The sequence below is a fragment of the Pseudophryne corroboree genome, chromosome 8 (assembly GCF_028390025.1).
Source record: "Pseudophryne corroboree isolate aPseCor3 chromosome 8, aPseCor3.hap2, whole genome shotgun sequence".
Taxonomy (NCBI): Eukaryota; Metazoa; Chordata; class Amphibia; order Anura; family Myobatrachidae; genus Pseudophryne; species Pseudophryne corroboree.
In genome coordinates this window covers 300423328-300711685 of record NC_086451.1, presented here as the reverse complement: position 1 = coordinate 300711685, position 288358 = coordinate 300423328, and the positions used below count along the sequence as shown (strand labels likewise).

Here is a 288358-nt window from a genome sequence, read left to right as displayed (position 1 = left end):
CGCCTACGGCGCGCACTGCCCGTGGGGGGGACTTGGATGGGATGGGGGGGGGGGCCAAAGCATTTTGTTGCACCTGGGCCCACCGCTTGCTTGTTCCGCCACTGGTCCAATGATAAGTGAAGCTGCAGCCTGCGGCTCCATGACTGGTTGGAGCGCAGGCTGCAGGGAAGAAGGAGGCGGGATCCCGGGCATGCGGCGCGGCAGGGGTGGAGGTGGTTGTACTCTGCAGATGAAAGAAAGTAAAGTGCTCTCCTTCATTCGTCGCAGCCGCCACTTGCTATCAGCACAGTAAGACAGGCTGCATTAACTTTTTGTTTATTACATGGAAATTTGAAGCTAATGTTCTGGGTTTTATATATACACATATATATATATATATATGTGTGTGTGTGTATATATATATATATATAATATATACACACACACACACACACACACACACACACATATATATATATATATATATATACTTCCAAAGACGGCCGGCACTCAAATCCAAAAGACCAACTTGCTCAGGTGCCAGTTAAAGCAATGCAATAGTACTCCAGACGACAACGGCACTCAGAGAACTTGAAAAGGTGAAGAAGTTTAATTCAGGTCATTAATGTTAACGTTTCGGGGTGGCAAACCCCGTCCTCAGAATGAACACAGTAATTAAAACAAGGAGACACACTTACCAATTTAAATAGGACCCCGCACCGCCAGAGCCGCCGTCCCTCACTTCCGCCCTCTCGCAGCCCTGCCAGAGTACATCCGCCGCGTCACTTCCGTGTTCACGGCCGATGGTTGCCGAGAGAACGTAACCATGCGTTCCACATCAAACGGCGCTGCGTTCCACAGCTACAAGCAGTACTCAATTAAAACAGGAGGGAGTCTGCGAGGGGAAAGAAAAGGGATCGGAGGCGCCAGCATGAAAAACAATACATATGCCAAGTCCCCACACATCCTGTGCAGGTTCAAGACAACATGTACACATAAATCAAGACAGAAAAATACAAACAGTGCAATTAGAGGGAGAAATATATAAATACCCACAACATACATATAAATATCCATCAGACATATGAAATTGATGCGTTATAGTATATACAACGTAACTTATATTAGGAGACCTTTGATACCTATTCCAGTGTCATAGCTATATCAGCGTGTTCCAATTAATCTTTTCATTAAGACCACCCGGAAAGATAGTGCCTAATCGGGTGATCCAACGTGCTTCTTTAGTAAGTAAAATTTTCGATCTATCCCCACCACGTAGTGACACGGGGACATGATCTATCATAAAGTACCGGAGGGATTCTAACGGATGGCCAGCCTGCTTAAAATGTTTGGCCACCGGTTGGTCAATCAATTTACCCTCAAGGGTTAATTTAATAGCTGACCTGTGGGCAGCCATTCTTTCGGAAAACTTGCGAATGGTTTGCCCCACATAAAACAATCCACAAGGGCATATGATAATGTAAACCACATGAGTGGTGGAACAAGTTAATACATATCTGATGTCATATTTTTTCTTTTCACAGTGGGGGTGTTGAAAGGCTTTACAGTTAAACATAAAGCTACATGTGGTACATCCGCTGCAGCGGTAGCATCCCGGAGCTTTATAGTGTACATTAGGAAGTTTAGGAGCTCCCATCCCAGTTATATCTGTTCTAACCACTCGATCCCTAATATTCCTCCCCCGTCTAAATGCCATCATCGGGGTGAATTGATGTAACCCTCTAAGATCTGGGTCAGTAGACACTATAGGCCATAGTGCCCGAGTGGCCCTTCTCATAATGGGATTGGAAGTGGAAAAGTCACAGGGGAAGGGGATTCTAGACCCCCGTTGCTTCCTCTCAGGATAGAGTAGCGTATGCCTAGGTAACAGCAACACCTCCTCCTTATTGGCCTGTAAGAGATTGTTATCATAACCACGGGCCAAAAATTTTGTGATCAAAGTATCAATTTCCCTATTAAGTACCAATGGATCACTAACAATGCGAGCAATATGCAACATCTGTGACCGAGGTAAGCCATTTTTTAAAGGTACAGGATGGTGACTAGTTGCTGTCAAAAAAGTGTTCCGATCCGTGGGTTTATGAAACACCTCAGTATTAAGGGCACCATTGTCAACCCTAATGGCAACATCAAGGAAATGCGTATAACTAGTGCTGCAAGAAAAAGTGAACTTAATAGGGGAATCCCTACCATTGATATCCGACATCAGTTTCCTAAAAAAGCTTTCACCACCCTTCCATAATAGAAAAATATCGTCGATATAGCGACAAAACAATAGAATATTATCACTAATATCCTGGTTATTAAAAAAACAGTATCATCTCCTGGACAAACATATATATGTTAGCGTACGAGGGGGCCACAGGTGACCCCATCGCACACCCCCTGAGTTGCAAAAAGAACTGTCCGTCAAACAAAAAATAGTTACGACGGAGAGTTAATTCCAACAACCTGAGAAACAACTCATGATCAAACTTGTCAGTCGGGAGATGGGAACTCAGAAATTCCTGCATCGCTGCCAAACCCTCAAAGTGAGGCTTCGTCTAAAAGAACATTTTCAAGATCGACGAGATGATCCTCTTATGATCCACCCTCCAGTAATGCCTCTCTAAAAGCCTTCCATAGACTACTGGATGAGTCCATCATTAAATTTACTGCCGCCCCGTCTAAAATTAAATTTAATCTTTCCAGGGATGAGTCCCAAGCTCTCACCTCGCTGGGATCTTATGATGATATAGTAATCAGGCCCGCCGACAAAGGCGGAGCCATTGTGATTCTAAACCTGGAATATTACAAGACGGAGATATACTCTCAACTGGCGGATGTAGAAGTATATTAAAGGTTGGCTATGGACCCAACACCTAAATATCAGAAGGAACTTGACTGCATTCTAAGAACGGCGGTACATAAGGCAAATTACCAGCTAAGATATCGGTTGCACTGACTGTTAAATATCCTAAAGTACCAGTGTTATACACACTGCCCAAACTACACAAAGATAGTTTAAAACCACCGGGCAGACCGATAATCTCTGCTCCTGATTCTCTGTACAGGTCCGTGGCACAGTTCCTAGACTCCATCTTGCAACCCTATCTCCCGCTTCAACCAACATTTCTAAAGGATACCACCTCGTTCCTGCTGAAATTACAGGACTTCAGACAACTTCCTGAGGGGACGTTACTGTGTTGTTTAGATGTCTGCAGTCTGTATACTGTTATTCCTCACTTTGAGGGTTTGGCAGCGATGCAGGAATTTCTGAGTTCCCATCTCCCGACTGACAAGTTTGATCATGAGTTGTTTCTCAGGTTGTTGGAATTAACTCTCCGTCGTAACTATTTTTTGTTTGACGGACAGTTCTTTTTGCAACTCAGGGGGTGTGCGATGGGGTCACCTGTGGCCCCCTCGTACGCTAAAATATATATGTTTGTCCAGGAGATGATACTGTTTTTTAATAACCAGGATATTAGTGATAATATTCTATTGTTTTGTCGCTATATCGACGATATTTTTCTATTATGGAAGGGTGGTGAAAGCTCTTTTAGGAAACTGATGTCGGATATCAATGGTAGGGATTCCCCTATTAAGTTCACTTTTTCTTGCAGCACTAGTTATGCGCATTTCCTTGATGTTGCCATTAGGGTTGACAATGGTGCCCTTAATACTGAGGTGTTTCATAAACCCACGATCGGAACACTTTTTGACAGCAACCAGTCACCATCCTGTACCTTTAAAAAATGGCTTACCTCGGTCACAGATGTTGCGTATTGCTCGCATTGTTAGTGATCCATTGGTACTTAATAGGGAAATTGATACTTTGATCACAAAATTTTTGGCCCGTGGTTATGATAACAATCTCTTACAGGCCAATAAGGAGGAGGTGTTGCTGTTACCTAGGCATACGCTACTCTATCCTGAGAGGAAGCAACGGGGGTCTAGAATCCCCTTCCCCTGTGACTTTTCCACTTCCAATCCCATTATGAGAAGGGCCACTCGGGCACTATGGCCTATAGTGTCTACTGACCCAGATCTTAGAGGGTTACATCAATTCACCCCGATGATGGCATTTAGACGGGGGAGGAATATTAGGGATCGAGTGGTTAGAACAGATATAACTGGGATGGGAGCTCCTAAACTTCCTAATGTACACTATAAAGCTCCGGGATGCTACCGCTGCAGCGGATGTACCACATGTAGCTTTATGTTTAACTGTAAAGCCTTTCAACACCCCCACTGTGAAAAGAAAAAATATGACATCAGATATGTATTAACTTGTTCCACCACTCATGTGGTTTACATTATCATATGCCCTTGTGGATTGTTTTATGTGGGGCAAACCATTCGCAAGTTTTCCGAAAGAATGGCTGCCCACAGGTCAGCTATTAAATTAACCCTTGAAGGTAAATTGATTGACCAACCGGTGGCCAAACATTTTAAGCAGGCTGGCCATCCGTTAGAATCCCTCCGGTACTTTATGATAGATCATGTCCCCGTGTCACTACGTGGTGGGGATAGATCGAAAATTTTACTTACTAAAGAAGCACGTTGGATCACCCGATTAGGCACTATCTTTCCGGGTGGTCTTAATGAAAAGATTAATTGGAACACGCTGATATAGCTATGACACTGGAATAGGTATCAAAGGTCTCCTAATATAAGTTACGTTGTATATACTATAACGCATCAATTTCATATGTCTGATGGATATTTATATGTATGTTGTGGGTATTTATATATTTCTCCCTCTAATTGCACTGTTTGTATTTTTCTGTCTTGATTTATGTGTACATGTTGTCTTGAACCTGCACAGGATGTGTGGGGACTTGGCATATGTATTGTTTTTCATGCTGGCGCCTCCGATCCCTTTTCTTTCCCCTCGCAGACTCCCTCCTGTTTTAATTGAGTACTGCTTGTAGCTGTGGAACGCAGCGCCGTTTGATGTGGAACGCATGGTTACGTTCCCTTGGCAACCATCGGCCGTGAACACGGAAGTGACGCGGCGGATGTACTCTGGCAGGGCTGTGAGAGGGCGGAAGTGAGGGACGGCGGCTCTGGCGGTGCGGGGTCCTATTTAAATTGGTAAGTGTGTCTCCTTGTTTTAATTACTGTGTTCATTCTGAGGACGGGGTTTGCCACCCCGAAACGTTAACGTTAATGACCTGAATTAAACTTCTTCACCTTTTCAAGTTCTCTGAGTGCTGTTGTCGTCTGGAGTACTATATATATATATATATATATATATATATATATATATATAAAATCTATATGCACCAACATTTCGGGGCTCGCATGCCCCTTCTTCTAGGTGACACCTGCCCTGAAACGTCTTTGAACTTTTACATGTATTCATCATAAACCTGCCTTTCACAAGTCTCCAGAGTGCCGCATTGGGGGATCCGCTATTATATACACCCTGTACTGAGGGTACCGTAGCACCCATGTGATCAAGTGCCAGTCTGAGTGGTCTTTGTTGTATATATATATATATATATATATATATATATAGATATAGATATATAAAATTAATTTAATTTTAGACCTTAGGGCCCCCATGTTTTAAGTACCCCGGGCCCTCCGAAGCCTTAATCCGGCTCTGGCTGAGTGGGGGGAGATATGTGTGCTGAGCGGTTCGCTGAGCAGACACATCTCTCCCCACATCTGCCCGTGAATACAGGCTGAGGAAGATAGATGTATTTAGCTTAAGCAGTGTCAGCCATTTTGTTAAGTAGCAGCCATGATGTAGTGAAGTAGAAGTATGCTTTGCTGGATAAATCATAATAATGCTAACATTTCACAGTTAGTATGTTCTGTGTGAAGCAAGGTCGTAGCTATAGTCTTGAAAACATGTTATTAGACCGTCTCTTGTGTTTAGAATTCTTGTGAAGGACACGTAGGAGGGTGTCAGCCTGAGAGGAGTTATGGGAAGAGATGCATTATTGTTTTGAAATGTGACGTGTATCAAGGGTTTCATGCAAGTACCTTTTTCCTCTATATAATGTCATGCTGAATAAAGTGGAGGCAGTCTCATTTGGTGGACATAACTGACATGTGGTGTCTGCTTCCTGGGATTCTCAATGCATTAGTAACCAACCGGTATCCTACAGACGATTGAAGGGACTTGCTAGAGGAGGCTTATCTCCAACAGGGCCTTTATCCAACTTAGGGGTCTATTTACTAAGCCTTGGCTGGAGATAAAGTGCATGGAGATAAAGTACTAGTCAACCAGCTCCTGTCATTTTTCAGAACCAGTCTGTGACATGGTAGTTAGTAGCTGGTTGGCTGGTACTTTATCTCCGTCCACTTTATCTCCATTCAAGGTTTAGTAATAGACCCCTTAGAAGTAGGAGCTGGATCATTTCCAAATATGTGGCTGCCAATGAAGCTTCTTGCACAAATATGGGAAAGTTTAGAGAAGTGAAAAAACTTCCAGTATGTATGATATATTAATTAATGTACCTCATTATCAGGCAGTGTATCCTCCAATAAATGCAGCACTTTTAGTTTGCCTCAAGTCTTTTCAAAGTGCTGGTGGCTGAAATTTCTAGATCAGTCCCAGTAGACTTATAAATCCACTGTATACTGATTATCATGTTGTAGTGGTGCCGGCAATCTTCATATCCAGTACACTGATGGTACTGGATATAATAATCCTGAACAATAGTCTGCAGCGCTTCTAAATAATTACCCCTTTTCCACTAGCTCAAAAAAACGAGTTTTATGGTAAGAACTTACCTTTGTTAAAACTCTTTCTGCGAGGTACACTGGGCTCCACAAAGTCTGGACAATGAGCATTCACTGTACTGCTGCAGGCTTTGTGACCACGCCAAGCCTCTGCTTAGAACAGCCTACAGGATGTAGAACCTTATACCCCTTTTCCATCTACACGATGCGGGTCGCAGCTGGGAGCCTGACACGGGTGCTACCCGGCTGCAACCCGCATCGGCCCCTTTCCCATCAGCAGTCGCCATCCCGGCATATTGCCAGGTTGGTGACGCTGCTGGTGACACGGCAGGGGCGGCGCTGGGAGATCACATGATCTTCCAGCGCCGCCCTTCCATACAGTGTAAACGGGAGCGACACTGCTTTCGTTTACACTACACTTTACCCGGATCATTCTCGTGTCCTACCAAGATAGCTACCCGGGTAGGATTCCGGGTCACTTGATCTGGGTTTTTCCTGAGGGAGCCGTTTTCACTAGCAAAAAACACGTGTAAATGCGCGCCCCCGTGCATTTACCCGTGTTTCTGCTGTGGGGTACACTGGGCTCCACAAGTCTGGACAATGGGGTGTAGAGTAGGATCTTGATCCGAGGCACCAACAGACTCAAAGCTTTGACTGTTCCCAGACTGCACAGCGCCGCCTCCTATATCACGCCGCCTCCCAGCACAGGAGCTCAATTTTAGTTAACCAGCCCAATGCAGTAGCAGGAAAAGAGACGACAATGGTTAGTAGCCACATATACCACACTCTCATGACAAGAGAAGTGTCAGCGGCTAATGCCATATCAACTCAAAGAAGCTAAGTGCGTCAGGGTGGGCGCCTTGTGGAGCCCAGTGTACCTTGCAGAAAGAGTTTTAACAAAGGTAAGTTCTTACCATAAAACTCATTTTCTGCTGCGGGGTACACTGGGCTCCACAAGTCTGGACAATGGGGATGTCCTAAAGCAGTTCCTTATGGGAGGGGATGCACTGTAGCGGGCACAAGAACCTGGCGTCCAAAGGAAGCATCCTGGGAAGCGGCAGTATCGAAGGCATAGAACCTTATGAACATGTTCCCGGAGGACCACGTAGCCGCCTTCCACAAATGATCAAAGGTCGCACCACGGTGGGCCGCCCAAGAAGGTCCAACAGACCGAGCAGAATGGGCCGTAATGTGAGCAGGAGCTGACAGACCAGCCTTCACCTAAGTATGTGCAATCACCATTCTAATCCATCTGGTCAGGGTCTGCTTGTGAGCAGGCCAGCCACGTTTGTGAAATCCAAACAAAACAAAGAGAGAATCAGATTTTCGAATAGAAGCAGTGCTCTTCACATAGATACGGAGAGCCCGTACCACATCCAAAGACCGCTCTTTGGGAGACAAATCAGGAGAGACAAAGGCTGGAACCACAATCTCCTGATTAAGGTGGAACGAAGAAACCACCTTAGGTAAATATCCGGGACGAGTCCTAAGAACCGCCCGGTCACGGTGAAAAATCAGATATGGGGAACTAAAAGACAAGGCACCCAGATCCAACACTCTTCTAGCAGAGGCAATAGCCAGCAAGAACACCACCTTAAGGGAAAGCCACCTAAGGTCAGCTGAACCAAGAGGTTCAAATGGAGGCTCCTGCAACGCCTCCAAAACCACCGACAAGTCCCAAGGAGCCACAGGCGGGACATAGGGAGGTTGGATACGCAACACACCCTGAGTGAAAGTATGAACATCAGGTAAAGTCGCAATTTTTCTCTGAAACCACACCGACAAGGCAGAAATATGAACCTTGAGGGAGGCCAGACGCAGGCCTAAATCTAGGCTCTGCTGCAGAAAAGCCAAAAGTTTGGCTGTACTAAACTTGGAAGCGTCATAATTGTTAGATGCGCACCAAACAAAGTATGAATGCCAGACCCTATGGTAAATACAAGCAGAAGCCGGTTTCCGGGCCCGCAACATAGTTTTAATGACCTCTTCAGAAAAACCCTTAGCCCTCAAGACGGAAGCTTCAAGAGCCACGCCGTCAAAGATAGCCGGACTAGGTCCTGGTAGACACAAGGGCCCTGAACGAGGAGGTCTGGGCGTTGTGGAAGTAGAAGTGGACGCTCTGAAGATAGGCCTTGCAGGTCTGAGAACCAGTGCTGTCTGTGCCACGCCGGAGCTATGAGAAGCAGATTTCCTTTTTCTTGCTTGAACTTCCGAATTACCCTGGGCAGGAGTGATACCGGAGGGAACACGTACGGCAGACGAAACCTCCACGGCACCGCAGCTGCTTGAGGATCCCTTGTCCTTGCTCCGAAGACCGGAACCTTGTGATTGTGTCGAGACGCCATCAGATCCACATCTGGAAGACCCCACCTTTCCACGAGGAGTTGAAACACTTCTGGATGCAGGCCCCACTCGCCGGCATGCACGTCCTGATGACTGAGAAAGTCCGCTTCCCAATTCAGGACTCCCGGAATGAATATTGCCGATATTGCCGGTAGATGGCGTTCTGCCCACTGTAGAATCTGTGAGGTTCCTTCATTGCCAAACGGCTTCGAGTGCCGCCTTGATGATTTATGTAAGCCACTGTGGTGGCGTTGTCCGACTGTACTTGAACAGGACGGTTCTGAATTAAATGCTGGGCAAGGTTCAACGCATTGAAGACCGCCCGCAACTCCAGAATGTTGATCGAGATGAGAGATTCCTCCTTGGTCCACCGACCCTGTAAGGAGTGCTGCTCCAGAACCGCGCCCCAACCTCTTTAGACTGGCATCTGTCGTCAACAGTACCCAGTTGGATATCCAGAAGGGACGGCCCATGCACAATTGTTGGTCCTGGAGCCACCAGAGCAGCGACAGACGGACCTCCGGAGTCAATGAGATCATGTGAGACCGGATCCGGTGAGGCAGGCCGTCCCACTTTGCTAGAATCAGCTTCTGGAGGGGGCGAGAATGGAATTAAGCATACTCCACCATGTCGAATGCTGACACCATGAGGCTCAGCACCTGCATAGCCGAATGTATCGACACTTGCGGACGAGAAAGGAAGCAATGAATCCTGGCCTGAAGCTTCAGGACTTTCTCCTGAGACAAGAACAACCTCTGGTTGTGAGTGTCTAACAGCGCTCCCAGGTGCACCATGCTCTGAGCAGGGACCAGGGAGGATTTCTTCCAGTTGATGAGCCACCCGTGGGCTTTTAGAAACCGGACCGTCATATCCAGATGACACAGGAGAATATCTGGGGAATTTGCCAGGATTAACAAGTCGTCCAGAGATGGCAGTATCCTGACCCCTTGACGGCGGAGTACCACCGTCATCACCGCCATAACTTTGGTGAAGACTCGCGGAGCCGTTGTTAAACCAAAAAGGTAACGCCCGAAACTGGTAATGGATGTTGCCAATAGCAAACCTCAGGTATTGTTGATGTGACACTGCTATAGGAATATGCAGGTAAGCATCCTGTATGTCCAAGGAGACCATGTAGTCCCCAGGTTCCAAGGCCAAAACTATAGAGCGAAGGGTTTCCATACGGAACTTGGAAATCTTCACAAACCTGTTCAATGCCTTGAGGTTGAGAATGGGCCGGGAGGACCCATTCGGTTTCGGGACTAGAAACAGCAGAGAATAGTACCCCCGGCCCCTCTGAGCAAGAGGCACCTGTACTACGACTCCTGTATCCTGGAGGGTCTGTACCACCGAGTGTAGAGTTTTTGCCTTTGTCCGGTCCAAAGGGACGTCTGTCTGGCAAAATCGATGAGGGGGTCGGTTTTTGAAGGCAATGGTGTAACCTCGAGTGACGACTTCCCGTACCCAGGCATCTGAAGTGGTCTTCAACCATTCCTGGGTATACCCTAGAAGCCGGCCCCCCACCCTGGGATCCCCCAGGGGGAGGCCCGCCCTGTCATGCGGCAGGCTTATCGTCTTGGCAGCTGGCTGACGGGCAGCCCAAGCTCTTTTGGGCTTCGGCTTACCAGGAAAGGAAGTGCGGGCCTGCTTATGGTACGCCTGACCTTTTGCTCTACCTGAAGGATGAAAGGGTCGAAAGGACGTACCTTTAGCCTTCGACATAGAAGGAGCGGTATTAGGTAAACAGGCAGTTTTGGCAGTAGCCAAGTCAGCCACTATCTTATTTAAGTCCTCCCCAAACAGAATATCTCCCTTGAAAGGGAGTACCTCCAGGGTTTTTCTAGAGTCCAGATCCACAGACCAGGATCTCAGCCACAAAATCCGGCGAGCCAGGACTGACGTAGTAGAGGCCTTGGCTGCCAGGATACCGGCATCAGAAGCCGCCTCTTTAATATATCGAGAAGCTGTGACAAAATATGAAAAGCATTGTCTAGCATGGTCAGAGGAGATTTCAGCTTCTAACTCCAAGGCCCATGCTTCAATAGCCTCAGCAGCCCATGAAGCTGCAATAGTAGGCCTTTGTGCAGCACCCGTGAGGGTGTAAATCGCTTTTAGACAACCCTCCACACGTTTATCCGAAGGCTCTTTCAGAGACGTGACGGTGGTGACAGGTAGAGCTGAGGAAACCACCATCCTAGCCACATGTGAGTCCACTGGAGGAGGTGTTTCCCAATACTTAGACAGCTCTGGCGCCAGGGGATAGCGAGCCAGCATCCTCTTTTGAGGCACAAACTTCGTACCCGGGTTTTCCCAGGGTTCCTGACGTATATCCACTAGGTCAGGGGTGTCAAACTCAAATTCATCGGGGGCCGCATCAGCAGTTTGGTCCCCATCAAAGGGCCGGTTGTATCTGTAGGTCTATGTGTCCACTCTTTATTATCATAAATTAATGTCACTGCATTCAATTATTACTGTTTTTTGTAATAATGTAAGTAATAACTAGCTCTGAAAGCAGAAACCTAGTCAGAATAATGACAAGTAGATATTCAAATGTACAATTATTGTACAATGTATTGAAAAATGTTTTTTGGTAACAAACATTAATTTTTTTTTAAACATACAAATATTGCCAAACACTGTTTATTAAACATATGGAAAACACAAGGCCATGTGCCCCCTTTTATAGTGCCCAGCCATCTGCCCCCTTTTATAGTGCCCAGCCATCTGCCCCCTTTTATAGTGCCCAGCCATCTGCCCCCTTTTATAGTGCCCAGCCATCTGCCCCCTTTTATAGTGCCCAGCCATGTGCCCCCTTTTATAGTGCCCAGCCATCTGCCCCCTTTTATAGTGCCCAGCCATCTGCCCCCTTTTATAGTGCCCAGCCATCTGCCCCCTCCATTTACTTTACTTACCTTTTACTTCTTTCTTTCTTTTACTTCTTTCTTCTTGCTCCTCTCCGCGGCGTCCGCGCGCTCCTCTGATCCCTGGAGATGTCGGGCGGACGTCACGTGATGACGTCACGTCCGACACCCAGGGAGCAGTGCAGGGCAGGAAGAAGTCGGGCCAGGTCCTGGAAGGTAAGTAAATTTTTTTTTTATTTTTTAACTTGAGCCATTTTTAAAATGAATTTACTCCGTGCAGGCACGGAGTAAATTCATTGAAAAAAAAAAAGGGGAGGCTGCAAGGCTGGCGGCGGCACCGCGGGCCATCAGACGAGGTCTGGCGGGCCGGATTTGGCCCGCGGGCCTTGTGTTTGACACCCCTGCACTAGGTGATCAGAGTGAGGTAAAACCTGTTTGACCACCTTCTGACGCTTGAACCTATCTGGTTTCTTAGGAAGCACGGATGGCTCGGGATTATCCGGAATCTGCAGAATTAACTTAATAGCCTCCAAAAGATCAGGAACATGCACATGTGAACTACCCTCCCCATCAGCCATATCTGAGTCAGAACCTGTGGGGTCAGTGTAAGTGCCGTCCTCATCAGACGAGGTGTCAGTGACAGCAGTGGATTGTGAGGAGACGAGCGCTCGCTTAGAGGACCTCTTGTACTTAGGCGAGCAATGGTCAGACTTTTTAGTAGTCAAGGACTGGTTCAACTTCTTTAATTTAGCAGATAAATCGTCCGCCCATGGCGGGTTAGCTGCAGGGCCCACATACGGTTGTACCGGCATTGGGGGTCCCATAGGGGGTGTTAGTTTATGAACTAGCGTATGCAGAAGCGTGGAAAAAGCGGCCCACGGTGGGTAAGTATGTGCCTCCGTTGCCACAGTCCCACTGGGGGCTAGAAGCCCCCAGAACCAGAGCCCACAGCTGCTATATTCTCCTCATATGTGCCTGTGGCTTCAGCAACACCAGCAGTGTGTTCCGCCCCAGAACCGTTACCCTCAGAAGCAGACATGATATAACTTGCAGTATGAGGTAACACAGTACAATTATTAGCAGCACTTTATCCCTAAACCCAAACCCCTGTGCAGTGTAGTCAGCACTAGCAGAGATAAAGGAGAGATATGGTGACCAAATCACAGAGAAAAATACGTAATACAGTATATCTTTGTGAAAATCCTATATTAGATAACACCTGACGCACCAAGCCACCTCAGGTTATAGAATATAGGGATAGCAGGTTGAGTGAAAGACACGAGATGGACAACACTCAGCTATCAAATGCACACACAGAAGGTCACAGTTTGTACAATGCAGAGGTTATTACAGACAATAATACTGCACTGGACTAGCTTACACAGCTATATAACAGTAGATATAACAGTACACAGTAAGAACTGGATGTATATCACAGGGTAATTGTACTATAAATAAAACCCTGACTAAATGCACTCTTTCTTAACTATCACTGTCTAAAAAGGCAGGTAGAATACTTAAGTGGCATGTAAAGGCACAGCGCTGACAACCAGGCAGCTTTACATAGGAGGATTTGCCCAAGCAGTCCCAGGAACAGTGAACTGAGGGATAATGGTGCCGCAGACACTGACTGGGAGTGAGGAAAAGACAGATATGCAGCTCCAGGGTGGGAACATTTGTGGGAAATGGCGCCCTGGGGCTGGGGGAGGGGCTTCAGGTCTAAGCCTTATCCCCCTTGCTGGCAAAACCACCGGGTACTGTGGGCGATATAAGAAGTGGTTTAGAGAGAAAACCCGACCTGCGCCCGTGCCCTGGCGATCTAGTGGGATCGCCTGTCCTGCCACAGTGTCCACCGCCAGCGCGCGCGGCCCACCTCCCACTGACCGCGCCAGATCACGATAAATACCGGGTCCCGCGAGCGGGACCCACTTACCACCTCCCGAAGCGCGGCCATGCGATCCTGGAGAGCCCCAGCCGTGTGTGTCTAACATGAAGAAAACCGGAGCCTCCGCTGTAGGTACCCGGCAACCAGGGCTCGGAAGTGTACAGCGCCGCTGGGGTGAGCTGGAGCTGCAGCAGTGAATGTCACAAAACATTTACCACCGCTGCTGCCCTTGAAGTCTTCACTTTTTACCTCATAAAAATAAGAATTTACTCACCGGTAATTCTATTTCTCGTAGTCCGTAGTGGATGCTGGGGACTCCGTCAGGACCAGGGGGAATAGCGGCTCCGCAGGAGACAGGGCACAAAATTTAAAAGTTTGACCACTAGGTGGTGTGTACTGGCCCCTCCCCCTATGACCCTCCTCCAAGCCTCAGTTAGGATACTGTGCCCGGACGAGCGTACACAATAAGGAAGGATTTTGAATCCCGGGTAAGACTCATACCAGCCACACCAATCACACCGTACAACTTGTGATCTGAACCCAGTTAACAGTATGATAACGTAGGAGCCTCTGAAAAGATGGCTCACAACAATAAACAACCCGATTTTTTTGTAACAATAACTATGTACAAGTATTGCAGACAATCCGCACTTGGGATGGGCGCCCAGCATCCACTACGGACTACGAGAAATAGAATTACCGGTGAGTAAATTCTTATTTTCTCTGACGTCCTAGTGGATGCTGGGGACTCCGTCAGGACCATGGGGATTATACCAAAGCTCCCAAACGGGCGGGAGAGTGCGGATGACTCTGCAGCACCGAATGAGAGAACTCCAGGTCCTCCTTAGCCAGGGTATCAAATTTGTAGAATTTTACAAACGTGTTCTCCCCTGACCACGTAGCTGCTCGGCAGAGTTGTAATGCCGAGACCCCTCGGGCAGCCGCCCAAGATGAGCCCACCTTCCTTGTGGAGTGGGCATTGACAGATTTAGGCTGTGGCAGGCCTGCCACAGAATGTGCCAGTTGAATTGTGCTACAAATCCAACGAGCAATCGTCTGCTTAGAAGCAGGAGCACCCAGCTTGTTGGGTGCATACAGTATAAACAGCGAGTCAGATTTTCTGACTCCAGCCGTCCTTGAAATATATATTTTCAATGCTCTGACAACGTCCAGCAACTTGGAATCCTCCAAATTGCTAGTAGCCGCAGGCACCACAATAGGCTGGTTCAGGTGAAACGCTGATACCACCTTAGGCAGAAAATGAGGACGCGTCCTCAATTCTGCCCTGTCCGAATGGAAAATTAGATATGGGCTTTTATACGATAAAGCCGCCAATTCCGACACTCTCCTGGCTGAAGCCAGGGCCAGTAGCATGGTTACTTTCCATGTAAGATATTTCAAATCTACCGATTTGAGTGGCTCAAACCAATGGGATTTGAGAAAATCCAAAACTACATTGAGATCCCACGGTGCCACTGGGGGCACAACCGGGGGCTGTATATGTTAGAGATGAGCGGGTTCGGTTTCTCTGAATCCGAACCCGCACGAACTTCATGTTTTTTTTCACGGGTCCGAGCGACTCGGATCTTCCCGCCTTGCTCGGTTAACCCGAGCGCGCCCGAACGTCATCATGACGCTGTCGGATTCTCGCGAGACTCGGATTCTATATAAGGAGCCGCGCGTCGCCGCCATTTTCACACGTGCATTGAGATTGATAGGGAGAGGACGTGGCTGGCGTCCTCTCCATTTAGATTAGAAGAGAGAGAGAGAGAGATTGACCTGATTTACTGGAGCTTAGGAGTACTGTAGAACTGTAGAGAGTGCAGAGTTTACTAGTGTCTGACCACAGTGACCACCAGACAGTGCAGTTTTATTTAATATATCCGTTCTCTGCCTGAAAAAAACGATACACAGTGACTCAGTCACATACCATATCTGTGTGCACTGCTCAGCCCAGTGTGCTGCATCATCTATGTATATATCTGACTGTGCTCAGCTCACACATCTTATAATTGTGGGGGAGACTGGGGAGCACTGCAGTGCCAGTTATAGGTTATAGCAGGAGCCAGGAGTACATATTATTATTAAAATTAAACAGTGCACACTTTTGCTGCAGGAGTGCCACTGCCAGTGTGACTGACCAGTGACCTGACCACACTGACCACCAGTATAGTTAGTAGTATAGTATACTATATTGTAATTGCCTGAAAAAGTTAAACACTCGTATCTGACTGTGCTCAGCTCACACATCTTATAATTGTGGGGGAGACTGGGGAGCACTGCAGTGCCAGTTATAGGTTATAGCAGGAGCCAGGAGTACATATTATTATTAAAATTAAACAGTGCACACTTTTGCTGCAGGAGTGCCACTGCCAGTGTGACTGACCAGTGACCTGACCACACTGACCACCAGTATAGTTAGTAGTATAGTATACTATATTGTGATTGCCTGAAAAAGTTAAACACTCGTCGTGTGACTTCACTTGTGTGGTGTTTTTTTTTTTTTATTCTATAAAAAACTCATTCTGCTGACAGACAGTGTCCAGCAGGTCCGTCATTATATAATATATACCTGTCCGGCTGCAGTAGTGATATATATATATTTTTTATATCATTATTTATCATCCAGTCGCAGCAGACACAGTACGGTAGTTCACGGCTGTAGCTACCTCTGTGTCGGCACTCGGCAGTCCGTCCATAATTGTATACCACCTACCCGTGGTTTTTTTTTCTTTCTTCTTTATACATACATACTACTACTACATCTCTTTATCAACCAGTCTATATTAGCAGTAGACACAGTACAGTACGGTAGTCCACGGCTGTAGCTACCTCTGTGTCGGCACTCGGCAGTCCGTCCATAATTGTATACCACCTACCCGTGTTTTTTTTTTCTTTCTTCTTTATACATACATACTACTACTACTACATCTCTTTATCAACCAGTCTATATTAGCAGCAGACACAGTACAGTACGGTAGTCCACGGCTGTAGCTACCTCTGTGTCGGCACTGGGCAGTCCGTCCATAATTGTATACCACCTACCCGTGGTTTTTTTTCTTTCTTCTTTATACATACATACTACTACTACATCTCTTTATCAACCAGTCTATATTAGCAGCAGACACAGTACAGTACGGTAGTCCACGGCTGTAGCTACCTCTGTGTCGGCACTGGGCTGTCCGTCCATAATTGTATACCACCTACCTGTGGTTTTTTTTTCTTTCTTCTTTATACATACATACTACTACTACTACATCTCTTTATCAACCAGTCTATATTAGCAGCAGACACAGTACAGTACGGTAGTCCACGGCTGTAGCTACCTCTGTGTCGGCACTGGGCAGTCCGTCCATAATTGTATACCACCTACCCGTGGTTTTTTTTTCTTTCTTCTTTATACATACATACTACTACTACATCTCTTTATCAACCAGTCTATATTAGCAGCAGACACAGTACAGTACGGTAGTCCACGGCTGTAGCTACCTCTGTGTCGGCACTGGGCAGTCCGTCCATAATTGTATACCACCTACCCGTGGTTTTTTTTTCTTTCTTCTTTATACATACATACTACTACTACTACATCTCTTTATCAACCAGTCTATATTAGCAGCAGACACAGTACAGTACGGTAGTCCACGGCTGTAGCTACCTCTGTGTCGGCACTCGGCAGTCCGTCCATAATTGTATACCACCTACCCGTGGTTTTTTTTTCTTTCTTCTTTATACATACATACATACTACTACTACATCTCTTTATCAACCAGTCTATATTAGCAGCAGACACAGTACAGTACGGTAGTCCACGGCTGTAGCTACCTCTGTGTCGGCACTCGGCAGTCCATCCATAATTGTATACTAGTATCCATCCATCTCCATTGTTTACCTGAGGTGCCTTTTAGTTGTGCCTATTAAAATATGGAGAACAAAAATGTTGAGGTTCCAAAATTAGGGAAAGATCAAGATCCACTTCCACCTCGTGCTGAAGCTGCTGCCACTAGTCATGGCCGAGACGATGAAATGCCAGCAACGTCGTCTGCCAAGGCCGATGCCCAATGTCATAGTACAGAGCATGTCAAATCCAAAACACCAAATATCAGTAAAAAAAGGACTCCAAAACCTAAAATAAAATTGTCGGAGGAGAAGCGTAAACTTGCCAATATGCCATTTACCACACGGAGTGGCAAGGAACGGCTGAGGCCCTGGCCTATGTTCATGGCTAGTGGTTCAGCTTCACATGAGGATGGAGGCACTCAGCCTCTCGCTAGAAAAATGAAAAGACTCAAGCTGGCAAAAGCAGTAGCACCGCAAAGAACTGTGCGTTCTTCTAAATCCCAAATCCACAAGGAGAGTCCAATTGTGTCGGTTGCGATGCCTGACATTCCCAACACTGGACGTGAAGAGCATGCGCCTTCCACCATTTGCACGCCCCCTGCAAGTGCTGGAAGGAGCACCCGCAGTCCAGTTCCTGATAGTCAGATTGAAGATGTCAGTGTTGAAGTACACCAGGATGAGGAGGATATGGGTGTTGCTGGCGCTGGGGAGGAAATTGACCAGGAGGATTCTGATGGTGAGGTGGTTTGTTTAAGTCAGGCACCCGGGGAGACACCTGTTGTCCGTGGGAGGAATAGGGCCGTTGACATGCCTGGTGAAAATACCAAAAAAATCAGCTCTTCGGTGTGGAAGTATTTCACCAGAAATGCGGACAACAGGTGTCAAGCCGTGTGTTCCCTTTGTCAAGCTGTAATAAGTAGGGGTAAGGACGTTAACCACCTCGGAACATCCTCCCTTATACGTCACCTGCAGCGCATTCATAATAAGTCAGTGACAAGTTCAAAAACTTGGGCCGACAGCGGAAGCAGTCCACTGACCAGTAAATCCCTTCCTCTTGTAACCAAGCTCACGCAAACCACCCCACCAACTCCCTCAGTGTCAATTTCCTCCTTCCCCAGGAATGCCAATAGTCCTGCAGGCCATGTCACTGGCAATTCTGGCGAGTCCTCTCCTGCCTGGGATTCCTCCGATGCATCCTTGCGTGTAACGCCTACTGCTGCTGGCGCTGCTGTTGTTGCTGCTGGGAGTCGATGGTCATCCCAGAGGGGAAGTCGTAAGCCCACTTGTACTACTTCCAGTAAGCAATTGACTGTCCAACAGTCCTTTGCGAGGAAGATGAAATATCACAGCAGTCATCCTGTTGCAAAGCGGATAACTGAGTCCTTGACAACTATGTTGGTGTTAGACGTGCGTCCGGTATCCGCCGTTAGTTCACAGGGAACTAGACAATTTATTGAGGCAGTGTGCCCCCGTTACCAAATACCATCTAGGTTCCACTTCTGTAGGCAGGCGATACCGAGAATGTACACGGACGTCAGAAAAAGACTCACCAGTGTCCTAAAAAATGCAGTTGTACCCAATGTCCACTTAACCACGGACATGTGGACAAGTGGAGCAGGGCAGGGTCAGGACTATATGACTGTGACAGCCCACTGGGTAGATGTATGGACTCCCGCCGCAAGAACAGCAGCGGCGGCACCAGTAGCAGCATCTCGCAAACGCCAACTCTTTCCTAGGCAGGCTACGCTTTGTATCACCGCTTTCCAGAATACGCACACAGCTGAAATCCTCTTACGGCAACTGAGGAAGATCATCGCAGAATGGCTTACCCCAATTGGACTCTCCTGTGGATTTGTGGCATCGGACAACGCCAGCAATATTGTGTGTGCATTAAATATGGGCAAATTCCAGCACGTCCCATGTTTTGCACATACCTTGAATTTGGTGGTGCAGAATTTTTTAAAAAACGACAGGGGCTTGCAAGAGATGCTGTCGGTGGCCAGAAGAATTGCGGGACACTTTCGGCGTACAGGCACCACGTACAGAAGACTGGAGCACCACCAAAAACTACTGAACCTGCCCTGCCATCATCTGAAGCAAGAAGTGGTAACGAGGTGGAATTCAACCCTCTATATGCTTCAGAGGTTGGAGGAGCAGCAAAAGGCCATTCAAGCCTATACAATTGAGCACGATATAGGAGGTGGAATGCACCTGTCTCAAGTGCAGTGGAGAATGATTTCAACGTTGTGCAAGGTTCTGATGCCCTTTGAACTTGCCACACGTGAAGTCAGTTCAGACACTGCCAGCCTGAGTCAGGTCATTCCCCTCATCAGGCTTTTGCAGAAGAAGCTGGAGGCATTGAAGAAGGAGCTAAAAGGGAGCGATTCCGCTAGGCATGTGGGACTTGTGGATGCAGCCCTTAATTCGCTTAACAAGGATTCACGGGTGGTCAATCTGTTGAAATCAGAGCACTACATTTTGGCCACCGTGCTCGATCCTAGATTTAAAACCTACCTTGGATCTCTCTTTCCGGCAGACACAAGTCTGCTGGGGTGCAAAGACCTGCTGGTGACAAAATTGTCAAGTCAAGCGGAACGCGACCTGTCAACATCTCCTCCTTCACATTCTCCCGCAACTGGGGGTGCGAGGAAAAGGCTCAGAATTCCGAGCCCACCCGCTGGCGGTGATGCAGGGCAGTCTGGAGCGACTGCTGATGCTGACATCTGGTCCGGACTGAAGGACCTGACAACGATTACGGACATGTCGTCTACTGTCACTGCATATGATTCTCTCAACATTGAAAGAATGGTGGAGGATTATATGAGTGACCGCATCCAAGTAGGCACGTCACACAGTCCGTACTTATACTGGCAGGAAAAAGAGGCAATTTGGAGGCCCTTGCACAAACTGGCTTTATTCTACCTAAGTTGCCCTCCCACAAGTGTGTACTCCGAAAGAGTGTTTAGTGCCGCCGCTCACCTTGTCAGCAATCGGCGTACGAGGTTACATCCAGAAAATGTGGAGAAGATGATGTTCATTAAAATGAATTATAATCAATTCCTCCGCGGAGACATTGACCAGCAGCAATTGCCTCCACAAAGTACACAGGGAGCTGAGATGGTGGATTCCAGTGGGGACGAATTGATAATCTGTGAGGAGGGGGATGTACACGGTGATATATCGGAGGATGATGATGAGGTGGACATCTTGCCTCTGTAGAGCCAGTTTGTGCAAGGAGAGATTAATTGCTTCTTTTTTGGTGGGGGTCCAAACCAACCCGTCATATCAGTCACAGTCGTGTGGCAGACCCTGTCACTGAAATGATGGGTTGGTTAAAGTGTGCATGTCCTGTTTATACAACATAAGGGTGGGTGGGAGGGCCCAAGGACAATTCCATCTTGCACCTCTTTTTTCTTTTATTTTTCTTTTCGTCATGTGCTGTTTGGGGAGGGTTTTTTGGAAGGGACATCCTGCGTGACACTGCAGTGCCACTCCTAGATGGGCCCGGTGTTTGTGTCGGCCACTAGGGTCGCTAATCTTACTCACACAGCTACCTCATTGCGCCTCTTTTTTTCTTTGCGTCATGTGCTGTTTGGGGAGGGTTTTTTGGAAGGGACATCCTGCGTGACACTGCAGTGCCACTCCTAGATGGGCCAGGTGTTTGTGTCGGGCACTTGGGTCGCTGAGCTTAGTCACACAGCTACCTCATTGCACCTCTTTTTTTCTTTGCGTCATGTGCTGTTTGGGGAGTGTTTTTTGGAAGGGCCATCCTGCGTGACACTGCAGTGCCACTCCTAGATGGGCCAGGTGTTTGTGTCGGCCACTAGGGTCGCTTAGCTTAGTCATCCAGCGACCTCGGTGCAAATTTTAGGACTAAAAATAATATTGTGAGGTGTGAGGTATTTAGAATAGACTGAAAATGAGTGGAAATTATGGTTTTTGAGGTTAATAATAATATGGGATCAAAATGACCCCCAAATTCTATGATTTAAGCTGTTTTTTAGGGTTTTTTGAAAAAAACACCCGAATCCAAAACACACCCGAATCCGACAAAAAAAATTCGGTGAGGTTTTGCCAAAACGCGATCGAACCCAAAACACGGCCGCGGAACCGAACCCAAAACCAAAACACAAAACCCGAAAAATTTCAGGCGCTCATCTCTAGTATATGTAGTACTCCTTTTACAAAAGTCTGGACTTCAGGAACTGAAGCCAATTCTTTCTGGAAGAAAATCGACAGGGCCGAAATTTGAACCTTAATGGACCCTAATTTGAGGCCCATAGATAATCCTGTTTGCAGGAAATGTAGGAATCGACCCAGTTGAAATTCCTCTGTCGGGGCCTTCCTGGCCTCACACCATGCAACATATTTTCTCCAAATGCGGTGATAATGTTGTGCAGTCACCTCCTTCCTGGCTTTGACCAGGGTAGGGATGACCTCCTCCGGAATGCCTTTTTCCCTTAGGATCCGGCGTTCAACCGCCATGCCGTCAAACGCAGCCGCGGTAAGTCTTGGAATAGACACGGTCCCTGCTGAAGCAGATCCCTTCTTAGAGGTAGAGGCCACGGATCTTCCGTGAGCATCTCCCGAAGTTCCGGGTACCAAGTCCTTCTTGGCCAGTCCGGAGCCACTAGTATCGTTCTTACTCCCCTTTGCCGTATAATTCTCAGTACCTTGGGTATGAGAGGCAGAGGAGGAAACACATACACTGACTGGTACACCCATGGTGTTACCAGAGCGTCCACAGCTATTGCCTGAGGGTCTCTTGACCTGGCGCAATACCTGTCCAGTTTTTTGTTGAGGCGGGACGCCATCATGTCCACCATTGGTCTTTCCCAATGGACTACAATCATGTGGAAGACTTCTGGATGAAGTCCCCACTCTCCCGGGTGAAGATCGTGTCTGCTGAGGAAGTCTGCTTCCCAGTTGTCCACTCCCGGGATGAACACTGCTGACAGTGCTATCACATGATTTTCCGCCCAGCGAAGAATCCTTGCAGCCTCTGCCATTGCCCTCCTGCTTCTTGTGCCGCCCTGTCTGTTTACGTGGGCGACTGCCGTGATGTTGTCCGACTGGATCAACACCGGCTGACCCTGAAGCAGAGGGTTTGCCAGGCTTAGAGCATTGTAGATTGCTCTTAGTTCCAGTATATTTATGTGAAGAGACGTTTCCAGGCTTGACCACACGCCCTGGAAGTTTCTTCCTTGTGTGACCGCTCCCCAGCCTCTCAGGCTGGCATCCGTGGTCACTAGGACCCAGTTCTGTATGCCGAATCTGCGGCCCTCTAACAGATGAGCACTCTGTAACCACCATAGCAGAGAGACCCTTTTTTTCAGGACTCTTGTGCATTGATGCACAGACACTGTCCCTGGTTTTAGGAGGTTCCTGACGAGTTCGGATAACTCCCTGGCTTTCTCCTCCGGAAGAAATACCTTTTTCTGAACAGTGTCCAGAATCATCCCTAGGAACAGCAGACGTGTCGTCGGGATCAGTTGGGATTTTGGAAAATTCAGAATCCACCCGTGCTGTTGGAGCACTACTTGAGTTAGTGCTACTCCGACCTCCAGCTGTTCTCTGGATCTTGCCCTTATCAGGAGATCGTCCAAGTAAGGGATAATTAATACGCCTTCTCTTCGAAGAAGGATCATCATTTCGGCCATTACCTTGGTAAAGACCCTGGGTGCCGTGGACAATCCAAACGGCAGCGTCTGAAACTGATAATGACAGTTTTGTACCACGAACCTGAGGTACCCTTGGTGTGAAGGGCAAATTGGGACATGAAGGTAAGCATCCTTGATGTCCAAGGACACCATAAAATCCCCTTCTTCCAGATTGGCTATCACTGCTCTGAGTGACTCCATCTTGAACTTGAATTTTTGTATGTACAGGTTCAGAGATTTCAGATTTAGAATAGGTCTTACCGAGCCGTCCGGCTTCGGTACCACAAATAGCGTGGAGTAATACCCCTTTCCCTGTTGTAGAAGGGGTACCTTGATTATCACCTGCTGAGAATACAGCTTGTGAATGGCTTCCAATACCGTCGCCCTGTCTGAGGGAGACGTTGGCAAAGCAGATTTTAGGAACCGGCGAGGGGGAGACTTCTCGAATTCCAACCTGTAACCCTGAGATACTACCTGCAGGATCCAGGGGTCCACCTGCGAGTGAGCCCACTGTGCGCTGAAATTCTTGAGGCGACCCCCCACCGCCCCTGAGTCCGCTTGTAAGGTCCCAGCATCATGCTGAGGCCTTTGCAGAAGCCGGGGAGGACTTCTGCTCCTGGGAAGGGGCTGCTTGCTGCAGTCTCTTACCCTTTCCTTTGCCTCGGGGCAAATATGAATGTCCTTTTGCTCGCTTGTTCTTATAGGAACGAAAGGACTGCGGCTGAAAAGACTGCGTCTTTTTCTGCTGGGAGGGGACTTGAGGTAAAAAGGTGGACTTCCCGGCTGTTGCCGTGGCTACCAAATCCGATAGACCGACCCCAAATAATTCCTCCCCTTTATACGGCAATACTTCCATATGCCGTTTGGAATCCGCATCGCCTGACCACTGTCGTGTCCATAGACTTCTTCTGGCAGATATGGACATCGCACTTACTCTTGATGCCAGAGTGCAGATATCCCTCTGTGCATCTCGCATATAAAGGAATTATTATTATTATTATTTAATTGCTCTATAGTCAATAAAATACTGTCCCTATCCAGGGTATCAATATTTTCAGTCAGGGAATCCGACCAAGCCACCCCAGCACTGCACATCCAGGCTGAGGCGATTGCTGGTCGCAGTATAACACCAGTATGTGTGTATATACTTTTTAGAGTATTTTCCAGCCTCCTATCAGCTGGATCCTTGAGGGCGGCCGTATCAGGAGACGGTAACGCCACTTGTTTGGATAAACGTGTGAGCGCCTTGTCCACCCTAGGGGGTGTTTCCCAGCGCGCCCTAACCTCTGGCGGGAAAGGGTATAACGCCAATAACTTCTTTGAAATTAGCAGTTTTTTTATCAGGGGTAACCCACGCTTCATCACACACGTCATTCAATTCCTCTGATTCAGGAAAAACTACAGGTAGTTTTTTCAGACCCCACATAATACCCCTTTTTGTGGTACTTGCAGTATCAGAGATATGCAAAGCCTCCTTCATTGCCGTGATCATATAACGTGTGGCCCTACTGGAAAATACGTTCGTTTCTTCACCGTCGACACTAGATTCGGTGTCCGTGTCTGGGTCTGTGTCGACCGACTGAGGCAAAGGGCGTTTTACAGCCCCTGACGGTGTTTGAGACGCCTGTACAGGTACTAACTGGTTTGCCGGTCGTCTCATGTCGTCAACCGACTTTTGCAGCGTGCTGACATTATCACGTAATTCCATAAACAAAGCCATCCATTCCGGTGTCGACTCCCTAGGGGGTGACATCACCATTACCGGCAATTGCTCCGCCTCCACACCAACATCGTCCTCATACATGTCGACACACACGTACCGACACACAGCAGACACACAGGGAATGCTCTGATAGAAGACAGGACCCCACTAGCCCTTTGGGGAGACAGAGGGAGAGTTTGCCAGCACACACCAAAGCGCTATAATTATATAGGAACAACCTTATATAAGTGTTGTTTCCTTATAGCTGCTTAAATATATATAATATCGCCAAAAAATGCCCCCCCTCTCTGTTTTTTACCCTGTTTCTGTAGTGCAGTGCAGGGGAGAGCCTGGGAGCCTTCCTAGCAGCGGAGCTGTGTAGGAAAATGGCGCTGTGTGCTGAGGAGATAGGCCCCGCCCCCTATTCCGGCGGGCTCTTCTCCCGGTTTTTCTGAGACCTGGCAGGGGTGAAATACATCCATATAGCCTCATGGACTATATGTGATGTATTCTTTTTAGCCAGAAAGGTATTAACATTGCTGCCCAGGGCGCCCCCCCCAGCGCCCTGCACCCTCAGTGACCGCCGGTGTGAAGTGTGCCTGAGCGCAATGGCGCACAGCTGCAGTGCTGTGCGCTACCTCATGAAGACTGAAAAGCCTTCAGCCGCCGGTTTCTGGACCTCTTCTTACTTCGGCATCTGCAAGGGGGTCGGCGGCGCGGCTCCGGTGACCCATCCAGGCTGTACCTGTGATCGTCCCTCTGGAGCTAGTGTCCAGTAGCCTAAGAAGCAAATCCATCCTGCACGCAGGTGAGTTCACTTCTTCTCCCCTAGGTCCCTCGTTGCAGTGAGCCTGTTGCCAGCAGGACTCACTGAAAATAATAAAACTATCAAAACTTTTACTCTAAGCAGCTCTTTATGAGAGCCACCTAGATTGCACCCTGCTCGGACGGGCACAAAAACCTAACTGAGGCTTGGAGGAGGGTCATAGGGGGAGGGGCCAGTACACACCACCTAGTGGTCAAACGTTTAAATTTTGTGCCCTGTCTCCTGCGAAGCCGCTATTCCCCCTGGTCCTGACGGAGTCCCCAGCATCCACTAGGACGTCAGAGAAAAGCTTTTCTCAGGGCTGCTTGGAGCAGCCCCTCTGTTAAGTGCCTGCTTACTGCAGCACCAACTGACAAACTGAGCTCCTGTGCTGGGAGGCGGGGTGATATAGGAGGCGGTGCTGTGCATTCTGGGAACAGTCAAAGCTTTGAGTTTGTTGGTGCCTCGGATCAAGATCCTACTCTACACCCCATTGTCCAGACTTGTGGAGCCCAGTGTACCCCGCAGCAGAAACACGGGTAAATGCACGGGGGCGCGCATTTACATGTGTTTTTTGCTAGTGGAAACGGCTCCCTCAGGAAAAACCCAGATCAAGTGACCCGGGAACCTACCCGGGTAGCTATCTGGGTAGGACACGGGAATGATCCAGGTAAAGTGTAGTGTAAACGAAAGCCGTGTCGCTCCCGTTTACACTGTATGGAAGGGCGGCGCTGGAAGATCATGTGATCTCACAGCGCCGCCCCTGCCGTGTCAATAGCAGCGTCACCAACCCGGCAATATGCCGGGATGGTGACTGCTGATGGGAAAGGGGCCGATGCGAGTCGCAGCCGGGTAGCACCCGTGTCAGGCTCCTGGCTGCGACCGGCATCGTGTAGATGGAAAAGGGGTATAAGGTTCTACATCCTGTAGGCTGTTCTAAGCAGAGGCTTGGTGTGGTCACAAAGCCTGCAGCAGTACAGTGAATGCTCAAATGCAGGTAATTAGCAGGCCAGGAGGTCTGTTATTTACTGTTCTAGCCAAAGCTAGCAGAGCTGTCAGCGATTGTAGAGAGTTGATGTGTGAATTACAAGTAGAGACTGAGGGCCTAACTCAGACCTGATCGCTAGGGTGCGTTTTTTGCATCCCTGCGATCAGTTAGTCGCCGCCTACAGGGGGAGGGAGAAATCGCTATGCAGGGGTGCGATCGCAGACACTCCTTTAAAACGGTCAGTTGCCACCCACAAACGGCTTTTATTGCACCATCCTGTCCCTGCGGATCGACACACCTGCGCATTGCGGTGCATACTCAGTTCAGATCTAATCGCAGGCTATACGAAAACGCAGCCTAGTGATCAGGTCTGAATTAGGCCCTTAAGATAGTCAAGGAGCCAGTGGCAATGCTGTGGAAGTACAAATACTGGTAATTAGCAGACCAGGAGGTCTGTATTGCACTGTCTTTGCCAAAGATAACAGTGGAGTCAGCAATTGTGGAAAGACATAAGCAATGTCTTCAGACAGCTAAAATCATGATAATCTTTTCGCTATCATGTTACATACATTCCATACAGACAATATAATTTAAAATAGTACTGCTAATGTGCTTCATACTATATATCTGTAACCTTTTCATTCACCTGCACCCACAGTAGGATGACAGTACTGCTCTCACCTTGACAGCCTGACGAGACAGTGCTCCTGCCCCATGTGTATATTTCACATGTCTCCAGCTGTAGCTGGCTGACCACCTGTGCCTGGGAGATGATGGGCTACACATCCTCAGTGGCTGTTCTGGGCGGGTGGCGCACTCAGGCTGACTGATGTGATGTGGCTGCGTGCAACCTCCCCCCTGCCGATCCGTCTCTGCTCCCAGAAGTAGATGGCCCACACGGTGCTGAGGCCAGAAGAATGCTGGAGAAGGCCGCGTGGGAAGCCTCATATGCGCAGAATCGCCAGCTCGGGTCAGAGGTCGTACCTGCATGCAGAAGCTGTACTGGGTCCTACTGCCCGCTAGCTACTACCAGTAAGTAATGCTGTACCTATGCTCTAATGCTTTCATAATAAAGAAGGATGAGTGATGCTCTTCTGAGAGCGTGGCCACATGCTGCAACTGGCCCCGCTGTCATGATGGCCTCCCGGGGAACATCCCGGTAAATGTTACGCCCAATCCGGCCCTGGGTGTAACATATATAAGTAACTCTTACTGTGCGGTATGACGTATATAAGGGGCTCCTACTGTGCGGTGTGACTTGTATAGGGGGTGTCAGGTCTCTAGTTTTGTCTGTTCCCGGAGGGGGCACTAGTGTGTCAGTGCTGGTGTGGTGTATAAAACGAGGAGGCTGAATAAAAGTCCTGCTTATATGCGCTGATGTTTATTATGTCACAGAGGTCACAGAGTCATTGAATAATGGATGGGATGAAATGCAATGAATGATAACTTGGAAGCCATTAATAACAGAAACGCAAAAGTCACTGGTAACAGAAATAGGTAATAATGATAACTTGAAAAACTGAATGCAAACGGTACTGCAATTATAGCTGAAGAAAACAGAACTCCGGTAGTTTGTAAAAAGCACACAGTCTCTATAGCATGAAAGTTATTTGGTCTAGCAAGGCCCAGGCAGTAGACAGTCCTACTCAGCAAGAGTGTTAAATGCTGGATACAATGCACAGGATGGAATGCTGTTAATTAGGTGCACAAGTTTAGCTAAGAGTAACACCTGAGGAAAGTCTCATACTGCAGATGGAAGTAGTGATCTGTGGCTGGAGTCTGAAGCAGGCTGGTAGAATGAGAACTGAAGACTTGAACGATGAAAAGCACAGCAGGGGATCCACTTGGAGACAGGAACACGGGAACCAGGAGCACTAGTACACCGAGTGTGACTCGTTGTCCGAGGCGATGAGACTGAGCCAGGAACTGGAGTTTATACCCCTTGCTCTGTGATGATTGGATGTTGAATCTCTGTGAGAACACACCCCGCTGGATTGGGTGTCCGGATCAGCTGAGCGCAGGTGTCATGGCGGTGCACATACCGGACAGACGCTGGCACACAGCGGGGCACACACTGGACGCAGTTCAGGGGTACTCAGCGACATCAGTTATGGCGCTTGCGGGCAGTGCACTCATGCAGCCGTGACTGGGGTAATGCTGCAGAACGCCGATTCCTGACAGTACCCCCCCTTTATGGGTGGGCACAGAACACCCCCGTGGCTTGAAAGGAAACAGTCTATGGAAACATTGGACTAACCGTGAAGCATGAACGTTAGTGGCGTTGATCCAACTCATCTCCTCAGGACCATATCCACACCAGTCAATCAGATATTGTAGATGACCATAGCGATGTCCAGAGTCCAGGATCTTCTCCACCTCATATTCCACACCCTGATGTGTCTGGACTTTTGGAGCCGCCGGAAGAACTCCCTGGAAACGGTTAAGAATTAATGGTCTAAGGAGAGAAACATGAAATGATTTGGGAACTTTCAGAAAGGAAAGTAATTTCAATTTATAAGCCACTGGGTTGATGACACATTCTACTGGAAATGGACCAATGAATCGTGGAGCGAACTTCATTGAAGGAACTCTAAGACGGAGATTTCGGGTAGACAGCCAGACTTTGTCTCCTGGCTTTAAACTAGGAACTGCTCGTCTTTTTCGGTCAGCAAAAACTTTGTATTGATGAAATACTTTTTGGAGAGATAAATGAATCTTTTTTCCAGATCTGTGAAAACTGTTGAAGAACTGAAGAAGCTGCAGGCACATCTATAATTGGTAAATCTTGAAAATCCGGAACTCTAGGATGTTGACCATAAACTGCAAAGAACGGAGTGGTATCTGTGGATGTATGGTAACGGAAATTATGAGCAAACTCCGCCCAAAGCAATAAATCTACCCAGTCATCCTGCGAAGAAGAAATATATAGTCTCAGGAAGGTCTCAAGCTCTTGGTTTACCCTCTCTGTCTGACCATTTGTTTGTGGGTGATAGGCAGGGGAGAATTTAAGTTTGACTTGTAGCGCAGAACACAGGCCCTCCAGAATTTTGCCACAAACTGTACTCCCCGATCAGATATTATTTCAGTTGGAAGTCCATGCAACCTAAAAATTTCATGAAGGAATAACTGCGCTAATTTTGGAGCAGAGGGCAAGCCCATGAGTGGAACAAAATGAGCAATTTTTGAGAATCTGTCAACCACTACCCAGATGGTATCATACCTTTTTGAAGGAGGAAGGTCAGAAATAAAATCCATCGACAGATGAGACCAGGGACAACTTAGAATAGAATTTGGCAACAGTTGGCCTGCAGGAACTTTGTGTTGGGCACACTTGGGACATGAAGCTATAAATTCTTGAATATCTGCTTTCATATGAGGCCACCAACAGGTTTGAGACAAAAACTTAAAAGTCTTTAAGATTCCAGGGTGACCGGTAAACTTGGACATATGAGCCCAGGACAGAAGATTGGGACAAAGCTCAGGAGAAACAAACATTTTGCCCGGAGGTGGAACTAAGGATACATTAGTAGTGGCAAACACAACAGGATTCAGTACTGGGCGAGAAACTTGTTCAGAAGATTCCTCATTGGAGCTCATAGAGCGATATAATGCATCTGCTTTGACATTTTGGGAGTCAGGTCTAAATAGCAACTTAAAGTCAAAACGAGAGAAAAATAAAGCCCACCTTTCTTGTCGAGAGTTTAAACACTGCGCTGCCTTCAAATAAAGAAGATTCTTACGATCCGTGTAGATGGTAATGGGAAATCTTGCACCCTCCAACAGATATCTCCATTCCTCAAGGGCCAGTTTAATTGCTGGAAGTTCCTGATCACCGATGGCGTAGTTCATCTCTGCGGGCAAGAATCTACGAGAGAAAAACCCACAAGGGTGCGTCTTACCATCAGTGCTGACTTGGGACAAGACTGCGCCCACACCAACTGTTGAGGCGTCCACTTCTAGAATGAAGGCCTTGTTGACATCTGGCCGTTGTAACACAGGAGCTGAAACAAAAGCTTGTGTCATTTTATTAAAGGCAGACAGTGCTTCTTCAGACCATTGGGACGGATTCACCCCCTTTCGAGTGAGGCAAGTAATAGGAGCTATCAATGTAGAGAACCCTTTAATGAACTTTCTATAGTAGTTGGCAAAACCAATGAAACGTTGAACTGACTTGAGTGTCGTAGGAAGAGACCAGTTCTCTATAGCATCTAATTTAGTTGAATCCATTTGAAGGTCGGTACCAGAGATAATGTATCCCAGAAAAGGCATTGAAGAAGCTTCAAACGTGCACTTAGATAATTTTCCATAAAGATGATTCTGTCGAAGACGTTGAAGAACCTCTTTCACTTGCTGGCGATGGGAAACTAAGTCACGGGAGAAAATCAAGATGTCATCGAGTTAAATCACCACACATTTATACAGAAGATCTCTGAACACCTCGTTGACAACGTTCTGAAATACTGCCGGGGCATTGCTCAACCAAAAGGGCATCACTAGATATTCGTAGTGGCCATCGCGGGTATTGAAGGCGGTTTTCCACTCATCGCCACTGCGGATCCTGATGAGATTGTAAGCCCCGCGAAGATCTAACTTAGTGAAGATACGAGCACCCCTGACTCTGTCAAACAGTTCGGTAATAAGTGGCAAAGGATAGCTGTTTTTAATAGTAATGTCATTCAAACCTCGATAATCGATGCAGGGGCGTAATCCTCCATCTTTTTTCTTAACGAAGAAGAACCCCGCACCAGCCGGAGATGAAGACGGACAGATAAACCCTTTTTGAAGATTCTCCTTTATGTACTCACTCATAGCTTGAGCCTCAGGAACAGAGAGAGGGTAGGTGCGCCCTCTCGGTGGCTTACTGCCCGGAACCAGATCGATGGGGCAATCCTGTTATCGATGGGGAAGCAGAACATTAGCGGCCTTATTGCTGAAGACGTCAGCAAATTCTTGATAGGCATCTGGAAGATCAGACTGAAGTTTAACACCTGATGATCTCACTGGATGCACTTGAGCCAAACACGAATGGAAGCAGGAAGGACTCCATGCAGAAAGCTGTAATGTGGACCAGTTGAATTGTGGATTGTGTAATTGGAATGACCAGGAATGACCAGGAATGGCTTTTGGAATGACCAGGAATTCAATGAGCTCAGAATGAAGAAAGTCCACTCCAAGGACCACTGGCTTGGTTTGCTGAAAGATGGAACCCCCAGCAATTCAACTTCCATCCACGGCAGTGAGGTAGACAGGACGAGACAGCTTTGAGACAGTAAGATGGATTCTGTCCACTGTGGCTTGTGTGATAAAGTTCCCAGCAGCACCGCAATCCACTAAAGTAGATAAAGACTGAAGACCATTCTGTGTTTCCAAGGTAACAGGCAGAGTGAGATCTTGAGAAGAAGGAGCTTTAATTGAGGTCCCTAACTTGACTCCTGCATTAAAAGTTAGGACCTGGCGTTTCCCGAACAGGCAGGACAGGAATCAATCAGATGACCAGCAGCAGCACAATAGAGACACAGTCTTTGCCTAAACCTTCTTGACCGCTCTTCAGATGTTAAACGTGATCTATTCACCTGCATGGGTTCATCAGGAATAACGGGTAAAGGCTGTACTGGAGGCATAACTCGATGCTTTCGAAGGTCACCTCGAGAACGTTCACTGGTCCGCTCGCGTAAACGTAAATCCAATTTGATACATAAGGAAATTAGGGCTTCTAGTTGCTCTGAGAGATCTCAGGTAACTAATTCATCCTTTATACGGTCGGATAGACCATGCCAGAAGGCGGCAACCAACGCCTGATTATTCCACTTTACCTCTGATGCCATTATCTGGAACTGGATAACATATTGTCCCACAGTACGTGTTCCCTGGTGAATCTGAAGAAGGTCTGAGGAAGCGGAGGTTGTACGCCCTGGTTCATCAAAGATGCGTCGGAATGCTGCAACAAAATCAGTATAATTATAAGCTCGCTCCCACAGCGGGGAGACCCAGTTCAAGGCGGAGCGAGACAATAGGGACACAATATATGCGACCTTGGCCTTGGGTGTTGAAAAGTTATGTGGCAGCAACTCAAAGTGGACTTCACATTGGTTCAGAAACCCACAACACATCTTAGGATTACCATCAAACTTGCTTGGCGTAGGCAGATGAATGCGAGATGTAGAAGCAGGAGCAACTGGAGAGCTGGAAACTGAAGAACTGGGAACTGGAACAGGAACTGTAGATGGAACTGGAGAAACAGGATTTGAAATGGTTTGTTGTAGAGTATGCAGACGGGAAGACATCCCTTGCAGAAATTGTATTATCTGTTGCTGTGCAACCTCTTGACCATCCAGTCGTGACACCAAACTTTGGAATGGGCCTGATCCCACACTCTGACCACCGTCCGGGTCCATTGGCCTCGGACAAACTGTCAGGTCTCTGGTTTTGTCTGTCCCCGGAGGGGCCACTAGTGGGTCAGTGCTGGTGTGGTGTATAAAACGAGGAGGCTGAATAAAAGTCCCGCGCATATGCGCTGATGTTTATTATGTCACAGAGGTCACAGAGTAATTGAATAACGGATGGGATGAAATGCAATAAATGATAACTTGGAAGCCAATAATAACAGAAACACAAAAGTCACTGGTAACAGAAATAGGTAATAATGATAACTTGAAAAACTGAATGCAAACGGTACTGCAATTATGGCTTAAGAAAACAGAACTCCGGTAATTTGTAAAAAGCACACAGTCTCTATAGCATGAAAGTTCTTTGGCCTAGCACGGCCCAGGCAGGAGACAGTCCTACTCAGCAAGAGTGTTAAATGCTGGATACAATGCACAGGATGGAATGCTGTTAATTAGGTGCACAAGTTTAGCAAAGAGTAACACCTGAGGAAAGTCTCATACTGCAGATGGAAGTAGTGATCTGTGGCTGGAGTCTGAAGCAGGCTGGTAGAATGAGAACTGAAGACTTGGAGATAGGAACACGGTAACCAGGAGCACTAGTACACCGAGTGTGACTCGTTGTCCGAGGCGATGAGACTGAGCCAGGAACTGGAGTTTATACCCCTTGCTCTGTGATGATTGGATGTTGAATCTCTGTGAGAACACACCCCGCTGGATTAGGTGTCCGGATCAGCTGAGCGCAGGTGTCATGGCGGCGCCCATACCAGACAGACGCTGGCACACAGCGGGGCACACACTGGACGCAGTTCAGAGGTACTCAGCGACATCAGTTATGACGCTTGTGGGCAGTGCACTCATGTAGCCGCGACTGGGGCCATGACCTCCGGAGGCCTGCACACCAGCGCGCTGGTAAGTGTGTTGCTGCAGAACGCCGATTCCTGACAGGGGGCTCTTACTGTGCAGTGTGACGTGTATGTGGCTCTTACTGTGCAGTGTGACATGTATAGGGCTCTTACTGTGCAGTGTAATGTGTATAAGGGGCTCTTACTATGCAGTGTAACATATATAAGGGACTCTTACTGTGCAGTGTGATGTATATAAGGGGCTCTTACTGTGTGGTGTGATACATATAAAGAGCTCTTACTGTGCGGTGTATAAGGGGCTCTTACTGTGCGGTGTAACGTGTATAAGTGACTCTTACTGTGTGTTGTAACGTGTATAATGGGCAGGGCCATAACTACGTGTGTGCAGAGTGGGCATTGCACACAGTGCACTAGTGATGGAGGCGCATTGTGTGCTGACCCCCCGATTGGCTGCCCTGTTGTGTTCCATAGTGGCAGCACTGGCGAGTCCCCCGCTGTGCAGGAGAAGTGTGTTGTGTTCCGCTGCGGGCACATGCACATCCGTCTGCGGGGTCAGCTGGTGGGAGAGGCAGTCAGCAGCAGCACTGGAGCAGTTGAACACTGGGGCTGGGCTGTGCCTGCTGTGTGGATGCTGGCTCATCAACTGCGTCGGCTGATCCAGCTATTTTTTTTTTTGATCTTCATGTCCCCAGCAGCCCAGCCTCCTCTACTCTGCCCCAGCCTGTGGGATAAGAAATCATGCAGGGGGAAGCTAATGTCCAACGTCCTGGAGGTTCCTCCCCTAGCCACATCCTGCCAGGAAAGGTAAGTTATAAGTGTGTGGAAGCATATAACACACACACACACACACTAGCAAACACACACACACTAACACACTACAACTTGTTCACACATACACTACACTGTACTCACACACAAGGCCGTAACTAGTAACCCTTTCACACAGCACATGGTGGGTCGCACTCGGGAACCGTACACAGGTGCTTCCCGGGTGTGAACCGCCTCAGGCTCCTTTACACTGGCATCTCCAGCCTGGCATATTGCCGGGTTGGTGACGTCAGCAGTGACGCGTGCGAGAGTGGCGCCTGGAGATCAGATGATCTCCAAGTGCCACCTGTCCATTCAGTGTGAACGGGAAACGAGTTGCATCGACCTGGCAAACCGTTCACACCGCACAGTGACCAGGGTTGAAACCATGTTCAACCCTGGTCGATACCAGGGTTAAAATATCAGGTCACTCGACCCAGAATATTTCCCCTGGCACCTTTCAGACCACACAGCAACATGAGCTATGCGTGCTCAGGTGCAATAACCTGTGATAGAAGCTGGTGGTCTGACAGGGGTATAGGTGTGTGCCAGTGTGCATGGCCATAATGTGTAAAAAGGGGACCATGCTGACGTAATGTGTAAAAAGGGGGACTCTGCTGCCATAATGTGTAAAAAGGGGGACTCTGCTGCCATAATATGTAAAAAGGGGGACTCTGCTGCCATAATATGTAAAAAGGGGGACTCTGCTGCCGTAATGTGTAAAAAGGGTGATTCTGCTGCCGTAATGTGTAAAAAGAGGACTCTGCTGCCATAATGTGTAAAAAGGGGGACTCTGCTGCCGTAATGTGTAAAAAGAGGGACTCTGCTGCCGTAATGTGTAAAAAGGGGGACTCTGCTGCCGTAATGTGTAAAAAGTGGGACTCTGCTGCCTAATGTGTAAAAAGGGGGCTCTGCAGCATAATTTGTAAAAACTTGGACTGTGCTGCCTAAAGTGAAAAAAGTGGACTCTGCTGCCATAATGGCCCTCATTCCGAATTGTTCGCTCGCTAGCTGCTTTTCGCAGCAGTGCACACGCTAAGCCGCCGCCCTCTGGGAGTGAATCTTAGCTTAGCAGAATTGCGAACGAAGTATTCGCAATATTGCGAAAAGATTTTTCTTTGCAGTTTCTGAGTAGCTCGAGACTTACTCTTCCAGTGCGATCAGTTCAGTGCTTGTCGTTCCTGGTTTGACGTCACAAACACACCCAGCGTTCGCCCAGACACTCCCCCGTTTCTCCAGCCACTCCCGCGTTTTTCCCAGAAACGGCAGCGTTTTTTCACACACTCCCATAAAACGGCCAGTTTCCGCGCAGAAACACCCACTTCCTGTCAATCACACTACGATCAGCAGAACGAAGAAAAAACCTCGTAATGCCGTGAGTAAAATACCAAACTTCTTAGCAAATTTACTTGGCGCAGCCGCAGTGCGAACACTGCGCATGCGCAGTTAGCGGAAAATCGCACCGATGCAAAGGAAAATAACGAGCGAACAACTCGGAATGAGGGCCAATGTGTAGATGGGGACTCTACATGCCGTAATGGGTAAAAGGGGGCACTACGTTGAGTAATGTGTAAAATGGGGCTCTTCATGCCGTAATGTGTGAAAGAAGGCTCTTCCTGGCTTAATGTGTGTCAGGGATCTCTACCTGGTGTAATGTGTGACAAGGGCTCTACCTGGCGTAATGTGTGACAGGGGCTCTACCTGGTGTAATGTGTGTAAGTGGCACTATTGTTCGGCGTAATTTGAATAATGGAGACTACTGTGCACCGTAATATGAATTGGTATTATTTTGTGGCCACACCCCTTCCCCATAAAGCCACACCCCTATATTTTCCCTGCGTGCCTACAGCGCGCACTGCCCCTATGTAACATAAAGGGGTGAGCGCCAATGCCGTTTCTTGCACACAGCGCTAAAATGTCTAGTTACGGCACTAATAATGGGCTATTGCTGTGTGGTGTAATTTTAATAACAGACACTACTGTGTGGTACTATTCAGTGGCCACGTCCCTACTCCCTGAAGCAACGCCCCTATATTTTTAACACTGTCCCTATTTTAAATATGAGGGGGGGGGGGCACCAATTATCTTTCTGGCACAGGGCACCAAAATGTCTAGTTACGGTCCTGCATTACGGCAGACAGCGTCCCCTTTTTACACATTACGGCAGACAGCGTCCCCTTTTTTACACATTACGTCAGATAGAGTCCCCTTTTTACACATTACGGCAGACAGCGTTCCTTTTTCACATTACGGCAGACAGCGTCCCCTTTTTACACATTACGGTAGACAGCGTCCCCCTTTTTACACATTATGGCAGACAGCTTCCCCTTTTTTACACATTACGGCAGACAGAGTCCTCTTTTTACACATTACGGCAGACAGCGTCCCCTTTTTACACATTACGGCAGACAGCGTCCCCTTTTTACACATTACGGCAGACAGCGTCCCCTTTTTACACATTACGGTAGACAGCGTCCCCCTTTTTACACATTATGGCAGACAGCTTCCCCTTTTTTACACATTACGGCAGACAGAGTCCCCTTTTTACACATTACGGCAGACAGCGTCCCCTTTTTACACATTACGGCAGACAGCGTCCCCTTTTTACACATTACGGTAGACAGCGCCCCCTATTTACACATTACAGCAGAAAGCATCCCTTTTTACACATTACAGCAGACAGCATACCCCTTTTTACACATTACGGCAGACAGCGTCCCCCTTTTTACACATTATGGCAGACAGCGTCCCCCTTTTTACACGTTATGGCAGACAGCGTCCCCCTTTTTACACATTACAGCAGCCAGTCCCCCTTTTTACAAATTGTGGCTGACAGAATAGATAGAGAGAGAGAGAGAGAGAGAGAGAGAGAGACTTACCATCTCTCTCCGCTGGCAGTATTATTTATAGTTTGTCTTTCTTAAAAAACTGCAGCTATGGCCATGACTGGGTACATAAAGCATTCACTGCAACAAAACATAGGAGACATTTTTTCCACTGATAAACCACCTCCAGAGGTGCCGGTGAAAGAAGAGAGATTTTGTGACCATTTTTTTAAATTAGAAAAGCTTTTTATTCAGGAGATCAAACAGTGGTGGGAGATCACCACCTTAACCCAGTACTTAGAACAGAACATTGTACCTAGGGGTTTAAGAATTTATAAAAATCCAACATTTGATCCCACAAACACAGAATTCTATTTTAAATGGAACACAATATTGGACAATTGTTCAAAAGAATTGATTAAACTCATAATATGGGACAGACAAAAGTCATTGAATGATTTAAATGAAAAACTTATCAACATTGAAAAGAAATTTTAACTATTACAGAAAATGCCAGAATACATAAACCTAATGAAAATGACAAACAGTAAGATGTAGGAAATTGAGGAAGAAACCATACAACAGAAACAAAAGACATTTTATAGGGACATCAATGATTATAAACAGATGAAACAGAATGAAAGAAGAAACACAATTAAACCAGAGGCAAGCAATCAAAGACAATATCAACAAAAAAATAAACAAAAAAACACCAATCAGACGCAACCAACTAAAACCTATTACAATGAAAATAGAACAAATAAAGGAAAGAGGAACAATAAATATACATATAATAGAAGGGAACCAATTATTAAGAATTCACCCACAGGAGAAACAAGGAGATCTGATTACAAGACATATAACCCACAGAATTTCACATATGAGAAGAAATCCACTCAGATGATTATGAAGGACTCGTTTGAAAAAGGAAAGATTGCAGCAAACAATGAAGTATCAGAAGAAATAAGAACACTAATCACCAACATAGAAGCGCCCAGACCATTTGGAGAAAAGACAGTGGGGTCGCAAAGAAAAAGAACATACAGGGAAGAAGAATCGGATGAGGATGAGGAGGATTTTTTAGAATTTCTACAGAGAACAGAGGCAACACCTACCGCAAAAAAAGACAAGAGTGGATAATTCTCCAGGAGAAGGGGGTTCTGGGGGTGGGGGGGGGGGGGGGGGGGGGATTAATCAATGAGGAAAAGATGGAAGAAACCCGGGACCTTAAAGAAAAGGGCATTTTCAATTTGAGTACAAAGATACTAACAGAGGCACATGTTACATTACAGGTTGAGTCTCCCTTATCCAACATGCTTGGGACCAGAGGTACTTTGGATATGGGATTTTTCCGTATTTTGGAATAATTGCATACCATAGTGAGATATCATGGTGATGGGACCTAAATCTAAGCACAGAATGCATTTATGTTACATATACACCTTATACACACAGCCTGAAGGTCATTTTAGCCAATATTTTTTTATAACTTTGTGCATTAAACAAAGTGTGTGTGTACATTCACACAATTCATTTATGTTTCATATACACCTTATACACACAGCCTGAAGGTCATTTAATACAATATTTTTAATAACTTTGTGTATTAAACAAAGTTTGTGTACATTGAGACATCAAAAAACAAAGGTTTCACTATTTCACTCTCACTCAAAAAAGTCCGTATTTCGGAATATTCCGTATTTCGGAATATATGGATATGGGATACTCAACCTGTATTACAAAAGGGTCTTAAATTCGCTCCACATTCAAGCATAAATCCTTTTCACCTTTATGGTGTAACACAAAGATTCATAAGGAAACTGTGTATAAAGAATTTTTTTTCAAGAACTGAACAGCCCACATACACCCCTTTGGAACAAACAACATAGTAACCTCAAACCAACCTCAACATTCTTACCATCACATATCAAGGGCCCCCACATTGAGACTTTTGAAAAATTAGTGGAACAGGATATAAGAAAAGTCACAGGAAAAGAAAAAAATAAATTCAATTTAACGAAAGATGAGAAACAGGCTCTGGAGGATCTAAAAAAGATGAAACAACCATCATCAAGCCCGCAGATAAGGGTGGGAGTTTAGTAATCATGAATAAAACTGATTACATCAGGGAAATCAATAACCTCCTTTCAGATGAAAGTACCTACCTAAAGTTAACAACAGATCCAACAAGAGAGTATCAAGTGAAACTGGAGGAGTTGTTAGATGAGGGATTGGCGTTGGGAATTCTCACAAAAAAGGAGTCTGATTTTTTATATATCCAATATCCAAAGATTCCGACCTTTTATGGACTCCCAAAAATCCGAGTAATCCCCCTGGAAGACCAATTGTCTCAGGGATAGGTTCTCTGACGTCAAATCTATCTCAATATGTGGATTTCTTCCTTCAGGATTTAGTCTGTAATCAACAAAGTTATTTAAAAGATTCCATGCAAGTCCTCCAGCTCCTACAAACCATCGAATGGAAAGATAGCTACATTTTATGCACTAGTGATGTCAAATCACTATACACCTGCATTCCACATGATATGGGACATGAAGTAACACGTCATTTTTTATCAACATTAACGAATATACCCAATGCACAGGTGAATTTCATCATGAGAAGCATAGACTTTATCCTACATAAAAACTATTTTTGGAATGAAGGGACTTTTTTTAACCAGATCAAAGGTACTGCAATGGGTTCTTCTATGGCACCGAGTTATGCGAATCTCTACGTCGCCAGATGGGAAGAAGAAAGCATCTGGAATAACAACCCATATAGAGAAAATTTAATCGTTTGGAAACGCTATGTAGATAATTTGTTTTTTATTTGGAACGGAACAGAAAATGAACTAAACAAATTTCTAGAGTATATGAAGAATAATATATATGGTTTGGAATTTACTTCTATGATCAGTACTGAAATTATGCTTTACCTTGATTTGGAGAAATATATTACAGAAAATATGCTACACACAAGGACGCATACCAAAACTGTCAGCCTTAACTGTATGTTACCAGTCAGCAGTAACCACCATCTGAATTGGACTAAGAACATACCAGGAACCCAATTCAGAAGGATAAAAAGAAATTGTTCTCAACAAAAAAACTTTATCACACAAACAAACCAGTTGAAAACACAATTTTTGGAAAAAGGTTTAAGTCAAGAAATAGAAAAAATGTCAAAAGTAGAAATGAATGAATTAATCCAGTACAAACAAAAACAGGAAACAAAAGACTTTCAAATGGCATTCATCACCCAATACAATAGTCAGCATAATTATTTTGAGTCCATTCTACAAAAACATTGGCATATACTCCATTTAGACACTCAGTTAAAAGAATTAATTCCTGAGAAAACTAAAATCATCTATAGACTAGCGAAGAATTTAAAGCAAGAGCTCACCAGAAGTTTCATACCACCAGAGGCATCAAAAGAAATAAGAACGTGGAATACAGGACATCATTTCTGTTTAAACTGTAATGCTTGCTAAAACAATAAGAAACTTTTCAACTACTCCGACAAATGAATTCATGTCACAAGTCACAAAGAAAAATTATAAAATGAAAGACACTACCACCTGCAACACGGAGGGGGTCATTTATTTGTCGGAGTGTCCTTGTCACAAACAGTATATTGGTCAAACAAAAAGAAAATTGAAGATCAGAATGATAGAACATATATATAATATAAGAAAAGGACTAATAACGCACAGTGTGTCAAAACATTTCTTGGACCATCATGACAAGAATCCGATAGGATTAAAATTTATAGGAATTCAAAAAATTCAACAGCATTGGAGAGGTGGAAACATTTCAGACACAGAAAGAAAGAAAGAAAGAAAGAAAGAAAGAAAGAAAGAAAGAAAGAAAGAAAGAAAGAAAGAAAGAAAGAAAGAAAGAAAGAAAGAAAGAAACAGAATGGATCTTTGTCTTACAAACACTTCAGCCTTTCGGTTTAAATGTGGACATTGAATTAAATGTGTTCCTAAAATAAAATATTTATATTTTCATAATCTTATTGACATGAATTTTTATCTGCTTTTACATAAATACAAAAAACACAAACACACTTTTTATATATTAATGAATTTATTGATACTTTTAACCTGCTGTCACATAACTACAAATGGCGTGCAATACCTGCAGGTCTTATTTTAGGCATATGCATGCCGCTTTTTTAATTTGAACTTCCTGGGAAAATACTCTGGATGTTTTTTTCTAATAAAGTTTTTCTTATAAAATATCAAGTTGGCTAAATCCATGACTAAGGGCTTGTAGCCCGAAATGCGTTGGAGGAAGTGCTGTTAACGGACTCCAAAAGACTTTTATTTTACTCCACTCTGCATTGCCAGCACTCTGCTGGTTTCTTTCAAGCCGACTCACAGACCGGGACATCAATAAGTCATCAAGCGCCGCACGGCGCAAGTGAGCAGCGGCCGGAGAAAGCAGCAAGTTGGAACGGGGGAACCTGCCGGAGGAAGACGGACGTCACCATTATAACAAGGTTGGTAGTATAGGGAAAGTTAGGTAACCGGGACTCTCTCCATACAAGCCTCCCTGAATGGCAAATACGTTTTAACACCTGGAGACCACAGCAATCATACAAAAGGGCTGTATACATTTAACAACTCCCTTTCTTTTTTCAGGTATTGCACGATCCTTTATTGTTACAAATTCATCATCACAAACGGTTACATTCATTTTCCACACATACTATTTGATACATAATTTCAAGCGCTTTGTCACATTATTTATAAATCTATCTTTATATACAGAACAGCTAAAACACAGGAATCCCAGACACAGCGCGGTTATTTTTCTATTTATAGGCTCCTCGTGCGGGCAGATCCCTCGGTGCAGGCAGCGGAGAAGGAGGAGGAGGGAGGGGGACTGGAGCCACAGCAGCGCTATGTAATTGGTAGTAGCGCTGCTGCAGTAGTCCCCTCTCCTTCCGTATTGGCTGCCTGCCGCCGCTGTGAATGCTGGGATGAAGGAACTGCATCCCAGCATTCACAGCAGCGCTGGGCAGCCAATACGGAAGGAGAGGGGACAGCTGCAGCGGCACTACTACCAAATACATAGCGCTGCTGCGGCTCCAGTCCCCCTCCCTCCTCCTCCTTCTCCGCTGCCTCCGGCGTTGCTGCTCTCCTCCCCAGCGTGGCGCACATAGCAGAGGCGGCATGTAATGAGTCAATTTGACTCATTACATGCCGCTGACTGTTGCGCCCTCAGGGCAACTGCGCTGTGGGCCAAGCCCTGCCGTAATGTGTAAAAAGGGGACTCTGTCTGCCGTAATGTGTAAATAAGGGGACACTGTCTGCCGTAATGTGTAAAAAGGGGAACGGTCTGCCGTAATGTGTAAAAAGGGGGACGCTGTCTGCCGTAATGTGTAAAAAGGGGACGCTGTCTGCCGTAATGTGTAAAAAGGGGACTCTGTCTGCCGTAATGTGTAAAAAAGGGGACTATGTCTGCCGTAATGTGTAAAAAGGGGACGCTGTCTGCCATAATGTGTAGAAGGGGACGCTGTCTGCCGTAATGTGTAAAAAGGGAGACTGTCTGCTGTAATGTGTAAAAGGGGCTCTACCTGGTGTAGTGGCGCTACTGTGCAGCGTAATTTCAATAATGGAGACTACTGTGCACCGTAGTAAAAATTGGTATTATTTTGTGGCCATGCCCCTTCCCCATGAAGCCACGCCGCTATCTTGCATGGGAGGGGGGGTCGCCAATGCCGTTTCTTGCACACAGTGCTAAAATGCCTAGTTACAGCACTGCCCAGAGATAACACCTTTGTCATCTCTGGACAGTGCCAGAGATGACATACTGTATAGGGCCTTATTCATATTCGCACACATTCGCCGATGTTAACGAAAGAGTGCGATTATCAGCAGGCTGCGCATCAGCACTACTAAGGGACAACTGTAATCTCGCTCACAGTGTGGACTTAATCACTGAGTGATTGACAGGAAGGAACCGTTTGTGGGTAACGGGGAGTGGCGGCAAAACTGCAGGAGTATTATGGTCATTTTTGGGGCATGTATCTGCATTCAGCTGCGATCATGTATGTAGAGAAACATGGTGCCAGCGTCGGTATTGTGGCGGCCGGTCTTTGTAGCCATAGGGCTGTCCCTACAGTCAGTGTTCCTTGTTCTGCATATAGGCTATGAATGTGTACACAGCTGTGAGTAGTTTGAGATTGCGTCTTTATGTGTCTCTTGTTATTTCAGGGTGGCAGCTTCACTTGATAACATAAGCAGCTCCATAGCTTAAAGCATGTGCGCATAGACATGAATCACCCCCATAGTGCTGTAACTCTCAGGACATTTTCTTTTTACAATTACGTAACACCTGGAGACATATTATGGCGAGAAACTCACACTAAAGATCACAGTGAAATCACTATAAAACAGATCTGTAACCTGCAGACGGGTGTAGTATGGCCGGCGGGGAGGGGCGAGTGCAGCAAGCCCCTTGCAGGCTGCCTGCGCTCGCCACGCTGCGTGCTCGGACACCCGCGAGTGGAAATAGTCCCTGTTGATCGGCATGCTGACCATCGGGATAGGAGTCTCCCGACCGCCGGTCACATGAATTCCACCCCTGCAGACTACAATCCCAAGGACATAGTGTAACAATGACATGTACAGTAGCTCCTCTCAGAACACACATTGGCCCTCATTCCGAGTTGTTCGCTCGCTAGCTGCTTTTAGCAGCATTGCACACGCTAGGCCGCCGCCCTCTGGGAGTGTATCTTAGTTTAGCAGAATTGCGAACGAAAGATTAGCAGAATTGTGAATAGAAATTTCTTAGCAGTTTCTGAGTAGCTCGAGACTTACTCCCACATTGCGATCAGTTCAGTCAGTTTCGTTCCTGGTTTGACGTCACAAACACACCCAGCGTTCGCCCAGACACTCCACCGTTTCTTCAGACACTCCCGTGTTTTTCCCAGAAACGCCAGCGTTTTTCTGCACACTCCCAGAAAACGGCCAGTTTCCGCCCAGAAACACCCACTTCCTGTCAATCACACTACGATCACCAGAACAATGAAAAATCCTTGTTATGCCGTGAGTAAAATACCTAACTTTTGTGTAAAATAACTAAGCGCATGCGCTCTGCGAACCTTGTCTGCAAGGTGGCGGCCCGGCGGTACGGCGTACCGGCTGGGATTTTCTTACCGGTACGCCGTACTGCCCCGTACCGCCACACTTGCAGCACTGGCTTAGGGTTACCTCACTGTAGGCTATAGCTCATCTGCTACACATTCCGTCCACCATAATATAAGGATTGCATATGATGTAGAATAGCCACAGAGCAGGATGCAACTATGACAGGTGTAGCCCGGTGGTCATCTATATTGCTTCCAGGCCACCTACATAATGAGCCTGCAGGCAAGAAACAAGAAAACAGTGACTTAAAGCACCAGACAATAAAGGACAAGTAGAGGGTATATGCACATTGCAGAACGTGGCAGAAAACCAAGGGATTTGGTGCTATTGAAAGGAGTATGGTCTAGATTGAACCTAGTGAGATCGCTGTGTAGAGGCATCTGACAGGATTGCAGTCGTTAGGTCGACACAACTTAGGTTAACAGTCATTGGGTCAACCACAATAGGTCGTCATGCATTAGGTCGACAGGGTAACCAGGTCGACATGGTCATTAGGTCGACCTGTACTGGGTCGACAGGTCAAAAGGTCGACATGAGCTTTTCACATTTTTCTTTCTTTAATTTTTTGGATTTTTCCATACTTGACGTTTAAATAGCTTTTTTTGTGGCATTTGGTATAGTTTAACCCAATGATTCATTAGATTGAAATACAGATTTTATATTGGGACAGTGTGCGTTCCATGCGCTACCTTGTTTTTTTTAAATTTGTTATAAAATGTCTGTTACTGGTTTGCATGAGCTGATGACCATAGGCAATACTGGAAAGAGTAAAGGCACACATTGTAACACGGCCTTATTCAGCTTCAGCTGCAAAATCGCAGATCGTCGATTATCGGCCATCTGTGCATGCACTGTGGACGCATTGCACATGTGTGACTCATGATTTGTGATTCTTCTGCGATCGCATCTTGCTGGGATGCAATCGCAGGTTGATTGACAGGCAGCAGGCATTCGTGGGCATACACATGGCGTTTCTGGGGAGTGGTTGAGGAAACACAGGCGTGTCATGGCGGTTTTCGGGGTGTGCATCTGACATCAGCTGTGACTTAAAATATGCCGCCCAGTCCTTCCCTCCCTCTCTTCCTCCCTCCCTTCCTTCTTTCCTTCCTTCCTTCCTACCTTCCTTTCTTCTTTCCTCCCTCCCTCCCTCCCTCCCTCCCTTCCTTCCTGCCATCCATCCATCCATCCATCCATCCATCCTTCCTTCCTTCCTTCCTTCCTTCCTTCCTTCCTTCCTTCCTTCCTTCCTTCCTTCCCATTCCTTGTCTCCCATTCCTTCCTTCCCATTCTTCCCAACATGCCCCTCGCCCATCCTTCTCCTTTGTACACAACTGAATTAAATGGCAACATTAATTGGTAAAATACCATTATATTCCCAGATGGCGCAACATGTTTTGCTTTCACTTGTTCACGGATCTGTGTGGTCACCAATACAATACGGTGATCGGTCTTTAAGAGATGCTATTTAATTAGCATATTGTACATATCAGTATTTATCATTTTTAAATAAAATAAATATAAGTACATTGTGTGGTTTCTGGATCGGCAGAGCACCTGGCGCAGACGCGGCAGTCTGGTGCAGGGCATTGGACGCCTGGCTGCAGCGTTCAGTCTGTAACAAACTGAGACAAAGTCTTTATGCATTTGTGTTTTCTTTGTACCACACGTTGGGAGCTGTAGGTACTGTCCGCTGTCAGTGCACATCGGTCACTGGAGCGGAGGACGGTCTGCAGTGGGTGGCGGAGGCCTCTCGTGGTGCCTTCAGTGACTGGCAGCAAGGAAAAAAAAGTTCATTGTGTTTTGCGTTGAAGCCCCCTCACTTCTTCATTGGCTTAACCACTCCGCGATAGAAGTCAATGATCTCCTTGGGCACAGGACAGGTGTACAAGAAGGCTTTCACCTTCCCAGCGTGGCACAGTCTGCAGGAGAGAAGAGACAGCGGGGTCAATGCTTAGCCTGAATAAATCTACCGCAGAGCCACCTATAATGGGAGGTGTGACTGTTGTATATGAAGTGGAATAAATGTATATACTGTATTAGCAGTAGGGGGACAGTTGATGGGTCATATATCTCTGCTGTTAGACAGGGAAAGGCAGGAAAGAGACATGTTCCTCCGGCCGCCTGTTCCGCTGCTTCTACCCCTGTTCTGTTCTGCATTATAGGAGTCTCACCCTTTTATTATGGACAGCTTATGATGAGGCTTGCCTCTAATATCTTAGCTTAATCTTCCCATATGCTATAGGTGGCACTTAATTCAGGTTGCCTAGCAGTTTACTGCTAGCGTAAGGCCTTCGCTGTACTGGAGCGTGAGTTAATGAACTAAAACAAGGTAAGGGAGCGCCCTTTTTGTTTTCTGGTGTATATTTATACATTTTGGAGCAACCTACCCGCAGTGCTGAAATGCTTCTAGAACCCCATTCACGGTAGGCTTTGCCAGGTCTCTCCTATGTGTGAACAGACCAAACTCGGAGCTGACCTGGGTCGCCTGTGGTGTGAAGGGCATTACCTGGGTCACGATGACCCAGGTTGTGCCAAAAAAGGGTTGGATTGGTGGGGACAGTTGAATTTGGAGATGACTTTATCTCCAAGGGTCCACAATAAGCCGAAAGACCCTGGTCACTGGAAGACTCGGGTCGGGTGTGAACAGTGATGACCCAGGAATAACATGGGTCCATCACCAGTGGCGTAAGTTCGTCACAGTTGCCCGGAGGCAAGATAAATATTGGTGCCCCCTATTTTCTATATTAAGATAAATATATGTATGTATGTATGTATGTATGTATGTATGTATGTGTGCGTGTGTGTGTGTGTGCGTGCGTGCGTGCGTGCGTGCGTGTGTGTATGGAGTGTTCTGAAAAAAATGTATATACTGTATTTATACATTTAATTGTCTTTTATTTTAAATCACACATTTCTTAGCAGTCATACCCAAGATTGGAACCCATGACCTGTTACACTGACAGCAGCACTTTACTGATGGAGTTATTTGCTCCTGTAGAGGAAGCATGAGAATTCTAACTATATGAAGTTACATGTAATTGTCAGAAAAGTAACTTCATATAGTTAAAATTCTCATATTTTCTAAACAGGAGAATATAGCTCCATCAGTAAGGTGTCTGCTTCCAGTGTAATAGGTTGTGGTTTCTAATCCTGGGTGTGATAATTGTAAAATGTGTATCTACAGTATAATAAAGAGGGTCTGATTTGTAAGGTGCAGGGACCAGTGAGGAAGTCGGACACTGAAAAGACAGCGGCAGCTATCACTTAACTTAATTCAATGGTGTCACAGAATGGGAGGAGAGGTGCCCCCTTCAGAGCAGGAGCCCGGCGGCAGATGACTCCGTTGCCTCCCAGAGTTCTGCCTCTGTCCATCACCCATGTGTGAAAGGGGGTAAGTACTGAAACCCCCATGTGCTCAGTATCCCGGGTCCGAGCTGGGTTAAAGGCAGTGAGTTTGCATAAAAGGCGTATAACTTGACCATTCTGGTTTCCTAAAGGGAGGAGTACGGAGAAGTTGTTTCTGGTTGATGGTTCCTGTCTGTAAGCAGTGACATATAACATACTATAGCAAGCAATGTAAAGACTGGCGACTTTGCCCATAGCAAACAATCAGACTTTCTATAAAGTGTACTACGATTCTATCCAAATGCTAGCTATAAGCTGATTGGTCGCTTTGGGCCGCCTCACCACGTTTCCTCTTTACAGTATTTGATATATTTCCCCCTTTTCGTTTTCCACTAAGGCCTTTGAGAAGTGGATTTATTGCCATGTTCCAGGATATGCCTAACACAACACCGCTTAGAAGTATTTTTGAAATATAAATATTTTAGCTGTTATTTTGCTAAATATACCTAAGCAGAGCAGCGGTTAATAGACTAAGCAGAACACCAGTGACAGGAGCCTCCCAACTGCCCCTCCCCACCGCAAGACACTGCAGCCGGCGGATGGGACAGCGGGGACAGTCTCGTCTTTTTTTTTTAAATCGGGACAGTTGCATACCTCCCAACTTTGTTTGTTTGTGAAGCGGGACACTCGCGCGGCGTGGCCTATGCAAAGGGGGTGTGGCTTTGCGGGAGGACCCACGATCGCGAGCCACGCCCCCATTTTCGTCACTGAGGGGGCATGCCCAGCGCTCTGTGAGCCGCTGGCATGCTCCCTCTCCCTCTGACTCCACTGAATAGACGCTGTGTGCATGCGCACAGCGTCTATTCACCACTGCTCTGCTAAGCAGAGCAGCGATTGACAGAGCCTCCCAACTGACCCCCCCACCGCGGGACACTGTGGCCCGCGGGTGGGACAGCGGGACATTCCCCAAAAAACGGGACTGTCCCTCGAAAATCGGGACAGTTGGGAGGTATGCAGTTGGGAGGTACGTGTTAACACCTAACAGCAGAATTCCGCCCGCCAGAATGTCAGCAGCGGGGCGAGCGCAAAAAGTCCCCTCGCGGGCTTCGTACATACATTCAGGTGATACTAAATATTTGCAGTTAACCCTTGAAAACACTGTATATATATATATATATATATATATATATATATATATATATATGGCATGGAAATGAGCTGGCACTCACAGAGACTTATTTTTAAATATATATATTTATTGAGAAGGGAACATGTAATAAAATACAGGTCATATGTCACAATGTTTGCGAGAATACATCAATCACTGCGGTGTACAGATATTATCAATCAAAAAGCTGAACCAAAACTTTAGTCAGTATAGGCAAGGTTAAGAGGACAATCAACCATATACATATCAAACGGGGGAATGCAATAACAGTTGACAGATTTAAAAGGGGAGTGAGCCTTGAATGAGAGATTCCGTATTATACCACGTTGTTAACCTAACTACTCTGCGCACATATTCCCTGGTAGCAGTTGGCAGCGTATGTAAGTAGGGTAACCAAATGGCAAAAAAATTTGGGGCGCGGGACTCCGCATCCAGGGAACAATCAACCCAGTCCATTTGATAGAGATACGTTAAACGTGGTAGCATGAGGGAAAGGGGTATCGGCTCCGAATTTATCCATTGGGATAGAATAGTTTTCTTTGCTGCAGCGGCCACACGAGCCAACAGTAATTTCATTCCTTTGGAATGTGGGGGATCCTGAGTCTGCACGGAGTTCCAGAAAGCCCAGGCCATAGTGATATTAAAGGAGATGCGAAGTTCCATATTAATATAGGTTTGGACTGCCATCCAAAATGACTGTACTACCGGGCATGTCCAGAGACAATGAATAATATCGGCATCGGGGGAGTTACATTTAAAACATAAAGAGTTGTCAGATACCCCAGTGAGGAACCTAAGTCTAGGGGTGTAGTAGGCTCTATGTAATATCTTAAAGTGCATCTCTGCATAGGAAGATAAGACTAGTTGTTTATTTAGTAGACCACACCACCGAATCACCATCAGAAGATCGGTGTCTGGGAAGTCGTCTATCCATTTGGCCATCCCTGTTGTGAGCTTAGATAGATCCAACCTCCGCCTAGTGTGAGAATATATTAAAGAAGTGTTATACGGTGCTCCTGGGGACTGTCGTACCAGACCATCCAGGGGAAAGGTGCGATCAGGAGGGTGTAGTCGTGATATTATGCTAGTGGCGAAACTACGGATTTGGAAAAAGGCAAACAGGGGAAAATGAAGAGTGGGGAATTTTTCTTTTAGTTGTGCTATAGTCAATATTGCGGAGCATTCTGTATTCAAAAATTGATATAGAAGGGAGAGACCCTGGAGATGCCAACCGTGAACAATCCTATTATCTTCTCCAACCTGAAAGCGCGGATTACACCACAAAGGCTGAAATAAAGAATCCGTTAGGGATAGGCCTAGGCGTTTCCTGAGTTTACGCCAAGCTATACATGGCGTATATATTAATGGATTATGAAGTCTGTCATGTTGATGGGGAATAGCAGCAAAATGCAACAAGTGTACTAGAGTGTGTTGAGGTGAGAGAGCCTGTTCCAAAGCTCCATTAACGAAATTGTCACAATCCCCTATCCAATCCAGAGCATATCTATAGTTGGCGGCTAGGGAATAGTCTTCAGGACAGGGGAGATTAATACCACCAAGTGAGAGGGGTTGTTTTAGTTTAATAAGTGAGATGCGGGGACGTTTGTTTGCCCAAATAAATTTAGTAAGGGCTTTGTTAATAGAATGGACATCTCGTTTGGATAATATAAATGGAAGCATCTGGATTGGGTAGAGTAGTCGAGGGAAGGAGATCATCTTATATAGATGACACCGACCCAGATAAGAAATAGGGAGATGTTGCCATTTCAAAAAATCATTCGTCATTTGGGTAATGTGGTAAGAAAAGTTCACCGTATATAGGTCAGTGAGGAGTGGCGGGATGCGAAGACCCAAATATTTTAAGTAACTGTGGGCCCATTTGAAGGGAAATGAATCGCCCCAATCCCGTGCCGCCTCCCCTCCCAACGCCAGCGCCTCTGTCTTATCAAAATTAATAAGAAATCCAGAAATTAAATTAAAGTCATGCAGTGTGGTCAGTAACGATGGAAATGCCTGTTTAGGGTCAGCAAAATATAATAACAGGTCGTCTGCAAAAGCAGATACCTTAACTTCGTTGTTACCTACCCTAATACCTTGCCAAGTAGGATCTTGTATAAAATGATGTATCAATGGGTCTAAGGCTAGATTGAATAGCAGGGGAGAAAGAGGGCATCCCTGACGGGTCCCTCTACCTAACGTAAAGGCAGACGAGTTTAAGCCATTTACAGTCAGATGTGCCTGAGGTAGTGTATATAACATTTTGAACAGATAAATGAATTCCTCACCGAATTGCTGGGCATGAAAAATACGAAGCAAATGAGACCAAGAGACACGATCAAACGCCTTATCGGCGTCACAACTAACAATAAGGGCGTCGGGGCAGGCAGTATGTTGTGCACTATACATTGCTGCAATCAGTGTGCGGATATTATGAACTGAGGTTCTACCTTTGACAAACCCTGTTTGGGCAGGATGTAGGACCCTATTCAGGATTGGTTGAAGTCTCATTGCAATTAGTTTTGTGAAAAGCTTCAGGTCCTGATTCAATAATGATATTGGTCTGTAAGATTGAGTATATCGGGGATCTCTTCCCGGTTTCGTAAACAACACAATTCTGGCATCTCCAAATCCCATAGGGGGAGGTTTTCCCTCCAACAGTGCATTGAAAAGGGATAATAAATGAGGTGCCAGATGGGGGGCCAGAATTCGATAATACTCCGCCCCAAATCCATCCGGGCCAGGGGACTTACCATTGGGTAATGAGTTAATCAGGGAAAGTAGTTCCGGTTCTGTGACCGGTTCAGTTAAGGATTGTCTTTCCTCTTCCGTTAAAACAGGTAGTTTTGCCCTCTCAAGGAATTGCGTTCCAAGAGTCGGATGATCCGGGGGGGCTTCATAGAGAGTGTTATAATATTGTAAGAAGGCCTCAGATATTGAGGGGGTATCAAAGATGGTTGTAGACGAGTCTGTGATTAGTTGGGGGATACGAGAAGGAGCGGAGTATGACCGTACCAGGTTCGCCAATAACCTCCCGGATTTATTTCCCCCTCAAAAAAATCTATTCCGTTGTAGATCATACGAGAATCTCGCCCGCTCCGTACATAGTGAGTCGTACATTTGCTTAGCAGCAAGATAGGCCTGCCTGTTGCCGGGTGAGTCCTGCAACAAAAGTGTGTCATAGGTTTTGGTCAGGTTACAAGCGAGGTCCTGTATTTGGGTCGCAAGCAGCTTGCGTCTCCTAGAGACATATTCCATAATATGTCCTCGGATCACTGGCTTCGAATCCGACCAAAACAAATTGATATCCTCCATATGTGTACTATTATCTGCTACATAGTTCTGGAATGTTTGTTCCAGGTGGGTGCAAAAATCAGAGGATTTCGTGAGATACGCTGGAAATCTCCAATTGTATGATTGAGAGACAAGGGACTGTAGGTTAAGGGTAAACCACACTGGGGCATGGTCAGACAATGATATGGGTTCTATTTTAGTATCAGCCACGCGCTGTAATAGGGTGTCAGCTATTAACCAATAGTCAAGGCGAGAGGAGGAGTGATGTGGATGGGAGTAAAATGTGTACTCCCGGGAGTCAGGGTGTTGGCATCTCCAGGGGTCGCAGAGTCGCAGCGAATCAGTCAATAGGGATAGGGATTGGGGCGGTGTAGAAATATGCGATCTAGCAGAGGTGGATCTATCCAAACCCGAAGACTGGACAGTATTGAAGTCTCCGCCTAAAATAATCTCCCCCTCCGCCCATTCTTGCAGCTTGTTGTAAATGTTAGAGAAAAAGAGTGAGTTGGGACCATTAGGCGCGTATATAGTGGCTAAGGTGTAAAGAACACCAAAAATAGTGATTTTAATGAATAAATAGCGACCTTCAGGGTCACTAAGACTATAATTTATTTGGTACGTGAGATGTTTACTAAAAAGAATCAGTACACCTCTTCGTTTGGCTGTGTAAGAGGCCGATTTAAATTCCCCTATCCAAGAATCTCTCACAACATTAGGATCCGTATTTTTCCAATGAGTCTCTTGCAAGAGGGCTATGTCAGGTTTTAGACGTTTAAGAACGGAGAGGATCTTTCTTCTTTTGACTGGGGTGTTGAGGCCCTCAACATTCCAGGTTACTAATTTGATATGGGACTGTACTCTAGTGGAAGTGGCAACATTCAATGACATTTAGCCTATACCTGCTCTAGGCCAAGATTCCCATTTAACTAATAAGGAGAAACCCAGCCAGCCCGTCCCAGCGAGCGGGCTAGTGAGCCTGATGCCTGTACCTAAGCAGCTTAAGGATAAAAGGAGCAGCAGTGACAATGACATATAAAAAATTTGAACAGCTTCTAAATCAAAATCCCTACTCAAAAATATTTTAAATATTATACGAACCAAAGCGTACAGGTCTATGGGCCAGTCCACCAAGACGCCAAATAGATTCCAACTGAACACATGCGTGTAGCGGGGAACCGTGCCAAAAGACCATACAACAATCAAACATAACAATAACAAATAAGTAAAGAGAAAAGGGGGGGTGGGGTTAAGTCGGAGAGGGGGAGGAAGAGAGAGGGTCAGAGAGGGAGGAGAGCAGTTCGAGAAGAGTTGAGAACAGTAAGATACGTGGTCATAGAAAGAAGGAATGATTCGGTAAATACAATACGGTATAGATGACAATATACCCACATATACTATAGGCAAAATATATATCAACCAGTGGTAGGACCCACTCTTAGTAATTACTAAGAACCTGAATGTGTACTCAAGAAGATGAGGAGAAACAAGGCCATGAGGTATCAGTCATCATCGTCCATCCCGGCAGAGGAGTGTGGGGATAGTGAGTCTACAAAGTTCTTGGCCGTCTTCGGATTCTCAAAGAAGTAGGCCTTTCCCGCATGATTGACTCTCAATTTGGCCGGATAAAGAAGCGCAAAGCGGTGGCCCAGTTCGAAAAGTCTCTTGCAGATGGGCGAGAATTCTCTCCGTTGGGAAGCCACCATATAGGAAAAATCCTGGAAAAGCAACAATTTAGCATCTTGGTATTTCAAGTCGGCACATTTTCTGTAGGCATCCAGTAGCATGACCTTGTCAGCGTAGTTAAGGACTCTCAGTATGACGGGCCGGGGTCTATCATTTGTGGATTGCCGCTCCGGGCCTATACGGTGTACACGTTCCACTACAATGGATCCTGAACTCGAAACACAGCCCAGCTCCCGGGGCATCCACTGAGAAACGAGCGTCATGAGGTCACGGGGTTTCACCGACTCCGGTAGGCCGATGAGGCGCACATTATTTCTCCTATTTCGGTTTTCAAGGTCCTCAAGCTTATCCTGAATAGATGCCGTAAATTTTTCTTGGTCAGAAAGAGCCGTCTTAGCCGTGGTGAGATCATCCTCTAGGTCGGAAATTCTCTGTTCTGCCTCAGTGAGTCGTTGAGCATGTTGGTTCAATTGAGTAAGAGCGGAGTCAAGCGAATCCTTTAGAGGAGCCAGTTTTTGGTCCAATAACTGGGATAGGATATCTGTTATCTCGTTCGTCGTGCAGGATTTTGCAGAATCCATTGCAGATGCAGACTCAGATCGGGCACGGGGACTGGCATGCGAGCCCAATGGAGGTGAAGTAGGGTTATCGACCGAGGAGTTATCACGGCCTCGGCCTCTTCCCGACTGATTGCCACGAGTACCCCGCGCCTGCTTGGCCGCAAATTTATCCATCGGGATAGTGAGATAATAACAGCAGTGAGTGCAGCAGTAGATAGCTGGAGATATATAATAATATGAGTCGCAATATAAAGTTCCACCAGTAGAGGGAGTTCGGCAGATGAATTGGAATATTAGATGTAATATGACTGAATAATATTCCTTCAAGAAATAAAATATAAATATAAATACCGGAGGCAGGATAAGAAAAGGGATTGAGATCCCAGGTCCCTTTTAGTGGGTTCCAGTTAGGCTAGAGAGGACAGCCAGCAGAGATCACGGACCTGCCAGTGACCACAGCCGACTGCCTATGCTAGGGATCTCAGGCTCTCCTGCTCGCCTCCTCCAAGATGGCCGCCGGGCTCAGGGGGAGATGTGTTGCAGCAGGAGAAGAGTATTCCTCCGGGCCACCCAGCGCCCAGGGATCGCCAGAGGGGGACCTGACAGGTCAGTGGCCGCCTTCCCGGGGGGTACAGCGCGTGTGTGAGTCCGTCGCGGGCGCGGGCGAAGCCGGATCTTCCGCTCCGCCGCCCTGGAAGTCCGCGGCGGGTCGCGGCAAAACTTTAGGTCCCGGCCTGTGGAGGCGATGTAGGCCGCCGGGCTCCGGAGCTCCCCAAACGGTCCCCAGTTCTCTGAAAAGTGACCCCAGTAGCGGGCCCGGCAGGGCAGGGAGGCAGGGTGCAGATGATGGCACAAAGTGTGGGCCAGCGGCAGGGGGATGCTATAAAATAGCAGACGCCGTGTTAGCAGCTCCAGGTCACGTCTTCCTCCCCTGCTGGCCACCAGGAGACCTCTTTAGAGACTTATTTTTAAACATGCAAACAACACAGTTTGATGCCAACGTTTCAGGGTGTTACCCCTTTTATCAAGACAACCATGTAATTACAGAATAAGAACATTTATACATTACCAAACACCGTGTGTGCAGTCCGTCCACGGCACCCGCAGAGACCCGATGACGTAATTGGCGCTGGCCAGCGTCGGCGACCCGGCGTCAAAGGGGGGCGTGGCCGAAATGTAAATAGTGACCCATCACCATGGAAACCAGAATCGGCTGTGGGAGAACGTAATGGATATCTGATTAGTAATATGAAGTTTGCTGTGCAATCACTTGCTGGTATGTGGGGAGGACAAATACCCTCTGCATAACGAGAACTCAATGCTTTGTACTATGAATCATTACTATCCCTGCTGGCCTGCATGCATAGAAATCAGCAGTCCCAAAAAAGGGACCATGAGTTCGTTGTTCATATGTATGAATCGTTTAGCAGGGGGCATACCTTCACCAATTATACAACAACAGAATATACAACAACAGATGGCAAACTGTACTGAATATAATCAATGACTATTAAATATACTGAACCATGAACATCTGACCATATTATCTCCCTGAAGTATACTAGATATATCTATCTGTTTAAATCATAAAAAACAGGTATAAGATAATAAGTCATTGAGTCCCAGAGGTTTCACAGTCTGTAAAGTATGGATCCACCGAGCCTCCTTTTGCAGTAGAATACGGCCTCTGTTGCCCCCTCTTGAGGACTCTGGCACCCCGTCTATAATTTTATATCGAATAGAAGAGATGCTGTGGTTAAATTCCTTGAAATGTCGGGCCACCGGTTGATCTCCCCCTCGACCTTCTATGGCTGCTCTTATACTAGATCGGTGTAGGGCAATTCTTTCTTTGAATTGTCGGATGGTCTTTCCGATGTATAGGAGACCACAAGGGCACTTGATATAGTAAATCACATACCGACTGGAGCATGTGAATGATTGCTTGATCTTGAATTCCTTGCCCGACCTTGGATGGTAAAAGGTGGCACCTGGTTCCAGGCTGCTACATGTTGTGCAGCCGAGACACTTAAAGTTGCCCGGTTTCCGAGTTAGAAAATGTGTAGCCGGCGGAGATCTAAAGTTGGTGATGTCATTATGTACCACTGCATCTTTAATATTCCGCCCCCGACGATAGGAGGGTAGAATGGAGGTGTCCTTAAGAGCTCTTAATTGTTTGTCTTGGGTGACAATCGGCCATATCTGTCTTGCCTTACGCATGACCTCCGTATTTGATGTGGAATAATCCTGTGGCCATACTATACAATTGATCTTCTGTGCGGAATGAGATTTTAATAATAGACTTGAACGATCCTGCATCAGCGCTCTTTCTTTAGCTTTCCTTAAATGTTTTAATTTGTAACCTCTGAGGATGAATTTGCGGGTCATGATGTCCATTTGTTTAATCGCTTCCAATGGATCACTGCAAATACGCTTGATCCTAATGAATTGCGAATAGGGTAATCCCCATTTGAGAGCCGGAGTATGATAGCTATTAGCATGTAAAGTTGTATTTCTATCAGTGTCCTTTACAAAAAGGGAAGTGTGTAATTGATGAGAAGTATCTTGTCTGACAGACACATCTAGGAAATGAATTTCTTCAAAACTGGAAGAAAAAGTGAACTTAATGGAAGTATCCAGGATGTTGATATCTTGCATAGCTTGCTGGAAGCTTTCTTCAGTGCCTGACCACAACACAAAGATGTCATCTATGTATCTGTAATATGCCTTAATGTTATCCGATACCTTGGGATTAAACAAAAAAAGGTCATTTTCGACTTCGCGCATAAAGATGTTGGCAAAGCTCGGAGCTACGCAAGACCCCATCGCGCAGCCCGAGCTCTGCCTATACATCTTCCCGTCAAACATAAAATAGCTGTGGGTCAGGGTCAGCTCTAAGAGCTGAATAAAGAAATCTGCATCTGGACCAGAATATTTCTGGGTACTTGTGATGCAACGCCTGACAGCCTCAATACCTCTACGATGGGGGATGTTGGTATATAGGCTTATCACATCTATCGTGCACATCAGATATTTATCTGGTAAAGGAGATAATTTTTCAATCTCTACCAAAAATGCAGTCGTGTCCTTTAAACATACTGGCTGATCTTGTACAATGGGTTGTAGGTAAAAATCCAAGAATTTTGATATATTATAGAAAAGAGAATCCCGGGCTGCAATAATAGGCCCACCGGGGGGGCATGTTGGATTCTTGTGAAGTTTGGGGATGGTATATAAAACGGGTATTACCGGCCATTCCTCTGTAAGTGATTCTTTGGTCCTGGAATTGATGATGTTCTCCTTGACAGCCTCATCCAGGATCTCGTCAATTTCTGTTTTATAAACTGCCGTTGGATCTGTAGGCAACAGTTGATAGGTAGCTGCGTCCGCCAATTGGCTGTAGATCTCTGATTTATACGCCAGTAGGTCTTGAACCACTATACCTCCGCCTTATCCGCCGGGCGGATGACGATGTCCTTATACTTGGCGAGGTTGTTCAATGCTGTGTATTCCAAAGAAGATAAATTACTATCTTTGATTTAAACTGTGGCTGGAAGTCATCATAGACACTGTTCATGTGGTTAATAAAACATTTGATGTTCAAATTAGTGGAAACCGGATCAAAATTCGAAGGTTTGTGTAGAGGAATGTCCCGAACCAATGTGGATGCATCGTCTCCAAAGTGTTCCTTCAGCCGCACCCTCCGGCCGAATTTGTATAAGTCCACTTTATTGGTGAATGTATCTGATTTCTTGGTTGGAACGTACGACAAGCCTTTATTAAGTACAGCAAGCTCGTCCGATGTTAACAAACGGGTTGACAAACTGAAAACTAAGTTTTCTTGCTTTTGGCTTTTTTTGATTTGCCTTGCCCATTGTCCACCTCGGCGGGTGTAGGGCCTTTTTTGGGTTGACGAGCTGCCCGAGTAGTGACCCCCGCTGGGTTTTTTTTCAAGTTTTTTGACGTTGTAGCCTCTACTCATTCTACGTCGCTGGATGAAAGCGCACTGGAGTTGTCAGTTTCCAAATTGAATTTCTTATAGCGTCTGTATTTAGGTTTCCTATTAGTGTCTGGGTGCCGGCTATATGCCCAAGCGTATACCTTCTGCTCCAGGTAGTCTCTATCCACAGTGTTGCGTTTAGTCTTTTTGAACTGTATAAGGTCCTGGCGGTACTTCTCTCCATCAGCTGTAAGTTTACTTAATAGATCTTGAGATGTCTCTGCTTGAATAATATCAGAGTGACTCTCTTCAAAGGCTGTGGCTAAATACAGACGCTATAAGAAATTCAATTTGGAAACTGACAACTCCAGTGCGCTTTCATCCAGCGACGTAGAATGTGTAGAGGCTACAACGTAAAAAAACTTGAAAAAAACCCCAGCGGGGGTCACTACTCGGGCAGCTCGTCAACCCAAAAAAGGCCCTACATCCGCCGAGGTGGACAATGGGCAAGGCAAATCAAAAAAAGCCAAAAGCAAGAAAACTTAGTTTTCAATTTGTCAACCCGTTTGTTAACATCGGACGAGCTTGCTGTACTTAATAAAGGCTTGTCGTACGTTCCAACCAAGAAATCAAATACATTCACCAATAAAGTGGACTTATACAAATTCGGCCGGAGGGTGCGGCTGAAGGAACACTTTGGAGACGATGCATCCACATTGGTTCGGGACATTCCTCTACACAAACCTTCGAATTTTGATCCGGTTTCCACTAATTTGAACATCAAATGTTTTATTAACCACATGAACAGTGTCTATGATGACTTCCAGCCACAGTTTAAATCCAAAGATAGTAATTTATCTTCTTTGGAATACACAGCATTGAACAACCTCGCCAAGTATAAGGACATCGTCATCCGCCCGGCGGATAAGGGCGGAGGTATAGTGGTTCAAGACCTACTGGCGTATAAATCAGAGATCTACAGCCAATTGGCGGACGCAGCTACCTATCAACTGTTGCCTACAGATCCAACGGCAGTTTATAAAACAGAAATTGACGAGATCCTGGATGAGGCTGTCAAGGAGAACATCATCAATTCCAGGACCAAAGAATCACTTACAGAGGAATGGCCGGTAATACCCGTTTTATATACCATCCCCAAACTTCACAAGAATCCAACATGCCCCCCCGGTGGGCCTATTATTGCAGCCCGGGATTCTCTTTTCTATAATATATCAAAATTCTTGGATTTTTACCTACAACCCATTGTACAAGATCAGCCAGTATGTTTAAAGGACACGACTGCATTTTTGGTAGAGATTGAAAAATTATCTCCTTTACCAGATAAATATCTGATGTGCACAATAGATGTGATAAGCCTATATACCAACATCCCCCATCGTAGAGGTATTGAGGCTGTCAGGCGTTGCATCACAAGTACCCAGAAATATTCTGGTCCAGATGCAGATTTCTTTATTCAGCTCTTAGAGCTGACCCTGACCCACAACTATTTTATGTTTGACGGGAAGATGTATAGGCAGAGCTCGGGCTGTGCGATGGGGTCTTGCGTAGCTCCGAGCTTTGCCAACATCTTTATGCGCGAAGTCGAAAATGACCTTTTTTTGTTTAATCCCAAGGTATCGGATAACATTAAGGCATATTACAGATACATAGATGACATCTTTGTGTTGTGGTCAGGCACTGAAGAAAGCTTCCAGCAAGCTATGCAAGATATCAACATCCTGGATACTTCCATTAAGTTCACTTTTTCTTCCAGTTTTGAAGAAATTCATTTCCTAGATGTGTCTGTCAGACAAGATACTTCTCATCAATTACACACTTCCCTTTTTGTAAAGGACACTGATAGAAATACAACTTTACATGCTAATAGCTATCATCCTCCGGCTCTCAAATGGGGATTACCCTATTCGCAATTCATTAGGATCAAGCGTATTTGCAGTGATCCATTGGAAGCGATTAAACAAATGGACATCATGACCCGCAAATTCATCCTCAGAGGTTACAAATTAAAACATTTAAGGAAAGCTAAAGAAAGAGCGCTGATGCAGGATCGTTCAAGTCTATTATTAAAATCCCATTCCGCACAGAAGATCAATTGTATAGTATGGCCACAGGATTATTCCACATCAAATACGGAGGTCATGCGTAAGGCAAGACAGATATGGCCGATTGTCACCCAAGACAAACAATTAAGAGCTCTTAAGGACACCTCCATTCTACCCTCCTATCGTCGGGGGCGGAATATTAAAGTGTTAGGGTCTCCTGCCCTGTGCTGCAACGTCGTCATGGCAACTGGGAGACAAGTGCTAGCGGAGTAACCTGAGCGCAGCTGATACTCCGGTTCGGGTCTTTTGCTGTGCAGTGGTTATAGGCTCTGTGCACGGCAGGGGATCCGGTGCTGGTTTTTGTGCTCACAGTCTGTGAGGTCTGAGTGGGGCGTGGACAGCACCTGCTTTATAAGGCCTCTTCTCAGGGTAAGCAGATGCTGCTGAATCTTTGTTGGTTAGTCAGTTCCTGAAAGTTAACCAGTACTGTGTAGCTTTGTATTTGTTTGTTGCTTACTGCAAATAAGCCTGGGGATTTGGTATTACACTCTGCCAATCCAGACCTAGCAGTAAGACTGGAGTCAGTCGTTTAGCTTGCTGGGGTTCTGTTACTACTCTGTGAACTTAGCAAGTTTGCGGCTGTATTCTAAGACTTGCCTGTCTAATCCTGTCTCACTGTGCTAGGTGTCAGGGGTCAGTTTAGTGGCAGTAAGCTGAACCTGTGCACTGCAAGTGAGAATTAGGATTGTGGAGACTCTCCTTGTGTCTATCATTCCATCTCTGACCAAGGAGTTTACTGCCACACCCGTTGGTAACCCTTTAGGGTTTTCCTGTTGCCCTTAGCAACAGCATTTCGGGTTCTCTACGTATTAAAACACAACATCTTGCTTTTCCCATCTGAGCAGTTCTAATACAAGGGAGATACCCAGTTCCTTAGCCTCTGGGCTTCTCTGTTCACCTTGTGTGTATTTTGTTACCCTATCACCTTCTGTGTACGTTATGTCATATTCCCCAGTCTGTCTGTGAGTCCATTTGTTTTGCATAACAGTTCAAACACCAGTACATTCCTGCAGGCACTGGAGTGCATAACAGTTCTGACACCAGTACTTTCCTGCAGGCACTGGTGTGCATAACATAAAGATGCAGTGGTACATAATGACATCACCAACTTTAGATCTCCGCCGGCTACACATTTTCTAACTCGGAAACCGGGCAACTTTAAGTGTCTCGGCTGCACAACATGTAGCAGCCTGGAACCAGGTGCCACCTTTTACCATCCAAGGTCGGGCAAGGAATTCAAGATCAAGCAATCATTCACATGCTCCAGTCGGTATGTGATTTACTATATCAAGTGCCCTTGTGGTCTCCTATACATCGGAAAGACCATCCGACAATTCAAAGAAAGAATTGCCCTACACCGATCTAGTATAAGAGCAGCCATAGAAGGTCGAGGGGGAGATCAACCGGTGGCCCGACATTTCAAGGAATTTAACCACAGCATCTCTTCTATTCGATATAAAATTATAGACGGGGTGCCAGAGTCCTCAAGAGGGGGCAACAGAGGCCGTATTCTACTGCAAAAGGAGGCTCGGTGGATCCATACTTTACAGACTGTGAAACCTCTGGGACTCAATGACTTATTATCTTATACCTGTTTTTTATGATTTAAACAGATAGATATATCTAGTATACTTCAGGGAGATAATATGGTCGGATGTTCATGGTTCAGTATATTTAATAGTCATTGATTATATTCAGTACAGTTTGCCATCTGTTGTTGTATAATTGGTGAAGGTATGCCCCCTGCTAAACGATTCATACATATGAACAACGAACTCATGGTCCCTTTTTTGGCACTGCTGATTACTATGCATGCAGGCCAGCAGGGATAGTAATGATTCATAGTACAAAGCATTGAGTTCTCGTTATGCAGAGGGTATTTGTCCTCCCCACATACCAGTAAGTGATTGCACAGCAAACTTCATATTACTAATCAGATATCCATTACGTTCTCCCACAGCCGATTCTGGTTTCCATGGTGATGGGCAGGGCCGGCTCTAGGCATGTTCGAATAGAGCGGCCGCGCAGGGCGCCACCCTTAATGGGCGCCACGCGCTGGCGCCGCCATATTCGATGCTGGAGCCGGCCCTGTGTGTGTGCTGCTGCAGCATTTGGCGGTCGCGCTGTGTATGCGCGCTGCGCGGCGCCGGTATCTAACGTCAGACGCCGGCGCCGCGCATAGCCCGCCTGCACAAGTGGCCGCCCGCCAGCCCGGACCCAGGCTCAGGCTCACTCGCCCGGCCTCCCGCCCGCCCGCCAGCGCTCCCACACAGGCGGACAGCAGTACTCCTCCCCAGCGCCGCAGGTATTTTTTTGGGGGGGGGGAGATCCGCACTGTGGGGGCATTTCTGGCACACAGGGGGCATTTTTGGTTATGTGGGGGCATTTCTGGCACTGTGGGGGCATTTCTGGCTCTGTGGGGGGCATTTCTGGCACTGTGGGGGCATTTCTGGCACTGTGGGGGCATTGCATATCTGGCTCTGTGGGGGCATATTTGGCACTGTGGGGGCATATCAGGCACTGTGGGGACATATCTGGCCCTGTGGGGGCATATCAGGCACTGTGGGGACATATCTGGCACTGTGGGGGCATTTCTGGCACTGTGGGGGCATTTATCTGGCTCTGTGGGGGCATTTATCTGGCTCTGTGGGGGCATTTATCTGGCACTGTGGGGGCATTTCTGGCACTGTGGGGGCATTTCTGGCACTGTGGGGGCATATCAGGCACTGTGGGGGCATATCTGGCACTGTGGGGGCATATATGGCACTGTGGGGGCATATCTGGCACTGTGGGGACATATCTGGCACTGTGGGGGCATTTATCTGGCTCTGTGGGGGCATTTATCTGGCTCTGTGGGGGCATTTATCTGGCTCTGTGGGGGCATTTATCTGGCACTGTGGGGGCATTTCTGGCACTGTGGGGGCATTTCTGGCACTGTGGGGGCATTTCTGGCACTGTGGGGGCATATCTGGCACTGTGGGGGCATATCTGGCACTGTGGGGACATATCTGGCACTGTGGGGGCATTTATCTGGCTCTGTGGGGGCATTTATCTGGCACTGTGGGGGCATTTATGTATCAGGCACCGTGGGGGCATTTATGTATCAGGCACCGTGGGGGCATTTATGTATCAGGCACCGTGGGGGCATTTATGTATCATGCACCGTGGGGGCATTTATGTATCATGCACCGTGGGGGCATTTATGTATCAGGCACCGTGGGGACATTTATGTATCTGGCACCGTGGGGGCATTTATGTATCTGGCACCGTGGGGGCATTTATGTATCAGGCACCGTGGGGGCATTTATGTATCTGGCACCGTGGGGGCATTTATGTATCTGGCACCGTGGGGGCATTTATGTATCTGGCACCGTGGGGGCATTTATGTATCTGGCACCGTGGGGGCATTTCTTGCACTGTGGGGGCATTTCTTGCACTGTGGGGACATTTCTTGCACTGTGGGGGCATATCTTGCACTGTGAGGGCATTAATGTATGTGGCACTGTGGGGGCATATCTGCGCTGTGGGGGCATTTATCCATCTGGAACTGTGTGGCCATTTATGTAGCTGGCACTGCTGGGGGGCATGTCACGTGTAGCTGGCACTGCTGGGGGGCATGTCATGTGTAGCTGGCACTGCTGGGGGGCATATCATGTAGTGTTCCCGCTAGGCGTCTGTGGCTGGGCAGTGTGTCTCAGTGCTCTACCTGGCGCAATGTGTCTAACGTGCTCTTATAGGAGGTTCTACCTGGTGCAATGTGTATTAGCTGCACTACTGTGTGGTGTAATGTGAATTGCCACTATAATGTGGCTACGCACCTTCCCCACGAAGTAACTCCCCTAAATTTTTGCTGCGCGCCTTCGGCGCGCACTGTCCATGCTTTAGCGTGTGGAAATGGGAACAACAAGCATTACAGTATGTACATCATTTTGCCCACCTAACTTAAAAATGTGCCCTCCCTGTGATCAGCAACCTGCCCTAAAAAGTGAACACTAGCACGTGTAGCTGGCACTGCTGGAGGGCATGTCATGTGTAGCTGGCACTGCTGGGGGGCGAGACCACGCCCACTTTTTCAAGAGGCCACGCCCACTTTTCCAAGAGCGCGCGCGCGCCTTCGGCGCGCGCATGGGGGGGGGGGGGGGGCACTTTTACATTTTCTCGCTCAGGGTGCTAGTAGGCCTGGAGCCGGCCCTGGTGATGGGTCACTATTTACATTTCGGCCACGCCCCCCTCTGACGCCGGGTCGCCGGCGCTGGCCAGCGCCAATTACGTCATCGGGTCACTGCGGGCGCCGTGGACGGACTGCACACGCGGTGTTTGGTAATGTATAAATGTTCTTATTCTGTAATTACATGGTTGTCTTGATAAAAGGGGTAACACCCTGAAACGTTGGCATCAAACTGTGTTGTTTGCATGTTTAAAAATAAGTCTCTGTGAGTGCCAGCTCATTTCCATGCCATATACTGATTCCAGAGGGCAGGGCACCGGAGCAGATTGACGTTATTCACAAGCTTAGAGTGCCGGACTTCTCTTTATTATATATATATATATATATATATATATATATATATATATATATATATATTTATAAATGGGACCCTTCATTTTTGAAATATTAAATGCAGACGGCCTGTAGGAGAGTGAAAGTTGCACTGAATGAAGGTGAGCAAAGTTTTGGGACTGAATGAATACGGAGAGCTGGGTATGAGAAGCTAATAGAGGGAAACAAACAAGTTGCAGTAAATTGCAAAAGAAAAAAAACGGTCAAGGTTTTGCTTGAACCCATCTTTCTTATGAGTCTTTACCGCCTCTTACAATTTATCAGCTGTTTTAGCAAAGGCTCAAGGTTTACCGGGCCATAGAAATCTCTGGAAACGTGATATCGGCCATCCGGACACATAACAACAACACTAACATAAACAAGTTATTACAAACTCCCCGCAATGGGTACTCAGCGCTCACGGGCGCCCTCTGCCGGAAATGACGCAGCACTTTTATTTAGAAATGAAACTAAGCTGAACTATAGAAACGCTGCAGAAAAGTTTAGTAGTTGCTCAGTAATGTTCTCCCCGGAACGGTTACAGCGCTCAGTCAGCTGGCTCTGGGTTTGGGCTGTGCGCCCTGTGTGCGGTGTTCTGTTTGGCTTCATAGGGAATATCTGGCATGGAAATCCTCAGGCGCTCCCCAGTGAGGACTATAAGGAGACATCTGGGGCTCCCACTGAACACGACATAAAGGTACTGTAGCTCAGAGATACAGAGGGTTATGTTTCTTTATAGTTAGTAATAGCGATTACTGCTTTTAATGACAATTTTTGTACAGACCTATCACATACCCTCCAACATTTTACACACAAAAATCGGTCCAAATAAAAAAGGGCGTGGTCACGGGTAAAGGGGGCGTGGCCACACCCCTTTTCCTATACTTTCAATGGAAGTTTGGAGAGCCAAAAATAGGTACAGACCATAAAAAAAAGGTACTGTACCTATTAAAAAGGTACAGTTGGAGGGTATGCTATCATCAATGTTATGTATTCCATATTTATTATTAAACATTTTCAAATGGCTGTGTAACAAATCACCTAAAAGAAACCATGTATACAGCTCTCTTTCTCTTATACAACCAGAATAACAGGTTTTTAAGCAGTAGGGTGACTGGGTGATTATTTGAGCAGTAATAACAAAATAATTGGTGTATACAGTTAAATAGCTCTCAATTTAGAATTCCATAAATGTATGGCCAAAAGTAGGCGCTAATATCACGTACACATAACATAGGACCACCAGGGCAGAGACGCTTTGCTGTGGCCGGTGGTTTACCATATGTTTGTTAATGTATGTAACAGATCTCTGCATTACTAATAGATTTTCACGGTTGTAAATATAAATGAGTGTTAAAAATGTGGTAAATCCATAGAGTTGTAAATTTGAGACATCTTATTGTAAGTAAATATTATCCATGGTTCTTGGCGTTACCTGAGGAGCACCCGTAGCAGATGCTGTAAAAAGTGACAGGACCATTTTTGTCGTTTATTAAATTCTACACACTGGAGGTGAAATCCAAATTTTAATCCCATTGCCCATTATCGTTCACGCAACGCAAGCCACTCATTGGTAATGCCGTCATTATGTCAACCTCCTTTTCATCCCCACAGGGGAGGTTTATTAAAATTCTACTTACATAGTTTTCCTATTTCCCACCTGAAGAATACCGATGTTAAATTTCAGCTTCCTGACTTATGGGCCCTACACACATACCGATCCGCCGACGAGCTGCCCGACGGCGGATACAGCCGACGGGCGACCCAGCGGGGGGGGGGGTTTGACGGGGGGAGTAAAGTTTCTTCACTCCCCCCGTCACCCAGCTCCATAGCAGTGCAGGCAAATATGGACGAGATCGTCCATATTGGCCTGCATGCACAAGCGGTAGGGCACCAGCGATGAACGAGCGTGGGGCCGCGCATCGTTCATCGCTGGTGCCTCCACACAGAATTATATGAACGAGTTCTCATTTATTTATGAACGAGAACGTTCATATCGTTCTTTTTTATCTGCCAGTGTAGGGCCCATTATCAGGAAGTAAGAGAATGTTGAGTCAGTGAGTGAGGAGGGCTTTCACATTTATATAGATATGTAGTGGTGGATTTTACCTATGGGCTGTCCCCTAGTAAAATCTGCCACCTCAGTGAGCTCAGCTGTGACTGCACTGGCTTTATTGTGACTTGCAGTGACTTTCTATTGGAAGTGCTACCAGCCAGTCACCTGCAGGATAGGCAGTCCCATAGGGAGGTATTTACTTCTTCTGGGACTGCCAGACCAGGCTGCTGTTAGTAGGAACCATAGTTTCTATGGAAAGCCACTCTCCAGTGGCGGAACTAGCGAGTGGTAGGCCCAGACGTTCCCACTAAGTTGTTTCAGCAGCAGTAGCGGCTCTTGCCACGGGCAAGCAGTCTTTCTCATACGTCCTAGAGGATGCTGGGGACTCCAGAAGGACCATAGGGTATAGACGGATCCGCAGGAGCTTGGGCACACTAAAAAAACTTTGACTGGGTGTGAACTGGCTCCTCCCTCTATGCCCCTCCTCCAGACCTCAGTTAGACTTTGTGCCCAGGAGTGACTGGACACACACTAGGGGAGCTCTACTGAGTTTCTCTAGAAAGACTTTTTGTTAGGTTTTTTTTTTTCAGGGAGACCTGCTGGCTACAGGCTCCCTGCAGCGTGGGAGTGAGGGGAGAGAAGCAGGACCTACTTCTTCTTAGTTTAAAGGCTCTGCTTCTTAGGCTACTGGACACCATTAGCTCCAGAGGGTTCGATCACTTGGTGCGCCTAGCTGCTTGTTCCCGGAGCCGCGCCGTCGATCCCCTCACAGAAGCCTGAAGAAAGAAGCCGGGTGAGTATTGGAAGAAAAGTAGACTTCAGTGACGGCAGAAGGGACGGCAGAAGACTTCAGTAACGGAGGTAACAGCAGCGGTAGCGCTGCGCTCCATGCTCCCACACACCGTCTCTGGCAGGGTGCTGGGGGGAAACGCCCTAGGGGCATGTTGCTGAGGGTCTAAGAGCTGGCGGGGGGACATATTTAGGTGCCCGGGCACCGGGTATGTTCACCCCGCCAGTGTGCCGCAGGGGGAGCAACAGTGGTAGCGCTGCGCTCCCTGCTCCCACACACTCCATTGGCCGGCAGGGTGCAGGGCGCTGGGGGGGGGGGAGCGCCCTGGGCTGTATATAGAATATTATGTAGTTCACTGGCGGGGGGACATACTTCGGTGCCCGCCCCGCCAGTACGCCGCGAACGGGAGGCAGCAGCAGCGATAGCGCTGCGCTCCCTGCTCCCACACGCCATCGGCCTGCAGGGTGCTGGGGGGGAGCGCCCTGGGCAGCATTTAGTGAATGATCCCGGGTGGGGGAACATACCCGGACACCGGATGTCTTTGGCCGCCGGGGTACCGCAGCGTGCGCGCTGAGCTCCGTGGCTCCCACACACCAACGGCTTCCGTGGATGCGGGGCGCAGTGGGGGGCGCCCTGGGCTGCGTTTTAGACAAACAGGGGCTTAGTCCCTATATATATATATAGGTTCCCCAGCTCATTTATATATATATATATATATATATATATGGGGAAAATGGTATAAGGGTACTGGCGACCACTGGTGTAAAAAATGTTTCAAACCATGTATATAATAAAATAAAATATACAAATTTATTTGGTACAGATAATATACAATTAGTATGAAGGAAAAAATGTAAAAATAGAGGGGGGAGGGGTTGTGTTTTATTAAAAACACACCCACATGGTTCTAAGACCAGGAATTTTTGCATAAAAATAATAGTAAAAATAATAATAATAATTAACTAACAATGTTCTAAAATCAGAATAAATAAGAATAAAGGAGAGTCTTAACTTGTAGGTAGAGGGTCACAGAGGGAGAGCCCAACGTGTTTCGTCCTGATGACTTCTTCCTAGTCGGGTGTATCTGTAACACTTGTGGCGCTTGCACATTCTCTATTTTTCATATATATGTATATATATATATGTATATATATATATTTATTTGAGCGGGCTTAAGCGCGCCGGGAAGGGGCGGAGCTTAGCCCGCATACGGGAGTCAGCGCCATTTTTCTTCAGACCCTTCAGATCCTGTCTGAAGGGTCTGAAGGGTCTATATATATTATTGGTATATGTGGGGGGAGTGTTATCAAAATTGTATTGGTTTCCTTCCCTCAGACCCCTCGGGGTTCTGGGATTATTTTTTGCCCGCTTACTATTCCTTGCTGTCGACATTTACTAAGTTTCTGTCGACCATAACGTTCCTGGTAGATCCACATCGGAGGCACGTCAGTACATGGTCATACACATTCACAACACATTGCTGGGACCTGACAGGTCTGGACAATCCACTTGCGTATGGGTTATATTTATATGTGCTTATATGTAGATATAGGTTTATATATGCATGGTTAGGATATATGTGTTTTATTGTGTATTACATGATGTATATCCATGAATGCTGAAATAATGGTATTCTTATGATGTGCTGGTCGCTCTGTTGATTAAGCTCTAGATTGGCCGTGACGAGTTGGTTTCGATCCTCTCAAGGAGTCCGAATATTATTCTCTTCACAACGCAGAGAGAAAATTATGACAGTCAACTCCTGGTCGACACAGAGCCCGGTCGCAAAGGATCATACACAGGCAGCTAAGTGAAATTTTATTTCTATACTGTGACCTTATTTGCACTGTATGCACTTGAGGGAGTCTTGTATTCGGGTAGGCATCCGATAGAATTACCCTACCCAGAGTGGCTAGGCTTGCCTATGGTTATTCTACCTTATAACATTACAGCAGGCTGCCACGTGACAGCAGGAGGTGTGACCGGAAAAATGCGGAGAATGTCTCCGGGAGATGCTGGAGGGAGGTATACAGCTGTTTGGTGTGGCCTCTGTTCAGTCAATCTCGGCGGATTCCACTGGTAAGTCTAACTTCATGAGTTAGCCTCCTTCACAACAGTTGGTGATGCATTCTTTTGTGGGATGCAGTTGTTTTAACCGGTTCAATACCGTTCTTTTTTTTTTCCTTTTCTGTGCAGACAGAGGAAGGTGAAAAGGTAAGAGTTCTGCAGCCTTGTTAGGTTCGCAGTAGTGGATGTCGTTTTCTGTTTCCTCCACATCCACCACTTGTCGCTGAGTCTATCGGGCTGGTCCCCACTCCGGTGGGTACTCGTCTAGAATTTTTCAGTTGGTCCAGGAATAGACTAGGACCTGTGGGTTATTTATAGAATCCTAAGGGGAACATTCTGAGTTACGGTTGGTTCCCCTTACTGGTTTTCTAATAGTTCTTGCCGTTCCACTCTAGAAGGGAAGGTAGTACGCAACTCCATACAGAGGTGCGTCAGGATCAGGACATTGTCCGGTTGTCCCTGTATAAAGGTGCAAATCGTTGTTTCTCTCTGACTGTTCTTCGACACAGGATTGGCTGCTGTTTTCAACGACACAGATGTCGGAGGTGTTTTTCAGAGTAGATAATGACTGGTTAAAGTTAGGTGTTTTTCCATGTGAAAAGAGGTATGAAGATCCAGAGTTGGATCGGCTTTACTGTGACACTTCATCAAGGTGTTCCATTACTTAACCGGTTGGGTGCAGCCTGAGAGGCTCAAATGCCAGAGTGGTTTTCAAGAGACCAGTTGGAATTGTGGTCCAGGTCTCACCTGCACATGCACCTGAATATAATCCTAACGGCCAGTACATCGCTCCTGTGGTGACTGCTCGGTTCTCTCCTTCTAGATGGATGAAGGTTCGGGTTCCGGGTGTAGATCCTGGTGTCCGTGCATACAGATCTCCGAGACGGAGGAGCACTACTTGCAAGGGACGTGTTTCCAGGGGATGAGGTCGAGTTGGAAAGCTTGTCTGCTATGAACTTTCTTGAATTAAGAGTTAGTTTAGACAAACGTATTCTTCGTGTTCTGCCCGTGTTAGTTCTGCTAGACGACTTGTCAGCAGTGGCGTAAGTAAAATGCTATGGCGGAACAAGGAGCAAAGCGGCAATGTCAGAAGATGCACAGTTTTGCAGTTGGGTGGAGAGTCTGGTAAACGCTATATTAGCAGTCTTCGTTCCGGAGGTGAACGACGGAGAAATAGATTTCTTCTACTGACGCGATCTCCATCCTCTCTCGTATATTACCACGGCTTCTCTGTACCTTAAGGAGGCGGCCTCCGATGCCGGGGGAGTGCTCGAAGCCAAGGCTGCTACTACGTCCGTCTTGGCCAGACGTATTCTTTGGTTGAGATCCTGGTTTGTGGACATGGATTCCAAGAAAACCCTGGAGGTGCTTCCTTTCAAGAGAGACATTCTCTTTGGAGAAGACTTCAATAAGATTGTGGCTGATCTGGCTACTGCTAAAACAGCTTGCCTACCTAGTACGGCTCCTTCTGCTCAGAAGGCTAAAAGTACTTTCCCTCTGCCCTTTCGTCCTCCAGGAAAAGCAAAAGGTCAGGCGTACCCAAGCAAACTCGTGCTTCCAGACCTGCCAAGCCCAGACTGAAGCGTGCCTGGGCTGCCAGTCAGCCAGCCAGCTTCCAAAACTGACAAGCCTGCCGCATGACGGGGCAGGTCTCCCTCTTGGGGATCCCAGGGTGGGGGACCGACTTATAGGTTTTGCCCAGGAATGGTTGAAGACCACTTCAGATGCCTGGGTGAGGGAAGTCGTCGCTCGAGGTTATGCCATGCCCTTCAAGAATCGTCCCCCATATCGATTTTGCCTGACAGATGTGCCTGTGGATCCGGCAAAAGCAAACACTTTGCACTCGGTGGTACATTTCCTCCTGACCACTTGAGTGGTAGTACAGGTGCCTCTGGCTCAGAGAGGCAAGGGGTACTATTCACCACTGTTCCTAGTCCCGGAACCGAATGGGTCATCCCAACCCATTCTCAACCTCAAGTACTTGAACAAATTTGTGAAGGTCTCCAAGTTTCGTGTGGAAACTCTTTGCTCTATTGTTCTGGCATTGGAACCTGGGGACTATTTGGTCTCCCTGGACATACAGGATGCCTACTTACATATTCTTATTGCGGATTCTCATCAGCAGTACCTGAGGTTTGCGGTGGGCAACCTTCATTACCAATTTCGGGCGTTACCCTTTGGTTTGACAGCGGCTCCCCGAGTTTTCACCAAAGTTATGGCGGTCATGACGGTCAGGATCCTACCGTACTTGGATGATTTGTTGATCCTGGCAAATTCCCCAGAACTTCTCCTGTGTCTTCTCGATCTGATGGTCCAGTGCATGAAAGCCCACGGGTGGCTGATCAACTGGAAGAAATCCTCCCTGGTTCCTGCTCGAAGCATGTTACATCTGGGAGCGTTATTGGACACTCACAACCAACGGTTGTTCCTGTCTCAGGAGAAAGTCCTGAAGCTTCAGGACAGGATTCGATGCTTCCTATCTCGTCCGCAAGTGTCGATACACTTGGCAATGCAAGTGCTGGGTGTCTGCTTTCAACATGGTGGAGTATGCTCAATTTCACTCTCGCCCTCTGCAGAAGTTAATTCCGACCAAGTGGGACGGCCTGCCTCACCGGATCAGATCTCACATGGAGGTCCGCCTGTCACTGAGCTGGTGGCTTCAGGACCAACGATTGAGCAGGGGCCGTCCCTTCTGGATATCCAACTGGGTCCTTCTGACAACGGATGCCAGACTGAAAGGTTGGGGTGCGGTGTTGGAACAACTCTCTCTTCAGGGTCGGTGGACCAAGGAGGAGTCTCTGCTCCCGATCAATATTCTGGAACTGCGGGCAGTGTTCAATGCGTTGGCAATGGCCCAGCATCTAATACAGAACAGACCTGTTCAAGTAAAGTCGGATAACGCCACCACAGTGGCGTACGTAAATCATCAAGGCGGCACTCAAAGCTGTATGGCAATGAGGGAAGTATCACGGATTCTTCAGTGGGCGGAGCGCCATCTGCCGGCCATATCAGCAATGTTCATTCTGGGCTGGGAGGTGTTTCAACTTCTCGTGGACACGTGGGGTCTTCCAGGTGTGGATCTGATGGCATCTCGACACAATCACAAGGTTCCGGTCTTCGGAGCAAGGACAGGGGATCCCCAAGCTGCGTTCGTGGATGCTCTGGCAATTCCATGGAACATTCAGCTACCGTATGTGTTCCCTCCAGTGTCACTCCTGCCCAGAGTAATACGGAAGTTCAAGCAAGAAGGAGGAAACCTACTTCTGGTATCTCCAGCGTGGCCCAGGCGGCACTGGTTCTCCGATCTACGGTGCCTCTCGTTGGATTGTCCCCTTCTACGTCCACAACGACCAGATCTCCTCGTTCAGGGCCCTTGTGTTTACCAGGATTTGGCCCTTCTGGCTTTGATCGCATGGCTCTTGAAGCTTCCATCCTGAGGGCCAAGGGTTTTTCTGAGGCGGTCGTTCAAACTATGTTGAAGGCCCGTAAGCCGGTTTCTGCTCGGATCTACCATAGGGTCTGGAATGCATACTTTACTTGGTGTGTGTCTCACAATCATGACGTTTTCAAGTTTAGTACGGCCAAACTATTGGCCTTTCTACAACAGGGCCTGGACTTAGGCCTGCGTCTGGCCTCCCTCAAGGTTCACATCTCTGCCTTGTCAGTTTGTTTTCAGAGAAAAATTGCTACCCTACCTGATGTCCATACATTCACTCAGGGTGTGTTGCGGATTCAGCCTCCTTATGTGCCACCTGTGGCCCCTTGGGACTTGTCGGTGGTTTTGGAGGCCTTGCAAGAGTCTCCGTTTGAGCCTCTTGCTGGCGATTGCTTCAGCTAGAAGGGTCTCAGACTTGGGTGCCTTATCCTGTAAGTCTCCCTAATTGATTTTTCACCGTGCCCAGGCAATTCTTAGAACGCGGCCAAGCTATTTACCTAAGGTGGTGTCTTCCTTCCACCTTAACCAGGAGATTGTGGTTCCGGCCTTTAATTCTCCTGACTTGTCTACCAAAGAGAGGTCTTTGGATGTGGTAGGGGCTCTCCGTATCTATGTGAAGAGAACTTCCTCCATTAGGAAATCTGATTCTCTTTTTGTGCGGTTTGGTTTTCACAAACGTGGCTGGCCTGCTTCCAAGCAGACTTTGGCCAGATGGATTAGAATGGTGATTGCACATGCTTATGTACAGGCTGGTCGTCCGGTTCCTGCTACCATTAAAGCCCATTCTACTCGGTCGGTTGGACCTTCTTGGGTGGCCCTCCGTGGTACGACCCTTGAACAATTGTGCAAGGCGACAACGTGGTCCTCAGGGAACACGTTTATAAGGTTCTATGCCTTCGATACCGCCCCTTCCCAGGATGCTTCCTTTGGACGCCGGGTTCTTGTGCCCGCTACAGTGCGTCCCCTCCCGTAAGGAACTGCTTTAGGACATCCCCGATGTTAATCCTTGTGGAGCCCAGTGTACCCCGCAGCAGAAAACGAGATTTATGGCAAGAACTTACCTTTTGTTAAATCTCTTTCTACGAGGTACACTGGGCTCCACAAGGCGCCCACCCTGACGCACTTAGCTTCTTTGGGTTGGTTTTGGCATAGCTGCTGACACCCTCTCCAGTGGTGAGTGTGTGGTGTAATTGGCTACGAGCGATTGTCGCCTCTGGTACCTGCTACTGCATTGGGCTGGTTAACGAAACTGAGCTCCTGTGCATGGAGGCGGGGTTATAGAGGAGGCGGCGCTGTGCATCTTGGGAACAGTCAAAAACTTTGAGCCTGTTGGTGCCTCGGATCAAGATCCTACTCTTCACCCCGATGTTAATCCTTGTGGAGCCCAGTGTACCTCGCAGATCCTAACAACGGTAAGTTCTTACCATAAATCTCATTTTTTTTCACAATGGTAAAAAAAATGATGTTAAAAATAGTCAACTTTATGCGTTACATGACCACATGCAGAGAAATTGTGAAAGAGAGATATGTCTGTTCTGTTTGTGATTTGTTATAATTCTTTTTACAGGGGAATGCAGACACGATTGACTTCTTTATTGATGATACACTGAAAGAATCTCTGGAGAAAGGTAGAAATGTTTTTTTGCATTGTATCCAAACTTTTCCAACATAAGGAGAAAATATATAGGTTGGTGTTTATCAAAGCTCAGAGAGAGATAAAATAGTGAGAGGTAAAGTACTAGCTAATCAGCTACTGCCTTACATTTTACAGGCTTTGTTAGAAGCTGATTGGTTGGTACATTGTCTCACAATTTTATCTATCTCCAAGCTTTTATAAATACTCCCATAGTAATATACTGTGTGTGTGTTGTTAATGTAAACAAAAGTATAATAACATTTCATGGATAATATCACAATTAATATCTAAAATGTATTTGTAAGGTAACTTACAAATGTTGGCTCAAATAAAAAAATCTCAAGTATTTTGATACACAAATTTATATTACATGGCTTTACAAATGATCATGAAATTATTTCTCAAATGTAAATTTACAGATGTGTCCTCTTACATCTTTGCTGCAGTCACGCTAAACAGCCCTTGAAGTTGCGCCATGCCGTGGCGGGACTTAGTAGAGTTGAGCATCTTTTTTGTCCGTGCGTTTTAGTCGCAAAGTAATATAATAAGCACAAGCAGCTTCTGCTGATTAAAATGATATGCGGCAGTATAGGGGAGGATAGGGTTAGGCTGTGACGGGGAGGGGGGAGGGTATGGTTAGGTTGCGGGGAGGGAGGGGGGAAGGTTATGGTTAGGCACTAAGCACGGTGGGTTAGGGTTAGGCTGCGGGGAGGGAAGGTTAGGGTTAGGCATTATGCAGGGAGGGTTAGGGTTAGGTTACGGCGAGGGAAGGTTAGGGTTAGGCACTAAGCAGGGAAGGTTAGGGTTAGGCTGCAGAGGGGAAAAGTTCGGGTTAGTTTGCGGGGAGGGAGGGTTAGGGTTAGGCACTAAGCCGGAGGGTTAGGTTGCAGGGGGGAGGGTTAGGGGAGTAGAGGGGGAGGGTTAGAATACTCACCTAGCAGGTGTTGGGATTCCGCTCGTTGGAATGCCGCTGTCGGTATTCTGACTGCTGGCATTCTAAGCGCCAGGATTGCGATACCATCCATTTGCCATAATTCTCTTGTTAGTTAGTTAATTAGAAATATACTGCTCAAAAAAATAAAGGGAACACTAAAATAACACATCCTAGATCTGAATTAATGAAATATTCTTATTAAATACTTTGCTCTTTACATAGTTGAATGTGCTGACAACAAAATCACACAAAAATTATCAATGGATATCAAATTTATTAACCCATGGAGGTCTGGATTTGGAGTCACAATCAAAATTAAAGTGGAAAAACACACTACAGGCTGATCCAACTTTGATGTAATGTCTTTAAAACAAGTCAAATTGAGGCTCAGTAGTGTGTGTGGCCTCCACGTGCCTGTATGATCTCCCTACAACGCCTGGGCATGCTCCTGATGAGGTGGCGGATGGTCCCCTGAGGGATCTCCTCCTAGACCTGGACTAAAGCATCCGCCAACTCCTGGACAGTCTGTGGTGATGGATGGAGCGAGAAATGATGTCCCAGATGTGCTCAATTGGATTCAGGTCTGGGGAACGGGCGGGCCAGTCCATAGCATCAATGCCTTCGTCTTGCAGGAACTGCTGACAAACTCCAGCCACATGAGGTCTAGCATTGTCTTGCATTAGGAGGATCCCAGGGCCAACCACACCAGCATATGGTCTTACAAGGGGTCTGAGGATCTCATCTCGGTACCTAATGGCAGTCAGGCTACCTCTGGCGAGCACATGGAGGGCTGTGCGGCCCCCCAAAGAAATGCCACCCCACACCATTACTGACCCACTGCTAAACCGGTCATGCTGGAGGATGTTGCAGGCAGCAGAACGTTCTCCTTGGCGTCTCCAGACTCTGTCACGTCTGTCACATGTGCTCAGTGAGAACCTGCTTTCATCTGTGAAGAGCACAGGGAGCCAATGGCGAATTTTCCAATCTTGGTGTTCTCTGGCAAATGCCAAACATCCTGCACGGTGTTGGGTTGTTAGCACAACCCCCCACCTGTGGACGTCGGGCCCTCATACCACCCTCATGGAGTCTGTTCTGATCGTTTGAGTAGACACATGCAGATTTGTTGCTTGCTGGAGGTCATTTTGCAGGGCTCTGGCAGTGCTCCTCCTGTTCCTCCTTGCACAAAGGCGGAGGTAGCGGTCCTGCTGCTGGGTTGTTGCCCTCCTACGTCCTCCTCCACGTCTCCTGATGTACTGGCCTGTCTCCTGGTAGCGCCTCCATGCTCTGGACACTACGCTGACACACACAGCAAAACTTCTTGCCACAGCTCGCATTGATGTGCCATCCTGGATGAGCTGCACTACCTGAGCCACTTGTGTGGGTTGTAGACTCCGTCTCATACTACAACTAGAGTGAAAGCACCGCCAGCTTTCAAAAGTGACCAAAACATCAGCCAGAAAGCATAGGAGCTGAGAAGTGGTCTGTGGTCACCACCTGCGGAACAACTCCTTTATTGGAGGTGTCTTTCTAATTGCCTATAATTTCCACCTGTTGTCTGTTCCATTTGCACAACAGCATGTGAAATTGATTGTCAGTCAGTGTTGCTTCCTAAGTGGACAGTTTGATTTCACAGAAGTGTGATTGACTTGGAGTTACATTGTGTTGTTTAAGTGTTCCCTTTATTTTTTTGAGCAGTGTATATTTAAAAATTATCTGTTTGGCCAGTTTCCCAAAACAATAATTTTACAAATATATTGTCTCTTTTCATAGCAATGGTGTGCCGTGACTGAGCAGGAGTCAACACTCTTTGTTCTTACTTCTATACTTCCTTTGCAAAATAGTAAAAAGTTATTATGTGGTGGATTTAGTTAATGCCAATGGATTACTGTATATTTAATACCAGTTTACATGGAGCTAAATTTGATGGCGCCACCACCACAGCAGAAATAGTTGTAATTACCAAGCAGGGAAAATGCCCTAACACTCGTTTATGGCTTTACTGACCTATCTCACTTTTCAATGTAAACCTCAAGCTTTTCGCTAAGATTCTAGTCATCAATCTTTGGAAGTCATACTCCCAATGGTCCATTCAAATCAGGTTGACATCACCGTGGACCAGCAGGCTCTAGAGCAGGTCTAATGGCTCTTTATGAAGAAAGTACTTAGTTACTTGGGTTTTGGGGAAGTCTTCCTCAGAGGTCTTAGTGCTGTTTATTATAATGCTACAGTGACCAATCTGGAAAATTGATTTGTCTTTTCCATTTATAAATATGTAAGATAAGACTAGACATGGGTGTCTGCTTTCGCTACTTATCCTTGTACTGATCATGCAACCATTTGCTTCAAAGCTTAGATATCACAATGACTTCCAATCAATTATTTAGCCAATCCCGGGATCCTGGATGTTTTTGAGCCCCAAAAATTACCAGGATTATAATCATTCTATCTCTGGTATTATGGGATTCGAAACACACTGCGGATTGGACCGTTTTGTTTTTTTACCTTTGGAGAACTTTAAGGCAGATATTGGATACCTGTCTGCAAACTTAGTTACTTTCATGCCAAGTACTGTAAACAGGGTTATTTTTCAATGCTCCATGACTGAATCGCTCTCCTAAAGGCTTACAATCTGCTATTTACCATCTCTTCCTCTGAAATCAAGAACCATAGCCCAAGTAACCACATTAGCTTGCATGGGAGCAGGAAGCAATGTAGACCTTGGATGCACAAGTATGTGAAAAAAAATCAGAACTAGCATCATCTCATTCTTAACCTGCAGTAGCAGGCTATACATTCAAGATCTCCATGAGGTTGAACTTTGTTCTCACAAGAATTTGCTAAATCTTTCCAAGAAACTTATATCTTTGCTGGAAGGCAGCCTGGCCCATATCTGAGATTGCGTTTCTGTGGATGGTGATTCATCATCAACATTTCAAATATATGCATTCCAAAGACCCTCAGGTTCTCCCCTCTCCCTTGTTCAATTCCTGCTGCTGCTGCTGTGGTCTTTAGCTCAGTTGCAGTATGACCCATGACCCAATGTTGGAATCCTGGTGCCCTGCTTGAAAAGAGATAGCTACTGTTCACCTCCTTGAAAGTCGAGCAACAAGTAAGCATTCTAGGTCTACCACTCTAAATCAGCCTCAACATTACATCAATAGCAACCATGTTAATTATGACTCCACCCACTAAACCAGCCCTGATATCGCATTTGTAACATTTACATCTAATGGATTTTCTGCTGCTACACAGCCCCAGTATCAAATTAATTGCATTCACATTGAATACAAAGGCTTATTTCTCCACAACTAGCTCAGAAGTAAATGTTATACCATTTATATTCAATAAATAGGCCTGTTGCCTCTAACCAACCACATATTATATTTATTCCTGCAAAACACTTGACAATTCTTGAATATTGTCACAGATGACTTTAATGGTTATTCAGATGCGGTTGGAGTTACTATCACTGCTTCTCCTTGGAAGCAGCAGTGATGGTGCTGTATGGTAACGTAGCAGGAAGTGTCTATTACAAGCAGACGCCTCCTGCTGCAGTAGGGATCCAAGCTGCGTCCCAGGATGCAGCATTGGATCAAAGTACTCGCCGCACAGGCCAGGAAATCATCCCTGACCTCTTCCCTCCCCCTAAACGGAGGCAACATGCCTCCGTTTTTACAGACAGAGCCTGTCAACACCCCCTCAGCGCCCCTGAAATGGCATTAGACTGTCAAGTCATTGACAGTCTGATGTCAGGTTGCTTATGACATCGCAGGACCCGTTCGCGCGTGCATGACGTGTTCTGCACATGCGCAAAGTACCGTACAGCTGTACTTTGCGCATGATAGCTCAATTACATCCCCATCTGAATGACCTCATTTGTCTCCTGTGTGGTTTCTGCACAAGCTACATCTGGGGAGGGAATGCTGGTAATTAGGCTGACAAGTATCTGGAGTTTCTTGCAGCTGCCATTTTCTATTTTTTTTGTGTTTTTATTTAAAACTGAAACGTTAGCTCTGTTGGAAGTGCGAACCGGTGTTGATTATGATCCAACGGTCTTTTTCATTTGTGAGCAAGATTATTCACTGATAGATGTTTCTGTTTGAGCTTTTTTAATTGCACTATTTGACAATAACCAGAATACAAGAAGCAACCAGAGTTTTATTCCTTTGTGTGAAATGATTTCCAAGGTAATATGATTTTTATAAGGACATGTTAATCAGACTATAATTTGTCCATTGGCTATCTTAATGCTTTTTATAAGCACACTACTAATTCTTTTGATTCCTTAGATTTTTAATTATTATTTTAATTGTTCTTTGGTCTAGCATGGTATGACTGTCGATGTATTTTTTCATGTATTTACATTATATTGTACTATACTCATTTCAAACCTATTATAATCACCTTTTGTGCCATAAAACAGCACTGTATCAATTTATTATTTCCATATCACAATATATGTAACTTTTTGGCACTTTGTGATCATTTTTACTGGAAAAAAATGCATAATAATGTATTTTTCCTGATGAAGTCCTCAGTACTTACAGAGCATTCCTTACTACAGTGTTGTATCTTCACAGTATCCAAAGCCATTTACACGGTGTGCATTTCAGTATGGCATAGTCCACCTGAGACAGTGAGGAATCAACCTCTCTATAAAGAAATAAGCTCTGGGTTACAGGATACGTACATGAATATAAAAAGCAAAGCACGGTGTATGGAAGATTATGAAATAATTATAAGCATCGCTAATGGTTTGATTGATCATTTAAAGAAATTCAGAGAAAAGAAACGGACATACAAGTAAGGACTTTTTGGGTTTCTGGCATTCCCCCAAGCTAACAAATACTTCCTGGCATAAGCATAAACACATTTTGCTTCTGTTCCTCTGTATAATATATACAGAGATACAGAGCGCACTTAGGGGTCTATTCATGAAGCAGTGAAAAGAGTGGAGAAAATGACCAGTGGAGAAGTTGCCCATGGCAACCAATCTGCTTTGAAGGAAGCCTTTATTAAGTACATTTTATAAAATGTAAAGGAGATGCTGATTGGTTGCCATGGACAACTTCTTCACTTGTCTATTTCTCCACTGTTTTCACGGCTTCATGAATAGACCCCTTAGAGGTCTATTTACTAAGCCTTGGACGGTGATAACATTCCAATCAATCAGCTCCTAACTTCCATGTCACAGGCTGAGAAAGATTGTATACCAAACAGATATAGACAGGCGCAAATAAAAGTGCTTTTTCCTAGCAGCTGTACTGGGAGATACTATATTTTACCCTCTAGGGAGACTTACTAACAAAAAAAAACCCAGCGCTCATAAATACAGAAAAGTTAAGAACAATTTAATCCACATTTAAATAAAACAATTACTGTATGTAAGAAACGTATCTGTTAGTGGTTCACAGGTACAGTAGTTATTAAGTCTCTGGATTCAATCCACCAATAAATGCACTCCTTTGTAATGTATTGTCCAATATATATTCGTGGTTACTAACACATGGCCATGTTTTACCACCAATTAGATTTTTCCAGCTGTAAGGCGTTTCTAAACTGTGTTCCAATGAAGGAGTCCAGATAACATTAAGCTCGTTCAGCGATGGCAAAGGCAATGATGGATCCTGGTCCACAGAAAGGTTTCGCTTGATTTGCTGTGTGACTGGATTTTCTTAATAAATGGATGGTACTAGGTGGAGAATTCCAATAACTGACGCGTTTTGCCACTCTTGGCAGCTTTTTCAAAGGTGTTTGGTCCCTCCAACTGACCCCCCTGGTCCTCACATCTTTCTGTTCCCTAGAGTGCTCCGTACCGCGTACCAGGACCGTTCGCCAAAGCTGAGCAGCTTTTGCGTGAGTGCCTGCTTCTCACATCTTTCTGTTCCCGTTAGTGTCCTCCGAATCGCTTACCCAGACCGTTCACCAAAGCTTAGCAGCATAAAAATGATGATGTGTTCCTCTCAGTGTCCAGTGGATAACCAGGATCCATCATTGCCTTTGCCGTGGCTTTACGAGCTTAATGTTATCTGGACTCCTTCATTGGAACACAGTTTGGAAACGCCTTACAGCTGGTAAAACATGGCCATGTGTGAGTAACCACGAATATATATTGGACAATACATTACAAAGGAGTGCATTTATTGGTGGACTGAATACAGAGACTTAATAACTACCTGTGTACCACTAACAGATACGTTTCTTACATACAGTAATTGTTTTATTTAAATGTGGATTAATTTTTTCTTAACTTTTCAGTATTTATGAGCGCTGTTTTGGGGTTCCCCGTCACTTTACAAAGAAAACGGCGCCAAAAAAAGTAACCCCCCCATGTCGACCTTTTGACCTGTCGACCTAGTACATGTTGACCTAATGACCATGTCGACCTATTGTCCCTGTCGACCTAATGCATGTCTACCTCCCATGGTCGACCTAATGACTGTCGACCTAAGTTGTGTCTACCCAACGACCCATACCCCTCTACTCAGACAAGCTTTAATCATGAAGCATATTTATGTGCATAGGTGTGTGTGCCAGTAGCTACAGGTGCGCAGACGGGCCCCCTCTCTGTCCAGGCCCGGTACTGCAGTCCCTCCCTGATGGTGGTCCTGATTACGCATATTTAGGTGCATAGGTGTGTGTGCCGGTAGATGCAGGTGCACAAATTCTTCTGGTATTCTGCATCGCTCCACACTTACTCATGTACATTTGTTATGAATAAAGTTCAGGGGTTTAATACTCCCATGAAAATTCAATTTTATTCCCTCTGTAAAGATGCATCAATTACCAGTTTGCATTTCAGGAAGAATTTCAAATAATACAAAACTTTGTATTGGAAAAATGTTCAAATAGTCTAAATGGACTTTTAAGTTTTTAAATATTAAGTAAAAAAATCTTTTTAAATACATTATATAGTTCCCTTGAATGAAAATAGTATTGCTGCTTTTGCCATGTATTTGCCAGGAGTACATTGTAGGTTATTCTAAGCCAGTATGCAGCATCTGATTGGTTGTGAGCTTGCATGGGGGAATGACTAAGCACAACTGGGACACCACATCTCCTGAATTATCCCTGCTGTTAATAAAAGTGTGTAACAAACTCACTTTTATAATTTATATACCTTGCAGATATAATTCGCGTGAAGAGGAAGTTAATTTCCTTAGAGAACATTCAGAATATCTTCTGTTATATTGGTTACCAGAATCCCTGAAGAGATCCAGGTTCACTTTTGTGTTCTTAACTCAAATTCTGTCAGTAAATGGTGAGAATTGCCTGGTTATTTCTAAACATGTCAATGCTGTTTTCTGAGATTTAGTAAAGGTTATAATTTAAAATCTAAAATATGGAACCATATACATATCTTAAGTCTAAATGATGTATATCTGTGATTAAAGGATCCATGTACTGAAAATATTCACTTTAAAACTAATTAAAGAGGCAAGTGGATGAAGATGTTATGTAACACTATTCTGAAAAAAATAATAATTGTTTTTAAATTGATGACAGTGTTATGGTAGTCTATATACTGATATTTTGTGAAAAAAGTGCTATGTCCAATTCTAAAGTTGTAATTATCTTTAGCTGTAGATGTCTCCGTTTTTAATAAATGTAACATAACAGCTTCATCCACTCACCTCTAATTATAATACATACGTGGAGTGGGTTAGGATTAGGGGTAGGGATAGGGTTAATTAAAATACTTACCGGGATCCATTGGGATTCTTACCGCCAGGATGCCGCTGTCAGCGTTCTGACCGCCAGGACCCCGACTGCTGGAATTTCATATTACATATTCCAAACTCTTTCATGAAGAGATGCTATCCTTAACTTTCTGCTAATGCTTACATTACTAAACAAATGTATTTATTGTTGTTCTCTGGCATCAGGGAGGGCACCAGTGTCTAATGACACCAAATATGTTCTCCTTCAGTAGCTGCACAATTACGGAGTATAACCCATGTACAGTACATACATAATAAGGCAGTTGCCTGTAGTACTTTGTTGTTATACGTGAGCTCTTTGCTCTCCAGTTGCTTCTTGTTTGGATTTTCTGTTTTATTAGAACATCCCCAAAGATATTTCTCCAGTGTATACTTCCCCTAAAACATACATAAGTGTTTTCTTTATGGTTAGCAACCTTGTAATAAGCTGATGATTAACCTCCTTTTTGGTTAGTCTTAGAACCAGCCATCAAGAACTTGGCAGACTTCAGTTGCATCAATGAATTCATTGTGAAGTCTTTGGACAGTGAGGGAACTTCTGACTGGCAACAAGGTTTCCTCCCATGTGGCGAGCTGATTGGGGAGGCCAGCTGCATAGAGAATGATGTCTCTATTATCAGCATGGAGAGTGATCATATCCAATCCAGGTAACAGGTTATTTGTCTGATACAAATTCCTTACTTCCTATAAACCTCTGCAACACTTTGCTGTCCACTTCCTAAACACTTTTTCTGGGCTTAAATTACCGCAAACCCTCAGCTTAGTTGTATTCAGTAAACGATAATGAGTAAGAATATCTCATTCCATTCATGGGAATATACTAAGGGGGTCATTCCGACCTGATAGCTAGCAGGCTACTTTTAGCACTGCTGCGATCAGGTAGTCGCCGCCTACAGGGGAGGGGGGTTAGCTGTGCAGGGCTGCGATCCGCTGTTTGTGCAGTCTCTGCACAGCTCAAGACTTCATCACCCGCTGCGACGATCCTTCCTGGAGCTGACGTCAGAATCCCTCCATGCATTCGGCCGGACACGCCTGCGTTTTCTTCGGCACTCCCAGGAAACGGTGAGTTGCCACCACCGGCTGGCCTCTTCCTGTCAATCTTCTTACGTTCGCTGCTGCAAACGCTTTCCTCGTTATTCTCATCGCTGCCCGGCGATGGCCATCGCCAGGCATCGCCGCACCTGCGCATTGCCACCTGCGAACATGCGCAGTTCTGACCCGTTCGAATGGCTGCGAAAAATTGCAGCGTGCGAACGGGTCGGAATGACCCCCTAAGTCTCTTACTTAGGGGCTAATTCAGAGTCACTCCGAAAGCGGCCACATCAGCGTCTGCGTTGCATGCTTGGCATTAGATGCTGATTTTTGCCTGTATTCAGGGTTGGTAGCATCCTCATGGCTGCACCACCCCATTACATCTGCTGGTGAGAGTTGTCCTTATCCTGATCAGCAATAGAGTTGTCTGAAATTGGCAGATGTTTGTGTACATTTACCTCTGAATAGACCACAATAGAATCTACATGCCCAGGCCAAATATATGCTAAGTTTGTACGTACACCACGGTGCCGCAAATCCGTGTGACTTCCGTTCTAGTCTGTTTAGCCTGCACATCTGCTGAGATATGTATGTACGCCCCTGACACATGCGCACTAAACTGATACTTGCCAATGGCATTGACAACTTGCACAACAGTATGACTTGAGATCTGGGCCGCCTTCATTCCTGGGGCATAGGATACCTCCTGAAATGCCCCTATTACAATCCACCATTGGGCAGCGCTCTGCTATGTTTGCACATCATTTTATTTTGTATATATAAAATTAATTCAGCCTAGTTAAGTTTTAATTCATAATATGTTTAAACTGTAATTTGGCTTCTTCCCAGCTTATACATGGATAACACTGGTCAACTCTCAATTCTCTTACGTCCTAGAGGATACTGGGGATCCATTTAGTACCATGGGGTATAGACGGGTCCACTAGGATCCATGGGCACTTTAAGAATTTGATAGTGTGGGCTGACTTCTCCCTCTATGCCCCTCCCACCAGACTCTGTTTAGAAAATGTGCCCGGAGGAGCCGGTCACGCTGAAGGAAGCTCCTGAAGTGTTTTCTGTATTTATTTTTCTGTTTGTTGTTTTCAGGCAGGACTGGATGGCACCAGCCTGCCTGCTTCGTGGGACTTGGGGGGTTAATTATCCCGTTCCCCGATGACAGGACACTAGCTCCTGAACGAACTATTCGCAAGCCCCACCACGGCGAGTGTACATTCCCACAGCACGCCGCCACCCCTAACAGGCCGGAAGAGTGATGAGTACTAAGCCAGCGTCCCGGTTAGCAGGTCGCCGGCCATTATGGTGGCATGAGGGTATGGAGACGCACGGCTTCTAACCGGGGCGGATTGCGTCTCCAGACTCAGTACACAACTGCGTCTCAGTACACTGTACACAGTACTTACACTGGAAAACAAAGCCTTAAAACAGATCTGTCTCCATTTTAAGCACAAAATTACCTCAGCCAGTATTAAAAAACCCCGGGAAGACCGTGCGCCATTGAGGGGGCGGGGCTTCACTATAAACGAATCCAGCAGCTCACCAGCACCATTTTCCCTCTGCGGTGGACACAGACGCTGACTGACAGGGATGCGCAGCTCCTCCGGTGTGACTCCAGATTACATCAGCGGTACCAGGCGGTCATAGCAGGGAAGGAGAGATTACTAGTGTACTAAGTCCCCAATCTGGGTACTTAGTCTGCGACCCGGCTAAACTTGGCATTAGCAATAAGTGCGCTGTGTGCTGGCTCCAAAACATCTCTGTGTCTCCCTGGAAGGGCTCTTTGTGGGTTAATTGTGTTTCTAACCTTTTCCTGTGTGTGTGTGTGTGTGTGTGTGTGTGTGTGCTCTGTCACATTTACAATATGGTCAGGCAAAGCGTGTGTTTCATGTACGGCAGAGTGTTCCTCTTCCCCAGGGAGCTCACTACTATGTACGTAGTGTAGTGCACTCTCCCAGGCTAGCGGGGCTGAACCAGCGTGGCTGGATTCCATTAAAGGAATGATTTCCAGTACCTCTAATAGATTGTCCCGCAATGAGAAAGAGACGCAATACTTAAGACAGTCTGTGGATGAGATTATGAACAGAGACTCAGTCCCCTGCCATTTGTCCGCAAAAATGAACTCTGGACCATATCCTGCAGTCTGACGCTGAGGGTTCAGACATGGAGAAGGGGAGGTGGATTCCGAAGGGGGGGAAGGGGGGGGGAACGCTGCTCTGTCACAAGGTATAGAGCCTCTTATAGAAGCTATCAGAGATGTTCTGCAAATTCCTGATAAGGTGACAGAGGAATCTTATTTTAATTAAGTCCTCAGTCACTTTTCCTGTGTCAAAGGAATTGAATACCCTGTTTGAAGAACCGTTGGTTAATCCTGATAAGAAATTTCAAATCCCTAAAAGGTTACTCTCATCTTTTCCTTTTCCTCCTGAGGATAGGAAAAAATGGGAAAATCCACCGATAGTTGATGCATCAATGTCCAGGTTGTCACAAAAAATTGTATTTCCTGTCCCTGGTGCAGCCTCCCTGAAAGACACGGCTGATCGTAATATTGAGACTACACTCAAATCCTTGTACACAGATGCTGGGGTGACTCAGAGACCCACTATAGCATGTGCGTGGATTACTAAAGCCATTGCTAAATAGTCTGGTAAACTCATTGAAGGGTTGGATTCCTTATCTAGGGGAAATACTGTGTTACTCCTGCAACATATACAGGACTCTGCGAATTTTATGTTGCTGGAAGCCATAAAAGAAGTAGGTTTGCTTAATGCACGCACCACTGCTATGGCAGTGTCAGCACGCAGGGGCTTATGGTTACGCCAGTGGACTGCGGACGAGGACTCCAGGAAAGGCGTGGAGGGCCTACTCTTCACAGGAGAGGCATTATTTGGAGATGAACTAGACAAATGGATCTCCAAAGCTAATGCAGCTATCTTCCTTCTGCAGCTCCCCCAACCAGGACTTACTCTACACTCCTTTCGGAATGCCAAGTTTAAGGACAGAGCCAGAGGATCTTCTACAGCCAACAGAGGCGCTAGAGGTAAACCACGCAAACCAGCAACTGCCGGTTCTCAGGAACAGAGCTCCAGCTCTGCTTCCTCAAAGCCTTCTGCATGACTGTGGGACGTGATGCCTGGATGACTGGCAGGTGGATGTCCGACTAAAAAATTTCAGTCACATCTGGACAACATCATGCCAGGATCCCTGGGTCATAGATCTTATTTCCCAGGGCTACAGACTGGATTTCCAGGAGCTCCCATCTCACAGATTCTTCAAATCAGGCTTACCAGTTTCACAAGAAGCAAGTATAATTTTACAGGATACCATTCAAAAACTGGTGCAGACTCAGATCATTGTTCCAGTTCCACCTCATCTCCAAATCAAGGGATATTATTCCAACTTGTTTGTGGTACTGAAACCGGGCGGTTCATTAAGGCCGATTTTAAATCTAAAATCATTGACCCCGTACTTAAGAGTGCTCAAATTGAAGATGGAGTCTCAGAGCGGTGATTCCAGGTTTGGAGGAGGGGGAATTCCTATTGTCTCTGGATATTAAGGATGCGTACCTTCACATTCCGATCTGGCCACCTCACTAGGCTTATCTACGATTTGCACTGCAGGACTGTCACTACCAGTTCCAGGCCCTACCTTTTGGTCTCTCTACGGCACCGAGGGTGTTCACAAAGGCGATGGCAGAGATGATGCTTCTCCTTCGAAAAGCAGGGAGTGAACATAATTCCGTACCTGGACGATCTTCTGATGAAGGCACCGTCCAGGGAGAGGTTGTTGAACAGCATTGGCCTCAACCAAACTACTCCTGGATCACGGGTGGATTCTAAATCTTCCAAAATCTCACTTGGAACCAACTCGGAGGCTCCCATTTCTGGGAATGATACTGGACACACAGTCGCAGAAAGTTTTTCTTTTGGTAATCCAGTCGATGGTTTGGGATGTCCTGAAACCAACCCGGATATCTGTGCATCTATGCATTCACCTTCTGGGGAAAATGGTGGCCTCTTACGAGGCTCTTCAGTACAGAAGGTTTCATGCAAGACCCTTCCACCTCGATCTGTTGGACAAATGGTCCGGATCACATCTTCACATGCACCAGAGGATCCGTGTGTTGCTAAAGACCAGGATCTCCCTTCTGTGGTGTCTACAGGCTTCTCATCTAATCGAGGGCCGACTGTTTGGGATTCAGAATTGGATTCTGCTGACCACAGACACAAGCAAAAGCGGTTGGGGAGCAGTCACCCAGGGGGTGCGGTTTCAAGGAAGATGGTCAAGTCAGGAAGTCATCCTTCCAATCAATATTCTGGAACTCAAGGCTGCATACAACGCTCTTCTGCAGGCCTCATATCTTCTTCTAGATCGAGCCATTCAGGTCCACTCGGACGGCAGTGACGTACATAAACCGACTGGGTGGAACGAAAAGCAGAGCAGCAATGTCAGAGGTGTCAAGAATTCTCCTCTGGGCAGAAAAACACACGCTGCGGTGTTGTCGGTGATCTTATTCCGGGAGTAGACAACTGGGAAGCAGACTTCCCCAGCAGATACGACCTGCACATGGGGGAGTGGGGCCTTCACCTGGAGATGTTCAGGTGCTTCACACGTCGATGGGGATGTCCAGAAATCGACATGATAGCCTCTCGAAGCTCAAGCTGTATTGTTCCAGGTCGAGAGACCCACAGGCAGTGGCGGTAGACGCTCTGACATCTCCATGGGTCTATCAGATGGTGTACGTGTTTCCTCCACTTCCTCTGGTCCCAAAAATTCTGAAAAGAATAAGAAGGGAAAAGTTTCAAGCAATTCTCTTTGCTCCGTACTGGCCAAGAAGGGCCTGGTACGCAGACTTTCTGGAGATGCTGATCGAAGATCCGTGGCCTCTACCTCTTTGCGAGGATCTTCTGCAACAGGGCCCGTTCGTCTATCAAGACTTACCACGGCTACGTTTGACGGCATGGAAGTTGAACGGCTGATTTTAGCCAGGAGAGGCATCCATGAGGTCATCCCGCCTATGATCCAAGCCAATAAGGGTTTAATGTCAAAACTTTACCACGTATGTTGAAGAAATACATCTCTTGGTATGAGAGCAGAAAATATTCTGCAGTGGAATTTCATCTGGGACGTTTCCTGCTTTTTCTGCAGTTGGGTGTGGATGTGGGCCTATGTCTGGGCTCCATAAAAGTCCAGATTTTGGCCTTGTCCATTTCCTTCCATAAACAATTGGCTTCTCTTCCTGAGGTCCAGACATTCTTGAAAGGTGTTCTGCACATCCAACCTTCCTTTGTGCCTCCCACGGCACCATGGGATCTTAATTTGGTGCTGCAGTTCCTCCAATCGGACTGGTTTGAACCGTTACAGTAGGTGGATATAAAATATCTTACGTGGAAGACCACCACACCTTTGGCCTTGGCTTCAGCAAGACGTGTGTCGGAGCTGGGGGCGTTGTCTCACAAGAGTCCCTATTTAATTTTCCATGAGGACAGAGCTGAACTCAGGACTCGTCAGCAATTTCTTCCTAAGGTGGTGTCTGCGTTTCACATCAACCAACCTATTGTGGTTCCTGTTGTTACTGACACCTGTGTTACTTCAAAGTCTTTGGATGTTGTGAGGGCTTTGAAGGTGTATGTGACAAGAACAGCTCATCACAGGAAACCGGATTCGCTGTTTGTTTTTTACGATCCCAATAAGATTGGGTGTCCTGCTTCAAAGAAGTCAATTGTGCGCTGAATCAGGCTCACTATCCAGCATGCTTATTCCATGGCAGGATTGCCAGTTCCTAAATCTGTACAGACCCACTCGACTAGGTCGGTGGGTTCTTCTTGGGCGGCTGCACGCGGTGTCTCGGCTTTACAGCTCTGCCGACTAGATACTTGGTCAGGTTCCAACACGTTTGCAAAGTTCTACAAGTTTGATACTTTGGCCTCTGAGGACCTTCAGTTTGGTCACTCAATTCTGCAGGAACCTCAGCACTCTCCCACCCGGTTTGGGAGCTTTGGTACTTCCCCTTGGTAATAAATGGATCCCCAGTATCCTCTAGGACATACGAGAAAATAGGATTTTAATTACCCACCGGTAAATCCTTTTCTTGTAGTCCGTGGAGGATACTGGGCGCCTCCCGGTGCTTCGTTCTTCCTGCACTGTTACTTTGTTAAGTATTGTTGTTTGGTTCAGCTGTTGCTGTTCCTGTTCCAAGTTTGGTTAGCATGGCTTTCCTCTTGTTTGTGTGTGCTGGTTCGGAATCTCACCACTATCCTTTTATATCCGTCTCTCCAAGTATGTCCGTCTCCTCGGGCACAGTTTCCTAGACTGAGTCTGGTAGGAGGGGCATAGAGGGAGGAGCTAGCCCACACTATAAAATTCTTAAAGTGCCCATGGCTCGTAGTGGACCTGTCTATACCCCATGGTACTAAATGGATCCCCAGTATCCTCTACGGACTACGAGAAAAGGATTTACCGGTGGGTAATTAAAATCCTATTTTTACTGCCATCACATGAGAGCAAGTTTGGGGTAATTTTGTGGTGCTGATTCCGAATATGATATTGGTTTTGCTAAATAGGCTCTAATTGTTTAGATCAGGGGTGGGGAACCTTTTTTTCTACCAAGGGCCATTTGGATATTTATAAAATCCTTCGGGGGCCATACAAAAATTATCAACTTAAAAATTAGTCTGCCCCTAGTAGTTATGTCCCCCAGTAGTTATGCCCCCAGTCAGTTGTTACGCCCCAGTAGATATACCCCCAGTCAGTTGTTATGTCCCATTAGATATGCTCCCAGTCAGTTGTTATGCCCCCAATCAGTTGTTATGCCCCATTAGATATGCCGCCACTAAGTTGTTATGCCCCATTAGATATGCACCCTAGTAGCTCCGCTTACACACACACACACACACACACACACACACACACACACACACACCGACTCACACACACATTAAAAGAAAAAACACAATACTGTACTCACCAGCCCCGCTCCTGCTTCTGCACCACTGCCCTCCGCCTGGCCACCCGCTCCTCAGAACTATGGGAGAGACGTCATGACATGCACATTTACGGCAGAGGGTTTCTGGGGAACCCTGCAGGAACTACAGCCCCAATCTGTAGCCCATATGCTACAACGGGCTACCTCAATCTATCAATGGTGGTAGCTGCAGGGGCCAGTATCGGAAATGCATTGCATTGCATTCCGGATAATGGTAAATCTAGCAGCATTGCATTCCTCATAGAAACCTATGGGGGATGTGGCTGCCTGCGGGAATGGAGGGCTTGCAGCAGGTATCGGAGATATCTTCTGCGATCCATCCATTATACAATCTGGTGATACCTAAATTTAACCCTCAAAAGGATGTTTTCAGAGATTAAGGCACAAATTAAGGCACAAATATACAATGATAAATGGACCCCATAATCAGCAGCCTGCCACCATCTGTTAGTGGAATACGGAAATTGAAAAAACCTGGGTCACTGGATAGGCTGTTTATGTACACCAATGAAATGAAACCTGCCAAGGAAGTGCAAACCTTTTCACATGAAAATTGTGATAGTGTTGTACTTAGCATCTTAAATAGGATTAGTTTATATTAATGTGTTTTCTGACACATTTATTTACCACCTGGTGGGTGTTGCAGTGAAAATCTGGAATAAACTATGCAAAAAACTACAGCTGTTTAGTCTGCTCTCATAGGATATTAAGCACACCAGGCAGTTGCCCCACCACCACCTGCACTTACCATAAGAATGTTTCTCTGAAATCCTTTTCACTGCAGGTAAAGTAGAATCTAAGTTCCCTGAAATAGAAAATTATTTCTTTTACGTTCTAGGAGATGCTGGGGTCCATATTAGTACCATGGGGTATAGACGGGTCAACCAGGAGCCATTGGCACTTTAAGAGTTTAATAGTGTGGGCTGGCTCCTCCCTCTATGCCCCTCCTACCAGACACCATTTAGAAAATGTGCCCGGAGGAGCTTCTCTAGTAAAAGTTTTTTTAGAGTTTGTTATTTTACAGGGAGGCTGCTGGCAACAACCTCCCTGCATCAAGGGACTGAGGGGGAAAGCAGTGTCCGCCCTGCAGGGTCTGCCACTGCCTCCGCTGACTGGACATTGAGCTCCAGAGGAGACAGATCGCGCCCCGCCACAGGGGAACGCTCACCCCGGCAGCCATCCGCCACCCCCTCATAGTGCTGAAGAGTGGCGAGTTAGTCACTGTCCGCCCTTACAAGCAGGGGGTCAGTGTGAAGAGGCCGGCTTAAGGGTGGGAGCGCGGTATTAACCGGGCTCTCGGACGGCTCAGCGGTACTGCGGTGAGGGGCGCCCTGAGCCAGCACAGGACCCTGCTCTGACCATTTCCAGCCTGTCTGGGTCCGCGGATCTCAGCCAGCACAAATTTCCTCAGGCCAGTATAATTTTCAAGAGCGGGAAGACAGCGCCATTGAAGGGGCAGAGCTTCTCCTCAGAGCGGACCCAGCAGCGTTCAATGCCATTTTTCCTGCCTGCAATCACTGCCAGTGGATGTCCAGGTTCCTTCAGAGCAACTCCAGCTATCTGTACGGTACCAGGGGGGTTGTAGAAGGGAGGGGAGGCTGTATTTAGGCTGTGTCACCTATTAAGGGACACAGTCAGCGTGGGTTGGGGTCTCCCTATACCTCTAATAGCGCTGTGTGTGTGGGTTGGCTCCAATCTCTGTGTCTCGTTGCCATTCTTGTGCGAAAACTCTGTCTAAGTAAATACCCTGTGTGTTTGTGGGGTGTTTGATGTGTGTGACAACATGTCTAGGGACACTGTTTCATATGCTGCAGAGGATTTGTCTTCCCAGGAAGACTCCAGACCATGTAATCAGGATTGCACTGTTGTAGCGCAGATCCCGGCTAGAGAGCCAGAATGGTTAGTCTCTCTGAGGGGGACTATTTGTCAGATTTCTGACAGGGTTGCTAGGACTGAGCATGGCACTCAGATCCTACAATCCTCTATGGTTGTATGGTCTGATACTGCTTCCTCGGGGTCCCCTGCGGTACATTCTCTCAAACGTGCACTTGCAATGCTTATGCAGGATGACACTGACACCGACTCTGACACAGCAGACGGTGACGGGGATGTGTCGAGGGGGACAGCATCACTTGCTAAGGGGGTGCAGTTGATGATTGATGTTTTACATATTTCTGACACAGCTCCTGAGCAGGTGGAGGAGGCCTTTTTTACAGATAATAAGAAGCGCCCCCTCACCTTCCCGGCATCCAAAGAATTAAACGCTATCTTTGAAAAAACCTGGGAAACTCCGGAAAAGAAATTTCAGATCCCAAAGAGGGTCTTGGTTGCTTTTCCCTTCCCAGAGGAAGATAGAAAGAAATGGCAGTCCCCGCCGATAGTCGACGCCTCTGTCTCCAGGCTGTCTAAACAGGTGGTGTTGCCAGTCCCGGGATCTACCACATTGGAGGACCCGGCAGATCGCAAGGTGGATGCTACGCTCAAATCCATTTACACGGCTTCCGGGGCTATATTACGGCCTACTATAGCCTGTGCTTGGATTGCAAAAGCTATTGCCAGGTGGTCAATCACTCTGCAGGAGGAGTCGGCTTCGCTGGATAGAGGTGTCGTTGATTTATTTTTACGCAATATTCAGATTCTGCAGGGTTCCTGGTAGATTCCATGAAGGACCTGGGTTCCATGGCTGCGGGGATCTCCTCCATGTCCGTCTCATCTCGCAGGGGTCTCTGGCTGCGCCAATGGTCTGCGGACGCGGAATCCAGGAAGAGTGTGGAGGGTCTACCCTATACAGGTCAGGCTCTCTTTGGGGAGGCGCTGGGTGCGTGGATTGCCATGGCTAACACAGGTAAGTCTCCTTTTCTCCCCTTAGCTGCACCGGCAACGAAGAAGCCTTTTACACCAGCCACGTCACAGTCCTTTCGGCCCGCGAGGTCTAGAAAGAACAAGCCTTCGAACACCTTCTTCAGAGGTGGTCCTGCCAAAGGAAAGAAACCTGCTTCCGCAGGTTTCCAAACATAGAGGCCCGCTTCTGATACCCCCAAGTCCTCCGCATGACGGTGGACAGCTAGGCCTGAAGGAAAGTCAGGTGGGGGCAAGACTCCGGCAGTTCAGCCACATCTGGGTGTCGTCTGGCCTGGACCCCTGGGTCCTGGTTATAGTGTCCAGGGGGTACAGACTGGAGTTCCAAGATCCCCCACCTCACCGTTTCTTCAAGTAAGGCTTGCCAGCTCTGCTGGCAGACAGATCAATTCTTCTGGAGGCCATCAGAATATTGACGGTGTCAAAGGTCATTGTTCCAGTTCCACCTCAGCAGTGGATCAAAGGTTATTATTCAAACCTTTTTGTGGTACCAAAACCAGATGGTTCGGTACGGCCTATTCTAAATTTAAAGTCTTTGAACCCTTATCTCAGGGAGTTCAAATTCAAGATGGAATCTCTGAGAGCTGTCATCCCAGGACAGACGGTGTCGCTGGACATCAAGGATGCTTACCTCCACATTCCCATTTGGTCGCCGCATCAAGCACATCTCAGGTTTGCACTGTTGGACGATCACTATCAGTTCCAGGCGCTGCCGTTTGGCCTCTCCATAGCACCAAGAATCTTCACCAAGGTGATGGCAAAGATGATGGTTCTCCCCTGCAAACAGGGGGTGAACATAATTCCATATCTGGACGATCTCCTGATCAAGGCGTCGTCCAGGGAGAGGTTGTTGCGATCCATCGCGCTCATGACACAGCTGCTCAGGAAGCACGGTTGGATCCTGAACCTTCCAAAGTCTCATCTGGAGCCGACAAGGAGGCTGTCTTTCCTGGGAATGATCCTCGACAGGGAAGTGCAGAGGGTTTTTCTCCCGGTGGAGAAAGCATTGGTGATTCAAACAATGGTCCTGGATGTCTTAAAGCCTACCCGGGTATCGGGTCATCAATGCATCCGCCTTCTGGGGAAGATGGTTGCCGCCTACGAGGCTCTGCAGTACGGCAGGTTTCATGCTCGATCGTTTCAGCTGGACCTATTGGACCAGTGGTCGGGCTTTCACCTACACATGCACAAGAGGATACGCCTGTCTCCGAAAGCCAGGATTTCACTCCTCTGGTGGCTACAACTTCCGCACCTTCTGGAAGGCCAAAGGTTCGGAATTCAGGACTGTATCCTTTTAACCACAGTCTAAGAGGTTGGGGAGCAGTCGCTCTGGGGGAAACCTTTCAGGGAAGGTGGTCGAATCAAGAATCCCTTCTCCCAATAAACATCCTGGAGCTAAGGGCCGTGTACAACGCCCTTCTGCAAGCAGCACACCTTCTACAGGATCGGGCTGTTCATGTGCAGTCGGACAACGTGACCACTGTAGCCTACATAAACCAACAAGGCGGAACGAAGAGCAGGGCTGCTATGTCAGAGGTGTCAAGAATCCTCCTCTCGGCGGAAAGGCACACTGTAGCGGTGTCAGCAATCTTCATTCCGGGAGTAGACAACTGGGAAGCAGACTTCCTCAGCAGATACAATCTCCATCCAGGGGAGTGGGGCCTCCATCCGGAGGTGTTCAAGGAGGTAACCGGTTGGTGGGGGTTCCTCACATAGAGGATCTGCTACTGCAGGGGCTGTACGCCTATCAAGACTCACCACGGCTAAGTTTGACGGCATGGCGGTTGAGCGCCAGATCTTAGCTCGGAACGGTTTACCGAGTTAAGTCATTCCTACTCTGATTCAGGCTAGGAAGGGGGTAACGTCTAAACATTACCATCGTATTTGGAAGAAATATGTTTCTTGGTGTGAATCAAGAAAATTTCCTGTGGTGGAATTTCAACTTGGACATTTTCTTCTTTTCCTGCAGGCGGGAGTAGATGTGGGCCTGAGATTAGGATCCATCAAGGTCCAGATCTCTGCTTTGTCCATCTTTTTTCAAAAACAATTGGCTGTCCTCCCTGAGGTTCAGACCTTTTTGAAAGGGGTTCTGCACATCCAGCCTCCCTTTGTGGCGCCAACGGCAGCCTGGGATCTTGATGTGGTGTTGCAGTTCCTTCAATCAGCTTGGTTTGAGCCTCTACAGGAGGCTGACATCAAGTTTCTCACGTGAAAGGCGGTCACTTTGTTGGCCTTGGCTTCTGCACGACATGTGTCGGAATTGGGGGTTTTATCTTGTAAAAGCCCTTATCTGATCTTCCATGAAGACAGGGCGGAACTTAGAACTCGTCCATATCAACCAACCTATTGTGGTGCCAGTGGCTACTGACTCCTCAGTTGCTTCAAAGGCTTTGGATGTTGTCAGGGCTTTGAAGATCTATGTGAAGAGGACAGCTCCTCATAGAAAGATTGACTCTCTCTTTGTCCTCTACGATCCCAAGAAAATTGGGTGTCCTGCTTCTAAGCAGTCGATTTTCACGCTGGATCAGGTTCACTATCCAGCATGCATATTCTACGGCAGGATTGCCGTGTCCGAAACTGGTTAAGGCCCACTCTACTCGTAAAGTGGGTTCTTCCTGGGTGGCTGCCCGGGGTGTCTCGGCTTTTCAGCTTTGCCGAGCTGCTACTTGGTCTGGTTCAAACACGTTTGCTAAGTTTTACCAGTTCGATACTTTGGCCTCTGATGACCTCAAGTTTGGTCAAGCAGTGTTGCAGGAGCCTCCGCGCTCTCCCTCCCGTACTGGGAGCTTTGGTACATCCCCATGGTACTAGTATGGACCCCAGCATCCTCCTAGTACGTAAGAGAAAATAGGATTTTAATTACCTATCGTTAAATCCTTTTCTCGTAGTCCGTAGAGGATACTGGGTGCCCGCTCAGCGCTTTGTTTTCTTGCACTGGTTTTATAGGTAAGTACTGCCTGGTTCCTAGGTAAGTTCTGCGTTATTAACTGTTTCAGTGCTGTTTCAGCTGTTGCTGAGTTTTCTGGCAAATTAGCCGGATTTGTATGTTGTGTGAGCTGGTATGAATCTCGCCACTATCTGTGTAATTCCTTCTCTTGAAGTATGTCGTCTCCTCGGGCACAGTTTCTAGACTTAGTCTGGTAGGAGAGGCAGCCCACACTATTAAACTCTTAAAGTGCCAATGGCTCCTGGTGGACCCGTCTATACCCCATGGTACTAATATGGACCCCAACATCCTCTACGGACTGCGAGAAAAGGATTTACCGTTAGGTAATTCAAATCCTATTTTTGAGTGGCAGGTGAACCCTGGGTATGTGAGCCGTCGGGATAGTGGAATGGCAGAGGTTTAGTCACCAGGTATATTATTTTGGCAATTATATAGATATATTATTTTTATTTCTTATTTTCAGGGAGAAAAAAAAGAAAGGATTAATGAAAAAAATTAAAAGTAAGTGATCCTGTAATGAAAAATGTGTTCTGCTTTTGCATGCAGCCAACAAATGCAGCACAGCTCCATGGTTACAATGCAGTTAGAATTTAGTGTGATATGCTCCTTCCACACTAAACCTCCGTGCTCATATCACTCCCCCCCCCCTCCCTACTGCAGTGCAGCATGGTTTTGCCTAGGTGCTGAGTTATGTGCACTTTTTTGTTTTGCTCCCAACTCAGAATCTGGCCCATTATGTACATTATGAATTTCATTCTATTTTATGGGCTGCCATACAATCCATTTATTGACTAATACAAGCGCAGTGGTAGTGGAGCGAGGCACCTTGCCCTTCGGGGACATGGCGCACTAATTGGGGTTTCCGGTCACTCTACGAAGAAAACAACACTACAATTTTTTAAAAACCTCATGTCGACCTTTTGTCATGTCGACCTTGCTCATGACCACCTAATGATTGTGTCAACCTTTTTTGTGGGTCAACTTAGTTATTGTCGACCAATAGTGGTCGACTTAGACACTGTCGACCCTAGTGTCGTCGACCCTATGAACCACACCCGTATCTATATGTGCTCTTCCTAGTTGGATAATTCTGTGTTGCTGATCCTCTTACCATAATTGTATCTAGGATCACTCAGTATTGCCAGTACCTGTGGTTTTGCTACTGTAGCATTTTCAATTTTGCAACAATTGTTGCAGCCGCAAAATAAATGTAGACACTGATACTATTTCTTCTGGGAAATCACCAGCATGAATGAATTAGAAACTTTCCAAAATTACGGTGTCTAAATAGGTAATGGACATGTGTCAGACATATGTGTTACTAATAGGATATATTTAGATATAGAAGTGAAAACAAAGTTGGAAGAAAGAGAGACATCTATGTTCTATCAGGCTTCTGCTTTTGAAAAGTATTCCCTTGTGTGATCATTGGGGGTGATTCCGAGTTGTTCGCTCGCTAGCTGCTTTTAGCAGCATTGCACACGCTAAGGCGCCGCCTACTGGGAGTGTATCTTAGCATAGCAGAATTGCTAACGAAAGCTTTGCTAATTTTCTCGTAACGATTACCCCGCAGTTTCTGAGTAGCTCCAGACTTACTCAGCCATTGTGACCAGCTCAGTCCTTTTCGTTCCTGGTTTGACGTCACAAACACACCCAGCGTTTGCCCAGCCACTCCCCCGTTTCTCCAGCCACTCCCCCGTTTCTCCAGCCACTCCTGCGTTTTGCAACTAAAATGCCTGCGTTTTTCCGCACACTCCCATAAAACGTCCAGTTTCCGCCCAGAAACACCCACTTCCTGTCAATCAAACTACGATCAGCAGAGCGATGAAAAAACTTTGTTACGCTGTGAGTAAATTACCAAACTGTTGTGCTAATTTACTTGGCGCAGGCGCACTGCGTACATTGCGCATGCGCAGTTTGCGACTAATCGCTCCGTAGCGAAAAAAAATAACGAGCGAACAACTCGGAATCACCCCCATTGTTCCTACACGTACCTAGGTTTTACTCCATGATAATAAGTCCTTCTCACATCTTGAGTGATCTATTTCCAGTACAGGGAGGAAACAGGTAGAAGTACTGCTTACTGTCTTGCTTCCTTAAATTGCTGAGGATTCATGCAGGTTTTGACAATGAACCTACCATCAACCCACAACGGATCCCAAAGCCATGAAAATTGAAAATTGTAAAGCGCAACGGAATATGTTGCGCTATATAAGAAACTGATAATAATAATAATAATAATAATAATAATAATAATAATAATAATGAAAAACCACATCTTTGTAAATCTTGCCCAAACTGTTATGTGTAGGAGTTACAACTGTCTTTACAAATATTATTTCCCTGTAGTCTGTTTTCTTGGGCACCAAGAACCTCATTAACCACTTGCCCAGCATGGTCACATCAGATGTGACAACACCAGGCTGTGCTTTCCCTGACATGGTTCCTCATTCCGAGTTGTTCGCTCGCTAGCTGCTTTTAGCAGCATTGCACACGCTAGGCCGCCGCCCTCAGGGAGTGTATCTTAGCTTAGCAGAATTGCGAACGAAAGGTTAGCAGAACTGCTACTAAATAATTCTTTGCAGTTTCTGAGTAGCTCCAGACCTACTCCTAGATTGCGATCAGCTCGGTCCATTTAGTTCCTGGTTTGACGTCACAAACACGCCCTGCGTTCGGCCAGCCACTCCCCCGTTTTTCCAGACACTCCCGCGTTTTTCCCTGACACGCCTGCGTTTTTTAGCACACTCCCGGAAAACGTTCAGTTACCTCCCAGAAACGCCCCATTCCTGTCTATCATTTACCGATCAGCAGTGCGACTGAAAAGCGTCGTACGAACACCAGCAAATCTACTAAGTTTTGTGTTAAATAACTTAGCACAAGCGCGCTGCGTACCATGCGCATGCGCATTTAGCAACAAATCGCAGCATAGCGAAAATCGGCAACGAACGAACAACTCTGAATGACCACCATGGTCACATCTGATGCAACCTGTCAGAAAGCTCACTGTGCGCCTGCATGAAGAGAATCTTCCTGCCGTTGCCGCTCCCAGGGGGCCCTCCAGTCCCTCTGCTTCCTTGTTCCCTCTTTCCCCAGTGCCTGCCTCACTGCTGATCGGTCAGCCCGGCAGCACCCCTAACCCAGCGGCTGCAGCCGCTGGGGAAATGTAAAAAAAGCAGCCCTCGCCTTCCCTGTGGAGCCTCTGGTGGCTGCATAGAGGATCAGGTGCCTGGAAACTGAAGTTGCAATGGTTGAGGTGCTCCGACCATTAATGTTTGTACCGGTTTATTTAAAAAACATTTATTTATTTTTTATAAAATTGTATTGAATATTCTTTAAATAAGTGTTCTTAATCTGATTCAGTTATATAAAAATGACAATTTCTGAGCGTTTTTTTTTTTAAATATATAAATCAGTTAAGTGGTTAATGTAGTCCCCAGAATATAAACCACAATTCATCTACAATACCCTCCACCATGTTAGAGCAAGAGACTTCAATAATAAAAATAAAAATTTTTTTTTGCTTCTTAAATACTCCTTTGTTTAGCCCTATATTTTTTTTTACTTCAGTCAGGAGCATGTGGCTCTTTGTGTTTTGGCTTGTCGTGGGGGAATATGCATCTACACGTGCACTTTCCAACTGCAATGTGTCCTATTAATAAATATAGACTAAAACCCAATGTCTATCGCTGTATAGCTGGTTTATACTGTATTAACGATCTGCGGGCCTAATTCGCCATGGATTGCAAAAGCAAAATCTTTCTCTAATGGGCAAAACCATGTTAAGGGGGTTACACACGGAGAGATCCGTGCTTAAATTCTAAGCACCATGCTTAAATTCTAAGCATTCTGACTAGATTGCTTAGAACTTAAGCACGGATCTCTCCGTGTGTATGCCCCACAGCGATAGCGATACGTGGCCCCGCGTGTCGATATCGCCGGTGCTAGATTGGCCTGCATGTGGGCTCAATCTAGCACATCGCTCATTTCACCGCTGGGTGAAATGAGCGACCCCCTCGCTCAGCACACATCACGCTGTGTGGTGAGCGGAGGAGAGATGTGTGCTGAGCGGTCTGTGCTAGATCGCTCAGCACACATCTTCCCCCACATCTCCACCATGTGTACAGCCCTTTACATAGCAAGTGGGGCAGATGTAATATGTGCAGAGAGAGTTAGATTTGGGTGAGTTATATTGTTTCTGTGCATGGTAAATACTGGCTGCTTTATGTTTACACTGCAATTTAGATTTCAGTTTGAACACACCCCACCCAAATCATAAGGGGGGTACACACGGAGAGATCGGTGCTTAATTTCTAAGCAATCTGGATGCTTAGAAATTAAGCACGGATCTCTCAGTGTGTATGCCCCACAGTGATAGCGATATGCGGCCCTGCGCGTCGCTGTCGCCGGTACTAGATTGGCCTGCATGCAGGCCAAATCTAGTTAGATCGCTCATTTCACCGCTGGGTAAAATGAGCATTCCCCCCCGCCGCCGTCGCGCTGTGTGCTGAGCTGGGGAGAGATGTGTGCTGAGTGTTCTGTGCTAGATCACTCAGCACACATCTCTGGGAGAAATCTCCCGGTGTGTACGGCCCTTAACTCTCTCTGCACATGTTACATCTGCCCCACCTGCACTGCAACATGTTTTGCCCATTAGTGTGCTTTCTGCAGCGGGGTACACTGGGATTCCACAGGGAACAACATCGGGGTGTAGAGTTGGATCTTGATCCGAGGCACCAACTGGCTAAAAGCTTTGACTGTTCCCAGGATGCACCGCACCGCCTCCTCTATAACCCCGCCTCCGTGCACAGGAGCTCAGTTTTAAAGCTGGTGCCTGCAGTGCAGGTAACTAACGGGGGGGGGGGGGGTCTGCGCAAGGCTGCCCTGAAGAAAGCTTTATATGAAGACTTCAAGGGCCGCAGCACTTCTGATTCGCGGGTACTTACAGCGGGGGCGCACCAGTTTATTTGCACACCACCGCTGCTGCTCTCCAGGGTCGCGTGGCCGCAGATCGACGGGGAGGAGGTAAGAGGGTCCCCCAGGTGGGACTCGCCGGGTAAATTGCGATCCTGCGCGGTTTTTGGGAGATGGACCGCGCAGCTGGCGTGGACACTGTTTTCGCACAGGGACCCCACTTTATCCACCAGGGTAAGGAGCACAGGTCGGTTTTACTAAAAACCGTTTGTTACAGGTTCCATAGTACCAAGTGGTGAAGTCCAGCAGAGGGACCAGTAGCCCCTCCCCCAGCTCCGTGCGCCATCTCCTGCAGTTGTTCCCGCCCTGGAGCTGCTTTCACTCTCTCCCTCACTCCCTGAAGAGATCTGGCGCCATTTTCTTAGCTGGGCTGCTCTCAACAAGACTGCTGAGTTCTGTCTCCTTTGTAAAGCTGCCTGTCACAGCGCCGTGCTATTACAGACACTTAAGTATTCTACATGTCATTTTAGACAGCGTTAGTTAAGAACAAACGCGCTTATATCAGAATAGATTGTACAATTATTCTGTGATTTACATCCAGTTTTACTGTGCATTGGGGGTCATTCCGAGTTGTTTGCTCATTATTTTTTTCTCGCAATGGAGCGATTAGTCGCTGATGCGCATGCGCAATGTCCGCAGTGCGACTGCGCCAAGTAAATTTGCTATGCAGTTAGGTATTTTACTCACGGCATTACGAGGTTTTTTCATCGTTCTGGTGATCGTAATGTGATTGACAGGAAGTGGGTGTTTCTGGGCGGAAACTGGCCGTTTTATGGGTGTGTGTGAAAAAACGCTACCGTTTCTGGGAAAAACGCGGGAGTGGCTGGAGAAACGGAGGAGTGTCTGGGCGAACGCTGGGTGTGTTTGTGACGTCAAACCAGGAACGAAACTGACTGAACTGATCGCAGATGCCGAGTAAGTCTGGAGCTACTCAGAAACTGCTAAGAAGTGTCTATTCGCAATTTTGCTAATCTTTCGTTCGCAATTTTGATAAGCTAAGATTCACTCCCAGTAGGCGGCGGTTTAGCGTGTGCAAAGCTGCTAAAAGCAGCTTGCGAGCGAACAACTCGGAATGACCCCCATTGTTATATCTTTCTGCATATACATATCTCTTGCTGTATGTAAATTTGCTGGTCCAGTGCAGTATTTGGGTTGTTTAACTTATATCTGCATTGTACTTGTGACTGAGTGTGCCTATAGCTGCTGTGTGATTTTTTTCTTTAGTGTATCACATCCTTGCTATCACTATATTCTGTGCCCTGAGAGGATAAGTGCATCAGGGTCCATATATAGATATATAATGCTGCACAGTATATACAGCTCAGTGTATTCTACTGTGTTTTTCAGTCGCCCCATACCGTTTTCAATTCTCTGTTTGTATCCTGTTCTTTTAGCACATAAATCAGGGGTTTTTTTTTCACGGTTTTATCATTGTCTGGCTATATTGTACTGGTGTGCCCCATGGCTACATTCCTCATATTGTCTGCCACACAGGGCAGGAATTTCGTGGACGCTCCTGCCTCAGGCAGTGCTGGTACCATGGATTTACCAGGGTGGGAAACTGCACTTGGTGATGTGGGTGCTGGGTCCAATATCTTTCCCAGTCAGCCTGCAGCTGCTGTAGGACCCACACTGGGCTGCTTTCTCAAGTATGCTCACTACCCTGGTGACATATCTTACGACCCCTGTGGGAGTCTCTGTGCCATTACAACCACACATTGTCCCTGTAGCAAATCCACCTTGGGCGGACACTCTTGTTTACCCAGATACAGATTTTAATTAAATCTTTGGTTAAACAGAAGCGTACACCTCAGCCCTCTGGGGCTAAGGGTTCCTCCAAGTGTATGGTTTCCTCCTCCCAATCCACTCATGTTTCGGATACTTCTGATGAGGAGGGGGCTTATACTGATCTAACTGATTCTGACTCAGCGACCTCTGACGAGGAGCATGTAACTCAGGTTGATGTCCCTGACTTAGTGGAAGCTATCAAAATGGTTCTCCAGATTGATGATGAGGCAGATGCCACTACTGTGTCAAAAAGCCTGATAAATTCAAGCGCCAGAAGGTGGCTAAAGTAGTTTTCCCTCACTCTAACCATTTAATTGACATACGTCAGTAGTCCTGGGTCTCCCCAGGAAAGAAATTTGCCCTCTCCAAGAAGATGTTGGCTCGTTATCCTATCCCTGTGGAGTTGAGTAACAAGTGGGAAACTCCACCGCCGGTAGACTCTCATGTCGCCCGGATTGTGGTATCCTCCTCTCTGCCTGTCACCACTGTCACCTCTCTGAATGAACCGACAGATAAGCGTGGGGAGGGATGCCTGAAGTGTATTTATTCCCTTACTGGGGCAATACACAGGCCTACTATTGCGGTCTCCAGGGCTGCAAAAGGTATTGAAGCATGGGTCCAGGTATTGGAGGAGGAGCTACCTCAGGATTTTTCCGACATTGCCAAACAGTGTCTCATATTACCACCGCCTCCCATTATATAGAGGAGGCGTCCTCTGAGGCAGGTATTATGGCGTCCAAAGCGTCCACTACGTCTATTTTGGCTCGCTGGATTCTATGGTTGCGGTCCTGAAAGGTGGACCTAGATTCCAGGAAAACTCTGGAGGTGCTCCCTTTTAAGGGAGATATCCTATTTGGAGAAGATCTTAATAAGATTGTGACTGACTTAGCTCTGCTAAGACTGCATGCCTTCCTAATACTACTCCTTCTGCTCCGAAAGCTAAAAGTACTACTTTTCGTTCCTTTCGGAATCATATGGTCAGGTGTACTCGAGACAGCCTTGTACTACCAAGACCAGTAAAAAATCCTGGACTGCCCGTCAGCCTGCTTCCAAACAGGTCAAGCCTGCAGCATGACGGGGCGGGCCTTCCCCTGGGGGACCCCAGGGTGGGAGGCCGACTCCTGCAGTTCACCCAGGTCTGGTTAAAGACTACTTCAGACGCGTGAGTGCTGGAAGTTGTCTCTCACGGGTACGCGGTCTCATTCAAGTGACGTCTCCCTCACCAGTTCTGCACAACGGTCATCCCATCGGACCCATTGAAGGCGCAAGCTCTACACTTGGTTGTACAATCCCTCCTGGAGACAGGAGTGGTGGTCTCGGTGCCTATCTCTCAAAAAGGGAGGGGCTACTACTTGACCCTGTTTCTAGTTCCGAATCCCAATGGGTCTTTCCTGCCTATTCTCAACCTCAAGTCACTGAACAAGTTGAGCAAGGGCCGTCCCTTCTGCATTCCCCACTGGGTCCTCTTGACTACGGATGCCAGTCTGAGGGGCTGGGGCGCAGTGTTCGAGCAACACTCTCTCCAGGGTCGCTGTACCGAGGAGGAGTCTCTCCTCCCCATCAACATTCTGGAACTGCGACAGTGTTCAACGCATTGACACTGGCCCTGCCTCTGATAAGGAACAGGCCTGTTCAAGTACAATCAGACAACACAACCACGGTGGCTTACATAGATCATCAAGGCAGCACTCGAGGCCGCGCAGCAATGATAGAAGTGTCCAGGATTCTTCGTTGGGCGGAACGCCATCTGCCAGTAATATCGGCAGTGTTCATTCCGGGTGTCCTCAACTGGGAAGCGGACTTCCTCAGTCGTCAAGATGTACACGCAGGTGAATGGAGCCTTCATCTCCTAGTTCATCTCTTTCAACTCCTAGTGGACAAGTGGGGCCTACCAGATGTGGACCTGATAGCGTCTCGACACAATCACAAAGTTCCGGTCTTCGGATCAAGGACAAGGGATCCACAAGCAGCGTTTGTGGACGCACTCACAATTCCATGGGACGTCCAGCTGCCATACGTGTTCCCTCCAGTGTCACTCCTGCCCAGGGTACTGAGGAAGTTCAAGCAAGAAGGAGGAGTCCTGCTTCTGGTCCCTCCGGCATGGCCCAGACGGCATTGGTTCTCAGACCTGCAGAGTCTATCGATGGAGCATCCTCTACTACTTCCTCAACGCCCGGACCCCCTCGTTCAGGGCCCTTGTGTCTACCCAGAACTGGCCAGACTGCTTTGACGGCGTGGCTCTTGAAGCATCACTCCTGAGAGCCAAAGGATTCTCTGAGGCAGTCATCCACACTATGCTGTAGGCCCGTAAACTGGCTTTGGCTCGGATTTACTACAGGGTCTGGAACTCTTACTTCACTTGGTGTGCTGCTAAGAATTACAATGTCTACAAGTTCAGAACTTCATGGCTTCTGGCATTTCTGCAACAAGGCCTAGACTTAGGCCTTCGTCTGGCCTTCCTAAAGGCTCATATATGTGCCTTGTCGGTATGGTTCCAGAGAAGAATTGCGTCTCTTCCTGACATTCATACCTTCACTCAGGGTGTTTTGCGAATAGAACCTCCCTATGTCCCTCCTGGGGCTCTATGGAATCGGTCTGTTGTCCTTAATGCTCTGCAAGTGTCTCCCTTTGAGCCTCTTGATTCTGTGGACCTGAAATGGCTTACTCTTAAGGTCCTGTTCCTGCTGGCTATTGCCTCTGCTAGGAGGGTGTCGGACTTAGGCGTCTTGTCCTGTTGTCCGCCCTTTCAGATATTTTACCGTGACCGGGCTGTTCTTAGAACTTGCCCTGTTTATTTGCCTAAGGTGGTGTCATCTTTCCACCTTAACCAAGAGATTGTGCTTCTGGCCTTTATCTTTTCTGGTCTGTCCTCTAAAGAGCGGTCTTTGGATGTGGTATGGGCTCCCCGTATATATGTAGAGAGTACTACCTCCATCAGGAGGTCTGATTCCCTCTTCGTACTGTTTGGTTTTCACAAACGTGGCTGGCCTGCGAATAAGCAAACCTTGGCCAGATGGATTAGAATGGTGATTTCATAAGCTTATGCGCAGGCTGGTCTCCCAGCTCCTGCTGTTATCAAGGCCCATTCTACTCAGTCTGTTGGACTTTCTTGGGCGGCCCGCCGTGGCGCGTCCGCTGAACAATTGTGCAAGGCGGCTATGTGGTCCTCTGTGAACACGTTCATCAGGTTCTATGCCTTTGATGCTTCCGCCTCTTAGGATGATTCCTTTGGATGCCGGGTTCTTGTGCCCACTACAGTGCGTTCCCTCCCATGAGGAACTGCTTTAGGACATCCCTGATGTTATTCCCTGTGGAATCCCAGTGTACCCCGCTGCAGAAAAGGAGATTTATGGTAAAACTTACCATGGTTTAATCTTTTTCTGCGAGGTAAACTGGATTCCACAGGGCGCCCACCCTGACGCACTTAGCTTCTTTGGGTTTGTATGGCATTAGCCGCCGGTCCCTTATCCTGTCGTGAGAACGTGGTTCTATGTGACTAACATCTACCGTCTCTTATACCTGCTACTGCATTGGACTGGTTAACAAAACTGAGCTCCTGTGCACGGAGGCGGGGCTATAGATGAGGCGGTGCGGTGCATCCTGGGAACAGTCAAAGCTTTTAGCCTGTTGGTGCCTCGGATCAAGATCCAACTCTACACCCCGCTGTTATTCCCTGTGGAATCCAGTGTACCTTGCAGAAAGAGATTTAACCATGGTAAGTTTTACCATAAAGCTCCTTTTTTTTGGTTTGCTAACAGACCTGAATAAGGCCCTATATAAAATCCAACACAATCTGCATCACTGAACAACACTGGAAGGCTGCAGTAAAAATAAGTACCCCTTTTACACTCGCACTCCCGGGTCACTCCCGGGATGCTTCCCGGGATGCATTCCCGGGACTGACACCTTTCACACTGCACTAAGACCTGGGATCGACCCGGGACAGCCCCATTCACACTGATCCCGGGATATCCCTGCAAATGCATATGTATGTCATTAGAAATGGCCTTTTCTGGCTCACATAGATGAGGTCACACTAGTCAACAATAGGGAGGGGTGAAGAAGAATCAACACAATACGTTTGGCGAATTAATTTATTTTTATTTTTATAGGGTTTGCGGTGTATCTCTGGGTGTTTTGCGCTGTGTGTACTTTGTACCCCCAGCGCGGCGTTTGTGCACAAAGTCCGTACACGGTACGGGACTCTGAACGCAAACGGTGTACAAAGTACGTAGGTTGCGTACAGAGTATAGCGGCCGCAGCGGCTTTCTCTTACGCTTCCTGGACGCTCCCCAGGGCTCTGAAAGGTGACATCATCTTTTCAGAGCCCAAGAAAGATCCAATCCGAGGCCTTTAAACAGTCCCGGAATAGTGAATCCTGGGACGGGCCCTTTCACACTGATCCCGGGATTTCCCTGCAAATGCATATGTTTGTCATTAGAAATGGCCTTTTCTGGCTCACATAGATGAGGTCACACTAGTCAACAAAAGGGAGGGGTGAAGAAGAATCAACACAACATGTTTGGCGAATTAATTTATTTTTATAGTGTTTGCGGTGTATCTCTGGGTGTTTTGCGCTGTGTATACTTTGTACCCCCAGCGCGGCGTTTGTGCACAAAGTCCGTACACGGTACGGGACTATGTACGCAAACGGTGTACAAAGTACGTAGGTTGCGTACAGAGTATAGCGGCCGCAGCGGCTTTCTCTTACTCTTCCTGGACGCTCCCCAGGGCTCTGAAAGGTGACATCATCTTTTCAGAGCCCAAGAAAGATCCAAGCCGAGGCCTTTAAACAGTCCCGGAATAGTGAATCCCGGGACGGGCCCTTTCACACTACACAGCTTCCCGGGACGGTCCCGGGACCAACCCTGGACGAGACCTGGGTTGAAATCCCGGGATGCTCGTCCCGGGAAATTGACCCTGTACCCTTTCACACTGAGAAAAATCCCGGGATGATGCGCGTTCACGTGCAAAATCCCGGGATTTTCATGCGAGTGTAAAAGGGGTAAGAGAACAGTAACATGCATCATAAGAAAAGTTCTAAAAGTGTCTGGCCAAATGAGTTTACAGTGCAAAGGAAAGGCAAAGATCTATGACGTTATGAGAATAGAAGAACGTTCCCCAGGATTGGGGTTTAAATTGGCACCCGTAAACGTATATTGTTTCTCAAACGGGTTCATCTTATGGGATCCAGTCATTTGACCGGCAATCTGGATCCTGGCGGTCACCATACCGACACCGGGATCCTGTGCGCTTTCCAGCACGACAGTCGACATGCCGACTGACAGGGACTATTCCATGACACTCATAGAGTGGGAATAGAACCTGTGGTGAGCGCAGCGAGCCACCGAGCCCCACCGCGCGGCGAACGCAGCTAACTTGCAAGGGGCTTTTCTTGCGCTTTTCTTGCGCTCGCCCCTCCCCCCGCTGGCATTCTGCTGTCAGGATAGCAGAGTCGGTATGCTGACCGCCGGTCTCCCAGCCAGTGCATAAGGTTTGCTTTATTGAGAAAACAGCTATATTCAAGTATCAGATAAAACTATATCTAGGCTAATTTGTGCATGTACGACCAGACTTGCTCATAGTTTTAATTGTAAACCTCATACAGCTAACGTCAAACACAGTAGCATTAAAACATTGAAATATTTTTTATTATTTAAAAATGCTATTTTAAGCAGTATTTAAAATGCAAAACATTGCCCCTGGTTACATCCCCAACAGATCTGGGCCTGAGGAAGCATGTTATTGTCTATGTACTCTTTCTATCATTGGTGTCCTATCATTTCCTTTTTTTGTGGATTGGAGTATTGGTCCTGATATTTGATGTCCACACCCGGGTTCCTGAAAAATACTGATGAATTTACTATAGATGTATAATTATTGTTGTCTCTGTGTTGCTGTGCAGTAGTGATGGCTGCCCTTAATTTCTTAGTCACCTCTATATTTTGCACTGGTATGATTTTATGCAGCAGCGATAAATTATTCTGTACTTACCTCTCTGGCGTAAGTGCCGCAGAAATCACTGAGAAAAGGCTGCAGCTGCCATTTTCCTGAAGATCTGTGCATGTGCAGTAGAGAAATCACCAGGAACATGGCACATACACCATGTTCCCAGAGACCTGCACATGTGCAGTAGACTCTGGCACAGTGCCAGTCTCTATTCTGCAACTGAGCTGGCAAGAAGAGGGGTGGCCCTCACAGACACTGTGTTACAGCAGTGGTTCTCAAAGTGTGTGCTTAGGCACCCTGGGTTGCCGCACCCGTGGGTTGGTAGCCCAGGACCAATGAAAATTATTTTTGGTCAATGTAATAGGCAAAACCATTACTTGTGGCTGTCAAGCATAAAATATCTGGACAAACGGAAGCAAATCTTGTCCCTCACAACATATCAGAACCTAAGGATGTCCTATAAACACAATTTACTTAATTTAATAATTCTTTCTAAATTTCTCAATAAGAAACTTTTGGCCATAGGGTGCCGTGAAAAAAATTCTGACACTCTAGGGCAGGCCTGGCCAACCTGTGTCTCTCCAGCTGTTGAGAAAGTACAAGTCCCAGCATGCCTTGCCACAGTTTTGCTATTAGTGAATGCTAAAACTCTGTCACAGCATGCTGGGATGTGTAATATTACAACAGCTGGAGAGCCACAGGTTGGCCAGGCCTGCTCTAGGACGCTGTGATTCAAAAAGTTTGGAACCACAGTGTTACATCATTACTTGTGCTTCAATTTAAATTGTTTAAAAACAAATCGAAAAACACACATTTTAATTGGAACATGTTTATAATAATTGAGCTAATGATATGTCATTCAATTTTGAACCACTTTGAAATTTTCACGCATCTCTTGTAAACCTAAAATAAAACCTGAAAAAATAAAAGAAAGAACTGTAGGAAAAACATGAAATACTGGAAACAATCATAATGAATAATTCAAACTAGGGTGTGTCTGATAATAAAGGGGGCATACATGTGTAGAAACTGTGCTCTGCAGCAGATATCCTGTGCAGTACCAGGCTATGTATTGCTGTTCATTCTGCTTCACTTTTGGGGATATTTGTTAGATCAGGTTCTGAATACATTTTGATATTTACAATGCCAAATCTCTGTGAGACTTTCTGTTGTTAACATTTCCTACTTTATTTAAGGAATCCTAAAGCGCCATAAAGGTAGAAGTCAAATACCTGCGGATGAGTCAGGATTCCGATCACACGCTGAGGGGGATGAGCCTACAACAGATTATGTGGATGGAATTACAGACATGGTGAGTAATTTGGCAAAGCAGAACTGTCCACATTTTCTCTATGTGCATTTAATCTCCAGCAATACACATTGGTACCACTGACAGTGGCTTATGGAAAGTTGTCTGAAATGATTTCATGCATTCAGGCTGTTACGTTAAGCAGGCCAAAACTAGATTTTTTTGTCACCCGGGGCGCGGCAGTAATTTGGCACGCCCACGCCCCGCTTCTCTGTAAGTGTCTCTGCAGCCGTCTGAGGAGTAAGCAGTAATGTTAGTTACTTGTTGCTGCGCCAGATGGCAGGGAGGGGCGGATTAGGCCACCTCGGATCCCGCTGGGTGGAGCACTCATGCTACTGAATGGCACAGCTCGCTATTGCCAACAGCGTGTACTGGCCGGTGGCCATCTGTATGAAAGCCTGAGCACCTAGTTCACTGGCTGCACAGGCTGTAGATGACCGCTCCAGCAGATCTCCTGTTACTCCATTCCGCATGGCCAAGGCTATGCCCCCATTACTCCCCCACATGTGAGTGTGTGTAGGGGAGTCAGGAGCATGATTGGCAGGATGTGACATTGTGCAGGGTTCACCAAGAAGGCTGCAACAGCAGTGTGACTTCTCCGGGATCTCACACCAGTAATTGAACAGAGTGAGACCTCTGTAACCCCACCCCCACTGCCCATCACCACCACCCCCATTTCTCTCACAGCCATAGTTCCATCCTGTCATTATAGGACACTATGGAGTAGAGACATTGAATGCCGACATCTCCCCAGCGATGATGGGGATGAGCAATGTGCCAGCAGCCAGTGTGTCCTCTATAAATGTATATATTATGTTTATTGAAGTGTATGGAGTGGGCCGGCCTTAACCTTGGTACTGCCATGCTGATAAAGTGCTACTGTAAGACCTGGAGATGCATCATTACACCCAGCCTTGCTCCCAGACAATGGTCCTCTACGTGCAGTATGAGGAAGGTGCGCCCGCAGTGCCTTGCAGACACTAGTTATATGCCCCTAGGGGAAACAAGAGCATGAGGATTGGGGTCACTGGTCTTAGACTGTGGTGTGGCAATATACAATCAGGAGTGCCCCCCCGGCCAGCCACAGGTCAGACCCAGACCCAGTGGGCAAAAAAAAAGACAGAATGTCAACATATGCAGAAGTAAATAAAAGGATAGGAAGAAGCAGAGGAGGAGCAGGTACGAAAAAAGAGGAAGGATGGAGTTCAGCCAATATATATATATATATATATATATATATATATATATATATGTGTGTGTGTGTGTGTATATATATATATATATATATACTGCTCAAAAAAATAAAGGGAACACTAAAATAACACATCCTAGATCTGAATGAATGAAATATTCTTATTAAATACTTTGTTCTTTACATAGACAGACACGTGGAGGACACACACACTACTGAGCCTCATTTTGACTTGTTTTAAGGACATTACTTCAAAGTTGGATCAGCCTGTAGTGTGTTTTTCCACTTTAATATTGAGGGTGACTCCAAATCCAGACCTCCATGGGTTAATAAATTTGATTTCCATTGATAATTTTTGTGTGATTTTGTTGTCAGCACATTCAACTATGTAGAGAACAAAGTATTTAATAAGAATATTTCATTAATTCAGATCTAGGATGTGTTATTTTAGTGTTCCCTTTATTTTTTTGAGCAGTGTATATAATATGAGTAGAGATGGGAGTCCTATCTTATATGTATTTTTTATTTGATGACAATAACATTTTACAGGTTGAGTATCCCTTATCCAAAATGCTTGGGACCAGAGGTATTTTGGATATGGGATTTTTCTGTATTTTGGAATAATTACATACCATAATGAGATATCATGGTGATGGAACCCAAGTCTAAGCACAGAATGTATTTATGTTACATATACACCTTATACACACAGCCTGAAGGTCATTCTAGCCTATATTTTTTGTAACTTTGTGCATTAAACAAAGTGTGTCTACATTCACACAATTCATTTATGTTTCATATACACCTTATACACACAGCCTGAAGGTCATTTAATACAATATTTTTAATAACTTTGTGTATTAAACAAAGTTTGTGTACATTGAGCCATCAAAAACAAAGGTTTCACTATCTCACTCTCAGTCAAAAAAGTCCGTATTTCGGAATATTCCGTATTTCGGAATATTTGGATATGGGATACTCAACCTGTATTAGTAGTGTTAAACAGTCAATTATTTAAAACATGAGGACAGATTCAATTAGTGGCTAATTGGCGACCTTGGGCAATTCAAATAAGGGTTGCAATTTCTCTTACGTCCTAGAGGATTCTGGGGTCCATATTAGTGCCATGGGGTATAGACGGGTCCACCAGCAGCCTTTGGCACTTTGAGAGTTTAACAGTGTGGGCTGGCTCCTCTCTCTATGCCCCTCCTACCAGACTCAGTTTAGAAAATGTGCCCGGAGCAGCCGGTCACAGCTAGGGGAGCTCTACAGCGCTTCTTTAGAAAAGTTTATTTTAGAGTTTGTTTGTTTACAGGAAGGCTGCTGGCAACAGCCTCCCTGCATCGAGGGACTGAGGGGGGGAGCAGTGTCCGCCCTGTGGGGTCTGAGCCACTGTCTCCGCTGACTGGACACTGAGCTCCAGAGGGGATAGCTCGCTCCCCGCTGCAGGGGAACGCTCACCCCAGCAGCATGCCGCCACCCCTTTACAGAGCTGAAGTGTGGCGAGTGAGTCATCGGCTCCCTAACAAACAGGGAGCCGATGTGAAGATGGCGGCTACAGGGTAGGAGTGCAGTACTAACTGCGCTCTGGGTAGCTCAGCGGTACTTAGGTGCGGCGCTGTGAGGGGCGCCCTGAGCCAGCGCCTTAACCCTACACTGACCAGAAAGCCTGTCTGGGTCCGCGGATCTCAGCCAGCACTAAATCCTCAGGCCAGTATAATCTAGGAAGAGCGGGAAGACAGCGCCATTAAGGAGGCGGAACTTCTCCTCAGAGCGGACCCAGCAGCATTCAGCGTCATTTTCCTGCCTGCAGACATGCTGCCAGTGGAAGAGCAGTCCCTCCAGAGCACCTCCAGCCATCTGTACGGTACCAGGGAGCTGTAGAAGGGAGGCGAGGCTGTGTAAAGACTGTCGCCTATTAAGGAACACAGTCAGCGCTGGTTAAGGGTCTCTATATACCTATATAGCGCTGTTGGGTTGGCTCCAATCTCTGTGTGTCTCTGCCATTTTTTGGGGGGGAAACTCTGTCTGCCCTGTACCCTGTGTGTGTGTGTGTGTGTGTGTGTGTGTGTGTGTGTGTGTGTGTGTGGGGGGGGTGGGGGGGGGTGTACAAGCAAACATGTCTAGAGACTCTCATATGCTGCAGAGGATTTATCTTCTCAGGAAGATCCCATCCCATGTAATCAGGATTGCACTGTTGTAGCGCAGATCCCAGCTAGAGAACCGGAGTGATTAACCTCTCTTAGGGGGGTTATTTCTCAGATTTCTGAAAGGGTTGCAAGAACTGAGCATGCTACTCAGGTATTGCAGTCCTCTATGGCAGTATGGTCAGATACTGCACCCCAGGGGCCCCCTGCTGTACATTCTCACAAACGTGCTCTTGCCCAGATTATGCAGGATGACACGGTTACCGATTCTGACACAGCAGACGGTGATGGGGATGTGTCGAGGGGGTCGGCATCACTTGCCAAGGGGGTGCAGTTGATGATTGAGGCCATGCGGGATGTGTTACATATTTCTGACACACCTCCTGAGCAGGTTGAGGAGGCCTTTTTTGCACAGACAGTAAGAAAGCCCCTCTCACCTTCCCGGCATCTAAGGAATTAAATGCTATATTTGAAAGCCTGGGAAAACCCGGAGAAAAAAATCCAGATCCCTAAAAGGGTTCTGGTTGCTTTTCCCTTCCCGGAAGATGATAGAAAAATATGGGAGTCTCCACCTATAGTTGACGCCTCTGTCTCTAGGCTGTCAAAACAGGTGGTCTTACCAGTCCCGGGATCTACCGCGTTGAAAGACCCGGCAGATCGCAAAGTGGATGCTACGCTCAAATCCATATTCACTGCTTCAGGGGCTATACTGCGGCCTACTATTGCCTGTGCATGGATTTCAAAAGCTATAGCAAAGTGGTCAGTCACTCTGCAGGAGGACTTGACTATGATGGATAAAGGTGACGTTGATTTATTTTTACGTAACATACAGGATTCTGCAGGGTTCCTGGTAGAATCCATGAAGGATCTGGGTTCCATGGCTGCGGGGATCTCCTCCATGTCCGTCTCGGCTCGCAGTGGTCTCTGGCTGCGCCAGTGGTCTGCGGATGCGGAATCCAAGAAAAGTGTGGAGAGCCTACCCTATACAGGTCAGGCTCTGTTTGGGGAGGCGCTGGATGTGTGGATTGCCACGGCTACAGCGGGTAAGTCTCCTTTTCTCCCCTCAGCTGCACCGGGTACGAAGAAGCCATTTACTCCCAACACGTCACAGTCCTTTCGGCCCACTAGACCTAGAAAGAACAAGCCCTCTCACACCTTTAGAGGTAGTCATGCCAAATCCAAAAAGCCTGCTTCCGCAGGTTCCCAGGACCAGAAACCTGCTTCTGGTACCTCAAAGTCCTCAGCATTATGGTGGACCGCCAAGCCTGGAGGAAGGTCAGGTGGGAGCAAGACTCCGGCATTTCAGCCACGTCTGGGTGTCGTCTGGCCTGGACCCCTGGATTCAGGATATTGTGTCCCTGGGGTACAGGTTGGAGTTTCAAACTCTCCCACCTCACAGATTCTTCAAATCAGTCTTGCCGGCTTTGCCGGCAGACAGAGCTATTCTACTGGACGCTATCCGAAAATTGATAGTGTCTAAGGTCATTGTTCCAATTCCACCTCTTCAGTTGACCAAAGGTTACTATTCAAACCCTTTTGTGGTTCCGAAGCCAGACGGTTCAGTAAGGCCAATTTTGAACTTGAAATCTTTGAACCCTTATCTCAGGGACTTCAAAGTCATGATGGAGTCTCTGAGGGCAGTTATCTCAGAACTGACGGAGGGGGAGTTCCTGGTGTCCCTGGACATCAAGGATGCGTACCTCCACATTCCCATTTGGTCGCCGCATCAGGCTTATCTCAAGTTTGCACTGTTAGACGATCACTATCAGTTTCAGGCACTGCTGTTCGGTCTCTCCACGGCACCGAGGGTCTTCACCAAGGTGATGGCAGAGATGATGGTTCTCCTCCGCAAGCAGGGGGTGAACATAATTCCGTATCTGGACGATCTGCTGATCAAGGCATCATCCAAGGAGAAGTTGTTAAGATCCATTGCTCTCATGATGCATCTGCTCAAGGAGCACGGTTGAATTCTGAACCTTCCAAAGTCTTATCTGGAGCCGACAAGGAGGCTTTCTTTCCTGGGGATGATCCTCGACATGGAGGTGCAGAGGGTGTTTCTACCGGTGGAGAAAGCGTTGGTTATTCAAATCATGGTTCGGGATGTCTTGAAGCCTGCCAGGGTGTCTGTTCATCAGTGCATCCGCCTTCTGGGGAAGATGGTTGCCTCCTACGAGGCTCTGCAGTACGGAAGGTTTCATGCTCGCTCCTTTCAACTGGATCTCTGGGACCAGTGGTCGGGATCTCCCCTACACATGCACCAGAGGATACGTCTGTCTCCGAAAGCCAGGATTTTGCTCCTCTGGTGGCTACAACTATCACACCTTCTGGAGGGCCGAAGGTTCGGAGTTCAGGATCCTTCTAACCACAGATGCAAGTCAAAGAGGTTTGGGAGCAGTCGCTCAAGGGGAAACCTTCCAAGGAAGGTGGTCGAGTCAGGAGTCCCTACTTCCGATAAACATCCTGGAGCTAAGAGCCGTATACAACGGCCTTCTTCAAGCAGCACACTTTCTACAGGATCGGGCTGTTCAGGTGCAGTCGGACAACGTGACCACAGTGGCCTACATAAACCGACAAGGCCGAACAAAGATCATTGCTGCAATTTCGGAAGTGACAAAAATCCTCCTCTGGGCAGAAAGACACGCTGTAGCGATGTCAGCAATCTTCATTCCGGGAGTAGACAACTGGGAAGCAGACTTTCTCAGCAGACACGATCTCCATCCAGGAGAGTGGGGCCTCCACCCGGAGGTGTTCAAGGAGGTAACCAGTTGGTGGGGGGTTCATCATATAGACATGATGGCCTTCCGCCTCAACAAGATTCAACAAGTTCTCAACAAGTTCTGGGGTCAGAACATGAAATAAGAATTTCAGGAGCAAGGCTGTGTGAATTCTAGGATACTGGACCAGAGGACAGGAAACTGAGGTTTAGAGGAGAAATGCGACAAAAGGGAGCACAACTATTTTCTCAGAGCTCATGTGTGAGATCCATAGTTGCCAACTTACTGGCACAGCAGGAGTCGGTGTGGCTTGAAAAGTGGGCGGCTGCGTGGAGGACAAAGGGTTGGCTTCAGGAAACTTGCTCACTCTTCCGAGCGTCAGGGAGTGCCACACGATTTTTCGGGAGCTTCCCAGCCATTCCAGGAGAGTAGGGTCCCCAACAAGAACCACAGGAGAAGAACCATATAAAGTTATTCCTACATGCAAGTTTTACAAGTCCTGAGGGTACTTATATATATTATTACTACAGGCGGTGGGCACTTTCTCACAGTCATTTTATTATGACACTGGGTGCACTGTTTATTTAAAGGCACTATTACCAATCACATCAGAAAATTTACTTATGCACACCTCATATATGCTGGCAATATTACACTATTTTGTGGTATTCTTCTAATTTTCATACGGACCGTCCACGAAGTTAGTGGGAAAGCTACAGGATCGACATCAGGAGAACTACGATTTATATCACATGCTTGATATCCACATGGGATGCGGTATGCATATAAGTATTTAATTTGCACTTGGAGTTTGCATAACACAGAAGGCGCTGGGTTCTACCATTCTGTACATTTTATCTATTTGGACTTTTGAAATAGAGTTCATACAAGAGGACCCTTTTAGCAGCCCCCCTAAAATAGTGGAAGTGTTTCTGACTGTTTTAATTTTTAATGTTACTAGTCTTGTTATTTAGGTAGCAGCGCTATTTTGCACTATTGTTTTATATATATATATATATATATATATATATATATATATATACACACACACACACACACACACACACACACATATATATGTATAATATATATTAAAAAAAAAATTCTCGTAGTCCGTAGAGGATGCTGGGTGCCCGCCCAGCGCTTCTTTATCCTGCAGTGGTTATTTGGTTTAGTACTACCTGGTTCCTAGGTAAGTTCTGTGTTCGTTCCTGTTTCAGTACTGTTTCAGCTGTTGCTGAGTTCTCTGGCTTTTTGGCCGGATTTGCATTGTTGTGTGAGCTGGTGTGAATCTCGCCACTATCTGTGTATTTCCTTCTCTTGAAGTATGTCGTCTCCTCGGGCACAGTTTCTAGACTGAGTCTGGTAGGAGGGGCATAGAGGGAGGAGCCAGCCCACACTCTGAAACTCTTAAAGTGCCAATGTCTCCTGGTGGACCCGTCTATACCCCATGGTGCGAATATGAACCCCAGCATCCTCTATGGACTACGAGAAAAGGATTTACCGGTAGGTAATTAAAATCCTATTTCTCTGACGTCCTAGTGGATGCTGGGGACTCCGTAAGGACCATGGGGAATAGCGGCTCCGCAGGAGACTGGGCACAAAAGTAAAGCTTTAGGACTACCTGGTGTGCACTGGCTCCTCCCCCTATGACCCTCCTCCAAGCCTCAGTTAGATTTTTGTGCCCGAACGAGAAGGGTGCACACTAGGGGCTCTCCTGAGCTGCTTAGTGAAAAGTTTAGTTTTAGGTTTTTTATTTTCAGTGAGACCTGCTGGCAACAGGCTCACTGCATCGAGGGACTAAGGGGAGAAGAAGCGAACTCACCTGCGTGCAGAGTGGATTGGGCTTCTTAGGCTACTGGACACCATTAGCTCCAGAGGGATCGAACACAAGCCCAGCCATGGAGTCCGGTCCCAGAGCCGCGCCGCCGGCCCCCTTACAGAGCCAGAAGCAAGAAGAGGTCCGGAAAATCGGCGGCAGAAGACATCCTGTCTTCACCAAGGTAGCGCACAGCACTGCAGCTGTGCGCCATTGCTTCTCAGCACACTTCACACTTCGGTCACTGAGGGTGCAGGGCGCTAGGGGGGGGCGCCCTGAGCAGCAATAAAAACACCTTGGCTGGCGAAAATACATCACATATAGCCCCCAGGGCTATATGGATGAATTTTAACCCCTGCCAGAATCCATAAAAAAGCAGGAGAAAAGTCCGCGAAAAAGGGGCGGAGCCTATCTCCTCAGCACACTGTTGCCATTTTCCCTCACAGCTCCGTTGGAGGGAAGCTCCCTGGCTCTCCCCTGCAGTCACTACACTACAGAAAGGGTTAAAAAAGAGAGGGGGGCACTAATTAGGCGCAGTATTAACTATACAGCAGCTATAAGGGGAAAAACACTTATATAAGGTTATCCCTGTATATATATAGCGCTCTGGTGTGTGCTGGCAAACTCTCCCTCTGTCTCCCCAAAGGGCTAGTGGGGTCCTGTCCTCTATCAGAGCATTCCCTGTGTGTGTGCTGTGTGTCGGTACGTTTGTGTCGACATGTATGAGGAGGAAAATGATGTGGAGGCGGAGCAAATTGCCTGTAATAGTGATGTCACCCCCTAGGGGGTCGACACCTGAGTGGGTGAACTGTTGGAAGGAATTACGTGACAGTGTCAGCTCTTTACAAAAGACAGTGGTTGACATGAGACAGCCGGCTACTCAGCTTGTGCCTGTCCAGACGTCTCATAGGCCGTCAGGGGCTCTAAAGCGCCCGTTACCTCAGATGGCAGATACAGACGCCGACACGGATACTGACTCCAGTGTCGACGGTGAAGAGACAAATGTGACTTCCAGTAGGGCCACACGTTACATGATTGAGGCAATGAAAAATGTTTTACACATTTCTGATAATACGAGTACCACCAAAAGGGATATTATGTTCGGTGAGGAAAAACTACCTGTAGTTTTCCTGAATCTGAGAAATTAAATGAGGTGTGTGATGAAGCGTGGGTTTCCCCCGATAAAAACTGATAATTTCTAAAAAGTTATTGGCATTATATCCTTTCCCGCCAGAGGTTAGGGTGCGTTGGGAAACACCCCCTAGGGTGGATAAAGCGCTCACGCGCTTGTCAAAACAAGGGCTCTACCCTCTCCTGAGATGGCCGCCCTTAAGGATCCTGCTGATAGAAAGCAGGAGAGTATCCTAAAATGTATTTACACACATACTGGTGTGCCTCAGCCTGGATGTGCAGTGCTGGGTTGGCGTGGTCGGATTCCCTGACTGAAAATATTGATACCCTAGATAGGGACAGTATATTATTGCCTATAGAGCTTTTGAAAGATGCATTTCTATATATGCGTGATGCACAGCGGAATATTTGCCGACTGGCATCAAGAGTAAGTGCGTTGTCCATTTCTGCCAGAAGAGGGTTATGGACACGACAGTGGTCAGGTGATGCGGATTCCAAACGGCATATGGAAGTATTGCCTTATAGAGGGGAGGAGTTTATTTGGGGTCGGTCTTTCAGACCTGGTGGCCACGGCAACAGCTGGGAAATCCACGTTTTTACCCCAGGTCGCCTCTCAACATAAGGGCAAGCGGGCAAAAGGTTCCTCATTTCTGCCCCGTGACAGAGGGAGAGGAAAAAGGCTGCAGAAATCAGCCAGTTCCCAGGAACAGAAGCCCTCTTCCGCCTCTGCCAAGCCCTCAGCATGACGCTGGGGCTTTACAAGCAGACTCAGGCACGGTGGGGGCCCGTCTCAAGAATTTCAGCGCACAGTGGGCTCACTCGCAAGTAGACCCCTGGATCCTTCAGGTGGTATCTCAGGGGTACAAATTGGAATTCGAGACGTCTCCCCCTCGCCGTTTCCTAAAGTCGGCTTTACCGACGTCTCCCTCCGACAGGGAGGCAGTTTTGGAAGCCATTCACAAGCTGTATTCCCAGCAGGTGATAATCAAGGTACCCCTCCTGCAACAGGGAAAGGGGTATTATTCCACACTGTTGTGGTACCGAAGCCGGACGGCTCGGTGAGACCGATTTTAAATCTAAAATCTTTGAACACTTACATACAGAAGTTCAAATTCAAGATGGAGTCACTCAGAGCAGTGATTGCGAACCTGGAAGAAGGGGACTACATGGTGTCTCTGGACATCAAGGATGCTTACCTTCATGTCCCAATTTACCCTTCTCACCAAGGGTACCTCAGGTTTGTGGTACAGAACTGTCACTATCAGTTTCAGACGCTGCCGTTTGGATGGTCCACGGCACCCCGGGTCTTTACCAAGGTAATGGCCGAAATGATGATACTCCTTCGAAGGAAGGGAGTTTTAGTTATCCCTTACTTGGACGATCTCCTGATAAGGGTAAGATCCAGAGAACAGTTGGAGGTCGGTGTAGCACTATCTCAGGTAGTGTTGCGGCAGCACGGTTGGATTCTCAATATTCCAAAATCGCAGCTGGTTCCGACGACTCGTCTTCTGTTCCTAGGGATGATCCTGGACACAGTCCAGAAAAAGGTGTTTCTCCCGGAGGAGAAAGCCAGGGAGTTATCCGAGCTAATCAGGAACCTCCTAAAACCGAGCCAAGGCTCAGTGCATCAATGCACAAGGGTTCTGGGAAAAATGGTGGCTTCCTACGAAGCAATCCCATTCGGCAGATTCCACGCAAGAACTTTCCAGTGGGACCTGCTGGACAAATGGTCCGGTTGCATCTTCAGATGCATCAGCGGATAACCCTGTCACCAAGGACAAGGGTGTCCCTCCTGTGGTGGTTGCAGAGTGCTCATCTTCTAGAGGGCTGCAGATTCGGCATTCAGGACTGGGTCCTGGTGACCACGGATGCCAGCCTGCGAGGCTGGGGAGCAGTCACACAGGGAAGGAATTTCCAGGGCTTATGATCAAGCCTGGAGACATCACTTCACATAAATATCCTGAAGCTAAGGGCCATTTACAATGCTCTAAGCTTAGCAAGACCTCTGCTTCAAGGTCAGCCGGTGTTGATCCAGTCGGACAACATCACGGCAGTCGCCCACGTAAACAGACAGGGTGGCACAAGAAGCAGGAGGGCAATGGCAGAAGCTGCAAGGATTCTTCGCTGGGCGGAAAATCATGTGATAGCACTGTCAGCAGTATTCATTCCGGGAGTGGACAACTGGGAAGCAGACTTCCTCAGCAGACACGACCTCCACCCGGGAGAGTGGGGACTTCACCCAGAAGTCTTCCACATGATTATAAACCGTTGGGAAAAACTCGACAGGTATTGCGCCAGGTCAAGGGACCCTCAGGCAATAGCTGTAGACGCTCTGGTAACACCGTGGGTGTACCAGTCAGTGTATGTGTTCCCTCCTCTGCCTCTCATACCCAAGGTACTGAGAATTATAAGATGGAGAGGAGTAAGCACTATATTCTTGGCTCCGGATTGGCCAAGAAGGACTTGGTAACCGGAACTTCAAGAGATGCTCACGGAGGATCCGTGGCCTCTACCTCTAAGAAGGGACCTGCTCCAGCAAGGACCCTGTCTGTTCCAAGACTTACCGCGGCTGCGTTTGACGGCATGGCGGTTGAACGCCGGATCCTGAAGGAAAAAGGCATTCCGGATGAAGTCATCCCTATCCTGATCAAAGCCAGGAAGGATGTAACTGCAAAACATTATCACCGCATTGGGCGAAAATATGTTGCGTGGTGCGAGGCCAGTAAGGCCCGACGGAGGAATTTCAACTGGGTCGATTCCTACATTTCCTGCAAACAGGAGTGTCTATGGGCCTGAAATTGGGGTCCATTAAGGTTCAAATTTCGGCCCTGTCAATTTTCTGCCAAAAAGAACTAGCTTCAGTCCCTGAAGTTCAGACGTTTGTAAAAGGGGTACTGCATATACAGCCTCCTTTTGTGCCTCCAGTGGCACCTTGGGATCTCAATGTAGTTTTTGGGTTCCAAAAGTCACATTGGTTTGAACCACTTAAATCTGTGGAGTTAAAATATCTCACATGGAAAGTGGTCATGCTGTTGGCCCTGGCCTGGGCCAGGCGCGTGTCAGAATTGGCGGCTTTATCCTGTAAAAGCCCTTATCTGATTGTCCATTCGGACATGGCGGAATTGAGGACTCGTCCTCAGTTTCTCCCTAAGGTGGTTTCAGCGTTTCACCTGAACCAACCTATTGTGGTGCCTGCGGCTACTAGGGACTTGGAGGACTCCAAGTTGCTAGACGTTGTCAGGGCCCTGAAAATATATGTTTCCAGGGCGGCTGGAGTCAGAAAATCTGACTCGCTGTTTATCCTGTATGCACCCAACAAGCTGGGTGCTCCTGCTTCTAAGCAGACTATTGCTCGTTGGATTTGTAGTACAATTCAGCTTGCACATTCTGTGGCAGGCCTGCCACAGCCAAAAATCTGTAAATGCCCACTCCACAAGGAAGGTGGGCTCATCTTGGGCGGCTTCCCGAGGGGTCTCGGCTTTACAACTTTGCCGAGCAGCTACTTGGTCAGGAGCAAATACGTTTGTAAAATTCTACAAATTTGATACCCTGGCTGAGGAGGACCTGGAGTTCTCTCATTTGGTGCTACAGAGTCATCCGCACTCTCCCGCCCGTTTGGGAGCTTTGGTATAATCCCCATGGTCCTTACGGAGTCCCCAGCATCCACTAGGACGTCAGAGAAAATAAGAATTTACTTACCGATAATTCTATTTCTCGTAGTCCGTAGTGGATGCTGGGCGCCCATCCCAAGTGCGGATTGTCTGCAATACTTGTACATAGTTATTGTTACCAAAAATCGGGTTATTGCTGTAGTGAGCCATCTTTTCTAGAGGCTCCTCTGTTATCATGCTGTTAACTGGGTTTAGATCACAAGTTATACGGTGTGATTGGTGTGGCTGGTATGAGTCTTACCCGGGATTCAAAATCCTTCCTTATTGTGTACGCTCGTCCGGGCACAGTATCCTAACTGAGGCTTGGAGGAGGGTCATAGGGGGAGGAGCCAGTGCACACCAGGTAGTCCTAAAGCTTTACTTTTGTGCCCAGTCTCCTACGGAGCCGCTATTCCCCATGGTCCTTACGGAGTCCCCAGCATCCACTACGGACTACGAGAAATAGAATTATCGGTAAGTAAATTCTTATTTTTTTTTCTTTGCAGCTTCAGGAGCTGTGAGGAAAAAATGTACATTAAATGCACCATCTGGTGCTTAATGTGCGGGGTAACACATAGATTCCAGCAGTTAACGCTGATGGGTTACCCAAGGGTTTACTGCATAGGGAAAAATAGGATTTTAATTACCTGCCGGTAAATCCTTTTCTCGTAGTCCATAAGGGATATTTGGGAGACTTAGTATGATGGGGCATAGATGGGGTCCAAAGGAGCCGGTTTAAATTTCTTCACTGGGTGTGCTGGCAGCTCCCCTCTGTGCCCCCTCCCACAGACAGTTCTAGGTAAAACAGTGCCCGAAGGAGAACGGACATATATGAGAGAAGGAACATAATAACAAGAAGTGGTGAGATTTATACACCAGCACAGCTGAACAGGTTACCACATAAAAAGAGAACCTGCAAAAAAGTCAACGCACTGAGGCGGGCGCCCAATATCCCTTATGGACTACAAGAAAAGGATTTACCGGTAGATAATTAAAATCCTATTTTCTCTAGCATCCATAAGGGATATTAGGGAGACTTAGTACAATGGGGACTTCCCAAAGCTTCCAGAACGGGCGGGAAAGTGCTGAGACTTGTTTGGCCAGGGTATCAAACCGGTAGAACTTCACAAAAGTGTTCTTCCCCGACCAGGTAACAGCTCGGCATAGTTGCAAGGCCAAGACTCCACGGGCAGCCGCCCAGGATGAGCCCACAGATCTTGTAGAATGGGCCTTCAGAGACTTAGGAACAGGTAAGGCTGCCGACACATAGGCTTGTTGATAGTAAGCCTAAGCCAATGAGCAATGGACTGCTTTGAAGCAGGACAACCCTTTTTCTGTGCATCATAGAGCACGAACAAGGAATCAGTCTTTCTGATCCGAGCCGTCCACTTGACATAGATTTTCAAGGCTCGCAGAACATTCAATGCCTCCAGAGGAGCAGAAGCGTCAGAACTTGACGGAACCACAATAGGTTGATTCAGGTGAAACGCAGAGACAACCTTCGGCAGGAACTGCTGCCTAGTCCGGAGCTCCGCTCTGTCCTTGTAAAAGACCAAGTATAGACTTTTACACGATAAAGCAACCAATTCTGAGACACGTCTAGCAGAAGCCAGGGTCAGTAACCTCACCGTGTTCCACGTGATGTACTTGTCTTCTACCGTCATCAGAGGTTGAAACCAGGATTACTGTAGAAATTCCAATACCACATTTAAATCCCAGGGTACCGTAGGCGGCACAAAAGGTGGCTGTATGTGGCTTGCAAGAAGGCCTGCCAATTTCTTCTGGAAGAAAATGGAGAGAGCTGAAATCTGGACCTTAAGGAAACGTAAGAAACGCCCCAAGTGGAACTCTGCAGGTGGATACATGCATTCCTCGCACCAAGTGACATATCTTCTCCAGATATGATGATAGTGTTTTGACTTCACAGGTTTCCGGGCCTGAACCATGGTAGCAATAACCTTTCAGGAAAGGCCATTGTGAGCTAGGATGTTCCGCTCAACCTCCATGCCGTCAAATGAAGTCGCCGTAAGTCCGGGTAGACCATAGGTCTGTAAACTCGGTCCTCATTACCCCACACAGTGCATGTTTTGCAAGTAACCCAGCAGGTGCACAGGTGTATTAATTACTCACAGACACATTGTAAAAGGTCCGCAGGTGGAGTTAATTATTTCACTTGTGATTCTGTGAGGAGACCTGCAAAACATGCACTGTGTGGGGTAATGAGAACCGAGTTTGCAGACCTATGGGGTAGACGAATGCCCCTTGTTGAAGATCTCTTCTTAGTGGTAGAGGCCAAGGTTCTTCGACGGACATGTCCAGAAGATCCGCATACCATGTCCTCTGAGGCCAATCCGGAGCAATCAGAATTGCCTGGACTCCTTGATTTCTGATTCGCTTGAGCACCCTTGGGAGCAACGGAATCGGATTAAACAGGTAGACCAGCCGGTAAGGCCAAGGCGACATCAGTGCATCAATTGCCCTCGCCTGAGGGTCCCTGGTTCGTAAGCAATACCAGAGAAGCTTCTTGTTGAGACGAGAAGCCATCATGTCTATTTGTAGGCAGCCCCACCGGTTGATGATCTGCTGAAGCACCTGATGGTGGAATCCCCACTCCCCCGAGTGGAGATCGTGACGACTCAGGAAGTCTGCTTCCACTCCCGGAATGAAGATTGCTGATATTGCTCTTTTTTGTCCCTCCTTGTCGATTGATGTACGCCACTGCTGTGGCGTTGTCCGACTGTACCTGGATCGCGTGATCCTTGAGCAAAGGAGAGGCCTGAAGCAGAGCATTGTAGATCGCCCGAAGTTCTAGAATGTTGATTGGAAGGAGGGCTTTGTTGGCTGACCACCTGCCCTGGAACTGTGCCCCTTGGGTGGCAGCTCCCCATCCTCTCAGACTCGCATCCGATGTGAGGAGGATCCAATCCTGAATGAAGATCGTCCAGGTAAGGGACAACATTGTCCCCTTGGAGCTGGAACATCATCTCCGCCATTACCTTTGTGAATACCCTCGGAGCTGTGGACAGGCCGAAGGGCAGTGCCTGGAACTGGTAGTTGTCGTCCAGCAGGGCAAACGTCAGATAAGCCTGATGTGGTGGCCAAATAGGAATGTGAAGGTAGGCGTCCTTGATATCCAAGGAAACCATGAATTCCTGTTCTTCCAGGCCTGCAATCACTGCTCTCAAGGATTCCATTTTGAACTTGAAAACCTTTAGGTAAGGGTAGATACAAAATGGCCCTTACCGAACCGTCCGGTTTCGGTACCACAAACAGGTTGGAGTAATAGATATGAGAATGTATGATAGAGTGACCTGGGCGCCCCCTTTCAGTGGCTGGGTGCAGATGTAATTACTGATGATTCACTTTTTTAACCAGTATAATCAGTAAATATCTCAAAATTAATGTCATACAATTATATAAAAAAAATGACAATACATTTAATACAATAAGATAAAACAAACATGCATAAAATATTTCTAATGACAAATGTCCCAAACTCAGAATGAAATCGTATCCATAGGGTAGCAAAGGAGCCGCAGGTGGTATATACGGCAGGGTGGTCCAGACTTCACCCTGCTCTGGCTCCTAAGCTTACCAGTGGAAGTCTATCCACAAACGTCCTGGACCCGGAAGTGTGGATGTCCAATAGCCAAACGTGTAGATGTCCAATACCCAACGCGTTTCGAGGTGTATAACCTCTTCCTCAGGGCGCCCAGGTCACTCTATCATACATTCTCATATCTGTTTCATTTGGGGGTAAGGGAAACCCCTCAGTGTGTCCAAGGCAGCACCAAAAAACTTTCAGTGCCCAACGAGTTACTCCAAATTCTATATTTGCATAGGTTGGAGTAATAACTCCTGCCTCGTAGCATTGGTACGGGAACAATGACATGGGACTAGACCAACTTTTGGATGGCCTGTTGCAACGTAACTTGCGTATCCTCCAAAGCTGGTAAGTTTGATTTGAAAAAGCGTTGGGGAGGAGTACCGTCAAACTCCAGCTTCTAGCCCTGAGAAATTAGGTCCCTTACCCAGGTATCCTGGCAGGAATCCTCCCAGACGCGGTTGAAGTGACAGTGTCGAGCTCCCACCTCAAGATACCCTCGGGGTGGGTGGGCACCGTCATGCTGAGGACTTAGTGGAAGCAGAACTGGTGCTCTGTTCCTGAGAACCGGTGTTTGCAGGTCTTTTTGTCTTACCTCTGGTGCTTCTACTCGCATTGGAGGCACCCCTGGCCCTAGATCGAAATCTGTTAGACCGAAAGAAGTGAACAGTCGGCCCCGGGCAGGAACGCCTAGCCTAGCCGGCGGGGCCCCAGAGGGGAGAAACATAGGTTTCCCTGCAGTGACTTTGGAAATCCACGTATCCAACTCAACCCAAAGAACCACTCCCCAGGAAAGGGGAGGGATTCCACACTGCGCTTGGATTTTGCATTCGCTATCGACTGATGCAACCACAAGGCCTTGCGCACTGACACTGCCATGGCAGACATTCTAGCATTAATATTGCCCATTTTCTTGAGCGAGTCACACAGGATGCGTGCAGTGTCCTAAATGTGCTTCAGGAGAGTCACCATAGTGACCAGAGGCATATCCCTAAATATGAGTAGCACACGTATGAATGGCATGGGTCATCCAGCAACCCGCTATGACCCGCCTTTGCGATACACCTGCTGCAGTGTCGATAGACTTTAGTGTAGTCTCCATCTTTCTGTCCCCAGGGCCCTTTATAGTAAAGGGGCCCGAGGCTGGCAGCACCGCCTATTTTGGCAGTCGAGAGACTAAGACTCCCAGGGGCTCTTCCCAGAATTTCCTACCTTCAGGAGCAAATGGGAATGTGTGCAAAAATCGTTTTGACACTTGGTATTTTTTGTCTGGATTTTTCCAGGCTAATTTAAATAGGTAATTTAACTCTGCAGAATCAGGGAAAGTGACATTAGGCTTGTTTTGTGTAAAGAAAAACGACTGCTGTGACGCAGTGTCCTCTATAGGGAGTTTTAACACGTCCCGTATAGCCAGAATGGGGGGTTCAATACCCTGAGCAGAAGCGGAATCCCAACTAATGGGATCCAAGTCATCCCCATCCTCCTGTATTTCCTCATCTGAATCAGAGAGCAGAGCAGATAAACCACGCTTTTGTGGTCCTGAGTGAGGGAGGGGGGCTATGTAACATCTGCCCTAGCAGCTAAGTCTGCAACAGCCTGTTGTAGTAGCTGAGTTTTCTGAACATTAGCAGTCAGTTGAGATGACATATCCGACATCAAAGTCTTAAGAGCCCCTAACCAGGATGGCTCTGGTCCCTCTCCACCAGCCCCTTCACTGAGCTGTGAAGATTGGCTGCATTGTTCTCATGAAACAGAATCAGATAAGGGAGAGAATCTGGTGTCGCATACACTGCATAGTTTGTGTTTACCCATGTCCACAGTAATTACAATGACATACACATACACACAGACAGTAATACTTAGCAAGCCTGCCCTTACTGTATGTGAGAGGAGACACACAGAGAGAGAAGACCAGCACACCGCAGCTATACAGCCCCAGTGAAGCTGTCAGCTTACTATATCACACTGAAACACTAATGATTTCTGTCCTATATAGGACACAGAATGTGTACAATAGCGGCTCTCCCCTTTTGCTACACCCTGTACCAGTTTTCCAGTCTTATGAGTCAGGAGGAGTTGTGCGTGCTTGCTGCTGCTGCATTAAGCAGAGGAAGGCGCCAAAATACCGCTTGTCCCGCTCTGAGGTAGCGCTGCCCCCCAATGGTGCCGGAGCTACAGAGATTTTTACACTGGCAATGTCTCCTATGTTGCTAGTTTAAGCCACCGCTAGCCAGTCTACACGAGGGTCCCGTATGCCGCGCCCATGTTTAGTCGCACCATGAACCGGGTACTGTACAAAGCAGTGGCAAACCTCCCAACATTAGTGTGGGGGGAGTATGGTCCGAAAGGGGGCGTGGCAACAGCAAAAGTGGCTAAGCTACGTCTCCCGTCTTGCCCACTGAGGGGACATGCCCAGCGATCTGTGAGCTGCTGGCATGCCCCCGACCCCTCTGCCTCTCGTGAAAAGATTCACCACTGCTCTAAACAGAGGAGCGAGTGACAGAAGCCTCCCAACTGCACCACCACCACCGCGGTACACTGTGGCCCATGGGTGGGACAGTGCCCAAAAAACTAGACTGTCCCGCGAAAATTGGGACAGTTGGGAGGTATGCAGTGGAGATAATTATTTTTACATGATTATCCCCACTGTGTACTAAATATAACTCACAGGCACCAATGTCACTGCCAGTTGCAGTACAACTGTAATATTTACAGTTCTGAAAAGTCTCCTCCTAGGACACTGACACTGCGCTTGCACACAGTGTCAGGTTCTGGAGGCTGCGGTATCTTATCTGTATAGGCATAAAGTGGTTTATGCATCTGAGTTTGGTACATAAGGGTCAGACTGCAGACCCCTATTTCGGGCTGCTTCCAGAAATTTTCCCTGGACTGGTTTTTCATCCCAATCTGCCACTGGCCCCCTGCACACGCACACACCACTTTTCACTGACACTACACCCTGTGGGTGGAAGGACGAGAGGGATGATAAAGAGTAATGATGTATAAGGGCTCTATCTTGCATAATGTGGGTAAGGGGCTCTTCTGTGGCATAAAATGTACAAGGGGCTCGACTGTGGTATAACGTGTATAAGAGGCTCTACTGTGTAGTGTAATGTGTATAAGGGGCTCTACTGTGCTGTGTAATGTGACAAACGGACACCACTGTGCTGTGTAATGTGATTTGGTACTATTCTGTGGCCACACCCCTTCCTCATTAAGCCACGCCCCTATATTTTTTATGTATACTGGACTTTATTTTAAAAATGGTGTGGGGTGGGCACCAATTTTCTTTCTCCTGAGTTTCCCAGTACTACTTGCCCTGCCCTGCTGCATTATCCTGCTGGGATCGTGGTGAGCTGGTGCTGCGGAGTCGGGGAGCCGGTCTCCTGGCTCCCGCGGATTGTGGCCCACTCACTGCCCCGAGCTGGGGGCTCAATTAGTGGACGTCCCCCCGCCGTGTCACGAACTCCCCCGAGACGCCTGACAAGAAACCCCGGACCTTACCCCCGCCTTGGACTCACCCCTCTCTGCACCGCTGACGCGGACGAGCAGTAGCGGTGACTGGAGACCCGGCCGGAGCCGGGCGGGGAGCTCCGGAGTCCCGGCGGCGGCCATCTTTGAATGCAGACACGGAGGCGGAGACATAGCGGAGGTGCCCCTCGGCGTTCAGGCGACTCTCTCACGCCATCCCAGCCCGCTTTGAGCGCTCTCCCCCCTGCCCGCCCTTACTGCTGGTGTACGCACTCCACCGCTACGGGCGGACTGGCGGGTCGGCTGCGGCCCCTTCCCCTGACAGGTTTGGTGGTCCTCTGGGGTGACACTCCTAAGCCTCTGGGAGCTCCCACTGACGCCCTGTTACTTTTACTTTTATATTTGCTTTTATTGCACCCCACACAGCCTCCCCCTGCCTTCTGTGGCGGCACCTGCCTGGCCAGGGTCCTCCCAGCTGCGGCCCTTAGCTGCATATAGAGCTGCATTCTGTCTCCCTGGGCTGTGATAAGGCCCCACAGGGGACTTTACAGGCAGGATTTGCTTGCCGCCCATCCTTGCTCCCAGCTGCTTGGTCCCTCCTTATTTATAGGGGCCTCCTGCATCCTCCGTTTTTCCCCCTCAACTGATTGGCGTGCCGCCCTTGAGAGCCTCCCCCCCTGACGCCCCGCTACCCTCACTGCATCTTGCATGGCCTCTTCTCTCCTCCTGGCGCAAAAACCATTTTCATAAGGGCCCATCAGCCACGGCCCACGGTTACACACGGCCCTGCACACTGCTTATCCCGGGCACTGAAACAGCCTTACCCGGGACTGCACGGGGTGGACTCGCGGCTGCCCTTGCGGACCACCCCGTGTTAGACCGGGAGGCCTCCTAGGACTACTTCACAGATCCTCTCCACTCCAAGTGAATTATATTCGGGCGCCTACTCCGGATCCTTTTCCTTCTATAGAGGCCCCTTGCCTCCCTCGTTTCCCCCCTTCGCTGACTTACCCGTCCCCCCCCCCCCCCTCAGTGCTCCCCGTAGCTTTGCCACAAGCTGCCAGCATTGCTACCCAGCACTGTAATGCACCGTCCTAAACTCTCGTTCTCCACCATCCTGCTGGAAGCCACCTGATGGCCACCTAAGACCAGGCCACGGGGAGTGACCGCTCCTCAGGAGCTATGCTGCTGTATGTATCTTCTTGATCCTGACACACCCTGAGCTTATTGCAAACATCCTTTTTGCTGACCCCCCGGAGTATGAGGCGTACCTCGAAATACTCTAGACGGAGCAACAACCAACCTCGAAAGGTCACGCATTCTCAAGCGGACCTGAGACCTTTCCTCCATTCGACGAAATCCCCACAGATGGAAAGCCGTTCCTCCCCCCTGTCCCCCGACGTCTCCTTCTACTTCCTCGATCTCAAATCCGGCTGACGACATGGCTGACCCCGCAACGGCGGGTGGCCGTGATCTCCGTGAAATCCTGTCCTTCATGAGGTCCCTCCCTACTAAGCAAGACCTTCAAGACACCATCAGGAATGAGCTTGCCTCCATTAAAAGCGAAATCTCACATCTGTCTGATCGCTTAGTGAATCTGAATTGCAGGATTTTTTCCTTTTTGTGTCAGTTCCAGACATGTTTTTTCACCATGGTTCCTGTTGCGGTTCACTCCCGCTCCCCCATTGAACCCGCCCTTGGCTCAATGCCGGTAGGGAGGCTGACGATGATACGGTTCAATCTCTCTCCTGTGGGTCTTTTTCTGATGTTATTACATTGTTGTTGTATTTCTTTTTTCTTTGTCTCTTTTTCCATGTCTGCTCTTTTTTCTCCCCCCTTTCTTTCCCTCCACTTCCAGATTTATGGGAATTCGCTCTATTTCACTCCACCATAAGCACCCCGGGGAAGATTACAGTGCTGTCCCTTAACGCGCGTGGTCTTAACACGCCGGAGAAGAGATCTAGCCCTTTACGTTTACTGAGGTCTGAAAGGGCAGATGTTGCATTAGTGCAGGAGACCCATTTTAAGGTTGGAATTCGTAATCCTTCTCTCACCAATCGCTACTTCCCCTCAGCATACTACAGTAACACCCCAGGTAGCAAGTCCAAGGGAGTGGCTATTGTTTTCTCCAAGGATTTACGCATTTTTGACGTATCCACACACAGGGTAGTACCGGGTAGGCTCCTTCTCTTGACCTGTAAAATCTTTGAACAACTGTTCACTTTTGCAGTGATGTATGCCCCAAACCAGGCCCAATTGTCTTTCTTCAGTTCCCATCTCCCGAGGTTAGACTCTCGGTTCCAGGGTATTACTGTTTTTGGTGGGGACACATCCTCCCAAATCTCTAGATTTGTTGCATCTAAATATCGCCACGTCAAACGCCTACTTCATACACGACAACTAGCTGACTCCTGGAGGACCCTCAATCCCTCGGGACGTGACTACTCCTTTTACTCACACCCCCACCGGGTTTATTCTCGTATTGATTACTTGTTCCTTAGCCATAGCACCTTCCACTCCTCATAGATGCCACTATTGGCTCTATCACTTGGTCGGACCATGCTCCAGTGACATTGACTTTAGACCTCCCTCAATGAGTCTCTTCTTTATGACGCACTTTGTAAAGATGCCTTAGATAAGGCTCTGGATGATTATATTGCCACGAATGTCACGGATGATGTCTTCCACCTGACTGTGTGGGAAGCACATAAATGTGTACTCCGCGGCAAGCTGATCCAATTAGGCACAAGTAAGAAGAAACAAAAGAAGTCTCTGATCTCAGGTCTTTTACTTCGGATTCATGCCCTCGAGACCTCTCACAAGGCATCATTGTCGGATAAGACCCTTGTGGAATTGTCCGAAGCCCGCTCACAGCTGAATAAACTCCTGTCTGATAATATAATTCTCTCCATCCGTAAATGTAAACGGAAATATTATCAGTGGGGCAATAAACCTGGCCGAGTCCTGGCTCAAGCTATACGTGCTCAACACTCGGCTTCGTTTATTAGCTCTGTGAAAGACGCCAGCAGAAGCCCCAAATTCAAATCGCCTGAGATTTGTACTTGCATTGCACGATTTTACGCCTTGCTGTACAATCTAGAAACTGACTCCTCAGATACTGACCCCCACCTTTCGCTCCAGAAGATAAGGGACTATCTGAGGTCCATAGATTATCCCGTTCTCCCACCCTCGACACTCAGCTTGCTGGAAGCCCCGTTCACTGCTCAAGAGCTGGATCAGGCCATTTCTTCTATGCCGTCGGGGAAAAAGCCCTGGCCCTGACGGATTCACTATTGCATACTACAAGGTGTTTAGGGATAAGCTGATTCCCCTACTCCTTAGAGCATTTAACTCAATTGCATCTGGCTCTCATTTTTCCCGTGACTCTCTGGAGGCAAATGTTTTGGTGATACCGAAGCAGGGCAAGGACCCTTCGGTCTGCTCCAGCTATAGACCCATTTCCCTCATGAATGTGGATCTCAAGCTCTACGCGAAGATTTTGGCAAATAGATTAAAGGCGCTGATCCCCCTCTTAGTTCACAATGACCAAGTTGGTTTTGTTGTGGGCTGAGAGGCTAAAGACAATACAACCAAAATTCTTAATCTTATCCACTTAGCTTCCCACAGTTCTACCCCTACTATTTTACTTTCTACTGACGCCGAAAAGGCATTTGATAGGGTCAGTTGGAAATTCATGAAATCAATTTTGGAGCACATTGGCTTAGGTCCCAACGCACTCACTTGGATACTGGCTCTCTATGACTCTCCAACAGCAAAGGTTCGCGTAAATGGCACCCTATCTGACCCATTCACCATAAGCAACGGCACTAGGCAGGGTTGCCCATTATCACCTTTGATCTTTATGCTTTGTATTGAAGCACTAGCTAGAGCTATACGAGCTTATCATGACATCAGGGGTTTTGCCGTGGGAGACGGGGAGTACAAGTTAGCCCTATTTGCCGATGACCTCTTAGCCATAGTATCCCACCCCACTGACTCCTTGCCGCACCTAATGAAAGAACTTGACCTCTTCGGACAGCTTTCCAATTTCAAAATTAATTATTCTAAATCCAGCGCTCTTAATATTTCCACCCCTGCAGAATCCGTTGCGGACCTTAAACGCTCTTTCCCCTTCTCATGGCAATCTTCTTACATAACATACCTTGGTGTTAAGTTGTCTGCTAGTGAGTCCCATCTGTTCCCGTTTAATTACTTGCCTCTCTTGCAAGTGATTCGGAATGACTACTCTAGATGGAATATGAAATATCTATCCCGGTTTGGGAGGATAAATATAGTTAAGATGAATACCCTTCCTAAATTATTGTATGTAATGCAGGCCCTCCCGATTCGTATCTCAGAGTCCTGGTTCCGATCTATTTCGCGATTGATCCAGCAATTTATCTGGCAACGGAGGAGACCTAGACTTAGACGCTCCCTCTTGACTAAATCAATTGAGAATGGCGGCCTCAAACTTCCTGATATAAAACATTATTACCATGCCATTCTTTTAAGTAAAATTATAGACTGGACTAGGAACCGTGAACTTAAACAATGTTTGGAACTAGAGGGCCTGTACGTGCAGCAATTCCCGGAAATATTCCCTTGGCTCCCCTCCTTCCCTAAGTTGCTCCTCCCCCATCCTACCATCACCCCCACGCTAGTCGCCTGGAAAATGTTACGGAGTCTTCACTACATCTCATCTAAATTCGGACCCTTGACATCTTTTCAGGCCAACCCTGATTTTACACCGGGTGTCAACCCCGCCCACTTCTCACAATGGGCTGTTGCAGGACTGTTCAGGGTCGGTCAGATGGTGTCGACGACTGGAGTCAAACAGTTCGCAGACCTGAGGGCGAGGTGGGACATCCCCCAACAGGACTTTTGGAAGTTCCTACAAATAAAGCACTTCTTGGCAACTGGCGATAGACTTCGCAGCGCCATTAGGGAACTGACCCTATTTGAGAAGCTTTGCGTGGCTACTCTTGACCCGACCCACACTATCTCCACACTATACAAACTTATTTGCCATTCCCAACCTGTAGTTACCCCATCCTTTATTGTGGCTTGGGAAAGGGACTTGGGCATTTCTTTATCACCTAGAGACTGGGAAAAAAATTCTTGAAAACTCACTCGAGCTCTGTCTGTGTGCAGATCCGGGAGACTCAATACAAAGTTGTGACAAGATGGTATAGGCACCCATCTCTCCTTCACGCAATGTATCCCTCCTCATCAGCCCATTGCTGGCGTTGCTCCTCCACATCAGGCTCCCTCCTACATGTTTGGTGGACTTGTCCTATGATCCAACCATTTTGGCGAGACGTGATGCACATTTCTCAGACCATTCTTAAGATTCAGATCCCCTCTGACCCTGCATTCTGGCTTATTAACCACTCCAATATTCCAGTGTCCCAACACAAACATTCACTACTGCGACACATAAGTAACGCAGCGCGTGCTGTGATCACGGCCATGTGGAGGTCTCCCCTCCCTCCTACACGTCGGGCATGGTTCACTAAACTAGACTACTTCATGAGAATGGAAGACTTGTTCCTCTCATCGATAGGCAGGTCCCGTGTATTCGACTCTACATGGCTCCCTTGGCTAGAATACAAGGCTTCCCAGGCCTACTTAGCCACTCCCTTGGACAGCAGTTAATATCCCTGTCTCTCTGTTTACATATCTCTCTAAGTGGTACCTCTTGCTTCTCTTGCCCCCCCTTTTTCTTTTTCTTCCTTCCCACTTTTCCTTGCCTCTCTACATGATGCCTACTGGCTCTTCTAATCTGCTTTCTTTTATTTATTTATTTTATTTTTATTTTTAATTTTTTATGTTCCTTATGTTAAAGAACACATTGTATTGTTGGTGTACATTGCAGCCCTCTAGCAGACATAATACGATCTCCTTACGATATTTCATTAAAGTATCCCATGCTCCTCAGAAGTCATGCTCTATCCTCCTGCCCACTCGGCTTATATGCCTTTGAGGGCTTTACTTTTTTCTGCTGGTTTGCTATCCCTACATTGGGCATTCGTACACTCAGATTTGTGACTACCAACTTTATATATATATTGCTGTTTCCTTTTTTATTTTTGTATTTGTGTAAAGTGTTCTTCTCTTTGTTCACGTCTTTGAAAATCCTTAATAAAAACTGATTATACAAAATTTTTTCTTTCTCCTACGTCCTAGAGGATACTGGGGTCCACATTAGTACCATGATGTATAGACAGGTCCGCTAGGAGCCTTGGGTACTTTAAGAAATTAATAGTGTGCGCTGGCTCCTCCCTCTATGCCCCTCCTACCAGACTCTGTTTAGAAAATGTGCCCGGAGGAGCCGGTTATGCTTAGGGACGCTCCTGAAGAGTTTTATGCATTTATTTTTTCTGTTGTTTTTTTTTCAGGCAGGGCTGGTTGGCCTGCCTGCTTCGTGGGACTTAATGGGGGAGAACGGCCCAACCTCCTACAGGGTTAATGGTCCCGTTCCCCGCTGACAGGACACTGAGCTCCTGAGGGAGCCATTCGCAAGCTCCACCACGGCGAGCGTACACTCCCGCAGCACGCCGCCACCCCTAACAGAGCCAGAAGTGAGAAGAGTGGTGAGTAGGAAGCCGACGTCCCGGTTAGCGGGTCGTCGGCGGTAATGGCGGCATGAGGGTAGGAGCGCAGCGCTAACAGGCAGGCTGCGGCTCCAGGCTTCAGAGACATGCAAGCTGTTATGTGTGTTCCGCTGTGAGGGGCGTGCTGAAGCCACAACTAAATACCCACAGTGGCAATACAGCTTACAGGGGTTCTAACCCACAGTAAAGCAAAAATATAACCTCAGCCAGTATAAAAAACCGGGAAGACCACGCGCCATTAAGGGGGCGGGGCTTCACTATAAGTGGCTCCAGCAGCTCACCAGCGCCATTTTCCCTCTGCAGCTCTAACTAAACAGACTGGCACAGATGCATAGCTCCTCCACAAGGACTCCAGATTACCTCAGCGGTACCAGGGGGTCATAGCAAGGGGGGGAGCAGTATAAGTATACTGACACCCTATTAGGGGTATTTAGTCTGCGCTGCACTGCAGAGTGTTTTTCTTCCCCAGGGGGAACACTACAATGTACTCAGGATAGGTACACATTCTCAGGCTAGTGGATCCGAACCAGCATGGCTGGATTCTCTAAAAGGGATGATCTCAAATATTTCTGCAAAATTGTCCCATCATGAGAAAGAGAGGCAACAATTAAGACTGTGGATGACCTGATGAATACAGATTCAGGTCCCATACCAGCATCTCAGACCACTGCCATTTGTCCACAAAAGCGTACAGTGGCCCAAATATTGCAGGCTGACAGTGATGATGATGTGTCAGACCCAAAGGAGGGTGAGGTGGAGGGGATGCAGCCCTGTCACAAGGAATACAGGACCTGATATAAGCTATTAGGGAAGTCCTGCACATCAAAGATGACACAGTGACAGGAGAGGATGAGGAATCTTATTTTAATGTAAAAAAGAAATCCTCTGCTACTGTCCTTGCATCTCCAGGAATTAAATTCCCTACTTGAAGAAACTTGGGTTAATCCTGACAAGAAGTTTCAGATCCATAAAAGGTTAATTATATCCTTCCCTTTTCCTCAGAATGATAGGAAAAAATAAGAAAACCCACCTATTGTTGATGCATCGGTATCTAGATTGTCACGCAAGATAGTCTTGCCTGTCCCGGGGGCAGCCTCCTTAAAAGACACGGCTGATCGCAAGATTGAGACCACTCTCAAATATCTATACACAGCTGCGGGAGTAGCCCAGAGACCTACTATAACTTTTGCTTAGATCACAAGAGCCATTCCAAAATGGTCAGGTAACCTACTTGAGGGATTATATTCCTTACAAATGGGAAGATTGTTTTACTCCTACACTATATACATGACTCTGCAAGTTTTATGGTAGAGGCCATAAAAAAGAGAGGCATGCTAAATGCACACACCACAGCCATGGCAGTGTCAGCACGCAGAGGCTACGTCAGTGGACTGCGGATGCGGATTCCAGAAAAGGTGTGGCACTGTTTGGAGATGAACTGGATATGTGGATATCCAAGGCTACGGCGGGTAAGTCTACACACCTTCCTTCCGCAGCTCCTCCACCTAGGAAGACCTACTCGGCTCCGACCCTGCAGTCCTTTCGCCAAAATGTAAAAATAAGACCAGAGGTTCTTCTACAGCCTGCAAAGGTTATAGAGGTAACCCCAAGAAACCAGCAACTGAAGGTTCATAGGAACAGCACTCAGGTTCTGCTTCTTCTAAGCCTTCAGCATGACGGTGGACCGCACTGCCTGGAAGACAGGCAGGTGGGAGCCTGTTTAAGAGATTTCAGTCACGTATGGGCGACATCATGCCAGGATCCCTGGGTCATAGGGCTTATCAACCAGGGTTACAGACTGGAGTTTCAGGAACTCCCACCTCACAGATTCTTCAAATCAGGCTTACCAGCTTCTCAAGAGGCAAGTATAATTTTACAGGATGCAATTTAAAAACTGGTACAAACTCAGGTCATTGTTCCAGTTCCACTCGGCTGCAGAACAAAGGTTATTTTTCCTACCTGTTTGTGGTACCGAAGCCGAACTGTTCGGTGAGACCTATTTTAAACCTCAAGTCATTGAACCTGTATTTACGGGTGTTCAAATTCAAGATGGAGTCTCCGAGAACGGTGATCTCAGATCTGGAGGAAGGGGAATTCTTGGTGTCTCTGGATACAAGGATGCATACCTTCATATTCCCATCTGGCCGCCTCATCAGGTTTATCTAAGGTTTGCATTACAGAACTGTTACTACCAGTTCCAGTCCCTGCCATTAGGCCTCTCCAGAGCACCGAGGGTGTTCACCAAGGTAGTTGCAGAGATGATGTTTCTCCTCCGCAAACAGAGAGTGAACATAATTCCGTACCTGGATGACCTGCTGATCAAGGCACCATTCAGGGAGAGGTTGTTGAAAACATTACCCTCTCAACTCGACTACTCCGGCATCACACGGGTGGATTCTGAACTTACCAAATCTCACCTGGAACCAACGTGGAGGCTTCCGTTCCTGGGGATGATACTGGATACGGAGGCACAGAAGGTATTCCTTCCACTGGAAAAGGCATTGGTAATCCAGTCGATAGTGCGGGATGTCTTGAAGCCAGCCCGGATATCAGTGCATCTCTGCATTCGCCTTCTGGGGAAGATGGTAGCCGCCTACGAGGCACTAGAGTACAGAAGGTTTCACGCAAGGCCCTTCCAGCTGGATCTGTTTGAAAAATGGTCTGGATTGCATCTCCACTTGCTCCAGAGGATACATCTGTCGCCAAAAGCCAGGATTTCTCTTCTATGGTGGCTTCAGTCTTCTCACCTGACCGAGGGCCGAAGGTTCGGGATTCAAAATTGGATTCTGCTAACCACAGATGCAAGCCTCAGAGGTTGGGGAGCAGTCTCCCAGGGGGAACAGTTCCAAGGAAAATGGTCAAGTCAGGAAACCATTCTTCCAATCAACATTCTGGAACTAAGGGCCATATACAACACCCTTCTACAGGCATCACATCTTCTTCAAGATCGAGCCATTCAAGTTCAGTCGGACAATGTGACGACAGTAACGTACATAAACCAACAAGGCGGAACGAAGACCAGAGCAGTAATGTCAGAGGTGACGAGAATTCTCCTCTGGGCAGAAAGACACGCGGTGGCGTTGTCGGCAATCTTCATTCCGGGAGTAGACAACTGGGAAGCAGACGGACGGACGCTCTGGCATCACCATGGGTCTACCAGATAGTGTATGTGTTTCCGCCACTTCCATTGATCCCAAAGATTCTCAAAAGAATAAAAAGGGAAAAGGTTCAAGCAATTATCATTGCTCAGGACTAGCCAAGAAGAGCTTAGTACGCGGATCTACTGGACATGCTACTGGAGGATCCATGGCCTCTACCTCTTCGAGAGGATCTCCTGCAACAGGGGCCATTCGTCTATCAAGACTTACTACGGCTACGTTTGATGGCATGGAAGCTGAACGTCAAATTCTAGCCCGGAAAGGAATCCCGGATAAGGTTATTCCAACTTTAATCCAAGCCAGAAACGGGTAACATCTAAGCATTACCACCGTATTTGGAAAAAATACGTCTCTTGGTGTGAGAACAGGAAATTTCCTGCGATGGAATTTCAACTGGGACGTTTTTTGCTTTTTCTGCAGTCAAGTGTGGATGTGGGCTTATGCCTGGGCTCCATAAAAGTCCAGATTTTGGCCTTATCTATTTTCTTCCAGAAACAATGGGCTTTCCTTCCGGAGGTTCAGACGTTCTTGAAGGGTGTTCTACACATCCAGCCGCCTTTTGTGCCTCCCACGGCACCTTGGGATCTCAACGTGGTGTTGCAATTCCTCCAATCAGAATGGTTTGAGCCCTTACAGGAGGTGGACGTAAAGTTTCTTACGTGGAAGATCGTCACACTGTTGGCCCTGGCTTCAACCAGGCGGGTGTCGGAGCTGGGGGCATTGTCACACAAGAGCCCCTATTTGATTTTTCATGAGGATAGAGCTGAACTCGGAACTCGTCAGCAATTCTTCCAAAGGTGGTCTGCGTTTCATATCAACCAACCTATTGTGGTTCCGGTGGTTACCGACACCTCTTCTACCTCAAAGTCCTTGGATGTTGTGAGGGCTTTGAAGATTTATGTGAAGCGGGCAGCTCATCACAGAAAGTCGGACTCGCTTTTTGTTCTATATGATCTCAATAAAAATAAGAATTTACTTACCGATAATTCTATTTCTCGTAGTCCGTAGTGGATGCTGGGACTCCGTCAGGACCATGGGGATTAGCGGCTCCGCAGGAGACAGGGCACAAAAGTAAAAGCTTTAGGATCAGGTGGTGTGCACTGGCTCCTCCCCCTATGACCCTCCTCCAAGCCTCAGTTAGGATACTGTGCCCGGACGAGCGTACACAATAAGGAAGGATTTTGAATCCCGGGTAAGACTCATACCAGCCACACCAATCACACTGTACAACCTGTGATCTGAACCCAGTTAACAGCATGATAACAGCGGAGCCTCTGAAAAGATGGCTCACAACAATAATAACCCGATTTTTGTAACAATACTATGTACAAGTATTGCAGACAATCCACACTTGGGATGGGCGCCCAGCATCCACTACGGACTACGAGAAATAGAATTATCGGTAAGTAAATTCTTATTTTCTCTGACGTCCTAGTGGATGCTGGGACTCCGTCAGGACCATGGGGATTATACCAAAGCTCCCAAACGGGCGGGAGAGTGCGGATGACTCTGCAGCACCGAATGAGAGAACTCCAGGTCCTCCTCAGCCAGGGTATCAAATTTGTAGAATTTTGCAAACGTGTTTTCCCCTGACCAAGTAGCAGCTCGGCAAAGTTGTAAAGCCGAGACCCCTCGGGCAGCCGCCCAAGATGAGCCCACCTTCCTTTTGAAATGGGCATTTACATATTTTGGCTGTGGCAGGCCTGCCACAGAATGTGCAAGCTGAATTGTATTACACATCCAACTAGCAATCGTCTGCTTAGAAGCAAGAGCACCCAGTTTGTTGGGTGCATACAGGATAACAGCAAGTCAGTTTTCCTGACTCCAGCCGTCCTGGAAACCTATATTTCCAGGGCCCTGACAACATCTAGCAACTTGGAGTCCTCCAAGTCCCTAGTAGCCGCAGGTACCACAATAAGCTGGTTCAGGCGAAACGCTGACACCACCTTAGGGAGAAACTGGGGACGAGTCCTCAGCTCTGCCCTGTCCGAATGGACAATCAGATATGGGCTTTTGTGAGACAAAGCCGCCAATTCTGACACTCGCCTGGCCGAAGCCAGGGCCAACAGCATGGTCACTTTTCATGTGAGATATTTCAAATCCACAGATTTGAGCGGTTTAAAATGTGATTTGAGGAATCCCAGAACTACGTGGAGATCCCACAGTGCCACTGGAGGCACAAAAGGGGGTTGTATATGCAGTACTCCCTTGACAAACTTCTGGACTTCAGGAACTGAAGCCAATTCTTTCTGGAAGAAAATCGACAGGGCCGAAATTTGAACCTTAATGGACCCCAATTTGAGGCCCATAGACACTCCTGTTTGCAGGAAATGCAGGAATCGACCGAGTTGAAATTTCTTCGTGGGGCCTTCCTGGCCTCCCCCCACGCAACATATTTTCGCCACATGTGGTGATAATGTTGTGTGGTCAGCTCCTTCCTGGCTTTGACCAGGGTAGGAATGACCTCTTCCGGAATGCCTTTTCTCTATCGTCCTAAGTGGATGCTGGGGTTCCTGAAAGGACCATGGGGAATAGCGGCTCCGCAGGAGACAGGGCACAAAAAAGTAAAGCTTTTACCAGATCAGGTGGTGTGCACTGGCTCCTCCCCCCACGACCCTCCTCCAGACTCCAGTTAGATTTTGTGCCCGAACGAGAAGGGTGCAATCTAGGTGGCTCTCCTAAAGAGCTGCTTAGAGAAAGTTTAGCTTAGGTTTTTTACTTTACAGTGAGTCCTGCTGGCAACAGGATCACTGCAACGAGGGACTTAGGGGAGAAGTAGTGAACTCACCTGCGTGCAGAGTGGATTTGCTGCTTGGCTACTGGACACTAGCTCCAGAGGGACGATCACAGGTACAGCCTGGATGGTCACCGGAGCCGCGCCGCCGGCCCCCTTGCAGACGCTGAAGAGAGAAGAGGTCCAAAATCGGCGGCTGAAGACTCCTGAGTCTTCATAAAGGTAGCGCACAGCACTGCAGCTGTGCGCCATTTTCCTCTCAGCACACTTCACACAACAGTCACTGAGGGTGCAGAGCGCTGGGGGGGGCGCTCTGAGAGGCAAATAAAAACCTTATTAGAGGCAAAAAATACCTCACATATAGCCCACAGAGGCTATATGGAGATATTTAACCCCTGCCTAACTTCAAAAATAGCGGGAGACGAGCCCGCCGAAAAAGGGGCGGGGCCTATCTCCTCAGCACACAGCGCCATTTTCTCTCACAGAAAAGCTGGAGAGAAGGCTCCCAGGCTCTCCCCTGCACTGCACTACAGAAACAGGGTTAAAACAGAGAGGGGGGGCACTGATTTTGGCGATATTGTATATATATAAAAGATGCTATAAGGGAGAAACACTTATATAAGGTTGTCCCTATATAATTATAGCGTTTTTGGTGTGTGCTGGCAGACTCTCCCTCTGTCTCCCCAAAGGGCTAGTGGGTCCTGTCCTCTGTCAGAGCATTCCCGGTGTGTGTGCTGTGTGTCGGTACGTGTGTGTCGACATGTATGAGGACGATGTTGGTGAGGAGGCGGAGAAATTGCCTGTAATGGTGATGTCACTCTCTAGGGAGTCGACACCGGAATGGATGGCTTATTTAGAGAATTACGTGAGAATGTCAACACGCTGCAAGGTCGGTTGACGACATGAGACGGCCGACAATCTATTAGGACCGGTCCAGGCGTCTCAGAAACACCGTCAGGGGTTTTAAAAACGCCCATTTACCTCAGTCGGTCGACACAGACACAGACACGGACACTGAATACAGTGTCGACGGTGAATAAACAAACGTATTTCTCATTAGGGCCACACGTTAAGGGCAATGAAGGAGGTGTTACGTGTTTCTGATACTACAAGTACCACAAGAAAGGGTATTATGTGGGAGTGAAAAAACTACCTGTAGTTTTTCCTGAATCAGATAAAATAAAATGAAGTGTGTGATGATGCGTAGGGTTACCCCGATAGCAAATATTGGCGTTATACCCTTTCCCGCCAGAAATTAGAGTACGTTGGGAAACACCCCTTAGGGTGATAAGGCGCTCACACGCTTATCAAGTGGCGTTACCGTCTCCAGATACGGCCGCCCTCAAGGAGCCAGCTGATAGGAAGCTGGAAAAATATCCTAAAAAGTATATACACACATACGGTGGTTATACTGCGACCAGCGATCGCCATCAGCCTGGAGATGCAGTGCTGGGTTGGCTTGGTCGGATTCCCTGACTGAAAATATTTTATTCATGTAGAGCATTTAATAGGATGCATTCTATATATATGTATGTGAGATGCACAGAGGGATATTTGCTCTCTGGCATCAAGATAAGTGCGTTGTCCATATCTCCCAGAAGATGTCAGGGACACGACAGTGGTCAGGTGATACAGATCCCATACGGCAGATGGAAGTATTGCTGTATAAAGGGAAGGAGTTATTTGGGGGTCGGTCCATCGGACCTGGGGACCACAGCAACAGCTGGGAAATCCAACCTTTTTTACCCCAAGTTACATCTCAGCTAAAAAAGACACCGTCTTTTCAGCCTCAATCTTTCCTTTCCCATGAGGGCATGCAGGCAAAAGGCCAGTCATATCTGCCCAGACATAGAGGTAAGGGAAGTAGACTGCAGCAGGCAGCCCTTTCCCAGGAAAAGAAGCCCTCCACCGCGTCTGCCAAGTCCTCAGCATGACGCTGGGGCCGTGCAAGCGGACTCAAGGTGGGGGGGTAGTCTCAAGAGTCTCAGGGCGCAGTGGGATCACTCGCAAGTTGACCCCTAGATCGTACGAGTATTATCCCAGGGGTAAAGATTGGAGAGTCGAGACATCTTCTCCTCGCAGGTTCCTGAAGTCTGCTTTACCAACGGCTCCCTCCGACAGGGAGGCAGCATTGGAAACAATTCACAAGCTGTATATCCAGCAGGTGATAATCAAAGTACCCCTCCTACGACAAGGAAAAGGGTATTATTTTTCCACACTATATTGTGGTACTGAAGCCAGACGGCTTGGTGACACATAGTCTAAATCTAAAATGTTTTGAACACTTACATAAAAGGTTCAAATCGAGATAAAGTCACTCAGAGCAGTGATAGCGAACCGGAAAAAAGGGGACTATATGGTGTCCCTGGACATCAAGGATTACCTCCATGTCCAAATTTTGTCCTTCTCATCAAGGGTACCTCTGGTTCGTGGTACAGAACTGTCAATATCAGTTTCAGACGATGCCGTTTGAATTATCCACGGCACCCCGGGCCTTTTTACCAAGGTAATGGCCGAAAAGATGTTTCTTCAAAGAAAAAAGGCATCTAAATTATCCCTTACTTGCACGACCTAAAAAGGGCAAGTTCCAGAGAACAGTTGGAGGTCGGAAGAGCACTATCTAAAGTAGTTCTTCGACGGCACGACTGGATTCTAAATATTCCAAGAATCGCAGCTGTTTTCCGACGATACGTCTGCTGTTCCTAGGGATGACTCTGGACACGGTTCAGAAAAAGGTTTTTCTTCCCGAGGAAAAAGCCAAGGAGTTATCCGACCTGTCAGGAACCTCCTAAAACCAGGAAAGGTGTCTGTACATCAATGCACAAGAGTCCTGGGAAAAATGGTGGCTTTTTACGAAGCAATTCCATTCGGCAGATTCCATGCAAGAATTTTCCAAAGGGATCTGTTGGACAAATGGTCAGGGTCGCATCCTCAGATGCACCTGCGAATAACCCTGTCGCCAAGGACAAGGGTATATCTTCTGTGGTGGTTGCAAAAGGCTCATCTATTGGAGGGCCGCAGATTCGGCATACAGGATTTGATCCTGGTGACCACGGACGCCAGCCTGAGAGGTTGGGGAGCAGTCACACAAGGAAGAAACTTCCAGGGGGTATGGACGAACCTGGAAAAGTCTCTTCACATAAACATTCTGGTACTAAGAGCAATCTAAAATGCTCTAAGCCAGGCGGAACCACTCCTGCAAGGAAAACTGGTGTTGATTCAGTCGGACAACATCACGGCGGTCGCCCATGTAAACAGACAGGGCGGCACAAGAAGCAGGAGTGCAATGGCAGAAGCTGCCAAGATTCTTCGCTGGGCGGAGAATCACGTAATAGCACTGTCAGCAGTGTTCTTCCCGGGCGTGGACAACTGGGAAGCAGACTTCCTCAGCAGACACGATATTCACCCGGGAGAGGGGGGTCTTCATCCAGAAGTCTTCCACATGCTAATAAACTGTTGGGAAAGACCAATGGTAGACATGATGGCGTCTCGCCTCAACAAGAAACTGGACAAGTATTGCGCCAGGTCAAGAGATCCACAGGCAATAGCTGTGGACGCACTGGTAACACCTTGGGTGTACAAATCAGTATATGTGTTTCCTCCTCTGCCTCTCATACCAAAGGTATTGAAGATTATACGGTGAGGAGGAGTAAGAACAATACTAGTGGCTCCGGATTGGCCAAGAAGGACTTGGTACCCGGAACTTCAAGAGTTGGTCACGGACGACCCGTGCCCTCTACTTCTGAGAAGGGACCTGCTACAACAGGGTCCCTGTCTCTTTCAAGACTTACCGCGGCTGCGTTTGACGGCATGGCGGTTGAACGCCAGATCCTAAAAGGGAAAGGCATTCCAGAAGAAGTCATTCCTACCTTGATTAAGGCAAGGAAGGAAGTCACCGCGAAACATTATCACCGCATTTGGCGAAAATATGTCGCGTGGTGCGAGGATCGGAGTGTTCCGACGGAGGAATTTCAACTGGGTCGTTTCCTACATTTCCTACAATCAGGATTGTCTATGGGTCTCAAATTGAGATCTATTAAGGTTCAAATTTCGGCCCTGTCAATATTCTTCCAAAAAGAATTGGCCTCAGTTCCTGAGGTACAGACTTTTGTTAAAGGAGTACTGCATATACAGCCTCCTGTGGTGCCTCCGGTGGCACCGTGGGATCTAAATGTAGTTTTAGATTTCCTCAAATCCCATTGGTTTGAACCATTGAAAAAGGTGGATTTTAAATATCTCACATGGAAAGTGACTATGTTACTGGCCCTGGCTTCCGCCAGGAGAGTATCTGAATTGGCGGCTTTATCTTATAAAAGCCCTTATCTAATCTTCCATTCGGATAGGGCAGAACTGAGGACTCGTCCGCATTTTCTCCCTAAGGTGGTATCAGCGTTTCACCTGAACCAACCTATTGTGGTGCCTGCGGCCACTGGCGACTTGGAGGACTCCAAGTTGTTGGACGTTGTCAGAGCCTTAAAAATATACATTTCAAGGACGGCTGAAGTCAGAAAATCTGACTCGCTGTTGATACTATATGCACCCAACAAGTTGGGTGCCCCTGCTTCTAAGCAGACGATTGCTCGTTGGATTTGTAACACAATTCAACTTGCTCATTCTGTGGCAGGCCTGCCACAGCCTAAATCTGTTAAGGCCCATTCCACAAGGAAGGTGGGCTCATCTTGGGCGGCTGCCCGAGGGGTCTCGGCATTACAATTCTGCCGAGCAGCTACGTGGTCGGGGGAAAACACGTTTGTAAAATTCTACAAATTTGATACCCTGGCAAAAGAGGACTTGGAATTCTCTCATTCGGTGCTGCAGAGTCATCCGCACTCTCCCGCCCGTTTGGGAGCTTTGGTATAATCCCCATGGTCCTTTCAGGAACCCCAGCATCCACTTAGGACGATAGAGAAAATAAGAATTTACTTACCGATAATTCTATTTCTCGGAGTCCGTAGTGGATGCTGGGCGCCCATCCCAAGTGCGGATTATCTGCAATACTGTACATAGTTATTGTTAACAAATTCGGGTTATATTGTTAAGGAGCCATCTTTAAGAGGCTCTTTCTGTTATCATACTGTTAACTGGGTTTAGATCACAAGTTGTACGGTGTGATTGGTGTGGCTGGTATGAGTCTTACCCGGGATTCAAATTGCCTCCCTTATTGTGTACGCTCGTCCGGGCACAGTACCTAACTGGAGTCTGGAGGAGGGTCGTGGGGGGAGGAGCCAGTGCACACCACCTGATCTGGTAAAAGCTTTACTTTTTTGTGCCCTGTCTCCTGCGGAGCCGCTATTCCCCATGGTCCTTTCAGGAACCCCAGCATCCACTACGGACTCCGAGAAATAGAATTATCGGTAAGTAAATTCTTATTTTTCCCTTGGGATCCGGCGTTCCACCGCCATGCCGTCAAACGCAGCCGCGGTAAGTCTTGGAACAGACATGGTACTTGCTGAAGCAAGTCCCTTCTTAGCGGCAGAGGCCATGAGTCCTCTGTGAGCATTTCTTGAAGTTCCGGGTACCAAGTCCTTCTTGGCCAATCCGGAGCCACGAGTATAGTTCTTACTCCTCTACGTCTTATAATTCTCAGTACCTTGGGTATGAGAAGCAGAGGAGTGAACACATACACCGACTGGTACACCCACGGTGTTACCAGAACGTCCACAGCTATTGCCTGAGGGTCTCTTGACCTGGCGCAATACCTGTCCAGTTTTTTGTTCAGGCGGGACGCCATCATGTCCACCTTTGGTCTTTCCCAACGGTTCACAATCATGTGGAAGACTTCCCGATGAAGTCCCCACTCTCCCGGGTGGAGGTCGTGCCTGCTGAGGAAGTCTGCTTCCCAGTTGTCCACTCCCGGAATGAACACTGCTGACAGTGCTATCACATGATTTTCCGCCCAGCGAAGAATCCTTGCAGTTTCTGCCATTGCCCTCCTGCTTCTTGTGCCGCCCTGTCTGTTTACGTGGGCGACTGCCGTGATGTTGTCCCACTGGATCAATACCGGCTGACCTTGAAGCAGAAGTCTTGCTAAGCTTAGAGCATTGTAAATTGCCCTTAGCTCCAGTATATTTATGTGGAGAGAAGTCTCCAAACTTGATCACACTCCCTGGAAATTTTTTCCCTGTGTGACTGCTCCCCAGCCTCTCAGGCTGGCATCCGTGGTCACCAGGACCCAGTCCTGAATGCCGAATCTGCGGCCCTTTAGTAGATGAGCACTCTGCAGCCACCGCAGAAGAAACACCCTTGTCCTTGGAGACAGGGTTATCCGCTGATGCATCTGAAGATGCGCTCCGGACCATTTCTCCAGCAGATCCCACTGAAAAGTTCTTGCGTGAAATCTGCCGAATGGAATCGCTTCGTAAGAAGCCACCATTTTTCCCAGGACCCTTGTGCAATGATGCACTGACACTTTTCCTGGTTTTAGGAGGTTCCTGACTAGCTCGGGTAACTCCCTGGCTTTCTTCTCCGGGAGAAACACCCTTTTCTGGACTGTGTCCAGAATCATCCCTAGGAACAGCATACGTGTCGTCGGAAACAGCTGCGGTTTTGGAATATTAAGAATCTACCCGTGCTGTCGTAGAACTACTTGAGATAGTGCTACTCCGACCTCCAACTGTTCTCTGGACCTTGCCCTTATCAGGAGATCGTCCATTTTCTTTGAAGAAGAATCATCATTTCGGCCATTACCTTGGTAAGGACCCGGGGTGCCGCGGACAATCCAACCGGCAGCGTCTGAAACTGATAGTGACAGTTCTGTACCACGAACCTGAGGTACCCTTGGTGAGAAGGGCAAATTGGGACATGGAGGTAAGCATCCCTGATGTCCCGGGACACCATATAGTCCCCTTCTTCCTGGTTCGCTATCACTGCTCTGAGTGACTCCATCTTGATTTGAACCTTTGTATGTAAGTGTTCAAATATTTCAGATTTAGAATAGGTCTCACCGAGCCGTCTGGCTTCAGTACCACAATATAGTGTGGAATAATACCCCTTTCCTTGTTGTAGGAGGGGTACTTTGATTATCACATGCTGGGAATACAGCTTGTGAATTGTTTCCAATACTGCCTCCCTGTCGGAGGGAGACGTTGGTAAAGCAGACTTCAGGAACCTGCGAGCGGGAGACGTCTCGAATTTCCAATCTGTACCCCTGGGATACTACTTGTAGGATCCAGGGGTCCACTTGCGAGTGAGCCCACTGCGTGCTGAAACTCTTGAGACGACCCCCCACCGCACCTGAGTCCGCTTGTACGGCCCCAGCGTCATGCTGGGGACTTGGCAGAAGCGGTGGAGGGCTTCTGTTCCTGGGAATGGGCTGCCTGCTGCAGTCTTCTTCCCTTTCCTCTATCCCTGGGCAGATATGACTGGCCTTTTGCCCGCTTGCCCTTATGGGGACTTAGGCTGAAAAGACGGTGTCTTTTTCTCCTTTATACGGCAATACTTCCATGTGCCGTTTGGAATCTGCATCACCTGACCACTGTCGTGTCCATAAACATCTTCTGGCAGATATGGACATCGCACTTACTCTTGATGCCAGAGTGCAAATATCCCTCTGTGCATCTCGCATATATAGAAATGCATCCTTTAAATGCTCTATAGTCAATAAAATACTGTCCCTGTCAAGGGAATCAATATTTTCAGTCAGGGAATCCGACCAAGCCACCCCAGCGCTGCACATCCAGGCTGAGGCGATCGCTGGTCGCAGTATAACACCAGTATGTGTGTATATACTTTTTAGGATATTTTCCAGCCTCCTATCAGCTGGCTCCTTGAGGGCGGCCCTATCTGGAGACGGTACCGCCACTTTGATAAGCGTGTGAGCGCCTTATCCACCCTAAGGGGTGTTTCCCAACGCGCCCTAACTTCTGGCGGGAAAGGGTATACCGCCAATAATTTTCTATCGGGGGAAACCCACGCATCATCACACACTTCATATAATTTATCTGATTCAGGAAAAACTACAGGTAGTTTTTTCACACCCCACATAATACCCTTTTTTATGGTACTTGTAGTATCAGAAATATGTAACACCTCCTTCATTGCCCTTAACATGTAACGTGTGGCCCTAATGGAAAATACGTTTGTTTCTTCACCGTCGACACTGGAGTCAGTGTCCGTGTCTGTGTCTGTGTCGACCGACTGAGGTAAATGGGCGTTTTAAAGCCCCTGACGGTGTTTGAGACGCCTGGACGGGTACTAATTTGTTTGCCGGCCGTCTCATGTCGTCAACCGACCTTGCAGCGTGTTGACATTATCACGTAATTCCTTAAATAAGCCGTCCATTCCGGTGTCGACTCCCTAGAGAGTGACATCACCATTACAGGCAATTGCTCCGCCTCCTCACCAACATCGTCCTCATACATGTCGACACACACGTACCGACACACAGCACACACACAGGGAATGCTCTGATAGAGGACAGGACCCCACTAGCCCTTTGGGGAGACAGAGGGAGAGTTTGCCAGCACACATCAAAACGCTATAATTATACAGGGACAACCTTTATATAAGTGTTTTCCCTTATAGCATCTTAATATATAATCATATCGCCAAATAAGTGCCCCCCCCCTCTCTGTTTTAACCCTGTTTCTGTAGTGCAGTGCAGGGGAGAGCCTGGGAGCCTTCCCACCAGCAGTTCTGTGAGGGAAAATGGCGCTGTGTGCTGAGGAGAATAGGCCCCGCCCCCTTTTCGGCGGGCTTCTTCTCCCGTTTTTCTGACAACCTGGCAGGGGTTAAATACATCCATATAGCCCCAGAGGCTATATGTGATGTATTTTTAGCCAGTATAGGTACTTTCATTGCTGCCCAGGGCGCCCCCCCCAGCGCCCTGCACCCTCAGTGACCGTTGGTGTGAAGTGTGCTGAGAGCAATGGCGCACAGCTGCAGTGCTGTGCGCTACCTCATGAAGACTGAGAAGTCTTCAGCCGCCGATTTCTGGACCTCTTCTCTCTTCAGCATCTGCAAGGGGGTCGGCGGCGCGGCTCCGGTGACCCATCCAGGCTGTACCTGTGATCGTCCCTCTGGAGCTAGTGTCCAGTAGCCTAAGAAGCCAATCCATCCTGCACGCAGGTGAGTTCACTTCTTCTCCCCTAAGTCCCTCGTTGCAGTGAGCCTGTTGCCAGCAGCACTCACTGAAAATAAAAAACCTAATAAAACTTTTACTCTAAGCAGCTCTTTAGGAGAGCCACCTAGATTGCACCCTTCTCGGCCGGGCACAAAAACCTAACTGAGGCTTGGAGGAGGGTCATAGGGGGAGGAGCCAGTGCACACCACCTGATCCTAAAGCTTTTACTTTTGTGCCCTGTCTCCTGCGGAGCCGCTAATCCCCATGGTCCTGACGGAGTCCCAGCATCCACTAGGACGTCAGAGAAATTGGGTGTCCTGCTTCAAAGCAGTCTATTGCTTGCTGGATCCGGCTTACTATCCAGCATGCTTATTCTACGGCAGGTTTGCCAGGTCTAAAATCTGTACAGGCCCACTCTACTAGGTCAGTTGGTTCTTCCTGTGCAGATACCCGGGGTGTCTCGGCTTTACAGCTCTGCCGAGCAACTACTTGGTCGGGTTCGAACACGTTTGCTAAGTTCTACAAGTTCGATACTTTGGCCGCTGAGGACCTTCAATTTGGTCAGTCAGTTCTGCAGGAACCTCAGCACCCAGTTTGGGAGCTTTGGTACATCCCAATGGTACTAATGTGGACCCCAGTATCCTGTAGGACGTAAGAGAAAATAGGATTTTAATTACCTACCGGTAAATCCTTTTCTCGTAGTAGGTAGAGGATACTGGGCGCCTGCCCAGTGCTTCGTGTTTCCTGCACCGTTACTTGGTTAAGTATTGTTGTTGGTTCAGCTGTTGCTGTTCCTGTTCAAGTCGCGTTAGCATGGCTTTCTTCTTGGTTGTGTGTGCTGGTTCGAATCTCACCACTGTCCTTTAAATCCTTCTCTCAAGGTATGTCCGTCTCCTCGAGCACAGTTTATAGACTGAGTCTGGTAGGAGGGGCATAGAGGGAGGAGCCAGCGCACACTATTAATGTCTTAAAGTGCCCAAGGCTCCTAGTGGACCTGTCTGTACCCCATGGTACTAATGTGAACCCCAGTATCCTCTACGGACTAGGAGAAAAGGATTTACCGGCAGGTAATTAAAATCCTATTTTCTGGCACAAGGCACCAAAATATCTAGTATATAGATATCAATTATTTGAAAGCAAGGGAGCTGTCGGGTAGTTTTAGTTATTTGCTATTAGCTTGTTAATATTCTGCATTTACAACTCTGCAAGTCTGTGTAAGGTTTCTGTGTTTATTCATTTAACAGGACTCTAATGACAGTGGTGATGATGATGATGATGGTGATGATGATGATGATGATCTTACCACATCAATAGTTGACACTTTACTTCAAAAATGTAAAAATGAAAATTGGACTGCTACTGTCTTAAAGGTAAGCTATAAATGTAATCAACTGTTTTGCTTGATAGTTTCCTACATACAGTACAGCCGTATTTGGGAATCTTATGCCTAGTAGTATATACATTGTACCAGAATTATAGTTAAAGTAGAATATGTGAAAAATTTATATTTCTGCTGCAGGGTACACTGGGAATGACATTGGGGTGTAGAGTAGGATCTTGATCTGAGGCACAAACATGCTCAAAGCTTTGACCTTCTTCGCAAGATGCATAGCGCCACCTCCTCTATAGCCCCACCTCCATGCACAGCAGCTTAGTTTTGTAGTTGGTGCCATGCAGTAAGCAGGCACTTAACAGGGGCGCTGCTCCAGCAGCCCTAAAAGAAGCTTTTAAAGAAAATTGAAGACTTCAAGGGCTGCAGCAGAGACGCTAGCAGTGTTAGAGGTCAGTGAGACATCTCCTGCTGCAGCTCCATCACCTCCCCCAGCGGCGCTGTACACTCCCGCGCCCTGGTACCTACAGCGGAGGCTCCAGTTTTCTTCTAATGTTAGTCACACACACGACCGCTGTTCTCCCGGATCGCGTGGCCGCACTACAGGGAGGAGGTAAGGGGTCCCCTCAACGGGACCGGCTGTAGATCGCGATCACGCGCGGTCGGTGGGAGGTGGGCCGCGCGCGCTGGTGTGGACACCGTGGCAGTACAGGGACCCCACTAGACCACCAGGGCATGGGAACGGGTCGGTTTTCTCTCACAAAACCGTTTTTATTAAGCCCCCAGTACCCGGTGGTGAAGTCCAGCAGGGGGATAAGGCTTTGACCTGTAGCCTCTCCCCCAGCCCCAGGGCGCCATTTAGAGTAAATGTTCCCGCCCTGGAGCTGCATATCTCTCTCTCCCTCACTCCCAGTCAGTGTTTGGGCGCCATTACACAGAGCAGCACTGATCCTGGGACTGTTTTGGTAAATCCTCCTCTGTAAAGCCGCCTGCCTGTCAGCGCTGTCCATTTTACAGGACACTTAACTAACACTGTCAGCAGACATGTAGAATACTTAAGAAAAAGTGCATTTAGTCAGGGTTATTTAGTACAAGTACCCTGTGATATACATCCAGTCTTTACTGTGCATTGTTATACTGTATCTCATTAAGTGTATAGCTATACATAGTGCTACTCTGTATTGCTAGTCCAGTGCAGTTTATTGCATGTCATAATTTCTGCATTGTACAAACTGTGACTCTGTGTGCGTGCATATAGCCGCTGCGTGGCCCCCATTTCGTGTTTCTCACTCAGTTTGCTATCCCTATATTCTATAATCTGAGGGGGCTAAGTGTGTCAGGTTTCTCTTAATAGGCAGTTCACAGGATATACTCAGTGTGTAGTTTTCTCTGTGATTTGTAGTCACCACATACCTCTTGAATTTCCTGTTTGTGTTGATACACTGCACAGGGGATTCTTGTCAGGTATTGTGCTGCTGGTATTGTACTGTGTTGCCTTGCACTGAGCTTTTGATTATGTCAGCTACAAAGGGCAACGGAGCTGGGGCTGATCCCACATTGCGTGGTGTTGACGCTACAGACACATTTGAGGATAACATAGCAGCTGAGGGTTCAGGCTCTGGGGGTTCTTTACTCCCCAGTGGGACTGTAGCAACGAGGGTGCAAAATGGGCTACCTTCTCCATGCTACTGAATACCTTGGGCTAACTTCTCCATGCTACTGAATACGCTGGTAACTAGACTAACGCCCCCTATGGGACCTCCTGTGCCGGTACAACCGCTTATGGTCCCTGCGGTTAACCCGCCATGGACAGATCATCTGTCCAATCAGTTACAGCAATTGAACCAATCACTGGCTACTCAAAGGTCTAACCCTCGCCCGCCTAAGACCAAGGGGTCCTCCCAATCCACCAACGTCCCAGACACCTCGTCAGATGAGGATGGCGATTATACGGACCCCACAGACTCTGATCCTGATGCTTCTGATGGGGAAGTTGTTTCGCAGGTGGATGTTCCTGACTTGTTAGAGGCTATCAGGCTCATTCTTCAGGTTGATGATGAACCGGAGCCTGACGCTGCCCCTAAGAAACCGGACAGGTTTAAACATCAGAAGGTGGTTAAACAAGTTTTACCTCACTCTGAACATTTATTTGGCATACGTCAGGAGTCCTAGGAAAATCCAGGAAAGAAGTTCACGCCTCACAAGAAGATGCTGGCTCGCTGCGGAGCTAAGTAAAAATTGGAAAACACCGCCGCCAGTGGATTCGCAGGTGGCGCGGCTGGTGGTATCCTCAGCTCTGCCTCTAACTACCGTCACGTCATTGAGAGAGCCGACGGACAAGCGTGTGGGGGGTTGTTTGAAGGCTATCTACACTCTAAACGGTGCGGTGCATAGGCTCACTATTGCAGCAACATGGGCTGCAGAAGCTGTGGAAGCATAGGCTCAGGAGCTGGAGGCGGAGTTGCCTTCCAATGCTTCTGATCATGCTAGACCGTGCCTGTCATATATTGTTACAGCGTCTCATTGCATTAAAGAGGCAGCTTCTGATGCAGGTATTCTGGTGGCCAAGGCTTCTATGTCCATTTTGGCTCGGCGAATTCTCTGGTTGCGGTCCTGGTGTGTGGACATGGACTCTAAGAAAACCCTGGAGGTACTCCCTTTCAAAGGAGATATTCTTTTCGGAGAAAACCTCAACAAGATAGTGGCTGACTTAGCGTCTGCTAAAACAGCATGTCTTCCTAGTACTGCTCCTTCGGTGCCGAAGGCTAAGAGTACTTCCTTTCGCTCCTTTCGTCCTTCAGGGAAAGCAAAGGGTCAGGCACTTCCAAACCCAACAAGCCCAAACCCAAACGGGCCTGGGCTGCCGGTCAGCCTGCTTCCAAAATTGACAAGCCTGCCGCATGACGGGGCGGTCCTCCCTCTGGGGGATCCCAGAGTGGGGGGCCGACTTCTAGGGTTTACCCAGGAATGGTTGAAGATCTCTTCCGATGCCTGGGTACGGGAAGTCGTCACTGGAGGTTACGCCGTAGCCTTCAAGAAACGTCCCCCTCATCGATTTTGCCTGACAGACGTCCCTTCAGATCCGGTGAAGGCAAAAACTCTTCATTCGGTGGTATAGTACCTCCTGGACACAGGAGTGGTAGTACAGGTGCCTCTGGCTCAGAGAGGCAAGGGGTACTATTCACCGCTGTTCCTAGTCCCGAAACCGAATCGGTCTTCCCGGCCCATTCTCAACCTCAAGTCCTTGAATAAATTTGTCAAGGTCTCCAAGTTTCATATGGAAACTCTTCGCTCTATTGTTCTGGCCTAGGAGCCTGGGGACTATATGGTTTTACTGGACATACAGGATGCTTACCTGCATAATCCCATTGCAGTGTCGCATCAGTACCTGAGGTTTGCAGTTGGAAACTTCCATTACCAATTTCGGGAGTTACCTTTTGGTTTGACCACGGCCACACAAGTCTTCACCAAGGTCATGGCGGTAATGACGGCTGTACTCCGCTGTCAAGGGGTCAGGATCCTACCGTACTTAGACGACTTGTTGATCCTGGCAAATTCCCCAGAGATTCTCCTACGTCATCTGGATCTGACGCTCCAGTTTCTGCAAGCCCACGGGTGGCTCATCAACTGGAAGAAATACTCCCTGGTCCCTGCTCAGAGCATGGTGCACCTGGATGCGTTGTTGGACACTCACAACCAGCCGTTGTTCTTGTCTCAGGAGAAAGTCCTGAAGCTTCAGGACAGGATTCGATGCTTCCTATCTCGTCTGAAAGTGTCTTATGGTGTCGGCTTTCGACATGGTGGAGTACGCTCCATTTCATTCCTGTCCTCTCCAGAGGCTGATTCTTGCCAAGTGGGACGGCCTGCCTCACCGGATCAGCTCTCAAATGATCTCATTGTCTCCGGAGGTCCGTCTGTCCCTGAGCTGGTGGCTTCAGGACCAATGATTTAGCAAGGGTCGTCCCTTCAGGATCTCCAACTGGATCCTTCTGACGATGGACGCCAGTCTGAGTGGTTGGGCCGTGGTGTTGGAGCAATTCTTCCGTCAGGGTCGGTGGACCAAGGAGGAGTCTTTCCTCCCGATAAACATTCTGGAATTGCGGGCGGTGTTCAACTCGTTGAACTTGGCCCAGCATCTAATACAGAACAGACCTGTTCAAGTACAGGTGGCGTACATCAATCATGGCAATGAGGGAAGAATCACGGATTCTTCAATGGGCGGAACACCATCTACCAGCCATATCGGCAGTTTTCATTCCGGGGGTCCTAAACTGGTTGGCGGACTTTATCAGTCGTCAGGACGTACATGCCGGAGAGTGGAGCCTCCATCCAGAAGTTTTTCAACTCCTCGTGGACAAGTGGGGCCTTCCAGATGTGGACCTGATGGCATCTCGACACAATCACAAGGTTCCGGTCTTCGGAGCAAGGACAAGGGATCTCAAGCAGCGTTCGTGGACGCACTGGCAATTCCATGGAACTTTCGGCTGCCATACGTGTCACTCCTGCCCAGAGTAATAAGGAAGTTCAAGCAAGAAGGTAGAATCCTACTTCTGATCGTTCCAGCGTGGCCCAGACGGCATTGGTTCTCAGACCCTCAGGGTCTCTCAATAGAGCGTCCTCTTCTACTTCCACAGCGCCCAGATTTCCTTGTTCAGGGCCTCTGTGTATATCAGGATTTAGCCCGATTGGCTTTGACGGCGTGGCTCTTGAAGCTTCCATCTTAAGGGCCAAAGGATTTTCTGAGGCGGTCATTCAAACCATGTTGAAGGCCCGGAAACCGGCTTCTGCTCGGATTTATCATAGGGTCTGGAATTCTTACTTTGCTTGGTGCGCATCTAACAATCATGACGCTTACAAGTTTAGTATGGCCAAACTTTTGGCCTTTCTACAACAAGGCCTGGACTTGGGCTTTCGTCTGGCCTCCATCAAGGTTCATATTTCTGCCTTGTTGGTTTGGTTTCAGATAAAAATTGCTACATTACCTAATGTGTATGCGTTCACTCAGAGTGTGTTGCGGATTCAACCGCCTTACGTCCTGCCTGTGGCCCCTTTGGGACTTGTCGGTGGTTCTGGAGGCATTGCAAGGGTCTCTGTTTGAGCCTCTTGAATCTGCTGACCTTAAGTGGCTTACTCTTAAGGTAGTGTTTCTGCTAGCCTTGTCTCGTAGGTATGATCTGATTTTTCACCGTGATCGGGCCGTTCTTAGAACACATCCCGGATATTTACATAAGGTGGTGTCATCTTTCCACCTTAATCAGGAGATCGTGGTTCCGACCTTTGCCTCTCCTGATTTGTCTTCCAAAGAAAGGTCTTTGAATGTGATACGGGCTTGCCGTATCTACGTGATGAGAACTGCCTCCATCAGGAAGTCTGATTCTCTTTGTTCTGTTTGGTTTTCACAGACGTGGCTGGCCTGCTCACAAGCAGACCCTGGCCAGATGGATTAGAATGGTAATTGCACATGCTTATGTACAGGCTGGCCTTCCAGCTCCTGCTACTACAAAGGCCCATTCTACTCAGTCGGTTGGATCTTCTTGGGCGGCCCGCCGTGGTGCGACGCGGCTACATGGTCCTCAGTGAACACGTTCATAAGGTTCTATGCCTTTGATACATCCGCCTCCCAGGATGCTTCCTTTGGACGCCGGGTTCTTGTGCTAGCTACAGTGCGTCCCCTCCCATTAGGAACTGCTTTAGAACATCCCCAATGTCATTCCCTGTGGAGCCCAGTGTACCCCGCAGCAGAAAACAAGATTTATGGTAAGAACTTACCTTTGTTAATTCTCTTTCTGCGAGGTACACTGGGCTCCACAGGGCGCCCACCCTGACGTACTTAGCTTCCTTGGGTTGGTATGGCATTAGCCGCTGACACATTCTCCTGACGTGAGAATGTAGTGTATGTGGCTACTAACAGTTGTCGTCGGCTGCTACTACATTGGACTGGTTAACAAAAACTGAGCTCCTGTGCACGGAGGCGGGGTTATAGAGGAGGCGGCGCTATGCATCTTAGGAAGAAGGTCAAAGCTTTGAGCCTGTTGGTGCCTCGGATCAAGATCCTACTCTACACCCCAATGTCATTCCCTGTGGAGCCCAGTGTACCTCGCAGAAAGAGATTTAACAAAGGTAAGTTCTTACCATAAATCTCGTTTTTGATATGTGAGATAAATGTACTACCTTGTCTTTCCTTGAATGTCAGAATATGTGTGTTTCCCCCAACCCCAGGACCCATTCAACAGTTGCATAGTCCATGATGCCATATTTCTGAGAAAGTCGAACCAACATGCAAAGTGATAAATAGACCACTTTCCCTGTTCTCAGTGACAGATTTTATAATAGAGTGACCATCTTATCCCTTTTACCTGGTACACTCATGGATTACACAGCCTCTTTTCTGTTCCCTAAGAATCCACGCACAGCAGTCTTGAAGAAGGACCAAGCAGCAGACTCTATTTCTGCCAGTCTACCATTAAATATATGGGGGTATATTCAATTGATGTAGAAAACTGCTGTCTGTCGAAAAGACGGCAGTTTTCGACTTTTTAAGGTTGAATCCAGATTCGACCTATTCAATATTTAGCAAAATTTTTCGACAAGTCGATAAATTCGACTTGTGGAAAAGCACGTGGATCGGCGGAATAGCTGCCGATCCACATGTTGATGTCAAAAACGGGGCCAAATCCGACAGGTTTTGGCCCCCTTTTTGACCATCTCAATCCGACATCAAAATGATGTCGGAATAAGATGCGGACCCAGAGGAGGCGAGGGGGGGGAGCCGCAGGGAGACGGGGGGGGGGGGGGAGCCGGCGGGCATACAGGGGAGATCAGCGCTACAGTAGCGCTGCAGCTGGATGTCACTCAGCTGCCCGACCTCACGGCAGCTTCCACCCGGCTCCAGCACGCAGCTGGAGCCGGGTGGAAGCTGCCGTGAGGTCGGGCGGCTGAGTGACATCCTGCTGCAGCGCTACTCCGTAGCGCTGATCTCCCTGTATGCCCGCCGGCTGTCCCCCCGCGGCTCGCCCCTCTTCTCCTCCTCTGCGTCCCATCTTAATTCAACTTGAAAAAGTCGAATTAAGATGGGATTGAATAGTGGTTGTCAAATACATGGCGGAATGGATCCGACTTTAATTGAATATACCCCTTGATCCGTAAGCAGTTTCCTTGTTTTGGGGCAAACAAATATGCCGTCTTTTAGCTTTGCTTTGCTTAACTTTGGAAACTTTTTCTTCAGATGACTGAAAGCCTGACCTTCTTTATCCAGAGCTTTCACAAAATTCTTCATTAGGCCCAACTTAATGTGAAGCGGAGGTAAAATGATTTTATGCTGCTTAGTGTACTGGTGTAATGGACGGTTTTCTCTCCAGCAACATAGGTTTCTCTCTCTGGCCAGTGCTCTGTGATAGTGGGATATATTTACTAAAGTGAAGGATTTTAGAAGTGGAGATGTTGGGGGTCATTCCGAGTTGTTCGCTCGCTAGCTGATTTTAGTAGCATTGCACACGCTAGGCCGCCGCCCTCTGGGAATGAATCTTAGCATAGCAGAATTGCAAACGAAATATTAGCAGAATTGCGAATAGAAAGCTCTTAGCAGTTTCTGAGTAGCTCGAGACTTACACCTACACTGCGATCAGCTCAGGCCGTTTCATTCCTGGTTTGACGTCACAAACACGCCCTGCGTTCACCCAGCCACTCCCCCGTTTCTCCAGATACTCCCGCGTTTTTCCCTGACACGCCTGCGTTTTTTAGCCAACGCCGGGAAAACGCTGAGTTACCACCCAGAAACGCCCCTTTCCTGTCCATCATTTACCGAACAGCGCCGCAGAAGCCACAACAGAACACCTAAGTTTTTAGTAAAAAAACTAAGCGCATGCGCTCTGCGTACCTAGCGCATGCGCAGTAAGCGACTAATCGCAGTATAGCGAAAATCGTCAACGACCGAACAACTCGGAATGACCCCGTTGCCCATAGCAACCAATCAGATTTTACTTTTCTCTTACGTCCTAGAGGATGCTGGGGTCCATATTAGTACCCTGGGAAGGGGGGGGTATAGACGGGTCCACTAGGAGCCACTGGCACTTTAAGAGTTTGAGAGTGTGGGCTGGCTCTTCCCTCTATGCCACTCCGACCAGACTCAGTTTACAAAATGTGCCCGGAGGAGCCGGTCACAGCTAGGGGAGCTCTGAGAGCTTCTTTAGTTTTATTTTTTTCTAATAGTTAATTTAGGCAAAGGGAGGCTGTGGGACTAAGGGGGGGTGGGGGGGGGGGGGGGAGTAGTGTCTGCCCTGAGGGGTCTGAGCCACTATCTCCACTGACAGGACACTGAGCTCCTGAGGATGCTGATCGTTAGCAGCTCCAGGCGACCGCTCACTCCCGCAGCATGCCGCCACCCCCTTACAGAGCCAGAAGACTTCGGTGGCGAGTGAGTCACCGCCCCCCCCTGGCAAGCGCGGAGCCGGTGTGAAGATGGCGGCAACAGGGTAGGGAGCACAGTACTAACTGTGCTCCGGGGCTCAGCGGTACATAGTTCGGCGCTGTGAGGGGCGCCCTGTGCCAGCGCCTATACCCTACACTGGCAAGCAAGCCTGTCAGGGTCCCCGGATCACTGCCAGCAGACATCCTCAGGCCAGTATAATAAAATGAAGAGCGGGAATCAGCGCCATGTTCGGGGGGCGGAGCTTCTCCTCAGAACGGACCCAGCAGCGTCCAGCGCCATTTTCCTTCCTGCAGTTCGTGTACACAGACGCTGACAGGGAGAGGTGTCCCTCCAAGCAACTCCAGCTATCCTGTGCGGTACCAGGGGGTTTTAGAAGGGGAAGCGGGAGGCTGTGTAAAGTCTGTGTAGTCTTTTAAGGTACACAGATAGCGCTGGTAGTTTTATTAGTTCTACCTTAGAAAGAGCTGTGTGTGGGTTGGCTCCAATCTCTGTGTCTCAATGTGGCATACTTGGGAGGAAACTGTGTCTGACATTCCGTGTGTGTGTGGGTGTGGGTGTTTAATATCTCCCATAGCCATGTCTAAAGACTCTTTGTCATATGTTGCAGAAGATGTTTCCTCTCAGGAGGGATCCATTTCATGTACACAGGATTGTAATGCTTTGTCTCAGATCCCTATTGTTGAGCCTGAGTGGTTAACTTCTATCAAAGAAATGATATCTCAGATCTCTAGGGTAGCTAATACTGAGACTGAAACTCAGGTGTTGAAGAAATCTATGGCAGTTTGGTCAGGCTCTGTTACTATTCCTGCAAAATCTCCTAGCATGTTCCCATAGAAACGTGCACTTGCCCAAATTATGCAAGATGACACGGATACCGATTCTGATACTGCAGACGGTGATGGGGATGTGCTGAGGTGGGCGGCATCCCTTGCAAAGGGGGTGCAGCTCATGATTGAGGCCATTAGAGATGTGTTCAATTTTACTGACACAACACCTGAACAGGTTGAGGAGGCTTACTTCACTGGCAATTAGAAAACCTCGCTAACCTTCCCTAAAGAATTAAACGCTATATTTGAAAAATCCTGGGAAAACCCGGAGAAAAAATCCAGATCCCAGAAAGGGTTCTGGTTGCTTTTCCCTTCCCTGGGGAGGATTGGAAAAAAATTGGAAAACCCACCCATTGTTGACGCATCTGTCTCCAGACTGTCTAAAAAGGTTGTTTTACCTGTCCCTGGATCGACCGCGTTAAAAGAACCGGCTGATCGTAAGATTGACACTATGCTCAAATCCATTTACACTGCTTCAGGAGTGGCGTTAAGGCCCACTATTGCCTGTGCATGAATTTCTAAAGCCATAGTAAAGTGGTTGGGCACATTACTAGAGGATTTGGATACAATGGATAGAAGTGACATTGAATTGTTTTTACGTAACATACAGGATTCTGCGGGGTTCATGGTGGAATCCATGAAGGACCTGGGTACGCTGACTGCATGGATATCTTCCATGTCGGTCTCAGCTCGCAGGGGACTCTGGCTACGCCAATGGTCTGCAGACGCGGAATCCAGGAGATGTGTGGAGAACCTACCCTACACAGGTCAGGCTCTATTTGGGGAAGCGTTGGATGCGTGGAATTCCACGGCAACTGTGGGTAAGTCACCTTTCCTTCCCTCTGCTACACCTTCTACAAAGAAACCATTTTCTTCAGCTGTGTCGCAGTCCTTTCGGACGGCTAAGGCAAAAAAGTCCAAGCCTCCTACCACTTTCTTTAGAGGTGGTCGTGCAAAATCCAAAAAGCCTGCACCCGCAGGTTCCCAGTACCAGAAACCTGCTTCTGGTTCCACAAGATCCTCAGCATGACGGTGGACCGCACAGCCTGGAGGACAGGCTGGTGGGTGCGAGACTAAGACGTTTCAGACACGTTCTGGGTGTCGTCCGGCCTGGATTCCTGGGTACAGGATATTGTGTCCCAGGGGTACAGACAGGAGTTACAAGAACTCCCGCCTCACCGATACTTCAAATCAGGCTTGCCAGCACTGCTGACAGACAGGGTTATCCTACAGAAAGCCATCCTAAAACTGGAAGAGTCACAGGTCATTGTCCCAGTTCCACCTCATATGCAAAACAAGGGTTATTATTCAAACCTTTTTGTGGTACTGAAACCGGATAGTTCGTCCAGACCAATTTTGAACTTGAAATCGTTGAACCTTTACCTGAGGGATTTAAAATTCAAAATGGAGTCTCTCAGAGCAGTAATTTCAGGTCTGGAGGAGGGGGAGTTTCTGGTATCCCTGGATATCAAGGATGAGTACCTCCACATTCCGATTTGTCTGCCACACCAGGCTTATCTCAGATTTGCACTGTTAGACAGTCACTATCAATTTCAGGCACTGCCATTCGTCCTCTCCACAGCACAGAGGGTGTTCACCAAGGTGATGGTAGAGATGATGGTTCTCCTCCGCAGACAGGGGGGAACATAATCCCATATCTGGACGATCTGCTGATAAAGGCATCGTCCAGGGAGACGATGTTGCAGTCCATTGTTCTCACGACTCATCTGCTCAGGGAACACTGTTGGATCCTGAACCTTCCAAAATCACATTTGGAGCCGACAAGGAGATTGTCTTTTCTAGAAATGATCCTCAACACGGAAGTGCAGAGAGTGTTTCTGCCAGAGGAGAAAGCGTTGTTGATTCAAGCAATGATCTGGAACGTCCTGAAGCCAGCCCGGGTATCAGTTCATCAGTGCATTCGCCCTCTGGGGAAGATATTTGCCTCTTACGAGGCTCTACAGTACTGAAGGTTTCATGCTCTGTCCTTCCAACTGGATCTCCTGGACAAGTAGTCGGGATCTCATCTACACATGCACCGGAGAATACGTCTGTCGCCGAAAGCCAGGATTTCACTCCTCTGGTGGCTGCAACTACCTCAACTTCTGGAGGGCCGCAGGTTCGGGATTCAGGACTGGGTCCTTCTAACCACGGAAGCAAGTCTCCGGGGTTGGGGCGCAGTCACTTAGGGGTAAACCTTCCAAGGAAGGTGATCAAGCTTGGAATCCTGCCTTCCAATAAACATTCTGGAACTAAGAGCAGTCTACAACGGTCTTCTCCAAGTGGCTCATCTTCTGCGAGCTCGAGCCATTCAAGTGCAGTCAGACAATGTAACGATGGTGGTCTACATAAACCGTCAGGGCAGAACGAAGAGCAGAGCTGCAATGTCAGTGGTAACAAGAATCATCCTCTGGGCAGAAAAGCACGCGGTGGTGCTGTCAGCAATCTTCATTCCGGGAGTAGACAACTGGGAAGCGGACTTCCTCAGCAGACACGATCTCCATCCAGGAGAGTGCGGACTCCATCCGGAGATGTTTAAGGAGGTAACAGATCTTTGGGGTGTACCTCAAATAGACATGATGGCCTTCCGTCTCAACAAGAAGCTTCTGAGATATTGTTCCAGGTCAAGGGACCCGCAAAGCCGTGGCGATGGACGCCCTGGTATCTCCGTGGATGTTCCAGTCGGTGTACGTGTTTCCTCCACTTCCACTGATTCCAAGAGTTTTAAAATCATAGGGAGAACAAGGGTTCAGGCAATCCTCATTGCTCCGGACTGGCCAAGAGGGCTTGGTACGCGGATCTTCTGGGTCTTCTGCTGGAAGATCCGAGGCCTCTTCCTCTTCGGGAGAATCTGCTGCAGCAGGGGCCGTTCGCTTATCAAGACTTACCGCGGCTACGTTTGACAGCGTGGAAGTTGAACACCAGATATTTTCTTGGAAGGGCATTCCGAGCAAGGTTATTCCTACCCTGATACAGGCTAGGAAAGGAGTAACGTCTAAACATTACCATTGCATTTGGAAAAAGTATGTATCTTGGTGTGAATCCAAGAAGTTTCCTGTGGTGGAATTTCAACTGGGACGTTTTCTGCTTTTCCTGCAAGCAGGTGTGGATATGGGCCTGCGGTTGGGATCCGTAAAAGTCCAGATTTCGGTCCTATCCATTTTCTTCCAGAAACAGTTGGCTTCCCTCCCTGAGGTTCAGACTTTTTTGAAAGGGGTTCTGCACATCCAGCCTCCCTTTGTGCCGCCTACGGCACCCTGGGATCTTAACGTGGTGTTACAGTTCCTCCAATCGGATTGGTTCAAGCCCCTACAGGAGGTTGAGGTCGGGTTTCTCACGTGGAAGACTGTCATGTTGTTGGCCCTAGCTTCTGCTAGACATGTGTCGGAGTTGGGGGCTTTGTCTTGTAAAAGCCCCTACTTAATCTTCCATGAAGATAGAGCTGAGCTCCGGACACGTCGGCAGTTCCTTTCAAAGGTTGTGTCGGCATTTCATATCAACCAACCTATTGTGGTGCCAGTTGCTACTGACTCCTCAATTTCATCAAAGTCCTTGGATGTTGTAAGGGCTCTGAAAATCTATGTGAAGAGGATTGCTCTTCGCAGAAAATCGGACTCGTTGTTTGTCCTGTATGATCCCAAGAAACTTGGGTGTCCTGCTTCTAAGCAGACGATCTCTCGCTGGATCAGGTTCACTATCCAGCATGCGTATTCTACAGCAGGATTGCCGTGTACAAAATCTGTTAAGGCCCACTCTACTCGTAAGGTGGGTTCTTCCTGGGCGGCTGCCCGGGGTGTCTTAACTTTACAGCTTTGCCGAGTGGCTACTTGTTTAGGGTTGAACACGTTTGCTAAGTTCTACAAGTTCGATGCTTTGGCCTCTGAGGACCTAAAGTTTGGTCAATCAGTTCTGCAGGAGCCTCCGCGCTCTCCCTCCCGTTCTGGCAGCTTTGGTACATCCCCATGGTACTAATATGGACCCCAGCATCCTCTAGGACGTAAGAGAAAATAGGATTTTAATTACCTACCGGTAAATCCTTTTCTCGTAGTCCGTAGAGGATGCTGGGCGCCCGCCCAGCGCTTCGTGATCCTACAGTGGTTACTTGGTTCAGTACTGCTTAGTTCTTGGTTAAGTACTGTTTTGTTACTTGGTTAAGAAATCTTATTCAGCCGTTGCTGAGTTTAAAGCTGGTTAGCTTGGTTTGCCTTGTGTATGTGAGCTGGTGTGAATCTTACCACTATCTGTGTATAATCCTTCTCTCGAAGTTGTCCGTCTCCTCGGGCACAGTTTCTAGACTGAGTCTGGTAGGAGGGGCATAGAGGGAGGAGCCAGCCCACACTCTGAAACTCTTAAAGTGCCAGTGGCTCCTAGTGGACCCATCTATACCCCCCCCCCTCTCCCCCCATGGTACTAATATGGACCCGAGCATCCTCTACGGACTACAAGAAAAGGATTTATCGGTAGGTAATTAAAATCCTATTATTTTTTAGCACCTTATAGAATATAATAGATAGAATCTGATTGGTTGCTATAGGTAACATCTCCACTTCTAAAAACCTGCACTAGTAAATATACCCCTGTGATTTTTAGCGTCTCCGCTGTCCCATAAAAACAAAAATAAAATTTTTCAAAAATCTCTCAAAAACCTCACATGATATTACATTTCTGATGACATATTTGCATGGAAATTGATATCTGTATACTGTCAGATGCAAATTGGTTGTTGATTAGTGTAATTTGCTTAAACATTCTAAGTGCACAAGATAAAGTAACATCTTTCATATTCTCATAATCTGAAACTTTAACAGTCATTATTAAGGGGGATTATAGTAATAATCGGTTGTCAAGTTGCTCTGCCCATTAGTCTATGTATGTCTTTGAAAGGAGGTACAGGTTTGTTTTGTTTTTTTCACCATGTATCTTCTTATTGCTATCGTTTGAATTTCTACAACATATGTTAAAGTGGCCGCACCATAGATTAAATACCGCTTCTTTGAGTACTTCCTTACACCTCACGTATGTGTGTGCATTGTATAGAGGCCCCATGCATTACTTTATCTTTCCAAAGCACCCTAAATTTAGGAAATATTATGATAGAGGGACATTGGCATTTCTGCACCAGCTTTAATCAGCCTCATACAAAAATAGCCTCATACAAAAATACAAAACCATAAAATATGCTTTGCGTACAGTAAACACGAGAAACACATGGGGCGTGGCCACGGCGGTGAAGGAGTAGGCAGCGGATCCCGGGAGCTCCCCGATTTTACAACTCCTGCACCCATCCTGTGTCCCTCCGGAGTGTCTACCCCCCGGTGCTGGTCCCCCCTCACCTCCGAGCAGCGGCGGGCACCTTTGTCCGGGATCTCTGGGTGCTGGCTGGCCGCGGCGGACGACTTCCGGCATTGCGGCCTGTGACTCCTCCGGATCCCCGGCCTCGAGTTTGGCGCTCCCGGCCGCGCGGCTCCAGGGCCCTCTTGACGGACGGACGAACGGGCGGGCGGCGCTGTCTGGTGCTGGGCACATTGCAGGAGACACTGAAGGCCCTCCTGTACCTGGCTGAAGGGGACCTGAGACTCCTGGCTGGACAATAAGGCGCAGGTACTCCAGTGAAGGGGTGAAGTGCTTAAAAGCCCGGGGGCCATTTTGGGTGCAGTTCCATAGACAGCCTCAGCACACAGCTCTCCCTGTCTACCCTGCAAGGACTGCATGCACACTGCAACTCAATGCACTATTGTGTTACACTAATAGCTCACAGTGTATTACACACCAATACCCTGCTTCTACCTGGAATTTGCTGCAGGACATTCTCCCCTCAACAACATCAATATCATATACTATTTTTTATTTTTACACAAAGCCTGTGCTCTTGTCCATTGATATTTTGACCCAAAGATCCGTCACGGCTGCTTCCCGGCTTTAAAAGCATATAGCCTGCTGTCTTCTAATTATACTTTATACTACAACTCTACCCGGAGGAGTGGGTGACCGACATCTGTCAATATGGTGAAGGGCGGCCAGAGTGCGGCCGCGGCCAAACTAGAAAGATTTGCTAGGCAACCCAACCCCAGGGGGTCATCGGCTCCACCTCAGGGTGCCTCTCCAACACACTCAAGCTCCCCTCCTGCGTCTACCGCCAACTCCCCAACGGCAGCGGAGGCGCCGTCTATTCAGCAGGTGTTGGAGGCTATAGCCGGTAGTGAGCAGCGTCTCTCCGATAAGATGGAAAAGGTGCAGTGCGACCTCTCCTTACTTCGACAAGATGTTCAGCGTATACGTGAGAGAGTGGGTGAGGCGGAGACGCGTGTCTCCAACTTGGAGGATGTGTGTGGCCCCCTTAAGCAATCCGTGTCCGCAGTGACCCAACAGGTCTCATCTCTCCAAACCAAGCTCCTAGACATGGAGGGTCGACTGCGCAGAAACAATGTCCGATTTGTGGGTCTACCTGAGAGAGAGGAGGGCTCGCAGCCGGAGGACTTCCTCGAATCCTGGCTCAAAGAGATCTATGGTGCTGAGTCCTTTACAGCACAATTCACGGTGGAGCGAGCGCATAGGATACCATCTCGGCCGCTACCTCCTGGTGCCCCTCCTCGCACCTTCATCGCCAAATTCCTGCACTATAAGGATCGTGACTCGGTCCTCCGCCTTGGCCGTACGAAGGGCCCATTGGTCCGCAACGGAGTCAGAGTGTCGGCCTTCCCGGACTTTGCCGCGGACGTCCAGAAGGACAGGGCCCAGTTTATGCCTATCAAACGACGTCTGCGGGACCTCAACCTCTCATATTCCATGCTGTTTCCCTCTCGGCTCCGAGTGGTGGCGGATGGGGAGACCAAGTTCTTTAATTCTCCTAGAGAGGCGGCCCAGTGGCTGGACGGATATGCGCCGGGTGCCCGTCAGCTAGCTCCGGACTGATTCCCTGCGCTGAAGATGCTGGGATCTTGACCACCGGAGGAGACGACCACAATTCGGGGAGCCCCCCACCTTTTGCATTGGTGGCTCAAGACTTTTCACGTTCAAGTGCTACTGGTTAAGAGGGTTTAGGTTAAGTTGAGAATCTGGGCCTTCTGGGCCTTCTTAGCATTTGGTAGTTGGGATTGGCGTTTTGGGATATAAGTATGCCAGAGTTCGGGGTGGTGTACGGGGAGGGGAGGGATGGTTGGGAAGCTGCTAGTTGCGGCTCTTCTTGTTGTTTTTGGTTTTCTTTCTTTAGTTTATTATTTTTCATATCTATGTTTTTTCTGAAACTAGGATGTTTGATATACCAGATATTATGGCTTATAACGCAGAGCTCTTATGAGATATATGTTACTATGGCTAGTGGTGCTGATTTTTGGATATATATTGTGAGATGTCTATCCGTGTGGCACATCGAGTATATCTGGGGTCATGAGTAACTTGAAATTTCTGGCATGGAATGTCCGGGGTCTAAATAACAAAATCAAACGTTCTTTGGTTCTAAATATGATTAGGAAATATGACCCGGATATTGCATGCCTTAGCGAGACCCACTTGCAGGGAAATAGGTTGTTATCTCTAAGACGGGCCTGGGTGGGATGGGCTTACCATGCCTCTCATTCCTCCTTCTCCAGGGGTGTGTCTGTCCTGATTAAAAAAACGGTGCAATTTGAGTTAATATCGGTCAAAACTGACACATATGGCAGATTTGTATTTCTGGAATGCAAACTGAGTTCCCAGCCCTATTACATTTTGGCAGTGTATGTCCCCCCTCCTTTTTCATACGCTGTATTGCAGCAAGCTGCATCTTTTATAGCTTCCTCCCTACCACTCCGGTGATATGCCTGGGCGACTTTAACAATATATTAGATGTCTCTTTGGACCGATGGCGGTCTCCGAATGATGTGATGGTGGGTAGTGGTTCTACCAAATTTGCTGATTTCTTGAATAATTTACAATGGGTAGATGTGTGGAGGCTTCGCCACCCTGCAGTCCGTCAGTTCTCCTGTTTCTCCAGCACATATGGCTCCTTTTCTAGAATAGACCTGGTACTGGTGTCCCCCGCCCTTATCCCTGCAATCACTGACGTCCGCTACGAGGCCCGAGGGATCTCTGACCATTCCCCTTTGCTGATGACTCTCGCTGTGAAGGGTCAGAGGGGACACTCTTATTGGAAGTTGCACCCTTCTTGGCTGACTCAGCTAGGTGACTGCGGTGACCTGGAGACTCAGTGGGAGGGTTACTTTAGCGACAACACAGGATCTGCCCCGGGAACTATGGTATGGGATTCATTCAAGGCTTTTCTGAGGGGCTCTTATATAGGACGCATAGCAGCTCATAAAGTGTCCTCTAGAGAAAGGGAAAAGGCCCTGGAGAGTGACGCCAGAGATTTAGAGTCCCAATACTTGCTAGATGGTACCCCCACGACGAAAGCACGTTGGCTGGTGGCCCAGTCGGCCTGGCTTGCCCACCTGTCCGATAAAAACTCACGGTCCCTCCTCTTTAGGGCCACTAATATTTATATGCAGGCTGATAGGACGGGTGGCCTCCTGGCCCGGCTGATACATCAGGATCGTCCTGGGACTGTAATTACACAAATGTCCGATGGGGATGGGTCCTTTGTTGACACCACGCCGGACATTGCGCAGTTATTCCGATCCTATTACACCAAGGTTTATAGCTCACAGTCGACATGCTCCACTATGGATCTCTCCCACTATTTGGCGGGTATTCCGCTTCCCGCGCTCCCCTCTGAGGCCCGTGAGGTACTGGAAGCGCCCTTGACACTCGCGGAGGTGACTGCGGCTATTGGTGTGTCCCCCAATGGCAAGGCCCCGGGGTGTGACGGAATTCCCTCAGAGGTATACAAAACTCATGTTGATTTTTTTGGGCCCAGGCTCCATGCCTTATACCTAGATATATTTACCAATAATGAACTTCCCCCCTCTATGTCAGAGGCAATTATAATAGTGATCCCAAAGCCCGGTAAGGACCCTAGGTCTCCGGACTCCTATAGACCGATATCCCTAATCCCCACCGACGCTAAGATCCTGGCAAAGATATTGGCAGTACGACTTAACACAGTGATCACCTCCCTCGTTCATCCAGACCAGACTGGCTTCATGCCTGGGAAGTCCACGTCTATTAACCTACGTAGACTGTATACCATTTTACAACTCCCACATGACTTCCCTTCTGACTCGGCTGTGGTCTCGCTGGACGCGGCCAAGGCCTTTGACAGTATTGAATGGGCTTATTTATGGGAGGTGATGTCTTGTATGGGCTTTGGGCCCAACTTTATCAGATGGACTAAATTACTGTACCAGCATCCGAGTGCCAGGATCTTGGTAAATGGCTATGTATCCCCCTCCTTTCAATTGTCCCGGGGTACCAGACAGGGCTGCCCCCTATCCCCCGCACTGTTTGCTTTGGCCATAGAGCCCTTGGCCTGTTTGGTACGATCGCACCCAGATATTGTGGGAATTTGCACGGGCTCACGCGAGGATAGGATAGCACTTTATGCCGACGACATGTTATTATTTTTGCAAGACTACGCCAGGTCAATGCCCGTTCTGCTGCGTGTGATTGAGGACTTTGGTGCTCACTCGGGCCTTCAGATCAACTGGTCTAAATCATATATTATGCCAGTCATAGGCCCCCCTCCTACTGTTCCAAAAATTTCCCTACCATTATGTTGGACAATACAATTTAAATACCTCGGAATTCAAATAACTAATGACCCTTCTGATTTCATCCCTCTGAATCTGGACCCGATCATGCAGCAGATCATGTGCAAATCCAAAACCTGGTGTAGGCTTCCACTGACGGTGTCTGGCAGGGTTAATCTCATTAAAATGATCATACTGCCCAAACTTTTATACATTATTCTTCAGTCCCCTGTATATATCTATCCAACATTCTATAGGAAACTAAATAGTGTTCTGTCCTCACTCGTTTGGGCTAACAAACGACCTAGGATACAATTAAATACCCTCACAAGGCTGCGCTCTGATGGCGGCCTAGCTTTGCCTAATTTCCAGATGTATTACTACGCTGCTCAGCTGACTCATATTAGTGTATGGGTGCAGGATTCTGGTGATGATTCCTTGCAGTGTGAGTTTATTCGCTGCTATTTTCCTCACCTCTCTCCTATGCAGGTGCTGCTGAGTGGGAGCGTGGCCCGGTTTCTTCCCCCTATTATTTTTCAGGCCTTAAAGATATGGCGGGCCCTGAGAGACCTCTTAGGGTACGACGACCTGGACCCAGACACCCCCATTTGGTACTCTGACTGGCTTCCTGAGTTGCATGCGCTTGAGGGACGGGAGGTGTGGGCCCCTAGATCTGTGGTCTCTATTTCCCAACTCTATCTAAATAATTTATTCAAATCCTTTCAGCAACTGAAAGATGAGTTTGGGTTACCTAACTCCTATTTTTTCAGATACCTTCAACTTCGACATGCCCTCCAGTCCCAGTTTGCAGAGTCCCCCCCACGAATCCTCCCATTTCCCATCAAGACTTTTGTAACTACATTGGGTCGAACTAAGATGGTTTCCCTTGCGTATGGATATCTTCTCACCAAACTCCATACGGACCCTTTGACGCGTCTCCGTGGAAAATGGGAGGAGGATGTAGGTCTCATGGGTGAGGAGGACTGGGCCCTTGCTCTGGAATACCCTGCTACAGTCACCAAGTCCCTCAGATACCAACAAATCCAATTCTTCATTCTACATAGAACATATATGACTCCAGCTAGACTGGCCTCTTTTGGGACTGGCAGATCTGGCCTCTGCCCTAAGTGCGAGGCGGATATGGGAACATTTTGGCATATGGTGTGGGATTGCCCAAGACTACGGGTGTTCTGGTCGGGGGTTAGGTCAATACTGGAGAGTACGGGAGTGACTGGCGGACTGCTTACCCCACAATTCTGTGTTTTGGGGATAGGAGGCTCTACTTCTGAGACTGGCCCGGTGGATCTATATGCTCACAATGTATGTGCCTTGGCTAAGGTTTGCATTGCGAGGCTCTGGATGGCCCCTAGCGGCCCTTTAGTTTCTGCGCTCAAGACCTTAGTTAATGATACAATATTCAAGGAAAGATATATTTATATGAAACAAAACGCATCAGCCAAATTTGAAAGAGTCTGGTCTCGTTGGCTGGAATCTCCCCACTCCCACCTGGTCCCTCAATCATAGTGGATATCGAAGAGCTATTGTGCCACTGACCTACTGTATAATGATGTATGTTTAGATGGTTGGCAGCTGAGCTCTGCGGGCTCGCCTAATTACATATACGACTGATAAGGTCCTGGTTTAGATGACTATTTCTTACTATGTTTCTTTCTATGTTTCTTACTTCTTTCTTTTTCTTTTTATGTACCCTTTTTTGGGTTAGTTTAAGGGCGAAAAATCCAAAAATGTCATGGTGATTTATATATTGGTTGCGGATGTTGCAGGCTCAAACGTGCCGATAAACTGTATGTAAACGAGGATGTGATTAATTTGATATATGTGATATGCCGTTGATATGCAATGTCTGTAACTTAATCTCCATATTATTGAATAAAAATTACTCTATTTAAAAAAACACGAGAAACACATGGTGAAGGGAAGCACAAACAAAAGAAAATGTTAATGTTTAATAATATCTTGTAAGTAACAATCATTCTAACCTTACTTTAGTGTCAGGCACAAGAGGAGTATGCATACCAGATCCGTGTGAGTAAAGAGAATGGCCTGGATGAGGAGCTCTGGCTTACTGAACGATGCGAACGAGACTTTAGAGTGATCTATAACAGAATATGCATGGTAAGCTTTTGTCTCTTTGTATGTGTTGTTTAGCACTCATTGGTAAATGTAAAAATTTTAGGGGTACTCCTTTCACCATTGCCTTATCATAATTTGATGTCTTTGTGGCAAAACAGGTTCCTGCTGTCTGCAGTGGTAGGCAGGGCACTGAGAATCCTCTCTCAGACAGCACTGTCCTAGGGGATGCAGATAAGTTCATACCTAAATAGGTATGACCATCAATGGTTAGCAACCATCAATGGTTTGCCATCAATGGCAGGGATCTGGTGGATCTTTGCCATCGATAGCACAAAGGCAGCAATGTTTTTTCTCTTGTGTCCTAGAGGATGCTGGGGTCCATATTAGTACCATGGGTATAGACTGGTCCACCAGGAACCATTGGCACTTTAAGAGTTTAACAGTGTGGGCTGGCTCCTCCCTCTATGCCCCTCATACCAGACTCGGTTTAGAAAATGTGCCCGGAGGAGCCGGTCACAGCTAGGTGAGCTCTACAGGTCTTCTTTAGTAAAAGATTTTTAGAGTTTGTTATTTTACAGGGAGGCTGCTGGCAACAGCCTCCCTGCATCGAGGGACTGAGGGGGGGAGTAGTGTCTGCCCTGCGGGATCTGAGCCACTGTCTCCGCTGACTGGACACTGAGCTCCAGAGGGGATAGATCACTCCACGCAGCAGGGGAACGCTCACCCCGACAGCATGCCGCCACCCCCTTGCAGAGCTGAAGTGTGGCAAGTGAATCATTTGCACCCTGGCAAGCAGGGAGCCGATGTGAAGATGGCGGCTACAGGGTGGGAGCGCAGTGCTGACTGCGCTCCGGGGGCTCAGCGGTACATGGTGCGGCGCTGTGAGGGGCGCCCTGAGCCAGTGCCTTAACCCTACACTGACCAGAAAGCCTGTCTGGGTCCTCGGATCTCAGCCAGCAGAAAATCCTCAGGCCAGTATAATCTTGGAAGAGAGGGAAGACAGTGCCATTAGGATGGTGGAGCTTCTCCTCAGAGCGGACCCAACAGCGTTCAGCGCCATTTTCCTGCTGCAGACACGCTGCCAGTGAAGAGCAGTCCCTCCAGAGCAACTCGAGCAATCTGTACGGTACCAGGGGGTTGTAGAAGGGAGGGAAAGCTGTGTATAGACTGTGTAACCTATTAAGGGACACAGTCAGCGCTGGTTAAGGGTCTCCCTATACCTGTATTGCGGTGTGTGTTGGTTTGCTCCAATCTCTGCGTCTCTCTGCCATTCTTGGGGGGGGAACTCTGTCTGCCCTGTACCCTGTGTGTATGTGGGGTGTGCAAGCAACCATGTCTAGAGACTCTGTCTCATATGCTGCAGACGATATATCTTCTCAGGAAGATCCCATCCCATGAAATCAGGATTGCACTGTTGTAGCGCAGATCCTGGCTAGGGAACCGGAGTGGTTAGCTTCTCTTAGGGGGTCTATTTCTCAGATTTCTGAAAGGGTTGCAAGGACTGAGCATGCAACTCAGGGATTGCAGTCCTCTATGGCAGTATAGTGCGATACTGCTCTCCCGGGGCCCCCTGCGGTACATTCTCACAAACGTGCTCTTGCCCAAATTACACAGGATGACACGGATACCGATTCTGACACAGCAGACAGTGATGGGGATGTGTCAAGGGGGACGGCATCACTTGTTAAGGGGGTGCAGTTGATGATTGAGGCCATGCGGGATGTGTTAAATATTTCTGACGCACCTCCTGAGCAGGTTGAGGAGGCTTTTTTCACAGACAGTAAGAAAGCCCCTGTCACCTTCCCTGCTTCTAAGGAATTAAATGCCATTTTTGAAAAGGCCTGGGAAAACCCGGAGAGAAAGTTCCAGATCCCTAAAAGGGTTCTGGTTGCTTTTCCCTTCCCGGAGGACGATAGAAAAATATGGGAGTTCCCACCTATAGTTGATGCCTCTGTTTCCATGCTGTCAAAACAAGTGGTTTTGCCTGTCCCGGGATCTACCGCGTTGAAAATCCTGGCGGATCGCAAGGTGGATGCTACGCTCAAATCCATATACATTGCTTCAGGGGCGATACTGCGGCCTACTATTGCCATGGATTTCAAAAGCAATAGCAAAGTGGTCAGTCACTCTGCAGGAGGACTTGACTACGATGGATAAAGGTGACGTTGATTTGTTTTTACGTAACATACAGGATTCTGCAGGGTTTCTGGTGGAATCCATGAAGGATGTGGGTTCCATGGCTGCGGGAATCTCCTCCATGTCCATCTCTGCTCGCAGGGTTCTCTGTGTGGAAAGCCTACCCTATACAGGTCAGACTCTGTTTGGGGAGGCGCTGGATGCGCAGATTGCCACGGCTACAGCGGGTAAGTCTCCTTTTCTCCCCTCTGCTGCACCGGCTACGAAGAAGCCTTTTTCTCCCAACACGTCACAGTCCTTTCGGCCCACTAGGACTAGCAAGAACAAGCCCTCTCACACCTTCTTTAGAGGTGGTCGTGCCAAATCCAAAAAGCCTGCTCCTGCAGGTTCCCAGGACCAAAAGCCTGCTTCTGGTGGCTGAAAGTCCTCAGCATGACGGTGGACCGCACAGCCTGGAAGTAGGTCAGGTGGTAGCGAGACGCCGGCATTTCAGCCACGTCTGGGTGTCATCCGGCCTGGATAGGGATAGGGATACAGGATATTGTGTCCCGGGGGTACAGACTGGAGTTTCAAACTCTCCCACCTCACAGATTCTTCAAATCAGCCTTGCCGGCAGACAGAGATATTTTACTGGACGCTGTCCGAAAATTGGTATTGTCGGAGGTCATTGTCCCAGTTCCACCTCATCAGTTGAACAAAGGTTACTATTCGAACCTTTTTGTGGTCCTGAAGCCGGATGCTTCGGTCAGGCCAATTCTGAACTTGAAGTCATTGAACCCTTATCTCAGGGACTTCAAATTCAAAATGGAGTCTCTGCGAGCGGTTATCTCAGGACTGACGGAGGAGGAGTCCTTGGTGTCCCTGGACATCAAGGATGTGTACCTCCACATTCCCATTTAGTCACCGCATCAGGCTTATCTCAGGTTTGCACTGTTAGACGATCACTATCGGTTTCAAGCACTGCCATTCGGTCTCTCCACAGCACCGAGGATCTTCACCAAGGTGATGGCAGAGATGATGGATCCTCCTCCGCAAGCAGGGGGTGAACATAATTCCGTATCTGGACGACCTGCTGATCAAGGCATCGTCCAAGGAGAAGTTGTTAGGATCCAGTGCTCTCACGACGCATCTGCTCAAGGAGCACGGTTGGATCCTGAACCCTCCAAAGTCTCATCTGGAGCAGACAAGGAGGCTGTCTTTCCTGGGGATGATCCTCGACACGGAGATGCAGAGGGTGTTTCTACCGGTGGAGAAAGCGTTGGTGATTCAAATCATGGTCCGGGATGTCTTGAAGCTGGCCCGGGTATCGGTTCATCCGCGCATCCGCCTTCTGGGGAAGATGGTTGCCTCCTACGAGGCTCTGCAGTACGGAAGGTTTCATGCTCGGTCCTTTCAACTGGATCTCTTGGACCAGTGGTCGGGATCTCCCCTACATATGCACCAGAGGATACGTCTGTCGCCGAAAGCAAGGATTTTACTCCCTTGGTGGCTGCAACTACCTCACCTTCTGGAGGGCCGAAGGTTCGGGGTTCAGGACTGGATCCTTCTAACCATGGATGCAAGTCTAAGAGTTTGGTGAGCAGTCGCTCAAGGGGAAACCTTCCAAGGAAGGTGGTCAAGTCAGTAATCTCTTCTTCCGATAAACATCCTGGAGCTAAGAGCCGTTTACAACGGCATTCTTCAAGCGGCACACCTTCTACAGGATCGGGCTGTTCAGGTGCAGTCGGACAACGTGACCACAGTGGCCTACATAAACCGACCTATTGTGGTGCCAAGGCGGAACGAAGAGCAGGGCTGCAATGTCAGAGGTGACAAGGATCCTCCTCTGGGCACAAAGGCACGCTGTAGCGATGTCGGCAATCTTCATTCCGGGAGTAGACATCTGGGAAGCGAACTTCCTCAGCAGACATGATCTCCATCCAGGAGAGTGGGGCCTCCACCCGGAGGTGTTTGAGGAGGTAACCGGTTGGTGGGGGGGTTCCTCACATAGACATGATGGCCTCCCGCCTCAAGAAGAAGCTAAGGAGGTACTGTTCCAGGTTGAAAGACCCACAGGCAGTGGCGGTGGATGCACTAGTAACGCCGTGGGTGTTCACGTCAGTGTATGTGTTCCCTCCACTTCCTCTTATCCCAAGAGTTATACAACTTGTAAAAAGAACAAGGGCTCTGGCAATCCTCATTGCTCCGGACTGGCCAAGGAGGGCTTGGTACGTGGATCTGCTGGATCTACTGCTGGAAGATCCAAGGCCTCTGCCTCTTCGGGAGGATCTTCTACTACTGGGGCCGTTCACTTATCAAGACTTACCACGGCTACGTTTGATGGCATGGCTGTTGAGCGCCAGATCTTAGCTCAGAAGGGTATTCTGAGCTAGGTTATTCCTACCTTGATACAGGCTAGGAAGGGGGTAACGTCTAAACATTACCATCGAATTTGGAAAAAGTATGTGTCTTGGTGTGAATCCAAGAAGTTTCCTGCGGTGGAGTTTCAACTTGGACGGTTTCTCCTTTTCCTGCAAGCAGGTGTGGATTTAGGCTTGAGATTGGGCTCCATCAAGGTCCCGATTTCGGCCTTATCCATTTTCTTCCAGAAACAATTGTCTGTCCTCCCTGAGGTTCAGACCTTTTTGAAAGGGGTTCTGCACATCCAGTCCCCTTTTGTGGTGCCAATGGCACCATGGGATCTTGATGTGGTGTTGCAGTTCCTGCATTCGGATTGGTTTGAGCCTCTACATGAGGCTGAAATCAAGTTTCTCACATGGAAGGCGGTAACTTTGTCGGCCTTGGCTTCGGCTCGACGTGTGTCGGAATTGAAGGCTTTGTCCTGTAAAAGTCCCTATCTGGTTTTCCATGAAGATAGGGCAGAACTCAGGACTCGTCCACAGTTCCTTCCTAAGGTTGTGTCGGCTTTTCATATCAACCAACCTATTGTGGTGCCAGTGGCTACTGACTCCTCAATTGCTTCAGGGGCCTTGGATGTTGTGAGGACTTTGAAGATTTATGTGAAGAGGACTGCTCGTCTCAGGAAAACTGACTCTCTGTTTGTCCTCTTTGATCCCAAGAAAATTGGGTGTCCTGCTTCTAAGCAGTCGATTTCTCGCTGGATCAGGTTCACCATCCAGCATGCCTGTTCTACGGCAGGATTGTCGTTTCCAAAATCGGTTAAGGGCACTCTACTCGTAAAGTGGGTTCTTCCTGGACGGCTGCCCGGGGTGTCTTGGGCTTACAGCTTTGCCGAGCAGCTACTTGGTCTAGTTTGAACACGTTTGCTAAGGTTTACAAGTTCGATACTTTGGCCTCTGATGACCTCAAGTTTGGTCAAGCAGTTCTGCAGGAGCCTGCGCGCTCTCCCTCTCTTTCTGGGAGCTTTGATACATCCCCATGGTACTACTATGGACCCCAGCATCCTCTAGGACGCAAGAGAAAATAGGTTTTAATTACCTACCGGTAAATCCTTTTCTCGTAGTCCGTAGAGGATGCTGGGCGCTCGCCCAGCACTTCTTTATCCTACAGTGGTTATTTGGTTCAGTACTACCTGGTTCCTAGGTAAGTTCTGTGTACGTTCCTGTTTCAGTACTGTTTCAGCTGTATCTAAGTTCTCCGGCCTGTTGGCCGGATTTGCCTTGTGTGAGCTGGTATGAATCTCGCCACTATATGTGTATTTCCTTCTCTCGAAGTATGTTGTCTCCTCGGGCACAGTTTCTAGACTGAGTCTGGTAGGAGTGGCATAGAGGGAGGAGCCAGCCCACACTGTTAAACTCTTAAAGTGCCAATGGCTCCTGGTGGACCCGTCTATAGCCATGGTACTAATATGGACCCCAGCATCCTCTACGAACTACGAGAAAAGGATTTATCGGTAGGTAATTAAAATCCTATTTTTTTATTTCCCCCCCCCCCCCCTCTAGTATCCTTAAGGGATACTGGGGTTACTTAGTACGATGGGATATAGATGGGGTCCAAAGGAGCTGATGCACTTTAAATTTCTTCAACTGGGAGTACTGGTTCCTCCCCTCTATGCCCTCTCTCACAGCCAGTTTAGAGCTCCAGAGGATTTCTCTTTTATTTTAAACGTTTATTATTTTCGGTATGCTGTTTGGGCAACAGCATACCTGCACCGTGGGAGTTAGGGGTGGGGGGGTGGGGGGGCGGTCACCGGCCTCTGTAAGGTGTCAGAGCCGCTTCCCCGCTGCAGGACCACCATCCTGAAGGGTTGTTCTACCGCGGGCATGGCGCCTTAGCGCACACACCCGCAGCACGCCGCACACCCCTAGAAGCCTGAAGGTGAGAAGAGTGGTGAGTACAAACTGGGGTCCCCCATAGAGGGGTCCCCCGGCTCTTGGTGCAGCGTGATCTCAGGGGTGGCATATGGACTGTCCCTGGGGGGGATCCCACAGCCCCCCTGCGCAGACTGGCCAGCAGTTTGGTGCAAACAAGTACTTATACTACGTTTGCCACCACAGGAGACATTTGCCAGTATAAATAAGATACATAGCTCCGGCGCCATTACTGGGGGCGGAGCTAACTCAGAGCAGGGCCAGTGGCTTCCTGGCGCCTTCCTCTGCTTCCAGCAACAGCACGGCACATAGCTCCTTCAGGGACACTCCAGATACACAGGAAACTGGTACAGGGGTGTTAGTAAGGGTGAGAGCCGCTATTATAATTATAAATAGGCCTAAAAAGGACAAGCTCCAGTGTTACACCGATCTCGCAGTGTAAAATACAGCATGCAGTCTTACTGAGTCTGCTAGGCTTAGTGTGCTGGTCCTTTATCTCTGGGTCTCCTACTCACATACCAGTCTGGGCAGGCTTGCTTGTACTGTGTCTGTGTGTTTGTGTGTGAGTGTTTTATCTCCATATAAAACATGGTAAAACACCAATTATGCATGGTATGTAATACCAGATTCTCTCCCTCTGTAGCTGGTTCCCTCTCATGTGAACAATGTAGCCAGTCCTCCAAAATTAGTGAGGTAGCTGGGGGGTGGTTCAAGAGCCATCCTGGTTAGTTTCTATAAAATACATGATGGCGGACATGTCCTCTCAGCTCTCTGCAAATAGTCAAAAGACACAGCAGCTGCAGTAGGCTGCAGCAGACCTGGTTGCAAAGGCAGGTGACAGACAGACCCCTCTCCCTAGCTCAGGGCCACATAAGCGGGGGCTGCCTGACTTATTCTCGGAATCTGATGAAACGGGACAGGATGAGGGGGAGGAGCTGGAACCTATTACAGAGGATCCATCTCCTGCGCAGGGAACATTGGGAAAATCCCCCTGCGGTAGAGGTATCAGTCTCACGCCTATCTAAAAAGGTGGTATTACCAGTCCCTGACACCTCTGCCTTAAAGGATCCTTGGGATAGGAAAATAGAGACTACATTAAAGTCTATTTACACAGCAGCTGGTGTATCACAAAGACCTGTGATAGCGGGTAGCTGGATGACACATGCCATTCACACCTGGGCGGGCCATATTCAAGAGGGCCTTGCGGGAAATATTTCTCTGGTAAATTTGATTACACTGATAAAACACGTTCAGGATACTGCACAAGTCCTGTGTGATTCTGTCTTGGAGATAGACGCTATTGATGCAGAGACTACTGCCATGGCAGTGTCTGCGCGCAGAGCTTTGTGGCTGTGTCAGTGGATAGCAGAGGCAGATTCTAAGTGCAGTGTGGAGTCTCTTCCTTTCTCAGGAGAGTGGCTATTCAGGGTTGAGATGGATACGTGGATTTTGAAAAGCTACTGTGGAGAACTCCAGGTTTCTCCCCTCTGGGGCCCCACCGGTCAGGCGCTCTTACCCGAGGTTGTCTTTACAGTCCTTTCGGACCGCTAGGTTTAGGTCAAGAGCCTGAGGTGCCTCAAATGCTGCAAGAGGCACCAGAGGCAAGACAAGAAAACCAGCTGCTGCAGGTTCTCAGTAACAAAGCACCAGCTCTGCTTCCACCAAGGCCTAAGCATCATGGTGTCCCCCCACCCGAGGGAATCTCGAGGTGGGAGCTTGGTTGCGTCACTTCAGCCGCGTCTGGGAAAGCTCCTGCCAGGATTCTCAGGGCTACAAGCTGGAGTTTGACAGTGCTCCTCCCCACCGATTTTTCAAATCAACCTTCCAGTTTTGGAGTATACGCGAGTTACACTGCAACAGGACATCCTGAAGTTGGTCCAGTCCCAAGTCATTGTTCCAGTGCCACTGCAACAACAGGGAGAGGGTTACTACTCCAACCTGTTTGTGGTACCAAAACTGGACTGTTCGGTAAGGCCCATTATGTGTATAAAATCCTTGAACCCTTACCTAAAGGTCTTCAAGTTCATGATGGAATCCTTGCGAGCAGTGATTTCGGGTCTGGAAGAACAGGAGCTCATCGTTTCGCTGGATATAAAGGATTCTTATCTACATATCCCGATTTGGCCACCTCACCAGGCTTACCTGCGGTTTGCCCTGTTGAACGACCACTACCAGTTCCAGGTACTGCCCTTCGACCTGTCCATGGCTCCGAGGGTCTTCACAAAGGTGATGGCAGAAATTATGAAATTATGTTTCAGCTCCGAGTCCAGGGGGTCTATATCGTCCCTTACCTAGACGATCCCTTGATAAAGGTGAGATCCAGGGAGCTTCCATTGCTCAATATCAACCACACTATTCAGCTTCTGTCACATCATGGGTAGATTCTAAATTTACAGAAGTCTCACCTGGAGCCTACTCAGCGGCTCCTGTTCCTGGGAATGATTCTGGATACGGTGGCTCAGAAGGTAATCCTACCAGAGGACAAGGTGAGGACGCTCCAGGAGATGGTCCGAGTGGTTCTAAGGCCGAATCGGATCTCCATCCATCTTTGCATATAACTGTTGGGAAAGATGGTAGCCTCATACGAGGTAATCCAGTATGGAATGTTCCATGTCAGAACATTTCAATTGGATCTCCTGAGCAAGTGGCCGGATCACATCTTCAGATGCATCGGATCATATGTCTCTCACCTCAGGCTAGGATTTCCCTCCTGTGGTGGCTACAGTCCTCAAACCTGCTGGAAGGTCAAAGTTTTGGGATTCAAGATTGGATTCTCCTCACAACGGACGCGAGTCTGAGAGGATCGGGAGCTGTCACCCGAGGGGCTCAGTTCCAGGGCAGGTGGTCAGCCCACGAAGCCCTACTTCCGATCAACATTCTGTAACTTCGGGCGATCTACAACACTCTGCTTAAGGCCTCTCCTCTGCTTTGGGATCAGGCCATTCAAGTTCAGGTGGACAACGCCACGGCAGTGGCATACATCAATCGACAGGGAGGAACAAAGAGCAGAGCCTGCATGCGAGAAGTGTCAAGGATACTTCTCAAGGCAGAAACAAATCCAAGAGCAATGTCGTCCATCTTTATTCCGGGGGGTGGACAACTGGGAAGTGGACTTCCTCAGTCATCACATACCTCCACCCGGGACAGTGGGGCCTCCACCCACAGGTGTTTCAGCAGGTAACCGACCTGTGGGGCTACCCGCAAGTCGACTTGATGGCATCTCTGCTCAACAAGAAGCTTTGCCAGTATTGTTCAAGAACCAGGGACCCTCAGGCGATAGCAGTGGATGCACTAACGATGCCATGGCCTTACCAATTGGTCTATCTGTTTCCTCTGATTCCATTGGCTCCTGAAGGTGCTAAAGAGAATCAGGCATCAAAGAGTCCAGGCAATTCTGATTACCCCAGACTGGCCTCGGAGGGCATGGTACGCGGTTCTTCAGGACATGTCCGTTGAAAGCCCTTGGCCTCTACCAATGAGAAGAGACCTTCGTCAACAGGGCCCATTCGTCTACCCGGACTTACAGCGGCTTCATTTGACGGCATGGTGGTTGAGCGGAACATCCTAGCTCACAAAGGCCTTTCCAAAAAGGTTATTGCAACCATGGTTCAGACCAGGAAGCCTGTGACGTCAAAGCACTACCATCATATCTGGAGGAGATATGTCTCTTGGTGCGAGGAGTGCAAATATCCTCCGGCGGATTTGCACCTGGGACATTTCTTACGTTTCCTGCAGGCTGGGGTGAATATAGGCTTATGTCTGGGCTCCCTTAAGGTCCAGATTTCAGCCCTCTGTATTTTCTTCCAGAAGAAGTTTGCAGTGTTGCCAGAAGTTCAGACCTTCTTGCAAGGGATACTTCACATATAGTCTCCCTTTGTGCCACCAACGGCACCCTGGGACTTGAATGTGGCATTGGAATTTCTACAGTCCTCCTCCTGGTGTGACTCACTGATGACGGTAGAGGACAAGTACCTTACATGGAAGACGGTAATGTTACTGGCCCTGTCTTCTGCTGGGCGTGTCTCAGAATTGTGGGCCTTATTGTGTAAAAGTCCATACCTTTACGAAGACAGAGCAGAGCTCAGGACAAGGCAGCAGTTCCTGCCGAAGGTTGGCTCTGCATTCCACTTGAACCAACCTATTGTGGTTCCATCAAGTTCTCTCACTTCTGCTCCTCCGGAGGCATTGGAGGCTGTCCGAGCCTTGAAGATCTATATCAAGAGGACGGCTCGAATCAGAAGACTGATTCCCTGTTTGTGCTCTATGATGCGCAGAAAAAGGGTTGAGAAAGAGAGGCGCCCGTGACTTACAACCTCGGTGAACTTCCTGGTGCCGCACAATGTGGAAAAATGGGGATGCTGCCAACCCCCGAAAAATCAATAACAAGAAAAAAGAACCAAAGTGTGCGCAAAAGGAAGAGCCAATCAAAAACCAATGATATTTGGATTAATTATTTTTTATTTTTATTAAATGTTTATTTAATTGTAGTTAATACCAAATATAAAAATAAATTAACTATAAATATAATCCTTAGAGTGACCACAATAAAAATTTTTATTAAAATGAATAAAACAACACAATCATGAAATATATAACCATCTAATTGATTTCTCATTGTCACGATCCGGGTATCTGGACGCCATTACTTACCCTTCAGATGCCTCCTAAGGCGGGCTCAGCGTTCCAGGACCGGATTCCGCTGTTCCTGAGTTTCCACATGCAGAGTGGTGTTTTCATCAGCCGCGGCCTCCGCTGTGCCCGCGTGGTTAAATGTGCATCTATCAGCCTGGCGTCTCCTGTCTCCGGTGGCCGGCACCGCCATTACTGTTTCCCAGACCACATGGATTACAAACCAAACTTCCCTCCAAGTGTCTGCATGGGCGCAGCCATCTTGGATTCTGTCATCTGATCATTTCCACCAATCTGCTGTCTGTGTTGTTGATTTGCATAATTGCCTAGCCAACCCCTTCCTTGCTGCAGGTATAAGTAAGCTGTACCTGAGCAAGGAAGACGTCAGTGCTTTGGTTGTCAAACCTAGTTCCTGTTTGTCTCTCTTCTATGATTGTCTTCCAGGTTCCAGCTCCTGTCTCAAGACTTCCACCATAGAGACCCGCACCAGCATTCCACCTGCGGTGTAGCCTGACTCTCCAATCCATTGTGGATTCATCTGTTTCCAGCTACAACACTACCTGCTTCCAGCCTCAGCTTCCAGCAGAGTACAGCTTCCCTTAAAGGGCCGGTGTCCTTTCTACACTTTACCACTCTCCACCGGAATTATTATTTCTCCGCTCTCAAGTTCTACATTTCAGTTCACATTTCATCGCTCCCAAAGTTCATTTATTATTTAACTGGTTCCAGCCAGTATCCACTCCGTGCTAACAACAGTCTGGTTCCAGCCAGTATCCACAGCAGCTGTTTTACCTTCAGCAACCCAGCTCTTCCTGGAACACCAGCTGGTACAATCCTGGGTTATCTCCATTGCTACAGCCGGGCCTGGTAAGGACTTTCCATCTAGAAGATCATAAGAACTATCTCACACTACCAGTGCCCTGTGGCTCCTGCCATGCTGTAGTACTCAGGAACTGTATTTATTCTTTGCTGACTTTTACGTTTTCTTTTATTGCTGCTGTGATGCGGAGTTGTCATAATAAACATCATTGACTTTTATCTAAGTTGTCGTGGTCACGCCTTCGGGCAGTTATTATTCATGCTACTTACATGTCCAGGGGTCTGATACAACCTCCCAGGTTCCGGTACATCTCAGCCCCTACAACTGAGGCTGCCTCCCGTCAGCTCAGGCCCTCAGTTGTGACAGTAAGCACTGACCTAATGAATCCAGCCGGAGACCAGGATCAAGCGGCCAGGCCGATGCAAGAACTTGCAGCCCGACTAGAACATCAGGAGGCTGCACAGGGCCACATCATCCGCTGTCTCCAGGATCTCTCTACTCGGCTGGATGGGATTCAGACAACTCTCCGTGGATCAGGCGCGTCTGGTGCGTCAACCACAGTGACTCCAGCTATAACCCCACCCACCTTACCCATTTCTGCTCCACGTCTTCATCTTCCAACGCCAGCAAAATTTGACGGATCTCCAAGATTCTGCAGGGGATTTCTCAACCAGTGTGAGATTCAGTTTGAGCTACAACCTGGCAATTTTCCCAGTGACCGTACAAAAATTGCCTACATTATTTCTCTTCTCAGTGGCTCAGCCCTTGATTGGGCATCACCGTTATGGGAGAGGTCCGACACCCTGCTATCTTCTTACACTGCATTTGTGTCAACATTCAGGCGCATCTTCGACGAGCCAGGCCGGGTAACTTCAGCTTCGTCTGAGATTCTCCGTTTACGCCAGGAATCACGTACTGTAGGACAATATCTTATACAGTTCCAGATCCTGGCATCCGAACTGGCATGGAACGACGAGGCCCTGTATGCTGCATTCTGGCATGGTTTATCCGAGCGTATTAAAGATGAGTTAGCTACCAGAGACTTACCCTCCAAGTTAGATGAGCTAATCTCACTTTGTACGAAAGTTGACTTACGTTTCAGAGAGAGAGCAACTGAGCGTGGAAGATCATCTGCTCCAAAATCTTCTACTCCTCCTCCTCGCCAACTGTCACCAACTACAGATGAACCCATGCAAATTGGCCGTTCCCGTTTAACTCCTGCTGAGCGCCGAAGACGTCTCTCCGAGTTTCTCTGTCTGTATTGTGCAGCTCCGTCTCACACCATTAATGCCTGTCCCAAACGTCCGGGAAACTCCAAATCCTAGCTCGCCAAGGAGAGGGCCGGCTAGGAGTAATGATCTCCTCTCCATCTCCTCAAGATTGTAACCTCCCAGTCTCGCTTCAAGTTGCTCAACGTTATCAGAACGTCATTGCCCTCCTGGATTCCGGAGCAGCTGGGAACTTTATTACTGAAGCCTATGTTAAACGGTGGTCCCTACCCACCGAGAGACTTCCTTCGTCCTTTTCCTTAACTGCTGTGGATGGCAGTAAAATTTTTGATACAGTTATTTCTCTAAGGACTCTACCAGTTCGTCTGAGAGTGGGAGTTCTTCATTCCGAACTTATTTCATTTTTTGTGATTCCAAGAGCCACACATCCTGTGGTCCTGGGCCTTCCATGGCTCCGTCTTCACAATCCTACAATTGATTGGACGACTACGCAAATCCTGGCATGGGGTTCCTCCTGTTCTAAGACATGTTTGTTTAAAGTGTTGCCTGTCTGTTCTTCCTTCCCCAGGTCGTCTGATGTTCCACCTCCTCCATATCAAGATTTCACGGATGTGTTCAGTAAAGCTTCTGCTGATATCCTTCCTCCTCATAGAGAATGGGACTGCCCGATTGATCTCGTTCCAGGGAAGGTTCCACCTCGAGGCCGAACTTATCCGTTGTCTCTCCCCGAGACACATTCTATGGAGGAATACATTAAAGAGAACCTAGCAAAGGGGTTCATTCGACCTTCTTCTTCTCCAGCCGGCGCAGGCTTCTTTTTTGTAAAGAAGAAAGATGGTGGTCTGCGGCCGTGCATCGACTACAGAGGTTTGAACGACATTACCATCAAGAACCGCTATCCTTTACCCCTGATTACTGAGCTCTTTGACAGAGTTAGCGGAGCTACCATCTTTACAAAGCTGGACCTGAGAGGTGCATACAATCTCATCCGGATCCGTGAGGGTGACGAGTGGAAGACCGCATTTAACACCCGTGACGGACATTATGAGTACCTCGTCATGCCCTTCGGATTGAGCAATGCTCCAGCTGTCTTCCAGCATTTCGTCAATGAGATCTTCAGAGACATTCTATACCGTCATGTCGTGGTCTATCTAGATGATATCCTCATTTTTGCCAACGATTTAGAGGAACATCGTTTCTGGGTAAAGGAGGTTCTGTCCCGTCTCCGTGTCAATCATCTCTACTGCAAATTAGAGAAATGCGTCTTTGAAGTCAAGTCCATTCCGTTTCTGGGGTACATTGTGTCCGGTTCCGGACTAGAGATGGATCCTGAGAAATTACAAGCAATCCAGAATTGGCCGGTACCCTTAACCCTCAAAGGGGTCCAGAGGTTCTTAGGGTTCGCCAATTATTACCGAAAGTTTATACGAGACTTTTCCACCATTGTGGCGCCTATTACTGCTTTCACCAAGAAGGGTGCTAACCCGTCCAAGTGGTCTGAAGAAGCCATGCAAGCTTTTCATCTTTTAAAACAGAGGTTCATCTCTGCACCTGTCCTGAAACAGCCTGACATCGACTCTCCTTTCATCTTAGAGGTGGATGCCTCCTCCGTTGGAGTAGGAGCGGTGTTATCTCAGAGGGCTAAAGATGGTCATTTACATCCTTGCAGTTTCTTCTCACGGAAGTTCTCCCCAGCGGAGCGCAACTATGCCATTGGCGACCAGGAGTTGCTAGCCATCAAGCTCGCTCTAGAGGAGTGGAGATATCTGTTGGAGGGAGCTTCTCATTCAATCACCATCCTTACAGACCACAAGAACCTTCTATATCTAAAAGGCGCACAATGTCTCAACCCTCGTCAGGCCAGGTGGGCACTTTTCTTTTCCAGGTTCGACTTTAAACTCCAGTTCTGTCCGGGCTCTCAGAATCGCAAGGCCGATGCCCTTTCCCGCTCATGGGAGCAAGAAAATGAGTCAGAGTCTTCAGACAAGCATCCTATTATAAATCCGTTGGCATTCTCCACGGTAGGGATGGACTCTACGCCCCCATCAGGGAAAAGTTTTGTGAAGCCGACACTAAGGAAGAAGCTCATGCATTGGGCCCATGCTTCCCGTTTTGCCGGACATACAGGTATCCAAAAAACCCTGGAGTTTATCTCTAGGTCCTATTGGTGGCCAACTCTGAAAAAGGACGTTTTGGAGTTTATTGCATCTTGCCCAAAGTGTGCTCAACATAAAGTATCCCGCCAGTCGCCTGCGGGGCAACTGGTTCCACTATCTGTTCCCCGTCGACCATGGACCCATTTGTCGATGGATTTTATTACAGATTTGCCCATGTGCAACAAGTTCAATACCATCTGGGTGGTAGTTGACCGGTTCACCAAGATGGCACACTTCATTCCTCTCACCGGTCTTCCGTCAGCTTCCAAGTTGGCTCAAGTATTCATACAAGAGATCTTCCGACTCCACGGTCTTCCAGAAGAAATTATCTCAGATCGAGGAGTTCAATTCACAGCCAAATTCTGGCGAAGTTTATGTCAAGTCCTCCAAGTCAAGTTAAAGTTTTCCACGGCTTACCATCCTCAGACCAATGGTCAAACTGAGAGGGTGAATCAGGACTTGGAGGCCTTCCTCCGCATCTATGTGTCCTCCTCTCAAGATGACTGGGTTCAATTACTTCCCTGGGCCGAGTTCTGTCATAACAACCAGTATCATTCTTCATCTTCCTCAACACCATTCTTCACCAACTTTGGATTCCACCCTAAAGTCCCTGAGTTCCAACCGCTTCCAGCAACTTCTGTTCCCGCAGTGGATATCACCTTGCATCAGTTTGCCAATATCTGGAAGAGCGTACGATCAGCTCTGCTCAAGGCATCGTTCAGGTACAAGAAGTTTGCGGATAAGAAGCGTCGAGCAGTTCCTGCTCTCAAGGTGGGTGATCGGGTATGGTTATCCACGAAGAATTTGAGGTTAAGAGTTCCCAGTATGAAGTTTGCACCTCGCTACATCGGTCCTTTTAAAATTGATCAAGTCATCAATCCTGTTGCTTACAGACTCCAGTTACCTCCCTTCTTAAAAATACCCAGGACATTCCATGTTTCCCTGTTGAAACCGCTAATCTTGAATCGGTTTCATTCCTCACTTCCACCAACTCCGAAAGTCCAAACTCAACGAGGCGTTGAGTATGAAGTGGCCAAGATCCTGGACTCACGTCACCGTTACGGTCAACTTCAGTATCTCATTGACTGGAAGGGCTATGGTCCTGAAGAACGCTCTTGGACCAATGCCTCTGACGTCCATGCTCTGCCTTGGTCCGAAATTTCCACGCAAAGTTTCCTTTAAAGCCTAAGAAGTGTCCTGGGGCCACTCCTAAAGGGGGGGGTGCTGTCACGATCCGGGTATCTGGACGCCATTACTTACCCTTCAGATGCCTCCTAAGGCGGGCTCAGCGTTCCAGGACCGGATTCCGCTGTTCCTGAGTTTCCACATGCAGAGTGGTGTTTTCATCAGCCGCGGCCTCCGCTGTGCCCGCGTGGTTAAATGTGCATCTATCAGCCTGGCGTCTCCTGTCTCCGGTGGCCGGCACCGCCATTACTGTTTCCCAGACCACATGGATTACAAACCAAACTTCCCTCCAAGTGTCTGCATGGGCGCAGCCATCTTGGATTCTGTCATCTGATCATTTCCACCAATCTGCTGTCTGTGTTGTTGATTTGCATAATTGCCTAGCCAACCCCTTCCTTGCTGCAGGTATAAGTAAGCTGTACCTGAGCAAGGAAGACGTCAGTGCTTTGGTTGTCAAACCTAGTTCCTGTTTGTCTCTCTTCTATGATTGTCTTCCAGGTTCCAGCTCCTGTCTCAAGACTTCCACCATAGAGACCCGCACCAGCATTCCACCTGCGGTGTAGCCTGACTCTCCAATCCATTGTGGATTCATCTGTTTCCAGCTACAACACTACCTGCTTCCAGCCTCAGCTTCCAGCAGAGTACAGCTTCCCTTAAAGGGCCGGTGTCCTTTCTACACTTTACCACTCTCCACCGGAATTATTATTTCTCCGCTCTCAAGTTCTACATTTCAGTTCACATTTCATCGCTCCCAAAGTTCATTTATTATTTAACTGGTTCCAGCCAGTATCCACTCCGTGCTAACAACAGTCTGGTTCCAGCCAGTATCCACAGCAGCTGTTTTACCTTCAGCAACCCAGCTCTTCCTGGAACACCAGCTGGTACAATCCTGGGTTATCTCCATTGCTACAGCCGGGCCTGGTAAGGACTTTCCATCTAGAAGATCATAAGAACTATCTCACACTACCAGTGCCCTGTGGCTCCTGCCATGCTGTAGTACTCAGGAACTGTATTTATTCTTTGCTGACTTTTACGTTTTCTTTTATTGCTGCTGTGATGCGGAGTTGTCATAATAAACATCATTGACTTTTATCTAAGTTGTCGTGGTCACGCCTTCGGGCAGTTATTATTCATGCTACTTACATGTCCAGGGGTCTGATACAACCTCCCAGGTTCCGGTACATCTCAGCCCCTACAACTGAGGCTGCCTCCCGTCAGCTCAGGCCCTCAGTTGTGACACTCATATATGGTTAGTATTCCAAAAGACCAATAATGGATACAAATGTATCAAATCCTGAAGAATAAATGGTTCCTAAAACAGGTAATACTGTGTCACTTTAGATGCATAGTTAGATCACAATACTGCAGAAATATTAATGAATGGACTAAAAAGTCCACACTGGCTGGCCAGCCTTAATTAATAATTATATTGTGCACAAACAAAAATTTATCCAAGATCAATAGAGTAGATAAATGGAAGATGTATTGCCTGTAGGATATCATGGAATTGAATCAACAATAAGGACTCAAAATTCTTCCAATAACGATCTAAACTGATAATGATTACCCGTTATACATGTATCCAAAAGTCTTGTGCGGCTAATTAGCTCCTAACCTCGTACGGCCGCTGATGTGAATGCTAAATGTTGGGGCAAATAGGTAGAAGCCAGTCCCGTCCTTTTGACCAATACTATTTATAAAGTCTCGATGAAGGCACCTAGCCTCATGCGGCCGTCAGTGTGGGCAGCCAATGCCGTAGTATTACAGTCTCGTATTAAGGTAATGGCTATGAATAAATCAATAAAAATACACAGTCCCGAATGGCTCAAATAGCCCCTAGCCTAATGAGGCCGTTGGTGTGGGTGGCTATGGTAACGGGATAATGTATTGATAAATAAAACCCCGTCTCACCCGTAACAGTGAATGCAGTAGCCGTCCGGCCGGATGTTCACCGGACCTCCGCCGTTTTCAATCCACAAGCCGTCCTGTGCTGCGCTGCCTGGGTGCTCCTCCGACAGCGCAGCTGGGTGATCCTTAGGCAGGGATGAAATAGATGGAAATATCTGTGGCGGTTTAAGGCGGGTTAGGGCTGTCGGTGATGTCCGTTCGTCTCCAAATAGTAGACAGCAGAGAGATGGTATAGATCTGTGGATCACTCCAAAGGCGTTCAACCTTGCTTATAAGCAGTCCATTGCTCATTGGCTTAGGCTGACTATCCAACAAGCCTAGGTGTCGGCAGCCTTACCTGGTCCACAGTCTCTGAAGGCCCACTCTACAAGATCGGTGGGATCTTCCTGGGCAGCTGCCTGTGGAGTCTCGGCCTTGCAACTATGCCGAGCTGCTACCTGGTCGGGGAAGAACACTTTTGTGAAGTTCTACAAGTTTGATACCCTCCGCACGATCTCGCCCGTTCTGGAAGCTTTGGGACGTCCCCATCGTACTAAGTAAACCCAGTATCCCTTATGGATGCTAGAGAAAATAGGATTTTAATTACATACCGGTAAATCCTTTTCTCATAGTCCATAAGGGATACTAGGCGCCCTCCTCAGTGCGTTGACTTTTTTTTGTAGGTTTTTCTTGTTTGGAAGTTTACCTGTTCAGCTGTTGCTGTTTTTGTTTTGTTACCAGTCGTTGCTGGTCAGTTTATGTTGTGGTGTGCTGGTGTGTGAATCTCACCACTCGTTATTGTTACATTCTCCTTCGGGCACAGTTTTACCTATACTGGCTGTGGGAGGAGGCATAGAGGGGAGGAGCCAGCACACCCAGTTGAAGAAATTTAAAGTGCACCGGCTCCTTTGGACCCCATCATACTAAGTAACCACAGTATCCCTTATGGACTACGAGAAAAGGATTTACCGTTAGGTAATTAAAATCCTATTTTTTTTATATTCCTTGGTGCAACTAGAATGGAGCTTATCTCCACTCCCTGGTGCAGCCTGCATAGCCCTGCCCCCTTTCCTGATTGACCAACCATCTCCCATCTCCACACAGAGTTAGAGCTGCTGCAGTGATGGCTGTAAAAGGTGTAAACTATCAACGGTTTCCCGTCCTCTATGCATACCACAGATGGAACACAACATTCTTCTCCCCCAACTCTCTAGTCATCATCCGCTTGGAGCAGGAGCTTCCAAAGTGACAAGAGTGGGGGATAATGACTGGAGAGACAGGGTTGGGAGGATTATAGGAATGGTGTGGGATGAAGTGTGCCTCACTAAGAAGGGATGTACAGTGCACCACACCTCAGTTGCTAAGTGTAGTCAAAAGTCTTGGACCAGAGGTGATGATGGGGTCCAAAAAGAGGGACCTCTACCAAACTGGTACATGCTGGACCACTTAATAAAGAGTAGTTCTCTGTTAGGACTCAGGTCCGAAACTAACATTCTAGGCAGCATTTCCTGCTCAAGATATCTACAGAGCTTATTTTTAGTTACATACATAGTTAGAGTTCTGGGGCTTGATGTAATCGAGTCCAAGTTTGCCTGACATGCAGGATGCCGGCCAAACTCAGACGTTTTTGCCTTTAAAAAAAAGTCTGTATTCAGCCGGCATCAAGATACAATACGGGCAGTACAGATGGTGTAATGGTTAGCATTACTGCCTCACTGCACTGATGTCGTAGGTTCGATTCCCAACATGGCTCTAACTGTGTGGAGTTTGTATATTTGCCCCATACTTGCGTGGGTTTCCTCCGGGTACTGCGGTTTTATCCCACAAATATACTGGTAGGTTAATTGGCTCTCTACAAAATAAACCCTAGCATGAATGTGTTTATGTATATGTGATAGGGAATATAGATTTTATGCTCCACTGTAAAGAATATGTGTGCACTATGGGGGTCATTCCGAGTTGTTCACTCGCAAGCTGCTTTTACCAGCTTTGCACACGCTAAGCCGCCGCCTACTGGGAGTGAATCTTAGCATATCAAAATTGCGAACGAAAGATTAGCAGAATTGCGAATAGACACTTCTTAGCAGTTTCTGAGTAGCTCCACACTTACTCGGCATCTGCGATCAGTTCAGTGCTTGTCGTTCCTGGTTTGACGTCACAAACACACCCAGCGTTCGCCCAGACACTCCTCCGTTTCTCCAGCCACTCCCGCGTTTTTCCCAGAAACGGTAGCGTTTTTTCACACACTCCCATAAAACGTCCAGTTTCCGCCCAGAAACACCCACTTCCTGTCAATCACATTACGATCACCAGAACGAAGAAAAAACCTCGTAATGCCGTGAGTAAAATTCCTAACTGCATAGCAAATTTACTTGGCGCAGTCGCACTGCGGACATTGCGCATGCGCATTAGCGACTATTCGCTCCGTTGCGACAAAAAAATAACGAGCGAACAACTCGGAATGACCCCCTATATAAATAACTAGTAATAAATAAATAAAAAATAAATAAGATACCTTTTATGGAATGAAGTTTGCTTGGTACAGAGGCTTAGCATCATTCCCAGTAACTGACAAACAGTAGCATAGAGATATGTACATAATTATACTAGATCTGTTAATTAGTTTCTTGGGTAAACAAATATGAATTCAAAGTAAAAATGTATTCAATATCATAGATTCACATTGCTAATATACTACCTGCTAATATAATGGCCTGATTCAGAGTTATACACTATCCTAACACTTTCACAGTTCAGCGAGTATCGCGGGGCTGCACATGCGTCTAAGTCGTACTGCGCACTTACTGCGATGGTCTTGCTACAGTGCACGCAGAGAGGATTACTTGCAAATTGATTGACAGGCAGGGACCATTTGAGGGGGTACAGCAGCTCACATGCAGGCGTATAGCATACCTCAGTCTACAACTGTGATCCTGTACACATGTGAAAGGGCTCCGCCGTCTTGCTTATTGTGACAGTGCTACGTGACAATGGGGCTACACAAACCTCTGATAATACAATGATCTGCAATGGATGCTGCATCTTTGTTCACAGACATTTGGATTTGCGAGGCTGCCGATGGGCGTCTCAATCCATTTCCAGGCGGCTACAGTAGTAGAATATTTTTGCATATTAGCTGCGTACAAATTCGCAGCTGTGAGTGTATTAGTGTACATCTCTGATTCAGGCTCTACATTTGCTATGTAAGAAGTTGAAAGTGCCTTAAAACATTTTATTTCATTTTTAGAAATATAAAGATTTCAAGATATTTAAAAAGTTAAAGACTACTGAAGAACAAGAACCTGGATTTGACACTCAGTTCTTCCAAAAAATTGATGCAACACCAAAGGAATTTATAGAAGTGAGTAAATTTAAGCTTATTTTAGAAAAAAAAAACACCATTGCACGGGCTGTTCTACTAACTATATTGTTGAATCGAGGGGTATGCAATACTTTTCCGGATGTGCAGTACATAGGTTTAGTAAACACAATCTGACTGTCTGGTTGTGATCTGTAATCTCTAGCTGAAGTTCTTGTGAAATGTCAAGGCCCAGAACCGTATATAAGCAGCACTGCGCACCGAAGAAGTCAGCATGTTCACTTCCTTCACAGACTTGTTATGGAGCTCAGCAGAGGCCACTGGAGAGCCATGATCTTCTATGACTACAATAGACCACAGGAAGATGAGCACTGCGGCCGACCTGTGTCCACCATCACCAAGGCGTGCACCAGAGTGGCTTATGGTATATTGGGTCCACAGTGGAAAGGTTGACACCAAATGGTTGACATGTACAAGGTCAACATGGAAATGGTCAACACATGCATGTTGACTTATTGACTGTCAACCTATGGACCAGATACCACCATAGTGACCGTGGTCCAGTTAGAGAAGGAGATAGGCACCCATCCACTCAATACTCCACGAAAAGCTTGGCCTGAGTGAGGTTTCTGCATGGTGGGTGCCCCATCAGCTGACATGAGAGCAGAAGGATACTTGGGTGACCTGGTGCTGCAACATGCTGGCCAAGTTTGATGGTGGTGCCACAAACTCTGTCTGGGAGATCACCAGTGGCGATGAATCTTGGGTCTACATTTTCGACCCCGAGACCAAACAATAGTCTGCCCAGTGGACCCCAGTTGGAGGTGCGCTGCCACAGAAGTTCCAATGAGACAGTAATGTGGCCAAACAGATGGTGTCTGTTCTTGTGGCCAAGACTGGTAGCTACCGTACCACTTATGCCACAGTACGCAGTCACTGGGGACTGGTACGCCAACTAATGCCTGCTGCAAGTGCTCAAATTTATTGCACACACCTCGTACAACTCTCTGCATGGTCTCATTAGACTTTTGAGTTAAGAATACATGGTAATCCAAATGGCCATTATCTAGTGGCTTTGAAAGGGTGTGATAAATCCTGGTTACATAGCTCTGTGGGTGTTTACATACATTTTAATTTTACAACAAATAATTGGGTTTCAATAAATGTTATATTTTTTCAATACTGTTTCGTATAATATTTTTTAGTGGATACTACAGATAAAGTGTTTCTTGTAAATTAAGCCAGGAGTTTCATTCCTCAAAACTGTGGCTTATTTTATATATTTGCCTAATTTGGTTACAGGCCATTGCTTCTCTTATTTCTTTTTTTTCTTTCTTTCATGAGTTCCCAAATTGCATCATGTCCTGGCACACTGAATGTTGTGACTATGCCTTTCTTCCTCAGACACTGTTGGACCTCATCAAAACTCACCTGGAGTCAGAAGCTGCTTTCTTTTTGTCACCTTTTAAATATGATGAGGAGACAGACAGAAAAATGTTTTATAGAAAATTTTCAGAAAATGACGTAAGTGCCTGGCATAGTCTTATCAAATTGTACTATTTAGTTCAATTAGCCGCAAGGGGGGCGAGTTGCTGTTGCTCTCTCATGGCCCGATCTCAACCAGGATTAATGGATTTTTGTACTTGGCCCTATTGGGCTGTAAACAAAAGTCTTTGGGTCTTGGGGCACTGTAAGTGTGACAGGTACTGTAAGTGAACTTACTCTCACTGCAAGGGTTCTTGCTGGTAATTGAATTACTGTTCATGCTCTCTTGGAAATCCCACCATATTGATAGTGACTTGCTCAGAAATTATATTACTGTTTCTAAAACAACTACTTCTATCTGCCTGTCATTAAAAAAATCACAGGAGGATCTTTTGACTGGCGCAGAAGATGGACCCATTGCAGTCACTTGTGACACAGGAAGTGATTCTGATGGCTGCTATGAAAGAGATGGCTTCAGGGACTGTATATCACTAAAGGCAAAGAAAAAAGGCAAATGTACGCAGTTTCATAGTTATTTAATTAAAATATATCATACCCAAGAAACAACTTATATCATTGTAAATTAGGATATGGCATGTGTTGCTGCTAATAAACAGGATGAAAGAACAATTAACTAACTTTCTATTACAGTAAGAAAAGCTTCTGGCAGTCAACTTAAAGAAGAATCCGGAACTATAGCTGAAAGAAATGAGGTACGTTAAAGACAGTTTTTTCGCCCAAAAAAAAATTGTGGGAAATTGAATTCCCCCCTTAATCTTTAGCCATTTTTTACTAGAGTCTTGCAGATGATTGGTTCTAAAGTTTTCCTTTGTGATTTTTGAATATGAACATACAATTTATAAATAACACATACAGCACTACCTAAGTTATCACCTACCTCTATTTAAGAATTTTGCCTGTACCAACTATATTTTTATCTCTAGATCGCATACAGTATCAAACCCTTTATACCCAATCTACAATGGTCCCTTATTTATTAACATGTTTTCTCTTACGTCCTAGAGCAGGGGTGGCCAACCAGTCAGAGACAAAGAGCCAAGAAATCTTGTTAGGTACATCAAAGAGACGACTTCGAGCCGAAGGCGCACTTGCAAAAATGGGGTGTGACCTTGTGCCTGCTAGGCCACACCCCAGTATAAAATACATTGAAAAAGCCAGATCCAACATAAAATACAATGAAAAAGCCACTTCTACATCAAATAATTGAAAAAGCCAGATCCGCAGAAAATATATTGAAAAGCCAGATTCACATAATACACTTCAGTTCCCCCATGTCTCACTCCAGCCAGCACCCGCCTGTGTCACTCCAGCCAGCTCCCCCATGTGTATTCGGCTCCCTCAGTTCTACATAGTGCTGCTGCATGTCTGGCTGGAGCGCAGTGGTTTACATATCTCTTGTGGTCACGTGATTGAGTGCTGGGAGCCACATTTGAATAAAGAAAGAGCCGCATTTGGTTCAAGAGCCACGCCTTGGCCACCACTGTCCTAGAGGATACTGGGGTCCACATTAGTACCATGGGGTATAGACGGGTCTACTAGGAGCCTTGGGCACTTTTAAGAAATCAATAGTGTGCACTGGCTCCTCCCTCTATGCCCCTCCTACCAGACCCAGTTTAGAAAATGTGCCCGAAGGAGCCGGTCACGCTTATGGAAGCTCCTGAAGAGTTTTCTGCATTTATATTCTGTTTGTTATTTTACAGGTACTGCTGGGTGGCACCAGCATGCCTGCTTCGTGGGACTTAGGGTGGAGAACAGCCCAACTTCCTAAAGAGTCATTGGTCCTGTTTCTCCACTGACAGGACACTGAGCTCCTGAGGGAGTCATTCCCAAGCCCCACCACGGCGAGCGTACCCTCCCGCAGCACGCCACCACCCCTAACAGAGCCAGAAGAAATACGAGTGGTGAGTAGAACGCCGGTGTCCCGATTAGCGGGTCGCCGACGGGAATGGCGGCACAAGGGTAGGAGCGCAGGAGGAGATGCGGATGTGTATGTCCCGCTGTGAGGCACGCTGAGCCACCAATGATTACCCACACTGGTCAACCAGCTTAACAGGGGTTCTAACCCTCTGTTAAGCAAACCAAGATCTCAGGCCAGTATAAAAAAACGGGAAGCCGTGCGCCATTACGGGGACAGAGCTTCACTATGAGCGGATCCAGCAGCTCACCAGCGCCATTTACCCTCTGCAGCTTACACTGACAAGTCATCACAGGGAAGCGCAGGGAAGACTTCACATCTCCTCAGCGGTACCAGGGTTTTTTAGAAAGGATGGGGGGGGGGGGGGTGTAGAATACTAAGCCCTCTTAATGGACTTGGTGTGGCGACCCAGCTGAGTTTACTTGTCTAAAACGGCGCGGTGTGGCTGGCTCTATTTTCTGTGTCTCTATGTAGGTTAAACTGTGTTTTCACCTTCTGTGTGTGGGTGTGTGTGGGTCCCTTTACGTTACCATGTCCAGGGACTGTGTTTCCTGCACAGCAGAGTGTCTGTCCTCCCCCGGAGACTCGCTACCATGTACCCAGAATAGTACACATTCTCAGGCTATTGGGTCAGAACCCCCATGGTTAGATTCCATTAAGGGGATGATATCTAATATTTCTACTAAGTTATTCCATACTGAGAAAGAGACGCAATACTTAAGACAGTCTATGGATGACCTGATGAATAGAGATTCAGTTCCCATACCAGCATCTCAGACCGCTGACATTTGCCCACAAAAGCGTACTCTGGCCCAGCTCATGCAGGCTGATACTGATGACGATACATCAGACACAGAGGAGGGTGAAGTGGATACGAGTGGGGGGGATGCAGTCCTGTCACAAGGAATACAGGCCCTGATAGAAGCTATTAGAGATGTCCTGCACATTCCTGACAAGGTAGCGGAGGAATCTTATTTTAATGTAAAAAAGAAATCCTCAGCTACTTTTCCAGCATCGAAGGAATTGAATGCTCTGTTTGAGGAAACCTGGGCTAATCCTGACAAAAGTTTCAGATCCCTAAAAGGTTAATCTCATCCTTTCCCTTTCCTCTGGAGGATAGAAAGAAATGGGAAAACCCACCGATTGTGGACGCATCGGTGAGGCGCTTTTTGGAGAGGAACTGGATACGTGGATGTCCAAGGTTACGGCGGGTAAGTCTACATACCTTCCTTCCGCAGCACCCCCGGCTAGCTCCAACTCTGCAGTCCTTTCGGACAGTGAAATCTGAAGGCAAACCCAAAGTTCTTCTACAGCCTTCAAAGGCAATAGAAGTAAACCCAGAAAACCAGCAGCTGCAGGTTCTCAGGATGAGACCTCCGGGTCTACTTCCTCAAAGACTGCATGACGGTGGACCGCACTGCCTGGAAGTCAGGCAGGTGGGAGCCCGGTTACGTTATTTCAGTCACATTTGGGCAACATCATGCCAGGATCCCTGGGTCAAAGATCTTATCGCCCAGGGTTACAGACTGGAGTTTCAGGAACTCCCACATCACAGATTCTTCAAATCGGGCTTACCAGCTTCTCCAGAAGCAGGTATGACTTTGCAGTCAGCAATTCAGAAACTGGTACAAACTCAGGTCATTGTCCCAGTTCCACTTCAACTACAAAACAAAGGTTATTACTCCAACCTGTTTGTGGTACCGAAACCGGACGGTTCGGTACGGCCCATTTTAAACCTCAAGTCACTGAACCCGTACTTACGGTTGTTCAAGTTCAAGATGGAGTCGCTGAGAGCAGTGATCTCAGGTCTGGAGGAGGGGGAATTTCTGGTGTCTCTGGACATCAAGGATGCGTACCTTCATATTTCGAATTGGCCGCCTCATCAGGCTTATCTATGGTTTGCACTACAGAACTGTCACTACCAGTTCCAGGCCCTGTCATTTGGCCTCTCCACGGCACCGAGGATGTTCACCAAGGTAATGGCAGAGATGATGTTTCTCCTTCGCATGCAAGGAGTGAACATAATACCGTACCTGGACGACCTGCTGATAAAAGCACCCTCCAGGGAGAGGTTGTTGGACAGCATTGCCCTCTCAACCTGACTACTCCAGGATCACGGGTGGATTCTGAATCTACCAAAATCCCACCTGGAACTAACACGGAGGCTTCCGTTTTTGGGGATGATACTGGATAAGGAGGAACAGAAGCTATTCCTTGCGTTGGAAAAGGCATTGGTAATCCAGTCGATGGTGCGGGATGTTCTAAAACCAGCCCGGATATCGGTGCATCTATGCATTCGCCTTCTGGGGAAGATGGTAGCCTCTTACGAGGCTCTGCAGTACAGAAGGTTTCATGCAAGGCCCTTCCAGCTGGATCTGTTGGACAAATGGTCCGAATTTCATCTTCACATGCACCAGAGGATACGTCTGTCACCAAAAGCCAGGATTTCTCTTCTGTGGTGGCTTCGGACTTCTCACCTGACCGAGGGTCAAAGGTTCGGGATTCAAAATTGGATTCTGCTAACCACAGACGCAGGCCTCAGAAGTTGGGGAGCAGTCACCCAAGGGGAACAGTTCCAAGGAAAATGGTCAAGTCAGGAAACCATTCTTCCAATCAACGTTCTGGAGCTAAATGCCATATACAACGCCCTTCTACAGGCATCTCATCTTCTTCAAGATCACGCCATTCAAGTTCAGTTAGACAATGTGATGGCGGTAACGTACATATACCGACAGGGCGGAACGAAGAGCAGAGCAGCAATGTCAGAGGTAACAAGGACACTCCTCTGGGCAGAAAAACACGCGGTGGCGCTATCTGCTATCTTCATTCCGGGAGTAGACAACTGGGAAGCGGACTTCCTCAGCAGACATGACCTCCACCCAGGAGAGTGGGGCCTTCACCCGCAGGTGTTCGAGTCCTTGACAAGTCGTGGGGAATTCCACAAATAGACATGATGGCCACTCGTCTCAACAAGAAGCTCAAACAGTATTGTTCCAGGTCGAGGGACCCACAGGCAGTGGCGGTGGACGCTCTGGTGACTCCATGGGTCTACCAAATGGTTTACGTCTTCCCGCCTTTTCCATTGATCCCAAGAATTCTCAAAAGAATTAAAAGGGAAAAGGTTCAAGCAATTCTCATTGCTCCGTACTGGCCAAGAAGGCCTGGTACGCAGATCTACTGGAGATGCTCCTAGAGGACCCGTGGCCTCTGCCTCTTCGAGAGGATTCTCTACAACAGGGGCCGTTCGTCTATCAAGACTTAACACAGCTACGTTTGACGGCATGGAGGTTGAATGTTAAATTCTAGCCCAGAAGGGGATCCCGCACAAGGTTATTCCAACCCTGATCCATGCCAGGAAAGGGGTAACTTCTAAACATTACCACCGTATTTGGAAAAAGCATGTCTTGTGGTGTGAAAACAGGAAATTTCCTGCAGTGGAATTTCAACTGGGACGTTTTCTCCTTTTTCTACAGTCAGGTGTGGATGTGGGCCTACGTTTGGGCTCCTTAAAAGTCCAGATTTCGGCTTTATCCATTTTCTTCCAGAAACACTTGGCTTCCCTTCCTGAGGTTCAGACGTTCTTGAAGGGTGTTCTGCACATCCAACCGCCCTTTGTGCCACCCACGGCACCTTGGGATCTCAACGTGGTGTTGCAGTTTCTACAATCAGCATGGTTTGAGCCTTTACAGGAGGTTGACGTAAAGTTTCTTACATGGAAGACCGTTACACTTTTGGCCTTAGCTTCAGCCAGGTGGGTGTCGGAACTGGGGGCTTTGTCTCACAAAAGCCCCTATTTGATTCTTCATGAAGATAGGGCTGAACTCAGAACTCGTCAGCAATTTCTTCCTAAGGTGGTGTGTGAGTTTCATATCAACCAACCTATTGTGGTTCCGGTGCTTACTGACACTTCTGCTACCTCAAAGTCCTTGGATGTCGTGAGGGCTTTGAAGATCTATGTGAAGCGGACAGTTCGTCACAGAAAATCTGACTCGCTGTTTGTTCTCTATGATCTCAAGAAAATTGGGTGTCCTGCTTCAAAGCAGTCTATTGCTCGCAGGATTGCTGGTTCCTAAAGTACAGGCCCACTCTACTAGGTCAGTGGGTTCTTCCTGGGTGGCTATCCGGGGTGTCTCGGCTTTACAGCTCTACCGAGCAGCTACTTCAAACACGTTTGCTAAGTTCTACAAGTTCGATACTTTGGCCGCTGAGGACCTTCACTTTGGTCAATCAGTTCTGTGAAAACCTCAGCACTCTCCCACCCGGTGTGGGAGCTTTGGTACATCCCCATGGTACTAATGTGGACCCCAGTATCCTCTAGGACGTAAGAGAAAATTGGATTTTGATTACCTACCGGTAAATCCTTTTCTCGTAGTCCGTAGAGGATACTGGGCACCCGCCCGGTGCTTCGTGTTTCCTGCTCTGTTACTTCGTTAAGTATTGTGGTTGGTTCAGCTGTTGCTGTTCCTGTTCAAGTTTGGTTAACATGGCTTTCCTCTTGTTTGTGTGTGCTGGTTCGAATCTTACCACTGTTCTGTTACATCCTTCCTCAGAATATGTCCGTCTCCTCGGGCACAGTTTCTAGACTGAGTCTGGTAGGAGGGGCATAGAGGGAGGAGCCAGTGCACACTATTGATTTCTTAAAGTGCCCAAGGCTCCTAGTGGACCCGTCTATACCCCATGGCACTAATGTGGACCCCAGTATCCTCTACGGACTACAAGAAAAGGATTTACCGGTAGGTAATTAAAATCCTATTATTAACATTTGCTTATATAGCACCAGCAAATGTTAGGCTTTACAATTGCTTGTCACTCATTGTCCTATTGATTTATATTGTTTAACATACTATTCCTCTATGGCATTATCCTTTAAAATGAGACTCCCTTACAACCTACTAAATCTGCTCCACTCCACTTTCCTCTAATTTACACTCATTTACGTCTTTCCTATAATTTTTCCTAAATTGCATTATTTTCAGCACAATCTTACAATCATCTGCTCAACCTTTCAACTCTTATGCTGCTAGTAGCCACTGATATATATCCAGAACCAGACCCCTCCCCAGCTCCCGTCTTTTTACACAGTATTCAAATCCAGAAAATCTCAAACACATCACCTCTCTTCCATTACTTCCATTTATGTTTTTGAAATGTGTGTACAGGCGTGAGGATGTAATTAGCAGAGTTTCTGTACACACAAGCTGATGCCTTACAACTACAAACAACACAAATACTTAAGCAGCAGAGTGGTTTTATTTAAAAAAGCAGGTACATTAATACTCACTATAATACACACTGGTAGATGGAGCGTAGCTAGTTGTCTTACAGCTCACCAGCTGATGAGTGTGTGTAGGCCGTGCTATTTTTGTAGAAAAATAGGTTCGGGAACTCCTGGGGGTGGGCAGCAGTGGGTGGAGCTGTGGGTAATGTGGGAGGAGCTACAGTGGGTGGGGCACCTTTGTAAGAATAAAGACTTTTCCTATGTAAGAATAAAGAATTTACGGCACGCCCCCCAAAAAAGGGTGTGTGGCTTTGCTGTAAGGAGCGCGGCCTCGCTGCAACAGGCATGGCCTTGCAGGAAAAGACTACCTTATACCCCAGTTTTGCAACCTGCATGCGCAGACATTGGCCACTACATGAAAAATAAAAATACTGAATAATGTTTCTTACATTATTTGTCATTTTTCCTCCTTATAGTAATGCCCTTACACAATATGCCACACAACGTAATGGCCATTACACATAATGCTACACACCGTAATTCCCATTACACGTTATGCCACACATCATAAAGCCACACACCGTAATGCCCATTACACAGTGACATACCATAATGCCCATTACACTATTTGCCACACACCGTATCGCCCAGTACACAATATGCCACACACCGTAATGCCCATTACACAATATACCACACACTGAAATGCCAAATACACAATATGCCATACACTGTAATGCCCATTACATGTTATGCCACACACCATAGTGCCCATTACATATTATGCCACACACCATAATGCCCATTAGACGTTATGCCACACACAATAATGTCCCTTAGAAATTATGCCCCACAATAAGGGTTCTAATTACTTTTAAATTACTTTCTCGTTGTCAGGGGTCTCATGCTCTTTGCGAAGTGTTCCATGCTCGTTGCCTGGGGTTTCATGCTCTGGGTTCCATGCTCGTTGCCAGGGGTTTCGCTGCTCGCTGCTAGGGGGTCTCATGCTCGTTGCCAAGGGGATTCCCTGCTCGCTGCCAGGGGTCTAATGCTTGTTGCCAAGGGGTTTCTTGCTCGTTGCCAAGGGTTTCACTCAATTGCAAAGGTGTTTCCCTGATCGCTGCCAGGGGTTTCCTGCTCGTTGCCAATTTTGGGTGGGCTTTTTTACACTGCAGACTCCCCCACTGCTCTCGGAGCTCCCAACCCAAGCTAATTTTATGCAACCCCCGCACCCGTCCAAATACAGCAGCCAGGACGTTCCGGAATGCCGTTTCTAGTGACATAATTTTCCACAAGACCTTCAGGAACGGCGTTCTGGAGCATTCTGGCCGTAAAATAGCCCTGTGTGTAGGTACCGAGTAGATGTGCAGGATGCTGGAACATCAGTTACATCGCAGGCCTAATTGGAGCTACAAAAAAGAAAAATTGGTACTTAGTACCTCCTGGCGCCAATTTTAAATGCTCAGTAATTTAAAAACAGTCTGTCTGCAGCTCTCTTAAATTAGAGGGACCACCACGCCCTCCACAGGTACAGAAATACAAAGAAAAACAACTAAGAAAGCGCTGACACACTAAACAATATTAAAATACACTCACTTTTTATTAAAATATGTAAAATACATAAGGACTGTTCCTAGACTACCTTTAAACACTATATTACTATAGTAATCCTGATCAAACCCTATCAGTAAATAGACAAATGAGTTCCCTATAATCACAACACTATAAGTTTTTGGCCAAAAACAAAATAAAAAAATAAAAAATAATTGTAAGAGATTTATACAGCAAAATTAGTGCGCTTAACACAGCCAGATATTTAGATGGCAGCAAAATAAAATAAATAACTTTGTAGTGGTAACTGTTGCAGTATTTGTTTCATATAGCACAAATGGTTACAAGTCCACACAGTTATTTCCGAGTATTGTAACAAGAGTTCCAGTTGTTAAATGTTGGTTTGCCAAGCAGATTCGGAACTTTTATGCATGCAGAGTTGAAATGAATTACAGAGTTATAATTGTTAAACTCTATTAGACATGGCCATGTTTTAAATATCTGATTAGTTTTACCGCGACCGTCCTCTGGTAAACGGGTGGACAGGAACCACCCAGCACAGTGCTAGTCCATCCCGCATGTGTGGCTCTGCCTCGCCTCACAAGTACAAAATCATCTCACAGTGGCGATGCTTTTGTACTTGACGAGTAGCTCCCTACCAGCGCAGCGTGCTGGCAAGGAGCTACTCATCGCTGTCCAGGTCGCAGTGGCTGCATGTGACGTCACGCAGTCACCGCGGTCCGCCCTCCCGCACGATCCGGGCACGCGCCCCTAAAACGGCAGCCAAACGCAGGCCTCCCGCCCAGCAACCACCTCTGCCTGTCAGTCAGGCAGAGGCGATCGCAGGGCATAGATAGTCGTTGGCTGTCTGGCATGCGCAGTTCAGACCTGATCGGCTGCTGTGCGAAAACGCACAGGAGCGATCAGGTCTGAATTAGGCCCAGAGTCATAATACAGATGCACTCACAAAGAAGTGCATCAGAAATGTGTTGGGTGGATACAGGAAGTTGGCTAATCATATGCAGATGTAACATAGTATGGGCGGATTGCTTGAAGTGGTTGTGTACAGAGACGCAGAATTTCTCACATTGGAGGCCATACTTACACCAATGATCTGTACCTAGCATAGGGCTTGTCCAAGTTTCAAAGGTGTATCCGATGGGGGTGTCTAAAGATTCACAGCGTGTGATTGGAGTGTCTATAGACACTGATAGTGGGCATCTCAGTCCTTACACTAGGAAAGGGCATTGTAGCATCATTAGCATAAAGTTACAGATGCAACTGCAGCAAAAGATGCAAGGAAGGCTGCTACTGCATCCCACTTAGTCAGGCTCTATGAGGAGGTATCCAGCTGCCGTCCACAGACCGTACCCCCATTACTACTGCTTCCAGAAATTTTCCAGTCTGCATTTGCATCCCAATCCTCGCTGCGATGACCACTGTCTTAGCTGTGTTTTACTGAATTAGGCCCAGATTTATCAAGCCTTGGAGAGTGATAAATTGCACGGTAATAAAGTACCAGCCAATCAGCTCCTAACTGTCATTTTTCAAACACAGCCTGTAACATGGCAGTTAGGAGCTGATTGGTTGGTACTTTATCACCGTGCTATTTATCAGTCTCCAAGGCTTGATAAATCTGGGCCTTAGGGGGTTATTCAGACTGCAGCGGCAGTGATCGCAGTCTGAATATTTTTGTGGAGTGCACTCGCTCAACCCGGGAGCCCAGTGAGATGCTAAAAGCGTTTCAGGGCTGCTATCGCCTCTGCCTGGTGGACAGGCAGTTGCGAGGTGGGAGGGGACGTGCCAATGCAGGCGTGTCCGGACCTTTGGGGGATGAGAGCCGTGGTGGGTAGCTCCCAGCCAGAGCGCAAGAGCTGCGCAGGCAGGGAGCTACTCGCCGGGTGCAAAATCATCGCCGCCATGCAATGCTTTTGCACCAGTGTTTGTAAGGCCAGACATGCGGGGCAGACTAGTCCTGTGCTGGGCGTCCCCCCGCATGTCTGAGAAAATGATCGTACATGTGCTAAATTTAGTACATCTACTGTCAGATCTGAATTAGGCCCTTAGTTCCCTCTTTGACCATCACCTGTGTACTCACTTCATCTCCTATGTCACTATGAATTTTCTGCACATTAACCCAAATAAGCCCACTCATACCAACAGAAACCTTACCTTTATTCATTCGGAACTATCCTCCACCTTCGTCCAACCCCTCTTCCTGCATTCTACATTCTCGTGGCCTAGTGTGGCCGCAGCTTAATCGCAGTCTATCAAAAACCTTTAATCAAGATATTCCAGCTAGTCTTTGTTATCAGCGCTGACCACAATCTCAGCCATGGCATACAAAGGAAATACTTTACCTTCAAAATGCTTCTACTGTACAAAGCAGAACATTATTGGCAAAAGTCTTAGGGGGGTATTGAATTTGCTTCGGTAATCTTGGAGCTATTGAGGTCGTGATGTGAAGTACTGTAGCCAGCTGTTCCAGCAGGCACTTCACGGCCATCATTAAGAAATGAATCACCTATAAGAACACAAGCAGGGTCTCCTCTTTATCTGTTAATACCAACTCTTGTATTACTGAGTTTGTTCCCAGTTGATAATTGCTATGAAGCATGCTGGCAGTATGTAAATAAATGTTAATAATGAATATCACAAAAAATATTTGCATGGATGCTGACAACTTGCCTTTGGATCTTTAGGCCTTTCTAAGTGAAAATGCAGAGTGCGTGGCAGAATCTCCCCCCACCAAGCCTCGGAAAGGTTTAGATGTCACTGGCTACAACTTTAAACAGATGCAAAATCATGGTCACAGAAAACCAGTAGAGGAACAGAGAAAGATCCTGCAAGACACTCTCCTTGGTGTGATTTATCATTTAGCTGATGAGTTATTTACAGGTACAATTAAATCTTTCATTAAAGGACCTTACACTGAGCTTTGTAAGGTTTTTATTATAGAGCAGAGCATTTAGTAGGGACACAAGGACTTGGACTAAATGACAAGGAGGGCAGAGAAATCAAAAATGAAGTTTACTGTAGAATAAGGCTAATGAATTTAGGCCACGGCAATATATGTGCTTCCTGTACCTTCGACGGGATAGAATTGAGGATGTCAGAGATAGAAAAGTACTTGGACATATTAATAAAAAACAAGATGAGTAGAGCTCGCCACTGGAAATCCCACACTGTTCCATCCATGGCTGCCATTACCGCCGCTATATGGGACACATGGAATTCCTGTCCAGTGTAATCGAATGTAAATCATCTCCCTTCACAGAATCATGGGCCCCCTGGTTGACTTGTCATAGAGCTCCTCCCCCTCTGACATATGGCTTTTAAAACGGTTTAATATATTGGGGGTCAAGTATCTCTTATCTATATTTGCTCTCATTTCCTGTGTCCTGTGATGTCTGACCTGACAGCGTTAGTTGTTCTATACAGTATTTTTGCATTGATGGTTTGATGTCTTTACTGCTTGTCTGTATACTTCTTATTATGCTGTATGAAGCTGCACTACCCTATGTTTCTCTTGTACCCTTTTCTCTTACGTCCTAGAGGATGCTGGGGGCTCCATAAGGACCATGGGGTATAGACGGGCTCCGCAGGAGACATGGGCACTATAAAGAACTCTTAGTATGGGTGTGCACTGGCTCCTCCCTCTATGCCCCTCCTCCAGACCTCAGTTAGATCCTGTGCCCAGAGGAGATTGGGTGCACTACAGGGGAGCTCTCCTGAGTTTCTCTGAAAAATAATTTTGTTAGGTTTTTTATTTTCAGGGAGCACTGCTGGCAACAGGCTCCCTGCATCGTGGGACTGAGGAGAGAGAAGCAGACCTACTTAAGTGATAGGCTCTGCTTCTTAGGCTACTGGACACCATTAGCTCCAGTGGGAGTCGGAACGCAGGTCTCCCCCTGCCGTTCGTCCCAGATCCGCGCCGCCGTCCTCCTCACAGAGCCGGAAGATAGAAGCCGGGTGAGTATAAGAAGAAAAGCAGACTTCAAGGCGGCAGAAGACTTCAGATCTTCCCTGAGGTAAGCGTGCAGCGGTAACGCTGCGTGCCATTGCTCCCACACACTACACACACTGGCAGGCACTGTTGGGTGCAGGGCGCAGGGGGGGCGCCCTGGGCAGCAATATAAACCTCTAGGCTGGCATTTATATTGATATAGGCTGCGGAGGCAGTTAGTGGATAAATCCCCCGCCAGTTTTTATAAAATTGAGCGGGACCTAAGCCCACCGCTGGAGGGGGCAGAGCTTGGTCCCTCAGCACTAACCAGCGCCATTTTCTCCACAGAGCACTGCAGAGATGCTGGCTCCCCGGACTCTCCCCTGCTGAACACGGTGACAGAGGGCAGAAAAAAAGGGGGGGGGGCATTTGTATGGCGCAGTGAGTGTATTACACGGTTATTATATATAAAAGCGCTATATCTGGGAATTTGTTTCCAGTGTCAGTTGGCGCTGGGTGTGTGCTGGCATACTCTCTCTCTGTCTCTCCAAAGGGCCTTGTTGGGGAACTGTCCCCTTATAGATATATCCCTGTGTGTGGGGGGGTGTCAGTACGCGTGTGTCGGCATGTCTGAAGCGGAAGGCTCATCTAAGGAGGAGGTGGAGCAGATGATTGTGGTGTCTCCGTCGGCAACGCCGACTCATCATTGGATGGACATGTGGAATGTTTTAAATGCAAATGTGACCTTATTACATAAGAGATTGGACAAAGCAGAGTCCAGGGAAAAAGCAGGTAGTCAATCCACGGCTTCGACTGGGTCACCGGGCCCTTCTGGGTCTCAAAAACGTCCCATATCCCAAATAGCAGACACTGATACCGACACGGATTCTGACTCCAGTGTCGACTATGATGAGGCGAGGTTACACCCAAGGGTGGCCAAAAGTATTAATTATATGATTATTGAAATAAAAGATGTTTTGCATATCACTGAGGACCCCTCTGTCCCTGACACGAGGGTGCGCATGTATAAGGAAAAGAGACCTGAGGTTACCTTTCCCCCATCTCATGAGCTGAACGAGTTATTTGAAAAAGCTTGGGAAACTCCAGACAAAAAACTGCAGATTCCCAAGAGCATTCTTATGGCGTACCCTTTACCTGCACAGGACAGGGTATGGTGGGAATCTTCACCCAGGGTGGACAAGGCTTTAACGCGTCTGTCCAAGAAGGTGGCGCTGCCGTCTCCAGACACGGCAGCCCTCAAGGATCCTGCTGATCGCAGACAGGAGACTACCTTAAAATCTATCTATACGCATACGGGTGCTTTACTCAGACCGGCAATTGCATCGGCGTGGGTATGTAGCGCAGTAGCAGCTTGGACAGATACCTTAAAAATGGGCGCTAGGTGTGGTTTCATATAATGAACAAAATATACTTAAAGTCCTTAGTGAATGAAAAGTCCAACTTCAACAAAGTCCTCCTGTAGAGATGTGTATGTCTTCTGATTCACAGGTACCTCACGGTGATATGTAATGGAAAAACAAAGTGGAAAAACATAGTATATTTTGTTCATTATATTAAACCACACCTAGCGCCCATTTTTGAGTATTTGTTTGTTATATCCTAGGTTTAAAGGGTTTGGTGGCCCTTTCTTTCCTCAAACGGCTGCTATAGTGTGTTTGCGCCTTGGGTATCTGGTCTTATATTGTTTGGTTCATTTATTTTCACTGTGTACCAGTCACCTAGGCAGCAGACATGTTTCATCACAGGACCAAACGTAATGGTTTGGTGGATACTATATTTGATGGGAATTGTGTCATTGATGTGGAAGATGAGACCCTTGAGAGTATCATGGGCAAGTTAGAAAAGATACTTCTCAAGGAGAACCGTATATGGTGGGAAATTGTGACACTTGAGAGGTATCATATGCTTAAACTTATTCCCAAGGGTCTACAGATCCAAAAACAGGCTTCTTTCACTGATATGAATGATTATTTTTCTTCTAAATGGAGGGGCATTCTAGAAACATGTTCCTTCTCATTGATGGAACTTATAGTTCAGGAACGACGCAAGGAGCTTGATTCCTTGGATTCTCAGATTAAGTCATTAGAACCACTTCTGACGCCGTTCAAAAATATGGAGGAATATAAAGATATGGAGGAAACCATTGCTAATAGGATTAGAAAAAATGAAAGAGAGATTATCCAACGTAAAACCAAAAAATTGGCACGTGATAAAACTGTTCCTGAACCCACTTCTGTGTTGACAAAGAGTAAGCAGAATAATAGTCAAATCAGTACAGAGGTGTATCTACCTGCCGAGACTGTTATACCAGTGTCCACACAGAAATGGAGAAAACAAAACAATAAGGTCAACCAAACAAAATCCAATGTTGGTATGAGAAATAGGGGTCCTTATTACAAAGATAGGGTGGAGCAGGAGTCTGATATAGATTCTGTTCCTTTTAGACACACTCATCTTAATCGTAAACAGAATGAGTTCACTAAGAGGGGGAGATTTAATTATCAGCATCAATGGACAAACAATAGATATGAACCGAATCGTCATGGATATGAGGATGTGCGTCCTACTCCAATACAGACGCACAATAGGTATCAGGCGTTTGATAATCTTACTCCACATAGGGATTTTTTAGATGTCAGAGGGGACAATTGGAGAAATCGACGGTAGAGCCCATAATTCCGCTGGCCACATCTCGTAAAACCAAACGTGGCAAAAGAGGTGGCCAGCGGAAAAGGGAACATCGTCCCAAGAAAAATCCTATTAAAATCAATTCCCACCCATCCGATGAAACAGATATAATGATGAAGATCTTCAATCTGAGTGATTATGTACTCGATGAAGATGAAATTTCTGTACTTAAAAAGGGTCTTAAGTTTTGTCCTTCAAATGAAATTAATTTCTTCAATCTTTATATAGACATTCAAAAGTTTGTACGCAAATTATCTTTAAAAAAGTTCTTTGCAAATAGTGAAAATAATTCTTCACAGAATAACAGTGAACCTAGATTCAAAAAACAATCGCATTTCAATCCGGGTCACATGAAAGGATGCTTTGTGGAAACGTTCCATAAAATAGTTAATGATGAGATTAATGCTCTCCAAGGTAATATGCCTGCATATAAACATAATCTGACCAAAAAAGAACGATTAGCCCTTGACAAACTTAAAAATAATGAATCCATCATCATTAAACCTGCAGACAAGGGGGGGGGGGGTTGTTATAATGAATAGAGTGGAATATGTTAAAGAGGCCATGCGCCAATTAAAAGACGGGACTACATACAAAAAACTACGAGCAGACCCGTCTGTTAAAGTTCTTAATGGTCTCCGTAATTTAGTGGATAGTCATTTGGAGAATGGCACACTCGATAAGAATACAGCAGAATTTCTCATCAACGAAAAATACACTGTACCTGTATTGTATCTTTTACCAAAAGTCCACAAGGATGAACTTCATCCCCCGGGTCGTCCAATTGTGGCAGGGACGAATTCTATCACGTCAAATCTGTCTCAGTACATAGATTTTCAATTACAACCCTTTGTACTTGAAGGACGCTCGTATCTTAAGGATACCAGGGACGTTCTCAATAAATTGAAAGATGTTAAATGGGAGAGTGATATGTGGTTGATAACAGGTGATGTTACATCACTCTATACCATTATTAAGCATATGGATGGTATTGAGGCAGTCAAACAGACTTTGACCACTGGTGATATGTCAAGTAATCTTTGTGATTTTGTTTTGAAGGGTATTACATTCATCCTTCAAAATAATTATTTCAACTTTGATGGCGAGTATTACAATCAGGAGGTGGGCACCGCCATGGGGACCAGGTTCGCCCCCAGCTATGCTAACCTATTTATGTCCAGATGGGAAGACATTTCCGTATGGGCGGGGCATGGCTGGGAGGCGAATCTGGTCCGGTGGTGGCGTTATATTGATGACGTCTTATTCATATGGAAGGGGAGTGTCACAACTCTCCAGGAATTTTGTGTCTATCTCAATACAAATGTTTTAGGGATTCATTTTACCTTCAATTACAGCCAAATTGGGGTTAATTTTTTGGATCTGCACATATACGTTTCTGATGGGAATATTGAATCCACTATATACATTAAACCCACTGATTCTAACACGTACATCAGTACAAAAAGCAATCATCTACCCCAATGGCTTAAAAATGTCCCCAAAGGGCAATTCACTCGTTTACGCCGGAATTGCTCGGAGGTCAAAAATTACAATACAGAAGCCCTCTCTATGAAGAGCAAGTTTATTGAGAAGGGGTATAAACCTCATTGTTTGCAAGCGTCATTGGAGGAAGTAGCGGAGGTGGATAGGGAAACCTTATTGTGCACAAGAATTAAACCCCAATCAGAAACTTTGTTAAATCTAGCATTTGTTACACAGTTTAATGGGTACCATAAATTAATAGAGAAGGTGTTCTATAATAACTGGCATCTCCTTAAAAAGGACCCGGTATTAACATCTATTTTACCAGACAAGCCAAAGTTTATATATAAAAGAGCACCGAATCTCAGAGATAAATTAACCACTAGTGCCATTATAGATAAACCATTAGGGGGTACGGCTAGGAATCAAGGTTTCCATAGATGTGGAGACTGTGCTATGTGTAAGAGCTGCCCTTCTAAGGTACGGAAGCTCCCTTCTTTTGATAGGAATGGTAAAACACATAAGATACAGCAGTTCATCACATGTAATAGTAAATATGCTATCTATGCCATACAATGTACTTGTAACAAGTTGTACATAGGCAAAACCAGTAGGAGTTTGAAAGTTCGTTGGTCGGAACACCTCCGTAATATACGGAAGGGTTTGATCACTCACCCTTTCTCACTTCATTTTAAAGAAGTACATAATTGTTCTACAGACCACATTATGTCATTTTGGGCTATAGAATTAATTAAGGACCAATGGAGAAATAACAATAAAGAGATCAGATTGGCTAAGAGTGAAATGAGATGGATCTATAATTTAGGATCACTTGTACCTAATGGTCTTAATCATGAATTTGAGTTAAGATGGTTTTTATAATTGTTTTGTGTGATGCACAACTATGGTCCCAGATCACAGCATCCATTAGACAAAATATTTTTATTTTATTTGATACATTTGAATTTAGTTTTACTATATTATTTATGCTGGCACCATATCCCATACCCTGCACATAAAGGTATATGTGTGGAGAGCATATAATTGCAGTCACCACAACACATTTTTCTGTGTCTATGTAAAGTTATGAGCTCATCACGGGTTACTATGGAGACGACAACGGGAAGTGACGTTCCGCCAAGACGGGCGGAAGTGATTTCTCTGTTTTTGCCCATTATGTTTGTTGTAAACATATATCTTAATTCCTCCATTTGTATAATGTACATTTTAATAATGGGGTATATAAATAAACCCAGGCTTCTCGTGGCCTTTAATAGACGGCACGGATTGTCATGTTAATAATAACAGGAAGTGACGTTCGGCCGAGACGGGCGGAAGTGATTCCCTCGTCTTATGCCCATTGTTGTTAACTTATATCTTAATTCCTCCATTTATATTATGTACATATTTATAATGGAATGTGGTAATCAACACAGGCTTCTCGTGGCCGTCATGAGACGGCACGGGTTGTCACGGCAATGATAACAGGAAGTGACGTTACGTTTGGTGTGACGGAAGGGAGCTTAGCGTCCGTAATTTGGGTAACCACGGCAACTAATACCTAGTGCATTGTGGTACCTCGTGTCAGCTCGTCACCATAGCAATACAGCTGATACAGATATACATCTGATCAGCTAATTTCCGGTCATTTCATTTAAATAGCAGTAAATTTTAGACACTCTTGTTCCTTGAAGAAGCCCCATTGAAGGGGAGAAACGCGTTGGAGAAGGGTGTTCACAGGCAGTATCACACACATATGTGGGAGTGTAGTTGTGCATCACATCTGGCTTGTTTTGCCGTTTTCGGCCGGCGGCTAAGCATTGGTACACTGTACTTTCTGCCCCTGGCATATGATGTGTGGTCTCCTGTTAATCCTGTGTTTTTAAATTTGTTTTAATAAATAATATCATTTTATTATAACTTCCTTGGTTCGTGATTGGAGCTGAACATTTTAAAGAAACCGAGATAGGAGGATCCTTACGACTATCTGAGTGAGTAATGGTACGCCATTTATGCCATTGAACATAATTTACAGATGTATAAAGATACCGTTATATGTGGAGTCACACTCTTTTCCTTGTGAGTGGGGTACGCTACCCTTGAATATCAAGCCATTTTTGTCTGACAGACTTTGCGGTGTACAAAGGCATATTACACTATGTTTTTCCACTTTGTTTTTCCATTACATATCACCGTGAGGTACCTGTGAATCAGAAGACATACACATCTCTACAGGAGGACTTTGTTGAAGTTGGACTTTTCATTCACTAAGGACTTTAAGTATATTTTGTTCATTATATGAAACCACACCTAGCGCCCATTTTTGAGTATTTGTTTGTTATATCCTAGGTTTAAAGGGTTTGGTGGCCCTTTCTTTCCTCAAACGGCTGCTATAGTGTGTTTGCGCCTTGGGTATCTGGTCTTATATTGTTTGGTTCATTTATTTTCACTGTGTACCAGTCACCTAGGCAGCAGACATGTTTCATCACAGGACCAAACGTAATGGTTTGGTGGATACTATATTTGATGGGAATTGTGTCATTGATGTGGAAGATGAGACCCTTGAGAGTATCATGGGCAAGTTAGAAAAGATACTTCTCAAGGAGAACCGTATATGGTGGGAAATTGTGACACTTGAGAGGTATCATATGCTTAAACTTATTCCCAAGGGTCTACAGATCCAAAAACAGGCTTCTTTCACTGATATGAATGATTATTTTTCTTCTAAATGGAGGGGCATTCTAGAAACATGTTCCTTCTCATTGATGGAACTTATAGTTCAGGAACGACGCAAGGAGCTTGATTCCTTGGATTCTCAGATTAAGTCATTAGAACCACTTCTGACGCCGTTCAAAAATATGGAGGAATATAAAGATATGGAGGAAACCATTGCTAATAGGATTAGAAAAAATGAAAGAGAGATTATCCAACGTAAAACCAAAAAATTGGCACGTGATAAAACTGTTCCTGAACCCACTTCTGTGTTGACAAAGAGTAAGCAGAATAATAGTCAAATCAGTACAGAGGTGTATCTACCTGCCGAGACTGTTATACCAGTGTCCACACAGAAATGGAGAAAACAAAAAAAAAATAAGGTCAACCAAACAAAATCCAATGTTGGTATGAGAAATAGGGGTCCTTATTACAAAGATAGGGTGGAGCAGGAGTCTGATATAGATTCTGTTCCTTTTAGACACACTCATCTTAATCGTAAACAGAATGAGTTCACTAAGAGGGGGAGATTTAATTATCAGCATCAATGGACAAACAATAGATATGAACCGAATCGTCATGGATATGAGGATGTGCGTCCTACTCCAATACAGACGCACAATAGGTATCAGGCGTTTGATAATCTTACTCCACATAGGGATTTTTTAGATGTCAGAGGGGACAATTGGAGAAATCGACGGTAGAGCCCATAATTCCGCTGGCCACATCTCGTAAAACCAAACGTGGCAAAAGAGGTGGCCAGCGGAAAAGGGAACATCGTCCCAAGAAAAATCCTATTAAAATCAATTCCCACCCATCCGATGAAACAGATATAATGATGAAGATCTTCAATCTGAGTGATTATGTACTCGATGAAGATGAAATTTTTGTACTTAAAAAAGGTCTTAAGTTTTGTCCTTCAAATGAAATTAATTTCTTCAATCTTTATATAGACATTCAAAAGTTTGTACGCAAATTATCTTTAAAAAAGTTCTTTGCAAATAGTGAAAATAATTCTTCACAGAATAACAGTGAACCTAGATTCAAAAAACAATCGCATTTCAATCCGGGTCACATGAAAGGATGCTTTGTGGAAACGTTCCATAAAATAGTTAATGATGAGATTAATGCTCTCCAAGGTAATATGCCTGCATATAAACATAATCTGACCAAAAAAGAACGATTAGCCCTTGACAAACTTAAAAATAATGAATCCATCATCATTAAACCTGCAGACAAGGGGGGGGGGGTTGTTATAATGAATAGAGTGGAATATGTTAAAGAGGCCATGCGCCAATTAAAAGACGGGACTACATACAAAAAACTACGAGCAGACCCGTCTGTTAAAGTTCTTAATGGTCTCCGTAATTTAGTGGATAGTCATTTGGAGAATGGCACACTCGATAAGAATACAGCAGAATTTCTCATCAACGAAAAATACACTGTACCTGTATTGTATCTTTTACCAAAAGTCCACAAGGATGAACTTCATCCCCCGGGTCGTCCAATTGTGGCAGGGACGAATTCTATCACGTCAAATCTGTCTCAGTACATAGATTTTCAATTACAACCCTTTGTACTTGAAGGACGCTCGTATCTTAAGGATACCAGGGACGTTCTCAATAAATTGAAAGATGTTAAATGGGAGAGTGATATGTGGTTGATAACAGGTGATGTTACATCACTCTATACCATTATTAAGCATATGGATGGTATTGAGGCAGTCAAACAGACTTTGACCACTGGTGATATGTCAAGTAATCTTTGTGATTTTGTTTTGAAGGGTATTACATTCATCCTTCAAAATAATTATTTCAACTTTGATGGCGAGTATTACAATCAGGAGGTGGGCACCGCCATGGGGACCAGGTTCGCCCCCAGCTATGCTAACCTATTTATGTCCAGATGGGAAGACATTTCCGTATGGGCGGGGCATGGCTGGGAGGCGAATCTGGTCCGGTGGTGGCGTTATATTGATGACGTCTTATTCATATGGAAGGGGAGTGTCACAACTCTCCAGGAATTTTGTGTCTATCTCAATACAAATGTTTTAGGGATTCATTTTACCTTCAATTACAGCCAAATTGGGGTTAATTTTTTGGATCTGCACATATACGTTTCTGATGGGAATATTGAATCCACTATATACATTAAACCCACTGATTCTAACACGTACATCAGTACAAAAAGCAATCATCTACCCCAATGGCTTAAAAATGTCCCCAAAGGGCAATTCACTCGTTTACGCCGGAATTGCTCGGAGGTCAAAAATTACAATACAGAAGCCCTCTCTATGAAGAGCAAGTTTATTGAGAAGGGGTATAAACCTCATTGTTTGCAAGCGTCATTGGAGGAAGTAGCGGAGGTGGATAGGGAAACCTTATTGTGCACAAGAATTAAACCCCAATCAGAAACTTTGTTAAATCTAGCATTTGTTACACAGTTTAATGGGTACCATAAATTAATAGAGAAGGTGTTCTATAATAACTGGCATCTCCTTAAAAAGGACCCGGTATTAACATCTATTTTACCAGACAAGCCAAAGTTTATATATAAAAGAGCACCGAATCTCAGAGATAAATTAACCACTAGTGCCATTATAGATAAACCATTAGGGGGTACGGCTAGGAATCAAGGTTTCCATAGATGTGGAGACTGTGCTATGTGTAAGAGCTGCCCTTCTAAGGTACGGAAGCTCCCTTCTTTTGATAGGAATGGTAAAACACATAAGATACAGCAGTTCATCACATGTAATAGTAAATATGCTATCTATGCCATACAATGTACTTGTAACAAGTTGTACATAGGCAAAACCAGTAGGAGTTTGAAAGTTCGTTGGTCGGAACACCTCCGTAATATACGGAAGGGTTTGATCACTCACCCTTTCTCACTTCATTTTAAAGAAGTACATAATTGTTCTACAGACCACATTATGTCATTTTGGGCTATAGAATTAATTAAGGACCAATGGAGAAATAACAATAAAGAGATCAGATTGGCTAAGAGTGAAATGAGATGGATCTATAATTTAGGATCACTTGTACCTAATGGTCTTAATCATGAATTTGAGTTAAGATGGTTTTTATAATTGTTTTGTGTGATGCACAACTATGGTCCCAGATCACAGCATCCATTAGACAAAATATTTTTATTTTATTTGATACATTTGAATTTAGTTTTACTATATTATTTATGCTGGCACCATATCCCATACCCTGCACATAAAGGTATATGTGTGGAGAGCATATAATTGCAGTCACCACAACACATTTTTCTGTGTCTATGTAAAGTTATGAGCTCATCACGGGTTACTATGGAGACGACAACGGGAAGTGACGTTCCGCCAAGACGGGCGGAAGTGATTTCTCTGTTTTTGCCCATTATGTTTGTTGTAAACATATATCTTAATTCCTCCATTTGTATAATGTACATTTTAATAATGGGGTATATAAATAAACCCAGGCTTCTCGTGGCCTTTAATAGACGGCACGGATTGTCATGTTAATAATAACAGGAAGTGACGTTCGGCCGAGACGGGCGGAAGTGATTCCCTCGTCTTATGCCCATTGTTGTTAACTTATATCTTAATTCCTCCATTTATATTATGTACATATTTATAATGGAATGTGGTAATCAACACAGGCTTCTCGTGGCCGTCATGAGACGGCACGGGTTGTCACGGCAATGATAACAGGAAGTGACGTTACGTTTGGTGTGACGGAAGGGAGCTTAGCGTCCGTAATTTGGGTAACCACGGCAACTAATACCTAGTGCATTGTGGTACCTCGTGTCAGCTCGTCACCATAGCAATACAGCTGATACAGATATACATCTGATCAGCTAATTTCCGGTCATTTCATTTAAATAGCAGTAAATTTTAGACACTCTTGTTCCTTGAAGAAGCCCCATTGAAGGGGAGAAACGCGTTGGAGAAGGGTGTTCACAGGCAGTATCACACACATATGTGGGAGTGTAGTTGTGCATCACATCTGGCTTGTTTTGCCGTTTTCGGCCGGCGGCTAAGCATTGGTACACTGTACTTTCTGCCCCTGGCATATGATGTGTGGTCTCCTGTTAATCCTGTGTTTTTAAATTTGTTTTAATAAATAATATCATTTTATTATAACTTCCTTGGTTCGTGATTGGAGCTGAACATTTTAAAGAAACCGAGATAGGAGGATCCTTACGACTATCTGAGTGAGTAATGGTACGCCATTTATGCCATTGAACATAATTTACAGATGTATAAAGATACCGTTATATGTGGAGTCACACTCTTTTCCTTGTGAGTGGGGTACGCTACCCTTGAATATCAAGCCATTTTTGTCTGACAGACTTTGCGGTGTACAAAGGCATATTACACTATGTTTTTCCACTTTGTTTTTCCATTACATATCACCGTGAGGTACCTGTGAATCAGAAGACATACACATCTCTACAGGAGGACTTTGTTGAAGTTGGACTTTTCATTCACTAAGGACTTTAAGTATATTTTGTTCATTATATGAAACCACACCTAGCGCCCATTTTTGAGTATTTGTTTGTTATATCCTAGGTTTAAAGGGTTTGGTGGCCCTTTCTTTCCTCAAACGGCTGCTATAGTGTGTTTGCGCCTTGGGTATCTGGTCTTATATTGTTTGGACAGATACCTTGTCAGCTGACCTGGATACCCTAGACAGAGATACCATTTTATTGATCTTAGGTCACATTAAAGACGCAGTCTTATATATGAGAGACGCTCAGAGAGACGTTGGGCTGCTAGGTTCAAGAGCCAACGCCATGGCGATTTCTGCTAGACGAGCCCTGTGGACCCGACAATGGACGGGTAATGCCGACTCAAAGAAGCATATGGAGGTTTTACCTAACAAAGGTGAAGTTTTATTTGGGGATGGTCTCGCGGACCTGGTTTCCACAGCTACCGCGGGTAAATCTACTTTTTTGCCTTTTGTTCCCCCACAGCAAAAGAAAACTCCACAATATCAGATGCAGTCCTTTCAGTCGCATAAGTCCAGAAGAGGTCGGGGCTCCTCCTTCCTCGCCAGAGGTAAGGGTAGAGGAAAGAGAACGCCTGCTTCGGCTAGTTCCCAGGAGCAGAAGTCCTCCCCGGCTTCTGCTAAATCCACCGCATGACGCTGGGGCTCCACTGAGGGAGTCCGCACCGGTGGGGGCACGTCTTCAACTCTTCAGCCACGTCTGGGTTCTTTCGGACGTAGATCCTTGGGCGATGGAAATTGTATCCCAAGGCTACAAACTGAATTCGAAGAGGTGCTCCCTCGCCGATTTTTCAAGTCGGCCTTGCCAGCTTCTCCCCCGGAGAGGGAAGTAGTATTGGCTGCAAATCAAAAGCTGTGTCAACAGCAAGTGATTGTCAAGGTTCCCCTGGTCCAACAGGGGAAAGGGTACTATTCAACCCTGTTCGTGATCCCGAAGCCGGATGGTTCGGTCAGACCCATTTTGGATCTAAAATCCCTAAACCTGTACTTGAAAAAGTTCAAATTCAAGATGGAATCGCTCCGGGCAGTGATCTCCAGCCTGAAAGGGGGGGATTTTATGGTATCACTGGACGTGAAGGATGCCTACCTTCATGTCCCCATATATCCTCCTCATCAGGAGTACCTGAGATTCGCTGTACAGGACTGTCATTACCAGTTTCAGATGTTGCCTTTTGGGCTTTCCAAGGCACCGAGGATTTTCACCAAGGTGATGACGGAGATGATGGTGCTCCTGCGCAGGCGAGGAGTCACAATTATCCCGTACTTGGACGATCTCCTGATAAAAGCGAGATCAAGAGATCAATTGCTAAAGAGCGTGTCGCTCTCCCTGAGAGTGCTACAACAGCATGGTTGGATTCTCAATCTGCCAAAGTCACAATTGGTTCCAACGACTCGACTATCATTCCTAGGCATGATTCTGGACACGGAACAGAAGAGGGTTTTTCTCCCAATGGAAAAAGCCCAGTACCTCCAGAACATGGTCAGAGACCTGCTAAAACCAAAAAGAGTGTCTGTTCATCAATGCACTCGAGTTCTGGGGAAAATGGTAGCAGCCTACGAGGCCATCCCCTTCGGCAGGTTCCATGCGAGGACATTTCAGTGGGACCTTCTGGACAAGTGGTCAGGGTCTCATATACAATTACATCAGAAGATAAGCCTGTCCCCCAGGGCCAGGGTGTCTCTCCTGTGGTGGCTGCAGAGTGCTCACCTTCTAGAGGGTCGCAGGTTCGGCATTCAGGACTGGGTTCTGTTAACCACGGACGCAAGCCTCAGGGGCTGGGGAGCAGTCACACAAGGAAGAAATTTTCAGGGACTATGGTCAAGCCAGGAGGCTTGTCTACACATCAACGTGCTGGAATTGAGGGCCATATACAACGGCCTACGACAAGCGGAGAATCTTCTTCGCGACCTACCGGTGCTGATTCAATCAGACAAAGTCACAGCCGTGGCTCATACAAACCGCCAAGGCGGGACAAGGAGCAGAGTGGCAATGGCGGAAGCCACCAGGAAAATCACTGTGGACAACTGGGAAGCAGACTTCCTCAGCAGACACGATCTCCATCCAGGAGAGTGGGGTCTTCATCGAGAAGTCTTTGCAGGGATAACAAGTCGTTGGGGACTTCCTCAAATAGACATGATGGCGTTACGCCTCAACAAAAAGCTTTGGAGGTGTTGTGCCAGGTCAAGGGACCCTCAGGCAGTAGCGGTAGACTCCCTAGTGACACCATGGGTGTTTCAGTCGGTCTATGTGTTCCCTCCTCTGCCTCTCATCTCAAAAATATTGAGAATCATAAGACGAAAAAGAGTACAGACAATATTCGTTGTTCCAGATTTGCCTCGAAGGGCCTGGTATTCGGATCTTCAAGAAATGATCGCAGAAGATCCGTGGCCTCTTCCTCTCAGGGAGGACCTATTGCAGCAGGGGCCCTGCGTATTCCAATACTTACCGCGGCTATGTTTGACGGCATGGCGGTTGAACACCGGATCCTAGCTGGGAGAGGTATTCCGGAGGAAGTCATCCCTACTCTGATAAAGGCTAGGAAGGAGGTGACGGCGAAACATTATCACCGTATTTGGAGGAAGTATGTATCTTGGTGTGAAGCCAAGAATGTTCCTACGGAAGATTTCCATCTGGGCCGTTTTCTCTACTTTCTACAGACAGGAGTGGATATGGGCCTGAAGTTAGGCTCCATTAAGGTACAGATTTCGGCCCTATCTATATTCTTTCAGAAGGAATTGGCTTCTCTCCCAGAAGTCCAGACTTTTGTGAAGGGAGTGCTGCACATCCAGCCTCCTTTTGTGCCCCCGGTGGCACCTTGGGACTTTAACGTGGTGTCAAGGTTGCTAAAATCTCACTGGTTTGAACCTCTTCAAACGGTGGAATTAAAATGTCTCACTCGGAAGGTGGTCATGTTATTGGCCCTGGCATCTGCAAGGCGGGTGTCCGAATTGGCGGCCTTGTCTCACAAGAGTCCTTATTTGATTTTCCATGTGGATAGAGCTGAGTTGAGGACTTGTCCTCAATTTTTGCCTAAGGTGGTTTCTTCATTTCATATGAACCAGCCTATTGTGGTGCCTGTGGCTACGGGTGACTTGGATGACTCCAAGTCCCTGGATGTAGTCAGGGCCTTAAAAGTTTATGTAGCCAGGACGGCTAGGGTCAGGAAAACAGAGGCTCTGTTTGTCCTGTATGCAGCCAACAAGGTTGGTGCTCCTGCGTCTAAGCAGACTATTGCTCGCTGGATCTGTAACACGATTCAGCAGGCTCATTCCACGGCTGGATTGCCGTTACCAGATTCGGTAAAGGCCCATTCCACTAGGAAGGGGTGGGCTCTTCTTAGGCGGCTGCCCGAGGCGTCTCGGCGTTACAGCTTTGCCGAGCAGCTACTTGGTCGGGTTCAAACACTTTTGCTTAATTCTACAAGTTTGATACCATAGCTGATGAGGACCTCACGTTTGCTCAATCGGTGCTGCAGAGTCATCCGCACTCTCCCGCCCGGTTTGGAGCTTTAGTATAAACCCCATGGTCCTTACGGAGTCCCCAGCATCCTTTAGGACGTAAGAGAAAATAAGATTTTAAACCTACCGGTAAATCTTTTTCTTCTAGTCTGTAGAGGATGCTGGGCGCCCGTCCCAGTGCGGACTGAATCTGCAAGACTTGTATATAGTTGTTGCTTACATAAGGGTTATGTTACAGTTGGGATCGGTCTTTGACTGATACTGTTTTTTGTTCATACTGTTAACTGGTTGCGTATATTCCAGGTTATACGGTGTGGTTGGTGTGGGCTGGTGTGAATCTTGCCCTTAGATTAACAAAATCCTTTCCTCATATTGTCCATCTCCTCTGGGCACAGTTTCTCTAACTGAGGTCTGGAGGAGGGGCATAGAGGGAGGAGCCAGTGCACACCCATACTAAAAGTTCTTTATAGTGCCCATGTCTCCTGCGGAGCCCATCTATACCCCATGATCCTTACGGAGTCCCCAGCATCCTCTACGGACTAGGAGAAAAAGATTTACCGGTAGGTTTAAAATCTTATTTTTTCCTTCTGTCTAATCCTCCCCCACCCTCCAACTGTTTACTCATTCTGTTCTGCTAAAATTCTTCAATAAACAGTCTATAAAAAATAAAAAAAAAGAAGATGAGTAGCAGCACCCAGTGTCAGGCGGCTGCTGCAAGAACTAATACTTACAAGTCTGGGATGGGTAACACAGGGCATAGCTGCCATGTAAGGAAATGCCATTTTGCCACGGTATAAATTAGTTGTTAGTTTCAAATCTCCAATAACTGGGCATTGTTTTGGGCATTTAGGATAAAAAAGTCTTAGGTGATCTAGAGGAAAACTTGGCTAACGGGGGTCATTCCGAAAAAGAAAAAGACCCCTGGTGCGCTTAAATACTGGTAGCAGCCTAGGAAGAACAAATAGAACCTTACACCAGGATTCTAAATAGTGAACAATATAATGAAATGTGACTCCACGTGGCGCTACTTAGATACCGTCAGAAAAAAAGGCTTACACAGTATTGATCGCAAGGAATTTCAGATCTCACAGAAAGATGGTTTGAAGTATTGCTAAAATACAAAAAACATACAAAACATAGTGCAACTCTGTTAATAATCCAACAATGTTTTTATTTACTCGATCCCACTCACATAAGGATGTGTAATAATTGCATGTAGATAATCACAAAGTGGGAAAAGTGGCCTCTACTTCATAGAAGAGTCCTCCTCCATATAGAACTTGGAAGAGAAAATGAAAGTGATAGTGCAACACCGTCTTTGAACTTTAGGACACGTATTTAATATAAAATGAACTCACAAACATCAGATAAAAAACAGCATAAAACACATCGAGGACATCCCCGTGGTATGGACTGCTAACAAGGGGAAACTCTAGGGCATAGTCACCGCAAAGTCCCAGTGTTCAGGCGTCTCCACCAACTTGAAATAACAGCTCCAATCTACAGGTCCTCATCCACCCAGTCTCCCTGCTTAAGCGCTTTCGGACTTACGTCCTTCCTCAGAAGCATGGGAGCTAATCCAACCAGTCCCTCCTTAAATAGCACCATAATTGCTGTGATCCTCGGCACCTGTTGATCACAGACCGCCTTTTCCGGAAGTCGCGTCACCCGGAAGTGACGTAACCGGATATGGAACAGAGGCCATATTCTGCCCCATGCGCCTCACCGCCACTGGATAAGAACCGCTTGTATTACAAATTCCCGGATATGACGTCACCGGAAATAGCCATGCATTCCATATCACGGTGTTTGCGTTCCACCGCGGATTCTTCAACATAGTAGCAGTCTATAGAATATATAAAACAAATAAAAATATACACAGCAGTAAGCAGAGAATAAACAAATAGATAGTGTGCAAACAATTGATCTTTTTAAAATGAATAATAGAATCATAAAAACCATTTTAACTCAAAGTCGCTGTTCAGACCAAGGGGAACCAACGACTTCAACTTGTATATCCACTTCATTTCTGTTTTTGAAAGGATCATTTCTATCTCCTTATTACGTGGTGTGGGGTTGATGATTTGTATCCCCAAAAAAGTTTTAAAATGACTAGTGTGGCCGGAGAGACCAACCAGTCACACGTGTAATGGCGGCTGCGGCACTGAAGGTGTTAACCCTCGTGCCCGGCGCCATATTAAGGGACAATGGGCGCTTGGCGTCACTGTTAAACGTACTTACGGCACTGGGCGCGGACTGTTTAAAAGTTTGTTTAATGATGTGTTTTAACATGTCATATGTAGTGCTCTGTGCACAATTGTAGGAATGCATGTTTAACTGTATTTATTTTATATTCAAGATGTGGTCATCTGTATATTTAAAGAGGAAAATGCACTTACTCTTATAGATGTCTGAATAATCATCTCTTATCCTCTGGAAATAGGAAGTGGCATGCTAATGGCTCTGTCCTAGCAGAGAGGTGTGAAGGACAATACCTTTTGATGTGTAAGTTCCTTAGAGAGAGATGCTAATCACTGGGTCTATGGGCTTGGAACTTGTTTCATGTACCTGATTTAATTGACATACGAAGGACCGATGCAGGAAGGAAGACTGTTTGTTTGTATTGTAGCCTTCCTGTTGTAATCTCAAACACTGGGTTTGCCTGGAGATGTGAATGAGACAGAAACATTTGTATTTTGAAGCTATGTGATAAATTTATCAATAGTGAATGTTAATCTGATACCAAACGTCTGTGTCACAGGAAGGAGGATATTGTTTTATTGCACTTATATCCTTGTAAAATGTGATTTATTGGTATTTTGTAAAATAACCTGATTGGTTGGAGAAGACAGGGAGGGCTTACCCCCCTGTGATACTGTGTGGAAAATTGACATAAAAAGGAGACCTGCGTGCCTCCAGAGATGTATTGTAACATCTTATTCTGCTGAAAACATCTGATTGTATGCTGTTGCCCCTAGCAATAGGGAGGAGCCTTTTTAAATGTTATTGAGCAATAAACATCCTTGCCTCAAGAAGACTGCTTCATCTTGTGACCAACAGGGTTAGGCCAAACCTAGCTCCGTTCTCCGGCTGTCCAGGGAAGCACCTAGCGTCTCCAAGCTCCGCCTTCCGCCAGCTACCGGTAGAGGCCTAGCAAGTGGCTAGTGGGGATTCGTCAGCACCACACAGCTGTGGTAAGGCAGTGCGTCGGCACATACAGAGCAGAACCGTGGTTCCAAACGCCACGGCAGGTTAGGAGTTTGGTGGTGGCAGCGAGAACCCGCCCACAGCGCAGTGGGTGGAGTCAGTAACAAGCGGTTACTGACGGTAAGCGGGAATCCCCTATGTGGTCAGGCCTCGTGCGGCTTGACCTTCCATTCTGTGCGCAGCCAACGGGACACGAAAGCGGCGAGTGCTTTCGTACGGTACCGTCCTGTCACAGAAATTGGTGGCATAGTGGTGGGATATTCCCAGGCGGCTTTTCATCACCCGATTGGAGAAGCCGAGTTACTCAGGAGAGGAGTAACTGCAGCGCAGGAGAATGCACAAGATGGCGGAATTCAGCGGAATGTCCAAGGGCGATCTGGAGATCGTGTGCCAGGAGAAGGGTGTGGATATCCCTTCCAACGCGTCCAGAAGCGTCATGAAGGCGGCGCTCAGGAGCGTGGAGGAGTCTCATCGGGCGGAGGTGGAAAGCACTGACGGCGTCAGCATCGCAGAGGACGGCCCAACAGTGGACCTTCGTAAGGAACCGGTGAGAACCACAAGCCCCGCCCTCTCTCACAGCAGCAATGTTTCCCAGCAATGCCTAGCAGGGCCAGGATCCCAACGTCCCAGGGGGGGCGGCCCGGATACCCTAGCAGATCGGCTAGCGGAATTGGGGGAAAGGGCAACGGAGCAAGAGCGCTTGATCATCATCCAGATGTGGCGTGATGAGCGGGCACCACAGGCTGTGGTACCCCGGGAGCCGTTGTCAGCTGTTGTACACAGATCGGGACGCATTCAGTTTGCCAAGTTTGCAGACAGTGATGGGGACATTGATGGACATTTACAAGTTTTTGAAAGGACTTGCAAACTACACGATTTACCCAAGTCGGAGTGGGTGAGACACCTTGTACCCACTCTGCATGGAGAGGCCTTGGAGGCCTATCGAGGAGTGGCCACGGAGAACTGTGGGAACTACGACGAAGTCGCGAAGGCCCTCCTCCAGCGATTCTTCATCACTCCAGAGTCTTACAGGAAGAAGTTCAGAGACTTGCCCAAGAATCCTAGCAGCACCCATGAGCAGTTCGCCACCCAGCTGCGGCAGTACGTGGTGAAGTGGGTGAAGGATTCGGAAGCCACTACATGGGACGCACTGATTGACCTGATCTGCAGGGAGCAGTTCTACCGCAGGTGCGCCCAAGAAGTGAAGGAGTGGGTGCTAGATCGGGAGCCACCCAGCTTAAAAATGGCTGCCCAATTAGCCGACAAATATGTGGCAATTCGGCCACGGGGGCAGAAGCGCCCCGCCAGCAGCCAGCTCCAACAGACTGTACCACCAAGGGGACCCCCCTCTTCAGCTCATCACCCCCAAAGACAAGCATCTTCCAACCCGGGTGCTCTTGGCCAGCAACCGCACCGCAGCGTCCCTGCAACTGATCAGAGATCATCGGTGCCACGACTGGAGAAGAAGTGCTACGGCTGTGGGAAAATTGGACATCTGAGGATGAACTGTCCTGCATCCCAAGCACCCCAGACTCGTGCCCCAAATCCGAGTGCTGGAGCCCGGATCGCTTGTTTGACGAGAGGAGATGAGCCTACAGAGACTGTTCCCCCTCCAGTCAGTCCGATGGAGTGTGGCGAGAGACAGGTGCACTCTGCGGAGAGAGTCACCTGCATGGCCAAACAGCCCCTACACAACATGTGGAGGCACCTGCAGCCGGTCCACATGGGACCCCTGCAGGGAGAAGGCCTAAGAGACTCTGGGGCCTCAATCACTGTGGTGAGCCCCCACCTTATAGATGCTGCTGCAGTATTGCAGGGTCGCATTGCCACGGTCACCCTGGCAGATGGAACAGAGAAAGCGGTTCCCATGGCAAGAGTCTACCTGGACTGGGGAGCTGGACCAGAGTTGCGAGAAGTTGCCGTCATGGATGGTCTCCCAACTGATGTGGTCCTAGGAAATGATCTGGGTGGTGGGATCGTCACTACGTTTGTTGGCGCCATTCCCCGGAGTCAAGTTCCACAACCACCGTTGACATCAGCTACTCCAGCACAGCCCAGCCCAGAGGAAAAGACTACAGCTGCTAGACAACTGCCAGCATAGCCAACCACAGCATCAACCAGCCCAGAGGAAAAGATTACAGCGGCTAGATCAGCACATCGACCCCGCATGCCTTTTGCCTCTGGTATGCCTACGTCCCCTAGCAACGCAGAGGATGTCGGTTCCAGCTCGTTTGATCCTGTGGGGGTGCCCAATGATGCTCCTGACCCAAGTGGTTTGCCAACTCCGGCGGTGAGTATGAGAAACCACACTGACTTTTCCATGACTGACCCCTACCAGACTGACCCTAGTAGTCCCCACCTAGATTCCCCTGTAGAGTGTCCCAATTTAGGAGAGATTGAGGGCCACAGGCAGGAGTTTAGGGAGGCTCAACTCTCTGACCCATCCCTGATAGGCATGAGGCGCCACTCTGGCAGCGGCCTTGACAGGGTTGGGGCGGGAAGTATGACCTGGCGGGAAGGGTTAAGGTACAGGGTAGCCAGGAAAGTGGGAGGGGATAGACCAGATAGGGAATGTGTCCAACTGGTCCCCCCAGGGAACTTTCCTGCGCAACCGGTGTCGGTTGCCAGCGAAACCCCTTTGGACAGTAACCCGGAGACAGACCGTACCCTGAAGTGCCTGACACAGAGCTTACCCTGGTCTGGAATGTCGGATGACGCCCAGACCAACTGTAAGGCTGGTGCCATGCGTTGGCAGCCGGGGCACTCCAGCGGTTGTGTTGTCTCTGGGCCTCTGCCCATAGAAGAACCCTTGCAGCAAGTTGCTGTGGACATAGCAGGTCCCCTGCCTGTGCGCAGTAGATCGGGGAAGACACACAGCCTCCCTGTAGTGGATGCCACACAGGATCCAGAGGCTGGTGGTCTGGCCGCCATCACTGTGGCACAGGTAGCGGACGAGGAGGAAGGATTAGGCCTAGGTGACAGGGTAGGTTTCCCGAGTCATAGGTCGACGGAGGAGGATTGGAGGGCAGGTCTGACAGTTCGGGCAGACAGTTGCCAGATAGGTATGACGGAGGTGCAGTGCCTGGGGCACCATGTGGGAGGAGACAGGGGTAGGCCCAAACCAGAGGGGGTGGAGGCAACCAGAGGCTGTCCCCGACCCACATCACCCAGACCGGTACTGACCTTAGAACCTGTAAGGCCCTACGGACACGTTGTCATTGACTTTAGTCCTGTAGTGAACCCCTTGACAGAGATGGCTAGGAAGGGCATTCCCAAGTCAGTGGACTTTGCACCCGCTTGCGAGTTGGCATTCCAGTCATTGAAGGAGGCTCGGGTACCCGCTCCAGTGCTGATGGCGCACATTCTTGACCAGGACTGTGCGTTACGAACTACCGCGCCACTGCACGGACTGGGAGCAGTACCGAGCCAGAAAGAGCCATATGGGCAGGAGCACCCTGTGGCCTGTTTGAGCAGAAAACTGCTATGGTGGGAGGTGGGGTATGCCACAATTGGGACACCTTGGGTGGCACTTGTTTGTAACCGCCCCCCCACCGTGGTGACTTACCACCCACCTGTTAGGTGGCGGCAACCTACATTGGGGAAATTGGACAGACTGTTGCGGTGGAGCCTTGCTCTTCAGGTTTATGACTCTCATATTATCAACAAGCAAGGCAAGGCTCATAGCAAGGCGGATGGACTGTCACGTCAGGAGGAGCCTGAACCCCCAAAGAACTCCCGGTAACCTCATTAAGGACTGCGGGACCAGGACCCAAATCGTTCTGACATGGGTCCCTGGTTGACCCGCTTGAATGGGGGGGGAGGAGTGTGGCCAGAGAGACCAACCAGCCACACGTGTAATGGCGGCTGCGGCACTGAAGGTGTTAACCCTCGTGCCCGGCGCCATATTAAGGGACAATGGGCGCTTGGCGTCACTGTTAAACGTACTTACGGCACTGGGCGCGGACTGTTTAAAAGTTTGTTTAATGATGTGTTTTAACATGTCATATGTAGTGCTCTGTGCACAATTGTAGGAATGCATGTTTAACTGTATTTATTTTATATTCAAGATGTGGTCATCTGTATATTTAAAGAGGAAAATGCACTTACTCTTATAGATGTCTGAATAATCATCTCTTATCCTCTGGAAATAGGAAGTGGCATGCTAATGGCTCTGTCCTAGCAGAGAGGTGTGAAGGACAATACCTTTTGATGTGTAAGTTCCTTAGAGAGAGATGCTAATCACTGGGTCTATGGGCTTGGAACTTGTTTCATGTACCTGATTTAATTGACATACGAAGGACCGATGCAGGAAGGAAGACTGTTTGTATTGTAGCCTTCCTGTTGTAATCTCAAACACTGGGTTTGCCTGGAGATGTGAATGAGACAGAAACATTTGTATTTTGAAGCTATGTGATAAATTTATCAATAGTGAATGTTAATCTGATACCAAACATCTGTGTCACAGGAAGGAGGATATTGTTTTATTGCACTTATATCCTTGTAAAATGTGATTTATTGGTATTTTGTAAAATAACCTGATTGGTTGGAGAAGACAGGGAGGGCTTACCCCCCTGTGATACTGTGTGGAAAATTGACATAAAAAGGAGACCTGCGTGCCTCCAGAGATGTATTGTAACATCTTATTCTGCTGAAAACATCTGATTGTATGCTGTTGCCCCTAGCAATATGGAGGAGCCTTTTTAAAGGTTATTGAGCAATAGACATCCTTGCCTCAAGAAGACTGCTTCATCTTGTGACCAACAGGGTTTGGCCAAACCTAGCTCCGTTCTCCGGCTGTCCAGGGAAGCACCTAGCGTCTCCAAGCTCCGCCTTCCGCCAGCTACCGGTAGAGGCCTAGCAAGTGGCTAGTGGGGATTCGTCAGCACCACACAGCTGTGGTAAGGCAGTGCGTCGGCACATACAGAGCAGAACCGTGGTTCCAAACGCCACGGCAGGTTAGGAGTTTGGTGGTGGCAGCGAGAACCCGCCCACAGCGCAGTGGGTGGAGTCAGTAACAAGCGGTTACTGACGGTAAGCGGGAATCCCCTATGTGGTCAGGCCTCGTGCGGCTTGACCTTCCATTCTGTGCGCAGCCAACGGGACGCGAAAGCGGCGAGTGCTTTCGTACGGTACCGTCCTGTCACAACTAGGATTGGAGGAATGTTTTTCCTTAAAATGTTTGGAGACTGTATGTGTCTCCAAACCTTTTTTCACATTATATGTATGTTCATAAAGTCTTGTTTTTAGATTGCGGCTTGTCTTACCAACGTAGATCAAGCCACAATCACACTCCAAGGCGTAAATCACGTTCCTTGAGTTACAGGTGATAAAATCACCAATGGGGTATGTAATACCGTTAACTGTAAAATCTTTTATCTTACTAGGTCCTTTGGTACATTTGCACATGGCAGAAAGTCCACACCTATAGAAACCTTTACTTCTAATACTACTTCTTTTCATAGGTTCTATAGAACTGTGAACTAAACGATCTTTTAAAGACTTCGATCTCCTATAAATGAACCTAGGTTTCACCGGTAATAAATCACCAAGGATCGGATCTTTAGTCAGAACCTTCCAATGTTTTTTTATTGTAGATTCAATTTCCTTGTGTTGTGAGTTATAATTCATTATAAAGGACTACTTAGAGTCATCGGCCTTGGTTTTTTCAATCCTTTTACCCTGTACCAACTCACTTCTAGTTATGCCGTTTACTTTATCTTGAGCTTTCGTTAATAATTCACTAGAATAGCCTTTTTCTAAGAACCTATCAGTAAGTTCCCTCGATTGTATAGTGTAAACCTCGGGGTCAGTACAATTCCTTTTAACCCTAAGTAGCTGACTATACGGTATTCCATCTAGCCAGTGTTCATGGTGTTGGCTAGTGCCTTTCAATAAAACTATTGGAATCGGTGGGTTTACGATATAATTTAGTTTTTAAAGAACCATTTTCAACATATAAACATAAGTCAAGAAATTTAATCTCTTTATCACTAACCACCGAAGATAATTTAATATTAAAGATGTTTCTTTCAAGGGAAGCCAGGAAGGAATTCAAATCCTCTAAACCATTCTCCCATATGAACAAAATGTTGTCAATAAAACGACGCCAATGCACCAGGCCCACCCCCAGCACGCCACCTGGCCATACAACAAGATCTTCCCAGAAGGCCATGAATAAATTGGCGTAACTGGGGGCGAACCTGGTGCCCATCGCAGTGCCCACACGTTGAAGGTAATAGCTGCCATTGAAAATAAAATAGTTATTTCTAAGTATAAATCTTATACCTTCTTTAATAAAATCCTTCAAATCGCTGGTATACTCGGATTTATCCAGGAAGTGAGACACTGCTTCCAGACCCTTCTCTTCTTCAATGATTGTATATAGAGTCGATACATCCGCACTTACAAGTATGTAATTGCTCTTCCAATTAAACTCTTCTAACAGATTTAATAAATGGCGTTACTTATCTAAAAATAAAATCTGATCCAACTAGTAAGATCAGTGAGGCACTACATAGATTAACTACTGAGGCACTTTCGAAAAATATCACGAAAGATGAATTTGAGTTCATTAATATCAAACAACCTTCCATTCCAACGATATATTGTTTACCTAAGTTTCATAAAGACCCTTTATGCCCACCGGGAAGACCCATTGTTTCGGGGACCAATAGTATCACCTCCAATTTATCAATAATTATCGATTATTATCTTCAGCCTTTGGTTAAAGAGACTAAATCGTATTTGAAAGATACAGGCCATTTATTAAATCTGTTAGAAGAGTTTAATTGGAAGAGCAATTACATGCTTGTAAGTGCGGATGTATCGACTCTATATACAATCATTGAAGAAGAGAAGGGTCTGGCAGCAGTGTCTCACTTCCTGGATAAATCCGAGTATACCAGCGATTTGAAGGATTTTACTAAAGAAGGTATAAGATTTATACTTAGAAATAACTATTTTATTTTCAATGGCAGCTATTACCTTCAACGTGTGGGCACTACGATGGGCACCAGGTTCGCCCCCAGTTACGCCAATTTATTTATGGCCTACTGGGAAGATCTTTTTGTGTGGCGTGCTGGGGGTGGGCCTGGTGCATTGGCGTCGTTTTATTGACGACATTTTGTTCATATGGGAGAATGGTTTAGAGGATTTGAATTCCTTCCTGGCTTCCCTTGAAAGAAACATCTTTAATATTAAATTATTTTCGGTGGTTAGTGATAAAGAGATTAGATTTCTTGACTTATGTTTATATGTTGAAAATGGTTCTTTGAAAACTAAATTATATCGTAAACCCACCGATTCCAATAGTTTTATTGAACGCACTAGCCAACACCATGAACACTGGCTAGATGGAATACCGTATAGTCAGCTACTTAGGGTTAAAAGGAATTGTACTGACCCCGAGGTTTACGCTATACAATCAAGGGAACTTGCTCATAGGTTCTTAGAAAAAGGCTATTCTAGTGAATTATTAATGAAAGCTCAAGATAAAGTAAACGGCATAACTAGAAGTGAGTTGGTACAGGGTAAAAGGATTGAAAAAACCAAGGCCGATGACTCTAAGTAGTCCTTTATAATGAATTATAACTCACAACACAAGGAAATTGAATCTACAATAAAAAAACATTGGAAGGTTCTGACTAAAGATCCGATCCTTGGTGATTTATTACCGGTGAAACCTAGGTTCATTTATAGGAGATCGAAGTCTTTAAAAGATCGTCTAGTTCACAGTTCTATAGAACCTATGAAAAGAAGTAGTATTAGAAGTAAAGGTTTCTATAGGTGTGGACTTTGTGCCATGTACAAATGTACCAATGGACCTAGTAAGATAAAAGATTTTACAGTTAACGGTATTACATACCCCATTGGTGATTTTATCACCTGTAACTCAAGGAACGTGATTTACGCCTTGGAGTGTGATTGTGGCTTGATCTACGTTGGTAAGACAAGCCGCAATCTAAAAACAAGACTTTATGAACATACATATAATGTGAAAAAAGGTTTGGAGACACATACAGTCTCCAAACATTTTAAGGAAAAACATTCCTCCAATCCTAGTCATTTTAAAACTTTTTTGGGGATACAAATCATCAACCCCACACCACGTAATAAGGAGATAGAAATGATCCTTTCAAAAACAGAAATGAAGTGGATATACAAGTTGAAGTCGTTGGTTCCCCTTGGTCTGAACAGCGACTTTGAGTTAAAATGGTTTTTATGATTCTATTATTCATTTTAAAAAGATCAATTGTTTGCACACTATTTGTTTATTCTCTGCTTACTGCTGTGTATATTTTTATTTGTTTTATATATTCTATGGACTGCTACTATGTTGAAGAATCCGCGGTGGAACGCAAACACCGTGATATGGAACGCATGGCTATTTCCGGTGACGTCATATCCGGGAATTTGTAATACAAGCGGTTCTTATCCAGTGGCGGTGAGGCGCATGGGGCAGAATATGGCCTCTGTTCCATATCCGGTTACGTCACTTCCGGGTGACGCGACTTCCGGAAAAGGCGGTCTGTGATCAACAGGTGCCGAGGATCACAGCAATTATGGTGCTATTTAAGGAGGGACTGGTTGGATTAGCTCCCATGCTTCTGAGGAAGGACGTAAGTCCGAAAGCGCTTAAGCAGGGAGACTGGGTGGACGAGGACCTGTAGATTGGAGCTGTTATTTCAAGTTGGTGGAGACGCCTGAACACTGGGACTTTGCGGTGACTATGCCCTAGAGTTTCCTCTTGTTAGCAGTCCATACCACGGGGATGTCCTCGATGTGTTTTATGCTGTTTTTTATCTGATGTTTGTGAGTGCATTTTATATTAAATAAGTGTCCTAAAGTTCAAAGACAGTGTTGCACTATCACTTTCATTTTCTCTTCCAAGTTCTATATGGAGGACTCTTCTATGAAGTAGAGGCCACTTTTCCCACTTTGTGATTATCTACATGCAATTATTACACATCCTTATGTGAGTGGGATCGAGTAAATAAAAACATTGTTGGATTATTAACAGAGTTGCACTATGTTTTGTATGTTTTTTGTATTTTAGCAATACTTCAAACCATCTTTCTGTGAGATCTGAAATTCCTTGCGATCAATACTGTGTAAGCCTTTTTTTCTGACGGTATCTAAGTAGCGCCACGTGGAGTCACATTTCATTATAGGGGGTCATTCCGAGTTGATCGTAGCTGTGTATCTGTGCTAAATTTAACACAGCTACGATCATTCACACTGAAATGCGGGGCGGACTAGCGGAGATGCCTTTGCACTTCAAGAGTAGCTCCCGACCAGCGCAGCTTTAGCGTGCTGGCCGGGAGCTACTCATCGCTCCCAGGCCCACAGCTGTTGTGTGTGACTTCACGCAGCGGCTGCAGGCCACTCCCTGCACGGTCTGGCCACGCCTGCGTTGGCCGGGCCGCGCCCACGAAACGGCGGCCAAATGCCACTGTTTCGCCCTCTTCCGCCCATCGACCGCCTCTGCCTGTAAATCAGGCAGAGGCGATCGTAGCGTAGCGACAGGCGGCCATGCGGCGGTGCACTGCGTCGCCGGCACATGCGCGGTTCTGACCCGATCGCTACGCTGCGAAAAACTGCAGCGTGCGATCGGGTCAGAATGACCCCCAACAGGTGTTATTAATTAATGCCTACGAATGTATATGCTAAAGAGCAGCACCGTAACTACATGTGTGTCAGGTGTGCCGTGAGGGCGCAACGGCCAGCGGCTTATAATGAGTTAAATTGACTCATTACAAGCCGCCTCTGCTGTGTGCGCCGCGCTGGAGAAAAGCCGGAGGCAGGGGAGGAGAGCAGCAGCGCCGGAGCCAGCGGAGGAGGAGGGAGGGGGTCTGGAGCCGCAGCAGCGCTAGGTAATTGGTAGAGGCTCCGCTGCAGCAGTCCCCTCTCCTTCCGCATTGGCTGCCCGGCGCTGCTGTGAATGCTGGGATGCGCTGCTGCGGCTCCAGTCCCCCTCCCTCCTCCTCCTTCTCCCCTGCCTGGGATCTGATCATCTGCCAGCACAGAGGAGCCTGACTGCCAGTGGGGTGAGATGGTAAGTATCTATCTGTCTGTGTCTCTCTCTATCTCTCTATCTATTCTGTCTGCCACAATGTATAAAAAGGGGGACTGGCTACCGTAATGTGTAAAAAGGGGGACGCTGTCTGCCATAATGTGTAAAAAAAGGGGGACGCTGTCTGCCGTAATGTGTAAAAAGGGGGACGCTGTCTGCCGTAATGTGTAAAAAGGGGGACGCTGTCTGCCGTAATGTGTGAAAAGGGGACGCTGTCTGCCATAATGTGTAAAAAGTGGACGCTGTCTGCCGTAATGTGTAAAAAGGGGGTGCTGTCTGCCGTAATGTGTAAAAAGGGGGACGCTGTCTGCCGTAATGTGTAAACAGGGGACGCTGTCTGCCGTAATGTGTAAACAGGGGACGCTGTCTGCCGTAATGTGTAAAAAGGGGGACGCTGTCTGCCGTAATGTGTAAACAGGGGACGCTGTCTGACGTAATGTGTAAAAAGGGGACGTTGTCTACCGTAATGTGTAAAAAGGGGGACTGTCTGCCGTAATGTGTAAAAGGGGCTCTACCTGGTGTAGTGACGCTACTGTGAAGCGTAATTTGAATAATGAAGACTACTGTGCACCGTAATATGAATTGGTATTATTTTGTGGCCACGCCCCTTCCCCATGCAGCCACGCCCCTATATGTTTTTTTGCGTGCCTGCGTCACGCACTGCCCCTATCTTGCATGGGGGGAGGGCCAATGCCGTTTCTTGCACACAGCGCAAAAATGCCTAGTTACGGCACTGTTAAAGAGTCATACAACAATTTGTCTAATGAGCATTTTATACCCAGAACACTCTACAAGTGTCAAGGGGCAGTCGCTATGACTGGAGAAACATTGGGGGTAATTCCAAGTTGATCGCAGCAGGGTTTTTTTTAGCAATTGGTCAAAACCATGTGCACTGCAGTGGAGGCAGATATAACATGTGCAGAAAGAGTTAGATTTGGGTGGGTTATTTTGTTTCTGTGCAGGGCAAATACTGGCTGCTTTATTATTACACTGCAATTTAGATTGCAGATTGAACACACCCCACCCAAATCTAACTCTCTCTGCACATGTTATATCTGCCTGCCCTGCAGTGCACATGGTTTTGCCCAATTGCTAACAAAAATCCTGCTGCGATCAACTTGGAATTACCCCCATTGTTTTCACACATATTGATTGTGTACATTCAGTCTCTCCACTTCACAGATGTGATACAACAGTATAATGTAAGTTAATGCTGTTGGCCAGATGTACTAAGCCTTGAAAAGTGATACATTGCACCGTGATAAAGTACCAACCAAACATCTTCTAACTGTCATTTTTCAAATCCAGCCCGTAACATGGCTGTTTATTAGCTGATTGACAGGTACTTTATCACTGTGAAGTTTATCACTTTTCAAAGCTTAGCACATCTCCCCGTGTCTGTTACAAGTCAAACTGACAATGAAATATTATACATTATAGGTGGTACATACAGAGTTCGATTCCTGCACAAGATTGGGTACGTACAAACTTGAAAACCACTAAAGAGCTGTCAAATGAAAGCTTGTTTGTAGAGCTTTGTATGTTGAATAAAACAGTGGAGGTGCATTAGTGTCCTCCGTACTAGCGATGGTCAGGGGTGGGTACTGGTGTATAATGCCCAGACTGACTGGAGGGCCCTCTGTCTGCCGGTGACCCTGGGCCTTCCAGGGATATGCAACCATATTCCCTAGATGGACTGGCCATGCCACTTATAGCATGTACAGAGAGCCACATCCCCTCCCAGGACTGGGCCCCGGCAGATCTTCCTGCAGCCCTGCTAGTACGTCTCACACTGACCTGCACGCTCCTGATGATGTGGATGCAGGAAAACTTCCCCATTGATCGCGTCGTACACTAACCAATCACATTGTGTGTACTTGCCAACAGTGCCGGTTTGCAGACATCTAAAAGATGCACGGTATCATTCAAAATGGAGCGTAGTTTGAGTGGAGTAATTTGGTTGTGGGGACATGGGCTTATTGGTATCTCCTAGTACTCAATTCTGTTGAATGCAAGAACATATTTATGTTGATTTAGTCCTTATGGAGACCACACATTTATCTTCTTTCAGCGTCCTGAATAAAACAAGTAAGGATTTACTAAAGTTCATACCAAACCTATACGCAGAGGAGCAGATTGAGGAGTACCTAAGTAAAATCAGTGAATTGCTGCTTACTGAGTATTGTCCACTACCGCTGACACCTTCTGAACTTCAGGCCAAAGCCCTGGAGCTCTTAACAAGAAAACTGAAGAGTAAGTTCTGTTTTAGACAATGTTGGTGGTTATAAGAACTGTGTCACTGTACAATCTGAATGCAAAGCTCTGGTATACATATGTGTGGCCTCTCCATTCTTATCTGTGCATTGTTCATGGGCTAGATCACGGGTAAGCAACCTGCGGGACTCCAACTGCTGTGGAAATAGTTATTCCAAAATACCCTGATACAGTTCTAGCATGCTGTAACAGCAAAACTATGGCACGGCTTGCTTGGAAGTGGATTTACCGGGAGAAGTTTCCGTATACACCACATAGTGGGAGATGCCTGGCGTTAACACAGGATGTCTTTCTTTTGTTGCCGAAATGCATCTTATTCGCATCGCTATGCAAATAGGATGCACAAGCAGACTGTACTGATAAAAATGTTATCCGGCATGTCTATATTCTCTGTGCGGCTATATCTGCATATGCAGTGGTACCATACCATTTCGTATGCAGATACAGCCACGGTCGCACACGGAACTAGGAATGCCGCATATCATTTCTCAAACGTCCTAGAGGATGCTGGGGACTCCGTAAGGACCATGGGGTATAGACGGGATCCGCAGGAGACATGGGCACACTATAAGACTTTCAATGGGTGTGAACTGGCTCCTCCCTCTATGCCCCTCCTCCAGACCTCAGTTAGACTCTGTGCCCAGGAGTGACTGGACACACACTTAGAGAAACTCAGTAGAGCTCCCCTAAAGACTTTATTGTTAGGTTTTTTATTTTCAGGGAGACCTGCTGGCTACAGGTTCCCTGCATCGTGGGACTGAGGGGAGAGAAGTCAGACCTACTTCTGCTTCTTAGGCTACTGGACACCATTAGCCCCAGAGGGTTCGATCACTTGGTGCGCCTAGCTGCTTGTTCCCGGTGCCGCGTCGTCACCCCCCTCACAGAAACCAGAAGAAAGAAGCCGGGTGAGTATGTGAAGAACAGAAGACTTCAGTGACGGCAGAAGACTTCAGTAACGGAGGTACAGCGCGGCGGTCGCGCTGAGCTCCATGCTCCCACACACCAACGGCACTCACAGGGCGCTGGGGGTGAGCGCCCTGGGCAGCAAGTTACTGAGGCTCAAATCCGCTGGAGGAGATGCATATTAGGTGCCTGGGCACCGTGTACGATCCCCCGCCAGTATAAACCAGCGGCCATGCTGCGCACCATTGCTCACTCGCACGGTGGCTTTGCAAGGGTGCAGGGCGCATGGGGGGGGGGGGCCTGGGCAGCAGTATAAACCTCTTGTGGGTGTAATAAAATATGTATACAGTGCGTGTGCACTGTATACGGACCCCGGCCAGCATACAAAAGTATTTTATTAGAGGGGCTGAAGCGCGCCGAGTAGGGGCGGGGCTTAGCCCTCACACAAAGATTAAGCGCCATTTTCTTCATGTCCACGCCAAAAGCGTGTATATAGTGCACATGAGGGGGGGGCACAGTGTGTTAGTGCTATATAGAAGGAAATATGGCACTATATTAGATAATGGGCATGTAATCATTATTTGTGTGCATATATCTCTGTGTGTTCCCTGTCAGATTTACCCACTATTGCTTTTTAGTCAACATGTGTCGACATGCGTGAGTGTTCTGTCACAAATAGCTGTGGGGATCACTGTCGGCTTCGCCGACACCTGTTGGTGCTTGATTCGGTAGATGCAGTTTCAGCAGGTCGATACTTGTATGCTTGTTAAAAGTAAACACTGTATGGGAGACACAGTAGTATGTGGGTGGCCCTGTCGGCACCGACTGCTATTACTGGGTGTAAATTAACATGTAACTGCCTTATACCTGTATATATATTTATATGTAAGGTACAGGTCCATGTGCCTGTACCTCGAACACAGATATGGTGGTGTATGTGGGAAAGTGTTCTTAAAATTATTTATGTATACTTCCCTCGGAACTCTCGGGGTTGCAAGAAGGTTATTTTGCCTGGTTACTACTCCCTGTTGTCGACGAATACTAGGTTTTCTGTCGACCATAATGTTTCCTGGTAGATCCACAACTGGGGCATTCAGTACATGGTCATACACATTCAGAACACATTAATGTCAATAGGGACACGAAGGTTCCGGACAATCAGGTCATATGTATGTTTATATATATATATATATATATATATATATATATATATATATATATAGTATATCCAATTGTCCGGCACTCCCTCCCGGATAAGCATTATTCTTGCTGCGGTGCCATCTTAAGCTCCTTGGAGCTATTGTAGTATATGCAAATAAGCGGCACTCACCAAGCTTCTTATAAAATTAAAACGGTCCTTTATTAGATCCTACGTTTCGGGGATACCCCCGTCGTCAGGGACAGCATGAACATAATCACATAGTGCCAAAAAACATACATTTATACCCACCCCCAAAGGCAATCAAGCAGTCTTACCTGTTCCACCTGGAGGACGCCAGCCTTCTGCATCACGGGTCTTCCCGCCGGTCACACATCCTTGCACGGCCGAACGGAGCCCATGACGTCATCAGGCGGCGCCCTCCGGCGCAGACGGCACACTCTGCGTGGTTGCTATGCAACATACAAACAATCCATGTTAAAAACCAAGTAACAGCAAATGACACTTTAAAATATACAATGTATCTGATTAGTTATATTAACAGTGCCAACAGTAATAACAACTATAATATCACAATCGCCACCACACAAGTCCCCACTATTGATGGATCACTGACACCTGAAATAAAATGAAAGAAAGCATTGTAAGCCGAGGCTCTCATTTAACCCCCGAGGTGCTATTGTATCTAAAACAAAAATCCACCTGCATTCCTTTTGAAGCAAAATTTTTGCCCGATCCCCCCCCCCCCCCCCTCCCCCCGGATTTTTAAAGGAACGTGGTCTATGATGGTTGCTCTCATACTAGCGATGCTATGTCTGGCTTCAAAGCAATGTCTGGCAACAGGCTGATCGCTGCTGCCAGATTCCAAAGCGTATCTAATGGCTGTCCTGTGCTGCGCCATACGCTCCTTAAATTGGCGCTGTGTTTTGCCAATATATGCCAACCCACAGGGACAGGTCAGCATATAAATGACAAATGTAGTACTACATGTAACAGGGTACTTTATCTCAAATCTCTTCCCTGTATGGGGGTGACAAAATGTATTGCCAGCTAACAGGGCTCTGCAGGTCACACACCCTAAGCATCTGTAACAGCCATTTCTTCTACTGAGGAAATGAGATGTGTTCTTCTTATCCATTCCTGTAATGTCAAGCTTGACCAAACGGTCCTTTAAGTTCCTACCTCTGGTGTAACTAGGTAGTAGTTTAGCTTGCTGCAATAAAGGTAAGTCTGTATCACTATTTACCATAGGCCACCACTTTTTGGCCTTTTTGGTAAGGGTGGGACTTTTGTCCGTATATTGACTCACCCAAGGAACTACTTCTGAGACATTATTTTGATCACCGCGAGATTGATACTTAAGGGTGTCTGCCCGTGGAATATTCAACACTCTGTTTTTAGTGATTTCTAATAACTTTCTATCATAGCCTCTTTCTAAAAATGTATTCACCATTTGATCCAAAGCCAAATCAATCATGGTGGGATCTGATGTAATATGCCTGGCCCTCAACATCTGTGAATATGGTAAACTATTACGGAGAGGCAAGGGGTGAAAACTGTCATTCCTTAAGATGGTATTTCTATCGGTGCTCTTAACAAATAGCGCACTACTTAGACTGTGTTCACCTACTGAGATCGTAACATCCAAGTAATGTACTGATTCCGTACTGATTTCATATGACAGTTTCACCACACTATCAGACAAATTATGCTCATCCAATATCCTACGGAGATCTACTGTAGTGCCAGACCAAACAATAAACAAGTCATCTATCAAAATTATTTTTGAATTTATTACGACTAATTTACTAAGCTGTCGTATTCTGCAATTTCATATTTACCGATGTCGATGTCATTCGTTTTTTTTTGCAGTGTTTTACGTGAGTGACTTGTAAAACACTGCCGACTTTAACACAATGAATCTCGGCCGGATCTGTGAGATCCGTGCTGGGCTTCATTGTGCACCTTTATAAAAAATAAAATCATTGTTAAAATCGCTGGAAAAAAATGCGTGGGGTCCCCCCTACTAAGCAAAACCAGCCTCGGGCTCTTCGAGCCGGCCCTGGTTGAAAAAATATGGGGGAAAAAGTGACAGGGGTTCCCCCATATTTAAACAACCAGCACTGGGCTCTGCGCCTGGTCCTGGTTCCAAAAATACGGGGGACAAAAAGCGTAGGGGTCCCCCGTATTTCTGAAACCAGCACCGGGCTCCACTAGCCAGATACATAATGCCACAGCCGGGGGACACTTTTATATTGGTCCCTGCGGCCCTGGCATTACATACCCAACTAGTCACCCCTGGCCGGGGTACCCTGGAGGAGTGGGGACCCCTTCAATCAAGGGCCCCCCCCCCCCCCCCTCCAGCCACACAAGGGCCAGGGGTGAAGCCCGAGGCTGTCCCCCCCCATCCAAGGGCTGCGGATGGGGGGCTGATAGCCTTTTTGTCAAAAATTTAATATTGTTTTTAGTAGCAGTACTACAAGTCCCAGCATGCCTCCCCCGCAAGCTGGTACTTGGAGAACCACAAGTACCAGCATGCGGTGGAAAACCGGGCCCGCTGGTACCTGTAGTACTACTACTAAAAAAATACCCCAATAAAAACAGAAGACACACACCTTGAAAGTAAAAGTTTAATACATACATCCACACCTCCATACACACATACTTACCTATGTTCACACGAGGGTCGGTCCTCTTCTCCATGTAGAATCCATGGGGTACCTGTTGGATAAATTATACTCACATAATCCAGTGTAGTTCGGTCCTCTTCTTTTCTATTTGTAATCCACGTACTTTGCAAAATAAAAAAACGGATACACGACCACGCACTGAAAGTGGCCCCATGTTTTCACATGGGACCCCTTTCCCCGACTGCCAGGAACCCCCCATGACTTCTGTCTAAGAGGGTTCCATCAGCCAATCAGGGAGCGCCACGTTGTGGCACCCTCCTGATTGGCTGTGTGCTCCTGTAGTGTATGTCAGGCAGCACACGGCAGTGTTACAATGTAGCGCCTATGCGCTCCATTATAACCAATGGTGGGAACTTTGTGGTCAGCGGTGAGGTTACTTTCGGTCAACCGCTGACCACAAAGCACAGGCAGGGGTGCATACCTCCCAACTTTCTTCAGGCAGGAGGGAAAGGGGGCGTGGCTTCGCGGGTGGACCCGCGATCGCAAGCCACGCCCCTGTTTTCGTCAGTGAGGGGATATGCCCAGCGCTCTGTGAGCTGCTGGCATGCCCCCAGCGGCGGATTATTAGTCCGGGGGGCCCAGGGCACTTGAGACAGGAACCCTATCTCATTGCTGTGCCTGCTGTGGGTTTGGGGGTGTGGCCTAATAGCGGCCCTCGTGGCCACGCCCCCTTATGCAAATTCCGGGATTTTTTGGGGGGGGGATTTTGGCCCCTCAGCTAGGGGTAAATCCAGAGGGGGTGGTTGCTCCCCCTTACACACCCGCACAGGCAGAAGACAGCAGGGAGGCTGCTGCCTCCCTGCAACACCACAGACCTGCCTACACGCAGCAGCGTGTGCTGACTATAGCACAATGCTGCTGCTGTTGCTGGCAGGACGGGGGAGCTTCAGAGCTGGGACAGAGCTACTCCAGCTGGGGGCCCCCCTAAAACTGTGAGGCCCGGGGTACGTACCCCCTGGGCCCACCCTTAATCCGTACCCCCTGATGCCCCCTCTCCCTCTGTCTCCACTAAATAGACGCTGTGTGCATGCTAAGCAGAACAGCGAGTACAGGAGCTTGCCAACTGCCCCCCCACCGCGGGACACTACGGCCCGTGGGTAGGACAGACCCAAAAAAAGGGACTGTCCCGCGAAAATCGGGACAGTTGGGAGGTATGGGGGTGTGTGAGGGGGTATGCCATACAGACAGACGGGCACCGGCTCACTGTGTACTTGACCCCCCACATCAGCATACTCAGCAGGGTCTCTCTGACGCGGAGGAGCGTCACTTTCTGGCACACTCCACGCTTCTTAGCTGCAGTTTTGTGGGGCACCTGCCGCTGTGCAGGTTCCGTACTGCCTCTGTTATCTCCAGCCCCGGCAACCCCACCGCTAGCTGCAGCGCTGCCGCCCGCAGTGAGGTGCGCCCAGCTCCTTCACACACTTTAGCCGGTGGGCAGCGCTGCAGAAGTCCGCGCTGCTTGCAGGCTCCGACCCCCTCCTCCCTCCAGCCGCAGCGTCTCCTGGGGGCTAACCAGTCACTCCCAGTCTCCCCTTACCACAGTGCCCGGCAGCCGCGAGGTCCGCGCCGCGTGCATGCTATGACCCCCTCCTCCAGCCGCAGCGTCTCCTGGGAGCTAACCAGTCACTCCCAGTCTCCCCTTACCACAGTGCCCGGCAGCCGTGCGAGGTCCGCGGTGTGTGACTGAGGAGTGGGGGGGAGGGATGCGGACGGGCAGAGGAAGCAGGACTCCAGCCTGAGAGAGTCAACCATGCCAAGTCTCCACCAGCAGCAGATCCAAACAGGTTGGAGTGGAACAGCAGCAGCCAGCAGCAGTGACTCCGGTAAGACACATCTGTCTGTCACCACTGTTTTGTCCCTAATACCAATCTCTCCCGTGCCCTGTGTTCTGTCATGTCCCTGTCACCCTTATCCTGGCCCTGTCACCATTATCCTGGCCCTGTCACCCCTATCCTGGCCCTGTCACCCCTATCCTGGCCCTGTCAACCAAATCCTGACCCTGTCAACCAAATCCTGGTCCTGCTGCCCCTGTCCTGGCCCCGTCGCCCCTGTCCTGGCCCTGTCACCCCTGTCCTGGCCCTGTGACTGCATACCCTCCAACTACCTTTTTGGCAGGTACAGTACCCGCAGCGTCTCCAGACCCCTCCCCAATGCACCACACCTCCGCACCTTCCCCTCCACCACATGCGACACTCCACCCCTCCCCCACACGCTGTGCCTCCAGACCCCCTACACCACCAGCGGCTCCCACTCCCCCACCACCCACAGCACCTCCAGACCCCTCCACCATCCACCCCCCACATATGTCTCCCCCCACACCTGCCCCCCTCCACCCACAGCATCTGCAGACACCCTCCTCCATTCGCGGTCCCCCCCCCTCACCCACCCATGGCACCCCCGCACCTGCCCCTCCACCACCTGCAGCGCCTCCGGACCCCCTTCCCCATCCGCCGCACCTGCCTCTCCCCCACCGCGGTGCCTCCGGACCCCCTACCCCACCCCCGGCACCCCCGCCCCTTCCCATCCCACAGCACCTCCGGAACCCTTCACTCATCCACAACATCCCTGCACCTGCCCCTCCCCCACCTGCAGTGCCTCCGGACCCCTCCCCCATCTACAGCCCCCACTCTTCTGTCTCTCCCCCACCCGCAGCACGTCCCAACCCTTCCCCATCCGGGCCCCCCCGCATCTGCCCCCCTCCACCTGCAGCATCTACAGACACCCTCCCCCATCCGCAGTCCCCCCGCACCCGCTCATTCTGTACATCGTGCCCTGCAGGTGCTGTTCACGCCGTCACAAGGGGCTGCGCCTCCTTCACCATCGCACGCCCTTTCATTGTGCAATATTTAACCACTAACAAAGGAATGCAGGTAATACTCCATATAATACAAATATTGAACCCCATATAGGCATGCAAGGGTTAAAGGGGCGTAGCGACGGTGTGAAGAGCGCCCGTAGGGCGCGATGAAGCACCTAGTGATTTATAATGAATGCTGAAGTAATAGTATTCCTTCTCATCTGCTGGTCGCTCTGTTTATAAAGCTAGGTGGGCCGTGTCGAGTTGGTCTCAGATCCTCTCAAGGAGTCCAAATGTTTATTCTTTTCCCACCGCTGATAGAATACTACGAAAGTCAACTCTTGGTCGACACGGGGCCCTGCCACAAAGGATCGTATACAGGAAGCTAAGTGATATTTTTATTTCTATGCTTTGAGCTTATTTGCATTACATGCAGATGTGGGAGTGTTTATATTCGGAAAGGCATCCGATAGAATTAACCTAAAGAGAGTAGAGGTTGTTCCTTCTGTTGGTTCTTCTCTATAACATTGCGGCGGCTGCCGTACGTATACAGGAGGTGTGGCTGGGGGAACGCTGAGGCTGACTCCGAGAGATACTGGAGTTTTTCCCTGGGACGGTGTACCGCTGTTTGGGGATGCCTCAGTTCAGTCAATCCCGGCGGATACTGCTGGTAAATCTAACTTCGTGAGTTAGTCTCCTTCACAACGGTTGGTGGGATGCAGTCATTTTAACCGGTTCGATACCGTTCTTTTTTCCTTTTCGGTGCAGACAGTGGAAGGTGAAAAGGTAAGAGTTCTGCAGCCTTGTTAGGTTCGCAGAAGCGGCTGTCGTTTTCTGTTTCTACCACATCCATCACATGTCGCGAAGTCTATCGGGCTGGAGGCCACTCTGGTGGGAACTCGTCTACTACTTTTCAGTCAGTCCAGGATTAGACTAGGACCTGTGAGTTAATTATAGAATTCAAAAGGGCATTCTGGCGTTACCGATGTTTCCCCTAACTGATTTTTCTAATAGATCTTGCCGTTTCCCCTCTGGAAGGGGAGGTAGTACGCGACGCCATACCAAAGGTGCGTCAGGTTCAGGACATTGTCCTGCTGTCCCGTTGTTCTCCACATTCAGATTACCTGGGTGGATGTCCAGGATTGTCTTTACCATTTCACCGGAGTGATGGCAGTGGGATGGTATTCTTTCAATAGTAAAAGCCATTGTGGTTCTGTACTGGGACACTCTCCTGATTAAGGGGTGGTCAAGACACCAGTGGTGCAAATCGCTGTTTCTCTCTGACTGTTCTTCAACACAGGGGAAGGCTGTTACTCCCAACAACGCAGACATCGGAGGTGGGTATCAGAGTAGATACGGAATGGTTAAAGTTCTGTGGGTTCCTGTGGAAAGATGTCTGAGGATCTGGAGTCGGATCAGATTTGCAGCGACAATCCATCAATATGTTCCGTTGATAAAGAAGATCGGTGCGGCCTAGGAGGCCTTTTTCGGTGAGCAGGTCAAATGCCGGAGTGGTTTCCACGGGGCCAGTTGGAAATGTGGTCCGGATCTCACCTGCGCATGCGCCGGAATATAATCCTAATGGCCAGGTTTTCTCCCCATGGGTGTTGGCTCAGTTCTCACCTCCTAGAGGGACGAAGGTTCGGAATACAGGATGAGATCCTGGTGTCCATGCATGCAGATCTCCGAGACTGGGGAACAGTCCTTGCAAGGGAAGTATTTCCAAAGGAAAAGGTCGAGCTGGAAGTCTTGTCTGCAATAAGTTTTCTTGAATTAAGAGCTATTTTCAATGAACATATGCTTCGTGATCTGCCCGTATTCTGTCGGACGACTTGACAGCAGTGGTGTACGTAAGCCACTAAGGCAGATCAAGGAGCGAAGCGACAATGACAGATGCCGGAAAAGTTTTCCGCTGGGTGGAAAGACTGGTAAACACTATGGCCCTCATTCCGAGTTGATCGGTCGCAAGGCGAATTTAGCAGAGTTACACACGCTAAGCCGCCGCCTACTGGGAGTGAATCTTAGCTTCTTAAAATTGCGACCGATGTATTCGCAATATTGCGATTACTAACTACTTAGCAGTTTCTGAGTAGCTCCAGACTTACTCTGCCTGTGCGATCAGTTCAGTGCTTGTCGTTCCTGGTTGACGTCACAAACACACCCAGCGTTCGCCCAGGCACTCCCACCGTTTCCCCGGCCACTCCTGCGTTTTTTCCGGAAACGGTAGCGTTTTCAGCCACACGCCCCTGAAACGCCGTGTTTCCGCCCAGTAACACCCATTTCCTGTCAATCACATTACGATCGCCGGAGCGAAGAAAAAGCCGTGAGTAAAAATACTTTCTTCATAGTAAAGTTACTTGGCGCAGTCGCAGTGCGAACTTTGCGCATGCGTACTAAGCGGATTTTCACTGCGATGCGATGAAAAAGAACGAGCGAACAACTCGGAATGAGGGCCTATATTAGCAGTCTTCGTTCCAGATGTGAGCGTCTGAGAAATAGATTCCTCTGCAGACGCAATCTCCATCCGAGCGAAATACAGTCGTCATAGAGAAGTTTTCGCTGAAGCGACAAGTTGTTGAGGAGTGCTACAATTGGACATGTTGGCGTCTCACCTCAACGAGAGATTTAAGAGATATTGTTCCAGGTCGGAGGACACTCAAGCTATAGCAGTGGACGTCCTCGGGACACCTTGGGTGTTTTCAGTTGGTCTATGTGTCCCCTCCGGTTTCACTCTTCGGAAGGTGATAAACGTAAGAAGAACAAAGATTCAGAGAATCCTCATTGTTCCGGTCTAAACGAGGAGGGCTTGGTATCCAGTTCTTCAAGATTTACTCATAGAAGAGCCCTGGCCTACGTGAGGAACTGTTACAACAAGATCCGGGCGTGTATCAAAACTTACCGCGGCTGCGTTTGACGGCGTGGCGGTTGAACGCCATATCCTACCCAGAAAGGATATTCAAGATTTACTCATAGAAGATCCCTGGCCTACGTGAGGAACTGTTACAACAAGATCCGGGCGTGTATCAAAACTTACCGCGGCTGCGTTTGACGGCGTGACGGTTGAACGCCATATCCTACCCAGAAAGGATATTTACAGTGAAGTCGTTTCCTCACTTTTTAGGGCTAGAAAAGAAGTAACGGCATAGCCTTACCACCGGGGATGGGAGAAAATGTGGGTCTTGGTGTGACTCCAAGAAGGCTGCTACGGAAGTTTTTCAACTGGGTCGTTCTTCTCCATTCTTTGCACGCAAGTGTGGGTGCAGGCCTAACGTTATGCTCCATTTCGGTGCAGTTTTGGCCTTGTAAATTTTCTTTCAAGGAAGAATTAGCAACCTTTCCGGAAGTTTGGACCTTCGTGGAAGGAGTACTGCACATCCAAACCACCATTTGTGCCCCCATTGGCACCGTGGGACCTTGACGTGGTGTTGCGTTTTCTTGTGTCAAAATGTTTAGAACCTTCATGAAAGGTTGTGTTAAAGTTTCTCTCTTGGAGAGTGGTCATGTTTTTGGCTTTGGCGTCCGCAGGGCGGATGTCGTAAGTAGCGGCTGGGTCTCACGAGAGCCCTGTTTGATCTTCCAGGTACATAGAGTGGAATTGAGAACTTGGATAATAGTTCTGCCAAGAGTGGTTTCGGTGTTTCGCAGAAACCTGCCTATTTGATGCCTGTGGTTGCTTAAGCATTGGCTGATTCAAGGGGGTATATTTACTAAGGTCCCGATTTTGACCGAGATGCCGTTTTTTCATCAAAGTGTCATCTCGGTAATTTACTAAGCAATAATCACGGCAGTGATGAGGGCATTCGTAATTTTTTGGAAGTCCAACAAAAAAAATACAAATGAATACACCATCGGTCAAAACGCGGCTGTTTAAGTATGAATCTCGGTAATTTACTAAGAAGTGCAAAGCAAAAAACAAACAAACACTGCCGTGAAAAATTACAACTCGTAAAAAAGTGCTAAAAAAAAACAGACCTGCTTTTTTAATCCGTGATTGTATAGGCATGCAGGGATCCATGAGATCCGTGCATGTATATCAGTGGGAAGGGGTCGAAAAGTGATTATTTTCTTTAAAAAAATTGCGTGGGGGTCCCCCCTCCTAAGCATAACCAGCCTCGGGCTCTTTGAGCCGATCCTGGTTGCAGAAATATGGGGGGGAAAATGACAGGGGTTCCCCCATATTTAAGCAACCAGCATCGGGCTCTGCGCCTGGTCCTGGTTCCAAAAATACGGGGGACAAAAAGAGTAGGGGTCCCCCGTATTTTTAAAACCAGCACCGGGCTCCACTAGCTGGACAGATAATGCCACAGCCGGGGGTCACTTTTATATAGTGCCCTGCGGCCGTGGCATCAAAAATCCAACTAGTCACCCCTGGCCGGGGTACCCTGGGGGAGTGGGGACCCCTTCAATCAAGGGGTCCCCCCCCCCCAGCCACCCAAGGGCCAGGGGTGAAGCCCGAGGCTGTCCCCCCCCCATCCAATGGGCTGCGGATGGGGGGGCTGATAGCCTTTTGTGATAATGAAAAGATATTGTTTTTAGTAGCAGTACTACAAGGCCCAGCAAGCCTCCCCCGCATGCTGGTACTTGGAGAACCACAAGTACCAGCATGCGGCGGAAAAACGGGCCCGCTGGTACCTGTAGTACTATTACTAAAAAAATACCCAAAAAAAGACAAGACACACACACCGTGAAAGTAAAGATTTATTACATACATGCACACAAACATACATACATACTTACCTTATGTTCACACGCAGGTCGGTCCTCTTCTCCAGTAGAATCCAAGGGGTACCTGTTGAATAAATTCTACTCACCAGATCCAGGGTCCCAGGGTCCGCGGGGCAACCATTTGTAATCCAGGTACTTGAATAAAATAACAAAACGGAGAGCCGAGCCACGCACTGAAAGGGGCCCCATGTTTTCACATGGGACTCCTTTCCCCGAATGCCAGAAACCCACTCTGACTGATGTCTAAGTGGGTTTCTTCAGCCAATCAGGGAGTGCTACGTTGTAGCACCCTCCTGATCGGCTGTGTGCTCCTGTACTGTATGACAGGCGGCACACGGCAGTGTTACAATGTAGCGCCTATGCGCTCCATTGTAACCAATGGTGGGAACTTTCTGCCCTGCGGTTGACCTAAAGTGACGTCACCGCTGAGCAGAAAGTTCCCACCATTGGTTACAATGGAGCGCATAGGCGCTACATTGTAACACTGCCGTGTGCCGCCTGTCATACAGTACAGGAGCACACAGCCGATCAGGAGAGTGCTACAACGTAGCGCTCCCTGATTGGCTGAAGAAACCCACTTAGACATCAGTCAGAGTGGGTTTCTGGCATTCGGGGAAAGGAGTCCCATGTGAAAACATGGGGCCCCTTTCAGTGCGTGGCTCGGCTCTCCGTTTTGTTATTTTATTCAAGTACCTGGATTACAAATGGTTGCCCCGAGGACCCTGGGACCCGGGATCTGGTGAGTAGAATTTATTCAACAGGTACCCCTTGGATTCTACTGGAGAAGAGGACAGACCCTCGTGTGAACATAAGGTAAGTATGTATGTATGTTTGTGTGCATGTATGTAATAAATCTTTACTTTCACGGTGTGTGTGTCTTGTCTTTTTTTGGGTATTTTTTTAGTAGTAGTACTACAGGTACCAGCGGGCCCGTTTTTCCGTCGCATGCTGGTACTTGTGGTTCTCCAAGTACCAGCATGCGGGGGAGGCTTGCTGGGCCTTGTAGTACTGCTACTAAAAACAATGGCCCTCATTCCGAGTTGATCGGTCGCAAGGCGATTTTAGCAGAGTTACACACGCTAAGCCGCCGCCTACTGGGAGTGAATCTTAGCTTCTTAAAATTGCGACCGATGTATTCGCAATATTGCGATTACTAACTACTTAGCAGTTTCAGAGTAGCTCCAGACTTACTCTGCCTGTGCGATCATTTCAGTGCTTGTCGTTCCTGGTTGACGTCACAAACACACCCAGCGTTCGCCCAGGCACTCCCACCGTTTCCCCGGCCACTCCTGCGTTTTTTCCGGAAACGGTAGCGTTTTCAGCCACACGCCCCTGAAACGCCGTGTTTCCGCCCAGTAACACCCATTTCCTGTCAATCACATTACGATCGCCGGAGCGAAGAAAAAGCCGTGAGTAAAATTACTTTCATCATAGTAAAGTTACTTGGCGCAGTCGCAGTGCGAACATTGCGCATGCGTACTAAGCGGATTTTCACTGCGATGCGATGAAAAATACCGAGCGAACAACTCGGAATGAGGGCCAATATCTTTTCATTATCACAAAAGGCTATCAGCCTCCCCATCCGCAGCCCATTGGATGGGGGGGGACAGCCTCGGGCTTCACCCCTGGCCCTTGGGTGGCTGGGGGGGGGGACCCCTTGATTGAAGGGGTCCCCACTCCCCCAGGGTACCCCGGCCAGGGGTGACTAGTTGGATTTTTGATGCCACGGCCGCAGGGCACTATATAAAAGTGACCCCCGGCTGTGGCATTATCTGTCCAGCTAGTGGAGCCCGGTGCTGGTTTTAAAAATACGGGGGACCCCTACTCTTTTTGTCCCCCGTATTTTTGGAACTAGGACCAGGCGCAGAGCCCGATGCTGGTTGCTTAAATATGGGGGAACCCCTGTCATTTTTTTCCCCATATTTCTGCAACCAGGATCGGCTCAAAGAGCCCGAGGCTGGTTATGCTTAGGAGGGGGGACCCCACGCAATTTTTATTTTTATTTTACACTGTTTAATTTAAAAAAAAAAAAAAAAATAAACCCCAGCACGGATCACACAGATCCGGCCGAGATTCATTTTTAAAAAGTCGGCAGTGTTTTGCTAATCACTGCCGTTAAAAAAAAAAAAAAAAAAACACGAATGACATCGACATCGGAACAAAAGAAAAACCCGAATACGACAGCTTAGTAAATTAGGCGTAATAAATTCAAAAAGTTGCAGTTTTACACTTTCGATGTCATTCGTGATTGAACTTTGACCTGAAACGGGAAAATACGAATGTTAGTAAATTTACCCCAAGGTCTCTCAATGTAGTCAGGGCTTTGAATATTTATGTCGCCAATTTGGCTCAGATTGGGGAATCAGAGGCTCGGCTTGTCCGGTATGCCCCATCGTGATTGGGGTGCCTGCGTCTCTGCAGTCTGTTACACGCTAGATCTGTGATACGATTCGGCGTGCTCGTTCTACGGCTGGATTGCCGTTACTGAAGTCGGTGGTGACCCATTCTACTAGGTAGATGGGCTCTTCTTGGGCGGATGCCCGAGGAGTCTCGTCGGTTCAACTTTGCCGAGCGGATGCTTGGTCGGGTTCAAACACTTTGGCTAAGCTATACAAGTTTGATACCCTGGCTGATGGGGACCTCATCTTTGCTCATTCGGTGCTGCAGAGTCGTACGCACTCTCCCGCCCGGTCTGGAGCTTTGGTATAAACCCCATGGTCCTTACGGAGTCCCCAGCATCCTCTAGGACGTTTGAGAAAATAGGATTTTAATACCTACCGGTAAATCCTTTTCTCTTAGTCCGTAGAGGATGCTGGGCGCCTGTCCCAGTGCGTACTGTGTCTGCAATTATTGGTTATGGTTACACTCTTGTAGTGTTTCTTTTCTGTCAGGCTGTTGCTGACGTTGTGCGTGCCATGGCATGCAGTGTCTTATTATTGGTTGTGTTGACACAATATTCTCTCAGCATGTGGCTGTGTATTGTTCATGCCGTGGGCTGGTGTTCTTTTGAATGCCGCGTTCTGCAGTATATTCGTGGTGTGAGCTGGTGTGACACTCACCACAATAAATCTTTCCTCGAAATGTCCGTCTCCCTGGGCACAGGTTTCTAACTGAGGTCTGGAGGAGGGGCATAGAGGGAGGAGCCAGTTCACACCCATTGAAAGTCTTATAGTGTGCCTATGTCTCCTGCGGATCCCGTCTATACCCCATGGTCCTTACGGAGTCCCCAGCATCCTCTACGGACTAAGATAAAAGGATTTACCGGTAGGTATTAAAATCCTATTTTTTATCAGCATAAACTGCTTGTGAATCCTATTTGCATCATTTGCGAATAAGACTCATTTAATGGAAAAAGTTGGACGTAAAGATGCTTGGCGCTATCAAGTCATGGCATGGCGTGACTAGAACTGCTGTTTAACGTGCAGGGAGGCTAGATGTAAATGGACACGTATATTTAAATAATGCATATATACACACATACAGTACTGTGCAAAATTTTAGGAAGCTGGGGGAAAAAATGCTACAAAGTAATAAATCTTCAGTATGCCAGCTGTTGGGATCCCGGCGCACAGTATACCGGCGCCGGAATCCCGACACCCGGCATACCGACAATTATTCTCCCTCTTGGGGATCCACGACCCCCCTGGAGGGAGAATACGCCACTCGCCCAGCTGCTGGTATGCCGGCGGTCGGGATCCCGGCGCCGGTATGCTGGCCGCCGGCATACCATACTACACCCAGTTCCACAGTAGCTGGAGTGACATAGATTGCTTTCCCCTGAACTAGATAACATACCTACATAGCAGGTAAGTCTACCATAATACCAGTCCTCTTCAGCCACATATCTTTTTGTAAGTGGCTTTCTATAGCATTCATTTTGGAGGTCAATGTGGAGCAAGTCTCTAAAAATGAAACCGTTCCTCAGGAACTGTGTGTGTATGAATGAGCTACATGCAGGTGTATTGATCAGTAAGCAGAACGCTATACAAGTGATACCGCTGGTAACTCTTCCACTTGTCTCTGTTCTAAATTATGGCTAGAATTGGATTTAAGTTATGAATATTTTACTCGAACAGGTTCCCTGCCTCATAATTGCGTCAGCTCCTTATTTGAGAGAAATATTTTAAAGAGTTTAAAAGCATCTCATAATTCCTTTCAAGATTCAAAGGCAAACAAAGAGACTCTAGTGGTAAGTAGCTCCTTATAATATTAATAAAATGTGTTAAAAAAAAAAATAATAATGTGTGGGAAGTAATAATTCAACATTGAGAAGCAATTCTAGGTGATCACAACAAAGCATTACATTGTCTGCATTAGCAGAAGAACATTGGCCCTCATTCCGAGTTGTTCGCTCGTTATTTTCCTTCGCATCGTTGCGATTTTCCGCTAACTGGGCATGCGCAATGTTCGCACTGCGGCTGCGACAAGTAAATTTGCTAAGAAGTTTGGTATTTTACTCACGGCATTACGAGGTTTTTTCTTCGTTCTGATGATCGTAGTGTGATTGACAGGAAGTGGGTGTTTCTGGGCGGAAACTGGCCGTTTTATGGGAGTGTGTGAAAAAACGCTGCCGTTTCTGGGAAAAACGCGGGAGTGGCTGGAGAAACGGGGGAGTGTCTGGGCGAACGCTGGGTGTGTTTGTGACGTCACACCAGGAACGACAAGCACTGAACTGATCGCACTGGAAGAGTAAGTCTCGAACTACTCAGAAACTGCAAAGAAAAATCTTTTCGCAATATTGCGAATACTTCGTTCGCAATTCTGCTAAGCTAAGATTCACTCCCAGAGGGCGGCGGCTTAGCGTGTGCACTGCTGCGAAAAGCGGCTAGTGAGCGAACAACTCGGAATGAGGGCCATTACCTCTCATTACACTTCACAAATGTAAAGAGTCCACCAGAGTGCTTGCCTCCTACTACAGTGTTCATGCAATGTCTGGTGAGGGCTGGGTCAGAACTACGTTAGGCAAACTAAAGTGGTCACCTAGAGTGCTAGCACGTTTTTATTTTTACTGGCCCCTTCACTGATCACCGGCCACCCCAGGGGTAGACATGAACCCCATATCTCTTCCTCATTGACACCCTTCTACCTGCTTTAGGTGAGGAGCTGCCTGGAAAGACAGAGATATTGGGGGTCATTCCGAGTTGATCGCACGTAGCAACTTTTTGCTGCTCGTGCGATCAACTAGACGCCGCCTATGGGGAGTGTATTTTAGCATAGCAGGGCTGCGAACGCTTGTGCAGCCCTGCTATGCTAAAAAAGTTTCACTCAAAACAAGAGTAGCCCTGCAGCTACTTACCCAGTGCAACGAATCCAGCGATGAAGGTCCCGGTCCTGACGTCAGACATCTGCGTTCTTCTTACCACTCTCCGAAAATGGCTGGAAACGGTGAGTATTCACCCTGGAACGCCTCCCGCCTGTCCATCCTCTTGCGATTGCCGCTGCGATCACATTTGTCGCCGGCGGCGGCGTTTGCCTACGACACACGTGCGCAGTGCACCCGACGTGCATGCGCATTTCCGATATGTTCGCACCGCAGCGAAGAACCGCTGCGTGCAAACGGGTTGGAATAACCCCCATTGTCAGGTGTAATACTAAGTCAGAAAGTGGTAGTTGAAGTTTAGTAACAAGTGGAGAGTAATACATTCTATGAAAAACAAAAAAAATGTATCTTCTGATAGCGGATCCAGGCAGTAGCATCCCGAGTACAACCAAGTATATGAACCCACTGCTCATCAGAGAGGGCCCAAAGTCTGTTTCCCACCTAGGTTTCAAAAACTGCGTAAGACTATCAGGAGTAGAATAAACAGCTGGCACAACCCCACGGGAGACCATGGAGAGCAGCAACTTTTTCACTGGAAAGCCTAATATACAAGGGGGTGGGAGGGGAGGAATCACCGAACTGGGCACAGAGGGCATGACGCAATTGTAAGTAACATAAAAAGGCTGAATTGGGGCGGGAAATCTTTTTTAAGCTGGTCAAATGTTTTAAGCAAAGCTCCCTGGTAAACATGACCTAAAGAGTGTATCCCATAAAGGAGCCAAAATGACTCTCCATCAAAACTGCCCAGCTCGGGGGGGAAGTCCACTATTGTTCCAAAGCAGTGTATCCGATTCCAGCCCCGAGATCCAACCAAAGAATATGCAGCATGCCAAACCTCAGTCACCTGATTTATAAATGGGGCATATATCTTTTTTTTCTTCGCAAGAAGGAGGAACTGCAGGGGGTAAGGGAGTGCCAGTTTGCTCACCAAGAGGCATATTTAGTAAAAATTATTTCTCTAACACCCATAAGGGATACTGGGTTCACTTAATATGATGGGGTATAGATGGGGTCCAAAGGAGCCGGTGCACTTTAAATTTCTTCAACTGGGTGTGCTGGCTCCTCACCTCTATGCTCCCTCTCACAGCCAGTTTAGAAAAATGTGACCTCAGGAGAGGATGCAGACTCTGGAGCTCCGGAGGATTTTTTATTCAGTTTATATTAAACTTTGTAATTTTCTGTATACTGTGTGGGCAACAGTATACCTGCACCGTGGGAGTTAGGGGGGGGGGGGGGGGGTGCGGTTACCGGCTTCAGAGCCGCTTCCCCACTGCAGGACCATCGTCCTGAGAGGTTGTTGGTACCGCAGGGCATTGTGCCTTGGCGAACGCAATTTTGTGTGTGTGTGTGTGCGTGCGCACGCGTGTTGTCTACTGTAAACATGGTCAAACACCAATTATGCAGTGTATGTAACACCAGATTCTCTCCCTCTGCGACTGGTTCTCTGGCATGTGAACAATGCAGTCAGTCCTCCCAGGTTAGTGGGGAGGCTGGGGGGGGGGGGGGGGAGGGTCAGGAGCCATCCTGGCTCGGTGCCATAAAAACTGTGATGGCAGATATGTCATCCCAACTCACTGCTAATAGTCAGAAGACACAACAGCTGCAGCAGGCTGTCGCAGACCTAGCTGCAAAGGCAGATGATAAACAACCCCCCCTCCCTAGTTCAGGGACACATAAACGTGGGCTGCCTGATTTACTCTCAGATTCTGAGGAAGAGGTACAGGAGGAGGGGGAAGAATTAGATCCTACTACAGAGGATTCAACTTCTGCACAGGGTATTGAGCCCCTCATACTGGCTATCAGGGATGTGTTAAAAATCCCTTTGGAAGATGCTGCAGCGCCGCAGTCATGTTTCTTAGCACAGAAAAAACTCAGTGTCACTTTCCCTGATTCTCCGGAACTACAGTAGATGACATGTTTAAGGAAGCCTGGAAAAATCCTGATTAAAAAATATCAGGTGACTAAAAGTTTTTTGCACACTTTCCCATTTGCCCCAGAAGGTAGGAAAAATTGGTAAGAACCCCCAGCCGTGGATGTATCAGTTTCTCCCACCTATCTAAAAAGGTGGTACTGCCAGCTCCGGGCTCCTTTACATTAAAGGACCCTGGGGATAGAAAATTAGAGACTACACTAAAGTCTATTTACACAGCGGCTGCCATTCATACATGGGCGACTCAATTTCAAGAGGGTCTTGGTGGAGGTGGATATGTCTGGTTACTACGGTTACCCTCATAAGACACATCCAAGACACTGTACGCGTCCTGTGTGATTCTCTCAAGGAAATAGGGGCCCTTAATGCTAGGACTATAGCCATGGCAGTGTCAGCACGCAGAGCCCTGTGGCTGCGTCAGTGAATAGCGGACGCAGATTCCAAGCGCAGTGTGGAGTCTCTTCCCTTCTCAGGGGAGTGGTATTTGGGGTTGAGTTGGATACGTGGATTTCTAAGGTTACTGCGGGGAAATCCACATTTCTCCCCTCTGGGTCACCGCTGGCTAGACATTCCTGCCCAGGGCCGTCTACCCAGGCCTTTCGGACTACCAGATTTAGATCTAGGGCCAGAGGTCCCTCCAATGCAACGAGAGGCACCAGAGGTAAGACAAGAAAACCAGCAGCCACAGGTTCTCTGGAACAGAGGACCAGTTCAGCTTCCACTAAGGCCTCATCATGACTTTGCCCACCCACCCCGAGGAAATCTTGTGGTGGGAGTTCGACTGTGTCACTTCAGCCGCATCTGAGAAAGCGCCTGCCAGGATGCCTGGGTAAAGGACCTAATTTCTCAGGGCTACAAGCTGGAGTTCGACAACGCTCCTCCCCAACAATTTTTTAAATCGAGCTTACAAGATTTGGAGGATGCACGCGTTACGCTACAACAGGCCTTTCTAAGGTTGGTCCAGTCCCAAGTCATTGTTCCAGTGCCACTACAACAGCAGGGAAAAGGATACTACTCCAACCTGTTCGTTGTACCAAAACCGGATGGTTCGGTAAGGCCCATTCTTAATCTAAAATCCTTGAACCCTTACCTAAAGATTTTCAAGTTGAAGACGGAATCCTTGGGAGCAGTGATTGCGGGTTTGGAAGAATGGGAGTTCATTGTCTCGCTGGTTATAAAGGACGCCTATCTCCATATTCCGATTTGGCCGCCTCACCAGGCTTACCGGCGGTATGCCCTGCTGAAGATCACTACCATTTCCAGGCGCTACCCTTCGACCTGTTCACAGCTCCAAGGGTTTTCACGAAGGTGATGGCGGAGGTGATGTTCCAGCTCCGGGTCCAGGGGTGCAATATTGTCCCTTACCTGGACGATCTCTTGATAAAGACGAGATCCAAGGAGCTTGGTCTGCTCCATATAGACCACACTATTCAGCTTCTGTCACACCATGGGTGGTTCCTCAATTTACAAAAGTCCCACCTGGAGACAACTCAGCGGCTCCTGTTCCTGGGAATGTTTTTGGATATGGTGGCTCAAAAGGTGTTCCTCCCAGAGGACAAAGCAAGAACAGTCCAGGAGATGGTCCAAATGGTTCTACGGACTACTCGTATATGCATCCATCTTTGCATAAGATTGTTGGTGAAAATGGTAGCACGGAAGGTTCCATGCCAGAACTTTTCAATTGGATCTCCTGAGCAAGTGGTCCGGCTCACATCTTCAGATGCACCGGATAATACGGCTGTCACCTCAGGCCAGGATTTCCCTCCTGTGGTGGCTCCAGTCCTCAAACCTACTGGAAGGTCGAAGTTTCAGGATCCAGGATTGGATTCTCCTCACAACAGATGCGAGTCTGAGAGGATGGGGAGCTGTTACCCAAGCGGCTCAGTTCCAGGGCAGGTGCTCAGCCCACGAAGACCTGCTTCCGATCAACATTCTGGAACTTCTGGCGATCTACAATACTCTGCTTCAGACATCTCCTCTGCTCAAGGATCATGCTATCCAGGTTCAGTTGGACAACGCCATAGCGGTGGCTTACATAACTCAACAAGGAGGGACAAAAAGCAGAGCCTGCATGCGAGAAGTGTCAAAGATACTCCTCTGGGCAGAAAGAAATGTGATAGCAATGTCCGCAATTTTCATTCCGGGAGTGGACAACTGGGAAGAGGACTTCCTGAGTCGTCACGCTCGGAGGGCGTGGTATGTGGATCTTCTTGACATGTCCATCGAAGACCCTTAGCCTCTGCCAATGGGAAGAGATCTTCTTCAACAAGGACCGTTCGTCTACCCGGACTTACAACGACTTTGTTTGATGGCATGGAGGTTGAGCGGAACATGCTAGCTCACAAAGGCCTTTCCAAAAAGGTTGTTGCTACCATGGTTCAGGCCAGGAAGCCTGTGACATCAAAACACCATCATCTTATCTGAAGGCGATATGTCTCTTGGTGCGAGGAATGCACGTATCCATCTGCAGAGTTCCACTTGGGACGTTTCTTACGTTTCCTGTAGGCTGGTGTGGATAAGGGCTTATGTCTGGGTTCTATAAAAATCCAGATTTCAGCTCTCTATTTTCTTCCAGAAGAAATTGGCAGTGTTGCCTGAAGTTCAGACCTTGCAAGGGGAACTTCACATACAACCTCCTTTTGTGCCGCCCATGGCACCCTGGGATTTGAATGTAGTCTTGGATTTCCTACAGTCCTCCTGGTTTGAACCTATGATGACGGTAGAAGACAATTACCTCACATGGTGATGTTACTGGCCCTGGCTTCTGCTAGACGTGTTTTGGAATTGGGGGCCCTATCGTGTAAAAGTTCCTACTTGGACCGAGCGGAGCTCAGGACTGAGCAGCAGTTCCTGCTGAAGGTTGTCTCTGCGTCCCACTTGAATCAACCATTTGTTGTCCCGTCAAGTTCTGGCACATCTGCTCCTCCGGAGTCGTTGGATGCTGTGCGAGCCTTGAAGATTTATATCAACAGGACCGCTCTGATAAGAAAGATGGATTCCTTGTTTGTGCTCTATGATTTGCAGAAAAAGGGTTGCCCTGCTTCTAAGCGGTCCATTGCTCGTTGGCTTAGGTTGACCGTACAACAAGCCTATGTGTCATACATAGTAACATAGTAACTAAGGTTGAAAAAAGACAATTGTCCATCGATTTCAACCTATTTGTGGTCTCCTATGCAGTCTTATTTTAAGACTAGTTATTTTTATGTTAGGACTAGTTATATTAACTATAATGCGTGCCTACACACCATAACCCTGAATATCTTTATCCAATAGGAATTTATCTAACCCATTCTTAAAGGTGTTGACTGAGTCCGCTGTTACTACTCTCTCAGGCAGGGGATTCCAAACACGTATTGTCCTTACTGTGAAAAAACCTTTTCGCCTCAATGTGCGGAAACTCCTCTCCTCTAACCTAAGCAAGTGACCACGTGTCTGTGCTGATCTTATAGAGAACAGGTCCCTCCCGAGCTCTGTGTATTGACCCCTTATACACTGCTCAAAAAAATAAAGGGAACACTAAAATAACACATCCTAGATCTGAATGAATTAAATATTCTTTTTAAATACTTTGTTCTTTACATAGTTGAATGTGCTGACAACAAAATCACACAAAAATTATCAATGGAAATCAAATTTATTAACCCATGGAGGTCTGGATTTGGAGTCACACTCAAAATTAAAGTGGAAAAACACACTACAGGCTGATCCAACTTTGATGTAATGTCCTTAAAACAAGGCTCAGTAGTGTGTGTGGCCTCCACTTGCCTGTATTACCTCCCTACAACGCCTGGGCATGCTCCTGATGAGGTGGCGGATGGTCTCCTGAGGGATCTCCTCCCAGATCTGGACTAAAGCATCCACCAACTCCTGGACAGTCTGTGGTGCAAGACATGATGTCCCAGATGTGCTCATTTGGATTCAGGTCTGGGGAACGGGCGGGCCAGTCCATAGCATCAATGCCTTCATCTTGTAGGAACTGCTGACACACTCCAGCCACATGAGGTCTAGCATTGTCTTGCATTAGGAGGAACCCAGGGCCAACCGCACCAGCATATGGTCTCACACGGGGTCTGAGGATCTCATCTCGGTACCTAATGGCAGTCAGGCTACCTCTGTCGAGCACATGGAGGGCTGTGCGGCCCCCCAAAGAAATGCCACCCCACACCATTACTGACCCACTGCCAAACCGGTCATGCTGGAGGATGTTGCAGGCAGCAGAATGTTCTCCTTGGCGTCTCCAGACTCTGTCACGTCTGTCACATGTGCTCAGTGAGAACCTGCTTTCATCTGTGAAGAGCACAGGGTGCCAGTGGCGAATTTGCCAGTCTTGGTGTTCTCTGGCAAATGCCAAACGTCCTGCACGGTGTTGGGCTGTAAGCACAACCCCCACCTGTGGACGTCGGGCCCTCATACCACCCTCATGGAGTCTGTTTCTGATCGTTTGAGTAGACACATGCACATTTGTGGCTTGCTGGAGGTCATTTTGCAGGGCTCTGGCAGTGCTCCTCCTGTTCCTGCTTGCACAAAGGCGGAGGTAGCGGTCCTGCTGTTGGGTTGTTGCCCTCCTACGGCCTCCTCCACGTCTTCTGATGTACTGGCCTGTCTCCTGGTAGCGTCTCCATGCTCTGTACACTACGCTGACAGACACAGCAAACCTTCTTGCTACAGCTCGCATTGATGTGCCATCCTGGATGAGCTGCAATACCTGAGCCACTTGTGTGGGTTGTAGACTCCGTCTCATGCTACCACTAGAGTGAAAGCACCGCCAGCTTTCAAAAGTGACCAAAGCATCAGCCAGAAAGCATAGGAGCTGAGAAGTGGTCTGTGGTCACCACCTGCAGAACAACTCCTTTATTGAGGGTGTCTTGATAATTGCCTATAATTCCCACCTGTTGTCTATTACATTTGCACAACAGCATGTGAAATTGATTGTCAATCAGTGTTGCTTTCTAAGTGGACAGTTTGATTTCACAGAAGTGTGATTGACTTGGAGTTACACTGTGTTGTTTAAGTGTTCCCTTTATTTTTTTGAGCAGTGTATATTTGTAGATGTTGATCATGTCCCCTCTTAGTCTGCTCTTTTCCAGTGTAAACATGCCTAGCCTTGCAAGCCTTTCCTCGTATTCCAGCGTCTCCATGCCCTTGATTAGTTTGGTCGCCCGCCTCTGAACCTTTTCTAGCTCCAGGATATCCTTTTTGTAATATGGTGCCCAAAATTGCACACAGTATTCAAGATGTGGCCTCACTATTGATTTATATAATGGAAGTATAATACACTCGTCCCTTGCATCAATTCCCCGTTTTATGCATGCTAATATCTTATTAGCCTTCTTTGCTGCACTCCTACTTTGGGTACTGCTGCTCAATTTATCTATGTGAACCCCTAACGCTTTCTCATACGTCCTAGAGGATGCTGGGGACTCCAAAAGGACCATGGGGTATAGACGGGATCCGCAGGAGACATGGTCACTTTAAGACTTTAAATGGGTGTGAACTGGCTCCTCCCTCTATGCCCCTCCTCCAGACCTCAGGTAGATTCTGTGCCCAGAGAGACTGGACACACAACAGGGGAGCTCTCCTGAGTTTCTCTGGAAAATACTTTATTTAGGTTTATTATTTTCAGGGAGCACTGCTGGCAACAGGCTCCCTGCTTCGTGGGACTGAGGGGAGAGAAGCAGACCTACTTCTGTGAGTTAAAGGCTCTGCTTCTTAGGCTACTAGACACCATTAGCTCCAGAGGATCTGATCACTTGGTATAGCCTAGCTGCTCGTTCCCGGAGCCGCACCGTCGTCCCCCTCACAGAGTCAGAATAAAGAACCCGGGTGAGTAACCAAAGTACAGAAGACTTCAGTAAAGACGGCAGAAGACTTCAGTCTCAGAGGTACCGCGCTGCGCGCCATTGCTCCCACACACAAGCGGCACTACATAGGTGCAGGGCGCAGGGGGGGCGCCCTGGGCAGCAATAAAACCTCAATTTCAGTCTGGCAAAAGTGATATACAGTGCATAGGCACTGTATACAGACCCCCGCCAGTATAAAAAATAGTGGAACATAAGAGCGCCATTAAGGAGGCGGGGCTTGGTCCTCCCAGCTCTAATCAGCGCCATTTTCTCTTCACAGTGAGCTGCAGAGATGCTGGTCCTGGCCTCCTACACTTCTGTCACAAGTAACAGGGTGCAAAACGGGGGGTGGGGGGGCACAGCAGATTTGGTGTTGAATTATTATATATAAAAAGCATTGACAGGTCTGGGGCATTATATATATACTTTCAGACCGGGATAGGCACTGGGTGTGAGCTGGCAAACTCCCTCTGTGTTTCTCTAATAGGCCTTATTGTGGGTCTGTCCCCTATAGCCCAGTGTGATAGTGGTGTCGGTACGAGTGTGTCGACATGTCTGAGGCTGAAGGCTCTTCCCAGGAGGAGGCCGGAGTGGGGACAGAACAGAGTGGGGGAGTGAATCTGTCGGCACCGCCGACTGCTAATTGGGTAAATATGTTGAGTGCCTTGAATAAAAATGTGGCTTTATTAAATAAGAGATTGGATAAATCTGAGGCTCAGAACCAAACATGGAGACAATCCATGGAAGATGCTTTATCCCAAACGCAGACTCCCTCAGGGTCACAGAAACGGCCGTTTACCCAAATAGCAGACACAGATACCAACACGGATTCGGATTACAGTGTCGACTATAGTGATGCCAGGTTGAATCCTAAACTGGCTAAGAGCATTCAGTACATGATTGTGGCAATAAAAGACGTATTACATATCACTGAGGACCCTGCTGTTCCTGAGACAAGGGTCAGTATGTTTATAGGAAAGAAACCTGTGGTAACGTTTCCTCCCTCTCATGAACTGAACACTCTCTTTTTGAAAAGGCTTGGGAAATTCCTGACAAAAAGTTGCTGATTCCCAAGAGAATTATTATGGCATACCCGTTCCCCTCTGAGGACAGGGAAAAGTGGGAGTCAACCCCCAATGTGGACAAGGCTCTAGCACGGCTGTCCAAGAAGGTGGCGCTTCCGTCCCCTGACACGGCGACCATAAAGGTACTGTGGATCGTAAGCAGGAAACTACTTTGTAATCTATCTATGTCACTACGGGTACGCTGCTCAGACCTGCCGTGACATCGGCATGGGTGAGTAGTGCAATTGAAAAGTGGGCAGATAACTTATCATCTGACTTGGACACCCTGGATAGGGATAGCGTTCTTTTGACACTGGGTCAGATCAGGGACGTTGCAGTCAATCTAAAGGAGGCTGCAAGAGATATTGGCCTCTTGGGATCAAGGGCCAATGCCATGGCAATCTCGGCTAGGAGAGCATTATAGACTCATCAATGGAATGGTGATGCTGACTCTAAGAGGGCTATGGAGGCTCTGCCGTATAAAGGTGGTGTTTTGTTTGGTGAGGGCCTCGCGGACCTGGTATCAACAGCTACCGCGGGTAAGTCATCTTTTCTACCGTATGTCCCTGCACAACAAAAGAAAACGCCTCTTTATCAGATGCAGTCCTTTCAGTCTAATAAATTCAAAAAAGGACGAGGGTCCTCCTTCCTTGCTGCTAGAGGTAGGGGAAGGGGAAAAAATTTGCCGGCTGTGGCAAGCTCCCAAGAGCAGAAGTCCTCCCCGGCCGCTACCAAATCCACCCCATGACGCTGGGGCTCCGCTGCTGGAGTCTGCACCGGTGGGGGCACGTCTTCAACTCTTCAGTTAGGTCTGGGCTCGTTCGGCCCTGGATCCTTGGGTGCTAGAAATAGTGGTCCAAGAGTACAAACTGGAGTTTCAAGATGTGCCCCCTCACCGATTTTTCAAAACGGCCTTACCAGCTTCTCTTACGGAAAGGGAAGTAGTATGCGCTGCAATACAAAAGCTGTGTCTGCAGCAAGTTATTGTCACGGTCCCCCCGTCACAACGGGGTGAAGGCTTTTATTCAAGCCTGTTCGTGGTCCCGAAGCCGGATGGCTCGGTCAGACCGATTCTGAACTTAAAATCCCTCAATTTATATCTGAAAAGATCCAAATTCAAGATGGAATCTCTCCGAGCAGTGATCTCCAGTCTGGAAGGGGGGGATTTTATGGCGTCAGTCGACATAAAAGATGCCTACTTACATGTCCCAATATATCCTCCACATCAAGCTTACCTGAGGTTTGCTGTTCAGGATTGTCATTACCAGTTTCAGACGTTGCCGTTTGGTCTTTCTATGGCTCCGAGGATTTTCACCAAAGTAATGGCGGAAATGATGGTGCTCCTGCGCAAGCACGGTGTCACAATTATCCCGTACTTGGAAGAACTCCTGATAAAGGCGAGATCAAAGGAGCAGTTACTAAGAAACGTTGCACTCTCCCTGACAGTCCTGCAACAACATGGTTGGCTCCTAAATTTGCCAAAGTCACAGTTGGTTCCGACAACACGGCTGTCATTCTTGGGCATGATCCTAGACACGGAACTGCAGAGAGTGTTTCTCCCAGTGGAAAAAGCTCTGGAAATCCAGAACATGGTCAAGGAGATTCTGAAACCGGCAAGAGTGTCGATTCATCAATGCACTCGGGTGCTGGGGAAGATGGTGGCAGCATACGAAGCCATTCCGTTTGGCAGGTTCCATGCCAGGGTGTTTCAGTGGGACCTGTTGGACAAGTGGTCCGGGTCTCACCTGCACATGCACCGGAAAATAAGCCTATCTTCCAGGACCAGAGTATCTCTCCTGTGGTAGTTCCAAAGTTCTCACCTCCTAGAGGGACGCAGGTTCGGGATCCAGGACTGGGTCCTGGTGACTACGGATGCAAGTCTCCGAGGCTGGGGAGCAGTCACACAGGGGGAAAATTTCCAGGGAAAATGGTCAAGCCAGGAAGCTTGTCTGCACATAAACATTCTGGAATTAAGAGCCATCTACAACGGCCTTCTACAAGCGGAACATCTTCTTCGCGGTCTGCCCATCCTGATTCAGTCGGACAACATAACAGCAGTAGCGTACATAAACCGCCAGGGTGGAACAAAGAGCAGAGCGGCGATAGCGGAGGCCACAAAAGTTCTCCGCTGGGCGGAAAAACATGCAAGCGCTCTGTCATCGGTCTTCATTCCGGGCGTGGACAACTGGGAAGCAGACTTCCTCAGCAGACACGATCTCCATCCAGGAGAGTGGGGTCTTCATCAAGAGGTCTTTGCAGAAGTGACAAGTCATTGGGGAATTCCTCAAATAGACATGATGGTGTTTCGCCTCAACAAGAAGCTTCAGAGATATTGTTCCAGGTCGAGGGACCCTCAAGCCAGTGCAGTGGACGCCCTGGTGACACTGTGGGTGTTTCAGTCGATATATGTGTTCCCTCCACTTCCACTCATCCCAAAGGTGATAAGGATCATAAGAAGAACAAGGGTTCAGGCGATACTCATTGTTCCAGACTGGCCACGGAGGGCCTGGTATCCGGATCTTCAGGAATTACTCATAGGAGATTCCTGGCCTCTTCCTCTACGAGAGGACCTGTTACAGCAAGGGCCGTGCGTGTTCCAAGACTTACCGCGGTTGCGTTCGACGGCGTGGCGGTTGAATGCCAAATCCTAGCTCGAAAGGGTATTCCCGGTGAAGTCATCCCCACTCTACTTAAAGCTAGAAAGGAAGTAACGGCGAAGCACTATCACCGTATTTGGAGAAAATATGTGTCTTGGTGCGAATCCAAGAAGGCTCCTATGGAAGAATTTCAGCTGGGTCGTTTTCTCCATTTTTTGCAAGCAGGTGTGGATGCGGGCCTAAAGTTAGGCTCCATTAAAGTGCAGATTTCGGCCTTATCGATTTTCTTTCAAAAAGAATTGTCCGCCCTTCCAGAGGTTCAGACTTTCGTGAAAGGAGTGCTGCACATCCAACCTCCATTTGTGCCCCCAGTGGCACCATGGGACCTTAACGTGGTGTTTCAGTTTCTTATGTTACACTGGTTTGAACCTTAACGAAAGGTTGAGTTAAAATTTCTCACTTGGAAAGTGGTCATGCTTTTGGCCTTGGCGTCCGCAAGGCGGGTGTCGGAATTAGCAGCTTTGTCTCACAAGAGCCCCTATTTGATCTTCCATGTGGATAGAGCGGAATTGAGAACTCGTCAACAATTTCTGCCAAAGGCAGCTACTGAAGCCTTGGCTGATTCAAAGTCTCTCGATGTAGTCAGAGCTTTGAAAATTTATGTAGCCAGAACAGCTCGTAATTAGGAAAACAGAGGCTCCGTTTATCCTGTATGCTCCCAACAAAATTGGGGCTCCTGCCTCTAAGCAGACTATTGCACGCTGGATCTGTGATACGATTCGGCATGCTCATTCTACGGCTGGATTGCCGTTTACCGGAGTTGGTGAAGGCCCATTCTACCAGGAAGGTGGGCTCATCTTGGGCGGCTGCCCGAGGAGTTTCGGCGGGTCAACTTTGCCGAGCAGCTACTTGGTCGGGTTCAAACACTTTTGCTAAGTTCTACAAGTTTGATACCCTGGCTGATGAGGACCTCATGTTTGCTCAATCGGTGCTGCAGAGTCGTCCGTACTCTCCCGCCCGGTCTGGAGCTTTGGTATAAACCCCATGGTCCTTTTGGAGTCCCCAGCATCCTCTAGGAAGTTAATCTTTAACTTTTTTAATCAGTCACAGACTACCTCCTCACATAAATAAGCATTTATCAGTGGGACATTATCTTTGTTGAGATTTTGTGTTAGACCCAGCATTTGGTCCTCTCTGGTAAATACCGTTAAAAAAAACTTGTTTAGTTTGTTTGCTATATCATTATAATTTTTGATTAAGATTCCCCTCTTGTCCTTTAAAGGGCCTATACTTGTTCCGCAGTCTCTGAAGCCCCACTCTACGAGATCAGTGTGGTCTTTCTGGGCGGCTGCCCGTGGAGTCTCGGTCTTGCAACTATGCCGAGCTGCTACCTGATGGGGGAAGAACACCGTTGTGAAGTTCTACAGGTTTGATACCCCGGCCAAAGAGGATACCCAGTTTGGGCAAGCAGTTCTGCAGACGTTGCCGCACTTTTCCACCCATTCTGGAAGCTTTGGGACATCCCCATCGTATTAAGTGAACCCAGTATCCCTTATGGATGTTAGAGAAAATAGGATTTTAATTCCTATCGGTGAATCCTTTACTCGTAGTCCATAAGGGATACTGGGCGCCTGCCTCAGTGTGTTGACGTGTCTGCAGGTTTTTCTTTTCGACACGTTTACCTGTTCAGCTGTCGCTGGTCAGTTTATGTTGTGGTGTGCTGGTGTGTGAATCTCACCACTCATTGTTATGTTCCTTCTCTCAAGTATGTCCATTCTCCTTCGGGCACAGTTTTACCTATACTGGCTGTAGTAGGGGGCATAGAGGGGAGGAGCCAGCACACCCAGTTGAAGAAATTTAAAGTGCACTGGCTCCTTTGGACCCCATCTATACCCAATCGTGTTAAGTGACCCCAGTATCCCTTATGTACTACGAGAAAAGGATTTACCGGTAGGTATTAAAATCCTATTTTTTTATGTATAAAAATTTGAGAAGGGGTGTTTTTACACCCTTTCAACTTTATTTAAGTATTACTTGATTAAAGGGCTTTTGGAGCATTTTTCGTGAAAAGCTGTTCCAGACCCTTTAATTCCCGTTTTTTGTTTTTTTTTTGTAATCAGCTTGCATTTCCCATACTTATAATGGGAAATTCGATCTGGGCAAATTTAAAAAACAAAGAAATTGTTAAAAAAAAAAACCCACAATGAGCCCTGTGATAATTGCGCCAGCTTTAGCTGGCATTATCACAGGGCAGCACTGCGATATGCAGCCTTCAGCACAGCTTTCTCTGCACCCCGGCAGAGAAAGTTGTGCTGGGACCAGGCCCCGTTGATCAGCTGGACACACAAGATAATAAACTGAAGTTTGAAAAAAAATACATACATACTAGTCAGTGGGAGCCGATGATCGGTGCTCTGGTGCAGACTGCAGGTCATTGGGACCTCATGTGCGCTGCTGTGACCCCTGGTGCAGTAAAGTGATGCTGCAAAATGGCAGCTCACTTTACAGCATTGGGGGTTTCAGCAGCGCACAGAATCACTGGCAGCACTGATCACCGGCTCCTGGAACTGGTAAGTATGTTTACTATTTATTTATTTTTAGGGGGTAGTTGCGACGGGGTCATGCACAGAAGGAACTCGGGGTATTTTTTTTTTAAATACCCCAATAAGGCTGCGGAGGGCATTCGCAAGTACAGAGTCTGTCCCTGCATGCAATTATTGAAACAATCGCATTGCGAGTTTGGCCGATTTTATCACATCACATCCTATCCTCATCTGAGGATGCGGATGGTGATAAATCGGCCCCCAAGAAAGGCCGGGAGTGACCAACCGCCAGTGCAGGAATCCCATTCAATTAAATGAGACAACTGTGGTGTCAGGTAGTGCAAACGGAGATCAGACAGGGCAGACCCCCATCACCTTTGGGCCTACAAAGAGAAGAGAGTTTAATCGTAGACTTCCTGTCACCTGAAACAAAAGAGGAGACTAGAGCATTTATTACTTAAAACTCAACCAAGTCATATTTTTGTTGATCATCTACCCATCATGTTGATGCTCTAGGCCAGGCCTAGCCAACCTGTGGCTTTCCAGCTGTTGTAAAACTACACATCCCAGCATACCCTCTAACAGGCTTTCTATTAGGACATGTTAAAGTTGTGGCAGTTCATGGTACCATTTGTAGTTTCACAATAGCTGGAGAGCCCCGAGTTGGCCAGGTGTACAGGTAGTTGTAGAAAATGTGCAGTGACTCCTAACAGCAAAATGCATTCTATCATTTGCGTGGTATAGTTCAGAAAATGAGGGCAAAATTCTTATTGGTTGCTGTGGGTTACATCACCACTATTTACATACAAACCTGCACACCAGTTTTCACAATGCAGAATGTTTCCTAATTCAAAGTAAAAATGACATTGGGCTAATAAAATAACTAAGTAATTCACAGATCTTTCAAAGTTTGATATTTGTGAGGTTGATGTAATCTGTCTCTTTCCAGGGGCTGCTGGGAGATCTTACCAAGATCATCACTGATGAAAAGCGAGAACCTGGGAGCAGATGATACACTATGTGCTACAATGAGTAGAGGGATAGTACTATAGCCCCTATAGAATAAATGTTTACAAGGGAATAACTTTGTGTCATACAGTTGATAGATCAATGTTTACTTGAATTAATGTGTTAATTCTCTGAGCCGAGCCTGTTCAATATTTCCTAGAAGTGGATGTCATGTCAGAAACACATGCTCGTCATATGGCTTGTTAGGGATAAAGCCCCATAAATTAGTGGCTATTTTCTGGTAAATGTCAAGCCTCACGGTTAAGTCTGAAATAGCTGCATTTGGCATTTGTGTGAAACATTTGATCATTAGACAGTGTCTTTAATCTTTCAGCCAGTTTGTACTATTTACATACGTTTTCCCTGGACCTAGCGCCCATACTTTATGTGTAAGATTGTTATATGGAACACTGTTGAATGCTTTCATAAAACTGAAATATATCACAACAATTGCGCTATCTCATAAAAACCACTTATATTTGTTGGGAATGACTGCTTTTCCATAAAACCAGTCATTCCCACTTCCATAAAACCAGTCATTAACACCGTCACTGTGTTAGTTATTTTTCACAATATATTTTAGAACTGCATCTCTTCGAATCATTTTGAATAATGAACAACAACAGAAATCGGGGTCTATGGTCTTGGAACATCCTGGTTCTGTTATGTTCCCAATCTTGGGGCGGATTCAGGGTTGGGAGCAAAAGCATGGTGCAAATTAAAATACACAGAGATTTAGAGTTGGGAGGGACATGTCCTAACTGAACTCTGATTGGCAGTGTAAGACTAAAGCTGTCCTGTATTTGTGGGCTACATGCAAAAGCAGCCAGTATTTACCCTGCATGTAAAAAAATAAAAGTAGGAACTTTATATGTTGCAATGCAAGGGGGGTTGTTCTTTGATGCCAACTCTGAATCAACCCCCTTGTGTCTCTGATCAACTTACGAGAGTTTGTACACATAAGAAACATTGGGGGTCATTCCGAGTTGATCGCACGCTGCCGATTTTCGTTGGGCTGCGATCAGGTCTCTACTGCGCATGCGTATGCACCATAATGCGCATCGTACAGGTACAATGCGGATCGTTGCTGAGCTATGGATTTAACGAAGAATTTATACGCACAGCTGATCACAAGAAGATTGACAGAAAGAGGATGTTTATGGGTGCCAATTGACCGTTTTCTGGGAGTGGTAGGAAAAACGCAGGCGTGTTTGGAGGGCGGGTGTGTGACGTCAATTCCGGCACCAAAAAGACTGAAGTGATCGCAAGGTCTGAGTAAGTTCAGACCTACTCTGAAACTGCACAAAATGTTTTTGCAGAGCTCGGCTGCACAGGCGTTAGCACACTTGCAAAGCGAAAATACACTCCCCTGTGGGCGGTGACTATGCATTTGCACGGCTGCTAAAAACGGGTAGCGTGCGATCAACTCGGAATGAGGGCCATTGTTCTCTCAATCAGGGCCACATGCATCTGTATTACTCTTCTTTAAGCACATTGCCTTGATTAGATAATTATCATTTCATCGTATACGTAGATTATTAATACACAACATATTCTTCTTTTGTTACTACAGATGGGAAAAATATCTAAGTGAAGTTTTATCTTTCACAATTATTTTTACAAATTTATCATTTAACTAGCTGTTCTACCTGTTCTTCGCACGGGAGTTGATGATTTTCACGGTTGTAAATATAAATGAGTGTTACAAATGTGATAAATCTATAGAGATGTAAATTTGAGAAATCTTAATATAAGTATTAATCCATGGTTCTTGGCGTTACTCGAGGAGCACCCTTTGCAGATACTGTAAATAGTGACATGGACCATTTTAGTAGTTTATTAAATTCTAAGTTCGCACTATATCGTTCAATGATATAGTCGTTCACCGCTGGCAATTCCCCGTTGCGTAGTGTGTACTCGCTTTTAGTCTTTATGTTCCTTGCTAGACGTTCATCATCTGCTGATCCACTCTGTGAGTCCCTCCATTGATTACCTGTATTCGATATAAAAAACTTTTACTCACACACAACCAAACTACACCTATGTACATCTCTTTGCTTATCTCAAAATATCACCCAACTCGACCTCTCCGCTCTGCATAAGATCTGTGTCTCTTATACACATGCATTACTCACTCACATACACGACTGCAGGACTTTCTTCAAGCTACCCGCACTCTGTGGAATGCCCTCCCTCGCACAATAAACTCTAGTCTCCAAACCTTCAAGCGTTCCCTGAAAACTCACCTCTTCAGGGCAAGCTTATCAAATTCCAGAACAGCCCACATGACCTTCATAAACTTTCCTATCCAATTACATATCCACTGTACAGTCCACACATGTCCTCACATTTTTTCTTTTTCGTCACTTTCCCATCCTCCTGACCCCTGGCCAATAGTGCTGTTTTACCATATCATACAGCCCACCAAGAACCTTTGCAATCTGGTAGACCATTATGCAATAGGTAACACCTATCTTTGCTTATCAATGCCCATTTTCCTATAGATTGTAAGCAGGGCCCTCTTACCTCTATGACTGACTGTTATTACCCAGTTTTGTATTGTCACTGTTGTCTCCAATTGTAAAGCGCAACGGAATTTGCTGCGCTATATAAAAAACTATTAATAAACAAATATTAATAAATAACATTTATGTACCATCAATATATTACAAAGCAAAGCACTATTTTACAGAGAATGTGTAATCATTAAATATATTTTCTTATCTAAACACACGGATTACCTTTTATTCCTAGGGACTGCAACAGTAGAAATAGCTAAAGCCACTATTCAGACATGGGCTGAGTCGTGTTACATTTTTCAGCAGCCCTCTTGTAATTATCTTCTTGAGTTTATATGTGACTTTAATGCGCTCCATTAGATTACTGACCTATTGAAGTAAATTGTATGATGTTAACTATAGATAGACATACAGTATATAGGTTTATATGATTGGAAGCTTGTGAGCAGGGCCTTCCTACCTCTAGGCCTGTCTGTTATTACCCAATAAAGCGCAACGGAATATGGTGCGCTATATAAGAAACTGTTAATACAGGTTGAGTATCCCATATCCAAATATTCCGAAATACAGAATTTTTTGAGTGAGAGTGAGATAGTGAAACATTTGTTTTCTGATGGCTAAATGTACACAAACTTTGTTTAATACACAAAGTTATTAAAAATATTGTATTAAATGACCTTCACGCTGTGTGTATAAGGTGTATATGAAACATAAATGAATTGTGTGAATGTACACACAGTTTGTTTAATACACAAAGTTATAAAAAACATTGGGTAAAATTACCATCAGGCTGTGTGTATAAGGTGTTTATGAAACATAAATGCATTCTGTGCTCAGACTTAGGTCCCATCGCCAAGATATCTGTTTATGGTATGCAATTTATTCCAAAATACAGAAAAATCCGATATCCAAAATACTTCTGGTCCCAAGCATTTTGGAAAAAGGATACTCAACCTGTAAATATATAAATAATGACCTGTTACCTCTCTTTCATCATGCTTCTGTTAGTGGACAATTTTTGTATGTATGGCCCAAATGAAATATGCTGCTTCACTTTCCAGATTCAATTTCCGTTCTATATTACCTAGATTTATAGAAGCAATTAGTTTCAAGGCAAAACCCAGGTTGTCAAGCAGGTTGGATCATTCTGGATAACCATACCTTTCAACTTCCTATATCGATATTCCCTAGGAAATCTATCATCCCACTTCCTATTGGCCATAGGGTGGCCTGCTGGGACAGTTTATAGAGACAGCCTTGAGTTTCCTCCATAGTCTCGCCATGACTCTATTGTTTAACAATCTCAATTTCCTTCCAGGTCCTTCAAACACACCTTTCTGAGTGTGGTACCAGAGGGGTGGTACATGTTGGCCAGTTGGTGGATACTGCAGGTGTGTTGTCCTTTGGGGATATACAGAATAAATAGTTGTCAGACTCTGAATCTGGCATTACCTATAGCTTAAACATTTTGTCCAGAGCAGGGATGTATGGCTTGCTGGAGGAAGACGCCTGGCTGCTTTGTGTTTACACTGCAATTTAGAATTCAGTTTGAACACACGACACCCAAATCTAACTCTCTCTGCACATGTTATATCTGCCCCCCCCCCCTCCCCCTGCAGTGCACATGGTTTTGCCCATAGGTTAACAAATTTGCTGCTGCGATCAGATCTGAATTAGGCCCATTGTCAGTTATACTGTGCAGAAGATACAAGGCTTAAGAGTATATCTGCATCAGGTATGTTTGCACTTCATATTTTTCCCGCTTAATACTGAGGGTTGCAGTCAGGGGAATTTACTGGGGGGGTTTTAGGAGATTTTGCCCTTAGTGAAAATGTAGTTAACAATTTGATTTTGTTGCGACGTCCATAGAAATAAACAATCTCTCTGTGCAGCAGTAAAGCTCCCCATGAGATAGAACACAGTAAAGCTCCCCATGAGATAGAACACACCAGGGAAAACATTATAACATGAAGATGCCCTTCAGCAAAACTGGGCTAGTTATATGTGATCAGTATGGTATGGCTGGTTGGGAATCAGGTTTCTTCTTGTTTTATGTACTGTATTGCATGTATAGTCAGTTTCACTTTACTTTTAATATTGTGTAACAATGGAGAATTTACAACTGTTCCGAGAATGTGAATGTTTGCAGAGTTATATAAAATAAGGTTCTCACAGACTTCTGTGTCACCCTCAGCCCTTGGTTCCAGTTTGTCTGGTCTTTGTGTCTTTCTTTTTTAATAAAGAAAAGCAGAGCCGTAACAAGACATTTTGATGTCCTGTGCCAGAAAGAGAATTGGTGGCCCCCTCACATTAAAAATGAAAACCTGTACTAAAAATATATGGGTTTGGCTTCATTGTGAAGGGGCGTGGCCACAGAATAGTACCAATTTACATTACACCGCACAGTAGTGTCCGTTAGTCACATTACATAGCACAGTAGTACCCATTATACACATTACACCAAACTGTAGATCCCATTATACACATTATGTTACGCAGGAGTGGATCTAGGTACGGGCAAGCAGGGCGGGCGCCGCATCCCACACTCCGGCTGCAGCAAGCGCCGTGGGCTGTGTGGGTGCCTGCCGGAGCCGCTGCAGCCGCTTCCATTTTCAGACAGCCACTAGAGGTCATAATTGACCACGAGTGTCTGTGCGGCGCTATGGGAGAGACGTCAAAGGAAACTTTCGCCCTGGGCGCCATAAGGTCTAGAACCGGCCCTGACATTACGCCACAAAGTATATTATATTAGAAACCTAAAAACACAGAATTTGAGAACAGATAAGAACCATAATAATAATAGGGTTTCCAAAAAACAATATGCAGACATAAGAAATCGACACGAGAAAAAAAGGATAGGAATAACCAATATTAAGATGCTGTTATATAACTAAAAATTGAGCTTGATTAAAAAAAAAAACTATTAAAAAATGGTCAGCTTCCAATAATAATAATAACCTCTTTATAATGCTGGCTAAAAAGGGGGAACGTAAGTCCGCTCATGTATTAATATTTCTAATATTAAGCTCCTCAAAAAAGCACATAGAGTCAGGAATTATCAGAAATAAACATAATGGTCATTTTTCAAAGCCATAAACAAACATAAATCAGCCTTACATCCCAATTTCATGCTCTTGACCCCTTGCTGATAACTCCAGGGACCCCCTGCCCCCTGTTACTCTGACACAGGCAACAGTCCCTATAGCATACAGCAGCACTGTGTCAGTAGGACGCAGCCTCTAGCAGCCATGGAAAAGGAGAAAATCTAGAAGCCACACAGACCCGGGCAGAGCCACGGACATACGTAGGGGAAGCCAGCAAATGCACCCCCCCCCCCACACACACACACACACACACCCCCGCGGTAAAATCAATGGCAGGGGCACTTCTACGCGGTTTCCCTCTCTGTCTGTGCATGTGGCATGACAAGTAGGCAGCACAACCCAGTAGACTGCAGGAGAGGAGGACACAGAGCGGCACCCGGCAATGATCCGTTAGCAGCAGTGCATCTGGCATTATAATGGGTGAGGATTTTTGCAACTGGCAGCAGCACATACATAGGCGGCTGGATGCAGATGGTGCGCCCACATGCAAATGTGCTGTGTGCTGAGTACTGTCTGCACAACCCTAGTTACGGCCCTGAATAAAAGGAACAGATAAAGTACAAGATATATAAAGATACATCTAACCAGCTGAATACCCGCTACGGAATTTCAAGTATAATCACAAAGATTCTGTAGTGTCTGTGTCTTATTTTCACAACGGGATATACCTAAAGTTAACTGGTTAGTTTATCACAGAAGATCAACAATTAGACTTAAACAGGACATGCTCCGCCCGACGCTGCCAATCTGTCAAAAGGCTGGCGCTGAGGAGATTAATCCGCCTCCTTCTCTGCCCTGTCCTTCCTCTGATGCTGCCCTGCTCAGTGCTGTAAATGCTGGGACAACAGGCCAAGCTCCTCCCACTGTACGTTAAATATGTATATGCTTAGCTTCTCGCTCTCCTAATGGCTCCTCCTTTGAGGTAAAAAGGTAAAAGATATTTGCACAAAACTTAAGGTCACTTGGACATTTTATTTTTCACCCGTTCTCATCCCCCATGCTGATAGGGGCTGAACTTGGACTGAAACGGCATCGGGAGTGTCACCATTCATCTCCGCGACCCTGAAAACGATGGATTTTTACATGTCCCCCCTTCCCACCCCTAGGTGTATATTAACCCCCACAGTATTTGTTTCCAGATTGTAAATCAAATGTGTACCAAGTTTGGTGTAAATTGCTCCAGGCATTCCAGAGTTATGCTGGCACATCCATCCATCCGTTTTTATATATTTCTCTAGCATCCATAATAGATATTGGGGACAGGTTGGTACGATGGGGTATAGATGGGTCCAAAGAAGCCACTGCACTTTAAATTACTTCAACTGGGTGTGCTGGCTCCTCCCGTCTATGCCTCCTCCTACAGGCAGTTTAGAAAAAAAGTGACCTCTGGAAAGGATGCACACTCTGCTATCTCCAGAGTTTTCTTCAATTGACTTTAAAACTTTAGTTTTTTTCGGTATGCTGTTTGGGCAACAGCATACCTGCGCCATGGGAGTTAGGGGGGGTAGACGATCACCGTCCTCGCAAGGTGCAGAGCCGCTTCCCCGCTGCAGGACCACCGTCCTGAGGTATTGTTTGTTCAGCGGGGCACTGCGCCTTGGCTGTCGCAACCGCAGCATGCCGCACACTTCTAACGCTGCCTGAAGGTGATCATCGGTGGTGAGTACAAACCGGGGGCCCCGGTCCATTGTGCGGCAGAAGCGCGGGTGAGGCGTACGGGTTCCTCCTGGGGGGCACCCGCTGTAGCCCCTGCGTGAGACTGGCTAGCGGTAATTGTACCAAACATTTATGTGAGGCTACAACAGATATAGGAGACATAGGTGGTCATTCCGAGTTGTTCGCTCGTTATTTTTTTGTCGCAATGGAGCGATTAGTCGCTAATGCGCATGCGCAATGTCCGCAGTGCGACTGCGCCAAGTAAATTTGCTATGCAGTTAGGTATTTTACTCACGGCATTACGAGGTTTTTTCTTCGTTCTGGTGATCGTAATGTGATTGACAGGAAGTGGGTGTTTCTGGGCGGAAACAGGCCGTTTTATTGGTGTGTGCGAAAAAACGCTGGCGTTTCTGGGAAAAACGCGGGAGTGGCTGGAGAAACGGAGGAGTGTCTGGCCGAACGCTGGGTGTGTTTGTGACGTCAAAACAGGAACGAAACTGACTGAGCTGATCGCAGTTGCCGAGTAAGTGTGGAGCTACTCAGAAACTGCTAAGAAGTGCCTATTCGCAATTTTGCTAATCTTTCGTTCGCAATTTTGATAAGCTAAGATTCACTCCCAGTAGGCGGCGGCTTAGCGTGTGCAAAGCTGCTAAAAGCAGCTTGCGAGCGAACAACTCGGAATGAGGGCCATAGCCAGAATAAATATTATCAGTAGCTCCGGTGCCATTACGGGGGCGGAGCTATATCAGAGCTGGCTCAGCTGCATTTTGGCACCTTCCTCTACATAAGCAGCAGCAGCCTCATGCATCTCCTCCAAACGGTCACACGCTGGATCACTGGTACAGGGTGTAAAGGGGGAGAGCCGCTATTGGAGCACAGTATATCATTCCTCTGTTGGAAATTATAGACAGTGTCACTGCACGCTGACTGCCTCACTGGGGCTCTGCAGCATTAGGTGTGGTGGTGCCCTCTCTTCCTGTGTCTCCTCTCACATGCAATAGGGCAGGCTTGTATTGTAATCAGTCTGTGTTGTATGTGTTTTATATCTGTTATTTCATAATGGTGAAACAGAAGTTGAGCAGTGTAGGCAGTAATCACAAAATGCTGAGGACCATGTGGGGGAGAGTAACGATCCCTCCTGGCTGGGGGCTATCAAAACTATGATATCTGATATGTCATCTCAACTCACTGCAAATGCCAACAAAACACAAGAACTGTTGCAGATCTAGCTCCCAAGGCTGATGTTCCCCATTCCCCCCTGTCTACTACAGGTGCACATAAACGTGCTTTACCTGCACTCCTATCAGATACTGATGATGATGTACAGGATGATGGAGATGATGTGGATCCCATAATTGGGGATTCCACCCCTACACAGGGTATTGAACACTTCATATTGGCTATAAGGGATGTGCTAAAGTTCCCCCTGGATGACGCTACTAATCAGTCATTTTTACTCCCACAAGACAAACTGACAGTCACTTTTCCTGATTCTAAAGAATTAGATGATTTATTTAAATTAGCCTGGAAAAGTCCAGATAAAAAATATCAGGTGTCCAAAAGGTTTTTGCATATATTCCCCTTTGACCCAGAAGGCAGGAAATTCTGAGAAGAATCTCCGGCAGTAGACGTTTCAGTCTCTCGCCTCTCTAAAAAGGTGGTACTCCCTGCTCCGGGATCCTTTACGGTATAGGACCCGAGGATAGGAAAATCGAGACCATACTGAAATCTATCTACACTGCAGCAGGTGTATCTCAAAGACCGGTCATTGCAGGTTGCTGGATGACACATGCAATTTATTCCTGGGCTACTCAAAACCAGGAGGGTCTCTCGGATGAAATGACCTTAGTTACTACGGTAACTTTCCTAAAACACATTCAGGACCTGGCAAGAGTCCTCTGTGACTCCCTTAAAGAGATTGGCAATATTAATGCTAGGACCACTGCTATGGCTGTGTCAGTACACAGAGCCAAATGGTTGCGTCAGTGGACTGCAGGTGCTGACTCCAAACGTAATGTGGAATCTCTTCCCTTCACAGGTGAGTGGCACTTCGGAGGCAAATTGGGCGAATGGATCTCCAAAGCTACTGCTGGGAAATCCATGTTTCTTCCCTCAGGGGCTCCGCCTGCTAGACATACCTACCCGGGACCGTCTACGCAGTCCTTTCCGACCTCCAGATTTCGATCTAGGGCCTCCAACGCAGCTAGAGGCACCAGAGGTAAGCCTAAGAAACCAGCCATTGCAGGCTCTCAGGAACAGAGCACCAGTTCAGCTTCCGCAAAAACTTCAGCATGATGGTGCCTGACCACCCTGAGGGGATCTCATGGGGGGAGCTCGGTTACGTCAGTACAGCCACATCTGGGACAGTTCCTGCCAGGATGCCTGGGTAAGGGACCTTATCTCTCAGGGATACAAGCTGGAGTTCGACGGTACTCCTCCCCAATAATTTTTCAAATCAAGCTTACCAGCTTTGGAAAATATGCATGGTACGCTACTACTGGCCATTGAAAAGTTGGTCCAGTCCCAGGTCATTGTTCCAGTACCCCTGCAACAGCAAGGACAAGGTTACTACTCCAGTCTGTTCATAGTGCTAAACCAAGATGGGTCTGTGAGACCCATTTTGAATCTGAAGTCCTTGAATCCTTATCTGAAGGTTTTCAAAATTCAAGATGGAATCTTTAAGAGTGGTGATCGCAGGCCTGGAACAACAGGAATTCCTAGTGTCCCTGGATATCAAGGACGCCTACCTCAATATCCCAATTTGGCCTCCTCATCAGGCCTATCTGAGGTTCGCCCTGCTGAACGATCACTACCAGTTCCAGGCATTACCCTTCGGCCTGTCTACAGCTCCAAGGGTGTTCACGAAGGTGATGGCGGAAATTATGTTTCAGATCAGAGTCCAGGGGGTCAACTTGGTTCCTTACCTGGATGATCTCCTGATAAAAGCGAGTTCCAGGGAGCTTCTACTGCTCCATATAGATCGCACTATCAAACTTCTGTCTCACCACGGGTGGATCCTCAATCTACAGAAGTCCCACCTGGAGCCATCTCAGCGGCTCCTGTTTCTGGGAATGCTACTGGATACTATAGCGCAGAAAGTGTTCCTCCCAGAGGACAAAGCGAGAACACTCCAAGAAATGGTTCGCATAGTTCTCCGACCTGCTTGAGGATCCATTCATCTTTCCATAAAATTGTTGGGAAAGATGGTGGCTTCATACAAGGCAATACAGTAAGGAAGGTTCCATGCCAGACCCTTTCAATTGGACATCCTGAACAAGTGGTCCGGTTTCCATCTTCAGATGCACCGGATGATTCAGCTGTCACTCCAGGACAGGAATTCACTCATGTGGTGGCTACAGTCTTCCAATCTACTGGAAGGTTGATGCTTCTGGATTCAGGATTGGATCCTCCTCACGACGGATGCGAGTCTGAGAGGATGGGGAGCTGTCACCCAGGGGGCGCAGTTCCAGGACAGGTGGTCTGCCCATGCTTCAGGATTGGATCCTCCTCACGACGGATGCGAGTCTGAGAGGATGGGGAGCTGTCACTCAGGGGGCACAGTTCCAGGGCAGGTGGTCTGCCCAAGAGGCCCCGCATCCGATCGACATCCTGGAACTTCAGACTATCTACAATGCTCTGATTCAGGCTTCCCCTCAGCTCTGGGATCGGGCAATCCAGGTTCAGTTGGACAACGCCACGGCGGTGGCGTACATCAATTGACAAGGAGGGACAAAAGTAGAGCCTGCATGCGAGAAGTGTCAAGAATACTCCTCTTGGCAGAAAGAAATGCAAGAGCACTGTCCGCACTCTTCATCCCAGGAGTGGACAACTGGGAAGCGGACTTCCTGAGTCGCCACGATCTCCACCCAGGGGAGTGGGGACTACACCCTCATGTGTTTTAGCAGTTCGACAGGTGGGGTTGCCATCCAGTTCAACTTGATTGCGTCTCACCTCAACGAGAAAGTTTGCTGCTATTGCTCATGAACCAGAGACCATCAGGCGAGTGCAGTGGATGCGCTGACATCGCCTTGGTCTTACCAGCTGGTCTACCTACAGTATTTTCCCTGATTCTGTTGATTCCAAGGGTGCTCAAGAGAATCAGGCATCAGGGAGTGCAGGCAATCCTGATTGTCCCGGATTGGCCCCAGAGAGTGTGGTATGCGGCTCTTCTGGACATGTCCGTAGAAGATCCTTGGCCTCTGCCAATAAGAAAGGATCTTCTTCAGCAAGGACCGTTCGTTTCTCCGAACTTACGGCAGCTTCATTTGATGGCATGGAAGTTGAGAGGAACACCCTAGCTCACAAAGGTCTTTCTAAAAAAGTCATTGCCACTGTGGTGCAAGCCAGGAAACCCGTGATGTCAAAACACTATCATCATATCTGGCGGAGATATGTCTCCTGGTGTGAGGAATGCACTTATCCATTTGCAGAGTTCCACTTGGGAAGATTCCTTCATTTCCTGCAGGCTGGAGTGGATAAAGGCTTACGTCTTGGATCAATTAAGGTCCAGATTTCAGCTCTTTCATTCTTCTTCCAGAGAAGTTGGCTATGTTGCCAGAAGTCCAGACCTTCTTGTAAGGTGTACTTCACAATCGCCGACAGATTCAAGAAACTTTGTAGTCGTGAAGTATTTTGGATGTTAAAATTTAACTCTTTACATCCCACTGGCCTCAACGAGACCATGGAATTAAATTCAGTAATTTAACTGACCCGTACCCTTTTTATTTGTTTTGGACTTTCAATGGTCCCCTTTCCTTTCCTCCCTCTTTTATATTCTTTTTCATGTATATTATGTATAATTCTTATATTATTTTTCAACTTTCATGCAAATGAATAAATGAAAAAATGTAAGGAAAATATATTTGAAATATTATGTGAATCGACGTCTATCAGATTTACATTGAAAGTTATATTATTATTATTATTATTATTATTATTATTATTTAGATCTATGTGTATCTTCTCATCTACTGCTTCATATATATTCTAAACCTGTCTATAAGTATCATTCTGTATAATATATAATGGAATATAAGTGTCTATTTTTTGTTTCTACTCGTTTTTAAACCCGTTCCGTATATTTATATTCTGTGATTGGCTCACAGGTTTCTATGGCAACCAGTGTATGTCATATAGAAGCTCTGTTACTCTACGAGCCGGACATTATCATAACCAGGAAGTAAAAGTCCGGCCACGTGACGCATCCTTGCGTGACGTGTTATCACGTGACCGGACGCGGACACCATACTTCGATCGCCGGGTCCCATTAGCCCACTAACTACCCGCTACCCACGTGACTTATGGGGCGGCCTGGTCGATCACGTCACTGATTACTATATGGTGTTTCAGTCGGTTGCCTAGTTACAGCTTCACTTCCCCGTTTAGTAATATACCACGTGCCTGATGTATCTTATCATCATTGGCTGCACTTTCGGTCCTGTGACTCATTTGGTCACATGATTGTGCCTCACAGTTGTATTATGAAATATAAAGGTATTTTTAAACTTGTTCTAATACTCGTTTTGCATATCTCTTTTTATATATATATATATATATATATATGTTTTGGGACCAATGGGAACTCTAATGTTCATATTATTATAATATTTTTTGAAAAGCTTGTATTTTAACACATTAAATATTCAACCAGGTGTAATGAGTTATGCCACTCTGACCAGGTATAAAAGGGGCCTTTCTCTAGCCACTTTACACTTGCTCCTGAGGAAGCTGGACCACACTAACCAGCGAAACGCATTGAGCTTTCCTGCCTGTCTCTACATCCACTGTTCTGCTGGCATATATTGGTCACCACTCTGCAAAAGACTGGACTTTGTTTCGCAGTATCCATCCACCTGGAATTTATCCTCTTTAAAGGACATCACCAAGGATTTCCGTTATTTATGAGGTGGACAAAATCTGCTCAACTCTCACTGGTAATAATAACCTCATGAATGCTATAGTATCGGATATATGCTAGTGACCGATTATTGAGGGTTCCATCCAGTGACTCCAGTCCCTTTTGAGCGGTCTCCTAGCCAGCAGTGCGGAACTTCAAATATTATATACAGGCTTCTATGTGGCAATATATTTTATTGATTTTATATGGTACATTTTATATGGTAATAAATGTGTTGAATAATCATACAAGCCTTTTTGAGTTTTAGATTCATTTATATCATGAGCAATTAGCGCTGGTTTCTCTTGTTTTCTTGTTTCCATCCCTGGTGACCACCTGACTTTCCTTAGATTCTGTACCCTCGGATTAACTTGAGCCAAACCAATTTGATTGCATCAAACGTATCACTTCCAAGAGTTTTCTAACAATATATTTCTTAGATTTATACTGGACACACACACATTATAATCCTATCCTCTCTCCTATCTCATTGCTGTCGTGCCTCAGAGTGGCTTCCTTGTGCTATAACTTCACTTTCAATACAGTGCTATGCTAGGCAGCTCCTTTCACCACACTCCGGCTCGAACCAACAAATCCCCAATCCTGGTACTACAAACAGAAGCTGCAAACACACTCCTGTAAGTTGAACACCATTGGCAGAAATCCTACTGCACTACACGTTTATCCTGGCTCCTACATTGCCACTCTCTGTTGCAAGCAATTCTACTTTAGAACATTTATGTCCACCATGTCAACCCATCCCTGGGGGCCTCTCTGCCACCATCAACTCCCTCCTCTGCTCACCCATGCCATCCTCACCTTCTTCTGTTACTGCTCATTATTTCACCACCACCTTTAGGGACAAAATTGACACAGCCTATCATGAA

General features: G+C 47.1%; 1 protein-coding gene across 3 annotated transcripts; it reads left to right on the top strand.

Annotated features, from left to right (window-relative positions):
- Nucleotides 1-65386: 65386 nt before the first annotated feature.
- On the top strand, nucleotides 65387-277025 carry LOC134949015 (uncharacterized). Of its 3 annotated transcripts, none has more exons than XM_063937344.1 (18): nucleotides 65387-65574; nucleotides 75369-75429; nucleotides 80952-81174; nucleotides 83499-83632; nucleotides 84547-84739; nucleotides 98394-98431; nucleotides 111835-111950; nucleotides 154487-154612; nucleotides 175461-175586; nucleotides 197105-197218; nucleotides 198581-198700; nucleotides 199045-199177; nucleotides 199313-199374; nucleotides 210069-210264; nucleotides 240887-240923; nucleotides 241518-241699; nucleotides 258071-258183; nucleotides 274238-277025. In XM_063937344.1, the coding sequence occupies exons 1-18, from the start codon at nucleotides 65569-65571 to the stop codon at nucleotides 274298-274300; spliced, it is 2043 nt and encodes a 680-aa protein (XP_063793414.1). In that variant the 5' UTR covers nucleotides 65387-65568; the 3' UTR covers nucleotides 274301-277025. The 3 variants fall into 3 exon arrangements, with proteins under 3 accessions (XP_063793414.1, XP_063793413.1, XP_063793415.1); XM_063937343.1 differs by lacking the exon at nucleotides 65387-65574 and adding an exon at nucleotides 65607-66149; XM_063937345.1 differs by lacking the exon at nucleotides 65387-65574 and having other exon boundaries at nucleotides 80936-81174.
- Nucleotides 277026-288358: the final 11333 nt, after the last annotated feature.

Coding starts and splice junctions, on each gene's coding strand:
- LOC134949015 (XM_063937343.1), top strand. CDS start 65,856: ATGGGTACTCAGCGCTCACGGGCGCCCTCTGCCGGAAATGACGCAGCA. Junction 81,175..83,498: donor GAAAAGAAACGGACATACAA/GTAAGGACTTTT, acceptor TATACCTTGCAG/ATATAATTCGCGTGAAGAGG. Junction 197,219..198,580: donor CACCAAAGGAATTTATAGAA/GTGAGTAAATTT, acceptor TTTCTTCCTCAG/ACACTGTTGGACCTCATCAA.